General features: G+C 60.0%; 17 protein-coding genes across 24 annotated transcripts; 11 read left to right on the forward strand and 6 right to left on the reverse strand.

Moving 5' to 3' along the window:
• Positions 1 to 7314: 7314 nt before the first annotated feature.
• Positions 7315 to 12486, forward strand: PTBP1 (polypyrimidine tract binding protein 1; the record flags this gene model as incomplete). Of its 2 annotated transcripts, none has more annotated exons than XM_084250939.1 (13): positions 7315 to 7354; positions 7661 to 7833; positions 7915 to 8061; positions 8149 to 8319; positions 8406 to 8516; positions 8591 to 8765; positions 9059 to 9136; positions 9764 to 9912; positions 11088 to 11121; positions 11554 to 11646; positions 11733 to 11949; positions 12190 to 12267; positions 12354 to 12486. In XM_084250939.1, the coding sequence occupies exons 1-13, from the start codon at positions 7330 to 7332 to the stop codon at positions 12484 to 12486; spliced, it is 1584 nt and encodes a 527-aa protein (XP_084107065.1). In that variant the 5' UTR covers positions 7315 to 7329. The 2 variants fall into 2 exon arrangements, with proteins under 2 accessions (XP_084107065.1, XP_084107066.1); XM_084250940.1 differs by having other exon boundaries at positions 7784 to 7833.
• Positions 12487 to 14820: 2334 nt separating this feature from the next.
• PLPPR3 (phospholipid phosphatase related 3) lies at positions 14821 to 21333 on the reverse strand (the record flags this gene model as incomplete). Of its 3 annotated transcripts, none has more annotated exons than XM_084251241.1 (7): positions 14821 to 16188; positions 16628 to 16801; positions 16878 to 16935; positions 17043 to 17238; positions 17343 to 17484; positions 17565 to 17750; positions 21244 to 21333. In XM_084251241.1, 7 exons carry the CDS (start codon positions 21316 to 21318, stop codon positions 14821 to 14823), a joined length of 2199 nt encoding a protein of 732 aa, XP_084107367.1. The 3 variants fall into 3 exon arrangements, with proteins under 3 accessions (XP_084107367.1, XP_084107365.1, XP_084107366.1); XM_084251239.1 differs by having other exon boundaries at positions 16628 to 16702; positions 21244 to 21318; XM_084251240.1 differs by lacking the exon at positions 17565 to 17750 and having other exon boundaries at positions 21244 to 21318.
• Positions 21334 to 30039: 8706 nt separating this feature from the next.
• LOC311180699 (transmembrane protease serine 9-like) lies at positions 30040 to 38873 on the forward strand (the record flags this gene model as incomplete). The annotated part of the gene is made up of 10 exons (XM_084248610.1): positions 30040 to 30106; positions 30795 to 30960; positions 31437 to 31578; positions 32343 to 32573; positions 33117 to 33310; positions 36700 to 36809; positions 37094 to 37250; positions 37446 to 37587; positions 38313 to 38543; positions 38673 to 38873. The coding sequence occupies 10 exons, from the start codon at positions 30040 to 30042 to the stop codon at positions 38871 to 38873; spliced, it is 1641 nt and encodes a 546-aa protein (XP_084104736.1).
• Positions 38874 to 41978: 3105 nt separating this feature from the next.
• On the forward strand, positions 41979 to 44508 carry CFD (complement factor D). The gene is made up of 5 exons (XM_084250433.1): positions 41979 to 42048; positions 43115 to 43271; positions 43423 to 43567; positions 43803 to 44060; positions 44284 to 44508. Exons 1-5 carry the CDS (start codon positions 41991 to 41993, stop codon positions 44443 to 44445), a joined length of 780 nt encoding a protein of 259 aa, XP_084106559.1. The 5' UTR covers positions 41979 to 41990; the 3' UTR covers positions 44446 to 44508.
• A 3578-nt stretch (positions 44509 to 48086) lies between these two features.
• MED16 (mediator complex subunit 16) lies at positions 48087 to 59650 on the reverse strand (the record flags this gene model as incomplete). Of its 2 annotated transcripts, none has more annotated exons than XM_084248936.1 (14): positions 48087 to 48321; positions 48861 to 48944; positions 49943 to 50159; positions 50592 to 50784; positions 50890 to 51023; positions 51590 to 51800; positions 52546 to 52752; positions 53147 to 53358; positions 54263 to 54418; positions 55509 to 55614; positions 56306 to 56737; positions 57923 to 58092; positions 58421 to 58528; positions 59518 to 59650. In XM_084248936.1, 14 exons carry the CDS (start codon positions 59648 to 59650, stop codon positions 48195 to 48197), a joined length of 2490 nt encoding a protein of 829 aa, XP_084105062.1. In that variant the 3' UTR covers positions 48087 to 48194. The 2 variants fall into 2 exon arrangements, with proteins under 2 accessions (XP_084105062.1, XP_084105061.1); XM_084248935.1 differs by having other exon boundaries at positions 48861 to 48970; positions 49933 to 50159.
• Positions 59651 to 65257: 5607 nt separating this feature from the next.
• Positions 65258 to 74523, reverse strand: R3HDM4 (R3H domain containing 4; the record flags this gene model as incomplete). Its single annotated transcript, XM_084249035.1, has 8 exons — positions 65258 to 65361; positions 66456 to 66511; positions 66596 to 66681; positions 67122 to 67207; positions 67550 to 67673; positions 68079 to 68203; positions 68718 to 68872; positions 74441 to 74523. 8 exons carry the CDS (start codon positions 74521 to 74523, stop codon positions 65258 to 65260), a joined length of 819 nt encoding a protein of 272 aa, XP_084105161.1.
• A 3419-nt stretch (positions 74524 to 77942) lies between these two features.
• KISS1R (KISS1 receptor) lies at positions 77943 to 80817 on the forward strand (the record flags this gene model as incomplete). Its single annotated transcript, XM_084248611.1, has 5 exons — positions 77943 to 78186; positions 78935 to 79059; positions 79600 to 79735; positions 80019 to 80254; positions 80428 to 80817. 5 exons carry the CDS (start codon positions 77943 to 77945, stop codon positions 80815 to 80817), a joined length of 1131 nt encoding a protein of 376 aa, XP_084104737.1.
• Positions 80818 to 91386: 10569 nt separating this feature from the next.
• Positions 91387 to 119219, forward strand: ARID3A (AT-rich interaction domain 3A; the record flags this gene model as incomplete). The annotated part of the gene is made up of 8 exons (XM_084249036.1): positions 91387 to 91772; positions 92675 to 92969; positions 110915 to 110987; positions 114264 to 114447; positions 114801 to 115048; positions 117025 to 117321; positions 118413 to 118511; positions 119023 to 119219. The coding sequence occupies 8 exons, from the start codon at positions 91387 to 91389 to the stop codon at positions 119217 to 119219; spliced, it is 1779 nt and encodes a 592-aa protein (XP_084105162.1).
• Positions 119220 to 125937: 6718 nt separating this feature from the next.
• WDR18 (WD repeat domain 18) lies at positions 125938 to 132537 on the forward strand. The gene is made up of 10 exons (XM_084250434.1): positions 125938 to 126153; positions 127187 to 127297; positions 129158 to 129291; positions 129447 to 129588; positions 130027 to 130170; positions 130293 to 130357; positions 130448 to 130572; positions 130757 to 130923; positions 131844 to 131912; positions 132212 to 132537. Exons 1-10 carry the CDS (start codon positions 125944 to 125946, stop codon positions 132341 to 132343), a joined length of 1299 nt encoding a protein of 432 aa, XP_084106560.1. The 5' UTR covers positions 125938 to 125943; the 3' UTR covers positions 132344 to 132537.
• Positions 132538 to 137697: 5160 nt separating this feature from the next.
• Positions 137698 to 150920, forward strand: GRIN3B (glutamate ionotropic receptor NMDA type subunit 3B; the record flags this gene model as incomplete). Its single annotated transcript, XM_084248612.1, has 9 exons — positions 137698 to 138117; positions 139910 to 140490; positions 141269 to 142298; positions 149142 to 149287; positions 149379 to 149494; positions 149618 to 149769; positions 150045 to 150209; positions 150286 to 150344; positions 150533 to 150920. 9 exons carry the CDS (start codon positions 137698 to 137700, stop codon positions 150918 to 150920), a joined length of 3057 nt encoding a protein of 1018 aa, XP_084104738.1.
• Positions 150921 to 151188: 268 nt separating this feature from the next.
• Positions 151189 to 159893, reverse strand: TMEM259 (transmembrane protein 259). The gene is made up of 11 exons (XM_084249392.1): positions 159598 to 159893; positions 154616 to 154891; positions 154033 to 154126; positions 153489 to 153599; positions 153290 to 153412; positions 153111 to 153211; positions 152980 to 153037; positions 152761 to 152844; positions 152555 to 152687; positions 152343 to 152442; positions 151189 to 152254 (listed from the first exon to the last, which is right to left on the reverse strand). Exons 1-11 carry the CDS (start codon positions 159823 to 159825, stop codon positions 151709 to 151711), a joined length of 1854 nt encoding a protein of 617 aa, XP_084105518.1. The 5' UTR covers positions 159826 to 159893; the 3' UTR covers positions 151189 to 151708.
• A 6856-nt stretch (positions 159894 to 166749) lies between these two features.
• CNN2 (calponin 2) lies at positions 166750 to 174059 on the forward strand (the record flags this gene model as incomplete). 3 transcript variants are annotated; one of them, XM_084250941.1, is made up of 7 exons in its annotated part: positions 166750 to 166812; positions 170927 to 171048; positions 171550 to 171616; positions 171719 to 171856; positions 172896 to 173012; positions 173127 to 173273; positions 173790 to 174059. In XM_084250941.1, 7 exons carry the CDS (start codon positions 166750 to 166752, stop codon positions 174057 to 174059), a joined length of 924 nt encoding a protein of 307 aa, XP_084107067.1. The 3 variants fall into 3 exon arrangements, with proteins under 3 accessions (XP_084107067.1, XP_084107068.1, XP_084107069.1); XM_084250942.1 differs by having other exon boundaries at positions 171719 to 171823; XM_084250943.1 differs by lacking the exon at positions 172896 to 173012.
• A 2824-nt stretch (positions 174060 to 176883) lies between these two features.
• On the forward strand, positions 176884 to 193535 carry ABCA7 (ATP binding cassette subfamily A member 7; the record flags this gene model as incomplete). Its single annotated transcript, XM_084248613.1, is given in 47 exon segments — positions 176884 to 176949; positions 177042 to 177135; positions 177323 to 177464; positions 177549 to 177661; positions 177800 to 177876; positions 178211 to 178291; positions 178448 to 178658; positions 178739 to 178878; positions 179134 to 179250; positions 179415 to 179582; positions 179787 to 180004; positions 180239 to 180415; positions 181205 to 181427; positions 181558 to 181779; positions 181888 to 182089; positions 182336 to 182446; positions 182662 to 182833; positions 183116 to 183247; positions 183349 to 183488; positions 183693 to 183830; positions 184043 to 184227; positions 184311 to 184383; positions 184712 to 184944; positions 185180 to 185240; positions 185767 to 185871; positions 185955 to 186106; positions 186219 to 186343; positions 186428 to 186519; positions 186522 to 186526; positions 186737 to 186990; positions 187220 to 187252; positions 187364 to 187541; positions 187627 to 187796; positions 188155 to 188332; positions 188538 to 188653; positions 188916 to 189060; positions 189153 to 189276; positions 189601 to 189730; positions 189802 to 189922; positions 190000 to 190062; positions 190960 to 191066; positions 191306 to 191447; positions 191779 to 191913; positions 192008 to 192111; positions 192273 to 192365; positions 193041 to 193281; positions 193386 to 193535. Coding segments are annotated over 47 exon segments (6459 nt in total).
• A 1544-nt stretch (positions 193536 to 195079) lies between these two features.
• Positions 195080 to 209072, forward strand: ARHGAP45 (Rho GTPase activating protein 45; the record flags this gene model as incomplete). The annotated part of the gene is made up of 24 exons (XM_084248614.1): positions 195080 to 195172; positions 196065 to 196392; positions 198919 to 199062; positions 199272 to 199356; positions 199441 to 199513; positions 199693 to 199759; positions 199858 to 199995; positions 200121 to 200185; positions 200381 to 200491; positions 200563 to 200643; positions 202382 to 202570; positions 202787 to 202924; positions 203017 to 203207; positions 203319 to 203428; positions 203511 to 203594; positions 203758 to 203862; positions 203970 to 204142; positions 204320 to 204508; positions 204601 to 204738; positions 204929 to 205155; positions 205236 to 205446; positions 207333 to 207417; positions 207823 to 208016; positions 208917 to 209072. 24 exons carry the CDS (start codon positions 195080 to 195082, stop codon positions 209070 to 209072), a joined length of 3375 nt encoding a protein of 1124 aa, XP_084104740.1.
• A 2895-nt stretch (positions 209073 to 211967) lies between these two features.
• On the reverse strand, positions 211968 to 217204 carry POLR2E (RNA polymerase II, I and III subunit E; the record flags this gene model as incomplete). Its single annotated transcript, XM_084249037.1, has 7 exons — positions 211968 to 212447; positions 212689 to 212767; positions 212894 to 212952; positions 213096 to 213176; positions 213732 to 213847; positions 215506 to 215680; positions 217148 to 217204. The coding sequence occupies 7 exons, from the start codon at positions 217202 to 217204 to the stop codon at positions 212382 to 212384; spliced, it is 633 nt and encodes a 210-aa protein (XP_084105163.1). The 3' UTR covers positions 211968 to 212381.
• Positions 217205 to 222019: 4815 nt separating this feature from the next.
• On the forward strand, positions 222020 to 224302 carry GPX4 (glutathione peroxidase 4; the record flags this gene model as incomplete). Its single annotated transcript, XM_084250290.1, has 7 exons — positions 222020 to 222103; positions 222971 to 223065; positions 223153 to 223297; positions 223446 to 223597; positions 223702 to 223726; positions 223917 to 223976; positions 224053 to 224302. The coding sequence occupies 7 exons, from the start codon at positions 222020 to 222022 to the stop codon at positions 224083 to 224085; spliced, it is 594 nt and encodes a 197-aa protein (XP_084106416.1). The 3' UTR covers positions 224086 to 224302.
• A 1799-nt stretch (positions 224303 to 226101) lies between these two features.
• SBNO2 (strawberry notch homolog 2) lies at positions 226102 to 259318 on the reverse strand (the record flags this gene model as incomplete). 2 transcript variants are annotated; one of them, XM_084250538.1, is made up of 31 exons in its annotated part: positions 226102 to 226604; positions 226681 to 226871; positions 227119 to 227195; positions 227462 to 227593; positions 227702 to 227794; positions 227875 to 227969; positions 229000 to 229143; positions 229249 to 229323; positions 229536 to 229644; positions 229729 to 229800; positions 229964 to 230076; positions 230154 to 230289; positions 230862 to 230993; positions 231374 to 231543; positions 232100 to 232288; positions 232944 to 233023; positions 233622 to 233719; positions 234020 to 234196; positions 234542 to 234695; positions 235001 to 235106; positions 235462 to 235579; positions 237076 to 237219; positions 237394 to 237484; positions 237569 to 237702; positions 237803 to 237957; positions 238289 to 238385; positions 238670 to 238753; positions 241773 to 241934; positions 253124 to 253235; positions 254259 to 254332; positions 259199 to 259318. In XM_084250538.1, 31 exons carry the CDS (start codon positions 259316 to 259318, stop codon positions 226102 to 226104), a joined length of 4137 nt encoding a protein of 1378 aa, XP_084106664.1. The 2 variants fall into 2 exon arrangements, with proteins under 2 accessions (XP_084106664.1, XP_084106663.1); XM_084250537.1 differs by having other exon boundaries at positions 241773 to 241946.
• Positions 259319 to 273616: the final 14298 nt, after the last annotated feature.

Raw genomic sequence — 273616 nt, forward strand, 5'->3', positions numbered from 1 at the left:
AGATGAGCAACCACCTTGGTGGGCCCCAGCCCAGAGGGAGGGTGAGCATCCTGACCAGAATATGTTAGGAATTCTTCTAAATCCACCCGGACATTCCTGTTAAGCGGTTTGGGTCTTCAGATGGTCTTAGGCCTGAGAGCCAGGGCCAAAGGATAGATGGGAGGGAGGCAGGCTCTGTGGAAATCTGCACTGCCCTAATCCTGGAGCGCTCAAAACAGGGTCTGCATCTAGGCCCCGTGGCCCTGAAACTGATACAGTTGCCAGGACTCCATTGTAGTAGTAAAAGTTGCAAAGTAAAACCAAGCTGAGCAGGCTGTGGGTGCGCTGCACTGGCCTCTGCTTGATTTAGGTAAACGATGTCACTTCTCCTCCTATATCCTCGAGCCAATTAAAAATTCCCTTTTAGCATGGCTGTATAGCAAACAATAATCACAACAATTTCTTCTATTTATTCAGCATCTACTTGTAACAGAACCGCACCAGGCACCAAGCCCAACCCGAGCAGCCTCCCTGGTTCTGGCCGCTCTGATTCCCTCTGGCAGCCTGGACAGTCTTCCCGCCCAACTAGCCTCGGTTTCCTGTCGCTTCTCCGATGGGCGCCCCTGTCACCCATGAACTATTCAACTCTCCCTGGAATCAGTGTTTTTGGGGATATGGTAAGGTGTTTTGTAGCTGAGATGGCCATGTACCCCGGGTTCGAAAGTTCTGTGACGGCGAGATTCTGCTCTATGGGCCTCAAGGCCTCAGTTTCCCAGTGTGTAGGGCGGGAGGCGGGCAGCTCGCCGAGCTCCTGGGCCTCAGTTTCCCCAGCCCCACGGCCAGGAGAGAACCGCAGGCAGACTTCGCTGCTCTGGGGCGAATACAGCAGGGGCGGAAGCGATCCCTGCCCACAGAGCGCCCACCGGCCCGGTGGCCGGCAGGGGCTGGAGCTCCGGCGCGTCTGGAAGGCCCTCCATTGCCGCCACCACCCCTCGCACTAACCCAGGAATCATGTCTCGGTTTGAATCAGACTTTTCAGCTACGTGCCCAGAAGCAAGATGGAATCTCATAGGTTCCCTGCCCTCCTCCAAGATGGCGGCGCGCCCCCCCTTTGACCTCACGCCCGAGATGGACGGGCCCTGCCCGTTTGCAAGATGGAGGCAGCCTGGGGGGAATCACTCTTCCCGCCGCCTCACTCGCCACGTACCCACTCTCAAGATGGCGTCTCCCGCAAAGTCCCACTCAGGAGGGCAACTCGCTCACTGGCCCAGGCGCCATCACATGGCCCCACCACTTCTCCCCTCCCCAGCCTCCGAGGGCCCTTTCCGCCTTGAACCTTGACGGACTGCCACCTCCTCCAGTGGCTGCCTGCCGTTCCTCTTGGCCCCACCCCGAGCGGCCTCCTAGCCATTGGTAGGCGCTGCTGAAGTCCCGCAGCGCTCGCCCCGCCCCCCTCCGCGGCGGGAGCCAATGGGAAGAGCGCGCGGGGGACGTGTTCGGGCGTCTCCGCCATTTTGTGAGTCTATAACTCGGAGCCGTTGGGTCGGTTTCTGCTATTCCGGCGCCTCCACTCCGTCCCCAGCGGGTCTCCTCTGTGTGCAATGGACGGGTGAGTCGCGTCTGGCGGCGCTTCCCACCGCCCTCTCCACACTCCAGTCCATCCCCTCCCGCCACCCACGCTCCCCGGGGGCGCCGACCCCCTCGCCGCTCTGCTCCGGGCCCCGGCGCCGCAGGGCCCTCTTCCGTGGGCGGCGCGCCTCCCGGGGCCTAGGCGGCCCGAGCGCGGCCCGCCGCCCCGCCGCCGTGGCCTCCGCGCGCCCGGGGCCCGAGCGCACGCAGCGGCTGCGCCGTCCGTCCCGCTTTCCGTCGGGGCCCCGCGCACGCGCCGTCTTTCGCTCGCCCCGCGTGGTCCTTCCGGCTGCCGGGGAGGCTCGGCGCGCCCCGCCGGGGCCCCGCGCGCGCGTGCGCAGCCCTTGGCGCGCGGGCCGGTGCGCGTGCGCGGCCTTTCCCGCCGCGCGGACTCTGCCCCGGCCTCCCCCGCCTGCCGCGGCCCGGGCGCGGCCGCCAGCCGCCGCCCTCCTGCGCCCCCGCCCGCGCGGCCCACAAAGGCCGGCCCGCGCCTCGCCGCCACCCCCCGGGCTGGGAGGGGTCGGAGGCCGCTTTGTTCCCGGGCGCGGGCGGGGCTGCCGCCGGGCTTCCCGGCCGAGCGCGCCCTGCCGGGGCGCGGGTGCTGGGGCCGCGCGGGCGGGCCGGGCCCCGGCCCCGCTGCGTCTGTTGCACCCGGAGGCGACATTGTAGCCTCGCGCGGGTCCAGGGCTGCCGGCGGCAGCTTCGCCGGGGCTCGAGCCGGCCCGACGGCGGTGGGCGCTCTCCGCCCCGCGGGAAAGCGAAACCAGCTTCGAACAGCGCTTTCTCATCTGGCGCGTTGGGCCTTTTTGTTTCGCTTTTCCCGTTGGGGAAGGAGGTGATCGGTCTTAAGAATGCGGGTTTGGCGATTTGGAAGCCTAGTGCCTGTTGATCTTTTTTGATGTGGAGCTTTGAAAAAGCTCTTCCTACCCCCTCCCCCGTCGTCGCCCTGGGGGTGTGGTTGGCGTGCCCGGAGGGCGCGTGCCCTGGTGCTCCAGGTTGGAGAGGTGCTGGGCTGAGTACAAGTCCGGCCTTTGAGAGCAGTTGCTGCAGGAGGAGGAACACGATGTTTGCCTGGTCTGCCTGTCGGTTTGACTTGAATAGGGCGCCCGCCCCGGAGATCATGCCCCCACTTTCCTAAGCTTTTTAGCCCAGGGTGAAAGAAGCGGGTACTTCGTCAGCCGCTGGGGACGTCTGCACGGACGTGTTTTCTAGAATGCCAGCCAAGTGCTCCCGGTTTGTCTTCTCCTTAACTGACTTTGTTCAGGAATGTTGAGTCCCCTAGATGTGGTCTGGGGTGGGGATTTTTGTTGATGGCCTTGGTTGTTTCTAAGGCAGCCTGGCCTAGCCTAGCTTCGGGGAGCAGTTTCTGTTTGGCCAGCCTGTGGAAGCTTTGAAACCCTTTAAAGATAGGCCATTTTATGTAAATCACTTCCTGTGTTTGAGGCTCTCCTTGGGAGTAGGAAGGGAAGTCTCTGGATTAGAGGTAGAGGAACTGCGTGCTTTTCATTCTTTTTTCCGAGTTTTCCCTCGGCTCAGTAAGCTTTAAAGAATGTTGATTCTGGCCTAAAACTTTTTTTTTTCTGGTAACGATGAAGCAGAGCCCGTTACAGAGATACTGGTTAGGCTGGGTCAGAATTGGCAAGGACTAGGGACAGAACTGGGCGCCGTGCTTCTGGGTCCAGTCCTGGGTTTTGGAGCTGTGAGCCTGCAGGAGCAGAAGCGCTCTGAGAATAGAGTGGAAGCTGCTGGAGCCCCTCCGCCCTGGTCCTGTGACAGCATGGGAGACTGATCACAGAACCACCAGACCTTGGTGACCAGGTGACCCGGCTGGGGGGCAGAGTGCTACTAAGTTCCCTTCCTGGATAAATGTTCCCTGAGTCATGTGGGGCCTTGGAGACGTAATACTCTGCAGTGAGAGTGGGTTGTGGTCAAGGCTGAGGGGCTGCAGAACCTGGGGCAGCCGTGTCCTCTCCCTACCCTGCTTCCTGAGCTGGGTGAGGGGGAGGAGAAAGTCCAGTCACCAAGTAGGGTTGATGAGTAACTGGCTGCCTTGCTTAATTGTGCTAGTTTTATCTGATCATCTCAACTGCCCCTTCCTTGGCCAGAGTCTCCCATTCTTCAAACCTGGGTGTCTCCTGTGCGCGCACACATACACACATACCCCACACCCCAACCTGGGAACCCGTGTTTGCCTTCTTTCTGCTCTTCTGGCTTCTCGAAGACTGTTCCCTGGGCATGTGCAGATTTTAGCAAACAGTACTTAAACTGGCTTTGAAGGGAGTGTCTCTCCCTTTGACTCAGAGGAGCGCATGGGGGTAGTGTGCCTGGCAGCCTGCAGTGTGTGAGGAGCAGGACAGTGAAAGTTCCTTTTCAGATAGGGATGAAGGTTGGGTGGCCCCTTCCCTGTCCCAAGCTCTCTAGTTAGGGCTCTGGGGGACGGGAGCTCCTGCACACCTGGTTCCCAGGCTTCGCTGCTCCTGGTATAGGCCGCCCCTGCCTCTCCTGCCTGCTGAAGTTGCCACGTGCGTATCTGCTAACGTTCTCTTTTTCTCTCTCTACAGCATTGTCCCAGATATAGCAGTTGGTACCAAGGTAGGCATTTTTCATTTTATTTCTCACTGGGCTTCTCCGTTTCACACCACTGTGCTTCTTGTCCTCCTGCAGGAGTGCTGGTGCTCTCCTGCAGCCTCGTGCAGTTTGAGTGGTGCGCTGGGGTCAGCAGGCTGGGAGTTTATAAACAACATGCATTTGACTAGTCTGCAGGCTGTGCTTCCAGCTCTGGGTTTGGTAGCCTATCAACAGTTTGGTGCTCCCTCCCTGCCTTGAAATTCAGTTCAAGGCACGAGTGGGATTGCTTGCTGTTTTGGGTCAAGTGAATGTTTTGAGGTACCCTGGCTGTGATGTGGGAATGGTGTCCTCATACCCATGACTTGCTCTGCAAATTCCTCGCATTTCCTGAGGGTGAAAGAAGGTGGAGGAGCTGCGGGTCCACAGTGCTGACCTCCTAGAGGGGAGGGGATTGATCTGCTGGTGCACTGGCAGGTGCTCTCACCCCACAGTATATGGATTGTGTGAAATTTCCCAGGCCCCTGGGCCCTTAGCCTGCCAGCTCTCCAGGAATTCTGTCTCCAGGGGAGACCTAGGTCCCGGGTTGATGGTAAGCCCTGCTGGGTAGTTGGCTGACGATGGTGTTACCTAAGCTGGCTTAGGACATGACTAGACTGTAGGGCTCCCTCCCCCAGACCTTGTTCCGGAGCCTACTGCAGGTGTCCAGTGTTTTCCTGAGCTGGCCACCATCTGGCCTCAGGTCGGTCTCCGATGGTACGGGCTGGGTTTCAGTTTTCCCCGGTGAATTCTTGTCTTGCGGACTGCCTGTCCAGGTCTGCTGTGGGAAAACCTGTTTGTTCAGTGGTGGGAGGAGGGAGAGGGACTTTCATCTGTATCAGTGGCAGAAAATGTCTGGCTTGCAAACAATCCTGCTTCTTCGGGATGGCAGCCTGAACAGCTCTTCAGCATCCCTTGCTTGAGCTGCCCTGCTGTCAGCATTCCCAGAGGACCTTTGCTTACAGAGTGAGACCTGTACCGGAGGTTCTGGCCGCCGTGCCTGAGAACAGCCCAGCCCTCCCTCCCATCAGTGGGCAGCACCAGGTGCCCACACACCCAGCAGCAGCTCGTACTCGCGTATCAAGGTTTTGTTGACTGATGCTGCGCCACCCTGCCTGGTGTAAACTGCCCATCTCAGAACCCGCAGGAGACCTCGGCACCTGACCTCAGCACATGTGCGGCCCCCCCTCCCCCCACTCTGCCCTACAGAGTGTTTGGTAGCCCACTATTCCTGGGCTACCTTGTGCTGGGGGTGGGGAGTCCCAGGCCATCCACCATAGACCATGATTGGGGCCAGGAGTCAGAAAGGGGCTTTCTGTGGTGTGGGCAGGTGGGAGTTGCCCACCTTTGTCAGTGGAAGGTTCTAGGGCTCATGTCCTACATGTGATTCACCCTTTGTTTGGGTCTAACCAGGGCCGTGGCCTCCACTGGTGAAGGGACCTCAGATAGCTGGGTAGGGAGTTTTCTTTGGAAAGTGAACTCAGTTTCCACAGGGCAGGGTCTGCATGAAAGATTTTTAACATTTTGCTTAATTTGTATCAGTCCCTAATCTTCCAAGCAGTGTGCTCTCTTCCTCAGAGCTGTAAAACACTTTTGTCAGGGTCTGAATTTAGCCTTACTCTTTGCAGCTTCTTCCCTGGTGCCCTGCCTTCCCTCTGCATATCCCAGCACAGCTTTGGCCCATGGGCTTTAGCAGATAGAGCTGGACCGTGGGTGTGGTAACATGGCCACAGTAGTGGCCCCAGTCAGGGAGCCCCAAGTGCCTCCAGTTGGACTGGTCACGATAGTGACACTAATGGTGGTCCTTCCTGATGCCAGAGGCAGGCCAGCCAGCCAGTTAGGGAGGGCCCTGGGAGGCCCTGCCCCCCCCCCTTTAAAAAGATTTATTTATACAAGCACTGAGTACAGTCAGAAGCGCGGGAGGGTGGGAGAATTCACCAGAGCCAGAGCGGGGAACAGAACAGGCAGACTGACGAAGTACACTGCTGAGGGGAGAAGTCTGCACGCCATGTGGGACCCTCGCTGGCAGCTGGGGATCGAGCCGGCGCTGCAGAGGCTACGGGCAGCTTCTCAGCCCAGCGCTCAACTGCTGTGCCACCAGGGGAGGCCCCCTGGCCCCTTTCTTGGCACAAGTCTTGCACCACTCCTGGTGTTGGCACCCAGCATGACTGGGCATTCTGCAGCCAGCGGGGTGGGCTATGAGCAATATGTCCAGGCCCTTGAACCTGAGTGGCGTGTGACTGAGGACCATGGACCCTCATAGCTATCCGGTTTCTCCCCCGAATAAAGTAGTTTGCCCAGTGGAATCTCACCCAGCAGGAGGGATGGCCACTGTCTCAGCCCAGGTTCAGCGGGTTGTGATTTTAGGGAGTTGATTCAATTACTGCAAGAGTAATGAGTAAATAAATTGTTTTTCGAAAGAACACAGACCAGTTAATCCCAGAGTGCCCGCCCGCAGATGGGCAGCTCTGCCACATCCCTGAGCCCTGCTCTCACTCCTCCCTCCTTGCTGAACAACACTGCCCACTCAGAAAAAGCTAGTGTTTCTTGCCACTGAAAGTGGGCCGAGGCCGAGGTTCGGGTTTCCTTGAACGACTGGAAAAGAAGACACTCTAGTTGAGTGAATGACTGCAGCATGACAAGGGGGCTTTGTTCCTGGTGGGGCCGAGACCGTGCTACCGTCTTTGAAAGCACCCTGGAGGTCTGGGCAGGGCTACAACTGTGCTCCCAGGGCGGAGTGGGGTGCGGGGGGCTCAGCCTCAGTGGCTGATGGCACGTGGCCATGGGCTTCCTTCTGTTAGGGCAGCTATAAAACAAGAGAAGGCCGAGTGTGGAAATGGGCGTGTTGTGCGGTGCCCGCAGCCCCTGCCCCTCCCTCCAAGCCCTACGTTGGGAGAAGTGGGGTTCACGGGTTTGGAAAGCCAGTGTCTTTGGTCAGGATCAGGGAGGGGTGGCTTCAGGTAGGTGTGGTGGCAGAAGCAGGCTGCAGTGATTACCTAGGGCTTTGGGGAGTGTCTGGTTTGTTCTACCTCCACTCTGGCTTCAGCTCTGTCTCCTTTCTTCCAGCGGGGATCTGACGAGCTTTTCTCTACCTGTGTAACTAACGGACCCTTTATCATGAGCAGCAACTCAGCTTCCGCAGGTAACTTCCACCATAGCCCACCAGTGCCCCGCAAGGCAGCGTTTCCTCTGTCCAGAGACTTTATGTACACAGGGCTCTGGGGTGACTGGCTTGGCAGCTTGTACCTGGAGTCCAGGTTCACAGGCACCTGTGCTTCCTGGGAGCCTGAGGGGTGGCAGAGACGGACTGACTGGAGATTCTGGCCTGGTCAAGCCGCCCCCCCCCCCCCCCCCCCCCCATGAAGGACAGACCAAACCTTGTTCTGAGGAGGCACAGTCTCTTGTCTGGGAGCTGCTTTGTGTCATACAAATCCACAACACTTTTCAGCAAATGGAAATGACAGCAAGAAGTTCAAAGGTGACAACAGAAGTGCCGGCGTGCCCTCCAGAGTGATCCATATCCGGAAGCTCCCCAGCGACGTCACCGAGGGCGAGGTTATCTCTCTGGGACTGCCCTTCGGGAAAGTCACCAACCTCCTGATGCTGAAAGGAAAGAACCAGGTATGACCTACACAGCGTCCCCCTGGGCTCCGCGACTTCTCTGAGGTTTGGGCCTGACTCATGCCTGCCCGGCTCCTGTAGGCCTTCATCGAGATGAACACAGAGGAGGCGGCCAACACCATGGTGAACTACTACACGTCTGTGACGCCCGTGCTGCGCGGCCAGCCCATTTACATCCAGTTCTCCAACCACAAGGAGCTCAAGACGGACAGCTCCCCCAACCAGGCGGTTCGTGGTCCCGCAGGTGGGCAGGGTGGGGCCTGTCATGGGCCTGTGGCCTCGGGGCTCATTGATTTGCCCTCCTTCCCCCCACAGCGAGCCCAGGCAGCCCTGCAGGCCGTGAACTCAGTCCAGTCTGGAAACCTGGCCCTGGCTGCCTCCGCTGCTGCAGTGGACGCTGGGATGGCGATGGCTGGCCAGAGCCCGGTGCTCAGGATCATCGTGGAGAACCTTTTCTACCCGGTAACCCTGGATGTGCTGCACCAGGTGAGATTTGCCCAGTCCAGGATCCTGTGTGCCAGGTAGGGGGCTTAGATCATAGCACAGGGTCTGACTGCCTGCTTTCTCTGCAGATCTTTTCTAAGTTTGGCACAGTTTTAAAAATCATCACTTTCACCAAGAACAACCAGTTCCAGGCATTGCTGCAGTATGCTGACCCTGTGAGCGCCCAACATGCCAAGCTGGTGAGTGGTCCCCAGTGCCCATCTGCCCGCCCAGCCTGCAGGCTCCCGATGGCTCACAGTCCTCTTCCCCACAGTCTCTGGATGGGCAGAACATCTACAATGCCTGCTGCACTCTCCGCATTGACTTCTCCAAGCTCACCAGCCTCAATGTCAAGTATAACAATGATAAGAGTCGTGACTACACACGTCCAGACTTGCCATCTGGGGACAGCCAGCCCTCACTGGACCAGACTATGGCCGCAGCCTTTGGTAAGATGGCGTGAGGGCCCGCCACTGTGTGCGCGGGAGGTGAGGATGTAGCTCAGTCTCAGTTCCCAGGGCTCAGAATCCTGAGACACTGGCCCTGCACCCAGGGAGGTTGGTGCTTGTTTTTACCAGAGAAAGCCACAGCCCATGGTCAGCACAGCACTGGCCCAGTGTGCCCAGGACGGGAGGAGATACCCGGGCAGAGCCCACCCGTCGGGTCTGGGGTTGGCCCCCACCCAGCTCTTGCCCGAGGAGACGGTCTTGGGTGCGATGATTAGTGTCTCATTTATTTCTAGGTGCGCCTGGTATAATGTCAGCCTCTCCGTATGCAGGAGCTGGTTTCCCTCCCACCTTTGCAATTCCTCAAGCTGCAGGTATTCAAACACTTGACCTTGTCCCCATGGCAATGTGCATGCCCACACCTTTCCAGTAGCTCTGCTTCCATGGGCAGCGGTGTGGGCGCAGCACAGGGGTGCCCACCTTCCTGGGTGCGGGCCTCCATTCCCCAAGGAGGCCTAGACAGGGCAGTCAGGACAGGGCCAGAGAGCCCGCTGACCCCAAAGTCTCTGGTCTGGTTCCCTTCAAGCACCCTGGGCGAGGACGAGCGCACACAGTGGTTGGAGGGATCTGTCCCTAGTAGATGATATAAGTGGCCTGGTAAGCAGAGTGGCATGAGCCAGGGTGGCATCACCCAAGTGTCCCTCCTGGGGGCCAGGTGCCCACCCGCCTGATGTTCATGAGCCTGCTGCACCCCTCCTCGGGCGTGTCATCCGCATGGTGACTGGGCACCTGCATGCACGCACGGCCGCGCCCGTGGGGGCTGGAGCCTGCACCAAGGAGCCAGAGCTTTTGTGTTTGGCGCATGTAGACTGTCCAAACCCAGGCATCTGCCGTGAAAAGAGGATGGAGGACCAGCGGCACCTCCTGCGTGTCTCCTGCATGTGCTCCTCTCACGGCGGAGAGCCGGCTTGCTCACCGCCTAATTACATCTTCCTCCCCAGGCCTCTCTGTTCCTAACGTGCACGGAGCCCTGGCCCCTCTGGCCATCCCATCGGCGGCGGCGGCGGCGGCAGCGGCGGGCAGGATCGCCATCCCAGGCCTGGCGGGGACAGGGAATTCTGTCCTGCTGGTCAGCAATCTCAACCCCGAGGTACGTTCTGTTCTTTAGGTACACGGCCTCCCCCTGTGCTCCCAGGACTTAGTGCAGACAAGAGCAGCGCCTCCAGCAGGTGGTCAGCAGGCCCAGCTCCCCCCAGTGCCGAGTCCTGGTGCAGTCCCCACTCTGTGCTGACCACCTCCTGTGACCTCCCTCCCACATGCTCCAGTCTCCTGTCTCCTAACATCTTGATTGACATTCTCAATTCCGTAGTATTCAGAGTTGAAATATTTTTGACACGAGAAAGCAAACTTAAAGTTGGGAGCCAAATAAATCTTGGTCTAGAAGGCCCTCTGGGTGCCCCTGAGCCCGCTACCAGGGTTGCGGTTTCTGAAAGGAACCTGCCTGTGTCTCTGCCACCACATTGGGCCGGAGAGAACTTGGGTGAGATGATGGAGGCTCAAAATACTTAACTCTTGAAAGATGGGATGAACGTTGACTCAGCCTTGCAGACTGTTCTCTCCCTCGTCTCGTTCCTCCTGACTTCTGGGCTGAGGCGCCCTCCTGGCTGTCTCTTGAGTTTAGATTCTAGCAGAGCCCCTGAACTAACAGATTTCGGCTCCCATTGCTTGTGTAATCGGTGTCCCAGCCCGTCTGCGGCAGTCAGTAGGAGACAATGTGGGGGGCGGGCCGGGGTCCCGGGCGGAGGCGGGGGGGGGGGGGGGGGCTCCCGTGCGTAGCCCAGCGGGGTGCGAGGCCCGGGGCTGTTGTCTCCTGCTCACTGAGGAGGTGCTTTTCCTGCCTGTGTTCCGAGAGGCGGCCTGTAACTTGTGATTGTTAGATCTTGACTGATGGAACACTGCGTATTTTCTTATGTATTTACTGACCTGTGTTTTTTGCTACTTTTTCTTTTCTCCCCTTCCCCTTTCCCAATTTTTTTTTCTTGCCCTGATCCGGAATTTCTTTGCCAACTGACTGCACGGTACTTCTGCTTCCTGTTGTTGCTTGAAACAAAACAAAACCATAAATAAATAAAAACAAAATCCCCCCTCAAACCCTGCTCTCCGGAAACCAACCTGCCCTTGAATATTAACATCCTGACAACTTCATCATCCATCAACCACTGCACGCCGGGGGGCTGTCTTCCTCGTGGTGGACGATTGGCAACTCGCCCCCTGACCTCTCCCTTTCCCTGTCCCTCCGCTGCCTTGCTCTGCTGTCCTCTAAAGAGAGTCACACCCCAAAGCCTCTTTATTCTTTTCGGTATGTTATCATTCACACTTTTATTACCTTGTTTTCATTTAATTGCGGTTATTTTAACGCCCTGAGATGTACTATGAGTTTGTACTTTGGCATTCTGCCTCATTTTACATGGTTTGCCTTCGGTTTGCAAATTTTATTTTGAGCCTAGATAAGCATGGTTTATCGCCCTGCATGCTTTTCGGAGAGTTCAGCGTGTTGGTAGCATGTAAAGCAATGGTTCTTTGGCCATTTACCTTTCCTGGATTTATGACTTCTTTGCTGAAGGTCGCTCTCCTGGTAACGCCCCCTGTGACTAGACGCAGGTCCCAGAGGCAGAATGAGCAAACCCTCAGGAAGAGCCAGCCTTGTGAGGGGTGTGCGGGTCTCGGGGCTGGCTGGGAGGCGGCAGCGGGCCCCCAGGTGGCTCAGTGCCCCTGTCCTGCGCTTTTGAAGGCGTTTACGGTGACGTGCAGCGTGTGAAGATCTTGTTCAATAAGAAGGAGAACGCCCTGGTGCAAATGGCTGATGGCAGCCAGGCCCAGCTGGGTAAGCGGGTGGGGTGGTCTGCGGGGGCGGAGGACCCCTGGGAAGATGCTGCGGGCCCTCTCAGTCACGTGTGTTCCCCTCTCCAGCCATGAGCCACCTCAATGGGCACAAGCTGCACGGGAAGCCAGTGCGCATCACACTGTCCAAGCACCAGAACGTGCAGCTCCCCCGAGAGGGCCAGGAGGACCAGGGCCTCACCAAGGACTACGGCAACTCGCCCCTGCACCGCTTCAAGAAGCCTGGCTCCAAGAACTTCCAGAACATCTTCCCGCCCTCGGCCACCCTGCACCTCTCCAACATCCCGTATGCGCTGCCTGCTCGGGGCCCTGTGGCTTTGGTGGAGGCTTCCTGTCGCGTCTTGCCCAGCTTGCTTTGTGTGGGACTTTTCTAGCAAGGGGACGGGGACGGAGGGGGGGGTGTTCAACAGTACAGATGAGGTCACTCTCAGCCTTTCCCCGGGACCTGGTTGCTCAAACCCTTCTGGAGGGAGTGGCCGTCAACTCCCACAGACCGGACAGCAACTCTGGCCTCCTCTCCCCGCAGGCCCTCCATATCTGAGGAGGACCTCAAGGTTCTCTTCTCCAGCAACGGTGGGATCGTCAAAGGGTTCAAGTTCTTCCAGTGAGTACAGCCCCTTTGCTCCCCTCGCTGCCCTGCCTGGCCCCGCCCTTCTCCAGGGCCCGCCCCCACCTCTGTCACTCTCACAGGAAGGACCGCAAGATGGCGTTGATTCAGATGGGCTCCGTGGAGGAGGCCATCCAGGCCCTCATTGACCTGCACAACCACGACCTGGGCGAGAACCACCACCTGCGCGTGTCCTTCTCCAAGTCCACCATCTAGGCCGCCAGGACCAGCCTGCCGGCACCCGAGACACTTCCATCATTCCAGAAAAAAGCCACTTTAAAAAGCAGCTGAAGTGACCTTAAAAGACCAGAGATTTTATTTTTTTAAAGAGAAATCAGTTTACCTGTTTTTAAAAAAATTAAATCTAACTCACCTTGCTCACCTTGGGGAGATGGGTGCCAGCCTCAGGCTCTTGGTGACATGTGGACAGTTGGCCCTGCACTCCCTGGCCCTCTCGCCCGTGCCTTCTGGAGCCTGCGGGGTGGGCTCTCCCAGACCTCCACTCGGCTTCCTTGTGCCTTAAAACCCACTGCTCCGGCAGGGCTTCTCGTGGTAGCAAACGCGTAGGGGTTTGGGGGCCGAGGGGATGGGCCTCCCACGTAGGATCATGGGCCTGTCTGTGGCGGGAGGCCGACACCCTCAATCCGTTAATCAAGTGTGTGATTCTCCCCTCCCGGCCCCGGGCCAGACCCAGCGGGCACAACGTCCCTGTTGCTTCTTCAGCTTTGGAGCTTGGTTCTCTTGTAATCTCCGTACTCCGCGATGCAGCTGCAGCACCCGTGCCTAGCAATATCTCCAGTTGACCAAATATTCTAATCTTTTTCATTTATATGCAAAAAATAGTTTTAAGTAACTTTTATAGCAAGGTAAGAATGGTATGAGTGTAATCTAAATTTCCTCCTTGTGTGGCCTTGTATACTGTACTTTATTCTATTCCTCGTAATGAAGTCAGCACGGCAGGATCCAGTTTCCAGGGCAGACAGGCGGATGGGGAGCGGCCGACCCTCCTGCCAAGGTGCGGGCCCGGCACCCCACCTGGGACCTCCAGATGCCTTACATTGAACCTGTCCTCTGTCCAGGGGGACACGCACTCTTCAACTTTCAGGGTTTATTTCCTACAAATTTTGGACCAAAGTTTTGTTCTGTTTTTCCTTTTTTTTTTCCTTTTTTTTCCTTCTCTGTCTGCCTCTAATACTGGGCCCCTAGAAAGTGGGACTAAGGGCCGCGTCTTAACTCTCCCACGTGTGGGCCTGAGCTCATGGGGCCAAGGGGCTCCCTGCACAGACTGTGCTAACCAGCCCTTCCCTGGGACCTGGACCCCCAAGTTTCCATGTCGGGGTGTAACAAGGGTGTAAATATTTATGATTTTTTATACCTGTTGTAAGACATGAGGGGCAGCAAACAAGTTTTTTATGGTGATGCAGATGTATATTTTGATAACAGCGATTACAGGCTCAGTATTGTAAGTGGAGCTCGCACATCCACGCCCGCCCGACGGCTTGTAATTCGGAAGAGAACCAAATTAAAGTAATTTTATAACAACTCCTACCTTTTCCATAGGCTCTTTTTTCCTGTTCAGTGTGGAAGGCAGTTTGGCCGGTCTGTACTCGGACTTTGAATAAATTCTCTGTATCCTGCACTTGATTTCCAGCTTTATTGGGCCTGTTTGTCTTCACTGCTGTTCCCTCTTACATGTGAATTCAACTGTTCACTCTCACTTCTGAGGGCTTCAGGGTAGCCCTGGGTGGGGGTGGGGTGCCGGGCTGACTCGGCCCCCCCTTTTTTAAGATTTATTTATGCATATAAGAACTGGGGTACAGGCCAGAGGAGTGGGGGGTGAGTGGGTTCACCAGAGACAGTGGGGCAGAACAGGTGGATTGACGTACATTGCTGAGGGGGTGCAGCGGGGAGACGGGAGGTCCCACTGGACCGTGTGGGTAGCTCCCCACGGACAGCTTCATAGTTCTGTGCTTGACCCCTTTCGCCATCGGGGAAGCCCCTTGGGGTTTTTCTTAGATTTAAGCATACAAGAGCTGGGGTATGGGCCAGAGATGGGGGGGTGAGAGGGTTCACCAGAGACAGTGGGGAGCAGAACAGGCGGATCTGCTGAGATACGCTGCTGAGGGGGAGCAGCGGGCAAGATGGGAGAGGTCTGCTGTGGAGGCTGCTGATAGCTTCAGTGCTGTGCTTTACCCCTTGTGCCACCAGGGAGGCCTGGGCCCTTTTGGGCCTATGCTTTTTCCTGGGCCTCGGTTTAAACCTTGCCGCACACTCCACTTCCCCCTTTCCGGAGGCGCCCACCCCACCCAAGCGCAGACCCCTAAAGCCCAGAGTTAACTGGAGACCCAGGGCCCTTCACCGAAAGGGTCCACAGACCAAAATGACTCGGCCCAAATTCCAGTATAGACCTTTTATTGTCCAATCATGAGATGCTGCCCACCCCTACCTGCCTGTACCCCATGCTACCCCCCCATGCCAGGGTCCCCTGAATGGCTTACAGGTGCCACAAAGATTATCCCCCCATCCCCTTCCCTCCCTCCCTCTGGGCCCTCAGTCCTTGAACCTCCGCGCCGCCTGCATCTTGCGGTAGTAGCTCTCGGCCTCCGACTCCCCCGGCGCCTCCCACTCGCCCTGCGCCAGCCCACCCACTTGGCGCCGAAGCGTGGACTCCCGGCTGCCTGGTCCCAGCGTCCCGTCCGCCGGGCCCAGCGAGGGCAGCCCCTCCCCTGTGGCCAGGTTGACAGTGGCCACGGCCCCAAACCGCGGCTCCTCCTGGTCCATGTCACTGACTGACGAGCCTGGGGACACACCCAGCGGCTTGGGGCCACCGCGAAAACCTCGGGCCAGGTCCCCCAGCTCACACCCGCCCTCGCCCTCGGCCCCCTTGGCCCCACTGCCCGCCACCTTCCACTCCCAGGGCCCGTTCCCTGCCGAGAGGTGGACCACGGGGTGGTGGGGCGCGTGCGCGTCGATGGTGACGATGCTGGCCGAGTCGCGGTCCGAGGGGGACCTGTACTGCGAGGAGTCGGAGCTGGCGCTCGAGGAGGAGGCGGTTTCGCTGGCCTTGGGCCCCGGCCCCTTGGACATGGCGATCACCTGCAGCAATCTGGGCGGGTTGGCCAGGCGGGGCTGCGTGGAGGCAGCGGACACAGCCATGCCGGCCCCGCTCTTCTCGGCGATCATGAGCCACTTGGCCCGCACGGCCGCGCTGCTCTTGGGCGACAGCCCGGCCCCCACCTGGGCCCCCTCCTCGGGGATGTGCACCAGAGGCTGCGGCCCCGCCCGCGGCGGCAGGATGACCCGAGGCCCCAGCCCTGGCCGAGCCTGGACTGTGGGATAGAGCGAGGGGGGGGCTGGACCCCCTTCCTCTCCCTCCTCGTCCTCCTCCTCCTCATCCTCCTCCTCGTCCTCCTCCTCCTCCTCCTCCTCCGCCATGGGCTCGGAGGGTGCCCGGAGGTGCCCAGGGCTGGCCTCGTCCGGCAGCCCCAGGCTGCGGCCCTCCAGGGACTTCTGCTTCCACTCGTTGATGAGCTGCTTGGAGCGCGAGGCGTCCAGGGGCACGTGGATGGTCATGTGGCGGCGGGCAGGGTCGTCGAGCGAGGGTGTGCTGACCCGGGGCAGGGTGTGGCTGAAGGTCACCATGCTCTCCTTGCCCATGGGGCTGCGGGGCGCCAGCAGATCCACGTCCACGCTGGCCCGCTTCAGGCTGCCCAGAGAGGCCTTGTCCCGGGCCACGGGCCGGGGCACACCCTCCAGCCGGCCGGGCGGGCCGAGCTCGTCGGTGCTCGCAGACTTGCTCTGCTGGTACACGGAGTCGTGGCCTCTCTGGGTCAGCGCCCGGAGCGCGTCCTTGCTGGGCGCCTGGGCCGCTGGCTTCTCTGCGGGCGGTGCCTTGAAGTTGCCCACTGCATGGCAGGCCTGGGGGTGAGACGTGGCTAGACATGAGGTGGGCAGCCAGAGACCAGTGTCCACACTGGGCAGAGGCTCTGCCAGGGGCTCTGCGAGAGGCAGGCCCGGCCCTCAGAGGAGGGCCTAAGGGAGTCCACCGTCCTCCTGTGAACTCACACCTCAGGGGGTTACACGCGGCACATTTGGCCATCGGGGCCGGCTGACTGACTCAGCACCCCAAGGAACAGGACACTCAGAGACGTTGGGGCAGGACCACGCCCTCCATCAGATGTCCTCTTTGGGCCCAGCTTCCTCCCCACAGATTTCTAGCGGGTCAGCATCCCCCTCAGTCCGTCCACCTTTGTGGGTAGGTTCCGCCCTCAGACCTCCCCTTTGGGGGTCAACCTCCCCCTTCAGACTTCTTGGAGGCCAGTCTCGCCCCTCAGACCGCCCCCTCAGACCCCCTCACCAGGTAGGCAGCGATGCCGGCACCGATCAGGAAGCCGGCATAGACGTCCACGGGGTGGCTGCGGTACTGAGTGATCTGGGTGAGGCCACAGATGCCCGCGGCGATGGCAAAGGTGAACACCAGAATGGGCTTCAGCAGCTTCGTGGTATCCGAGATGACTGAGTTGAAGTACATCTGGGGACGGGCAGGTGGGTCAGGGCGGCCAGGTCCCAGCTGCGTGGCCGTGACGGGGGTGGGGGGCAGGACTCACCGACACGTAGACTGCAGCAAAGGCCGACAGCGTGGCGTGCTGGGACGGGAAGGTCTTCCTGCAAGAGGCGGCCAGCGTGAGCCCGCCTGCTCTGCGGCCCCTCGGTCAGCCCGTGTGCCTCAGTTTCCCCGTAGGGCCGTGGGGAGGGGGCTGGGGCCAGCTCACCGGGCGGACAGGATGGCGTGGGCATCTTGGCCAGAGCAGATGTCCTGCGTGATGTAGGGGTTGGCCTCGCAGGACGTGCCCAGCAGCGTGTAGTTGGGCTTGCAGACCGTCAGGAAGAACGGCGTGTGGTAGCCTGTGGCCAGCTGGATGACGTCGGTCACCAAGGCCGTGGCACACAGGCCAAACACGTGGACGCCTGTGGGGCGGGAGAGTCAGGGCCCGGCGGGGGGACCTGGGGGCCCAGAACACTAACGCCCATGCCTGGACTCGGGGCTACACTGGGCGCCGCTGGCCACTCACCCACAAACCGGACGGTGCGCCGCAGGAAGGAGTTGAAGTTGCAGCCGCCGGCGTTGATGCTGCCCTCGGCCCCGCCCGGGCCCCCGCTACGCCCCCACAGCTGGGACTGCAGGCAGTACAGCATGCCCTCGCCGACCATGATCTGCCGACAGGGGCGCTCAGCCAGACTCTCCCCAGGGAGTGCCCAGAGGGTGGCCCAGATCCCGGGCGCGAGGGACTCACCGAGGCCGCGGGGGCAGCGAAGGCCAAGCTGAGGAGCATGAGCAGCGGGATGAGCTCCTCGTTGGTCTCCACGTAGGGCATGGAGAGCGTGCGGTCGTAGCACTGGAATCCCACCTTCGCCGGCTTGAAGAGGTCCGTGAGCTCCAGGAAGTAGAGGGACACGATGGAGGAGGCCACGATGGGCAGCTGCAGGGAGACATGTGGGCGGGGTCACCCCACGCTCGCCCCAGGAGTTCGGTCCCACCTAGTCACAGACCCGGTCGCCCCCCGGGGTCCTTGCTCGCTCACCCACCCAGGGACTCGGCAGCCATCTGGGACAGCACAGGCCCGGCCAGCCATCGGCCTCTTCTGCGCTGCGAATTCAGTCACCGGCGGACCCACCCGCCACCTGTACTCTGTCAACTGGCCGTCCGTCCACCCGTCCGCCTCCCCAGGCGGCACCCCTCCTACAGTCCACTCACCCACCCAACCACCGTGCACCTGGCCGGCCATCATGCACCATCCTCCATCCACTATCCACCACCCTCCACCCACCCGTCCATCGCCCACGCCCCCATCGCCCACCCCATCACCCACCCCATCACCCACCTCCCATCCACTCATTCATTCCCTGCAGCCACCGCCCCATCTTGAACAGCCTAGAAACAGCAAACATATCTCGCCTTTCCTCTCAGAGACTGAGGGATGCCCTTAGACACCTCTCTGGTTCCTCAGCCCTCCTCAAGAGGCCTCCCTGGCCACTCTCTCCCCATCCCGTGTGTCGGTTTTTTCTCTGGACCCTTAACCCTTATAAGCCAATTTGCTGCTCAGCCCCAACAACAGCGTCTCTGAACCATGGCAAGTGTTGAATGAATGAATTTATTGTCACCCCTCTGGCAATCATTCTTTTTTTTTTTTTGCTTAGAAGAACTGGGGTGTAGGCCAGGGGTGCAGGGGGTGAGAGGATTTGCCAGAGACAGAGTGGGGAGCAGAACAGGTGGATCCACTGAAAGACTGCTGAGGGGAGCAGCGGGGAGGCAGGAGAGGTCTGCTGCGCCATGTGGGTCAGCTCTGCCCTGTGGGTAGCTCCCTGGTGGGGATCGAATTCAGGCTGTGGCAGTGGTAGCCTGAGTAAACCCCTAGGCCACGAGGGAGGCCCCTTGCCTAGCTTTAGAAGCAAACCCTCCCAGCATCATTGTCTCCCTTTCTGCTCCAAGGGTTTCCAGCTCAAACACACGAGGGGCCAGGCAGGAGGGAGTGTGGCCCAGAAAGGAGGCTGGTGTCTGAGGATGCCTGGCTGAGTCCAGAAGCCACCACCTCCATTTTTCAGGTGAGGAAACAGGCATGGATGAACCCCACGAGAGCCCCCTCCTACCACTTGCAGCACCTTTAAGGAGCCCCACCCTCCATGCAGCCCTGGAGAGGGCACAGGGCGGAGGAACAGCCCTGTCCCAGGGTCAGGGTTGGAGGAGCTGGGTCTGCCTCCGAGGAGCATTTCTTGAGTGCTCGCTGCACTCAGGCTCGAGGCCCAGGGCAGTGAATTGGAGTAATTAACAGCTGTCAGCCTGGGCTCAACTCCTGGGTCTACCCTGGGCTCCGGGCACTCACTGACGTGCTAATGATAAAGTTGACCCCCCCCAATCTGGATCAAACACATCAAATCCCTTAGCAAGAAGGTCATTGGTGAGTTTCCCTGGTGGCAGGAGGTTGAGCCCAGCTCTGTGTAGCTGTGGGCAGCCTCTGAAGTGTGCGTTCGATCCCGGCTGGCCGCCGAGATATCACATGGCGCAGCAGACCTCTCCTGACTCGCCCGCTGCTCTCCTCAGCAGTGGATTTCAGTCAGTCTGCCTGCTCTGCTCCCCACTCTGTCTCGGGTGAGTCCTCTCACCCTCCTGCACCTCTGGCCTGTACCCCAGCTCTTGTATGCATAAATAAATAAATCTTTAAAAAAAAAGAAATTAATGCATTACTGTAATAAAGGAAGTTCAAACAGGAATAGGGATATAGTTTTGCATATATCAGTGGTTAAAATTCACAACTCTGTTAACACAGTGCCAGCATGACATGTCCACTTGCGGGTATGTAAAGTTTTGGTGTCCATGGGGGACCTGGGGGCTTTCCCATCACCACCACACTGCTCCCCAGGGATTTATCCTACAGATAAACTCTCTCTCTCTCCCCCTCTCTCGCTTTTTTATTTTTTTTAAGATTTATTTATTTATTTATTTATTTATACAAGCACTGGGTACAGTCAGAAGCGCGGGAGGGTGAGAGAATTCACCAGAGCCAGAGCAGGGAGCAGAGCAGGCAGAAGGACCGAAGTACACTGCTGAGGGGAGCAGCGGGCGGCAGGAGAGGTCTGCGCGACATGCGGGACCCTCCTCCGGTGGCCGGGGAGCAGCCGGGGATCGAACCAGCGCTGCAGAAGCTGCGGGCAGCTTCGCAACCCAGCATTCAACCGCTGTGCCACCGGGGAGGCCCTCTTTTTTTTTTTTTTTCAAGATTTATTTATGCATACAAGAACTGGGGTACAGGCCAGAGGTGTGGAGGGTGAGAGGACTCACCAGAGACAGAGTGGGGAGCACAACAGGCAGATTGACTGAAATATACTACTGAGGGGAGCAGCGGGCGCGTCAGGAGAGGTCTGTTGCGCCATGTGGGTATCTCCCTGGCCGGGGATAGAACTCGTGCTGCAGTAACTGCAGACAGCTTCATAGGCTGCGTCTTAACCCCTTGCGCCACCAGGGAGACCCCCAGATAAACTCTCTTTATGTGGGCAGCACAGGCAAAGGTTCTCCTACAGAAAGCTCTGTCTTCCAACTAGGGGCGTGCCTCATCGCCGGAGTACTACACAGTAGGGAAAAAGAGGGGACAGTCCTTGATGGGACATGAGCAAAAGCCAGTGGGAAAATGCCAAGGGCAGAAAGTGGAGCTTCCCAGGTGGTGGGGAAGGGTATGTATGTGATGCACTTGCATGGGCTGTAAAACACCTTTAGAACAGAAGGAACAGGCTACCTCCCCAATGCTCCTCTCTGCTGGAATTCTGGGGTGTAACTATTGCAACGGGAATAAAAATGCAATTTTGAAAAAGAAGCAGATTTTCTGCAAAGCAAGGTGGGCCCCACAGAGATATTGAGGGGCCAGCTACATGACCCTGCGGGAGATTGGGGGCTACTTCCTTTGGTCTAGGGGCCTCTCCTCCATTGACACCTGCCTGTCACCTCCTTGCAGTGAGTTTTCATGGACTGTCAATGGGGGCCACAGTGGCTAACGGGAGACCGCGCAGCTGTAAGCATCTAAGGATGGATAAAGCATGTGCCAAGTATTGCCCTTCATTATCTTTTATATTTAAAGCATTTTCAAGGCCCCGGTTTGCCGTGTGCTCCCTCCGTTCTCGGGGTGGGTGGCGGGGGGCCGGGCCCGCGCAGTGCACAGGGGGAGATTCCAGATCAGGCTTCGGGGACCAAGGGCGGGTGGAAGACCCCGCCCCCCCCCACTCCCAGCGCCAGGGCTAGTCCGCGAGTTACTGACCTGCACCCCAGAATGCAGACCACCCCTCGGCGCCCGTGGACTCCTACTCGTCCCGCAGAGCCCGGCGCCCGCGCCGCCCACCCGACCCCGACCGGGCGCCGGTTCCACCGCCCCGAGGCGGCCCCCGCCCTGCGCGCCCCGACCCTCCCCGGGCGCGGGCCCCGCTCACCTCCACGAAGTAGAAGCAGGGCAGCAGCGTCATGCTGTCCTTCGGGCGCCTGCTCTTCTCCTTGGCGGCGATCATGGTGCCGCGGGCGCCGCAGGCCGAGGTCGGAGCAGACAAAGCCGCGCTGGAGGAGGGAGGGGCAGGCTGGGCCCGGGGCGCGGGCGCCGGGAGGAGGGGCCGGCGGGGTGCGCGGGAAGCGCCCCGGGACACTGGGGGCGAGGGGGTCCCACCGCCGCCCCGCGGCCCCCCGCGCAGCCCGCCGCGGGCGCCCCACACCTCGGGCGGGGGTCGGGGCGGATCGGCCGAGGGGGCGGGGCCGACCCGGCCGGGGGTCTCCGGGGAGCGGGGCGCCGGGGCCGGGAGGGGTGGGGTTCGGGCCCGCAGCCCGCAGGCCCCTCACCTGGCGCGGGGCGCGCTCGGAGGGCGGAGCCGGCGGCGGGGCCGGGGCTGCGGCGCGGCGAGCACAAAGCGGGGCCCCTCCCCCACGGGGGCGGGGGGCGGGGGGCGCGGCGCGGCCGGGAGGGGACCCCGCCCGCCGACACCCCGCGCCGCGCAGCTCCCGCCGCCCGAGGGGCCTTTGTCTGCGCGTGTCGCGGGGCGCGCGAGTGTCCCCGGGGCGCCGGCCCCACCCCCCGGCTCCCGCCGCCCGCGCCTCGGGGTCTGGGGGCGCCTGGGGGGGTCCCGGGCTCCCGCCGGGGCTGGCCGAGGCCGGGGTGAAGACCCACCGCGCCCAGCCGCGCCGCGTCTCCTGGGCGAGCTCCCCGGGCGCCCCGGCCGTCGGGAGACAAAGGAGGGGCCCGCCGCCGCCCTCGCGCCCGCCCGCCGCGCCCTGCCCCCGCCGGCCCGCACCCCAACACCTTCCTCCCTGCGGGCGCCCCTCCCCAGCGCCCCCGGGCCACCCGCTCCCTCCGGGCCGGCTCCCCTCGCCCTCCCGCCCCCGGACAGCCCAGGGCCCCCGCGGCCCCGCAGGTCTCCGGCGCCAGAGCACAGGACCCGGGGGTGTCCCCGCCTGAAGGGGGTGAATCTGCTTGACTTGCACAGGCAGCCCCGGCGCTGACCCCTCCTTGCACAGACGCGGGAACTGAAGGCCGGGGAACCTCGGCCCCTGCCAAGGCCCATCCCTGGGTTCCGGGGCTCGTTCATTCACCGTCTCCTGAGCCCCGACCGCGTCCCTGGCCCCGCCCGGGCACAGGCCCCCCAGCAGCCCCCGTCACTGTCTGCCTAGAGCGGCCCGGACTGCGTGGAGCCCCTCCTGGTTGCCCCCACTGGCCTTTTCCCGCCCATCCCACCACACCCCACCCCTCCTGGCTGTGGCCCCGGTTGGTTTTTTGTTTTTGTTTTTGTAAAAATTTTATTTATTTATTTTTAAATATTTATTTATACAAAAATTGGGGTACAGGCCAGATGTGCGGGAGGTTGAGAGGATTCACCAGAGACAGAGCCGGGAACAGAACAGGCAGACTGACGAAATCCACTGCTGAGGGGAGCAGCGGGCGAGACAGGAGAGGTCTCTGCGCCATGTGGGACCCTCGCCAGCCGGCAGGGATGGAACCCGGCTGCAGAGGCTGCGGCCAGCTTCACAGAGCTGGGCTCAACCACCTGAGCCAACAGGGTGGCCCCTCCTTTCATTTTCTTACATGGTTGGTCATCTCTGTACAGTGACTGTCCCCCTTGGGGTTGGCCCCCCAACGACCATCCCACCCCCTCCCCTCCTCCCGCCGCTCTGACGCCTCCCTGCGGCTCTGGTTTTAAGAGAGACTCAGCTCTAAGTGTTCGGATTTAGCAGAAGGCCCAAGCCCTCGGGCCTCCGTGTCCTTGCTGGCGCACAGCTGTCACAGCAGCCTCCTACCAGAGCAAAGGTGCACAGCTCCAGGCGCACCAGGCCTGGGGGCACCAGCCTGTGTCTGCAGCCAGCGGGGGTGGCGCCTGGACAGCAGTTGGGAATCCTGATGTTGAAAGGTGACCACAAACAGCCCTCAGGGATGCGGGAAATGAGGCAACCACTTAGGTGCCTTCTGGGGAACAGGAGGGTCAGGAGCAGGACCTGGAGCAGGGAGAGGTGTGCTGGGCCCTCCTGACAGCTCAGGGGTCCAGGAGAGGGTGGGGAACTGTCAGCATTGGGGTGGTTCCTCTTCCCGGGGGATCCCCATTGTGATGGCACCCCACCCAGCGGGGGGCCAGGACTTGGGTCTGGGGCACTCGGGAGCCGTGAGAGAGTTTAGAACATACAGGGGGGAACACACGTGAGCACTCCTGGTGCTGCTCAGAACCCTCGCCCCAGCGCCACTGGGTGGATGGAGGGAGGTGTTCCTCCCTCCATGGAGAAACTGAAGCCCACAGAGGGAACCCTGGGGTCACCCAACTAGATGGGGATAGAGCTTTGGGGTCTGGAGTCAGTTGGCTCTCGTGCTGTGTTCGCTGGGCCCATGGGGAGCTGGGAGGCGGGTGTCAGGAGGGGGGTGGACAGGTGGGACTAGGAGAGGGAGAGAGGGAAGCAGACTTTGGGGTGGGGGCACTGGACTAAGGCAGAGGCCTGGGGGCCATGTGGGGACACTTAAGGTGGCTGAGCCATGATGCTCAGCAGGGACTAGGCTTGAGCTCCAGAACCCCAACATTTGGACTGGGCAGAGAATTGCCAGTCTACTCTGAGTCCCACTCCCCAAATCCTCCCACACCACCTCGGGAGGAGAGAGAAGCTGGAAGAGCTCTCCACGGCTGCAGAGACCAGGTGTCCCCGAGGCAACCCCAAGTTCTCATCTTCACCTTGGAAATCGCACTATTAAAAACCGTAAGGTGGAATTTGCGGAACCTAAAATTAAACACCATGGTACCATTCAGTGGTTTCAGCAGCATGGCACGATTGTGCAACCACCGACATTCCAGCCCTGCCTCAGAAACCCCGGCCCCACTGCAGTCCCGCCCACTCCCTCCCCAGCCCTCACGCCACCCGGCTTCCTGCAGGCCCCGGACGTTTCTCCTCAGTGGACTCACACCGCGGCCTCGTGTGTCTGCTTCTCTCCCTGAGCATCGTGTGTTCAGGGCCCTCCCTGCTGTGGCGAGTGTCAGAGCTGCCCCCCTTTTCCTGGCCAGTGATGCACTGTGTGCTGGAGGAGCTGGCCTTGTGCTGCCTGGTCATGGGTCCAAGACTGACTTGGGGCCCACACCCTCTGGGACTTTGGCCTGGCCCGGCTGGGCCGCTCTACGGCCCCTGTCCCTAGGTAGGAACTACGGATGATTTGTTTTCTGTGGTGAAGTGACCTGCCCCACAGAGAGCCAAAGTGGCTTGGCTGGGATCACACTAAAGGCTACTGCCCAAGCTGGGATTTGAACCCAAAGCAGTTTGCAGACCAAAATGCGCGGGAGGCTGCTCCTTCCTGGTCTTCTTAACCTCCCTGAGGGGGCGCAGTCGTCATAGGACATGAGAAGCTCTGAGGGACCATGTGCCTCTTGATCACAGGAGGTGAATGTGCCACTTGACACAGAAAGAGCTAAAATAGGAATATTGAGGAACAAATACAGTTGTGTAAAAATAATATATAAAATTCATAATAGGGCCTCCCCCATGGCGCAGCGGTTGAGCGCTGGGCTGCAAAACTGCCCGCTGCCTCTGCAGCGCCCGTTCGCTCCCTGGCCAACGGCGAAGGTCCCACATGGTGCGCAGACCTCTCCTGCTGCGCCCACTGCTCCCCTCAGCAGTGTACTTCATCAGTCTGCCTGTTCTGTTCCCTGCTCTGTCTCTGTTGAATCCTCTTACCCTCCCGCACTTCTGACTGTCCCAGTGCCTGTATAAATAAATAAAATAAATCTTTAAAAAATGCATAATAAATAAATTATTATTACACAATAGAGGTCATTAAACCAAATAATTTTATTTTATTTATTTTTTAAAGAGTTATTTATTTATTTATACAAGCACTGGGTACAGTCAGAAGCGCGGGAGGGTGAGAGGATTCACCAGAGCCAGAGCGGGGAACAGAACAGGCAGACTGATGAAGTACACTGCTGAGGGGAGCAGCGGGTGAGTTAGGAGAGGTCTGCACGCCATGTGGGACCCTCGCTGGCGGCCGGGGATCGAACCGGCGCTGCAGAGGCTGTGGACAGCTTCGTAGCCCAGTGCTCAACTGCTGCACCACCAGGGGAGGCCCAACTAAATAATTTTATTAAAACAAAAATTTAATATATTATTATGTATCACTATTAAATGTTATGTCTATAGATTTTAAATGTAAGTGGTTGATAATATAAGGATACATATAAACATAATAAATCTAACGTATAAAGAGCACTAAATTAGCAAGACAAAACCCACAGCAGCGCAGTAGTGAGAAAACAAGGAAAGGACCTCCTTGGTGGCACAAGGGGTTAAGTCTCAGCACTATGAAGCAGTTCACAGCCTCTGCAGCATCGATCCCTGGCCGGGGAGCTACCCACATGGCAAGGCAGACCTCTTCAGCCTCCCCGCTGCTCCCCTCAGCAGTGGATTTCAGTCCATCTGCCTGTTCTGCTTCCCACTCTGTCTCTGGTGAATCTTCTCACCCGCCCCCGCACCTCTGGCCTGCACCCCAGTTCTTGTATGCTTGAATAAATAAATCTTAAAAAAAGAAAACAAGGAAAGATAATAACCGTTCACAAAGAAACACAAATGGCTTTGGAAACTGGGCATGCAGGACAGCAGAGTGCCCAGACGCCACTCAGGTCCAGGACAGACAGGAGAGACGCGCAAATGGGGCCTGGGCTCTGCGCTGCTGGCCTGAGCAAGCCGGCGTCTGGTGGCTGTGACCCAAGGCTGCCCTTATCAGAGGTGGCTGCTGAGAAACGCAGCCGATCTCCTCAGAGGAGACTTGTTTTAGCCTCTGGGATGTGCAAAAGTCCTGCCCTTGGTAAGCACTGTGCCACCTCAGAGTCAGGGGAGTAGGGTGTCCTCGGCAGGGAGGGGCCTGAGCCTCAGCTTACACTCAGGGCTTGCCCCTACCTGTCCTCTTGCACTGGCTGCCAGGGGGTGCAGGGGGTGGTGCTGACTGACTAGAGGAGGAGACCAGAAAGGGGCCACTGTCCCCATGGGCAGAGCACAAATACAGGGGCTGGCTCATCCGTGGGGTCCCCAAGGGACCTCTGCCTTTTGCATGGGTCAAGGGATCCCAGTGTTGTTGGGGGTAGGTGTGCAGACACCCCTCTGCTGCTTGGGTCACCCAGAAGCCTGAGGAAAGCAGCTCTTTTTTTTTTAAAAGATGTATTTTTTTTTTATTTATTTTTTTTAAATAGAGGCATGTTTTTATTTATTTGTTTGTTTGTTTGTTTTTGTTTATACATGCACTGGGTACAGTCAGAAGCGCGGGAGGGTGAGAGAATTCACCAGAGCCAGAGCGGGGAGCAGAGCAGGCAGAAGGACCGAAGTACACTGCTGAGGGGAGCAGCGGGCGGCAGGAGAGGTCTGCGCGCCATGTGGGACCCTCCTCTGGTGGCCGGGGAGCAGCCGGGGATCGAACCGGCGCTGCAGAGTCCATGGGCAGCTTCGCAACCCAGCGCTCAACCGCTGCGCCACCGGGGAGGCCCTAAAAGATGTATTTATTCATGCATGCAAGAGCTGGGGTACAGGCCAGTGGTGTGGGGGTGAGAGGATTCACCAGAGACAGAGTGGGAAGCAGAACAGGCAGACTGACTGAAGTACACTGCTGAGAGGAGCAGCGGGGAGACAGGAGAGGTCTGCTGCGCCATGTGGGTAGCTCCCTGGCAGGCCGGGAATGGAACTCGTGCTGCAGAGGCTGTGGACAGTTTCGTAGTCCTGTGCTTAACCCTTGTGCCACCACGGAGGCCCCAAACCAGCTCATTTAGGGAGCTGGAGGCAGCCCTTTCCTTATGGATGGGGCCTCACCCCCTGGCGTCCAGGTGCTGTACACGGGCTTTGCACCTGGGCACACAGAAGGAGATGGCCGGCTCGCTCCTTCTCCTGGCGGCTGCGGGGCCATCGGGCTTCTCCCTCACACAGATAAGGAGAGAGGCTCAAGGCCCTGGCCTCTGCTGCTCCGCGTGTCCTGACCCCGGTGCCCTAGACGCCTCCCAGCGGCCCCAGGCGCTGGCCCTGGCTGGCAGCTGCCAAGGCCAGTGGTGTTGCCATTAACCCATGTCACAGACAGGAAGACGGAACCCAGGCCTCCTTATCATTCTCGCTGAGTCGCTGTTTACAGTTGTTGATAACATCATTCACACTCTGATAACACTCCCAATAACGATGTTGTTGACGTATTGAAGTGCGCTAGTCAATGGCTTCTAGTACATTCCCACTGCTGTGCAACTGCCACCACTGTCTCATTCCAGAACATTCCATCACCCGAAATGAAATCCCTTCTCCCTTAGCAGTCACCCCCATATTATCCTCCAGCCCCTGACACCACGACCCCACTTTCTGTCTGTGTCTGTGCCTGTCTGGACGTTTCTCGCCAGGGACTCACACCGCGTGTGTCTGGCTTCTTCACCTTGGAAATCGCACTATTAAAAACCGTAAGGTGGAATTTGCGGAACCTAAAATTAAACACCATGGTACCATTCAGTGGTTTCAGCAGCATGGCACGATTGTGCAACCACCGACATTCCAGCCCTGCCTCAGAAGCCCCGGCCCCACTGCAGTCCCGCCCACTCCCTCCCCAGCCCTCACGCCACCCGGCTTCCTGCCAGCCCAGGGACGATTCTCCTCAGTGGACTCACACCGCGGCCTCGTGTGTCTGCTTCTCTCCCTGAGTGTCGTGTGTTCAGGGCCCTCCCTGCTGTGGCGAGTGTCAGAGCTGCCCCCCTTTTCCTGGCCGGTGATGCACTGTGTGCTGGAGGAGCTGGCCCTGTGCTGCCTGGCCATGGGTCCAGACTGTCTTGGGGCCCACACCCTCTGGGCCTTGGCCTGGCCGGCGGGGCTCCTCCGTGGTCCCTGTTCCTGGATTGACCCTGTCTAGTCAGACAACCCTGCAGATTTGCCTCTCCCCCTCCTTTCCCCTGGCCCCACTTTCTCCCTGCGACCCCACAAAGCTTTGAAAGCGTCATGAATTCCTGTCACCATGACATTATGAAGTGGGCCTCAAAATCATTTGAGGGGGCAACAGAGGGGGACTGGGGGTTAGGCTGGGGGCTGGGGGCTGTGCAAGGGGCCCAGGGGCACGACAGTGCATGATGTGACCCCTCTGTGCACACCTGAGGGTCTCCAAGTAACACAGAAATACACCCATGACAGGGCTGAGGCACCGGGGAAGGCCAGCATCTTCCACTGCTCCAAGTGTTCTTCTCCATCAAGGAGAGATGACAGACACAGGCACAGAGACGCTGCAGGCAAGGCCCCTGCCCCCCACGCTGGGCAGAGTCCTCTGGTCCTCGCTGGCTCCCACCCAAACCCCTTTCCTGGACCCCAAGGCCGTTAAGGTTTCACCACCCACAGCTGGAGCCAGAGGGGCCAAGGTTGCAACTTCCAGCCCCTACTTCCCCTGCCTCCCTGGCATCCCAGAAGCCCCAAAGAGGTTCTCCCCCCATTGCCATCCCCAGCGTCTCCACTGATCCCAGATCCCACCCTAGCCTGTGCCTCCCCACCTCCAGATAGCCCGTGTGAGGCTGAGGCCTGGGCAGGGCTGAGGGGCAGCAGCTGTGACCCTGTGACCCTCCAGAGATCCAAGAACTGGCAGGACCTGCCGGACTCCTGCCAAGCCCCAGGCCCCAACCTGAGCGCAGGGCGCTGGCAGGCCCCCCAAGAGCCGCCATGGGGACCCGCTGGCTGCAAGCGCCAGCAGCCACGTGGGGCCTGGGCCGGGAGGACGGTTGGGAGCTGGGGTCTGTGTCATTCCACGCCCCCCACCCCAACCCCGGCCCGCTCCCCCCCGGGGGGTGTAAGACCGGCTTTGGGGAGGCTGCTGGAGGCAGGTTCGGGAATTGCAAGGACTTCTCCAGGCGTGAAATAATTTCAAAATGAAAAGTTGAAAGTCACTCCCACCCCCACCCCCCCAGCGAGCGCCTCTGCTCCCGCAGCTCGGCCTTTCACCGCAGCGCGTCTGCACCCATGCACGGGCCTCCTCGGCACCGCCCTCGCCCTGGGCGCCTCGCCCTCGGCACTGCTGACTCCGCTGGGCACCCCCGCGGGCCGGCCGTGGCACTGAGGGGTTGAAGCCCACCCGCAGATGCCAAGCACCGCTGCCACCAGATATTGGCCGGCGTCGCCCGGGGCAGAGCGCCCTGGGGAGCCCCCGCGCCTGCTTCTTGCTCCTGGACTGGTTGAAACATCGCGGGTGAGAGACGGGGCGGGCGGGGGTGGCGCTGCCAACGGCGGTGTGGATCTTGGTTTTGATTTTGCTCTTTTCCTCCCAGACTTGTCTGGCTGCCTCTGAGCCTTTCCTACGGGAACCGCCCGTTACACCCTGAGAGAAAAGTGGGGGAGAAGGTGTCCCTGTGATCTCGGTGGGGGACTCCGGGCTCTGTCTTTTCTGGTCCCTGTTCTTGACTCCCACTTCGCGGGGCTTGGCCCGGCCCCTGTATACAACGACCCACCCCACTTGGGGCTGTGGGGCCACAGGGGTGCACCCTCACCCAGAGGACCCCCAGACTAGGGTGGGGAGCTCCCCAGGCCTCGAGGGAACGTGGAGACCCCAAGTCTGAAGCCCCAGCATCCTTAGTGGAATATGTTCTGACCCCCAAGTCCCTGCAGCCCCCAAGGTGGAAGGAGGAAGTAGGGCTGCCCAGCCCAGGTGTGGGGCAACCCCAACGGCCTCCCGCCAGGGCTATAAGAGGGCCAGGTGGATACGGGGTGGGAGGCCCGGGAGCCCCCGCCTGACCATGACACACATCCACGGCCCCTCTGGCACTGCCCTCACCCCTCTCCTGCTGTCCATGCTGCTGAGTGGTGAGTGGGGCCCGCGTCTGTCTTCTGGGCTGGGCTGCTTCGGGGGGAATGTCTTACGGCGGGCAGCGCGCGTGCGAGGGCCCGGAAGCGGCACTGGGGCTGCTGGGGGCAAATCGCTCAGGGCAGCTGAGAAAAGGGGCGTCCTGGGTGGTTTGATCAGCTTTCCCCTCTGGAGCAGGGGTAACGCCCAGTCCTTCCAGCCTCGGGGGGTGCTGTGGGAGTTAAATAAGGTATAACCAGTGAATTTCTGCCTAGCTCCCGGCATACAGCAGGTGGTGAATAAGTGTGCACTGATGCAGGGGCGAGAAGAAGAACAAGAGTGAGCTCCCTCCTCCTCATGAGGATTTTGGAGGCCTCAGTTTACCCATCTGCAAAAGGGGTCACATTGTCCGTTCTCCCCCTCCCCCCGCCCCCCTCACTGCTCTTGCTTCTGAAAACAAAAGTCCCGGCATTCAGGGCGGGCTCCGCCTCCAGGGGAGCCTTTGGCTACGATAGGGCCAGCAGCTCTGGGGCCCAGGCTCACTGGCCACCGCCGGGCCTCCCAGCAGCAGGGCAAGTCCTGCACCTCCCACGCACGATGCGCAGGCCGGGGACAGGCCCTGGTGCCCGGGCCTGGGGGCGGGTCACGGAGCGGCTGGGGACCCTGGGCACAGCTGTACAGGTGACAGTCGCTGACCCCCGTCCGCAGGAGCAGCCCGGGCCGTGGAGATTGTGGGGGGGCGCGAGGCCCAGCCCCACTCGCGGCCCTACATGGCGTCGCTGCAGATGCGGGTGGTTCCCGGCAGTCACTTCTGTGGAGGCACCTTGATCCACCCCAGTTTCGTGCTGACGGCTGCCCACTGCCTGCAGAACATGTGAGTGTGCTGCCCGCGGGCCGGCTGCAGTCTGCTGGGGGTGGGGGTCGTGGCAGGGACCCTCGGGGGAGGAGAGAAGGGAGAGGCATGACCCCTCCCGGTCCGCCCCGTGCCCCCAGGCAGAGGCCGCCTGAGGGGCGGGTCTGAGGCCCAGGTGGGCTCCATCCTGGGGTCCAAGGCAGAGAGCCCTGGCCCAGGGTGGGGATGGGGAGGAGCCCTGCTCTTGGGTCTGAGGGAGTAGGCACGGCCCTGCCCTGGGGGAGGCCTCCCCTTGTCCTGCTCTCACCGCTCCTCCACCTGCCCCGCCGTCTAATTCCAAACAACCCAGGCCCAAGAGCCCTCATGGCACTTGGGGGGTAAGGGCAGGTAAGGCCACTGGTCTTCTGGGGTGGGGGCCACGGGTCCCTGGGCCTCTAGGCGCCTGGGGTCAGGGGGCTGGTGGATAGGGGACCCAGGATGAGCACCCTGCTCCGCAGAGACCCCACAATGGTGAACGTGGTGCTCGGGGCCCACGACCTGCAGAACCCGGCGCCCACCCAGCAGCAATTCTCCATCGCCCGCCTGTTCGAGAACAACTATGACCCGGAGCTGAAGCTCAACGATGTGGTGGTCGTGCAGGTCTGTGGCCTGGCCGGGCAGGGGCCAGCTGGGCCTGCGGGGGGCCAGCAGGGTTCAGGATGGTCATTCACTCTTCAGCAGACGTTTATTGAGCACCTACTGTATACACACCCGCATGGGTGCCTTTGGTAGACCCGGTGGGGACTGAGCCACCACACAGCCTCGTGGGAACGCCCCTGCCTCCCTGCCTTTGCTCTGGCGGTGCCCCCTGCCCCTCTTTGCCTCCCCCCAGGCATACTGGCCCCCCAGCCTGTGTACCAACCATATCTTCCCAGCAGGGTCTCCCCAGCGCTACTTGATGTGACAGTCACCCCTTCCCTGACTCACTGCCACCACTGGCTCTGCATCCTTGATCGTACTGTCATTCTCTTCCTGGCTCCTAGTCTTCCCCCAAAGATCAGTTCCCCGAGGACAGAGGTAGGATCCCTGGGGCTTAGCATAGGACCCAGCATACAGTTGGTGCTCATTAAGTGCTTTGTAAGTGAATGAATGCAACAGTGACAAATGGTAAAATGGGATGGGGGAGAAGAGAGGTCAGGGAGATGGTTTGGCCATGGCTTGGGTATGGTCTTAGAGACCGTAAATTGAGCTCTGGTGGGGTTTGGAGGGTCAATCAAGGTGGGGTCCCTGGAGGAGGTGACCCCTAAGAGCACAAGGAGAGGGCTAGACATCTGTGCAAAGGCCATGAGTGGGTGGTTGGGAGGTGGGTGGTCTTGGGGCCTGGAGATGGCGCCTCATGGCTCTTCCACCTCTGTCTGCCCTAGCTGGACCGGCCAGCCATCCTCAATGCCCAGGTGGCAGTGGCCCCACTCCCCCAGCAAGGCCAGCTGCTGCCCCATGGTACCCAGTGCCTGGCCATGGGCTGGGGTCGCCTGGGCACCCGTGCGCCAATTCCTCGGGTCCTGCAGGAGCTGAATGTCACCGTAGTCACCTTCCTGTGCAGGCCAGAGAACGTGTGCACGTTTGTCTCCCGCCAGAAAGCTGGCATCTGCTTCGTAAGTGCCATCCCAGCACCCCACTCCCCAGTTGGGTGGCCAGAAAGGCTTCCCTGAGGACCCCCAGAAGGCGCCCCAAGGGGCCAGCTGGGGGAAAGAGGGTGGGATGCTGCACCCCACCTCCTCACGGCAGCTGAGGCTACACCTTGGTATCCCTATCTGAAAGGTGGACTCGCCCACTGTGGGGGATCAGCAGGTGATTTGTGCAGTGGCCTCAGCCCAGCACACAGCAGCGGCCTCATGTAACGCCTGGGGCCTTTGTAGTCTGGGGGCTTTCCCACTCCAGGCCCCTCTTGGACTCTAGGGAGGTGTGGGTGACTCATACCAGGGGCGACGTCCAGGAACTGAGCGCCCAGGTATACAGCAGGAGACCAATAAGTGCTACTCTCCAGTACGGTCTCATCTCCCTCGCCAATCCAGGTGTCTTAGAGAAAATCCCAGACAGTAGACATTTTACCCCTGAAGGCATCTGCCCGCCCAGCCCCTACTCCTGGGCTTGGCCACGTCCCGGTCACTTCTGACAGGCTGTCCCGCCCTCTGCAGGGGGACTCTGGCGGCCCCCTGGTCTGCGACGGCATCCTGCAGGCCGTGGACTCTTTCATCATCCGGGAGTGCGCCACCGGCCTGTTCCCGGACTTCTTCGCTCGCGTCTCCCTCTACGTCGACTGGATCCGCTCCGTGCTGAAGAATAGGGTGGCCGGGGCGGCCGCTGAGCCCCAGGTGCTGAGGCTGGACAAGTCATAATGGGGGAACGTTCGACAGAGACAGCAGCTCTCCAGAAAGTGGCTTCTTCCCCCACCTGGGGCTCCCAAGAGCCAGGGGCCTGTGCCAGCCCCGCCGCGTGTCAATAAAAAAGGACATTCCCACTCTGCTCCCTGCCTGTCCTTCCCACGTGGGAAGATGGGGGGGGGGGAGCTGCCAAGGGTCCCCTGCTGTGTCCCCAGACCGCAAACTCAGGATGGGATCTGGCAGAGCCTGGGCTGCGGGAGGCCCCAGTGGCCCCAGACCTGGGGTCTCGTCCAGCCCCTCCAGCGTGACTCTGGGGGCGTCGCTGCCCAACTCTGCACCTCTGTCTTCTCACCTGGAAGGTGGAGTCGCCCCAGACATTTCCCAAAACTGTTCAAGGACTCCCCATCTTGGCCAGTAGGGATTGGGGGGATCACATCCAGTTTTGGGTTTCCCAGCCTGGGGGCAACTTGAGGGCCAAGAAGCTGAACTGGGGGTGCCCAGGGCCTGGGGGCCCCTGTTTGGTCAGGGACCGGCAGAGCAGCTGTTAGGGAGGTGCCTGGAGAGATGGCGAAGGCTGAGCTAGAGACTGTGCGAGAGGGAGCGGCCGAGATGGGCCACCAGTCAGAGCCACGCGAGACCAAAGACCTGGGTGAGGGCCAGCTGGGAGGGCCAGCAGGCGCAGGGTGGCTGGCGAGGGGCAGTTGGGGAGACGAGCCGGGGTGGGCCTAGGGGGCAGGTCTGAGGCCAGGAATTGGCCGGGGTCCTGGGCCAGCAGTGGAGAGGACTAGCGGCTTCAGGAAGGCGGCATCAAGTCAAGGGGCCAACACGCCTGCGGGATACCCCGGAGTCAGCCGGCAGCGCCTGCCTCTCGAGCGACTCTGCCGCCCCCTGGTGGCAGCATGCAAAGTCAAGCAAGAAGAAGACCGAGCAGGCCTGCTCCCTTCTCAACTTTCAAAAAAATTCATCATTTCATTAGGCAACATTAGTTTACAACACTGCCTAGGATGCAGGGCACCCGGGTCACACCTCACCAGATGCCTGTCAGCTCACCATCCTCACCACCCAAACACCCAGAGTCCTTTGTCTTTTCTGCTCTTATGCCTCGGCTATGTACCCCAGGGGAGGGATGGGACCCCCCCATATGGTGCAGCGCCAGCAGCAAGTGTGTGAGAGACACGGGACATGGTGGGGCCAGGACCCATGCATGATGTGAGTCCTGGAATGTCAGGGATGCCCTGTGTCTGCCAGAAGCCCAAGGCAAGAAATGGTTTCTAGAAAAAGCCCAGAGGGATTGGGTGCCCAGCTATGGGGGTAAATGAGGTTCTTCGGCAGGAATGTTGGGGTGAGCCCATTGAAGGGAATAGAAGACCCACGGAAACCCAGCCTAGGGTATTTCTATGTGCTCACATGCATGAAAAAAGACTCAGGAACCGTCTAGACTGCATCGATCAGACCCAAGACAGGGAGCTGAGAATTGGCCGTCCCTGGGCGCAGCTGGCTGTGGGCTGAAGTGTCCGGGGGTGGCTGGGGTTGGTGAGACTCAGGAGAGGACAAACCTGCAGGAATATTTCGCGGCGTGTCCTGGGACGCCTCAGCGTGGGGGCGCAGCCTGGGCTGTCCCCATCCTCGGCGGCAGCAGCGGGGTGAGCCGCGCAGACACCCCGCGAGGCTTGGGGGAAGAAAAGCCCGCGCTTGCCACGCTTACTTGTTGGACCAGTGAGATCAGGCACTCTGATCACAACTCAGAATTCTCTAGAAGCCCAGGTTCCTGTCCCAGCCGGTACGCGCCCCCAAAGCCACCATCCCCCTGAGCTCCTGGAGACGGTTAATGGTTAACAATCTTTAAGGAAGTTCTTACCTGAGAACTTTACAAAGTTCATTCATTCAGTTCTGGTGACGTCCTATGAGATGGGGCCTATTACCAGGACTTCCATGTGCCGATAAGGACGCTGGGGCAGAGGGGCCACATTATGCCATGCGCAAGGGGGCACACCTGGATAAGAGCCCCGCGGCAGCATGCTAACAGAGTATACAGGTGGCGCTCAATAAAGACAGCTGTGCTTAAATCTGGCATCCCTGCCTGAGTCACAACCCTGAAGGACATGGCCGCCTCCACTCTCCCCCACCTCAGGCTGGATATGGCTGTGTATACAGCCGGAGAGCACTAAGTGCTCTACCGCTCTCTAACGTTACCGCCACGGGGTGTGGACCCCACCAAGAGGGGTGGAGGCCAGGACGAAATTTTGACATGCGTTAGACCAAGGGAGGGATGACAGACATTGAGTGCCTGCTGTATACCGGGACCTGGAGCTGAGGGCCATCGCGCTGCAAAGATGTGGGGGGCCACAGGCCAGTGTTTGCTTCCTGAAGGGAGCCCAGGAGCAAGCCACCCTCCAGCCGGCCCCGGCTCCGGATGTCCCCAGGTGCCCTCGCTCGCATGGGCCTGCACATTGGATCGGTTGGCTCCCTCCCCTGAGGGTTCAGGGCCAGGAGAACGTTGCTTCTTGCAACAGCCTTGGCTAAGAAGGCCGTTGGAGCTGGAGCATCCTGGGGGACGCAGGAAGAGGAACAGGGTCATGGGATTGGGGGCTGGGCCCTGGGGGCCCATCGCCCGTGTGTGGCTTGAGTCCTTCCACAGCTCCAGGTGGAAGCTCTCAAGCTGGGGTGGAGAGCCATGTCCAGCCTCCCGGCCTGGGCAGAAATGCCTTCTCCAGCACCCCACCACTTCGCCGGCCAGGCCACGGCCTCAGGCCGGAAGGGGGATCAGGGAGGGCGGAGGCGGGCTTCTTTCCCAGACGGCTGGTGACCAGGCGCTGATTGGGCCCTGGCGTGGGGCGAGTTCCCTGTATTGAGCAACAACCGAAGAGAGGTTGGAAGGCCGGGCCCTGAAGGGGGGACCGAGGCCCTCGGGGTGTGAACCTTGGGGTCTGGGTGTAGGTCTCAGCTCTCCCGTGCCAGGGGCTGGTCACTCTGCCTCAGTTTCCACCTCTCCAGTGGGGACCCAGCACCCCACCGCCCCCGTGAAATGTCAGCAGAGCCCAGGGGGCGGCCACTAACGGCCCCTGAGTAGAGTGAGGCGCCAGGGGGCCCACCCGTGAGGCCAGGGCTGCCGGATTGAGCAGAAACACCAGACGCCCAGTTACACCCAGTGTCAGCGGCCGCGGCTGAGGTGGAGAGCGGGCACAGGCCCGGCGAGGACTGTTCACGTGGCGTTCAGACTCAGCCGGTGCCCCGAACCTTACCCGGGGACCCCGCCTGAACCACCCCCAGCCCCTGCACATCCCCATCCCGTTCTCCCCACCCCCACATCCCAGAGTGGTGCGAGGGGAAGTTGGGGCGCCCAGGCCAGGCGTGGGGCAACCGACCCCAACGGCCTCCAGCGCGGGGCCTATAAGAGGGCCAGGCGGGCAGGCGGCAGACACGGGAGCCCGCACCTGACCATGCCCCGCGACCCGCGACCCCGCAGCCCCGCGCTGGCGCCCCTCCTGCTGGCCGCGCTGCTGGCCGGTGAGTGGGGCCACGTCTGTCCGCGGCGTTTCTGCCTCTCGGCTCTCCGCCGCCCGCGCCCGCTGGCGCTGGTGAGATGAGGCCACTGGGCCCGTCTCAGGGGACAAGACTGAGGTTCTGCGTGGAGCCCATGGGGGGTTGGCAAGGGGGGGCGGCGCGCTCTAGCTGTGCCCCGGCCCCGCTGCCCTCTGGGCTTCAGCTGCCTGCTCTGGCGTCCCCCTGCGCGGCCGGGGCGGCTGGCCAGTTGGGTGGGGCTCACCACCGCCCGCTGCCTGTTTCCCCAGGCCCTGCGCTGGCCTCGGAGATCGTGGGAGGCCAGCCGGCCCGGCCCCACGCGTGGCCCTTCATGGTGTCCCTGCAGCGGCGCGGAGTCCACTTCTGTGGGGCCACCCTGATCGCCCCGAACTTCGTCATGTCGGCTGCGCACTGCGTGAATGACTTGTGAGTCACCACTTCTCAGTTTCACGTCTGCCCAGGGAGCTCAGAGGCCCAGTTCCACCTGGGGGGCCTGTCCCGTGCCTCCCTGTCAGCGCACACCTCCCATAGGCCCAGGGACTCAGGGAAAGGCTCTGGGGTTCCCCTCCTCTCCACGGCCTCAGGCCACCTTGACTCACCTGTACCCTCCCTCGCCCACAGTAACTTCCGGTCGGTGCAGGTGGTGCTGGGGGCACATAACCTGGCACGGAGTGAGCGCACCCGGCAGACGTTTGCTGTCCAGAGGATCTTTGAAAATGGCTTTGACCCAAACAACCTGCGGAATGACATCGTGATTCTCCAGGTGCCGGGCAGGGCAGGGTGGGGAGGGGCAGGGATGCCCAGCAGGGAGCCGGCAGGGGCAAAGGCCCTGGGGCCGGAGGCTGGGAGAGGGCAGGCAGGGTCAAACATTAAGGAACAGAGTGGGGTAGGCCTGGGGTGGAATCCCAGCTCCAACTGGGTCCGTGGTCTCCCCGTCCCACCTCTCTAGAATAGGAACGTGACCTTTCCTGGCAGGGCTGCTGAGAGGGTAACCGGTGTAGGGAAGGCCTGAGCAGTTGCTGATCAACAAACCGCCGCTATTTGTACCCTGCTACTCAGCCCCATGGCTGAGGACAGGCACGACCCCTCTTTGTGAAATGGGGCAACAATTGATGGGAGACTCCAGGGAGAAGGCCTCTCTCCCCTACTGCTTGCAAATTATGATTATTCTCTGGGAATGTTCTAGAGTGAGAGTTTTATTGTCATCAGTGTTGCCCATCATTTGTTTTCTTGAGTAACTACTGCTTCCTGTCTTCCTGCACTCACAACATATCCAGCAAGGTCCCTTCCTGGTCACTGAGGTCCCTTCCACTCTACAGATGGGGAAACTGAGGCTCAGGGTAGCAGCTTCTTGCAGGACGGGTATCCTACTCCGCAAGGTCCCAGAACCATGGCGAAACTTCACACAGGGGAACTGAGGCCCAGAGAAGGGAGGTTTATTGCCCACTGACCCGTGTGACACTCTGTGCTCCATCCCACCCATCGCAGCTCAATGGGTCGGCCACCATCAATGCCAACGTGCAGGTAGCCCGGCTGCCTGCCCAGGGCCGCCAAGTGGGTGCTGGAACACAGTGCCTGGCCATGGGCTGGGGTCAACTGGGCACAAACCGGCCACCACCCAGAGTCCTGCAGCAGCTGAACGTGACTGTGGTGACCGCCCTCTGCCGCTCCTCCAATGTGTGCACCCTGGTACCACGCCGGAAGGCTGGCATCTGCTTTGTACGTATCCTCCACCCCTGGGCCCCACCCAATCCCTGCCCATCCTGCAGGAATCAGGACTGAGGCTAGACCCCAGGAAGGGAGTGGAGGGACCTGGAAACCCAGCCTCTGACAACGTCTGCTCCACAGGGGGACTCCGGAGGGCCCCTGGTCTGCAATGGGCTGATCCATGGAATCGACTCCTTCATCCGGGGAAGCTGTGGCTCTGGGGTGTTTCCGGATGCCTTTGCTCCTGTTGCACAGTATGCAAACTGGATCCAGTCTGTCATTGGCCGCCGTGACGACCGCCCCACCTTCTGCCCTAGGGACCCTGTAAGCAGGAGGCTCTAGTAAGGGCTGCCCTTGTTTCCCTACCTCACCTACCCTTGGTTGGGCCCTTCCAACGCTGCTTCGTTGGGCACCTTCCACAGTAAAAACAAAAACTAAAACTAAAACCAAACCCTTTCTGTAATAGAATGCGTGTGTGTGTGCACGCGTGTTTGCGCGTGCTCTCACGGTTGGAAGAAGTCTGAGGTGCCTTGGAAGCTTGGGCCGCTCAGCGGACGCCGCCACCAGGTGGCAGCAAAGCTCAGGCATTGGGGTAAAAAGTACTTTGCAACCCACAGGGCGCAGCAGACCCTTCCTGTCTCCCCGCTGCTCCCCTCAGCAGTGTGTTTCAGTCCACCCACCTGGTCTGCTCCCCACTCTGTCTCTGGTGAATCCTTCGCCGCCCCCCCCACGCACTGCGCCTCTCGCCTGTACCCCAGTTCTTGTATATGCATAATAAAGAAATCTTTTTTTTTAAAAAAGTACTTTGCCTGCTCTCCACAAAACCTGTCCATGATCCCGTCTGCCTTCCCGCCTGTGAGACCCTCTTTCCCTTGATTAGTGTTGGGGGCGGGGCACAAAGTCTCTAACAGGTGTTTACTGGGTGTTGGAAGACACAGGATATTCCAAGTGTTCAGCCATCTGAACACTACTTCAGCTAGTGACGTAGGTCCTGTTTGTGTCCCCCCTTTATTGATGAGGAAGTTGGGGTGCAGAGAGGCATGAAGCTGTGCTGGGGAGACTGGGTTTGAGGCGTTCCAGGCCTGGATTCAAGTCCAGCTCTGAACTTCAGTTCCCCCTAGGGAGGAGAGGGGGGGCCAGCAGGGGTTGGGTGCCAGTCCCACCTCAGCCTCACGGGGTGACAAAGGTGAGCCCCCCCAGGCTTTTGTTCTGGCTGGGGGCACGGGATGCATAGCAGACCTTTCCCAAGGAGCCAGCCAATCTGGAGGGAAACCACGGCCTGGGGAGGCGACCTCTGGACCCCTCCTCTGCCTTCCTGGGCCTGGGCAGGAGGTTCTGGGGCACAGGAGGGGCCAGGGCAGATACAGCTCCTTGAGGGGGAACAACCACCCAGAGAAGCAAGTGACTGCGGCACAGCATCTGGCGGTGCCCACCACTACCCACTGCGCCTGTCCTTCTCTGTTCCCTGGCCTCAAGTCGCCTCCCAGCTAGGTCCCCTCAGGTCTCTGCCGTCGTGTCCCCGGAGAGGCCTGCCCGCCCCGCCAGCCCGTGTGAGTCCCGGCAGCTCCTCTGGTCGCACCGCCTCTGGCGCCTCGGGCTCAGAGAGGCCACAGTTGCCCACAACCACCCTTTCCACCTAACGCAGGACCCTGACAGCCTTTTCCTGTTAAAACAGCATCTGGGAATGATCAGGGTTATTGCCCTGGATGCTTTCCAAATTTTGTTGCAATTTTGAAGACTCATCGTTACATCTGGACTCCGTGTCCTAATGGGCTTATGTTCTGAGTTTCTGATTTCAATTAGGAAACATGTTAGGATATAACAAGTCACATTTGTTATTTGCTCTCATTCTCTCTACACCGTTCTTACCAGGGACACCTCATCTTTTAGGCCCACCGCCTTCTCCACATGGGCTCCTGAGATACTGACCCCCCCATCCCCACCTTACAGAGGGACATGTGTCCCAGATCTGCTCAGCAGAACTTGCTGTCTCCTGACCAAAGTGATTTATTTATTTTTTTTAAAGTTTTTTTTTTTTTTAATAGAGGCATGCTTTATTTATTTGTTTGCTGGTTTGTTTGTTTGTTTTGTTTATACATGCACTGGGTACAGTCAGAAGCGCGGGAGGGTGAGAGAATTCACCAGAGCCAGAGCGGGGAGCAGAGCAGGCAGAAGGACCGAAGTACACTGCTGAGGGGAGCAGCGGGCGGCAGGAGAGGTCTACGCGCCATGTGGGACCCTCCTCCGGTGGCCGGGGAGCAGCCGGGGATCGAACCGGCGCTGCAGAGGCCGCGCACAGTCTCGCAACCCAGCGCTCAACCGCTGCGCCACCAGGGAGGCCCCAAAGTGATTTTTTTAAAAGATTTATTTATGCATACAAAAACGGGGGTGTAGGTCAGAGGTGCGGGGTGCAGGGGAGATGAGAGGCTTCACCAGAGGCAGAGTGGGGAGCAGAACAGGCGGACTGACTGAAATCCACTGCTGAGGGGAGCAGCGGGGAGACAGGAGGGGTCTGCCGCGCCATGTGGGTAGCTCCCTGGCCAGGGGTCAAACTTGTGCTGCAGTGGCTGGCGACAGTTTGGTAGCACTGAGGCTTTAACTGCTGCACCACCAGAGAGGCCCCAAAGTGATTGTTTTGGAGGGGACATGTGATCTAGTCAGTCACAGGCAGCCTTGAGAAGCTGCAGTAACAGAAGATTTGGGGAGGGGTCCACCATGAGCCACTGGACTGAGTCTGGGGTCCCTGGGGCCGTGATAGTGGAGCCCAGTGAGGAGAAAAGCCATCAAGGAGGAGAGGAAAATCCAGAGACAGAGAGCTGACATTGCTCATGTGCCTGGATCAAGCCACACCTGAGGGCAGCCCCCGAGCTCTCCTCTTCAGCGTCCTTGATGAAGTGTCCCTCCGGCCTGACACTCCTTCTCTGTCACGTGAACCCAGTATTCTTTCCTGCGGTCCTGCACCACCGTGCCACACTCCAACACTCTACTTGTTTGGTGTTTCAGGCTCTGGGTGACCTTCCCCTGACTCCTCTCACCCCTCTCTCCAGTTTGCAGGGGGAAGGGAGAGATGGAAGGAGCAGACAAATGGGGAAGTCAATTGTTTACAAACTGGTTCCAGCTGGTGTTGAGCAACTTTAGGGCTAGAAGGGTGTTGGGGGGGGGGGATACTGGGCCGGGGGAGGGGGGCTGGGTGTTGGGTCCAGTCCTCCACGCAGCCTCCTGCTCATTGAGGGTCTCCTCCTCACGTGGGAGGCAGGGGCACGGCAGCAGTTTGCCTGATGTTGGTACCAAGTCCCCCCCCACCCCCCAGGGTGGAGGCAGCGCAGGCAGGCTCCCCTTTCCCTAGCTGGAAGGCTGCCCACTGAGAGAGAGCACATGTGGGAGTTGCCCGCCCCCTCCACCCACATAAAAGCACTCCCAGCTCCCCGCTTGTGTCTGTGTCGGGGCCACAGAGGCATCATGGCGAACTGCGTGTTGCATGTAGCGGCGCTGGTCCTCCTAAGTGCTGCCACATGCGGTGAGTGGGTCTGCAATTGTGGTGACAGCTGGGGCTCCAGCCTGCAGGGCCCCTGGGCCCAACAGAACTGTAGGAAGCCCCACTGGGTGGGCAGAGTGGGGCAGGGCCATGGAGTGGAAGGTTCTGAAAAGTCAAGGAATTAATTTTTTAAAAAGATTATTTGATTTTTTTTTTAAAAAAGATTTATTTATACAAGCATCGGGTACAGTCAGAAGCGCGGGAGGGTGAGAGGATTCACCAGAGACGAGCGGGGAGCAGAGCAGGCAGAAGGACCGAGGTACACTGCTGAGGGGAGCAGCGGGCCGCAGGAGAGGTCTGCGCGCCATGTGGGACCCTCGCCGGGCAGCCGGGGATGGAACCGGCGCTGCAGAGGCTACGGGCAACTTCGCAACCCAGCGCTCAACCGCTGCGCAACTGGGGAGGCCCAAGATTATTTGATTTATTTATGCATACAAGAGCTGGGGTGCAGGCCATGGGTGGGAGTGGGGTTAAGAGGATTCATCAGAGACAGAGTGGGGAGCAGAGCAGGTGGACTGAATGAATACACCGCTGAGGGGAGGGGCGGGGAGTCAGCAGACGTTTGCTGCGCCATGTGGGTAGCTCCCTGGCCAGGATCAAACTCAGGCTGCAGTGGCTGGGGATGGCTTGGTAGTGCTGAGACTTAACCCCTGCACCACCAGGGAGGCCCCAGTCAAGGAATTCTTAAGGCTATGAATCTGAAACCTGGCTTTTGAGTCTGAGTCTTCTCCACAGTGAGAATCTGAATTTCCCACAGAGGAAAACTGGCAGCTGGTGGGGCAAAGGCTGGCGGGAACTTTTGGTTGGGGCAGTCGGGAGTTTTCTTGTTTAATCTGAAGTGTTTAGCACAGCCTGTGGGGATGGAATTTGCTCCAGGCCCCAGCACCCTCGGCCTCCAGGGGTCTCCTCTCTGGCACTGCGGAGTTTGCTCCTCTGGGGTTGGGGAGGATTCCAAGGATGAAATTCTGGGGCTGGGGGGGCCGAGCAGCCTGCGGGAGGGGTGAAGGCGGCGCGCAGTCCTCCCTGAAGCCCCCACCTCTGCCCGCAGCGGCACAGCCCCGGGGCCGCATCCTGGGCGGCCGAGAGGCACCGTCCCACGCGCGGCCCTACATGGCCTCGGTGCAGCTGGACGGCCGGCACGTGTGCGGAGGCTTCCTGGTGTCGGAGCGGTGGGTGCTGAGCGCGGCGCACTGCCTGGAAGACATGTGAGCGCGGGGCGCGGGGCGCGGGGCGCGGGGCGCGGGGCGCGGGGCGCGGGGCGCGGGGCGCGGGGCGCGGGGCGCGGGGCGCGGGGCGCGGGGGCAGGGACGGGTTGGGCTGGGGCGCGGCGCTGACGAGGACCCACCCCGCTTCCAGGGCGGAAGGGAAGGTGCAGGTGCTCCTGGGCGCGCACTCGCTGTCGCAGCCGGAGCCGTCCAAGCGCCTGTACGACGTGCTTCGCGCAGTGCCGCACCCCGACAGCCGGCCCGACTCCACCGACCACGACCTCCTCCTGCTGCAGGTTGGCGAGTCCGGCCCCGGCCCCTCCCGCTGCGCTGAGGGCTCTGCCCCGACGCGCGCAGCCCCCAGCCCTCGCCCCCAGCCCTCGCCCCACCCCAGCCCAGCCGCAGTCCCCGCGGGGGCCCCGCCCCGACGCGCATCTCTCGCTCCTCGCGCCCAGGGCAGCCGCTGCCCCTCCTGCTGCGCGTGCCCTGCCCCGCGCCCCTCGCCTGACGCCCCAACCCGCCCGACCGCAGCTGTCTGAGCAGGCGGCGCTGGGCCCCGCCGTGCAGCCCCTGGCCTGGCAGCGCGAGGACCGCGACGTGCCCGCCGGCTCGCTCTGCGACGTGGCGGGCTGGGGCGTGGTGAGCCACGCGGGCCGCCGGCCCGACCGCCTGCAGCACTTGGCGCTACGGGTGCTCGACCGCGCCGTCTGCAACCAGCGCGCGTTCCACGACGGCGCCATCACCGAGCGCATGATGTGCGGAGAGAGCAACCGTCGCGACAGCTGCAGGGTGCGGGGCTCGGCGGGCGGGGCACCGGGGGGCCGGGGCGGGGTCCCGGGGGCGGGGGGCCTGGACGGGGCGGGAGCCGGGGGCTGGACGCGCGGGCGCGGGGCGGGCGGGGTCTGTCGCGGCGGGCGGGGCCCGGGGAACCGAGGTGGGGGGGCTGGACGGGGCGGGGAGGGGCCGGGCGGGGCCCAGCGAGTGGGCGCTCACGGCCCCGCCCCCCGCGCAGGGCGACTCCGGCGGGCCCCTGGTGTGCGCGGGCGTGGCGGAGGCCGTGGTCAGCTCCGGCGCGCGCGTCTGCGGCAACCCCAAGAAGCCCGGCATCTACACGCGCCTGGCGAGCTACGCGGCCTGGATCGACGGCGTGATGGCCGAGGGCCCGCGCGCCTGAGCCCGAGGGTGGCGGCGCAAGTCCCAAGCCCCGGCAATAAAGTCCCCAGCCCCGCGGCATCCAGCCCCGCCTGCGCCAGCTTTTCTCGAGCGGGGTGCGTGCGGGAGGCGGGGGGAGCCCGGGCGGGAGGCGGGGGGAGCCCGGGCGGGTGGGGGGGCGGGCTGGTCGCCGTCGGAAGGGCGGGGGCCCGTGGGCGCCCTCGAACCGCGCGGGGGCCGCCGCACGTCGCTCGGCCACACGGCGGCGCCCTCGCTCTTCCCCGGAGCCAGAGGCGCCCGCAGAACCCAAGGGCCCCTGGGCGCGGCCGCGCTCCGGCCGCTGCGCCAGCAAACCGGAGGCCCTTCCCTGCGCGGGGTCCTGCCCCGGACGGAGACCTCGGCACACGGAGATCTCCCGAGGCCGAGCTCTTTGCTCCCCTGGCGTCCCCGGGGGCAAACTAGGCGCAGAGAAACCCTTGGACTTTTTTTTTTTTAAGATTGATGCATAGTCACGGCGGGGGAGGGGGAGGGGGATGCAGGCCAGAGGCGCACCAGAGCATTCACCAGAGACAGAGTGGGGAGCAGAACAGGTGGATTCACTGAAATCCACTGCTGAGGGGAGCAGCAGGGAGACAGGAGAGGCCTGCTGCGCCATGTGGGTAGCTCCCTGGCCGGGGACTGAACTCATGCTGCAGAGGCCCCAAAACCCTTGGACTCTTTTTTCTTATTTTTGAATATATTTTTTACATTATTGTTCATTTTTCAACGTTTGCTTTCCCCACCCTACCCCCCACTCCACCCTTGGACTCTCTTAAGGTCACACAGTTGTTCTTGGGCAAAGCCTAGATTTGAAGCCAGGGCCCCCTACCTGCGTTCACAGGCATCCCCAGTGCTGTGAGGTTCACAGAATGAGGTCTGCAGGTGTCCTGGACCCACCGCACCGGCTGGGGCGCAGGTGACACACTGCCCCCCTGGATCTGCTTACCTCCTGGGCAATGAGGAGGGAGGTGACAAAGGACAAAACTCAGCCCCAAGACCCTGAGGCCGTGCTACTGAGTGGAAGGGGAGCCGTTGACACCCAACCCCTACCAGCAACCCCCCCACACACACCCCCACCAGCTCAAGCCCAGGCTACAAAGAGGGTTCTAGTAAATCTGAGAGGTGAGGTCTAGCGCCCCAGTGGGCACTGGAGAGTTGGCACTAGACCCTGCACTGGCTTTTACTATGGTGCGTTCACCTTGGAGCCACACTAAGCATCCCCTGGTCACTGCACACAGCGCAAGAGCACCAGGCGCCCTCAGCTGCCGTGGGCAGGTCAGCGCTGCACACAGTTAAAGGAGGGAAACTTAACTGCTGGCCACTCAGCCATCCGAGACACTCAATCGCTAGCTACTTCCTGAATGGAGGGAGAACGCCAGGGGTGGCATGGACGACGCCAGGTGCAGACAGATGACCAGATTTAGCAAACAAAAACAGATGTCCAGTAAATGGGAATTTCAGAAAAATACTTTTTATAAGTATCTCCAATGTGCTGTTTGGGAGACTTATAATGAAAACGTGTTCCTTGCGCATCGGAAATGCAAATGTCCCGGGGCACCCTGCAGCTCACCTGGCTGCACGGTGGGCCCCAGGTGGAAGTGCCTGCCAGGGATGGAGTCTGTGGGCAACAGGAGGGAGATGCATCCTGAGCCTGAGCCATGCGAGCCTCAGACGCCTGCAGTGTTCAGTTTCTCGTCTCTCCATGGGGCGCACGCAGCCCTGGCTGTACGGGGCCATGAGATCCCAGGGCACCTGGGATATGCTGCCTGAGAACTGGCCCCACTCCTGAGCAGGAGCACTCCAAGTGCCCCAGGGGCAGGAACTCGAGATGCACTGACAGCCGTGGTTGGGGGCGGGGGAACATCACTACCCACAACCCTTCCAACCTGGAGAACACTCCAGCAGGGCCCCCCAGCAAGACCACCACCCCAGACTGCCAGGGTGCGCCCCATGCCTGAGGACAGCCAGGCACTTCTGTGCCCACTAGGCTTGTCACAATTTAAGGCATGTTCTGGCAATCCCCATGTAACCAACCACTGAGAACGTAGTTGTGTAAAACCACCCTGGGGACCACTGAGCTCTGCTTCTGTGGTCGGGACCAGAGTGCACAGGGAGCCAGGGAGCTCGTCTCCTGGCCACCACATCTGCTGTTGGAGACCACGCACTGGAGCCACCAGAAGTGCCTGGTGCGTGCTGGGCTAGGCTGGCAGCTCCCCAGCTGAGTGCTGGCCCGTGGCTGCCCCACATCCCCTGGGCTTCCCGTGGCACGGCTGCCCAGGCTCCCAGATGCAGGCCAGGGCAGTTTCCCGCCAATCTCGGCGGTCACAGCGTCACCTCCCTGCCCAGGACCATCAGTACAAGCAGGAGCCACCCAGGTTCAAGCAGCAGCAAAGAGCAGCGCCCAAGACTCGACGTCTGCTGTGAGACCACTGCAAGATAACCAGCCCCACACATGGGCAGCAGAGTTACGGGAAGGCCCAGAGAAACTGACCTCCACGGAGGAAAGGCCTGGTGCCTACCCCTGCCCCCAAACTGCCCGGGAACCCGTTCCTGCAATCTTAGCAGCAGCGCTTTGCACGGACAGGTTCCGCGGCGGGCGCGACGGCCTGACCCACTGCGCAGCAGCCAGCCGCCTGGGAGGCAGCCGCGTCTGTTCACTAAGCGGTGGGCAGCAGCGGGTCCGTCTCAGGGAGGGGCGGGGGCAGGCTGCAGCTAGCTCCCCCAGCCTCCTGTGCTGGCCCAGCGCCGCAAGTCCCCGCAGAGGGTGCCGGCGGGGGGACCTGTTCAAGTGTTGTGCCAGGCAGGTGGGCTTCACACGCAGCCCCTGGTCCAGGTAATGGGGCTCCCCAGGTGCCCATCATCCCCCTAAAAGCCCAGGAAGCTCATGTCCAGTGGTATCTCGGCGGGAGCCCAGCCACACAGCCATTTACTTCCTGCAGGGTTCCCACAGAAGCCGGCCTCCCCAGAGCCTTCCAGAGGGAAGACAGAACCAATTTCCACTTAGCAGGCAAGCGCTGTCTAGAGGCCCGCAGGGGGCAGGTCATAATCGCCAGAGTTGGCTGGCAGCAGAAGGCACGATGGCTGGGGGGCGCGGGACCTGAGCAGTGCAGGAAGGGGCCCGGAGGAGGCAGCCCGCCCGCTGCAGAAGCCCGCCCCTCCCGGTGAACAAGGCAGGCAGGGTGCCCCTCCCCTGCCCAGCCGGTTCCCAGCGGCGGACCATGTGCCCAGGTACACGGAAACACCCCAACTGTGGGGTGGAGAACAGGGAGTGGGACGGCATGGGGTCCGGGGGGGGCTTCATGATGCTCACACGAGGTCTGTGACTCCCGGGGTGTTTATTGGGCCTGCGGAGCCACCTGGATGCGTGCGTGTCGCCTGAGAGCCCCACTGCAAGGACAGATCCCCGGGCTGCGCGCTCTAGACTGGGGCCTGAGGCATCTGGAGGGGCCCCTGGGAGTCCCTAAAGGGCAGTGCAAGGGCCGTGGCCCGGCCTGAAGAGGCGAGGCCCACCTCCTGGGGTCGCCATCAGGCGCCGAGGGAGAGCATTGCTCTCTGCGACGCTGCTACCCCACCGAGGCTTCTGGCAGCTCCGTGCCTGCTTGTCCAGTTACGGTGATGCCAGCCTTGGTAGACGAAGCCCGGAGAGGCTAGGCTGCTTTATGCCAGTCCACGGAAGGTCTGGAGTGTGGAATGCTGTCTCCAGTGCAGGATCTGCCGACAGGCCTGGCCCCGTCAGGGACAGCTGAGGGGCACCCGCCGCCAAAGTCCCCCGCACAGGCAGTTCTTGATCCAGCGTTGCTCCCACTGCTTGATGGCCGTCGTCTTGTTGGGTGACTTGAGCATGGTGACGCAGCCACACCTGCAGCGTCAGGGGGTGCTAACGGGACTGCCCTCCACCGGCCAGGCCCTCCTGTCCCAGGCCTCCCCCAAGACAGCTCCTCCACACTCAGGCACCACCTGCTTCAAGCTGCTCCCCCATACTCGCCAGGCGCCCCTGCCCCAGGTCTGCTCTCTCACTCGCATGTCCTCACTGCCCCAGGGGCTCAAGGCACAGGCTGTCCTGGCCCCCTCCCTGCATCCTTCCCTCCTGGCTCAGGCGTGCTGGGGGTGGAGCTCCACCCAGGGGTGCCTGCGTCCAGGTATTCCGCAGCATCTGGGTCATACCGCAAAGTGCAGCACAGGGCGCAGCCTTTCCTGCATGTTCACCCTGCCCCTGCCCAGCGTCGACGCTGCCAGGCCAGACACTGGGACCAGAGGCGGCCGCAGCCCTCGTAGAAGCTCGCTTGTGTCCACCGGGCAGCCGGCAGGCAGGACTCACGAGACCCCCAACCCCCCATCCGCAGGTGGGAAACAGAAGCTGGGGGGTGGCGGTCAGGGGTGGGGCGGCCGGGCGCTCACCTGGTGCAGGCTTTGCACTCCTCTGTGGGGTGGGCTCCCAGGTGCAGCCTCCGCAGGTGGTCGATCTTGGGTTGGCCCAGTGCCCTGCAGACAAGAGGAGTGCGTGAGGCCTGGAACCCGTGCACACGTAACAGCCGCACGTACGCTGGGACAGAGCCGTCTCCAAGGTGCAGTGTATGACACTCGCGATGGAAAAGGGTGTGTGCACGCCTGTGCAGTCCCACACACCCGCCGCCACAGGCACACCCAACCCTAGGGCGCGGAGTCCCTGGGAAGACATCTGACACCTGGCAGGAGAAGCTGCCCCTGGGGGCGAGGGACAGCGCTGGCACAGCAGGGGGCGCGACCATCCCATTAAATGCGGTCAGAAGCTGCAAAAGCAAAGAACTTAAAGACTCATCTATGGCCAGACTCCCCTTTTCTGAAACCCAAACCCCAACCACAACCTGGCTCACCAGGCAGTTCTTCCCACCACAATGAGAAAGATGCGGGAAGGTCAGGGCGCTGCCGGGTCGGCTCGCTGGAGGTGGGACGCAGGGAGGAAGGCACCCCCGCTCCTGCACCCTGCGCCTATCTGGGCGGTTCCTCCTGGCTATGTGGGTGAGTGACCCACACTTTCCTGAGCTACGGTTTACTCACCTGTAAAACCCCAGCCCCTGGTGCTGCCAGACACTGGGGTAACTCCACACCCACCCACTCCCCAAAAGGATGACCTGACTAGCTCCAGGTCTCCCATGGACCCTGCAGTGCACTTCAGTTCCCTGGGACCTGGGGTCACGAGTCACATGTACCAGCCTCGCCTCAGAGGGCTGGAGACCAAGTCACCGGGGCCAGCCTCGAGGGCACTCCGTGTGGGGAGGCGGGGTACAAGTGACCAGGGTAAGAATCACAAGCTGACCTGACAGGAGTGGGGGGTGCAGGGCACTAGGAGCCGAGGTCAGTGGTGAGTCAGGAAGCAGCAGACACAGGATGTGCAGAAGTCCTGAAGCAGGGGTACCTGGCAGGAGTCAGGTAGGCTCTGGGGAGGACCTTCTAGAAGGGAGCAACAGGCGGCAAGACCTGGAGCAGGAACAGGCACGCACCTGACGAGGCCATCCAGCTGCAAAGTGGTGGCGCTGCCGGGCAGAGATGGAGCTTTACCAAAATGCAGGCGCAGGGGCTGCTTGGGCTGTAGGCGGCTGACCAGGCCATCGCTTACGGGTAGCCAGTCCAAGCTGGGGATGAGCAGCTGACTGGGCAGCAGGCAGCACTCGTCCACCAACGCCTCATCTGGCTCACTGGTGGGCCCCTCGTCACGGCCTGCGGGGAGAGCGCGTCAGCGGCCCTGCCTGCGCACCGCCCACCTAGCTCCCGCAAGGACTTCCTGGAGGTCACAGAGCACCAGGCTCAGGCCCCTGACCTCTGGGGTGGGCCTGGGAGTTCCTGTCCCCTCTGCCCCAGTCTCTTCTATAAAAAAAAAAGGCCCACTCTTTTATTTAGAAAATACACAGTGAGCATCTGATCGCCAGAGTCTGGTCAGCCACAGGCAGACAATCTCGGTACACGAGACAAGCAGACAGTGCCTGGCCGCCGCCCCTGTAGCACAGGCCCCACGCCATGCCTGACCCGTGCTGGGTGCTGCGGGAACAGCAGGGACCAACAGAGCGGGCTCACCTGCCAGGGCGTATAATCTCGTGGGGGGCCTCACTTGTATTTTGGGAGGGAATGGGAGCAGAGGGCCCCATAACTTACAGCAGATCCACAGCTTGGTGAGCAGGCGGAAGAGCAGGGACATGCTATCCTGGGTGTCCGAGGTGGCCGTGTACACAGGCAGGCAGCTGGGCTTCAGCAGGCCCCAGATGCGGATGACGACCATCAGCTCCCGCAGCATGCCCAGGGAGGTGCCATCCCGCAGGAAGCTGTGGCCTGGCCGCAGTGGGGAGCCCTGGGGGGAGGCACTTGGGTTGTGTATCTCAACATGTGCAGCATCTCAGTTCTCAGCAGGTCCTGCCGGGCGTGGGGGACCGCTGGGAGGGGTGGGGGTGCGCACCTGGTTGGGCAAGCTGGCCAGCAGGTAGAGCACAAAGTCGCCCACCCACTGCAAGAGCTGCTGGAGTGCCTGCAGGGTGCTCATGTCCAGGACAAATTCTTCTGTCTTGAGGTTGATCATGACCTTGTCAATATCTGGAAAGAGAGAGCGGTCAGGAGCCCGGGACCTCGCAGTGCACACACATGCCACATGGGCCAACACACCTCTGTGACCCCTCAGTGCCTACTGAGTGCCGCCTACTCAGTGCCTACTGAGCAGACCCTAGGCCCTGGGCCCTGGAGGGCTGACACAGACACTGAAAATAAGCCAGTGGGGTGACCTTGAAGGAAAGAGCTGGACCCAGCACCCTGGGACTGTGCAGTGGGGCCCCTCGGCTCAGAGCATGTGGGGCATGGACTCCACCAATCTGGACGCAGCCCTTGCACTTAAAGAAAAGCTAGGTCTAGAGAACTGGGGTGTCTAGTGCCTGTGGGCCACCTGCGCGTACACCCTTAGCTCCCCTCGCGCCCCCCGCTCTGCACAGGCAATTCCTCCTCCTGGGATGCCGTCACCCAGGCACAGCCCCACAGCACACTTCTACGACAGGGGAGGACGGTCCTACACCAAGTCACGCAGTTCTCACTCTCGGGAGGGCTGTGTGGTCACGCGCGGACAACACTTGACCCGTGAGGCGTAGGGTGGCTGAGGGGGCCGGACTCACCGACGTCAGTGATCTTGGCACAGATCTCGGTCAGTCGGTCGCCAGGGCTCTTGTCGGGCGTGTTGAGGAAGTGTGGGCGCAGCAGCGACTTGAGCGTGGAGCTGATGGCGATGAGGAAGAGCTTGGCGTGGTAGTCACACACCCGGGTCACCGTGCAGGGCGACAGCTTGCAGAGGGAGGCCTTCATGGCCAGGATGCGGGTAGAGAGGACCTGCAGCAGGAGGACCAGTCAGGCAAGCCGGTCCAAGCTGCCTGACCTCGTTGGCCTTCTTATGGCTCAGAGGGGTGAGAGCCCATTTCACAGGCGGACAAGGTCCCAACCTGGGTGGCAGGGCAGGTGCTCCTGACACGGGGTGGGGGTCACAGATGCTGTTGTGCCCAGGATAACCCCCGCCAGAGACGGTCTGGTCCTGATGTCAGTGGTGCTGGGGAGACCCTGACCTCAGGGCCCACGCGAGGACTAAAGCATACGGTGCATGCACAGAGCTGGCGTCTGAGACACGAGTCTCCTGTTGCTGGGGATACCAGTGGTGCGGCCCGCTCCGCCCGGCCTGTGCTCCAGCACTCTAAAAACGCCTCACACCGTCCCGGCGGCTGCAGTGCGCAGGGCCTGGCTTCCTGTCTGTTTTCTCAGCGGCGGTGCTGGCGGAGGCCAGGCAGCATGGGCTTTTCGGTGTGTGATCTCCCACAGTCACCTTGCCGGACTGCTTAGCTTTAAAGACCCTCAAAAAGGCTGGTTTTCTAGGGGCACAACCGCCTCACCTACACACTCATTTTTCTCTTCCGTCCCCCTGACCTCTCACTCCTGACCACAGGAGGCACCACGCCCACCTGCAGGAAGGAAAAGATGCACCCAACTGGGGGCAAGAGTCGGGCAGCACAAGGGGCTGTAAAATGCAGGTCTCCACTCTGCGGGACTCTCAAGGCCAAGGGCAGGGGCCCAGCCCACAGCGCACCTGCTGCAGGGCGGCGTTCTGGCGCGTGTACTCCTCGTGCAGCTTCTCCACCAGGCTCTGCACCATGGCGGGCTGCACGTGCAGCAGGATGTCCCACCAGTCGTAGCCGGTCACCATGCAGTACTCCAGCAGGAAGAGGAGGTGTCGCAGCGCCAGGCTGACGTCCAGCGCGTGCCCCATGGAGGGGGAGATGCGCAGCATGCTCAGCTGGGGGGTAGGGGTGGGCACCCGTGAGACCACAGGAGGAGCCCGGTCTGGGCAGTCCCCCGCCGAGTGCACCCTGCATTTCCGCTTGAGCAAGTGTGAGTGTGTGTGCGCGCACTGCTGTCTCTTTCTGCGAGGTCGAGGATGAGCTCCTCCAGGGCAGAGGAGGACCTTGACCACGCACCTGCACATGCCTGCTGTGAGGCCTGACCCGCCCAGTGACTCTAGGGCTGCGGACCCGCACCGCTCCTCCTTTGCCAGCAACGCGGCTTCAGAGTGAGGGGCCCAGGCTGGCAGCGGGGGCTGGCTGTGAACAGCAGGAGGGGAGGGGTTCTCTCTGAGAGGTGCTGTCCTCACAGGGCAGGCGGGCAGCTCCGGAGGCGACAGGTCAGCCTACCTTGCCGTGGTTGTCGATGCCCACAAGGGCCAGAGAGGTCCAGGAGAGCTGCATAGCCTTGAAGTGGACAGTGGGGCCGGTGGTCCGCGGGCGCTTAATGGTGGGCTCGTCCACGACCCGCGGGGCCGTGGAGCTGTAGAAGACGGCCATGATCTGCAGTGAGAGCCGGTGAACGATGTGGACACTGCCATCGTGGAAGGCCAGGGCCAGCCCTAAGGGGCATTTGGGGGATCAGGAGGGAGATGGCTGCCCCACCAGCAGAGGCTGCCACAGTGGAGAGGCACACGCCCCACCCCAGCCACCCTTGTCCCGCCCCCCAGGCCGCCCACTGCCTGCCGCCCCTCAGTCATCTGTGCCCTGCCTTTGGTAACAGCCCCAGAGGCCAGGAGCAGCAGCTGCGCGTGGCTGTGCAGGGGGCATAGTTTTAGCTGACGTGGGAACCGCACGATTCCCAAGGGACAAGCTGGGGAAGGCAGAGGGATACCAAGGCCCGAGTCCTGGGAGTGGGACTTGCCAGGGGCCAGCCAAAGGGCTGGGGGGTCAGCGAGGTCAGCGCTCCAGGAAAATAAGCGAGTGATCCATGGGGACAGGCCCAGAGCTGTCCCTGCAGCCAAAACTTCAAATTGTCTTGGAAACCAAATATTTTGCCAATAGAGACACTGAGATCTGCTTCTCCAGGGAGCGTGTGGTTTCCAGAATTCAAGATTCACTGACAAGCCAGGAGAGTGAAGGGTCCTTGCACATGGAAGGTTGGAAGTGGAACAAATGAACTATTTTCAGGCCAAGAACTGGACGGCCCGACCCCTCCGGCCGATGTCTACTTAGAGGCCTGGCCTTGACCCACACTTTGGCTGTGCAAACGCTCCCTGCTGGTTCCGGACTCGAGGCCCTGCGCCGGGGCGACACCTCGCCTGCTTCAGCAAGAGGTAGCTGCGTGAGAAGCGCCATGTCCCCGACCTCTTTCTTCCACTGATTCTAGCAACCACTTCCAGCTAAAGAGCACGGCTTTTTGTCAGCTAGCCCCACGGCCCTTTGCACTGCTGGAGGCTGAAAGGAGGCGATGCCCTGAGCGCTCCCCCGCCCCCCCCCACCCCTCCAGCTGCAGAGCAGCCTTACCCAGGCCGGGGTAGAACTGGGTGTCGTTGGCCACCTTCAGGTCAGTGTTGGTGAGTGAGATAGGCAGCTTGGGCAGTGCCACAGCAGACACACGGTCCAGGTCGTTGGTGGCAGACAGGATCCGCCACTTGAGAATCATGGGCTGTTTGTCACCCACTGAAAGCGGGAGAGGAAATGGAAAAGGAATAAAAACTGAGAGGCCAGAATGGTGGAACCCGCAGGAGGCGTGGGGGAGGCGGTGGCCGCGCTACAGGTCTTGGAGTTGCAGGAAGGGGGAAGCTGGAGTCCAGAGGCCATTACCTGGGCCAAGATCGGCCTGGCAGAGCTGTGCCAGAGGCAGGAGCCGTGGGCGCACAGACCCCACAAAACAGCTCCAAGGAGGAGGGACGGGGGAAAGGACCGGGTCAGGCAGCCCAGGGCTGGTGACCGCCTGTTCAGCCCTGCCCACCACACAGGGTCACGCCAGTCGCTGTCCCCAAGCTCGTGCAGACCAGACGGCCGGCGCCTGGGGACGGGTCCTGAGAAAGGGGCCACGACCCTCTTCACGCTTAATTACTCCGATTATGTTTCACTGTCCACGTTTAATTGTCACAACCTTGATGCATCTTCCTCAGGAGCTCAAGGGGCCATTATTGATAATCAGCCCCCCAAAACTGGCATTTTCATATGCCAAGCAAACATGTCCTTAGGACAGAGGTGGGCATGAAAACCAGGGGCTGAGGGTTACCTCTCAACTCAGGGGGATGGAAATAAGCAGCTTTTCTGGCACCCAAGTGATATCAGGCTGGGTGAGCATGCCCCAGGGTCTATGTTAGGGAAGAGCAAATGACATTCTTGGGGGGGCCTTTGGCGTCCTTCTGAAGCTGGAGGAAGCAGGACTTCATGCGGGTGCAAGAACAGGGCAGGGGACCATGGCACATTCTTGGCAAACCCAGTTAACACCCCCAGTCAGCCCATCTTCTCACCCTAAACCAGGGCTTCCTGGGGAGTCTGTGGCCTTCAGGCCAGTACACACCTCTCTGCCCCCCCGCCTCCCCCCACCCCCGCCCCCGCCGCTCATCTCTGTGCCCACTGGGCCCAGCTCTGGCCTGGTGCCCCAAGTGCTCTGCACCGCCGCTGCCTCACCACATGCTAGCTCCCCACAGGAGCGTGTTTGCCCACTGGGTGACCACGGGGAGGACCGAGCTCTCTGGGGCAGGGATCCGCAGTAACCGCAGGTGGCGTGGGGCAAGCCCTGGACACTCACCCACGGGGGAGATTTGCTGGAAGATGTTGTTCACGGGGAGCCCCTCCTTCCTCAGGGACCAGCACTCCACAATGCTGCTTACCTGGCTGGACGCGCACAGGAGCACCTGGGAGGGGAAGGCACATGGCACAGGCTTGTGAGGACCCACCCCAAACCTGGGTTTTGCTCCTGGCCTGTCAAGTCCAGCCTACCCATCCCCCACCCGGGCCTCCACCTCCACTGGGCTCATGATGCCGAGGTCACAGCCCGCCCCAGTGCTGGGGAGGGACACTGGAACAGCAAGGGTCATCTGCGTGGCCCTCCCAGGGAAAGTAAGGGAAACCCAAGGGGTGTGGGGAAGCTGGGGGCATAATGGGCTCATGGTGTGATGGGACCAGGCGACCTGGTGGGGTCCACAGAACAGCAGCCCTGGAGATGTCGCCACCCTAAACCCAGGGCCTGTGGGCATGTCAGGTGGTAAAGAGACCACAGGGAGATTGAGACCCCTGGGGGTGTGGGGGTTCTGCATTCCCGGGGCCAGTGTCCTCCCGAGGGTCCTTATAGAGGGAGGTGGAGAGTCAGGGGCAGAGGCACGGGAAGATGCTGCTGGCTGTGAGGATGGAGGAAGGGCCTGGATGCAGCCCCTGTAGATGCTGCAACAGGCTGGAGGAGCCCTGGACCCTCAGAGGAGCGGCCTGCTCCGCCCAGGCTGAGTCCCAGAAGACTGTGTGGACACAGGGCCCCACAGCCATGGGGTGAGAAGCGAGTGGAGATCTGCTACCGGGGCCAGAAGAAGCGGCGTCCCAAGCAGGACTCACCTGCTCCGACATGTCTCGTGCCAGGAACTTGAGGTGGGTGATGGCGGGGAACTTGTCCTTGCGGTTGAGGTCGGTGGTGCAGCGCATGAACAGCGAGGGCAGGATCTCGGTGTCGATGCGGCACTTCTCGCTGACCACGCTCACGCACACCTTGTAAAACTGCACTGGGGACGCGCTACTGCCATCGGCCGTCGCCACCACGATGTTGCCTCCACCTGTGAAGGCGATGTCGGCCAAGGCCACGCGGCCGCGCAGCCGGCACAGGCTCTCCGTGGACGTCAGCACCTGCCCGCTGGGCTTGAGCAGGGACACTGTGACCAGGCCGCTGACCGTGACGGCAATCCAGCCCTCCATGGGCTTGCCTCCGAACAGCGTGAGCGACGGCGAGAACTTGACCCGGGAGAACTTCTCCCCGAAGCTGGAGGCGCCTGACTGCAGGGGGAGTGGGGAGTGAGCAGGCTCCCACCCAACCTTTAGGGGTCTGCTTTTAAGATCCCATCACCCCACTTCTGGGTGCTACACCCACAGATAAAGCAGCAATGTGCACACGCCACCAGCACGTGGACTGAAGCTCAGCAAGTGCTTACAGCCCCACGTAAGGGCCTTCTCTGACGGTCAGGCTCCTTGCTTGTATTCTGGAAGACCCTGGTGGAGACTAAGTGACTGAATCATGGAGGACAGGCATGAGCGACCCTTTTTTTGTAAAGAGTCGCCCTAAGTTTTCGGCTGGTGGCCAGGGGTTTGTTTTCCCAGTGCAGAAACCAGTCCGACTCTGCCTACAGACAGGTGGTGCATTCAGCAGGCGACCAGAAGCAAAGCGTTGGCGCTGGCGGGCCCCAGGAGTTGCCTGGTATAGGAATTCTACCTCGATAAAGCTTTCAGCAAAAAAAAAAAAAAAAAAAAAAAAAAAAGCGCCAAATAGCCAAAAGTGGTCTGTGTCTGGGGGATCCACCGAGTGGCATGTGGCGCTGTGGCCACACACTGAGGACACGTAGACACTGAGGAAGGCAGGCCCAGGGATGTGACAAAGAAAAAATTACTCTCTACTGCCAGCTTCCTGGTCATCAATCCAGGTCAGCTTCCTGGTCCATGGAGTGGTCCAGCCCAGCAAGTGCAGGGGCCACAAAGGCCTCTGAGGACCTGCAGCAGCTGGAGGCCTCACCCTGCAGCAGGGCCTGGCCAGCCCCCTCACTGAGTCCTAACTATGACCCAGCAGCATGTGAAGTGAAGGAAGTGACACACGGAGGCGTAAAGTCAGGATTTGAACTCAGGTCCCTGACCCAGGCGACTCCCGGCTGAATAGCAGGCTACAGAGAGAACTCTAGGATATTACTGAATCAGAGGGTGGCCTGACTTCTGAGGAAAACAGCCACCAGTTAAATGGGTGACTCACTGAAGACATCAGCCCTCAGTTAACCAGGTGCTGCACTGAGGATAGCAGCTATCAGTTAACGTGGTCCACTGGAACACAGGCTACTGAGAGCTGACCACTGGTCAGATCTGGGCCCACCACAGCTCTTACACCAGAGGTGAGAGGTGCTGGCGGGAAGGAGCAGGGTGGCTGGTGACACGCAGGGTTAATGACCTCTGCACCACTCACTTGGGCAGGACACCCACCTTTTCCACATGCAGGGCTAGTTTCACACCGTTGTGCAGCCAGGACAGGGCCACGATGGGGTCTCCCTCCACCAGGCTGCCCACAGGACTCTCCCAGCTATTGGCCAGGTGGTCAGCCATGCTCCAGCACTTGATCTGCCCATTGGCATCAGCTGACAGGAGCCGGGAGCCTGGTAGGGGGAGGGAGGATCGTTAAACCTAAGTCACACACACCCACACCGGCAGGAGCAGCGACCCACACATGACAATGGCTGGAAGGAGTCAGCCTGGTGGAAGAAGCAGGGGAGTGACAGAAGGCATGTTCCAGAAACAACTCTGGATGCAGGGAATGAGAAGAGCGATGGCGGCAGAGCCACAGATAAAGGACTTGAGTGCCAGCTCTGGACTCCAGCAACATGACCAGGGAAAGACGGAGCATCCCGCTCTGAGATTCCGGAATCAGGGCAAGCACTGCCCCTCCCCTGCCCCATGCCGTGCAGGACCCCAGGCCACCCGCACCTGACTGGTCCCACTCCAGGCAGGTGATGGCTTCGCTGTGCTCCGAGTTAATGGAGTGCACGTCCCAGGGGTGCTCAGTGTCCAGGATGTGGATCATGCGGGTCAGGTCTGCGGATCAAGAGGAGGTACTGTCAGCACGGCAACAGACACACGGCCCCAAAGCACCTGCAGATCCCAGGAGGTGTTGCTGAGGAGCCTGGGGCACATCAAACCCAAAAGGAAGAACCAGAGCCACTGCTTACCACAATGAGCAGGCCTGGTCCTATAGGAGAACACGACAGGCCGGTGACTTGGCTGCCAGTGTGCCTACTACGTTTTTAAAGAAGTAGGAGGAGGCCTCCCTGGTGGCTCAAGGGGTTAAGCACCACACTATGAAGCAATCCACAAGCCTCTCAGCAAGAGTTCGATCCCCAGCTAGCCAGGGAGAAACCAGATGGTGCAGCAGACCTCTCCTGTCTCCCCACTGCTCCCCTCAGCAGTGTATTTCAATCAGTCAGCCTGTTCTGCTCCCCACTCTGTCTCTGGTGAAGCCTCTCACCCCCTGCATCTCTGGCCTGTACCCCAGCTCTTGCATGCATAAATAAATAAATAAATAAATATAAAGAAAGAAGTGGAAGGAAATGACCCCAAAATGCTGACAGTGGGCATCTCTTCAGAAGGTAATGGGGGGTTCTTTGTCCTTATTCCAAGTTTCTAGCCTTTTAAAATGTCCTTTAACGAGCACACGTTACTCAAACAACGAAGAGAAACTGGCTGGCACTAAGGTACCTTGGAGGCTTTCAAAAGCCAAACGGTAACATGGACAGTCTGGAAACTGGGGCACACATCTCCAACAATCTGCAGTTCCACACACCCCTCAGCCTATTTGATAACACAGAAGTGATCCCAGTTCTGGCACGAGCCCCACCTGCCCTTTGCACCTCTATGAGGTTGAGATTCTCAGCACCCCGTCACGGACAAAGAAACCCTGAGAGGTCGTACAGGGGTGACGGGCAGCTCCCAGGAGTCCCCCCATAACATGTTCCAGGCAAGTGGGAAACAAGGGTACCGCATCACGAGGGAAGAGTGGGGAGGGGAGCGGCGGCCTGCGGGCATACCCTGGTCGTCGTTTCGGAGGTCTGTGGTGAAGGCGATGAGGTTGCGGCAGGACCAGGCGCAGGCCAGGGGCACTGATGGACAGTGGGTGCTCTTGGGCCATTTCTCCCACTCGCAGACATAAGCCAGATCCATCGTGCCTGCCAGTCACAGGTCACACACCGAGGCACCCAGCTCCTAAGGGAGGGAGGACAGGCCAGTTACCACATTCACAGACAGCCTGCTAGATGCTGGTCACCAGGGAAACCGGACAGTCCCAGCCCCTGCGCACGGGTCTGGGGGGCTGCACGGGAAGGCAGTATTTGAGCACAGGTGTGAGGGGTGTGGCACGCAGGCCTGGGGAATAGCATTCCAGGTGCAGGGACCAGGCAGTACAAAAGCCTAGGGTGTTCAAAGGGTGGCTGGGGGGCCTGTGTAGCTGCTGCAGTGAGGGTGGCAACGTGTGGGAGCAGGTCTTGGCTCTGGGGGCTGACCAGGCTGTACCACCAAGTGGGAGGGAATGGAAGCCTTAGGAGGGTCCCTCTGGCTGTCTGGAGGGCAGAGCCAGGCATCCAGGGGAGCAATGATGAGAGCAGTGCAAACTGATAGGTCGCTCCCTGGATCCGAGGGTGTGTCCTGAAGGAGTCCTGCGGGAGGGTGGGGATGGGGGGTGCTGCTTCCTCAGAGGGAGGGAGAGAGTGTCGGGCAGGGTCAGGGACTTGCTGTGGAACCGGAGTGAACAAAAACAGCAGCAATAAGCGTTTTCTCAGCCCTGGCTACACGCCTGGCACCCATTATAGGAGCTTTCCTTTCACCTTTACAAAGTCCCCATAGACTCGAATTACCATCAACCCCGTCTTCCCCAAACACTACACCCAGGCCCCCCACTTCTTCAAGCCCTGCCCCAGAACCGCCAGCCGCCTCCACAGTCTGTGAACTTGGCCCCAGCGCCTTCTGGCCCATCTCGTTCAGTGTTTGCTTTCTGGATCCCGCTCTCAATTCGCTCCTTGAGCCCCCAGGCCTGTTCTCACTAGAGGGACCCCACAACCTCAGGCCCTGCCCCAAAGTCCTCCAGCCCGGCCCCTGCACCCTTTGCTTTACAAACCCTCCCGGCCCTCCGCGTGCAGCCCCCACTGCTCCCCGGGGAGCCCCCAGCTCCACCCCTGGGATCCCAGCAGGCTCCGGGTCTAGGGCCCCAGGTCCCGCCCCCGGTTTCCCCATCACCTCCCAGCCCCGCCCCAACGCGCTCCAGGCCCCGCCCGACTCACCCTGGCTCCGGGGCCGGGACCCCGTCCGCCCGGGGCGCCCCTCGCCGCCGCCTCGACTCCCAGGCCCCGCCCCTCGGGCCGCTACCCAGCACCCTTTGCGCGCCGCCCGGCCCAGGCGCCCCCCGGCCCCCCGCGCCCCCGCTCCCGCCTCCGCGGGCCGCGCCGCCCCGCAGCCGCGCTCACCCGCCTCACGGGCCCGAGCGCCGAGCCGGCGGGCGGCCGCGGCCGGCAGTGCCCTAGCGCCCCGGCTCCGGCGCCTCCATCTTCCCGGCCAGACAGTCGCGGCGCGCGCGGCCGCACCCGGAGGCTTCTGGGACGGCGCGCCCGGCCCCGCCCCCACCGCGCGGGGTCAGGCCGCGGCCGCCGGGCTGGGGGCGCCGCGTGGCCCCTGTGCTCGCGCTGTGTGTGCGGTGACGTGTGTGGTGGCTTTTTAAGATTTATTTATTTATGCATACAAGAGCCGGGGCACAGGCCAGAGGTGCGGGGGTGAGAGGGTCCACCAGAGACGGAGCGGGGAGCAGAACAGGCAGATCCAGTGAAATCCACTGCTGAGGGGAGCAGCGGGGAGACAGGAGAGTCTGCCGCGCCATGTGGGTAGCTCCCTGGCCGGGGCTCGAACTCGTGCTGGAATAGCTGTGGGTAGCTTCACAGGTTGTGTCTTAACCACTTGCACCACCAGGGAGGCCCAGAAACATATATGTTTTATTTTTTTTTAAGATTTATTTATTTATTTATACAAGCACTGGGTACAGTCAGTAGCGCGGGAGGGCGAGAGAATCCACCAGAGCCAGAGCGGGGAGCAGAGCAGGCAGAAGGACCGAAGGACACTGCTGAGGGGAGCAGCGGGCGGCAGGAGAGGTCTGCGCGCCATGTGGGACTCTCGGCCGGCGGCCGGGGATCGAACCGGGCAGCTTCGCAGCCCAGAGCTCAACTGCTGCGCCACCAGGGGAGGCCCAACATATATGTTTTAAAAGGCGAACTGCAAATCCTTTGTGTAGTGCCAGGAAGGGCACAGGGCAGGTTTTCTGTGACTGAGCAGACGGGTGAAGGAGTCCTGGAGCCCTTGGTGGCGTTTTCAGGATTTTACTGTTCTTTTACCAGGTACCTGGCAGGCAGGGGTCCCGGGGGGCCAGGAGGCTCGCAGGCCTCCTAGCCCCTGGTGAATCTTTACTCTTTCTGGGCTCCCTGGCGTTCTCTCATGGCCTCTGTTCTCTGCTGGTTCTCTTCTGGTCTCTCGCTTGTTCCCTTCTGGTTGTCTGCGGGTTCTCCACGACGCCACCCTTATAAGCACCTTTCTCAGCCCAGGTGAATCCCACCTCTGTGTGCCCACACCCCACTCCAGGGGCCCGCCATGCATTCAGGACCGCAGGCATCCATCATCAATCCCAATGGCGAGGGGAGAAAAGCCTGACAATTATTTACCCTACACTTTGTAAAGAAATTTACTCTGAGCACACCAAGTAGCGCTTGACTCAGCCCTAGGATGTTGCTGCTTCGGCTGCACATGTATCCAGTCCCAACGCGCGGAGATCAGTGTGGCCACTGAGTGAGGACCGCGCGCGAGGTTGTGATGCGTCCCACCTTTTGCTTTTCTAACATCTGCAGGTGGGAAAACAGGCTCCGATGACTGAAGGGCTTGTCCCCTTGAGGGCCCCTCTGGATTCAGACCCCATCCCCAATTCTTCTTCCAAAAGCTGGTTCCTGTTCCAGTTTGCAAGTTCCTTCCCAGGGAACCCTCCTGGATCGCAGTGTAGGGCGCAAAGGGGGAGACACCAAGGCCTGGGGCCACGCAGCCTAGGAAACAGACTGGGAGAGAGGGGCACAGAGACCTGCACACTGACAGCAAGTGAGGCCCAGGCCTGACCCCTGCAGCCAGGGATTTGTTCCCTTTCCCAGGTGGAGGAGCCCTCCTGCTGGTTACTTAGGTAACCTCCATGCTAGCCGGTAGGATTTTCGTGTTTTTTTTAGCATTTACCTCCCCCCTTGCCCCCGCCCCCATGGCATCTAATTTTAAAACCTTTGAACACATTAACAAGGAGTACAGCACACCAGCTTCCAGATCTTGGTTTCTATTAAGGAACCACCAATAAAAAGAAGGAGCTTCTTGGTTCTAGAACAGAGTGAGAATATACAAGACCAGATGGAGCAACAACTGGCTAAATCTGGAACAATTTGAGCACAAAGAGAAGTATTAGATTACCCAAAATAGAAAAGTAAATACCCATGGGTCCATACTGATACAAATGATAGGATAGATACAAGAGGCCCCTGCAGAATTCCCAGTGTTGCTCTGCCCTCAGGGAGGCGCCAGCCCCCACTATGTGTGAGCTGCCCCAGGACCCCTTCCCAGGAGGACAGTGTGGAGGGGGAGGAGATGCAGAGCAGAAGCCTGGCCACAAGTGACCAGGGGATCAGGGGCAACATCAGAGACAGCCGGGGGTCCTGGCATGTCAGGATGCAGACGACACGTCCCCTCCGAGGTCTTCCCCTAAACCCACCACCTAGTCTGACGGTGAGAAAAACACCAGGAAACCCAGACCAGGGTGGTCCCGCAGGACACCCGGCCAGGGCCCCTCACAATTGCCTGGGTGTCAGAGCAAGGGGCAGGGGAGACCGCCTCAACCCCAAGGGCCTCAGTGTCTCATGGAGTCCTGCCTGCCAGGGACAGGAGAGCAGGTGTGTGAGGGGAATGAATAAATGTGGGCTTTGGTTAATAATAATGTATCAGTGTTGGTTTGTTACTAGTGACAAATGCTTTACACTAAGGTAAAGTGTTAATTAGGGGACACTGGACAAGGGATAGTGGTTCATGGGAACTCAGCATTGTCTACAGAATATTTGAATTCTGTAAATCTAAAACTGCCCTAAAATTAGGTTCATTTAAAAACAACCCTGGTGGCACAAAGGGTTAAGATGCAGCCTATGACGCACTCTGCAACCTCTGCAGCACGAGTTCGATTCCTGGCCAGGAAGCAACCCACATGGCGTGGCAGACCTCTCCCAGATCGCCTGCTGCTCCCCTCAGCAATGTATTTCCAGTAGATCTGATTGTTCTCCCCACTCTGTCTCTGGTGAATCCTCTCACCCCCCACACCTCTGGCCTGTACCCCAGCTCTTGTATGCATAAATATTTTTAAAAAATGAAAAAATAAAAACAATGACCCAAATATCAGACAGATGCTCTGCACTGGGGTTCAGCTGCCAAGGGAGGGTCATAGCCAGCTTGTGCTGAATGCCCCCCCTCCCCCAAAGCTGGAAGGGGAGGAAGGCCCCTCCCCTGGAGCCGCAGAGGGAGCACATCCCTGCTGTACCTTAAGTTTGGACATGTGGCCCCAGATCTGGAGACAATAAATCCCTATCCTTTTAAGTCACACGGCGTGGGGCACATTACCACAGAAAGTGACTTCTTGGAAGGCACTTTTTGAGCAGTGGTGGAGTGAGGAGTTGAGCCAGGCAGCACTGTGCGCACATACTTGTGCTCCCCCAGGGGGTGTCACTTAGTTTGAAGCCTCCTCTCCAAGGCCTGGAGACTTCGTGACCTAGACTCAAGCATACTCCAGCCCTGCCCCAAATGAAAACCTCACAGCCTGAGACCAGAGCACCAGAAATTTATTGAACTCTCTACTTTTTTCCAGCGCACAACAAGCCACGCACACACACGGGGCTGGGGGTGACCCCATCCTGCTCTTGTGGACCAGGCCAGGGTGACCACCAGGACACAAATTAATGGTCCAGAGCCAGGCTGGGGGCCAAAGGGAAAGGAAGGGGCAGTCCAAGGGCAGAGGCTTCTGGCAGGAAGTCCTGGACCCCCAGGGAAACAAAGGGAGAAAGGCGGGGGAGGGGCATGTAGAGCAGGCAGGGCCCCCAGAATCACCAACAGGCACCAGGGGAGGAGGGCACACATCCCACAGAATTTGTAAAAACCAGCCTTTAAGACACAGGTTCTGTCCTGGATTGCTGCCACATGCATGCACACATGCACACACACACACACACACGACACAATGCTTCTGGGGTGAGGGGCAGCGTCCCAGAGCATCCCCCCTCCAAGCCAAAAACTGGAAGGGGTCAAGTAGGGACTGCAGTTTTTGGTTTTTCTTCCCAAAAGGAAAATTTAAAAATCTACAACAAATCACACCAAATTCATTAAAAGTGATAAAAACCTAGCCTCTCTCTCCTCAGTTAAGCTTCAGACTGGCAGAAAAAGCTGAATGAAGAAACATGAAGTGACCAGACCAGGTCTCCCCACCCAAATACAAGTCCCAGGGTGGGCATCTATAGGGCCAGGATCGTCCAGGGCAGCCCCAGCTGCCAATGTTTATCTGAGACAGCTGGGCAGGGAGGTGGCCAGGGTGAGAGAGAGAGCCACCCCAAGGGGAAGAGCAGGTTTCTAAGGACAAATTCTAAAAATAATAAAATAATAAAAATATTTTAGCGGAGGATCGCAATGTCCTGGCGCCGGGTGAGGTGGTGGGCGGGGGACCGGGGACTGTCATCAGCTGCGTTGTTCCAGGTACGCTGACAGCAGCAGGCCCGGAGGCAGGAAGTCCAGGTGCCGATTGCTGACCTTCATCTGTCGCTTGCCCTCCAGGTCAGCACCTGGGAGAGGGGAGGGAGGAGGAGGAAAGGATGAGGATGGTGGCACAGAGGCTCTGCAGCAGGATACCAGGAGGGCAGAGCCCTTAGCCCTTCCCTGCCAGAGGTACTATAAGCTACCAGTTGGGGTCTGGCCCACTATAACCCCCCAAGCCCCAGGATGTGGCTCACAGAACAGCTAACCCTCCATGAGTATCCCCACCTGCAGCTAGTTTCAACTTCTGCTGCTTCTTACCCCAAGTTTACACGGCCACACTGACACATAGGCCATGGCCAAGTGGACATCTCACAGGGCTTGAATGAGCATCCCACCCCCTCCCTGGTTTCCCCACTTCCATCCCAGGCCTCAGGGGTAACTCTGAGGCAACAAGGCCCAGGTGGTCCAGCCCCAGCCAGCCTCCCCCTCCTTCACCTTCCCTCACTCCAAAACACGAGCATGCCGTGCCCAACCTGAGCTCAGTTCCCTCTGAGTCTTTGCCCCTGATCCTCCCTCTGCCACCCCCAGCAAGGCCCTCGATGCTGAGTCTGTGCGAACAAAGCAAACATGGGGACTGTATCTCCATCCCCCCAGGAATCACCCAGGGTGGCTGGCCATCTCATCTCCAGGCAGGAAGCAGAGAGACAGGCCTGGGGAGCATGGACGCCATGGGGCTCCTGGGGTCAACCAGGACCTGTGAGGACCCTCCCTGGAGGTCCCCAAAACCATCCCCCACTGTAAGAGGGGAGCACAGGCCCCAGGAGATAAGGCCTTGCCAGAAACCATGTGTGGTATAAGTTGGGGGGGAGGCTACTGCTAAATGAGAACCCGGCAGTCCCCTGATTTCAACTCAGGGTTTGTAGAGACCTGGCTTCATGACCCCACACGAGCCCTTCTCTCCCTTGACCAGATGCAGAGTGAGGGGTGTCTGTGTCCACAGCACCATACAGCATGTGTCAGGGACAGGGGGAGCTTCTCAAGAATTGATGCTGCCCCCTTTGCTCAGGCTGCCCCTCCTCCCCAGAAGCCTCCCACTGAGTAATCAAAGTATTAAACCCCAGATTCAGTTTTCCAGGGCTGAAGCACCCAACTCAGGTGCGGGGTGCCTCCAGACACTTACTGGCCGAGATGAGGTCCATGTACTGGCACACAGCATGAAGCAGGAGCCTCTCGAAGCTGTGGAGAACCGGCAGTGAGTGGCCACGACCAGAGCTGGCCACTGGGGGTGGGGGAGCTAGCTGAGCCCACTCCACCCAGTACCTGTTGTCCAGCATGGCTGTGTACACAGACTGGGGGGACACGGAGAAGAATCTCAGCAGTCGCTCCTCCCAGGTCTCCAGAATTTCCTGCAGGGGAGATGGACCAAGGGTCAGAACAACGGTGGGACCGTGGCCAGGTTGTCCATGCCTCCCATGCCAGGGGCAGCCTCCAGAGCCCAAAGATTTGGATTCGACTATGGTCTGTGACCTGCTACAGGAGGCGACTTAACTACTTCCAAGGATATCACTTAGGCCCCTCTGTACCTTTGAACACCTGCACCTGGAAAACCCCTATACATGCTGCAGTGCCCACCTTCACTGCCCCTGCCCCTCCATCCTCAAGAACAGCCTCTGCCAGACCCAGGGTCCTGCTCTCCCACCACATTAGTCTGCATCCCACCCTGCCTCCTGGAGACGACCCTGCAGGAAACCAGCCTCCCGTCCTTCCTTCCCTTGCGGAGACGCAAAAACAGGTCGTGCAAAGAGACTAGGCAGGTGGGGGTTAGCCGGAGTCGGCCGGCACTCACCATGGGGATGCGGCTGCGCTTCAGGATGGCCCGCAGCCGCCGGCTGATGCGCTGGAAGCACTCGCGGGGCGTGTAGGCCGGGTCCTCTGCAAGAGCCACAGACCAGCTCTCCCTACCGCTCCTGCTCCACACCGGGCTCCGCCCCCCACACCCCGACTCTCCGCCAGGGGCCCTGGCCCCGCCCCCAGACACACAAACACACACACACACTCCTCCCCTATCCTTGGCCTCCACCCCTATACCTCCCCTATACCTCCCCTCGCCCTCCAGATTCCTCCCGTCCCCAGCCACACCCACACGTAGGCCCCGCCCCGCCCGCGCCTGGCCCCGCCCCGCCCTGCTCCAGGCTCCTCCCTAAGCTCACTCTGGCAGAGCCAGGCCAGGGCCCACCATCCCTCTGGTCCTCCCACTCCCGCTGAGGCCCGCACCTCTTCGCCGGTCCTCCCCGCGGCCAGGACCCCTCCTCCTCGCCTTGCTCCTGCCCTCATCCTCCAGATAGCGGAGCACCCGCTCCTGCTCCTCCCCAGAGCGGTTCATAAAGTCGTTCCAGACCTGAAAGAGAGGCAGACAAGGGGGGGGGTGGGAAACGAGTGACTACACACCCCGGGGGCCCCCCATTTAACGTTCCCCCCAGCCAATGTGGAAGGAGGGCCACAAGTACATGGACACACCCCTTGTGGACACCTTTGCCCACTGGACTGGCAGAGCCTTCATGGAGCACCTGTAATCTGCCGGGGCGGCACAGGGCATCAGTATGTCAAATACCCCCCCATGAGTCATTAATTTCAAGCGTGAGGAGCGGATGCATCCAGGTGCTGGAAGACTATGAGCCAGTGAGGGGAGCCTGAAGGTGGCTGAGGGGGTGTGCACCGAGGACAGAGGGGACACGTGTTCTGGGTGGAAGGACCGGCATGGGCAGTGCCTGGTGTGGGGGCAAGTGAGGGATATGGGGCCCACCTCCACGTAGGTCTCATTGTTGCAGGCCTCTGCGAAGATGCCGGGTGCCGCTGGGGGCGCCAGGTCGCCCTCATCTGGACCAGGTGTGCCCCCGTCTGTCTCCAGCAGGGTCAGGAGGTACTGGGCTACATGGAAACAGATTATGTCTAGCCAAAGGGGCAGCATTCTGGAGCCCCAGGATCCCTGGGGACCCCAGGACCATCTTTCCTCTCCCTTTCACCTGTTGCTGCCTGCAGCCTCTGTTTAGGGCTCTTACTCTCTGGCTCACATCAGTGCTCCCCACCACTAAGCTCCAGTTACCTTTCCCAGAAGGCACAGCCTCAAGAACTACAACCTATCCCGGGCTTGATGAACTCCTACACACCAGTTAAAACCCCACCCGAGGGCCTCCCCTGGTGGCGCAGCGGTTGAGTGCTGGGCTGCAAGGCTGCCCACAGCCTCTGTAGCACCGGTTCGTTCCCTGGCCACTGGCGAGGGTCCCACACAAAAATAAATAAAATAAAACCCCACCCGAGATGCCCAGGCTCCTCTACCCAGCTTAGGACCAGGTTCCTGGCCAAGGCAACAGGTAATGCCAACATGCACACCAATCTTCTTGAGGCCCAAGGGCCCCCAGGAGGCGTCCCAACCCCTGCTCACTGTTCTCCAGGCGCTGGAGGCTCTTCCGCCCCTTGGCCTTGGGCACAAGATCCGAGTTCCTCACGGCCTGGTTGATGAAGTGCTGCTTCCGCTTGGAGGCTGACAGCCTCTTCACCTGGGAGCTGGCCAGAGCAGGCAGGCAGCCTGGAAGGGGCCTGTGGGTGGGGTGGGAGTGGGGAAGTGTCCTCAGAGCCAGGACAGGCCGGGGCCCCCAGGAAGAGCCCTGCCATAGCCACCCTACCATCGCTGTCTCCCATTTGCCCTTCCTCAGCCTCGCGGAGCTCACCCCCACCACATGTAGGGCTGGACCTTAAAATTTCATTTTTTTAAAGATTTATTTATGCATACAAGAACTGGGGTACAGGCCAGAGGTGCGGGTGTGTGTGTGTGTGTGTGTGTGTGAGAGAGAGAGATGATTCATCAGAGACAAAGTGGGGAGCAGAACAGGCAGATCTACTGAAATACACTGCTGAGGGGAGCAGTGGATGAGACAGGAGAGGTCTGCTGCGCCAGGTGGGCAGTTCCCTGGCTGGGAACAGAACTTGTGCTGCAGTGGCTACAGATAGCTTCATAACGCTACGTCTTTTTATTATTTTAAGAACAGGGGTATAAGCCATAGGTGCGGGGGTGAGAGGATTCACCAGAGACAGAGTGGGGAGCAGAACAGGCAGATCGATCAAAATACACTGCTGAGGAGAGCAGCGGGCGAGACAGGAGAGGCCTGCTGCATCCGGTGGGTGGCTCTCTGACGGGCCGGGGATCTTAGGGCTGCCTCTTAATCCACTTGCGCCACCAGGGAGGTTCCTTAAAATTTCATTTTGTTTCAAAATTGTCACTTCAACTAGGAGGCATGAATTGTGAAGATGAACTGCTAGACAGAGGATCAGAGAAACTAAGACACTTGCCTGAATTCACACGGGAGAATAGTTGCTCCCCAGCCCCCCAAAGACTTTCAGATTTCAGCTGCAAGCTAAGAGGCCCAGTCTCAGGACTTGAACATCGGGTATCCTCTAGGGGCTTCTCAAGAGACTAAACTTGACCAAGCACCCCTGCCTCACCTCCCTACCCTGCTTACCCTCCCACCCCCTGTAGCAGCTTAAGGCCAGGTCCCCCCACCCAACAATGTGCCCAGGGGCCTGGACTAGGGAGGGCTGGGGAGCTAGAGTGGACCCCCAGGAGCTAATCTGCTCTCCTCCCAGCAAATGGCACTAATTGTGGACAAGGATTAGCTGGCGGCAAGGTCTCCCACTGGGGACTAGAGGAGGCCGAGGGAGGGAGCAGGAGGGAGGGTCTACATGGAAACTTCTGGCAAGAAGCTGCAGGGTTTCCTGGTCAGTGCCTGATGATCCCAGACCACAGGCCAAGAGGAGGGTCCTCCCCAGGCTCCAAATCCTCACACTGTGGGCCAATGGTGGATTCTGACCCTCAGAGGGTTGGGGGGGTGCCAGGACCCCCTCCCCGCCCCTACACAGGCACAGTCCCATCTCCTGGCCTTGGCACACTGTGCCCCACGCCCGCTGCACACTCTGCCAGGCTCCGGCCGGCTCCCGTGCTCATTCCTTTGAGTTTCTTTCTATTCAAGCCTCGACAGTGAGACCCTGAATCCCTCTCACATCCCACCGCTTTCAGGCTCAGCTGTGGGGGCAAAAAACAAACAAATAAAAAATATCCCATTGCTTTGTTTTTCTGCACTGATGACTGATCACCTCTCCCATTAGACTGTAACCTACACAGGGGCAGGATCTGGTGCCCGCTCTAACCCTCGACACTCGCCACACCCGGCATGTAGTAGGTGATCACGAAAATAACTGCCCGATCAGTTATCAAAAAATTGCACCCAGGCTTTCCCAGGGTCCAAAGTTCCCAAGCCACACTCTCCAAACCACCAAAGGCAAAGGCTCTAGGAAATTCTCGTTGGGTAGAGACAAGATGCCTGGAAGGGGTTAGATTGTGGTGAATGTCTGTGTATGTGTAAAAAGCTTTCCGCCTCAGGTTTGTGCACTGTATGCAGTGGCCATTCTATCTGGATCAAATAGTAAAGAGGCTGGTGAGACCCAGTACCATGGGTGGGAGCAGGGCAGGGGAAGGTGCAAGACAGGTAAGTCAGGGATATACAGGGTACCCATCAAGAAGAGGCATGGAGGGGCCTCCCTGGTGGCACAGGGGTTAAAGTGTCAGCACTATCAAGCTATCGCCAGCCACTGCAGCCTGAGTTCGATCCCTGGCCAGGGAGCTGACCCACAGGCGTAGCAGACCTCTCCTGTCTCCCCGCTGCTCCCCTCAGAGTTTATTTTCATGGATCCACCTATTCTGCTCCCCACTCTGTCTCTGGTGACTCCTCTCACACCCGCACCTCTGACCTGCACCCCAGTTTTTGTATGCATAAATAAAAACAAAGAGGAGGCATGGAGATCCTGGGCTCTCAGCCACCATGCTTCACTGTCTGACCCAGAACCTCAGTTCACTTTCAGCAAAGCGGGGGTAAGAACGGCCCCTGCAGCTGCCTGTATGTCTGGGAGGGCACATTGAGCCAAGAAGGGCCAGGACAGATACCCTCCTCCGTCAACCCATATGCCACCAGCTTAGTTTCCTCCTGTGACTGGGAGCTCACGGCCTTGGCGACAGGGCTGATCACAACATCCCTGGGTTGAGTGATCTCTACACCATCACCCCAGGAGGCAAGTACTAACATTTTGACGCCCATTACACAGATTAGCAAATCAAGGCACAGAGTCACTATCCCAAACTCCATAGCTGTGAAGAGGGCAGCTGACACAGCACATGGCAAATACAGGCAGCACAGAGACAAGGACTCGAGGCTGCCCTGACAACTCCCAATCCAAGCCCCAGATTCACTCAGGGCCTCCCCAGGGCCCCAAGACCTCTCTCTCCACCCCAGCAGCTGGACAGAGTCCAAGCTGGTGGCCTGGCAGTGCCCGATAAGAGGCCACATCCGGGAGGGGGAGATGTTGGGAGCCATCAGGGTAGGGTAGGGCTCCAGAGAGAAAGCAGGCCCCAAGGGCACCAGGCTCCACCACAGCCTTGGATCTGAACACAAACACTCCGCAGAACCACTCGGGTTTCTGCTTCCAACTGGGCCCACAGAGATCCAGACCACAGTCCACTCAGCTAAGATCAGACTGGTTCCTCTCCTGCTCCACCACCACGTGTGGCTCCCCAGCACCCCCCAGGGCGAGGCCCAGCTACTCCTGGGCCAGGTGTTGGAGGCCCCATCCATTCCCAGACCTAAACAGGCACTGTGAGAACCCCACGCGTGGCTTCAACCCCACTCGTGGCTTCTCTACCATCACAAAATGAGTCCCACCACCCAATCATGCTAAGTTCAGCCAGATTCCACAGGTGACAAGAAATGTGGCCTCTAGGGCAGACAGCAGGGCCTGGGCCCCTGCTCAAAACACAGGGTAGGGCCACAAGGGGCAGGGCCAAAGCAACAGCTCGTGAATTCCCAGCGAGTCAGACTACTGATGAACGCTAAAGGGGTAGGGGCCTCCCTGGTGGAGCAAGGGGTTAAGTCTCAGCACTATGAAGCTATCACCAGTCACTGCAGCACAAGTTTGATCCCCGGCAGGGGAGCTGACCCACAGGGCGCAGCAGACCTTTCCTGTCTCCCTGCTGCTCCCCTCAGCAGTTTATTTCCATGGATCCACCTCCTCCCCACTCTGTCTCTGGTGAATCCTCTCACCCCCCGCCCCTCTGGCCTATACCTCAATTCTTATATGCATAAATATATTTATTTATTAATCTTAAAAAAAGGAAAGCTAAGGGGGTAGCAGGGACAGAGGTATAGACTTCATGTAGAATAGACCTACATACCTCACCACACACACCCAAGCCCATCTCCTGCCTCACCCCACTCCTGGCTCCAGCCACAGGGGTACCTTCATGGTGCCACAAACTCACCAGCAACCAGTCCACCTCAGGGTCTTTTTTTTTTTTTTGGTGGGACCCTTGCCGGTGGCCGGGGATCGAACTGGCGCTGCAGAGGCTGTGGGCAGCCTTGCAACCCAGCGCTCAACTGCTGCGCCACCAGGGGAGGCCCGCACCTCAGGGTCTTTGCACATGCAGAGCCCACCCCCTAAAGCAGCCTTACTCCGACTCATTCTGGTTTCTGCTCCCAGGAGAAAGCGCCCCACTCCCACCCCTCCAACACCCCCAGTAAGCCCCGCTGCCCTGCTTCACTAGCTCTATCTGAAACCGTCGGTCCTCCGACTTGTTTATCCTGCCTCCCTGCCTGTGGACACGATGTCCTTTTGATCTCTGCTCTGTCCCAGCACCTGGCCCAGAGTGGAGTGTCCCATGACTGTTTGTTGAATGAATACCTGAAGTCTGTTTACACCCTCACCCAAGGGTTCTGCAACACCCAAAGAGAACACTTTGTAGTTGGGGAAACTGAAGACCCAGATAGGGCAAGTGAGGCTTCCCCGTCTCAGCAGGCCTCAGGAAACATCTGCCCAGCAGCCGCTGTCACTGTGAAGGGTGTCACTTCCAGGGGTGGGAGTGACTGCTAGGTCAGGCTGGGACTGGGGAGAGCAGGCCCTTTTGCCCTGCCCCAATCCTGTCCACTGAGGGTTTTGGAATGGGGCCGTCGTAACACCTGCTCCCGGGTGGAAAAAACACACCTTCTCTGTCCAGGCCCCTCCCCCCTTGAACCGGCAAGAGAGGAACCTGCAAGAGAGGAACCTACTCTCTGGAGGAGGAAATCCAGGAGGCTCAGAGTGACTCAAGTCGGGTGGGGCTGACTGGGGTCCCAGCAGAGGCCAACCCCCTGCAGGGGGGTGAGGGGGCAGGGCAGAAGGACCACCTGGGTGGTTAGAACCCCTTGAAAGGGGCATCAGCTCTTTGGGATAAATACCCACACATGCAGAGACCCCACGGCCTCTCGCCAGGTGGGGAAAATAACAAGGAAAACAACAAAACGATGAAGTCTTTTTAAAATAAAATTTAAAATAACACCATGTGTAAGACCATCATTAGGGGATGGTCCTTCGGCGGGCAGGCCACCTGCCAGGGCAGGGTTCCTGCGCCCAGGGCACTGCCACGGCTGTGGCTCGTTTTAGAGATGGGGCAACTCGGGCCCGGAGGTGGGGGGCGCTGCCAGGTGCCGGCTGTCTGCAGAGGCGGCACTGGAACCCCCGCAGGCAGCCCACGGCCAGGGCCGCCCCACGGCCGGGCGCCAGGGTGCCCTGCCCAGCCTGCACGTAAACACCGGGGCCTTGCCATATGGGGTCTTTATCTTGGGGCGCGCAGGCACCTGACGGCCCGGGTTTTAAGCCCCCCTTTAATATGGGCATTTACCCAAAGGCAAACAAAGCCTGTCCACCCAGTAGAGGTTGGGGGCGCTGATACCCCACGTGGGTACCCAGGGGCGGCTGGGGGTGAGCCCAGCTTGGGGACCGAACCTGGGGGTCAGGACCCGGGCACCCCAGCCGCGCTCGGGCCGGCGCGGAGCCCCAGCTGTCGGGGCCGGCGGGGGCAGCGCCGGGGGCGGGGGGCGCCAGCAGCCCGGACCCCGCGGCCGGCGCGCGAGCACGAGCGGCGCGACCCCCCGCCCCGGCGGCCCCCGCCCCGCCCCGCTTCACCCCGGCCCGGGTCCGGGGCGCGAGCCGGGAAGGGGGCGGGGCGGGGGCCGCCGCGGAGAGGCGCCCGCGCGAGGGAGGGGAGGGAGGGGTCCCCGAGCCCGGGGCGCGCCCCCCCGCGCTCACAGCGTCCGCCGCCGGCCCGCGGCGCCCTCGGCGGGGCTCGCCGCCTCCTCCGCGCCGCCCTCGGGGTTCTCCAGCGCGACCATGGCTCGGCCGCCGCCGCCAGCGCCGTCGCCGCCGCGGCCGCCACCCAGCGAGGCCGCCCGGCCCGGCAGGAAGTGACGGGACCCCGGGGGCGGGCCGGGGCGGAGCCTGCAGCCCGACGCCGGCCCCCCGCGCCCCCGGCACCCCCGCCGGCCCCCCGCCGGCCCCCCGCGCCCCCGCCGGCCCCCCGGCGCCCCCGTCGGCCCCCGCCGGCCCCCCGCGCCCCCGTCGGCCCCCGCCGGCCCCCCGCGCCCCCGCCGGCCCCCGCCCGGCCCCCCGCGCCCCCGCCGGCCCCCCGCGCCCCCGCCGGCCCCCGCCGGCCCCCCGCGCCCCCGTCGGCCCCCGCCGGCCCCCCGCGCCCCCGCCCGGTCCCCCGCGCCCCCGCCGGCCCCCGCCCGGCCCCCCGCGCCCACGCCGGCCCCCGCCCGGCCCCCCGCGCCCCCGCCGGCCCCCCGCGCCCCCGCCGGCCCCCGCCCGGCCCCCCGCGCCCCGTCGGCCCCCGCCCGGTCCCCCGCGCCCCCGCCGGCCCCCGCCCGGCCCCCCGCGCCCCCGCCGGCCCCCGCCGGCCCCCCGCGCCCCCGCCGGCCCCCGCCCGGTCCCCCGCGCCCCCGCCGGCCTCCGCCCGGCCCCCCGCGCCCCCGCCGGCCCCCCGCGCCCCCGCCGGCCCCCGCCGGCCCCCCGCGCCCCCGCCGGCCCCCCGCGCCCCCTCCGGCCCCCGCCCGGCCCGTGGGGAGACTGAGGCGCGGGGGGGGCGGGGGCGCGGCCACGTGGGGGGAGGCCGGGGGGAGGGGGGCGCCCGCCACAGCCCGCCTCACTAGGGCTCGGGCCTGAGGACAGACGGGGAAACTGAGGCAGGGTTGGGGGGCGGTGGGGTGGGGGCGACCGTCCCTGAGCCGCCACTCAGCTGCTGCAGGTCGGGTGCACCCAGAGGGGAAGCTGACGCGCCGGGGTGAAGAGGGGGCTGTCCCTGTGGGCGGCGGGGGACAAACAAGTGACCCCTGAAGCCCCCAGCAGCACCAGGGCTGTCCCCCCACAGCCTCCTCCGCGCCTCCGTGGAAGCGCAGCCTCCGGGTACCTCAGGTTACTCATCTCTAAAAATAGGGCAAACAGCCCCCTCTTCTTTTCCTTTTGGGGTTTGGTCCTTTAACAAATGCCCTCTGTGTCCTGGGCCTGGTATTGGCTGGGGACCCCGTGAGCAGGACCCATTCCCCACTGAGGGGGGTGGGAGAGAGGAGGCCTCTGGGGGGGTGGGGGGGGACCGGCAAGCTACAAGTAGTGGGAAGGGTGTTCCAGGTAGATGCAAAGGCCCTGGGGCATCTGCATGGCCAGAGCAGGGCCACGTCCCCTACGCTGGGTGGGGAGGTGCAGGAACAGAGACAGAGGGGAGAGCCTGATTTGGTTTTCACCCCCAAGGTATAGGGAGCCATGGAGTTTGCAACAGAGAATCAAATGTGCTCTAGAATCTAAAACCCACTCTTCAGGAGTGGTAGGAGTTATCTAGAGCACTTCAAGAAAATACATTTCAGCCTAGAATTGTTTAGCCTGCACGGTAACATTCAAGATAGAAGGATGAGTAGGGAATTGACGGAAAAACAGTAAAATTGGGGCCTCCCTAGTGGCACAAGGGTGAGTCTCAGCACTGTGGGGCTGTGGCAGCCACTGCAGCCCGAGTTCCATCCCCAGCCAGGGCTCTGACCCACAGGGCACAGCAGACCTCTCCTGCCTCCCCGCTGCTCCCCTCAGCGGTGTATTTCAGTCAGTCTGCCTGTTCTGCTCCCCACTCTGTCTCTGGTGAATCCCCCCACTCCCCACACCTCATGCCTGCACCCTGGCTCTTGCATGCATAAATAATTTTTTTTTTTTAAAGATGAAAACAAATACTGGATAGTTACACAGCAGATGATTTGAAAAAGTAAAATACAAAAACCAGTGGGCATTCATGAACATGACGAGGGCTCTGAGGCTAAGGGGAGGGAGGGAAAGGGACAAGGGGATATAAAGGATGTTGGTGGGGAAAAAATAAACAAATTCCCTCTCAGTCTACAAGAAAAAGAAATGGATACCGCCCACCAGATCCAGGCTGGTAGAAATTGCACAGGATAAATAACTCAATTGCTTTCATAAATAAAGAGCAGGGGGGGGGAATAAAAGGAGAAGGAATTATTAGAGGGCCCAAAAGAGCATATACTGTCTGAGTTCATGTAGATACATGAGAAAAAGAGGCAAAAGAAATAGCAATGCAAGTCCGGAAAGAAAGTTCCTCTGGGGGAGTAGCTGGAAGAAGGTTCTAGGGAATAGCAATGTTTGGTTTCCTGGCCAAATCCATGAAGACTGACTGCTCAGTGTGCACTGACTACATGGAGAGGAAGGAGCAAATTCCAGAGAATTCAGCCTGAGCTTTACCCAGATTCTTGGCCCTCTCTCTAAGGGATTTGTCCCTGTACCTTCTTGACACCCATCTGGCCCCACACTCTGGCTGCTTCTCCTTGCTCTGCAGACCCCGTATCTGGAGGACCAGATGCCAGCTGAGTGCCCTCCTAGGCCCTGGCACTCAGTAGCTTGGACCTTACCCTAGCCTGTTCCTCTTTACCACTCAAAAGGATTTTTCCTCTTTTCTCGTTGTTTAGGCCATTGCCAGTAATAATTCTGAAAGTATAAACAGGATAAACAGGAGCTCGCTCTCCCTCCCCAGCTGCCTAGTACTTGTCTTTGGAGCTATCACTTTCATTTGATGCTAAGCCTATTTATTTATCCTCCCTGCTCCCGGATTTAATCTTCTCTACACAAACAGCACCTTCCTTTTCCCTGCCTTAAACCTTCCGTGACTCCCCAGTATCTTAGGGACAAATCCTCCTAGCCCACACTCCGGGCCTCCGCTGAGGCCAGGCTTCCCTGCCGCCCTCCACCTGCGTGGAGCAGTCAAGATCACTGCCTCTGACAAGTCACACTCCCTAGTGTCTGCCTTTGTCCTGGCAGTTTGCCCTACAGAATCTCTGTGCCCTGGTTAGGATGCGTCCAGTCTCCATACCACCCACCTCTCTTCGCTCTACCCCAACTCCTCCCCAGACTGTACCCTCAAGTGCTCTCTTGAGACCACGTAGGGGAGGAGATGAGGAGAGACTGTGGCGCCAGTTAATGGAAGGGACGCAGCAGGTGGGGGAGTGAAGAGCTGCTGCTGGTGAGGCGGGAAGGCGGGCACAAGAGGGGGGCGCCTTGTATAAAGACACAGCAGCTGCTGACTGGAGCAGAGGAGCCATCTAGCCCAGTGGAGCCACTCTTCAGGCCCAGTGGCCTCCCATCTAGACCCTTGGGTGCTTGGTAGGCTAGGCTCATACCTGGCCAGTGGGCGGGAGTTGGGTCTTTGCAACAATCCTGGGGTGCAATCCTGGAGGGCGGCCAGGAGAAAGTGGGGAGCAAAGCCATGCGCCTCGTGGCCACGTCCAGGTTCAACGCATCCTGGTGGGCGCAGGCCAATGCCTCGGGTTGCCCAGGCTGTGGGGCCAACGCCTCTGGCGAGCAGGACTCTGCGCCCCAGTCGGTGGACGCTTGGCTGGTGCCGCTCTTCTTCGCCGCCTTGATGCTCCTAGGCCTGGCCGGGAACTCGCTTGTCATCTTCGTTATCTGCCGCCACAAGCAGATGCGGACGGTGACCAACTTCTACATCGGTGAGCGGCCGGGCGCAGCGGGGTGCCACCACATTCGGGGTGTGCAATGCGTCCCCTAATGGTGCGTTAGGGTCCTTCCGGATAGGGATCTGTCTCCGGCGGCTCCTTGTCCTTTCCCTGCCGTCCCTGTACGCTGGGTCGCAAGCGGTGGTTTGCGTTTGAGGGTTCCATGGGTGCCAGGGCAGTTGAAAGAAAAGACGTGGAGTGTGGCTCTGGGTTCTGCCACCCCAGAAAGGTGCCGGGTGGTTCTTACACGGAGGCGTCCCAGCAATACGAGGGCCCGGGAGAGGCGCAGCTGCTTGGCCCAAGGGCCTGCAGTTTGCAACTTCTACCCTGTGCTGGGTTCAGACGTGGTGCCGGCATGTCCTGCCCAGGAGCAGGAGCAGGAGCAGGAGTGCTCCGTGGGCTCCTTCCGCAGCGGCTGCTGGGCTAGCACCACCGTCTCCAATGTGCAGACGAGGAAACAGGCTCGGAGGGGCGCGGCCGGCGCAGGCACTCTTGAACAGGGCCCAGGGCTGCTTGAATGCCTACTTCGCCCACGCTGGGGGAGGGGGTGTTGAAATGAAAAAGGAGAGGCTAGAGGGGTCCCAACTCTGCTGTCCCAGGACATGTGGGGGCGGGGATGCCCTCTCGAGTCGTCCTGCTGCTGGTTCAGACCAAGGCGAGGGTTGGGGCCTGGGCCGAGGGTACTGGGGGCTCTGAGTTCCCTGCACCCCGCGTCCAGCGCCCGTGTGTACGCCGCCCACAGCCAACCTGGCGGCCACCGACGTGACGTTCCTGCTGTGCTGCGTTCCCTTCACGGCCCTGCTCTACCCGCTGCCGGCCTGGGTGCTGGGCGACTTCATGTGCAAGTTCGTCAACTACATTCAACAGGTGCGCGGCGCCGGGAGCGCGCGCGGGAGAGCGCCCGGGAGCCGGGCCGGGCGGGGCTGGAGTCTGGGCGGGCTCTGGGGCTGGCGGCTGGAGCGGGGACCAGGTTGGGGTTGGCGGGAGCCGGGCGCTCTGACTGGCTCCCCCGGCCGGGCGGGGACTCAGCCGAGGAACTTGCTCCCGACGGGCGTGGAGGGAGGATACAGGTAAGGACACGGGGCTTGGGGGTGACAGGTAGACACTGGGAGGGAGATCTGGACGCTGTGGTTTCTTGCCTCTTTGGTTATGAAATCGCAGGATGGTTCTGCTCTGTACCCGGGTCTCAGCTGACCCTCAATGACCCCCTAATTTCCCACTACCCCGGGCTCCTGTCTGGTGTTCCTGCTGTCCTGCCCCTTCCCCGCCCCCCAGGACACGTTCTGTTTGTGCCTCAGCAGTTGGGTTTATGGGGGCAGGGGGAGGTGAGAGACCTCGGGCTGGGCTTGGACATGGCATGGCCAGACTCGGCGGGGGCCACACATGCCCCGGCTGGGGCGCTCCCAGGTTTCTGTGCAGGCCACCTGCGCCACCCTCACGGCCATGAGCGTGGACCGCTGGTACGTGACTGTGTTTCCTCTGCGCGCCCTGCACCGACGCACACCCCGTCTGGCTCTGTCCGTGAGCCTCAGCATCTGGGCGGGTGAGTGCCAGGTGGGGGCCTCAGTGGGGTGGGGGGACAAGCCCTCCTGTCCTGGGCGTACAGGACACCCACTGCCTCTCTCCTGGCTTCGCGGGGCACCTGGAAAGTGGGTGCAACGGCATTACCTGGGAAGGGGTACTGAGCATGCAGACCTGGGGTCTGAGCCCCCTACTGAGGGGCGCTCAGTGAATGGTGCCCGGGGAGGCACCTGGAGGGCCCAGAGGCCTGGCTTCCCGTGCCTCTCGTCCCCTGGACAAGGCCTTCAGCCAGGCCTGTGGTGCAGGCTCCGCGGCAGTGTCGGCGCCGGTTCTTGCCCTGCACCGCCTCTCGCCGGGGCCACCCACCTACTGCAGCGAGGCCTTCCCCAGCCGAGCCCTGGAGCGCGCCTTCGCGCTCTACAACCTGCTGGCGCTCTACCTGTTGCCCTTGGTTGCTACCTGTGCCTGCTATGGAGCCATGCTGCGCCACCTGGGCCGCGCCACCCTGCGCCCCGCAGCGCCTGCCGACTGTGCCCTGCAGGTGCTTGGCTGGGGGGGGAGCAATCAGCCCCGGGTTAGGGGTGGGGGTAGCGCACTTGGAGGCCTCAGAGGGGGGTGGCACAGTGGAGGCATCTGAAGGGCTCAAGGGGCCGAACTCCGAGGGTGCTCGCCCCAGACGGTCCACAGCTTCCCCTCCTACCACCCCCATCCCAGGGGCAGCTGCTGGCAGAGCGAGCGGGCGCTGTGCGGGCCAAGGTCTCCCGGCTGGTGGCCGCCGTGGTGCTGCTCTTCGCCGCCTGCTGGGGCCCCATCCAGGTGTTTCTGGTGCTGCAGGCGCTGGGCCCGGCGGGCGCCTGGCACCCACGCAGCTACGCGGCCTACGCGCTGAAGACCTGGGCCCACTGCATGTCCTACAGCAACTCGGCGCTGAACCCGCTGCTCTACGCCTTCCTGGGCTCGCACTTCCGCCAGGCCTTCCGCGGGGTCTGCCCCTGCGCCCCCCTGCGCCCCAGGCCCCTCGCCCCTGCCGCCCCCCGCCCTGAGCAGCACCGCCTGGCCGCCCGCCCTCTGGGGGGCCCCCACCCGGGAGCTGCGCCCCGGTGAGGGAGCACCCTGCCCCCCCTGAGCCCGCTGTGAGGGAGACCCCGCCCGAGGACAGGGGCCGCCTGAGCCCGGCCGCTGTCTCCGCGGGGCTTGGTCTGCACTTCTGTCCCGGGCAGTCCTCGTGAAGCTGTTTTGTCCTCCTGCCACGTGGGGTACTAATTTGCCGCGATATTTGCCGCTCCTGATGTTGTGATGACCTGTGTTTCCTGACTTCAAGCTGCCTTGAGACTGACTTTCTCCAACTTTCAGAAAGTATTCAGAGTGGTTTTCACACACTTCTTTGAGGTAGACTCTAAAATTGTAAGATTCAGGGCCTCCCTGGTGGCGCAAGGGGTTAAGCACAGAACCATGAGTTGTCCGCAGCCTCTGCAGCGCGAGTTCCATCCCTGGCTGGACAGGGAGCACCCACATGGTGCAGCAGACCTCGCCTGTCTCCCCGCTGCTCCCCTCAGCAGTGTACTTCGTCAGTCTGCCTGTTCTGCTCCCCGCTCTCTCTCTGGTGAATCCTCTCACCACCATCCCCCCCAACCTCTGGCCTGTACCCCAGCTCTTGTACGCATAAATAAATAAATATTTTAAAAAATAATAAAATTGTAAGATCCGTCCCATTTTCATGTTAAAATGTGAACACAATGGGCATCTTAAAGCGGATGAGATGGGTGTGATTGTTACTGTTACTCTTACTATTGCCACCTGCTGGGTCCAGCTTCAGGGTGGGGAAGGGGTGGCAGGGAGTGAGTGATCCTCCGGGAGCACAGCACAAGGGGCCACCCAGGTGAGGACCAGGACTGGTAGCTCCATAATAAAACACGCAAAAATAGAGTTTTCAAAGAGCAGCTTCAGCTTATTCTCAATTTTGTGGGGTGAATGGGCTCCGCTGGGCAGGGCTGGCCCCCACGCAGCGGTGGCTGCTCGGCCATCTTGGGGTCCCTCCCCGCCATGGCCCTACGGGGAAAGTCAGACTTGTCCTAGCCAGAAACTCCCAAGTCCCATGACCTCACTTCTTCGAGTGAATTGTTTGGACCTCTGAGTCCCACTGGGGTTACAGGGGGTGGGGGCTGATGGAGGTGGGGGGCAGACTCACCTCTTGGTGGGTGGAGCTGCATGTGCCTGCCCCAGAGCGGGATTTGTGTAGAGTCCTCAGCATCCCTGCAGGCCTCAGGCTGACCACCCTGAAGAGCAACCACTCAGTGTCCCCAATTATCTGGGAGTGCCACAGTCCTCCAAAGACCCCCAAACTCGCTGAGATGTTAATATGAGACCAAGAGATGGGAATGTTACAGCACTTTGACATCAGCCTGAAGCCTGCTTGCTCTGGCCTTCAAAATGAGGTCTCCAGACCTCATGGGTGAGATTCTCCCTTTTGCTCAAAGGCCCTCCCCACCCCCTCACCTCTCTCCTCTTCCCCAAACCCAGCCTCGCTGTGGCTTCCTGAATGACTGATATCTTCTTGAACCTAGACCTCTGTATGTCCAGTTCCCTTCCTGCCAGCTGCACCCTCACATCAAGTCTCAGCTGCCCCCTCCAGGGAGTCCTCCCAGACATTCCTCTACCCCTTTCCCCTGTCAGGTGCCTCCTTGGGTACAGTGCTGCCCACATCGCTGCTCTCATGGGCCCGTTCTTGTGCTGTACCTGCTGGCTGTGTGTCTGACTTGGTTCCCAGGGCCCAGCACACGGTAGGGCTGAATAAATACTTGTGGGAGGATTAAAATCCCATTGTTGAATGGGGACTAAAAGGGAAGGTAAAGCAAGTAGCAAGATTTTTCTGTGAAAAATGAATTTTTAAAAAAGATTTATTTATATTTATTTATGCATACAAGAACTGGGGTGTAGGCCAGAGGTGGGAGGGTGAGAGGACTCACCAGAGACAGAGTGGGGAGCAGAACAGGTGGATTGACTGAAATCCACTGCTGAGGGGAGCAGCGGGGAGACAGGAGAGGTCTGCTGCACGGTGTGGGTCAGCTCCCTGGCTGGGGATCAAACTCATTCCTTAAAGGCTGGCAATAGCTTAATAGTGCTAAGACTAACCCCTGCACCACCAGGGAGGCCCCTGAAAAATGAAATTTTTAAGAAAACAGTTAATTCTCAGGGGAACTCTTGGCAGTCTTTCCCAGAGAAATGAAAACTCTGTTCACACACAAGTCTGCTCACATATGTTTACAGTAGCTTGATCTGTGATGGCTGAGACGGGGACCAAGCAGCTGTGTTTCCATGTGCGGATGGTTAGACAAGCTGGTCCCGCCATGCCAGGCGTCCTCCTCAGCTGTAAGAGCTGGTGAGAAAACCAGCAAACCTTAGCGGGGACACCAATCCCCGCAGGATATGTGGTGTGAGATTCCCTCCTTGGGACATTCTTGAGATGACAGAGGTGTGGAGACAAAGCAGATTAGTGGCTGCAGGGGGAGGGACAATGGGGACCCAGGACCTTCCCATCTGGGGGGGGCCCTTGTGAAGGAATCACTCTTGGTGGGGCAGACACCAACCTACACGGGAGATAAAATCACAGAGAACCAAATACACACATGAACATGCAAGTATAATGGGGAAATCGGAAAAGGTAGGTGGTTGCTCCAGTGCCAACATCCTGGTTGTGACAGTGGACAGTTTGCAAAATCTTACTGTAGAGGAAAGGCTGGTAAAGGATGTCATTAGAGCCTGCAATACCTCAAGACAACAACAAAAAGAAAACATGAAGTTAAGGGTTGAAAGGGACATCTGGGCAGTGGGTCATTTCCAAGTAGCAGACCCAGGGTGTGCCCTTTGGTCATTCTCCCGTCCGTTCAGCTGGACACTCTTTCAGAGTCAGGATCTGTGCTGGGGGTGAGGCCACACAGTGATCAGGTAGCCTCTGCCCTCACTCTTACAGGCCCCTGTAGAGTTGGTGATAGGGTAAGTGGCAAACTACCCTGAGCTATTCAGTGACAACAGTGAAAAGGGTGAAGGGAATAATCATATCCTTTGTGAGTGACTGGGAGCCTGACTTTGGTGAGGGGGGATTCCAGGAAGGCTTCCTGGAGGAGGTGAGTTTAAGAGATGTGAACTGAAGTAGGGGAAGGGTCTGCCAGAGGCTGCATGTCTTGTGGATTTGAGGACTAGCTTGGAGACTTATGGAATGACCAGGATTAGAAGGAGAGATGGGAGATGACAGCAGAGAGAGTGTGAATATTGCAAGCAGCCAAGATGACTGAGGTCTTTGCTAAGGATGATGGGAGCTGTGGAAGGTTTTAGCCCACCTGTCCCCAGGTATGATGGGATTTTTAAGAATTCATTGCTATGATTATGCTTAAAAATCTTTTGGGTGCCGGGACCAGGCATATACTCATACAGTCAAACTTGGAGGGGGTGGGCCTCAGAGCCACCACAAGGGGCTAAGGGTGACCCCGACATTCCAGGTCCAAGCTCTGGCAGGTCAGAGTGGGGCAAACTCTTGCCTCAGGACCCCATGGGGTAGGGTAAGCTTGCTAAATTTGGCAAGTAAAGATCTGGGACTCAAAGTTAAATTTTTATTTCAGATAAAGGACGAAAAGAAATTAAATGCGAGCATGTCTTGCGCAATATTTGAATATTCGTCGTATATTGGAAACTCAAATTTAACTGCGAGTCCTGTATTTTATCTAGCAGCTCTACCTTGGAGAGTCAAATGGAGCCGCGCAGGCAAATGGCGCTGCCCGGGAAAAGCGTTTTCTGGTGCGGCGGAGCCCCCTAGCGGCCTCTGGCGGGAGCGGCGGCGCGACCGCGCGGGCCCCGCCCCGCCCTGGCAGGCCCCGCCCCGGCTGCAGTCCCGCAGGTGCCCAGCAGGGGGAGCGCGCGCCCTAGGTAGGGTCTAGCTCCCACAGGGTAGCCACCTAGGGCACCCACAAAGGTGTCCCCAGAGCCTTGGCCATGTGGCCCAACCAGAACACCCCCACTGAACATTTACCCGCTGTAAAATGGGTCAAGCAGAGCCTTATTATCAATTTCCCGGGTCCTTGTGGAATCCTATGAAAAAATATTAGTTATATTTTAGAGCTGTGTTGGCATATAGACAAATGCCATTTAAGCAGAGTTACGTGACTTACTTTACTTATTTTAAAAGAAGCTAGAATTGTAATTTCATTAATTATATCTCAATACAAATGAAAAAATTACATTTTCGTGGGCCTTTGCTCACACGACAAAGGCAACAGGAGAATTGGGGGCCATGTGTGGGTGGCAACAGAGGCCAGGAGTTCCAGGGTTTTGGGAGGGCTCTGTCTTTTAAGACAGAGATGGTGAATTGTTTCATCTGCCATTCATCTCCTTGAGAAAGATACCCCAAATCCTGTGGGTGAGAGAGGGAGGTGGGGAGCACATGAATACTTTTTATTCAACCAGCATTTATTTGGCACCAACTGTGTGCCAGCCCCATCTCAGGGCTGGGGATCCAGCCAGCAGCGAGGCCAAGTAGGTTAAATAAACACAGCTATTTCAAAATAGAAGCACATCCATGGAGCTAAAACAGGGTGGGGTGAGGGAGACACACCAGATATTGGGGGGGTCAGGGACAGACCATCTGAGGAGCTGGCACTCCAGTTTAAATCTGAAGGCATGGGGGCCTCCCTGGTGGCACAGGAGTTAAAGACACAGCGCTATCAAGCTATCCCCAGCCAGGGAGTAACCCACATGGCACAGCAACCTCTCCTGTCTCCCTGCTGCTCCCCTCAGCAGTGGATTTCAGTGGATCTGCCTGTTCTGCTCCCCACTCTGTCTCTGGTGAGTCCTCTCACCTCCCCCTCACCTCGGACCTACGCCTAGTTCTTGTATGCATAAATAAATAAATCTTTAAATAAATAAATAAATCTGAAGGCATGGAACCACGGGGTGATCTGTGAAGGGCAAACGGTCAGCGCAAAGGCCTGGCGGTGGGAACATATTTGAGGAATAACATGGGAAGATGCGCAGTTTGGGATCTGGATGAATTTATAAGAGAAGGCTCCCTAACCCTGAGTGCTGGGCCGGTTCAGTAATTGACTTAGAAGCTGGTTTTTATGGTGGGGGGGGGGAGACTCCAAATGCAAGAGCGGTCCCACAAGATGGCCTGGCTAGGAAACCTTCTAGGGTGGGAGTCCCCATACCCATTTCCCAGCTTGAGAAATGAAGGCCAGATGGGTGTGCGCTAATCTAGTCACCCCGCTGGCACATACTCAGAACCTGGGCCTACTGCCCACCCCCCACCTCTCCTGGAGCCAGCAAGTCTTATATCAAGTCTCAGCTCCCTCTCTGGGCTAAAAATAGCAGCTCCTTACTGGAGGCAGCTGGGAATCCTGCAACCCCTCACTCTCCTGGGCTGGGCAACTCTGAATAAGCTGCCTTCAGCTACCCAGGGACAACAGCTTCCCCTGGTAAATGGGGGAAAGACAATACCCCTCTTACCTTGGGAGTACCCCACTGTGCCCTTCCTTTTGAACAAAGGGAAATGTAAGCTTGAAAATTTCTGTAAGAAAAATAAATATTGACCCACTTCACAGAGTGGGAAACTGAGGCACACGGAGGCCCATGCACCTGCTGCAGGCAGGGCAAGGGATGAATTATTTGGGGAAAGGAGGCTTTCCTGAGCTTTGGAGAGTGAACTGCCGCCAGCCCTTACAAGCCCTTCCCTTTCCCAGACCCCCTGGGTCTCTAAACGGCCATTCTTCTGATGGATGGCTGTCTCTGCTCTCCCCTTTGGGCAAGGTGGGGGGGTGCAAGTGAGAAGGGTGCTGGGTTAGGTGTTTAGTCTGTGTGTGTGTTTTATGGGTGGGGCGTTTAACATCCTGAAGGTAGAGGCCTCCCCCTCCCGCCACCTGCTGCCTTTAAGCTACACCCGCCCTGGCCGGGGCTGGAGGCTGGGTTCCCCCAGGGCTGGCCGGGTAGGGGCAGTTCCTCCTGCACACTCCCCAGCACCCATTGCTGCACTCAGGATTCCCCCAAGAGTGTGCCCCCAATTTGGGGGGCATGGTGTGGGGGTCGGCGCGGAGACGTCAGCGCAGTGTGCCGCAGGGAAGTAAAGGGCTCAACCCTGAAAACCAGGAACCTGAGTCCCAGCCCGGGGGGCCCCATGAGAAGGGGAGCCCGCTGGGTGCCCCAGCCCCCCCACGCGTGCACCTGGCTCTCGGCTGGGCCGGAGCCTGAGCCCCGCGATGGGCCCTGAGCGTCGCCTCCGCGGCTCGGCCGGCCGCGAGCCCCGCCGGCCCGGCCTGCCCCGGCCCGCGCCTCAGTTTTCCGCTCTCGGAAAATGGGCTCGTGACGGGCTTGGGCGCCGTGGGAACGGGGGCCGCGCATTTCCTCAAGCGCCGGGCGCTCCGCGTGCGGACACTGTCACCGCCGCCGGGAGAGAAGCGCGGGAGCCCCGCGGGGGGCCGGGGTCCCAGCCGTGACAGCCGGGGGGGCGGGGCCGCGCCCTCGCGCCGAGCAGGCCCCGCCCCGCGCCGCGCCCGGCCCCGCCCGCAGCCGCGCCCGCGCGAGACCCCGCGCCGCGCGCAGCCCGCGGCCCCCGCCCCGCCCCGGCCCGCGCCCGGCAGCGCCGGCGTTCGCCTTCCCTGGCCTCAGCGGGTCCGTAACCCCCGTTTTCCAGGCGTGCGAGCCGGCGCCGCGAGGCCGAGCCCGCGAGGGCGAGGCGCTCAGTCTAAGGGACAAGAGAGAAACTCTGAGCCCGGCGCGCGCCTCTCGGTGCCCGGTGAAATGGGAAGGGGAACCCCGGGCCGGGGCCGGTCCTGCGGCCTTCGGGGTGGAGGTCCAGCCCCGGTCCCCTTCGGCCACCCCTGAAGCGCTCCCAGCCTCGCCTGCGCCCACGACGCCCGGTGCGCCCCGGGCCTCGGCGTGCACTTTGTCCACTGTCCCTAGGCCGGGGGCGGGGCTTCTCGCGTGGCTGTTCCCCTTTTCTTTAATTATTTATTATCCTTTAAAGGGGCCGCGACCTGAAAATTTCAGTCCACACTCCCCGGCACCCCTGGCTGGGCGCGCGCCGTGGGCCGAGCGCGGGGGGCGAGGGGGCGTCCAGGAGGGGGGGCGGCCCCGCGAGACCCCTCCCCGCGTCGCGGGCCGCGGCGCTGAATCACCGGCGAGGTATTTGCATCTGAGAGCGATTTGTCACCCGGTGATTTGTCTGCGGGGCGGTGAGTGCGCCGGGCCGGGGAGGGGAGGGGCGGGGGAGGCCGCGCGCGGGGCGACTTTTACCAATCGGGGCGGTCGGGGGTGTAGACGCGGACGCGGCGGCGGCTCGGTGAGTCCGCGCGCCGCACGACCCCGGCGCGCCGGGAGACAGCGGCGCGCGCTCGCACGGCCGGCCCGGGGCCAGCGCGGCCGGGCAGGGCGGGACGCGGGCGCGGGGCGTGCGCCCCCCGAGCGGGCCCTGCGCGGTGAGGCGGGGGGCGGCCGGCCCGGGGCCCCCGGCCCTGGAAGCCGGGAAGGGGCCCTCGGCGGCGGGCGGGGGCGGGGGCGCGGGCCGGGGGCCGCGGCCGGGCGGGCAGCCCCGCGGGCCGGGGTCGGGGGTTCCCTCGGCGCCCCGCGCGGGCGCGCCTCGCCCCGAGCGGCTGCCGGGGGGCGCGCGGGAGCGTCGGGGGTCGCGGGGACGCGCTCCCCCCCCGCGGCGGAAGGAAATGGTCTCTCGGTGCACGCGGGGGGCTGCGAGCGCGTTCTCCCTCCAGGCTTTCTCCCCGGAATCGGAGGGTGCCTCTGGGGCGCCCCGGGCGCGGGCAGCCCTCCCGACGCCGGGCGGTTTATTTATAAAGGGCCGGGCCGGGCCGGGGCCGGCCGGGAGGGTCCCTGGAGAGCGCCGCGGGCCCCGCACTCGGGGTGCGCACGGCCGGGCCCCCGCGGTCTGGCGGGGATCCCCGGGAAGCAGCCCCCCGTGTCTGCGCCCCCCAGACACAAAAGCGGGCGCAGGAAAGCGCGGGGACCGCGCGTTTGTCAATCCCAACGTCCCGAGCCGCCGGGCGGCGCGTTGGTCAATGATCTTCCGTTTTCGGCGGGGCCGGAGGGGGCTGCCCCCCCATGCAAATTGGCCGCTTTCCTAGAAGCCTTTGAAATCCGGGCTGGGGCTTTTTCGTTTTATTTCTTCTTCAGTTTTTTTTTCTCACTTCCTCCGGGCCGCCCCTCCCGCCTCGCCACCCCCCTCCCCAGCCCCCCGCCCCTCCCCCCTCCTCGGCGGAGCGAGGCCCCCTTTCGCCACCCGTGGGCCCCAGCCTTGCACAACTCTTTAAATAACCGTGTTTTGCAAGGCCCCCGCCGGGGCGGCTGACCTCGCTCTCCCCCGGAGGCGTGGGGAGGGGGGTGCGAGTAGCCCCGACGGGCTCTGAACCCCCAGCCGGGTCTCCACGGCCACCCAGCACCTCCCAGGCCACGGCCTCGGGGATGCCCGCACCTAGGAGTTGTCATAAAGTGGGGGTGGGGGCAAAGGACAAAGGGCTCTGGGGGGGAGGGATTCGAAGGGGGTGGGCTTGGTCAGCTCAGAGTTAATGGCGGCCCAGGGGGGGGCTCTGGGGTTCCCACCTGGCCCCTCCGCCGCCTGTGTGGAGCCCCGCTCCGCTCCCCTCCCCCCACTGGCGACCCGGAAGGGTCATTAAACCCAGCAGGCCTGGGAGGGGGGGCAGTGAGTGGGGAGTGGCTTCCTCTGGCCTCTTCCTTCTGCCCCCCAAAGAGGGGGGGAGTTGCCTGGAGCATTTCCGTGGGGGGGGGGCTTGTCTTGAAGTTGTCAAAGGTGGGGGAGGGGCGGCAGACCTGACTAGACACCCTGAGGGAGAAATGTCCCCTCAGCATTTCTCGGGCTGGTGGGGGGAGTGACCACCAGTGCCTGTGGTGGGGGAGAGGCTGCTCTGCTGCCTCCCAGGACCAGCTCTGGTGGTCATTCTCCTGCTCCTTGGCCTCTCAGAGGGTCCTTTGTGCCTGGGAACCCTGTTCCTGCTGGCCACAAAGGCCCTTTGGGGACATAACTCTCCCTTTCCCACAGGGGCCTCCCACCTGCCCCCCACTACCCCCTCACCCATTCTGCTAGGAACCCTGGGGGTCTGGGTACAGGGTGCCGGGCTGGGGGCTAGGTGCTGGTCTGGTGAGGAGGGGAGGCTGGGGGGTCTGTATTTGAAGCTCTTGGGGTGGGGCAGTCACTTCAGCCAGTCGCCACGGGGCCTGGTGATGGAGTGGCAGCTACGGGGGTTGTGCCGCCTGCTCTCCTGTGTGTGGGCCCCATCTGCCTCAGGAACTGTTTAGGAGCCTTTAGGGGTTCATTTGCTGGATTGGGGTGGCCTGGCCCCTCCTGCCCCACCCTAGCCCCATCCCTCTGATGTCCCACCTGGGACCGCACTGCCAAACCTGTGGGTTCTGCCCAGTCTGTTCTCTTGGTCGCCTGGCAGGTGGCAGGTGGCCTGGACTTGGGGGAAGTTTCTGGGATGTTCTGCTCAGAGCCCACCCTAGGCCCTGGCAGTTAGGGTTGGTGGTGGTCTGAAGTGACCCCAGAGTGGGGGCAGCCCGTGTTGCATTCTGGGACATTTGCCCACTTGGGGTCCCAAAGGACTGGGAGCTCCCTTGAGGAGCTCACTGGGGTGGTACAGGAGGCTCTGAGGTCACCCGACCTGGATTAGAATCTTAGCCCTTGGGGAACCCCTCACCTCCAACAGCCTATCTCTGAGCCTTTTACCCGCTAGAAGTGTGGCCACCCAAGGCTTCCTTCCTTGAAGCTCACGGGCGGCCTGCTGTGTGCCTTCCTTTACCACCAGAGACATAGCACAGCAAGGGAGCCACTTTGGTGCCATTTTGCAGATGGAGAAACTGAGGCCCAAAGGGGTCATGGCTTAGGGGTGAGGACAGTGTGGGTGGGAAGAGGGTGCGCACAGCAATGCCCCTGCCAGGCGCTGGCTGCCGGCTGAGGAGAAGGGTGCTGCCCGGAGCCCTCTGTTCCTGGGCATGAGTCACGCCTGGAACTCAGAACTAGAACCCAGGGCCCATCTGGACTCTGGTCACAGAGGTCAGCTGGCCAATCAGCTGCCAAGTGTGCCCTGTCCCACCACTCAGCTTATGACGTAATAATCCAGGGCCTTCCAGAGGCAGCACAGTCGCTCAGGGCCTGGGTATTTTCCTGTGGGCCACATGGGTGGGAGCCACCTCAAGACCCTCGGAGTTCAGTGCAGGGTGGCCCCACTTCCCAGCCCTCTGGAAGGGGCAAATGGGGAGAGCACACTCCTCCGCCTCCAGGAAGGCCTTCAGGTTTGCACTGGATGGGAGGAATTTTCCCAGAGACCTTTGTGGTCTGGCCTTCATATGGGAGGAAGGATCTGGGGTGACTAAACCAGGTCTGACAGTCTCTCTTGTTGCCCCCAGGTTTCTGCAAACACGTCAATGAGCTGAATGCCAGCCACTGCCCCCTTGTGCTGGGCGTGAGGAGGTGTCTGCTGCCAGCTGCCGGCATGCCCCACCAGCTCTCGGCCTGAGCCCGGCGGCCCCGCCCCCTCCCCTCCTGCCACCCTGCACTGCCCCAGCACCCACGAGGCCCCCACACTGCAGTGCGGCCGGGCCCCCTCCCCACAGGGGCCGCCCCCGCCGCCTACCCCTGGTGCCCGGGGCGGCCCGGCCCGCAGGGCCATGAAGCTGCAGGCTGTGATGGAGACGCTTTTGCAGCGGCAGCAGCGGGCGCGCCAGGAATTGGAGGCCCGGCAGCAGCCACTGCCACCACCTGAGCCCCCCGCTAGGCCCCTAGCCCTGGCTCGGGCCGCCCCAGACGAGGATAGAGAACCTGAGAATGCCCGAATGCAGCGGGCGCAGATGGCTGCACTGGCCGCCATGCGGGCTGCTGCTGCTGGTCTTGGCCACGCACCCAGCCCCGGTGGCTCCGAGGACGGGCCCCCCGGCTCAGAGGATGAGGACACAACCCAGGAAGGGGCACGGGGTTCACCTGGCCAAGGCAGGGAAGGGCCAGGACAGGCTGAAGGAGACGGGCACTTCGAGAACGTGGGCTCCGACGATGAGCTGTGAGTTGGGGCCTGGTGGGCGTCTCTGAAGCGTTTGCCTGTGCCAGGCAGCGCTGGGTGCTGGGGACACAGCATGGGGGGAAGACCAGCCCTTGTCCTGGCTGGCTTCAGGACTTGGGGATGGTGATGGAAACGTTCTCCAGCAGTGTGGGGCCCCGGCCACAGATGGCTGTTGGGTATTTGAAATGGATTCCAGTTTGGAATTTAATTTCACTGAAGTTCAGCTACCTGCACGGGGCCAGGTCCGCGCTGCCAGTCAGCGGGGCAGAGTCAGTGGCATAGGCGGACAGGCCACGTGGGACCTGCACGGGACAAGGGACAAGTGTCCTGTGGTCCCACCGGGCCTGGTGCCCTGAGCCCGGCCTGCTCGGGCCTTACGGGAAGATGCCTGACAAGCAAAAGAGCAGAGATGAGGCTACTGAGAAGCACATCAGGGGTGTCAGGAGGGGTGGCGGGGACCAGGGTCAGCTTTAGATGGCAGAGGGTGGACGTCTCCCTGTGGGAGCGGCAACCCCTTGGTAGGCCATGGGGGCCAGGAGTGGTGGGCCGGGGGGGCGGAGGGGGCGATGGGTGTGGGAGGGGAACAATGTCCCTGAGGCAGGACCTGGCTTGGCCTTTTCAGAGCCCGGCGTGGAGGTCTGTGCCCCGGAGGGGAGGAGGGAGGAGAGGAACTGGGGTTAGCAGTAGGCAGGAGCCCCAATTTGTGCCTACGGCCGCTCCATCTGACTGGGAACTGGGGAGGTATTTCCCGTGCCCTCAGCTGGTCATGGTCACAGGCCCTCCCTGCAGCCAGCGCAGGTGGGGGCCTCTCCCCACACTCAGAGGGAGCCCAGGGCCGGGATGAGGAGGCATGGCCTGGCATGCTGCGCATCCCCCTGACCCTGAGCCTGTGCCCCCTCCAGGAAGCCGAAGTGGGAGGAGGAGGAGGAGGAGGAGGAGCTGGAAGAAGACCTGGGGGACGAGGAGGATGAGGACTTCGAGGATGAGGAGGGTCTCGGCCCCCCAGGCCCCTCAGCCCTGTTCCCTCGGAAGGCTCAGCCACCCCAGGCCTTGCACGGCGAAGGCGGGCCCCGGGGACTGGGCAGCCAAGAGCGAGCCGGGGCCGGGCCGGCCCACCCCGGAGGGGCTGCTCACATGGTTCCCCAGCTGCAGCCGCCGGACCATGGGGACTGGACGTACGAGGAGCAGTTCAAGCAGGTAGGCATGCGTCGAATTGGGGGATACCCTGTTACTGCTGGGTCCTTCCAGCTGGCCGTGATGCTGGGCCGGGCGCCGGGATTCCTGTGGAAACCGAGGCCGTGGTGGAGTCCCATGGGTGGCTGGGCCGGCTGTGGAGAGCAGATATGGGGACATGAGCAGTGAGGGCGAAGTTTGGGACGTTCCCAGGAGACGGCTGAGTGAGAACAGGCTGGACCTGGTGTGGGCTGCTGGTGGGGCTCGGTGCCCCTGAACGGAGGCTGTGTGGCCTGTTGGCTTGAGCAGGGGTGGCCATGCCGGTGTCACAGCTCCCGGGGGCTCCAGCCGGGAGGGGAGGAAGTGGCCATCCTGGTGCCTTCCCTGTGGGCGACCAGGGCAGAGGAAGTAACCAGGCAGGGATCCTTTGAAGTTGGGCCTCGCTGGGCTGGGCAGATGGAAACCAGATGACGGGGTGGCTGGCTAGGCTCACATTCCAGCCAGCGGCCAGCTGGGCCCTGCCCGACCTCCGGGAGTGGCCGGTGGGAACCTGGCCACCCTGGCCCTGCTCAGGCCCCCTTTGGGCTCCATGGGGCTGTGGACACAGGGCACATGTGGCCACCTCTGTGAGGCGCTCCTCAAGGGAACCTGGGGCCCAGCCATTGTTTGTGACTGCAGGGGAATGGACTGAGATGCTAATTCTGGGGGACCCAGAACCCGAGGCTTCCTTTTTAGCCCCAAGGCTGCTGTACCGCGACACTCTTTCAAAGACTTGAATTTGGCCATCAGAGAGCTCAGAGTTAGAGCAAAGAACTCGGACTCAGGCTCGAGTAGGGCAACGGGGGCCTGAGATGGGGGGTAAGGGGAGGTTGGGGAATGGGATCCCGGCGGGGATGGCCCGGGCAGAGATCCAGAGGCGAGAGGAGAGCTCCAGCTTCCAGGGCTGGAGGGGTTTACACCCCGCTGCCCCTCATGAGCTGCCCAGGTGCCTGGCTGGTGGCACGGCCCGTCTCCCAATCTGGCCGCAGGGCTGAACGCTAAGCGTGGGGACAGCAGTCTCATCACCTCCAGGCACATGGGGGAGGCTGGACCCTGCGTGTAGCGCCAGCCCTCGCCAGCCTAGGCGCAGCAACCCCGTCCTTCCCCCCGCCTCAGTGTCCCTCCTTTTCGGAAGGAGTCACTTATCCCATTTCATAGAGAAGAGTCTGAGGCCCTCTGTTTGGGGTGGGATCTCTGCGCACTGAGGTCTTGAGGTTCTCCGGGTTTAGAATAACACAGAGGGGCACACTGTATTATTTACTCAGGGATCTTTTCAGTCTTCCCTGAAGCCCCCGAACGGGGGCTAGACTAGAGCCAGCCAGTCAGCCAGACTTCGGGGGTCATGGGTGAGGCCAGAGAGAGGGACAAGCCTCAGTAGCCCTTGTGGGGTCAAAGGTTGACAGGACCTCACCCTACCCTGCCCCACAACCCCAGCTCCTCAGACACCACATTGACAGGAGGGTTTTGGGGGGTGGCCAGGCCAGAAGGGGACCGAGGACCACCTGCCTGACCCCAGGCCTCTTGGCATAAAGGGAACAAGGACCACCAGGAGCCACTGTCCTCTTGTCTGGCACAGGATGGTGATGTCTCTGCACCAGCCAGGGTGGGTTACTGGCAGGGAGTCAAGGCCAAGGGCCAGGGGACCACGATGCAGGTGGGCAGTCTTTTATTGAGAGGTCAGGTCACCCGTTGCGGGGTAGAGAAGGTCAGTAAATAGTAAGGTCAGCAAATAAATAATTACAAAGGCCGCCGGATGAAGAAACGTGGTCTGGGGCTGTGGGGGAGGCCTCTTGCGATCAACTTTCAAGTTGAACCTTGTAGGAGAGGACCCAGGCCCGTGTGCAGGAGAGAGCTACCTGAGCAGACACCCCGAGGCAGGACCCCGCTCACGCTTAGGGCCAGAGGCCACCAAGTGGGCCTTGCAGGACTGGGTTCAAGGACAGTGGAGGCTGGGGCAGGTGGTGGGCAGAGGGGAGTCGAGTCCACCCTGCTGGGCCTAGACCTTATTCCTGCTCCACTGTGGCACGTCCAGCTGCCGAGGCCCTCTAGCCCAGCTGGCCAGGCACCTGTACGGTCAGAGTCAACAGTGGCCAGGGCCCAGCAGCCTAGCAGATGTTGGGCTGTGTTGACTCTGGCACCTGACCCGCCCCCTTCCTGGCACGTGGCAGCCCCCTCTGGCTGGCTGCCCACCCACTTGGCACTGTCTCTGGCTCTTCCTCCCAGTCTTGGCAGGGCCTGGGCTGACTTCCTCCCACAAACCCTCAATAGTAGTGAAATTCTGCCTTCAGCTACAGTTCAGGGGCTGCTGGGCTGGGAGGGCCAGCAGTCTGTGGCTCACAGCCACAGACTCTCCTTGAAAACCCGGCCCCCAAGATGTATGGGCCCCCAAGATGTGTGCTGATGGAGACCGAGTATCTGGAGCTGCCAGCCAGGGGTTTGCGTGCACCAGGGGCAACAGTCAGGATGTCGACCTCCTGGGAGGGGACGTGCAATCCTGGCGATGTCCTGGTGGCTTCCGGTCACTGTCATGGCTGAGCCTGGCCTGTAGAAAGTGACCACGGTGGGATTTTAAACTTGCGGTCCCTTAGTCACAGATCTTCAGCTGCTTCAGCATTCAAGCGCTTAGTTTCAACAACTCAAGTTAATGTTGGGATTTTTAAAAACAGGTTTAGTGAGAGAAAATTTACATAGTACCTAATTCACCCACCTAAAGCATGCAATTCAGTGGTTTTAGTTTATTCATAGGACTGTGCAGCCATCACCCCAATTTTACGGTTATTTTCATCTTCCCAAAAGAAACCTTTAAAATGTGTCCTTCATCATGCCCCGCCGCCCCTGGCGCCATGCACCCACTGCCGGTCCAGCTTGCCCCTCCTGGACGCTTTTTGTCAGTGGACTCAGACCACGTGGCCTTGCGTGTCTGGCTTCTCTCCCTGAGCGTCGTGTGTCCAGGGTCCCTCCCCGTGATCCCAAGATTCAGAGCTGCCCCCCTTTCATGGCCGGGTGACGCTCCCATGTGGGGGGACGTGTGTAGAACCCTTCACCAGACGAGGGACACCTGGGTGGTCCCACCTTTTGGCTGTAGTGACTTGTACTCTGCACATGTGTGCAGGCTCGGTGTGTGTTCTCCATTTTCCTGGGTCAACACCTGGAGTGGGATTGCTCGCGGCCACTCTGTATTTAGCCTCCGAGGCACTGCGGTGCTGTTCCCATAGCGACCACCCTGCGGGCCGCAGCTATGCCGGAGGCTTCAGGGTCTCCGAGTCCCGTCTGATGCTTTGATTCTAGGTATCTTTGTGGGGTTGGCCTGGTATGTCACGGTGGTTCTGATTTATATTAAATGCTGGGGTTTTCCCTGCTTTCCAAGGTGACGTTTGCTCACCACATAACTTGAGCTCAGTGGTGTAGCCATGACAATCCCAGAGTGACACCTCTGGCTGGTATTGTGACTTAGCTCTGTGCAGGTCAATGACTGAGATCACACGCGTCCTCTGTACCCCCCTTGATCTCGTGGGGGAGGAGACGGCACAGGCGGGGAGCCAAGGCGTCTAGGCTCTTGCCCACAGTTATCTGGGGTGGTGTCTGGGCTGGGATTTCACCCTGAGGTGTGCTGTGCCCAGCAGCTGCCGGAACCATCCTGGTGGCATAGACACAGGGGCAAGGGTGGTCTGGGAGTCAGAACCAGGGGCGCCACTGGCTTTGGGGCTTGGGGGAGCCCTCTGTCCTCTCAGAACCTTTGTTTCCTTGTCTGAAATGGAAGTGATGCTCGCATAGGGGTGTCAGATCTGAGCCGACACACGGGCACGTGGGCACTGGCAGCCGTGGGTTCCAGACCCAGGAGGTTGGTGTGCCCTGCCAGGGGGCCCATCCAGCTCCATGCGTGTCCTGCTCTGCCCCGACCCGCGTGGCCCCTAGAGGTGAAGCCTTGGGCATCTGAGGGGATTGGGGCCCCATCGTGTGTTTTTTTGGTCCTTTTTGCTCACTTGGAACTTCTAATCATGGGAAATACACATACATGTTTTTAGTTTGGTTTTGATTCTAGAAGTAACCCTCGATGTTGTTCTTGTCGGGAGAAAATAGGAAACAATTCCCGTGAGGCTTGAGGACTTGACCTGGCCAGTGTCTGCCGGGCCTTGTCCACCGACACCCAGAAATGGCACCTGCGAGGTTTCAGAGCGGGCGCTGCAGGGCCGGCGACACGGAAGCACATGTGGCCTCTTTTTTTTCCCTCCTCACGAGCTTACCTCACGGTGTCCTGTGCTCGGGTCCCCTGGTTCTTCTAGCCGTGGCGAAGTTCCCTTGAGGCACCGGCGCCCCGGTCTGTTTCCCTGCTTCCTCGTAAACTCCACTGCAGCGAACGTCCCTGGGCTTACGAGAGCCTCCGCGGCTGTGGGTGGGGTGGGGAGCTGAGGCGTGAGGCCTCGGGGCGGAGGTGGCAGCTTCTTCTCTTCATCCTTCTCTTTTTTTAATCTCTCCTCCCTCCTCCCCGTCTCCATCCTTCTCTTCATCTGGGAGGGGCCAGCTCTGGACAAAGGCATTCCTAGTTCTGGGGGGGTAGGGGCTGGACCAGGACAGGGAGGAGGAGGCTGCCCAGAGGAACGCGGGCCTTGTGGGAGACTGAAGACCTTGCCAGAGGACAGACAAGTGGGATTTGCTTGTGATTGCGGGGGTGAAGCATAAAGTGGGAGAAGGAGGGTGGGCTGAACACTGGGGCAAACCAAAGGTGAGCTCCCAGGCAGGCCTTCCGGGGCCTGGGGAGGAAGAGGTCGGCGCACAGGTGGCCCTGGAAGACCAGGGAGGAGGGTGAGGGAGTAGAGGAGGGTGCTCTGTGCCCAAGGGCCCAGCCTGGCAAAGACCTGGACGTCAGGCATGGGTTCTGAGCCCAGCAGAGTTTCCCTGGTGTGCCTGAGACAGAATGTTTATCCAGAGGGATGGAGGCCAGGCCCGGGTGGTCCCCAGCTCTGGTGCCAGCATCTTCCTGGGGCCCCGGGAGCCCGGGCCCATGTGTACAGGGAGACAGGAGAAGAGGAGAGTGTCGGGAAGCCCCTTGGGAGCCTGGCCCTCCCCTTCTGGGCCGCACCTGCCTCATCAAAGCCGCTGTGGCTGCTGGCACCGAGCCAGCCGGGCCATGGCAAGCACAGGGAGGGTGCCCGCCCGCCAACCCCTGGCACTGTGCCTCAGCCCGTGCCAGCCCTGGGAACCACACTGAGTCAGCCGGAAGAACCTTATCTGGCCCCTGCGCTGCCGCCTGGCTGCCCGGTCACTGCCGTGGGGTCACTGCTGCTGTCGCCTGGCCCCACGCCCACCACCTGCTCCCCACCCTGGTGGCCCCTGCCAAGCGCCCGGCCCCGCCCCACGCTTTCTAATAACACACTCAGCCATGGCAGGGAGCGGTGCCTGCTGGGCGGGGTGGGCCTGCCTGCCACTCGGGTCCAGCCTGCTGACGTGGGTGTGCGTGTGCGTGTGGGCGTGGGCTGAGGTGGACAGCTGCTGGTCCCCTGGGCTGGGGGGCCCATCTCATGGGGCCCTGCTTGTGTCAGGATCTGCTTTTGCCTTCTGAGGCCCTCTGTGTGTGCCCCTCACACGTGTACTGATGCTGCTCACCCAGCTGCTGTGTTTTCACGTGTATCCTCTCAGGCAGCTGGTTGTGGCCCCGACTGAATCTCGCCTGTTGGGGTACATCTGTGTGTTCATCACATGGCACACCCTGCTTGGGTGAGTGTGTCTGCAGGTGGCGGGGGTCTGCGTCCCAGAGCCGCCTGTGCCTGTGCCTCATGTGTGCCCATGTCCGTGGACAGGACGGCCACGCGTGTGCAGACACCACAGCTGGCTCCACATGGGCCCGAGCGTGAGGCTGGTGTTCCCGCTGCCCCCTTTGTGGGCTTCCCCTGCCCCATGAAGCATGAGGTAACCGTGGCGCCCATTAACCATTAGCTAGAAAGTCAGGCTGTCTGGGTCAGCAGTTGGAATCAGCCGGCCAGGCGCAGGTCAGCGCCGCCCACCGCGGGCCCTGGAGCCTCCCTGCTCACGTGGCCCTGGGGCGCCAGGAGGGGTCGGCGGGTCCCGGCTCCAGGTTCCGTAAGGTGTCACCTTGGGCCAGGATGCAGCTCTCCAACCCAAAGGGGACTCCTGGCAGGACTCTGCTCACTCTGTGCCTCAGTTTCCCTGGGTGACACAGAGACTACCCCCCTAAATGTTCTGATCCCCAGAACCCCCTTTCGTACAGCACAGGGTTTGCATCTGGCCTGCTGTGACCGCCCGGCTCCCCCACTAACAGACCACGCTGCCCGGCCAGGTGGTGCACAGAGCAGTCAGGGGAGCAGCTGGGGCGTGGGCGGTGGGTGGACACACGTCGGGGGGCGGGGCATGGACCGCCCCTTCTCTGCTCTTTCCACTGTGCTCAGCCAGAGGACAATTGGGGGTCACGGGGTTAAACGGTAACTAATCTGCCCCATTGAAGGCCCAGGCGCTGGACCTGGCCTTGCCCCGTGGACAGGGCTGGGTGGGGGTCTCATGGGGTCGAGGGGACCGGTCAGGGAGTGCTGAGTCAGCGCCTCTCACCTCCCTGCAGGCCCCCCCGGGAGGCCTTCAGGCGGAGCTCCTGCCTCCCAGACAATGAAAAACACAAACGAAAACCCACATTCCGGGAGTAGCCTGTTGAATGGTATCCCCCCAAACACGTGTCTGCACAGAATCTCAGAATGGGAGCTTGTTGGAACCAGGGTCTTGCAGATGTGATTAGATGAGGTCCTAATGGTGGAGGGCTCCCTAAAACCAATGGCCACGTCCTCGTAAGAGAGAAATTTAGGCAGACACAGGGGAAGCCTTGCGAATGTGAGCATGGGGCGGAGATGAGGTGATGCAGCCACCGCCGGGCCCAGAAGCTGGAAAAGGCAAGGAGGACCCTCTCCTGGAGGTTCCCAGGGGTTGTGGGCCCCTCCACGCTGCGATCTCCGTCTTCTGACCCCAGAACCAGGAGGGTGTGAGTTCCTCTTTTCGACCCCTGCTGGAGGGAGTGAACACAGACCCAGCGTGACTGGGAGCCTGACCAGGGCTGGCTGCTGCACAGGATTTCTGCACAGGAGCGCGTTTGGAAGCAGGGCCTTGCAGATGTGATCCAAGGAGCTCCTAACAGATGGCAGGACTCTGCTCACCCTGTGCCTCACTTTCCCTGCCTGTCACAAAGGCCAACCCCTAAGTGTTCGTGTTTTCCATTGTCTGGGAGGTGGGAGCTTGCGCCAGAGGCCTCCTGGCCAGGCCTGCGGGGAGGTGGAGGGACTTCTCCTCAAGCTCGGACCCTCCTCTCCAGAGGGTGGGGACGTGGACAGGGTAGGGCAGCAAGGCCAGACTGTGCCTTCTCATGGGCATGCGTGTGGGGCCTGGTCCCTCCTCGGGCATGTCTAGAGCGCCTGCTGCATCCCCCCTGCTCTGGCCACCGGGACACATCTGCAACCCAAGCGTCAGAGTGGCCTTCCCCCTGGCTCAAGGCAGCAGGGATGTGGGGCCCGGTCAGAGGCCTAGGGCGGCTATCTGGGCGCTTTATCTGGGAGGGAGAGAGGAAGGGTGTGTCTGTTTGTGTGTCTGTGTCTGGGTGTAGGGGTGTGTTTGTGTGTGTCGGCGTGGCAGGCTGCCTGGACTGTGGGCATATTTCAAGGCTCCCTGTGCGCATGTGGGGGTGAGAGGGTCTGTGAACTGGCCGAGTGGGTGTTCGTGGTCAGCCACGGGGTGGACATGTGTGCCCCTGGCCATGTGGCAGCGGTGGTCCAAGTGGGAAGCCAGGTGGGGTCCCACGACCCCCGTGGCAGGACAGCAAGAGTTCGTCGCCCCAAACAAATCCCCAAAGAAGGGTCCACAGTTGGTCTGTAAGGTCCACCTGCGTGGCCATTGAAGTGTGTACCTGGTGGGACACTGGGGCTGGGCATGCTTGAACCCTGTTAGTGTCCGTGGGGCTGATGGGCATCTCTATCCAGGCTGGAGTGGCTGAGCTGTGTCTCTTTCTCTCTGACCTGTGAGGGATCTCTGAGGGTCCCCCTGACCAACCCAGCCTAGGCCCTTAGGTTCTGCCTCCCCACCCCCACCCCAAGTAGGGATGCCAAACCTGTGGCTACAGACATGGATCTTCTGGGCTCATGAGCCCCTGTGCAGGGGTCACTTGCTCAAGCCCCGAGGGAGCCCACTGCCCTCTGCTGTCATTTCACCCTCCCCTATGACTCGTCCCATAAATTCTTCTTGGGGACTCGTGCTGGGCTGGGTCCTCTGCTGGAAGCCAGGAAATGAGAGCTCACCCTGCTGCTCACTGGAGGGGCCGGTTCTAGAGCCCAGAGCGTCCTCGTATTCCCAGCCTCCCCATTGCGTGTATCTGCCTCCCCACCCCCTGATTTCTCTGTCCACATTGTCACAGGAAGCAGCGGGCAGCCCCTGGCCCACTGAGCACTGGACATGGTGTGCCTTCTACCCGCCCTGGCAGCCCCCTGTGTGCCCGGGCTGGCACCTGCCTGCCCATTGGCCTGCCTGACCCCTTCTTGTCCCCCACACCGGTCCAAGTGCCTGCTGACCAGGTACCCAGAACGGAGCGATTCTTGGAAAATAAGTGGGCCCTGAAGTCATCTCTGGGATTACTCATTTCTTTGATGACGTCGCCACCCAGGGGGTGCAAAGCCCAGCCAAGCTGGGTGCATAAACAGCTCTGTTCCCGCCTGGGTCAGCCACTGCCCACGCTGTCCTCCTGGGCCTCGGTTTCCCCATCTGTAACACAGGGGCAGCATTGGCACGTGTTGACTGTTGTTGTTTTCCTGTTATCGTTGCTAATTATCATTTACAAGTGTCCCTACCCGGCAGGGGCGAGCTGTGGTGGGTGCCAGCTGCGTGCCTGCCTGCCCTCTCCTCAGCTGCTTCTCCTCGATCCTCAGTGTCTCCCTGCAAGATAGTTGCCCACAGGGAGGTGAAAGTCCTCCGGGAGCAGGGATCCCCCGTCTGCAGTTGGGAGTTCAATTTGGGTAGCACCTCTGAGGCCACCTTCTTACCTAGAGTCTTTAGAGGACCTTGCGTGTGCCTGGTGGGGACTCCAGACCCTGAGCAGCCTCTTGCCCCTTCCCCCTTTCTGTGCTGCCTGCAGCGGTTCTATGATGGGGACCTGGCAGCATGGCCTGGGCAGGACCCACCTGCCCCGGGCCTCCTCTTGCTGGCCCTCGCTGCACATCACTCTCAGAACGGGACAGGGACGCAGGGACCCCGCCGCCCTCTCGGTCTTGGAATGACAACATTAAGAAAGTCCTTTCTGGGGCTGCCCAGGGCTCGTCTGCAGGGAAATGTTTGGTTCCTTTCAGAAGAAACCCCAGGATAGAATTTTTATTCTCAGCGGCCAGGCCTGGGACTCAGAGCTGAGCCAGCGACCAGCAGGAGCAGCGTGTGCTGCTTCCAGGGCCTGTGTGACGAAATGCCTGTGCGCATCGCGGAATGCCAGACTTGTAACTGCTTGGGTAGATGGGAGAAGATTCTGGATTTTTCACTTTCTGTCACTGAACCTTTGCCACTTCCCTGAGTGCCAAGCACATTGGGGCAGGGGCTGCCCCACCCCACCCGGGAGGTCCGCTGCTGCGGGGTGCCCTGTAGCCATTCCAGGGCCTGGCAGGACCCCCTCATCTCAGCCCTGTGTCCCTGTCTGTAAAGTGGACCCCCATGTAGAGAGTAGGCTGCTCGAGGCCAGACCTGGGCCGGGGGGACTCCTGGTGCACTGGTGATTTGCGTGTAGTTTACATGCTGTTCTGGGGCAACTTCCTCCCCCCAGGCACCAGCTTCCTAGAAGTTTCTCTCTGCTGTTCCCATCCTGGGTACATCCTCAATGTCAGGCCCCCTGGTGTCCCCCTGGGAGCCCCAGTTTCCCTACCTGTGGCATGGAAATGGCAAGCAGCCAGCCTTACCCTGCAGCCAAGGTGACTCCTGTGCCCCCAGCCATGTTCCTGGAGCCAGTTTGCAGTCATGATTCCCCTGCCCCGCCCCCTGTGATCAGGAGCACCCCTGCCACCTCGCAGATGAGAAGACCAGGAGGCTGCAGGTGGCCCCAGTCTGTGAAGGGCCAAAGGGGAGGAGGAGAGCCCGGTCTGGCTGGAACCTCGCCAGCTAGAACCAGAAAGACGGGCTTTTGAGCACCAACTTAGTGTGATGGGCTCTGTACTCCTGGGACTTTCTATTAATATCTGTGCTGTGGGTAGGAGGGGCCTTTTTTCAGAGGGGGTAGGTGGCCGGCAAGCAGGCAGAGGTGTGGGTGATAGCCTAGAGGACAGATGTTTCTGCCCTGCCCAGAATCACTTCCCCAATTTCCTTTGAGCACAGCAGGGCGGGGGTGGGGGCCGCAGCATCTGCCTGGTGGTGGCTGCTGCTGACAGGAAGTGAAAGGCCTGGGTGGTCGGGGTGCCCTGAGATAGAGGGGCATGCCCCCCTGGGGTCAGTTGCACTGGATGATAACGCGGGGAATATTGGACCTCAGCCAGGCACAGCCCGGGGCTGACTGGGAAGGGCCTCAGGTCACACAGTGGAGTCCCTGCTGCACGTGGGCCTGCAGCCCAGGACTGGACTTCTCCCTGCCATCTCCTTTGTGCCTTTGTTTCTACCTTTTCCCCACTAGCCCGGGGCTGCCCAGGGGCCTGGGTCTCTCTTGGGCACCCAGCATCCATCACAGCCTTTGGTATACTGAAGGCGCTCATTAATGGCTACAAACAACATGGCTTATCCTGACCAAACCTTGCAGGCTGACCTGGCGCCACATGGCCTTGTGGCCCCTCACTGGGCCCCCATGGCCTCTGGGGCAGGTCCTGGACATTTCTAGAAGGGAACAATCCCTCAAGTGTTAGCACCCCTGCTGCCTGCCTGGGCTTCTCCAGGACCGCCGGGCCCTGAGCTGCTCCGCATTGCTGGAGAGAGGACAGCTCTGGCTTCTGCTTCCTGAGGCCCAGAGTGCAGGCAGGGTGGTTCCAAACTTCAGGTCCTTCTGCCTAAACTGACCTCTTCCTGTCCCAAGCCCTGTCCTGGCATAGTTCTCCACCCCTTTGTCCGTTTGTTCATTCCGATTCCGGCTTGGGGTTTCTGGGGGGAGGGTGCGGGCCTGGCCTCAGGGCTCAGCTTTGCCATTTTGGGCTACACGTCCTTGGGCAAGGGACATACTCTGGACCAGCTGCTTTCCCTGGGCAGCTGTGGGTGTTTCTGTTTATGGGGGCTGGGGTGGCCCCCAGGGATGCCGGCTTCTGGCCCACCTGGGGCCCCTGCAACGGCTGCAAGCGCTGAGTCATCTCGGGCAGCCCAGGGACCTCATCAGAGCCTGATAATGTGAGGAGGGTTTTATCAGGGGGCAGGGGCCGCTGCGGGGAGGGGGACATCACAGCTGGGCCCAGATGGAGGCCAGTGGAGAGGACATGTGTGACGCCTCTACTCCCTGCTCTCGGAGTGAGTGCCTGCTGTATCCCAGGCCCCGTGCCCACACACAGACCCCGTGCTACCCTTAGGGACCCTCACCTGGGTGGGGAGCAGAAGGGACAGAGCCATCTCAGAATGACTACCCAGTCACACGATCTAGAGATGCTGGCCGGGGATGCCAGGCATATGCTGCAGGTGCTATCATGCTGGGGGGGGGGGGGTCAGAGGTTAGAGGCTAACTCTGGGGAAGGGGATTGTAGAGACGCAGCGCAAAGGCCCGGGGCATGGCTGGGTGCGGGGAGCAGCCTGCTGTCCTGGGCTGAGCATAAGGAGCCAGGACAGACAGGCGGGGGACAGAGGGGCACCAGCCAGCTGGGGGCCTGACTGCAGAGGACATAGGGGTTCCCGGCTGGCTGTGAGCAAGGGAGACGAGGTTTGAGGCTAATGTCAGTGGAAAGCCCCTCGTACCTTCCGCTGCTGGAGGCTGTCATCTGATTTACCATCCTGGTCTCTCGAGTGTTTTGTGGGAGTCTGGGGGTTGTGCCACCTTCTCTGCTCTGTGGCATTGCAGTTTCACTTTGCTTACATGGGTCACAATGAATCAGTTCTTGTCCAAAACCCAAAAAAGTATAAAAATAGGTGAGATTATACACGCGCATTCACAGCAACACAACTCACAACAGCCAAAAGGTGGAACAACCCAAGTGTCCATCCGTGGATAAAGGGCACACAGCGCATTCCCCCACGTGGGAATATCACTGGCCATGGAAAGGGGCAGCTCTGACACTCACACCCACGGGGAGGGGCCTGAACACATGATGCTCAGGGAGAGAAGCAGACACATGAGGCCACGCGGTGTGAGGCCACTGACGAGAAACGTCCAGGACAGGCCCAGCCATGGGCAGAGTCAGTTTGTCCAGGGAATAGGTTGTAACTGCCAATGAAGGGGTTTCTATTGGTATAATAGTATGTTCTAGAATAGGTAGAGGTACTGGTTGTACGGCATTGTGAACTCACCAAATACCACTGAATTGTATACCTTTTTTTTTTTTTAAGATTTATTTATTTACTTATTCCTGCATATAAGAACTGGGGTGTAGGCCAGAGTGTGGGGGCGTTGAGAGGGTTCACCAGACATAGAGTGGAAAACAGAAGAGGTGGATCCACTGAATTAACTGCTGAGGGGAGCAGCGGGGAGACAGGAGAGGTCTGCTGCGCCATGTGGGTAGCTCCCTGGCTGGGGATCGAACTCATGCCACAGTGGCTGTGGATAACTTCATAGTGCTGAGACTTTAACCTCTGTGCCACCAGGGAGGCCCCTGAATTGTACACGTTTAAACAGTGAATTCTGTTAGGTGAATTTCATCCTCATAAATATTTTTCTAAAGACTAAGAAAAATGTATGTGACATTTGAGCACCAAAGCCTGAGTCACTCTGGTCCTGCCTGGAAGCTGGCCCGCCCCCACCTCCCTCCTGCCTCCGCCCCGCCAGCCTGGGTAGCCAGGCTTCCCTCAAGACCTCTGACCTCAGCAGCAAACCTCCTCCTGTCCTGAGAGGGAGGCCCCCTTCTCTTGCTTTATCAGCCATGTTGGATGATGCAAAAATAGGCCTTTCCCATCCGGCCACTACCCCTGCCCCGTCTGTGTCCCCTCGGCCACAGGGCCTGCTCTCCCAGAATGCCAGACACTCGAACTCTTTCTCCAGACTTGATCTCCTCTCTGCCTTCCAAAGACGGCGCCTCGCTCCCTGCTCGCCTGCCTACCCAGTGGCCTCGTCCAGAGGTGGGGCCCCTTGGACTTTGGAGCCGCCTGGGTCCGGAAGGGGCCTGAGTAGTCAAGGGGGCAAAGGTTCCCCCAGGGGGCCCTGGGGCGAGAGGGCGGTTTCTTTACAATGGGGGGCCCCTCAGCCTTGGCCGGACACCTCCCCCAACCCCTGGGTGATGAGAACCTCCAGGTGCTGTGACCTTCACCGGCCCACATGTCCCATGTGCCTGGGAGGGGGTCTCAGGAGCGCCCCAGCCGAGTCCCTCCCTGGGATTTGCGTGAGGCTGCGGGGAGGTGGTCCCACCTCCAGGGAGCTGCCTGTTCAGAGGGGTCCCCTGCCGCTGAGACCCTTCCTAGCCCCTGGGGCTGTCAGCCCTTCAGCAGGGACCCTGCTGACCAGCCAGTTTCCCCTGGTGTGCCTGGTCAGCACAAACAAGAATTTCCTGTTTGCCACCTTGGGCTGGGGAGTAAGGGGTGGTTATCTCACGTTTCCCTCATCGCCCTCCCCCTATACCTGAGCCTGAGCCTTTCTTGCTTCATCTGCTTCCTCCCTGGGGAAGTCCCTTGGAGGGTCCCCTGGCCTCCCTGGCATCTTCGGGGTCAGTCAACCAAGGGAATGTCCAGAACCAATTCATTTATCAAATATGATGGAGCTTGTAGGGAAACCCACATGCGCTCCAGGGTCAGCATCAGCAGTGCCCCGCGGAGACTTGCACATTGAAGGGTGGGGGGCTCCCTGAGAAGGTGAGGTCTTGTGGAGAGGAGGGAACGTGGCCAGTGTCAAAGCCCTGAGGTGAGAGCGTGTGCTTGCTCAGAAAGCATGAGTCAGCCTGGGGCTGGAGGGAAGGCCTGAGGCATGAGGTCTGGCTGGGAGGGTGACAGGGAGCCCTTGGGGAGGGTCATGCTCTGACTGCTTAGTGGGGTACAGGTGTGCGGGCAGGGCTGTCCCACACACACACACACACACACACACACACACTTGCGCTGTGCCTCTCTTTCTCCTCCCATGCAGAGGGGGTGCTGAGGAGTAGGAGATAGTGCCTGGTCAGTCCAACCTTGGGAATTAGCGAACCAGCACCCTCCATTCTGGGGTAAAAGCCCCTCCAGGGCCAAGGCAGGCAGAGGGGGCCATGGGGTGAGGGCGGGGTGATCCTGATAACCCTCAGCAGGTGGAGAACAGAGATGGGAGCGGGACACTCGGGCAGGCTGGGGGGGGCCTCTGGCCAGGCTCCCTCGTTGACACTCCCCAGGCTCGCTGCCCATGTCGCAGGTGAACAGGCTGAGAGGTGCAGTGGGCAGGGCGGGCCCTGCTCACAGGGAAGTGCAAGAGGGGGAGTCGACCCCAGCAGGGTTGGGGCTGCTCCCTCGCCTCTACTCCCGGCCCTCCCCTTCCTGTCTGCCTGGCGCTGCCTGCACCCGCGTTCTCGGGGCAGGAGCCCTGCCTGACACGGCTTGGATTCTGGAAGGGTTCGCCGCCCCCGTCCCACATCGCCCTGAAAAATCGAGGTCCGTTTCGCGAGGTTTATGAAGCCGCTGCCACGTGCCGGTGTCACCCACCGGGAACAAGGCAGACACAACCCCTGCCCTTCTGCTGCCATGGGCACCCCCACTCCCGCAGGTGACCGCACCCAGCTTGGGCCACGCCAGACCCGGGGAGGGAAAGCGGCGGGGGAGGAAAGGGGCCGCGACAAAACGTTACTAGAGCGGGGGCTGCGGCTGCCCGCGGGGGCCTTTCCCCAGGGCCCCTAGGAGGCAACGGTGTTGAGCTGAGGCCCCGATGATGGGCAGCTGTGGGTGGGCGTGGGCGTGGGCGCAGGCCGGGAAGGCATATGGTGTGAGAGGAACTGCCTGGAAGGGCCTGAGGTGGCAAGGGCTGGCCGTTTTGAGAAGCGGCAGGTCGGCCAGGGAGGTGAGGTGGGAGAGGGGCTGCAGGGTGTTGGGGGCTGTGGGGGCTGGGAGGATGTCTTCACATCAGGCAGGAGCCAGAGCGTGACCCCAGGTCTTCGACTCATCCGGGCCCTCAGTCGGGGAGGGTCTCTGAGGCTTGGCCCCGCGTCTCCAGCCCGCCCTGCAGGCATCTGGTCTGCTTTGACAGGGACAGGATTTCAGCCGGAGAACCCGGGCTCTGCTGTGTGATGACCACCGACCCACAAGGGGGCCTGGACACCGTCCCACCCCCGCCCCTAGGGCCGGTGGGCAGCCCTGGCCAGAGTAGGAAACAGCCTGTGGGGGAGCGGTACTCGGGGCCAGAACCCCATAAAGCCGGGCGGCCTTTACTGTTTGTCTTTGTTGTCGACTGCCCACTGCAATGACCATTAAAACTGCCACCCCCTGACAGTGGGGGGCCTGCACATCCCCCTTTATGGCCCTGTGTCACTGCCCTGGCTCCACAGGGATCTGACCACACCAGCCGGCCACCATTTGGCCTGGGGGTGAGTGGCCCCCAGAGCTGGCTCACCTTTGCTGTGGGGTCATTTGGCAGCTGTTCCCTGCCTAAGCCTCAGTTTCCCCGCTTGGAATACAGGGTTCCTGCCAGTTCCAGGAACGCAGGGTGAAGCTATTATGTTGATCGCACACGCTCCTGGAAAGATAGAGAAACTGAGGCAGGAGGCTCACTGAGGTGCCTTGTCAGGGCTGGGCCCAGGAAAGGGGTTCAGGCAGGTGGAACCCCCAACACCCAAGTGAGGATTGCACCAGGAAGGGTCTGTGGTTTACAGGCCCCAGTATAAGCTTCGGAGGGGGATGGGAGGGCCAGGCCATGACAGGACACCCAGACGGGATTTGCAAATACTGATAACTTAGTCTCACTGCTCTGGGGCCAGGAGTCCCGGGCCACGCTCCCTCTGGAGGCTCCAGGGTCGGATCCTTCCTGCCTTCTCTGGCTGTGGGGCCCCAGGCGTCCTGGGCCCGTGGCCATATCACCCCAGTCTCCACATCTGCTGTTACCTGGCCCCTTCCTGTGTCTGCATTCAAATTCTCTCCTTACATGAGGACACACTTGCATTGGATTTAGGGCCTCTCTGCTCCGTCAGGACTCAAACTAGCTCCATCTGCAGAGGCCCCTTTTCCAAATAAAGTCCTGTTCTCAGGTTCCAGGGACATTTGAACTTGGGGGACAGTATTCACCCAGCACCTGCTGTCCCAGGAGTCTCCCCACAGTCTGCTTCCCCGCGAGCCTGGCCGTGGTGCAGCCGAGAAAACCCAGGTTTATTTAGGAACAAGTATTAAACAACTGCTGTGCGCCCTGCCCGGTCTGATGACACAGGAGCCCTCTGTGTGGCTCCATGATGAATGGGCCTGGAGGAGGGGGTGAGCAGTTCCCTGAGGGGACTATGTGGGGTAGGGGGCTTTGGGTCAGGGGCCAGCTGGACGAGCCTGGCAAATGCACGCCCCTGGGAAGGTCCAGCTGCCGGCTGGCCAGGTCCACCTGCAGGCCCCACACCCCTCAGGCAGTGGGGTGGGGAAATGCCGGGCCTCCCCGGCCACCATAAATCAGCACAGGAATGTGGCCGGCCAGCCTGGGCAGGGCAGGGCGGACACAAAAGCCCCACTCAGCCTCAGCCCTCCAGGTCCCTGCTCCTGACTCCCCTGGTCTGTGTCTGGGAGGCCCTGCTGCTTCTCCATCGCACAGAGGGGGGATAGGCCCAGAGAGGAGCAGTGGGGTGGTCAGCCCTGATGGGCCTGCCTCCCCAAGACCGGGGCACGTCCCGTCCCATGTGACGGGAGCTTGGCGTCAGCGAGTTCTTGGGCCCTAATGACGGATTATACCAGCCCCAGCTAATTGGTGGTTTCAAGACCTCCCTGCGGCTCTGATCTGTCCCGTCCACGCGGCCATGGGGACTCGTTCCCTGGGGCTTAACTCAAAGTTGGCTGTTGCTGTTGCCTCTCCTCAGCAAATTGCCTCTCCCAACTCCTAATTGTCCCTATGGCTTCCCCCACCTGCCAGCACCTGTCAGGGGACGGTCTGTACAATCAGAGGACCTGGGCCACCCCACCCCCCACTGGACACCCCCTCCCCACCCTCAGCGACAGGTGAACGCAGGCCCCGGACTGAGAGTTGCCGATGTCCCAGCCCTGGGCCTGCCTTCGTGCACCCACCATGATGGCAGTGCCGGGAGGTGCTGGGGTGAACTGTGTCCTCCAGAAGATTCCTTCAAGGCTCTGCTCAGACGAATGTAATTATTTTTGGAAACAGGGTTCTTTAAAGACATCATTAGTTAAGATGAGGTCTTCCTGGAGTAGCAGCCCTAAATCTAAAGACTGCGTCTTTAGGAGGAAGGGAGTTTGGACACAGACACACGGCAAAGGCCAAGAAGGTGGCTGAGGCTGGGGTGATGCAGTTACAGGCCAGGATGCCTGGAGCCCCCAGAAGTGGAAAGCGTCGGGAAGAGCCCTCCTTGAGCCACCGGAGGGAGCACAGCCCTACGAGGTCTCACCCTTGGACTTGTGGTCCCAGAAATGCAGGGGAAGGAGCCTCTGTTGTCTTTAGCCCCTGCCTGCACTGTTTATTCCAGGCGGCCCCAGACCCCAGGACAGGAGGCCCGACTCGGGCATCAGTGTCCTCTTCTGAAAGTGGGGAACAGGTTCACTGTCGGCCCAGGGGCCTCAGGAGGTATTTGGATGCTGGTGAGAGCTTGGAGCATGGAGGGCCAATCTCTGTGGGCGTCTCTGCTGCCCCTTCAGCCCAGCCCTCCACATAACAGGGCCAACACCCCTGTTCTGGCACCAACTAACTCGTCCCCTTCCTGCCCTCACAGCTCTACGAACTGGATGGGGACCCCAAGAGGAAGGAGTTCCTGGATGACTTGTTCAGCTTCATGCAGAAGCGAGGTGAGGCCTGCCCCGGGCAGTCACGGGAACGGGGCTGCAGAGGAGGGTCCCGCGGTCATAGCCCAGGCAGGGGTGGTAGGAGGGCAGCAAGTGCCCACGGCTGGAGGCCTCCAAGAGGCGTCTGGGGGATGCGCCACTGACCTGCCGTCGGGGCTGAGAGAAGGGGCACATCCTGTCGTGGGTGTCTGAGGGGGAAGCACAGCTGTGAGCCTCTTGGGGTAGGTCCTAACTCAGGGCCTCAACCCAGATCTGACAGTCCTGACTCCCAGGAACCTCCACAGCAGGGCCTGCCCATTGGGGCCACAGGTTTGGAGTGGCCGGCAGGCAGGTGGCCCCTGGTGCAAGGTTGTCATCCCAGCCCCTGCCCAGCTCCCATGCGGCCTCAGTCCCCACCTCTGTGGGTGGGCCACAAACAATCCCCACCCTGAGGCCAGCCCCAAAACTGCGGAGAGCCGGCACCCCGAGCATACCGAGTGCCAGCGCTTTTATTAAGCACTGAGGGTGTACTAGGCTGACTGTCCGCTGTGGCCCTGCCAGCCCCATCCACCCAGTCAGGACCGATGCAGTGGGGGATATGGCCCCCCCAGGAAGTGTCTGGTGACTGAGGCCTGGAGAACAGCGAGATGGCCTGGATGAAGCCAGGCACGAGGGAGCAGAGACTGGCCTGGGTGGTGTCTGGGGAGGGAAAGAAGACCGAGGCATAGGGTGGTCTGGGCCCGGCAATTGGGGGCACTCAGGATGGGGGGGGGGTCTTCCGCAGTCTGCCCCACCCCTGGCCTCAGCTGCCACGGGGCAGAGAGCCATCTGTCCACACCACAGGACACCTAGCTGAGCGAGAGTGCTCAGCCATCCTCGGCAGGGTGTGGCTCACTTCTGTACTCCTCCCCTCCCCCCGTGGGGGGTGGTCATGATCCCACCTTCCAGGAAAGGAGACTAAGGCTGGGAAAGGTGACCTGGCCCTTGGGCCATAGAGGCAGGAAGGACTTGGGGAGGGGGGGCCCCACCGCAGGGTCTACCCCAGGCTTTCTCGGAGCCCTGGGCCAGCAAACTGCTTTGTCCAGGCTTCTCTGCTTTCCCCTCCCTGCCAGCAGCTTCTGTAAACACAGACCCAGCACCGGAAGGGAAGGAGATGAAAGGGGAGGGGGCTTTGGCTTCTTTGTTAACCCCTCCCATGCCAGGGGATTGAAGAGTCCAGATCCATGCTGGTGTGGGGGCCCCTCACATATTATCGCCAAGCCCAGCCAAGGCCCACTGCCCCTCTGTGATCAGAGAGATTCTCCCCTGCTGTCTTTATCATTCTATCCACACCTGCCCAAGCCTCTGACTGTCCTGCTGGATTCTCACTGCTTTTATCCACAGCTGGGCACCTGGTATTCTGGTGTTACTAGGGAATTTGCTGAGCTGCCCCTGAGTGAGTGAGAGTGGAGTCCCTAACATGTCAGTCCTGCTTTCGGCCAGACAGGGCCACGAGGGTCAGCCTCTTTTACCAAGCCAGGTTTTTCAGGAGGCCAGGGGCCAACAAACTCCTCTGCACCCCTCAAAACCCAACTCCCAAGGCTCCCTTTTTGCTACGGTCTTCTTAGATACTTACCCTTTCTAGTTTGGGACCTTTGGTGCTCAGAACCTCAGACCCCTCTCACCCTGGACACCACCTTCCTTTTACTCCAGATAGAAGGAAAGTAATTTTTCCCCCACACTGGATTTCTCTCACAGTTCTCTGGGGCCTGGAAATGAGGGGTCCTGCCTCCACCTACCCTTCTACGGTTTCCTTGACGACCTCTGCACCCTTCATTGTGGTCCCCTGCCCACTAGCCCTGTCAGTGCCCTCCTTGCACGTGCAGACGCAGACGCGCGGCCCCCTCCTTCTGTAAACATCCTCCCAGCACCCCGCGGACCAGGGAGCCCTGGGGGAGCTTCAGCGTGATCCTTCTCTCCTCCTCCTCTAGGGAGAGGCAAAACCACTGCCCTGGGTGGGGTACCACAGGCACACTGGGCGCTGTTCGGGGCTGGTGTGCCACAGACACTTGCTGACTTTTTTTATTTCCCTCTTATGCTGGAAAACAGAATTTGGTTGAGTATCGTCTCTGAGCTCCATCGTCCTCTTCCCCTCCCAACTGTCCTCCATTCACTGGGGAATGGAGGTGGTGGCAGGACATGGTTCTGGAATGTCTACTTTGGGGGAACCCAGAGCCAGGGTCCCAGGAGTGCAGCCATGTGTGGGCCCCGACAAGCCTTCCCCTCCCCTGAAGTTGGACTTGTCCCCGGTGTGCCCCAGGGACCGGTGTGAGCAGTCAGCTTTTTTTTTTTGGTCACCACCATGTCAAATCTATTTATTGTCGCTGGTTGAGCGCCTGCTGTGCGCCTGGCTGAGCCCCAGGGACTCCATGGGACAAGCAGCAGGCGGGACCAGGACAAGAAACTCAGAACTTCACTGTTGGGGGCAGAGGTATACCAGGGCCCGGCCAGGACGTTGCCAGAAGGTCTGAGCTGAAATGAGAAGCTCCTGTGGCTGGGTGAGGGGCCTGTCGTGGTTAGGCGCAGGTGGAGAGAGGACACGCTGTGTGCAGCAGCTTCAGGGAGGTGGTGGACGTGGGCTGTAATGCCAGGCCTGGAGCTTGAAGGGTGTGAATAAGGGAGGGGCGGGAGGTGCTACCTACCGCCCCTCCCCTCCCTGTGCTAGCCCCACCACTTTACTCTCTAGGCTGCTAAATGGATTAAGCACTCCCCTCCCCCCCTGCCCCCCTGCCCCCCTGCAAAGCCCCTGGGAGCCAGGACTGACAGGCCCCTGGGAGGGGAGCTGGGGAGCAGGAGGCTGGTGGAGTTGTTTTGACACCTGCTGCGCTCAGCAAGGTGCAGTAGGAATCACAAAGGCCCACCTGCCCAGGGTGGGGGGGGGCCCTTTCTCTACCCTGTCCTCCTCTTCGGATCAACAGTGAGCCCAGACCACTGATGGATAAACTGAGGCCGAGCTGCCTCTTCGGTGGTTTCTCCAACGGGGGGTCTCACCTGGGATGACCCTACCCCCAAGGGACATTTGCAATGTCTGGGGACATCTGTGGTTGTCACAACTGGGGCTGCTCTTAGCCTCAAGGGGGTAGGAGCCAGGGCAGCTGCCCAGTCCCCAGCAGTGCCAGGACAGCACAGCCCCATGGAGAGTGCCGATGTCACTGGTGATGGGAGAGCCCACCCCGGGCCAGGCCTTAGCTAGAGTCTGCTGCATGAGGGGCTGGGGCCCTCGACACACCCTCGTCTCACTCACCCTGTCCAACCCCACAGGGACGCCCGTGAACCGGATCCCCATCATGGCTAAGCAGGTGCTGGACCTGTTCATGCTGTATGTGCTGGTGACCGAGAAGGGCGGGCTGGTGGAAGTTATCAACAAGAAGTTGTGGCGTGAGATCACCAAGGGCCTCAACCTGCCCACGTCCATCACTAGCGCTGCTTTCACCCTGCGGACACAGTGAGTGCCCGCACGGCCACGATGGAGGAGGGTGCTATGGGCAGCCAGTGCACAGGGCCTAGGGCAGGAAGGGGCAGGAGCTGTCCAGGCCACATGAGGATGTTGGTGGGGTCTTAAGGGGTATTCTGATTCTGGGGCGCCCGGATCGAGTATTAGAGGACTAGCAGTAAGCAGTCATGAGGATGGGGGTCACATCTCAGAGACAGGAATTGAGACAGGAAGCAGCGTCACTGCGAGAACTGCAGGGAGACGGGGAGTTGGTGCCACGATGGGGTTTTGCTCTATACTAAAGGCAACAGGGAGCCACAGGAGGCACCCAGGCACCATCCTGCCCCCCCCCCCCCCGTCCGCAGGTACATGAAGTACCTGTACCCCTACGAGTGTGAGAAGCGTGGCCTCAGCAACCCCAATGAGCTCCAGGCAGCCATCGACAGCAACCGGCGTGAGGGCCGGCGCCAGAGTTTTGGGGGCTCCCTGTTTGCCTACTCGCCGGGCGGGGCCCACAGCGTGCTGTCCTCGCCCAAGTTGCCCATGCCCTCCCTGGGACTGACCGCCAGCACCAACGGAAGCTCCATCACTCCAGCCCCTAAGATCAAGAAAGGTAAAAGGCCACACATCCTGATCCTGACTCAGCTTTAGCCTAGCTGTATGATGGGACACCCTCTCTAGGTAACCAGCAGGTAACCCCAGAGTTGGCTGGAAAGCAGCCAGTCCCCAGCCTGTGCCTCTGACAGACACTGCTAATCAATCACCTTTTTTTTTCAGCTGCAGGCTTACAGGCAGGCATTAGTAATTGATTTTTCCAAATCTGTGTCCATGGCAGATATCACTAATCAATAGTTTGTTCTCTAGTTCTGTGCCAAAGCAGGTATTAAATTAAGCCCAGTTTCCCCAGCGTATGCCCATGGTAGATGTCACTAATTCATCACTGTTTTCCCAGTCCACGCTGAGGCAGACATTACCAAATGAGTACTGTACTCTACTAAAGTCCTGTGGCAGACATTAGCAATAATTATTATAGCATCGGCCCTGTTTCTGCCTGTGGCTGATGCTGTAAGTCACCACGGTTTTTTTCCAGCCCCCTTCCTGTGACAGACATTACTAGTGGATTACTACAGTCTTTCCCCCTTGAGCTTTAGAATCCTCTTGGCACGCTGTCCAGGCAGACTGCCACCGAGTGCCCTGTGGGTTAGGGACCCTTTAGCCATCCTGAAGCTATTGTTAGGTGCCCCTGGGCAGCTCACTGCCCTTTGCTGAGCCCAGCTTTCCTTATGAGTAAAGTGGGGGAAATTACCCCTTCTTTGTAGCATTGTTAGGAACCCTGCAGTTTGTAAAATGCCACAGGCTAGGCCTGGCAGTGCCTTGAAAGTGCTGTCTATGGGAGACATCATCAGTTGCCGCAGTCTCCCGCTGAACTTCTGAGCCTTCCTAACACAGCAGCAGCAGCAGCAGCACATGCAGCAGCATGGTCTCCAGTAGGGCAGCTGCCTGTCTGCGCCCTGTTTCTCCTGTCACATGGGCTATGAGTCCCTGCCGCCTAGGGGCGGTCCAGGGATCTAAGCTGATCCCACAGTGCCCTGAAAACTGAGAGCTGTCAGAGCTAAGATGAATGGCATCTTGCTAAACATTAGCTCGCTCGGTCCTTCATGGGCTTAGCCTCGCCCCTCTCAGGGTTGGGGATCCTGGGACATCCATTAATGATTAAGCGTCCACCATGTGCAAGGCTCTGTGCTGGACTTGGGGGCTGCATTGTACCAGAATGAGGGCTTCTGACAAGACAACCCCAAGAGTAGGCAGTAGCAGTAGGTCCATGGTGATGGGGAAGGTGGCTGAGGGGCTCTTGAGATACTGGAGCTGAGACCAAAAGAGGAAGGAAACACTCCAGGGTAGAGGACCCCTCAACTGCAGAGGTCAAAGTGGAGCATGGAGAGGCAGCACCAGGTGACCTGAGGGAGATGTGGGAGGAAGAATCAGAAGACGAGGCGACAGGTCTCAGTGGGGCCTCTGAGCAGGATTGATGGGGACATTGATTTCAGCCACACAAGAGGGGATGATCAGGAGCTGATTCTAGAGCTGGGCTGTGGGGCTCAAATTCCAGGTACCCCTCCCCAGCTCTGTGGCCTTTGGAAAGTTATCTTGCCTCCTCGATGTCCTCATCTGTAAAATGGGAGTAAGAGTGAGTACAGACCTGGGGTTTTGAACAGTCTCTCTGAGACGTTTCACAGTAACTACTCTAGACAAGACCATGGTGGGCCCATGTGTTGTAACTAGTGTTATGTGTGATATTTGTGCTTATAATCTATTTGATGCTGACACTATATACTACTATCATCCTGTGTCCAAACTAGTATTGTTATCATTGCAACATCACCTGATGCTACCTACGGTCACCCTGATATTAGAAAGGATGTTATAGCATTTATGTCTATCCAGAAATCTATCCACCTTCTTGGAAAGAGAGTGAGCTCCCCATCAGTAGGAGTATTCAAGAGGTTGCACATTCCCGCCTTGGGTAGAAGTCAGAGCCAGGCGCCTCAGTTCCCTTCTGCCTACCATCTCCTCTTCTCTCCTCTCTAGAGGAGGATTCTGCCATCCCCATCACGGTCCCCAGCCACCTGCCAGTCTCCCTGGCAGGCCACCCTGTGGTGGCAGCCCAAGCAGCAGCAGTGCAAGCAGCAGCAGCCCAGGCAGCTGTGGCAGCACAAGCAGCTGCCCTGGAGCAACTTCGGGAGAAACTGGAGTCTGGAGAGCCCCCCGAGAAGAAGATGGCTCTGGTGGCAGATGAACAGCAGCGGCTTATGCAGCGGGCGCTGCAGCAGAACTTCCTGGCCATGACAGCCCAGCTGCCTATGAGCATTCGAATCAACAGCCAAGGTACCAACCCAGCACCCAGACCCTCCATGCTTTCTGCTTGTGTAGCAGAACAAGGTTCCTGTGGCCAGCATATATAAAGAGTACCTACAAATCAATAAGAAAAGGCAAACAGGTAGAAGAAATGGGCATCTGTGACTAGTAAATTCATACAAAAAGTTGATTCCATGTAGTTGAGGATCTATGGAGATCCCATTTTCACCATCAGAGTTTGAGAATATCAGAATTGGTCAGGATGTGGGGAAATGGTCCTGCTGCAACAATTTGGCAGTCCTTTTTAAAAATGAGCAGTGTTTTTGGACGCTGACCTAGTGATTCTTCTGGGTATCTACGGCAGAGCGAGTATGTGCTCAAGGAACCACATATAGCTGGTCCTTTATGGGGTTTCATTCAGCAACATTTGTTTATACATTGATTAAAACAAAGAAATCCCAGATGACTGGAACAAAACACAGGGACCTACTTTTGTTATGTATCATTCTGCTTAAGGTCACATTTTCAAAGACCCCGTTGGTGGAGGTGAGGACTTGACGTATATAGAGGGACGTTCAAGTCCGTCATTCGCATGACATCAAGCAGCCTTTGTGTCCATCATACGAATCAATCAAATCTGGAATACTCTCTGGCAATTAGAATGAGAGATTATTTAGGGTTTGCTGACATCTAACAATCATGAAAAAAACAGACTTTCAACAAATACATTCTCTTTTTTTTTTTTAATTGAAGCAGTATTGGTTCACAGCACTGTTGATGATTTAGAGGTACAGGGTCACCCCCTTCAGCTGAGTTGCCTCACCACACCCACCACCAAACACCATAGTCCTGCACCCTAGTCCACTGGGCCCCTCCCCACTCTACTCTCCCCTCCCCCTCCCCATCTGGTAGCTTCAATTCTGCAGTCAGATTTTTGTTTGTTACTGACCCTTTGCCTCAGTGCTCTTATCTGATAAGCACTTACCGAGCACCTACTATGTGCACTGGTGACAGCTACGAGTCACACCTTTGGAACGTCCAGTGGGGATGACTAGCTTGAGAAGTAGACGATCACCCAGAGGTATTTCTGATCCTAAGTGGTGCTTTTTCTTCTTCAGCAGCCTCTGAGAGCCGCCAGGACTCGGCCGTGAGCGTGACCGGCACCAACGGCAGCAACAGTATTAGCATGTCGGTAGAGATTAACGGGATCATGTACACAGGTAGGACTCTGCGCCTGCCTGGACTCGCCCCTCCCCAGGCTAACTTGGGAGTCCTGGCTCATGCCCAGGTCTGGCTGCTCGTGCCCAGGTGGGAAGGGGAGCAGGGGCATTGGGGGCTTGATATAGGATAAACGATCGAGGACCAAGGGCCTTCCCTTCTGGCTCTCAAATAAGATAAGTATGTAGCCTGTCCAGTGCAGCCTGTCCATGGCAGCCTGTCCAGTGCAGAGTAAGTGCTCAAAGATACGTGTTAGTTGTTATGTTTCTCCTTTTGCAATGGAGGTTTCACATCTCTTTCTAAAAACAGTCAGGCCTGTTGCTCACACAAGCATCGGGCACTGCTGCCAACGTGGAGAGGCCTGGTGGCTGGCGGTGGACATGATGATATGAATTCAGGGCATCCTAGCTGATCCCTGTCAGACTCTGTAGGGAGTCTGAGGGGAGTCCCTTGACCTGTCACATAAGCTTTTGAAATTCTCATGGCCTGTCTCTCCCCCTGTCTTTGCATCAGGAGTGCTGTTTGCTCAGCCGTCGGCCCCCACGCCACCCTCAGCTCCCAGCAAAGGCGGCGGTGGCAGCAGTGGTGGTGGCGGTGGTGGCAGCCGGGGAGGAAGCAGCGGGACCAGCAGCAGCGTGGGCAGCCAGGCCGGGCCTGCAGGGCTGTCCACACCCCCCACGTCTTCTACCTCAAATAACTCATTGCCTTAACCGCACCACTCCCCACCAAACACCCCACCCCTGGAACCAGCCAGGCCAGGCAGGGGGGACGAGGTGGGCCCAGCAGGGGCCAGAATGTCGGGAGATATGGGTGGGTAAGGGAGACATTTACAAAGGAGCCACAGCTAGCGCCAAAAAGAAAAGAAGAAAATATATACATATATATATACACACACACATATATATATAAATTTTAATAAAACAGGGGAAAACCAACGAACACTTGAATTACTCAGGTTTCGAACATTCAGAAAGATGAATTACAGGAACAGCAATGGAAATCAGAAAAGAGAGAGGCAAATATTTCCAGGGCTTTCGTGCAGCCCCGGATTGCCTGGACCGGTGTCCGGTGTCTGCCGGGCCCGCGGCCGTGCAAGGCTGACCGTATTTACCTCATGCGTCCCGCACTGTCTCATTTTGTCTGGGTTTTTTGTTTTGTTTTTTTTTCATCCTATTCATCACACACTCACCACATCCAGCTTCTGTTGAATGATAACCCCTGAGCCACGATCAGTTGAATTATTTTTCCTGTTGCTTTTGGAAACATTTTTGTTTTTGGTTTTGTTTTTTAAAGAAATAGCGATATTCAGACTATAGGGTTTTTAAGAGGTTTGGGGGGTTTTGTTTTGTAAATATTCTATTTTATTCTTGGGGGAGGAATCAAACCTTAGGAAGAGGATATATATATCTATCTATACGTCTATATATTTGTGTTCATTCAGGGAAACTGGACTTGACAGAAGAAAAAGTAATACCCTTTTTATTTTTCCCATGACTGATTTGGGTTCGCGCGTGCATTTCCTGTGTGTGCTGGCCAGCTGGTGCGCGCGGGACACTGGGCCCCTGGGCTGGAGCCAGCAGAGGTGAACTCAGGTGCTGTGGGCAGGGTGTGCAGGCCCTCTCGGGAGAGGGGATGCCTTGGGCTGCATGCAGGGAGCTCTCGGGACAGAAATCTGGAGGTCTTAGGAGAAAGTGCTGGAAAAGGACACCCCCCCCCCAGGATGGGAGGGGGCTCTACCCAGAACAGCCCTCAGGCTCCTGTCTCAGGGATGAATGCGGCCTGGGGGCTCTGTCTTGCCCACAAGGGCTACTTTTGGAGACTATCAATACTGGGGAATGGGGTAAAGCCAGGCTTAGCTCAGGGTGAGGTTTTTGGGGCCATGGCACCCTGAACAGTCCCCCTCTTCTGGTCTCCCTTTGTCCTCTTCCACCCCTTTGGCACTAGAGTAACTAAACTGAGGCACAAAGGGACTGTACCCCTCTAATACCCCCCTTAGTGACTTGCCTCAGAGGATGGGGGTGACTTGTTTCAGGCAGGGCCAGTGCAGGTGCCGCTTCCCTGCCCTGCAGGTCCCCCGGCTCTCCTGTGTTGGGTGTTGGGTGGGGCTGTGGCTTCTCACAGGTAGGGCCTCTTCACCAGCCAGGTGTTCCTGTGGGGTGTGGGGCAGATTAACTCAGCTGTCCCCAGGGTGAGCCTGGAGTCTCTAATTGGGCTCAGGGAGCCCAGCCTAATGAGCCGGGAGGGGCAGAGCCCTGCTTGGCAGCCTCCCCAGCCTTGTCCCAGGCATCATCTTGTTGCCTTGGATACCTTCTGGGGGGTGAGGTCCTGAGCCAGGGAATCTGGCTTGCTTTCTAGTCAGGCTGTGGTGTGACTTTGGGAAGGAACCCCTCTTTGTTTGATATATCTCAGGGTCGTTGATGCTTCCCCCCAAGAAGTGGGGAGGTGGCAGGCATCCAGGGGTTTCTTCTCGGCTTCCTTCTAGAAGGTTCTCCCCTTTTCTCGCTGCAGCAGCACAATCATTGTGGGAAGGGGAGCTTTTGGTCCCCAGACACCTCCAGGCCCCTTGTCCCCTCTTCTCCCTCCTGCCCCCCCACCTGCCGTTGGAGCCCACTGGTGGGTTGTTGGGGGGGGGGAGGTTCCGCTGGCGTTTCTTTCTACCTCAGGTGTGTGACTTTGATGCCAAAATCCACCCAGCCTGCCTTTCTGTTCCACTTGCTCAGGACTTGGGGCAGGTAGGGAGCCGCCCTCACCCCCACCCACCCCCAGAGGGCGTGAACTGCGATCTTGTGTGTTGTGTGGTGGAGTGTGTGGCCCCGGGTGCTGTCTTGTGAGGGGTCTAACTCAAAAGCACGGCCTGCTGTTCAACGCTGATGATTGTAGGGGACAGGTGGGGGTGCTCCCCAGGCCCTGCTCTCCCTGCCCACTGGAGCCTGCACTGGGGTAGCTAGGTGTAGGGGTCTCCAGAGGGCCTGCCCCTGCTTCAGGTGCCCCCTTCGAGCCCCTGCGTCTGTCCGGGCCGTGCCCTCGGTGGGGGTTTAAGGAAGGGGCAGCTTTCTGGGGTGTGGTTCAGCACCCCATTATGCAAACCAGGGTGCCTCGCCCCTGCCTGTGTACTATCCATTCTGGAACTGGTGGGGCTTAGCAGCAGGGCCAGAGCAGGGACTCCCAAACTCAGGGTGGAGAGGGGCTCCCCTGCTCTGGAGATGTTTGTGGACAGATTGCTTCTAGAATTTTCCTTGTGACCTCTAAACTGGCCACAAGGCTGTCCAGCTGGGGGGTGGGGGCGGGGGTGGAATGGTGCACTGGGGTGGCTGGGTTAGTTTGAGTAGATGTGCATTTATACAGCCACTTTTTTCGCTTTTATCATTTTTGCCCACTCTTTTCTTTAATTTTGCTTTTGTGTTTTTTCTCGGCAAACATGAATTCAGCCTTTCATTCTTGACAGGTGAAATTTCAGTTTCTCTGGGGTTTGTCAGACCGCGTGGATACCACGCCTGAACTCAGGTTAAAGAAAAAAAAAAAAAATTTTTTTTTTTTAAAGGTGTAACTACTCTACCTCTGGCCGGCCCAGCCTGTCGCGAGCTGCCCGCGTGGGCGGCCTGTAACAGATTTCAGTTTTTGCAGAACATTCAGGTATTAAAAGGGAAAAAAAAAAAAAAAAAGCAAAAGACCAAAAAAAAAGTGTGATTTTGAAATTTAAAAGAACACTGAAAGTTTACATTTTATAATAACATTATTATGCAGATTGTATTTAAACTTCAGAAATATTTAAGACAATTGTAACCCTGTAAAGCTGATGAGATATTAAAACAAGACCAAACACTTCTGACTTTTAACAGAAATCTGCTCCTGTGGTGGTTTTTTGGGCGCCGCCCCACCCCCATCCTGGTGGGGTTCGGGTCGCAGAAGGCACAAAGGCCAACCCAGAGGTGCCTCAGAAGGAAATACACCCCCCAGGGTCACCGGGCCACGTCTGGGGACATCCTTGATCGCCAGATTACATCTCCTGGCACTGAATGGTGGGGCCAGGGATGCTGGTCAGCCCCCCACAGCGCCCAGGAGAGCCCTCCACAGTGACCCCCACATCAGGAGGGCAGGAGGGACCTAGCTAAGCCACCTCCAGAAGAATGACCCCCCTCAGTGTTAACCTTGAAAGTGGAGGTGAGTGGTGCGAGCCAGATGTGAAGCCCCAGTTTGGGAGTGACACAGGGTGGGGAGGTTGGTGTCTCCTAGGCCCCAGGCTGGCTTTCTGCAGTCCCAGTGTCCAGTGCAGACTCCTCGGCGGACTGAAGCCCTAGGATGCGTGACCAGGCCTTACTGGTCTTACTGCCCCACACGGCTCCCTTCATCCTCTGCCAGATGTGGCCAGACATTGACAACTGGGCATGAAATGTATGACATTCCCTCACCCCCACCTGTCCCTCTTCTGCCTGTCCCCTAATCAAATACCTGCCCCAGGGGTTTGGGTCACTGCCCCAGAGGACTGGCTTTGGGAAGCCTGGGAGATGAGGCCGTGGGTCCTGGGCCTTATACCAAAATCCACATTTTCCCCAATGTTGGTGACACTTTCACATTCCTGTTTAGATTGGGTGTGGCCCCAGGGAAGCCAGACAAAGGGACAGGGCAGCCCCAGGGCTGTGCTTTGCCACCTCTAGGCGCCTCACAAACCAGAGAAGGCAGGCCAGGATCCCCAGAAGAGACCTCCTGGGGTGTCCTAGCCACATCCATCTTCCTGTGACCAACATGACGGGCTCAAGGGCAGTGTGGCCAGTCTGGCCTCCCTTGTCTGGACTCCCAGGCCACCAACTCCAGCCACTGCTGGCCCAGGCTGGTGCCTCCTGCCTGAGTCAGCCCGGACTCCAGCCGCAGTCAGGCTGCTTTGGGAGTGAAGGAAAACAACTCCCCTCCTGTCGCAGCCAGCTAGCTTCTCGGGCCTCCCCCTTGTTTAGTTTCTTCTGTGGCATTTTCCACTCAAGCCAGAAATGAATCCACTAAGACGTGATCCTGGCCCCCACGAGCCTGGGGGACAGTGGGAGGTTAGACAACGTTGGGAGGTCAACGTGCCTGCCCCCCAAGAAAACAAAGGAAAAATGACTGAAAGTCACTTTCCGTCAAACTGGATCTGCCAGTACCACGTGTTCATTCCTCAGCCAAAAGGACCTGGAGAGGGTCAGAGCCACCCTGAAGTCACACAGCTCCCAGGGGACCAGGCGGGTCAGGTGCACCACCTCCTCCCTGCCTCCAGAGCCCAGGGAGCCGCCTGCCTCTGGTTCCCAGCTCTGCGCCAGCCAGTTGGCCCCTGGGAGGCTCCTGGGAGGTGAAACTCAAAACCACTCCGGTTAGTGGCGCCCAGGGAGCCAGCAAGAAGCAGGGTTTGAGGGGGGAAGGGGCTGAAAGGATCATTAGTGCACATGATGGGGCCACTCCAGGAAGGCTGGAGCCACTGCCATGGCTGTGGGTACCCTGGGCCGGGGAACGGGGGCCTGCCTGAGATGGGGCCGGATGCCAAGAGGGAGGGTCTGGTTCAGTTTATCAGTTGTACCCAGTGCCCGAAAACAGGAGGTGCTCAGTAAATGAGAAGGCCGTGAACTCGGGGTTGTGGAGGGCCCTGCCTCAGTTTTCCCACCTCCAGGGCCGCCGGCAGCCTTGGATTAGAGACCAGGCACCCAGCTGGCTCTGAGCAGGTCTGGCAACTGGGTGGTCCAAGAAGCCCCCGAGTGTGGCTTTGTCCTGCTCTTCTGACACAACTGGTCTGTCCTCATTCCGGGAAGGGCTGGGGGTGGGGTGACCTCTGACCTCACACAACAGCCTGGATGAGCTGGGTCCCCAAGGAGTGGAGGAGGGGAGGGAGAGGCTAGTGATGGGGACAGGGCTGTAGTCCATCTGCCCTGCCCCCCCACCCCTCCCCCCCTCCACCATCAGCACCCCTCTTCAAATCAGCTTTCCCCTCCCTCTCCCCCTGCACCTGTGCCTGCCAACACTTGCAGGAGCTGGGCTTGGGGAACCGGAGCACACCTGCTTTAACATGTGGAGAAACTGAGGCCCCGGAGCCTCCCCCTCTCAGAAGTGCGGGGTTCCAGTCCTAAGTCGGTGTTCAAAAGAGGGCGCCTAGCTCAGCCCTGGAAACTGCACATTGTGGCCATTTTCAAACTGGGTTCCACAGAGCACCCGTGATTCAGGATTCAGAGAAAGATGGGGGGGCGGTGTTTGAAAGTGTAAACTGGTCTTCAAAGTCTTATTTTTCCTATTCCACTTTCAAAACATCGCAGGAACCTGGGGCACCAGCTGGTTCTGGGAGTGGAATTCAGGAACACTGCCCCCCAGTTTGGCAGCTACTGGGAGTCTAGACACCCCACTCTCAACTTCCAAAACTACTTGGTTTCCTGAGCCTCCCCCTCCCCCCCGGGATGAAGTAAAATGGAGACTCCTAACTGCGCACGAAGCCGCCAGCGCCCCGCGTCCCCCTCCACGGTCCGGCCTCACGGTCTTCGCACGCGCCTCTCCGTCCACTTTCTTCCTCAGGTGGTGTGTTCCCTGCTCTGGGAAGCCCCTTTCCCGGGTTCCCAAAACGTCCCCCTCGGTGCCCTCCCTCCCCCGTCGGCCCCCCGCGGCGGCCCGAGCGCTCCCGCCCCGGCGCCGGCCCCGCCGGCCTCCGCGCAGACGGCTCGCGCGCGCCACCTCGCGGCCGCCGTCGGGGCTCGGAGCCGCCCTCGACGGGGCGCCGGTTCCTCGTTCCCCGGGTGCCTCGGGGGGACGCCCTTCCCCGTCTCCCCCGCGCCCCCGGCTCCGTCGAGCGCGGGGCGGGCGGGCGGGCCGGGGCTTGGGGCGCACCCCGCGCCCAGCACCGACGAGCGCCCCCCGCTCCGAGGCTGACGCGCGGCTCCACACGGTGAAAACGCCGCTCGCAGTCGCGGCGGGACCAGCGCCCGCCAGGCCCCTCGGCGAGCGCGCGGCCCGCGCGGCCGGCACCGTGCGCTGCAGTCGGAAAGGGGACTTCATGGCCCCGGGGGGCCGCCGAGCGCCGGCCGCGGTGTCCTGTCGGGGGGGCTGTGTCCCGCGGCCCCGTCTTGGCTGGACCGGGGAGTCGTTTTATTTGCAGATTCAAAAAAAAAAAGGATGCGAGAGGCTGAGTAAGTTGCCCCAAGACGCCCAAACATCCAGGCTGAGACCCCACTGCTCGCGGGAGGCCTCGGCTTCTTGTTTAGGGGCGCGGTCTCCTCCCCGGGTCCCCACCCGAGCCGCAGACCCGCAAACCCCCAGATTCTCCAAAGCACAAAACCACCAACGGGCCGGGCCACCCCCTCCCCGAAACGTGTGCGCACGCGCGGCTGCGCCGGCCGCCGGGGGTGAGGCGACGCGGGCGCCTCTCTAGCCCGCGCGGCGCATAAAACGTCTCGCTAGTGATGACGCAAGTCCGGGCAGGGAGGCTGCAAGATGGCGGCGCCCATGGAGGTGGCCGTGTGTACGGATTCGGCGGCCCAGCTGTGGAGCTGCGTCGTGTGGGAGCTGCACTCCGGCGCCAATCTGCTCACGTACCGCGGCGGCCAGGCCGGGCCTCGCGGCCTGGCGCTCCTTAATGGCGAGTACCTGCTGGCGGCGCAGCTGGGCAAGAACTACATCAGCGCCTGGGAACTGCAACGGAAGGTGCAGCGGCGCTCCCTGGCTGGGCTCCGCAGGGGATGCGCTGGGAACCTGGAACCGGGGTCGGGGGAAGGGTCGGGGGGTGCCTACGCCCCCTGAACTGAGTGGGGTGGAGGTGGGGTGTCTCCGTTATGGTGCTCTGCGCCTGCGTGGGTATGGGGGCTCTTTAGAAGGTGGGAGGCGAGAGCCCTTAGGGAGAGTGAGACCCTTTCGGACGCCGAGCGCATGCGCGGAGGTAAGGTTGAGCCGTGACTGGGGGGCGAAGGGGGGGTTGTCAAGTCTCTGGGCTGCGGACTGTGCGCAGGCGTTTGTGAAATGCTAGGAAAGTGGGGCCCTTGGGGTACTGCGTATGAGCAGGCGCGAAATTTAAAGAGTGGGTTGTTGGGTTTCTCTGAGTCATGTGGTCTTGGAGGGTGAAGGTCTGGGGAAACCCCATGAAAGGGTATACGGGGAGACTCGTGAATTTATCCCACTCACCCCACAAAGAAAAGGGACTACCCTTCCTAATAGGCCATGGTTTCTCTTAAAGTAATCCCAAATGTGGCCCCTTTCTACGGGCTCACATGCCTGGGGACAAAGACTCTGCTCTAGCTTGGCCTGATGTGGTTCACAGCAGCTCATCAAGTTTTCCCATTTAGAGATTTGGAAACAGGCTCAAGGTACAGGCCAGACATTCGGGGAGGCAGAATCGGGGCACAAGCTGATTGACCCTTGGGGTCTCCTGGGCTTTCTGTGCCTTGCCTGCCTCCACCCCCAGAGGACCCCTCTGGTCCTCTACCCAGACAAAGCATGCACCTGCTTTTATTTGAGAATCCTAAGGTTTCCATCTCCACCCTCCAGTGCCTCAGCTGAAGCTTGCTTGCCGAACCCTGGTTTAGTCAATCCAGGTCAAACCATTAGTCAAACCATTCCCTCTCTTCTTTCTAGTTGTTTCTACTCATCTGCTTGGGAACCCTCTGCACCGCCTACATTCCCTCCTGCAGTCCCCTGATTCTGAATTCTGCAGGTGGCTCAGAGGCTTCTTGTGTCCTTCTAGGACCAGCTCCAGCAGAAGATTATGTGTCCCGGACCTGTCACCTGTTTGACCACATCGCCCAATGGCCTCTACGTCCTGGCAGGGATTGCAGAAAGTATCTATCTATGGGAGGTGAGAATACAAATCAGGTGTGATGGGTTTGGCTTCTAGACTGCTGGGGTGGATCATGTGGTGCTGAGTGATATCTTCATTCCCATACACACTGCAGGTCCTGGGGCTGGAAGATTACTTAACTGCGTTCTGCCTTTCTTGACTTCTTCCATACCTGCTGAGTGGCCTCCGCACCTCTCCCAGAGAGGTGACATGGGCATTGAGGATTGATGCAAGGGGGCTTCATTGTCTTACTTTTGGAGCTTTTAAACCTTAGTCCATGCTAAGGTTTGAGATTAGGAAGTAGTATCTCAAGTACAGAGAGGGAAACTGAGCCAGGGAGGACCTCCTCACAGGTTGACTGTCAGAGTTGCTGTCAGCATATTTCAGGGAGTCATCTTGGTTTGCTGCTCCTCCTTGGGGAGGGCATTCTTGTATGGCTGTCCAGGTGGGGGCCAATGTCAGCCTCTACTGCCTTTCCCTCTTTGTGGGAGGGGGCGGTTGGACAGCCTTAGGGTAGGAAGGCTGGGGGGAACAAGGAGCCCAGCCTCTGTTCTTCACACTGCAGCCTGGGGAGCCCCTGCATTCGGCCTCTCACTGCCCCAGCTCTCACACACACAATAGCTGTCACTTGCTCTGCACAAGAGGAAACTCTGGCCCCAGGGGGTTGTGATCTGTTCAGTCCTGGGGGCTCAGAAGGCACCCGGGTGAGTGAGTAGCTGAGGTAACAAAGCACAAGAAAAAAGAAACTTACTCTCTCCCACTTCTGGGGAACTAGAAGCCAAGGTCAAAATGTGTCAGGCCCAACTCCCTCCAGAAGCTCTGACAGGGACTTTCCTGGCTTGTCCAGCTCCTGTGGGCTGCAGGCATTGTGGGCTCGGGGCCAGATGGCTCATTTTCTGCCTCCTCCTCACATGGCCTCCAGTGTGGGTGGTCTCAGATTTCCTGTGGTCACTGCACTAGGGCTTCCCCACGGCAGTGTGGCCTCGTCGGAACTGACTGTAGTTCAGCCTTGAAAAGCACCACTTTGAACACTCCAGGTTCACTTTTACATAGCTTTTTTTCCCCCTATCTTTTGTGCTTTGCATTCACAAATTCAGCAAATCCAGAGGTTAGTTGAATCACCAGATTTGAAACCTATGGGTGTAGAGGGCCAACTCTGAAACAGTCAAAAATCCTCAGATTTTGGTTAGAGGAAGGGTTCTCGAATTCAATCCTTCATGGGTCCCAGGGAACAACTATAGTTGCATTTTTGGAGAATCAAAAATTTGCATTCTTGCTGGGCGAGTCAGCATCCTCCCGTGTTCATGGATCAGCTGTACGACTGCAAAGACCCGTCTTCCTCGGTTCCAGGGCCTGGGACGTAAACAGCTGTCTGAGGGCAGGATTCAGCCACAGCAGCATCTGTGATCTGTGTTTCCTCCACCCCCTTTTCACAGTCCTTGCTGGGGCGTTGTGTGACAGGCTTGTCATCTGGAGCCTCTCCTTCCTTAGACCGCCTGCCTGGCTCCTTGCTGACCTTGGCTTCTTTTCCCGGTCCCTTCTGTCAGACTCTTTGCGCAGTATACTTGAAGCTCTCACAGCCAGCCTGGAAAATGGTCACTTCTGGCTATGACCCAATATTCGGGAGGAGCCACCCACAGTTCCTGCAGGAAGCACACCCTCCCCAACCTTTCCTGAAGCCATGTCACTCAGAAAGCCCCCATCTTCCCTGGGGACCCTGGTTACAGGATCCCCACCCCTTGCACCAGCTGAGGCCCACAGATGGGACCGGCACGGGGCTGGTCAGGGTGATGGAGGACAGAGGGCAGCAGCGGGAGCGGGACCATGTGGCCAGAGTGGCAGCTGTTTGCTGCGCTGACCTGTGTCCTCTGCTCGCAGGTCTCCACGGGAAACCTCCTGGTCATCCTGAGCCGCCACTACCAGGACATCTCATGCCTGCAGTTCACTGGGGACAGCAGCCACTTCCTGTCGGGGGGCAAGGATTGCCTGGTGCTGGTGTGGAATCTCTGCAGGTGCCTACCTGGTGCTCTGAAAAGGCCTTGCCCAACCCAGGCCCAGGGTGAGGGAGGGAGGATGCCCTGGAAGACATCGCCAGTCTGACTGAGCTGGAGGTGGGTGTGGGGCATCCGCGTGAGCATTTGGGGCATCCCTCTCCCCCCACACACAGTGTGCTACAGGTGGACCCCTCCAGGACCCCTGTTCCCCGGCACATCTGGTCTCGCCACACTCTCCCCATCACTGACCTACATTGCGGCTTCGGGGGGCCCTTGGCCCGGGTAGCCACAGCCTCTTTGGACCAGACGGTGAAGGTAGGACACCTCCCACCCTGCCCACACTCCCGGGGTCTGCAGGCCGTGCCTGGCAGTGTGTCTAGGACAGCACCCCCTCCCCCCGAGGCTTCTGACCTCAAGGGCATCAGCAGGTAGTCAGTTGAGGCCTGTGTCAGCGCAGGAGTTTCCATTTGCTTACCACACCCAGTGGCCCCCTGACCCCGGCTCAGGGGATTTGAGGGTGTTTAGCTTAACTTGGGTCTTTGCTGAGGTCTGGGGGATGGGAGTGGGGGGGGCGTCCAGAGCCAGCAGTGACTAAAGCTAGTGTTGGCACGGGATCACCAGCATGAGCACCCAGTTCCATTTGGGGGGAGGCTGACGGTCTTTGGGGGGGTCCAGCACCTCCCAGTCAGGGCCATCCACCCACGGAGCAGCCCTTGGGACCCCCAGTGTCCCTGAGAGCACCCCCGCTCCTAGCTGTGGGAGATCTCCTCGGGTGAGCTGCTGCTCTCCGTGCTCTTCGACGTGAGCATCATGGCCGTGACCATGGATCTGGCCGAGCATCACATGTTCTGTGGCGGCAGCGACGGCTCCATCTTCCAGGTCGATCTCTGCACCTGGGTGAGTAGCCAGGGGACGCTAGCTCCAACCCTAGAGACCCCAAAGGTCGCCTGCCCCCCGCCCTCTGCGCCCCTTGTTAGAGGCCCCCTGGCCTGCTGCTCACTGGCCCCCTCGGCCCACAGCCCGGGCAGAGAGAGAAGAGCTTCCATCCCGATCAGGACTGTGGGAAGGTCTTCAAAGGACACAGGTCAGGACTGGGGTACGGGGTGGGGGTGGGCTGTTCCTCCATCCTAGGGTCGGTCATTTGCACGGCGCTTTCCCGCCCGCCTGTCCGCAGGAACCAGGTGACTTGCCTGTCCGTGTCCACGGACGGCACCGTGCTGCTCTCGGGCTCCCACGACGAGACGGTGCGGCTGTGGGACGTCCAGAGCAAGCAGTGCATCCGGACAGTCACCCTCAAAGGTGGGCAGCGTGCCCTCCCCGCATGGTCTGAGCCGTGTGCCCAGCCACAGCCATGCCCGCTGGGCGGGGGGACGCCAGTCAGAGGACAGCGGGGTCCCAGAGAGGGTGCGCAGGCCCGGACACCGACAGGCTTGAGGGAACAGGAGCCTCCTGAGGGTGGTCCGTGATGGGGTCTGCCCCACAGGCCCGGTGACCAACGCCTCCATCATGCTGGCCCCTGTCAGCATGCTGAGCTCCGACTTCAGGCCCGGCCTGCCCCTGCCCCACTTCAACAAGCACTTGCTGGGAGCCGAGCATGGGGACGAGCGGCACCGCGGGGGCCTCACCCTGCGCCTGGGCCTCCACCAGCAGGTACACCGCGCCCCTGGCGGCACCCGTGCTCCAGCCTCCAGAACACGCTGGCCCCCACTCTGTCCCCACTGAACAACTCCATCCCTGGTGGGGTGGGGCTGGCCCCCACTTGTAGGCCTTGCCCTGGCGCTGGTGTGGACACTGCACCTCCAGCCTCTGACCACATGGCTGAGCGCAGCCTGGCGGCCGGTACCTGACCCCACAACACTGGAGTCTTCCAGGGTGGAAGGGCGCCACACACCGGGGTGTCCTTCTAGATGCAGAGCTGGGCTTGGGGTGCTGGTCTAGCAGAACGGCGGGCGCTGCTCATGTCCTTGCACCCACGGGGTTCCCCTCCAGCCAGGCCCCCTGCCTGCCTGTCCTGGGTGGGGCCTGTTCTGACCCGCTCAGGCTGTGCCAGCCGTGATTGCCCTGCTTCAGGGTCGCGCAGGTCCCTGGGGACTGGTGATGAGTCCCCTCCTCAGCCGCGGGCAGCGTGTCCAAGCAGCGAGTGCCAGGGGACACTGCAGCAGTATCTGTCCATCTTGCTGGGCCAGGCAGGCACTGCCATCAGTTCTGGTGCTTTCTTGCTCCTGGTTTCAGCATGTTCTTCCAGGCCTGCATTTGGGGCATGCCAGGAAGCAGGTTTGGGGAGAGGGGAGCATGTGTGTTGCTTTTCTCCAGAAGTGGGCTTGGAGCCTGCGGCTGGAACAGAGATGCCACCCCTGCTGGTCAGCTTGGGGCTTGCAGCCCTGCCGCCCGTTGACCCGATTTCTCCAAGGCTCGCTTCCGCGCCTCTTCACCTGTCACCGCCTAGCACCCAAAGACCCACCTGGCTCCCCCCTTCGCTCAGTCTCACGGGTGTGAGGATGCCCTCCCAAGGGCCACTGCCCACACTGAAGGGGGTGATTGAGCGGTGCAATGAGCCCCTCTTGTTTTAGGGATCAGAGCCCAGCTACCTGGAGCGGACCGAGCACCTGCACGTGGTCACGTGCAACACCATGGAGAAGGTGGGCTGGGGAGCTGGACAGGCGTCCTGGGGAGCCAGGCGGGTCTTTGGGTGCTAGGCGGCAACAGGTGAAGAGGCGCAGAAGTGGGGCTTGGAGAAATAGGGTGGAACGGGCGGCAGGGCTGCAAGAAGGGGTGGGCTCTACACTGGTGGGGGGGGGTGGCACCCTACCAGAGGGTGGAGGAACAGGGCCCTGCGTGAGGCCAGCCTGTCTCGGGCAGTGGGGGACCCTCCTGGTTGCTTCAGGTGCAGGGCCTTGTTGCCACCCCTCCTGCCTCTGAGCATTCTCCCCTTCCCCAGAATGTCCTGGGCGGCCAGGACCAGCTGCGCATCCGCGTGACCGAGCTGGAGGATGAAGTGCGGAACCTGCGCAAGATCAACCGCGACCTGTTTGACTTCTCCACCCGCATCATCACACGGCCGGCCAAGTGAGCCTCGCCCGCCCGCCCCCCCCCCCCAGCCCCCAGCCAGACTGCCGGGTGCGCACTGGGGGTGTGGGCCACAGCCCGGTCCTGGCCCACCCAGGGCAGGCCCTCCCCAGGGACCAGCCTGCTCAAGGCTCAGAGCTCGCGCTTTGCCACTTTCTGATGTTTGGATTTTACAGGGTCCTGTCGCCTGAGTATGGACCCCCGGTCTTTGTGTCATTTTGGTGCTGTTCTCTTTTTAACAAAAGACTTGTGAAAACTCCTTTTTGGGTCTGTGTGTGTACGGGGTGTTTCCAGATTCTTCCCCATGGCCGGGCTGCGTCATGGAACCTCCCCCAGCCTCTTGCAGCATCCCAGTTTTTTACTCCATTGAGAGAAACTGGAGCTCAGATGTTCCCAACAGTCCATTTGCTGCCTCAGTGCCTTTGCACAGCGGTGAGGACCAGTCACTCCCATGGAGGGCACCACGGGGCGCCGGGCTCTGAGCCGAGGTCACCTGGGTCAAGAGAGGGAGCTCAGTGTGGCCACAGTGCCTGTCCCTCTAATGGCCACCAGATGGTTCTCCCAACCCAGGGCGGGCAACCAAACCTGAGGGTAGTGGCCAGTTCCCGGGTCCCCTGGAGGGACACACATGCAGGTCGCTCTACCCACACTGTTTTGTGGACATCAGAGGCCTGAGAGGCCAGACTTACTGCCCTGAGGACACTGCCAGCCAGTGCCTGGAGCCCAGCCCAGATGAATGTCCCAAGGCCACTAACAAAACCTTCCAGAGAGCAGCCCCCAGCTGACAGTACTGCTTAATGATCCAGAAAACCCATGTGATTGAGCGGTGCTGTAACTGCGGCGGCTGCAGCCAGCGGCCAGTGCTGAGTTAATGCTTTCAGGCTAATGGCACTTCCCCCTTCTGGGGGCTCTGCCCTCACTAGCTAGTGCAGCGGAATGCCCCTGGACCCTTGGGGTAATGGCCCTGTGGGGTAGCTAGGATGGGGTGTTCACTGGGCCTCCTGGGCCTGCTGGCTGATGGTGGGGCTGGGAGGGGGCTGTTGGGCAGAAGACCTCTGTCCTTTGAGGCCAGAAGGGGAATGAGGCCCCATCAGGGACTTGCACTGTTTGTGGGGGTGGGGGTGCCCTGTAAGTCAAGACAAAGCCAGCACTGGTCCAGCAACCATAGTGGCCAGTCAGCAGGGCTGGGGGTTAAAGCTCTTGGCCCTTCCCTGGAGCTGCGGGGTCTCAGTTTCCCATTTGTAGACTGAGCCATCTGTTCTCACCCCTTGGTCTTCAGAGGGCCTGATGGAAAGGCGAGCTTTTAAATTTGACTTTCCACGGGACCCCTCACCGACTCGGGCCTGATGCCCCCTGGCCCTGGTCAAGTTCCAGACCTAGACTGGCAGGTCATCGTGAGGCAGTTTGCAAATGCAGCTCACTGCTGCCTCTCCCTCTGCCCTCACCTCCAAGGACACCCAGGGCCCAGCCCCTGCCCCCAGCACCTCTCCGGACCCTCCTCAGAAGGCTCCCCAGCCTACCGCAACCTACGGCTGGCACTGCAGAGACGGGTGACTCAATGTTCCCGCAGGGCTGGGGCAGAGGTAGGCACCCCTGAGCAGAGAAGGTAGGGTCACTGCCCCCTCGGGCCGCCAGTGTTCTGATTCAGAACTGAGTCACCCGAAGCTACAGACAGGCCCGGAAGAACTGGACATTAATACGCAAATGACTCCACACCCACGCTGTTCCCGGCCCTGACTGGAGCTGAACAATGAAGTGCCCCCTCCACTGCAGGCTGCCATGCGGGCTTGTGAGGGGCGAGGCCCAGGGCCTCCCCCACCCCCTAGAGTCACAGGTGACCTGGACTGCAGACCATTTCCTTGTCTGGGTACCCCCTCATGAGCGGTGCACAGCATGCAGCCAGTGACGTCACCCTGTCTGTAGGATGATTGTACACTTTCTGCAGAAACAGTTTGACCTGCTAGCCTGGACCATCTCTGCCAGCAGGACTTGGTGTCCTTTAGCTCCGCCCCCTCCTGCATGGGCTCCCGCTCACATCTGGGCAGCCCCCAGGGGCAGGGTGCGGGTACTGCACGGTACAGCAGCACCCCCACACTGCCCTCCATGGCTGCCCCCGGCCTCTTGCTCCTCACTGAGCGCTTGGTGTGTGCCAGGACTGCACAGGGCTGTGCAGGTGCCCGGGAGCGCCCCAGCCCAGCCCCGAGGGGCCCCAGCTACCCTGAGCTCTAGTAAGCAAGCAAAGAGATGGGCGCCCTTCGTGGTGAGACTCGGGGAGGGGCCGACCTCCGGCCCAGTGACCAGGCTGGAGACCAGGAGCAGATGGGCAAGCACGACTGTGCATGCCAGTGTGCCCGCCTCCCACCTGCGCCCCAGCTTAGGGTTTCTCCAAGGGCAGAACCCAGATGGCCCAGCATGCACCCATGTCCCAAGCCACTTCTTTCCCATCATGCTCCACCCACCTTAGCCCCTGGACACCCCCCATGCCCCCGCGGGGGCTCAGGTGTCTCGGTGCAGAGTGCTGAGGGATTGGAGTTTTTGCGTCTCTTCCCAGGCCATGGTGATGTGACATCGAGACAGCGGCGGCCTCCCCAGCCCCTTCCCTGCATCCTGGCTCGTGGCTCCCTGGGCTGTGCACAAGGGGCAGGGGCGAAAGCAGACACGGGGGAGGGTCATCTTTCATGGGGAGGTGCTGACAGACCCCTGGAGTAACAATGACCCCTGAGTATTGGCTGAGATTCTTCAGTAGAGTCGCAGCCAGACACCGCCGCCACCTTGTATCCTCAGCCAGGACGACCATTTACAAAAAAGATGGAAAACAGCAATGGTTGGCAAGGGGGTGGGAAACTTGGAATCCTTGTGCGGCGGATTGGAATATGGAGCTGGGCAGCCACTGAGCTCAGCAGTCAGGAGGGTCCTCAAAAGATTAAAATGAATGAAGATGAAGCCCCTGTGTGGGCCTCCCTGGTGGTGCAGGCGTTAAAACCTCAGCACTATGAAGATATCAGCATTTCGATCCCCAGCCAGGGAGCCACCCACCAGGCAACGCAGCAACCTCTCCTGTCTCCCCGTTGCTCCCTCAGCAGTGGATTTCAGTGGATCTGCCTGCTCTGCTCCCCACTCTGTCTCTGGTGGGTCCTCTCACCCCCTGCACCTCTGGCCTGCGCCCCAGTTCCTGTATGCATACATAAAAATAATAAATCTTAAAAAAAAAAAACAAAAAAAAAAGGCCTCTCTGGTGGCGCAGCTGTTGAGCGCTGGGTTGCGAAGCTGCCTGCAGCCTCTGCAGCGCCAGTTCGACGATCCCCGGCCACCAGCGAGGGTCCCACATGGCGCGCAGACCTCTCCTGCCGCCCGCTGCTCCCCTCAGCAGTGTATTTCGTCAGTCTGCCTGTTCTGTTCCCCGCTCTGGCTCTGGTGAATTCTCTCACCCTTCTGTGCCTCTGACTGTACCCAGTGCTTGTATAAATAAATAAATAAATCTTTAAAAAAAAAAAAAAAAAAAGGTAAAGTCTTTGCTGTGTGTATTTTACCACAGTGTAAAAACAGTCTTCTCTGGGTTCATTTGTGCAACCCGAGCAGCAGCTGAGTAGGGCGCGGGCCCCGCGCGGATGGGGAAACCGCAGCCCGGCAGCCAGGCGGCCGCCCCCCGGGACTCAGGGGCAAAGCCCTATGTTCTCCCGGAGTCCGGCCGGCGCAGGATGATGAGTGGGGCAACGGCAGCCCCGGGGAAGTCGGGCGAGGAGGTGGGAGGCCGGGGCTCCGGAGCGTGTCCTGTGTGAGTCGCACTCACGGCAGGCGGTGGCCTCCCCAGAGCCCGCACACGTGCTGGCTGACAACCAGCGTCCGCGACACTCGCTGGGGCTAGGAAGTGACCCCGGTCCATCCCCGGGGACTCTCGCTGTGGGCGGGGCACGAGCCCACTTTGGGTTGAGGCCCAGGTGGTCCCTGAGGACACGAGAAGCTGCCTCGGCCGGGGCAGGTGGGTGCGCTGGCGGGGGGCCCTGGCGAGGAGCTGGCGTGACACAGGCCTCAGGTAGGGAGGAGCCCAGAACCCCCGGCCCTCGGACCCTTCCTGCCCCGGGATGCCCGGCCAGTGTCCTCATTACCATCGTCTCAAAATTCACCCCATGTCGCTGGCCAGCACTCGACATTTTTATTTATCTAATGGAGTTTTTTTCCCTCCCTCTGCAACACTGGCTCCGAAAGGAGATGGGGATTTTTTCTGTGTGGAAAAAAAAAAGCACCAAAAACGAGTGTTGATTCATTCATTAGAGCTGGAATGTTCCATGCTGGCATGGCTGCCCACTTGGAATATCTTGAGAGATGCCTTGGTTTCCTCCACTCCCCCTGCCTGGGGGGGTCGATCGGTGTTTGCTGAATGCCCGCTGCAGGCCAGGACCAGGGGACCCCAGGTCGTTGTGGGGAAGCTGGAGACCCGGGAGACGGCTGGGGATTGGCGGACGAGGGAGGCATGAAAGGTCCAGAGCAGTGGAAGGTGATGTACCCAAGTGCCCCAGGTCTGAGCGGAGCGACCGCCTGTTGTGTGTGAGGCTGGGGACAGCAGTTCCCAAGCCAGACAGACCTGCGCCCCCTCCCAGGGTTGAGTGGGGGGAGAAGAAGGCCCCTAAATAAGAAAGTGAATGAAAGAACAAATAGATTAAGTGATGCGGCTAACGCAGGCACCAGGAGCTGAGCTTCCATGGGGGTGTGTGTGTGTGTGTTTTCTGCATCTTTCTGGGGGACAAGTAGGTTCTCCAGAGCAGGGGCATTTGGCACTGAGTCTTGAAGGGTAAAGAGTTCTCTGGTCCAAGATGCCCGCCAGGGCTAGAGGCTAGATCTGCCCTCTAGGTTGCCATGAGCCATACTTGCCTCAGTTTCCCCAGCGTGCACAAGATGTGGAGCACACTCACCCAGGTTGGTCAGGGTGACTGCTGCCACCTGGAGGTGCAGGGTGTTGCTGAGTGGCCATTTGGGCAAATCCTGACTCCTGAGGGAACAGTGGGCAGGTGGGGGATGGCAGATCCTGCAGGGAACAGGGGTGAGCAGTGGGGTGGAAGAGAGGACCCGATTGAGACATAAAACTCCCTCCTTGGTAATACGCCTCAGTTTCTTCACCTGAAGAACGGGGACATAATGGGCCTGGTGCAGAGAAGGAGGCGGTGTGGCCATGTAGTCCTGCTCCTCCTTCGTGGGCTGTTGGCACTGCGGGCCGGGAGAGGTGAAGGCGGGCGCAGGCCAGGCAGGGAGGGGTGCGCCGGCCCGTGGGGGCGGGGAGGGAGCGATTGGCAGCCTGGGATCCAGCCTCTTGCGCCCTTGCACCCGCGGCTCAGCCTCGCCGTGCCTGGCCACAACTTTGGGATGGAGTTTGCGTGGACGCTGTGGCTCGGCCTGGCTCTGGCGCCGGGGTCCGCTGCAGGCCACCCGCAGCCGTGCGGCGTCTCGGCGCGCCTGGGGGGCTCGGTGCGCCTGGGCGCCCTCCTGCCCCGCGCGCCCACCGCCCGCGCCCGCGCCCGCGCCGCCCTGGCCCGGGCCTCCCCGGCGCCTCGGCTGCCGCACAACCTGAGCCTGGAGCTGGTGGTCGCTGCGCCCACCGCGCGCGACCCCGCGTCGCTCGCCCTCGGCCTGTGCCAGGCCCTGGCCGCGCCGGGCGTGGCGGCCGTGCTGGCCTTCCCCGAGGCGTGGCCCGAGCTGCTGCAGCTGCACTTCCTGGCGGCCGCCACGGAGACCCCGGTGCTCAGCGTGCTGCGGAGGGAGGCGCGCGCGCCCCTCGGCGCCCCGGTACGCACCGACGCCCGGAGGCTGGAGCGCGGGGCCCCGGGGTGCGCAGGAGGGAGGCCCCTGGCCGCGCTGTGGGGCAGAGGCCCGGGGCGAGCGGCCCCGGCTTTCTGGACCCCCGGTGGGAACCGGGGGATGCCCGGGAGGCCGGCTGCGGGGATGCGGAGCCCGGATGTCCGAAGCCCCCGGACGGCCCTGGGTCTCGCGGAACCTGGAGTTCGGGACCCACTTGCTGCCCCCCCCCGCCCCCCCCGAGCGCGGGGACCTGGAACCCGAAAGCGGGAGCCCCAGGGTGGTCGGGACCGAGAGCCCTGGACCCCCCCCCCCCCCGCTCCTGCGGGAAACTTCTGGACCCGGACGATGGAGCCCACAGGACTCCCCGGGGTGTGCAGACCCCCGTCAGGGCGTTGGGGACGGAGCCCCGCCGCCGAGACCACGGCCCTTGGGGCCCGGGGCGCGTCCCCCTCCGTCCTCCAGCGCCTCCGGGTCCGGCCCCGCGCGGGGCGGCGCGGGTGTCCTCGCTCTCTCTCGGGGGCGCGGCTCCTGTACTCGGGGGAGATTCTCCTCCTGCAGGAGCCCCCCGTTCCGCTCTGGAGACCCTCAAGGCCAAGGCCTCCCCACCCACAGCACCCCAGATGCCCTTCTCGGACCCCAGATGCCCTTCTCGGGCGCGCGAAGCCGCCCCTCCGTGTCCTTGGGGCGTCTGGTCCACCCCCCGCGCTCGAATTTGCAAAGAAAATGGCCTAAGGAGGCGAGCAGGGCAGAGCCCGGGGGCCCTGTCCCCCCACCCCGGTGAGAGACCCCCCCACTAAGTCCGCGGGACGCGCGCGGAGGGGCCTTCCGGGGCTCCCCCCCAGGCCACGGCTCCCTCCCTCCCCGGCCCCCCTCGCTCCGCCGCCGCGACGGCGCCCCCCGGGCAGGGCCGGCCTCTCCCGCCCGGGCAGGGGCAGCGTCTCTCCCCGTGCGCCGCTGCCCCTGCCCGCCGCGAGCCTCGAACCGAAGTCCAGGCTTGTGGTGCCCTCTGCTGCCGTCTCCAGGGGCTGCAGCCTCCCTGTCGGAACCGCCAGGCTTTGGGGCGCCCGCTTGTCCCCTCAAGAACTGAGCAGCTCCCCACCTTGTCCCCCAGCATTTGGCACTCTGCCCCCACCCAGGCAACACCCTGCCCACCTTATATGTGGCAAAGTTCTCATCCTTCACACACTTGTTGCAAATTCAGGGGAACTTTCTGGATGCTGCCAGGCAGAGCGCCCCCAGCCCCTGGCTTGCCTAGCACAGGGGCAGTGATGTGTAGTGAGGGGGTCTCAGGAGGAAGCATGCTGGCTGGGCATCGCAAGGGCATGAGCCGTCCCTTGGTCTCCATCCATGGCCCTAGAGGACCTCCCAGGTGGGGGTGGGTGAGGTCAGGACTGGGGTTAAAGGAGGGATTTGAGTCTAGGAGAGTCCTGGTTAGGGGGTGGGGGGCAGACTCCTGCATGAGCGAAGAGGAGTCTGTGGAGAGAAGGGACAAAGGGGCTGGGTTGTGAAGGATGCGTAGGAGTTGGGTGGCAATGCCTCAAAGTGGGGTAGCACAGTGTGGGGAAAGCCAAGAATCTGATCTGAAATGCTAACCTAAGGAGGCTGGGCTCTGTGCTGATGGCCACAGGGAGCCAAGAAGGGGTTCGCACAGGGGTGCAGCTAGGAGGAAAGCTGCAGGTCCAGCAATCATGGTGACATCTTCTTACCGGATCCTACTGATGGGGGTGCGCGGGGCGTGGTGGGACATGGAGGTCCCTAACTATGACCGCTCCCTTTCCAGAGCCATTTCCACCTGCAGCTGGACTGGGCCAGCCCCCTGGAGACCTTGCTGGATGTGCTGGCGTCGGTCCTGCAGGCACACGCCTGGGAGGATGTGGGCCTGGTACTCTGCCGCGTGCGGGACCCCGGGGGCCTGGTAGACCTCTGGACAGACCGGGCTGGCCAGGCCCCTAAGCTGGTGCTGGACCTCAGCCGGCCAGACACGGGCAACGCCGGGCTGCAGGCGCGCCTCGCCCCTCTGGGGGCCACAGCCCCAGTGCCCTTGGCGGTGCTCCTGGGCTGTGACGCTGCCCAGGCTCTTCGGGTGCTGCGGGATGTGCCCCCCGGGCCCCGCTGGCTGCTCGGCACCCCGCTGCCCGCTGACACGCTGCCCACGGAGGGCCTGCCGCCGGGGCTGCTGGCGCTGGGGGAGGTGGCGCGCCCCCCGCTGGAGGCCGCCATCCACGACGCGGTGGAGTTGGTGGCTCGGGCTCTGGGCAGCGCGGCTCAGGTGCACCCAGAGCGGGCCCTGCTCCCGGCCGCCGTCAACTGCAGCGACCTGCAGCCCGCCGGGCCTGCGTCCTCAGGCCGCCTCTTGGCGCGGTGAGTGGGGCCCTGCCGTGGGACGGGCACCGAGGCGCCCCCTGGGGCCACATCTGCTCCCGTGTCGTGTAGGCAGTTGGGCCCTGACTGAGTCCCAGGCTCTGGGCCCCCATGACGGGCCGCTCGCACCTGTCGTAGGAGGACGCGGCGCCCCAGAATAGGATCTGATGGAGGGTTCACTCAGGTGTTTGGGGAGAAGTGGGAGGACGAGGAAGGCACTGAGGGGGGACCCCAGCAGGGGTGACCCAGCCAGGACCTGGGGAGTGCCCGGAGGAAGAGCTGCACCCTGGGCTGGCTCCGCCTTGAGTCTGGTTTACATCCCCACAGCTGTCATGCCCTGGCCACTGCCCACATCGTGGGAGGTGGCTGTGCCCCCCACAGTCTGTGTGAGGCAGCCCCCATTGGCACAACGTCCCGCACAGGCTGCTCTTCCACGCAGCGCTGCTGCTCCGAGGCTCCAGTGCCCTGGTGCTCCGCCGGGGAAACATTTTAGGGCAGGTCCCTGGTGGCAGAGCTGAGGGCAGGGTCAGAGCAGGTGGAATGGCCAGCCGGGAGACCACTGATGGTGCACAGCACCCCAAATCCAGGCAGCCCCACTTGGCTTTGCTCCAGCCTGCAGGAGGTGGGCACCTGTTAGTAAGGAACCCGGGTATGGGAGGATGCCCACATACCCGCTGTGGTACCCCAGCATGTGCCCAGGCAAGCGAGGGAGAGGGAAGGCCTGAGATTTTCAGTATGGGGCGTCCCCTGACTGACACCCCCACGGCCTGCCTGGCAGGTTCCTGGCTGGCACATCCTTCCAGGGCCGCACGGGGCCAGTGTGGGTGACCAGTTCCTCCCAGGTGCACATGTCCCGGAGCTTCAGGGTGTGGAGCTTACGCCAGGACCCACGGGGCACCCCCGCTTGGGCCACAGTGGGCAGCTGGAGGGACGGGCGGCTGGAGTTGGAGCCAGGGGGTGCCCTGAGGCCACCACCCCCGTCAGGCGCCCAGACCCGGCCCAAGCTGCGCGTTGTGACGCTGGTGGAGCACCCCTTCGTGTTCGCCCGCGAGTCAGATGAGGATGGGCAGTGCCCCGCGGGACAGCTGTGCCTGGACCCTGGCACCACTGACTCGGCCACGCTGGACTCGCTGTTCACGGCCCTGGCCAACGGCTCCCTGCCTCGGGCCCTGCGCAAGTGCTGCTACGGCTACTGCATGGACCTGCTGGAGCGCCTGGCCGAGGACACGCCCTTCGACTTCGAGCTGTACATCGTGGGCGACGGCAAGTACGGCGCCCTGCGGGACGGCCGCTGGACCGGCCTGGTGGGCGACCTGCTGGCGGGCAGGGCCCACATGGCCGTCACCAGCTTCAGCATCAACTCAGCCCGCTCGCAGGTGATGGACTTCAGCAGCCCCTTCTTCTCCACCAGCCTGGGCATCATGGTGCGGGCGCGGGACACGGCCTCGCCCATTGGCGCCTTCATGTGGCCGCTGCACTGGTCCATGTGGGTGGGCGTCTTCACGGCGCTGCACCTCACCGCGCTCTTCCTCACGCTGTATGAGTGGCGCAGCCCCTACGGCCTCACCCCCCGGGGCCGAAACCGGGGCACCGTGTTCTCCTACTCCTCGGCCCTCAACCTCTGCTACGCCATACTTTTCGGACGCACTGTCTCCAGCAAGACACCCAAGTGCCCCACGGGGCGTCTGCTCATGAACCTGTGGGCCATCTTCTGCCTGCTCGTGCTCTCCAGCTACACGGCCAACCTGGCCGCCGTCATGGTTGGGGATAAGACTTTTGAGGAGCTGTCTGGGATCCATGACCCCAAGGTGGGTGGCCCCAGGGCAGAGCTGGGGGGGGTCTCTCACACACACACATACACACACCTGCTTTCCAGAGACCTTGCCACAAGGAGCCGTCTGCTCCCAGAGGCTTACTGAGTGCCAGGTGTGTGACAGGCAGAGCAGGAGAGGGCTCCCCCCCTGAGGGGAGACACATGAATCAAGACAAGCCAGTGAATGGTGTGTGAGGGGGGACAGGTGGCAGGGAACAATAAGGCAGCGTGGGGACCCAGTGAGTGCTAGGAAGGGACATTTTCTTACCCCGGTAGCAGGAAATTCCCCTGTAGGGGTGGTACTTGAGGGACTTCCTTGTGCGTAGGGACTTATGCAGATGCTGGACTTCTATGTAGAAGGGACAGTGTGTTTAAAGGGCTTGGGGAACAGCTGGGAGGAGGCCCTGAGGTTGTAGCAGAGCAAGTGGGATGGGGAAGGGGGTGGTGTGGGGGAGGGAGAGGAACGGGAAGTTTTCACATGGGCTCAGGAGGGCCTGGGCCTCTAAAGTAGCTTTTCCCAAGACAGAACTTTTGCCAGGAACCCCGGAAAGTTGTGGGAAGAGCAGGGGCATGTACCAGGCTATGGGTTTTTCCTTCTCTTATTTTTTAAATTTATTTAAAAATATTTCCCCTTTCTCCTTCCCCCTCCCTCTTAACTTCAGAAACCTCGCTTCATTTATTAGTGTACTCTAGTTTTTTATAAGTATTTTACTTTCTCATATTGTCTGCTATGTCTTTGTCATTATGACTTGTTTTTCTACACATAGTTCCCTCAAACTCCTTCCATTTTGCTGTAAATAACATTTTGTCTGTCCTCGTGGTTGAGTAGTCGTCTGTTGTATGGATATACCACACCTTCTTAATTGCCTCCTCTACCAGTGGACACTCAGGTTGTTTCCATATACATGAAAAAAGTGTATATGCAGTGGGTTTTGGGTGGCGTGTTCTATAGATGTCTGTTAAGTCTATTTGGTCTAGTTATTCACTTAAGGGTATTGTCTATTTATTCTCTGTCTTGTTTGTCTGTCTATCGTTTTTTTTTTTTAATTTATTTATTTATGAATACAAGAACTGGGGTACAGGCCAGAGGTTCAAGGGGCAAGAGGGCCCACCAGAGGCAGAGTGGGGAGCAGAACAGGCAGACCAACCGAAACATACTGCCGTGGGGCGCAGCGGGCGAGACAGGCGAGGTCTGCTGTGCCATGTGGGTTGTTCCCTGGCCGGCCGGAGTTCGAACTCATGCTGCAGGGACTGTGGACAGCCTCATAGTGCTTTGCTCAACCCCTGGAGCCACTAGGGTGGCCCCGTCTGCCTATAGTTTTAAGCAGAGTACTGAAGTCTCCTAGTGTTGCTGTGTTGCTGTCCGTCTCTCTTCTGATGTATCTTGGTGTGCCATCTTTGGTGAATATAGCTTGATAAGTGTTATTTCTTCTACCAGGCCCGTAATCATAATGTCTGTCTCTGTATCTGATTAGCTTTCTTAGTTGGAAGTCCATTTTATCTGATACAAATATAGCTGTTACTTTTTTTTAATTGCCATTTGCTTATAGAATTATCTTTCAGTCTTTAGCTCTAAGTCTGTGCTAGTCTTCAGTGGTGAGATGGGTTTCCGGTAAATGGCAGAAGGTTGACTTTGTTTTCAACTCCAGTCAGCCACTGTCAAACTTTTAATTGGTGAATTCAACCTACTTACATTTAAGGTGATCTATGATACATAAGTGGTTGTTGCTTTTTTTTTTAGTTTGTTTTTTTAAAGGTCATCCTTTTATGTTGTTCGTTTTTTTTTAATGCTTTGTATCTGCCAAAGAGGCATTTTTCTATGGTAGTTTTGAATTTATTTATTTATTTATATTTAAAGATTTATTTATATAAGCACTGGGTACAGTCAGAAGCGAGGGAGGGTGAGGGAAATCACCAGAGCCAGAGGGGAGAGCAGAACAGACAGACTGACGAAGTACACTGCTGAGGGGAGCAGCGGGTGACAGGAAAGGTCTATGCGCCATGTGGGACCCTCGCCCAGCGGCCAGATCCGGCAGCTTAGCAACCCAGTGCTCAACCGCTGCACCAACAGGGGAGGCCCATCCTTTTATGTTTTAATTAGGTTCCATTTCCATTGTATATGAGTTACTTCGACTGTTTTTTGTTTGAAGATTATGCTGAGGTTAATATACAATGGACTGGGCCTCCCTGGTGGCACAAGGGGTTAAGACGCAACCTTTGAAGCTGTCTGCAGCCTCTCCAACACAAGTGCAATTCCCCAGATGGCCAGGAAACAGTTGCCCACATAGCGCAGCAGACCTCTCCAGACATGTCCTCTGCTCCCCTCAGCAGTGTACTTCGGTGAATCTGCCTATTCTGTTCCCCACTCTGTTTCTGGTGAATCCTCTCACCGCCCCCCACCCTGCACCTCTGGCCAAGACCCCAGCTCTTGTATGCATAAATAAATAAATCTTATATATATATATATATATATATATATATATATATGTATACACGATGGACTTTTTTTTAAGATTTATTTATATTTATTTATGCATACAAGAGCTGGGGTCTAGGCCATAGGTGCGGGGGGGTGAGAGGATTCACCAGAGACAGAGCGGGGAGCAGAACAGGCAGACTGACTGAAATACACAGCTGAGGGGGCAGTGGGCGAGACAGGGGAGGTCTGCTGAGCCATGTGGTTCAGCTCCCTGGCTAGGGATGGAACTCATGAGGAACTCATGTTCCAGTGGCTGGGGATAGCTTCATAGTGCTGACACTTAACCTCTTGCACCACCAGGGAGGCCCCAATGGACTATTTTTGTAACTGTTTGGATGGTTTGATCTCAAATTCATTCTGATGGGTCATATTTTCACTGTCACCACATTGTAAAATGTAAAATTTAGGTGTCTTTTGCCTCTATATGTTTTGTTGTTGTTGCTTTATAATAAGTAGCCCCTTTAGTACTTCATGTTGAGCTTAGTGTTGATTTAAGTTCCTTCAAATTTTGCTTTTTTTAAAAAACATTTTTTTAAAGATTTATGTATGTATACAAGAATTGGGGTACTGGCCAGAGGTGCAGGAGAGTGAGAGAATTCACCAGAGACAGAGTGGGCTGCAGAACAGGAGGATCTATGAAATACACTGCTGAGGGGAGCAGTGGGCAAGACAGGAGAGGTCTGCCATGCCACATGGGTATCTTGCATGACTGGCGGGGATCAAACCAGCATTGTAGAGGCTGTGGACAGCTTCACAGCACTTCACAGCACTATGCTCAACTGCCTGCGCCACTAGGGAGGCCCTCAATTTTTGCTTTTCAGTGAAATTCCTTACCCTATATTCTGTCTTGAATGATAATCTTGCAGGGTAAAGTATTCTGGTCTAGAAATTTTTTTTTTTCTGGTCTAGAAAATTTTTTTGAGTACTATAAATATCTTCTGCTATTTCCTTCTTGGCTGTAAGGTTTCTACTGAAAAGTCCAGGGAAGTCTAATTGGTGATTTTTATCATCGGTTTCTCCGCTGTCCCTAGGTGATTTTAATATTTTGTCTTTGTCATTGACATCAACAGTGTCATTATAATGTGTCTTGGAGTGTGTCAATCTGGTAATAATTTGGTTGGAACTCTTTGGGCCTATTGGATCAGAAAATTTGGTCGCCAAATTGAGATAATTCTCAGCAATTTTTTTTTTTTAAGATTTATTTGTTTATTTATTTATACAAGCACTGGGTACAGTCAGAAGCGCAGGAGGGTGAGAGAATTCACCAGAGCCAGAGGCGGGAGCAGAGCAGGCAGAAGGACCGAAGTACACTGCTGAGGGGAGCAGCGGGCGGCAGGAGGGGTCTGCGCACCATGTGGGACCCTCCTCCGGTGGCCGGGGAGCAGCCGGGGATCGAACTGGCGCCGCAGAGGCCGCAGGCAGCCTCGCAACCCAGCACTCAACCGCTGCACCACCAGGGAGGCCCCAATTTCTTTAAATATATTTTCCATTATTTTCTCCTTCTCTTCTCTTTCTGGGACAGCCCCTGCCCCCTGTCCATGATACAGATGCTTTTTCTGTTTAAGTTGTCACAAAGACTCTTACACTGTTTTTATTTTTTAATTATTTTTTCTTTTGGTTGTTCTATTTGTGTGTTCACTGTTTTCAAGCTCATTAATTCTCTCCGCTATTTGCAGTCATCTACTCTTGAGGCCCTCTATTGTATTTTTTAATTTGGTTATAGTGCTTTTTAGAGCCATTAATTCTCGCTGTAGCAGTCTCATATTTTTGTCTTTCTTGTGTTCCTGTTTTACATCATTCATTGTTTTTCTTATAAGTATGATTATAATTGGTAACTTAAACTCCTCCTGGACTGAGACTTCTTGTTTATTTTTTTGCTTGATCATGTGTGGTCTGTTGTTTAATCTCTTTATTTTTAGATTTGTGGGTTGTAATAGGGAATTTCCTTTTATTAAGAAATTGGATTTATACCTCTCCTACAAAAAAAAAGTGGGTATAGGGGCTCCCTGGTGGTGAATTCTCAGCACTAGGAAGCTGTCTGCAGCCTCTGCAGCATGAGTTTGATCCCGGCTGGCCAGGGAGCTACCCACATGGCGCGGCAGACCTCTTTTGTCTCCCCACTGCTCCCCTCAGCAGTGTATTTCAGTGGGTCCATCTGTTCTGCTCCCCACTCTGTCTCTGCTGAATCCTCTCACCCCACACCCCAGTTCTTGTATGCGTAAATAAATCTTTTTTAAAAAGTGGGTGTAATTCTAGGTTTGTATTATTTTCCCTTTGTGTCTCTTCAAATGGCAGGATTGCTGACACCAGTAAGGAGCAACAGGTTGAGGGGATCTGGGGTTGTTTAGGACACCAAAAGTTCACCTCCAGTGAGCACGGAAGGCTCAGATTTCCTACTGTGCTGCAGGTCTGAGTTGTGGGGCTCCCCGAGTGCTATCCTTCCCTATTCTCGCTCTCAGCCAAATGTCTTGTACAGTCTCATGCCAGCCTCACCCTCTGGGCCATGGTTGAGCTCTCTCTAGCTGCAGTGCTGTGAGACCTGTGGCTGAGGCAGGGCCACAAGCTGGAAATTCTGTATTTTCCAGTATGGAACCTTACCCTGGTGTGTTTGCTCCTCTTCTTCTTATTTTTTTTTTTTATAGAGGCATGTTTTATTTATTTATTTATTTGTTCGTTTTGTTTTGTTTATACAAGCACTGGGTACAGTCAGAAGCGGGGGAGGGTGAGAGAATTCACCAGAGCCAGAGCGGGGAGCAGAGCAGGCAGAAGGACCGAAGTACACTGCTGAGGGGAGCAGCGGGCGGCAGGAGGGGTCTGCGCGCCATGTGGGACCCTCCTCCAGTGGCTGGGGAGCAGCTGGCGCTGCAGAGGCCCTGGCAGCTTCTCAACCCAGCGCTCAACCGCTGTGCCACGGGGGAGGCCCTGCTCCTCTTATTATTAAGATTCCATTGTTTAAGCTTTGGCTATTGAGAGCATTCAGTTGTCTTTGTTTTGGCCCCAGGTAGGTTATCAGCAGGTGTTCTGAATATCACAGCTTCAGGTTACCAATAGGAGGGTCACCGCCTCCAGGAAGCGATCCAAACTGGTTCTCCTTGCTGGTCTGGGCTCAGGAAAGTTCTAGATTGGGAGCTCACATCCAAGCCAGGAACCGTTCCTCACCCCTCTAGTTCTCCAGTAGTGCACCCTCTGTCCTGAGCACCAACTCTGTGTACCCCCTTCTCCCGGGCAGTGCCAGGTCTCCAAAGTCTCTGATATGGGTGTGTGCCCCGAGTTAACAACAGCAGAGGCCTCCCTCCTTCTCATGGGCCGACTCCCCCAGTATCCCTGCAGTTTCCCCAGGTTTCCCCACCCTCCCCCGCATCTTACTCCTGATAGAGCTGGTAGACATGTTTTCTCTTTCAGAAGTTGTCGACTCTGTTCTGTTGTAATTCAGTTTTGAGTACGTGGAGGAGGCGAAGCCCAGCACCCCTACTCTGCCACCATCTTGTCGGACTCCCTGTATTTATCACTTTTAATAAAAAACATTGGCTATTCCTTAGCGGCAAGCAATGAATAAGCCCGTTATCCAGCTCCAAAATCAGCCCCCAGCCGGTTTCACCTCTGTACCCCATCCTGTTTTTCCACCATATTCTGGGCACTTAAACATCAGGGAAACTTGACAAGATACACCAACCCCCGGCCGCATTTTTTTCACCTCACGGATGGTAGAAACCTCTGCGCTAGGCTGCCTCCCCGCCTCTCCCTTGGGGATTCGCTTGTTGGATACTTTTGTTTTGGTCCCAGTGTCTCCCACCATTTGGCTCTGGATGACTGTGTCCAAAGGGTGTTTAGCCTGTGAGGCTAACCCCACTCTAGTGTCCCCTAAAAGCTAGGAATAAAGCCCGGGCCTACACTGTGGTGGCCACTGGTCACACATGGATTCTTTTAGGTTAAATTAAGTAAACATTAAGGGTGCGATGGCCAAGAGAGCACCGCAGGCCCGGGTGGCCGTGCTCTAGAGGGCAGGTGGGGTTCAGGTCTGGAGTTTCCGTGGTGCTGTGGACTTGTCAGGAGGTGCAGTCACCACTTACTCCTTAGAATCCTGGAAGTGGTGAGCTTGGGGCTCACCAAGTCTCCCAGGGGAGATGGTGAGGCCTGCAGTTCCATGTTTCTTGCCTGGGTCATCCTGCCCCCAGGGAGCTCTAAGGGCCACACCAGCATGGTGTGGGGGCAGAAGTGCTCTGGACAAGCCACTAGAGCCGAGCCAGTCTCGCGCCAGCAGGCAGAGGGGAGAGGATGCATGACCGAGGCTGAGGCAGGCAGTCGGGGTGGGTGGGACGCAGGCCCAGGAGGCTGCACTGACAGGCGGCTGGCCCGCAGCTGCATCACCCGTCCCAGGGCTTCCGCTTTGGCACCGTGTGGGAGAGCAGCGCCGAGGCTTACATCAAGAAGAGCTTCCCAGAGATGCACGCGCACATGCGGCCGCACAGCGCGCCCACCACGCCCGATGGCGTCGCCATGCTCACGTGAGGGGACAGGCCCGATGGGAAGGCCGCACCTGGTGGGCGGGGCAGGGCCGAAGCACAGGGCAGTGACTCCATTACTGCACCCCCCCAGGAGTGACCCCCCCAAGCTCAACGCCTTCATCATGGACAAATCACTCCTGGACTACGAGGTCTCCATCGACGCTGACTGCAAACTGCTGACCGTGGGCAAGCCCTTCGCCATCGAAGGTGAGGCCTCTGGGGCCAGTGACGAGGGGTAGCGGCAGCCACTGGGGGTTCATGGTGGTCCTTGCTCCCTCGGGCTGCGTCCAGCTATGTCCCAACCCGCCCCCCCACCCCGGCCTTCCCCAGGCTACGGCATCGGACTCCCCCAGAACTCGCCACTCACTTCCAACCTGTCGGAGTTCATCAGCCGCTACAAGTCCTCTGGCTTCATCGACCTGCTGCATGACAAGTGGTACAAGATGGTGCCTTGTGGGAAGCGGGCCATCGCCGTTACAGAGGTGGGCAGGGCCTGAGGTGGAGGGTGGGGGCAGGTGTGGGGGGATCTGAGTATGTCGAGGCCTTGCCTGAGACCAAACCCTGATCGGACCCGAGGGTTTTTGTCTGCTTTTGTGCAATCCTAGTCATGCTATGAACCCCCAGGTCCAGTGGCCCCTCCATGTGACCCAGTCCCGTACAGCCCACCCCCTCCCAGACCCAGCCTGTCGCCCAGGATTGAGGTTCCCAAAGGGTCGGCTGTGAAAGTGACGGGCTTATGCCTGTGTCCCTCCTCTAGACGCTCCAGATGGGCATCTACCACTTTTCTGGACTCTTTGTGCTACTCTGCCTGGGCCTTGGCAGCGCTCTGCTCAGCTCACTGGGTGAGCACATCTTTTATCACCTGGCGCTGCCACGCATCCGCAGGGGCAACAAGCTGCAGTACTGGCTGCACACGAGCCAGGTGAGGTGCTGGCCAGGCGGGCAGACCAGGGCAGCTTCCCACCTCCCCACCCCCATGTGGCTTTTTTGTGTTCCAGAGAATCCACCGTGCCCTCAACACAGAGCCGCCGGAGGGGCAGGAGGAGCCAGAGTCCAGGCAAGACACCCCAGGGGTGGCTCCTCAACACCCCCATTCCCTCCCTCAACTGGGCCACCCCCTGCCTTAGTCCCCATACCATGGCCTCCTCAGGGGCCATTACCCCAAGGGCAGAGGGGGGGCTCATGGGTAGGACACAGCTGCCTGTTCAGGGACACTGGCCCACCCCTTTCATCCAGGGTTCTCAGGGGCCCTGAGGAGCAACAGGACATGACAGCAGCCCCTGCAGCAGAGCAGGGCTGGACCCGGGTGCGCCGGACCATGGTGCGAGAGCGTCGCGTGCGCTTCCTGCTGGAGCCGTCCGCAGCCCCTGCAGCACCAGAGGCTGAGACCAGCCCAGCAAAAGGGCCCACCCGGCCCTGCTCCAATGGCCGCCCACCAGCCGCACTGCCCTCCAGCACCGCGCCCCCAGGAGAGCTGCAGGAGCTGGAGCAGCGCATTGCGGGCGCGAGGGAGAGGCTCCGCCTGGCCCTGGTGCGGCGTGGAGAGCTGCTGGCCCAGCTGGGGGACAGCGCCTGCGACAGGCCACTGCGCCTGCTCCAAGCCTACTCGGAAGGTACCGGGGCTATGCGGTGATGGCCCCAGAAAGCAGACCGCCGCGCTGTACCTGTGGCACCAGGCGGAGATGGTCAGGCCCTGCCCTCGCACCACCCCAGCACCGAAGTGGAGTCCCACCCCCGACACAGGCGTGGGCTGGGCCGCTTCCGACAGTTTATTCTATATACAAACACAATTTGTACACTGCAATTAAATAGAATGGAATGAACGCTCTTCTGCATTCCTCATTGAGTGATTGGGTTTGGCCGCTGGCCCTCCTGCCTGAGCAGGGCTGGATGCAATGTCCAGCAGCTGCCTTCAATGTTGGCGCCCTCACACCATGTCCCTGTGGCCGTGACAGAGCTCAGCCCGCCCCCCCATTCCCTTGCAATGGCACGCACACGTGGGGGTGGGGCATGGAAAAGGCACTGCGCATGACAGAGCACCAGCTGAGCCAGCTGACTAGAACAGCAAGGAAGCCTGACCGGTCACCTTGCTTAGAACTGCCTGGCTCTGCCCTCAGGGATAGCTCGCTCCAGACCTTCCACCAACCCCTTTCATAACCGTCTGCAGAGCCCCCCGACTTCTGCTCAGACTCACCCCGTGCTGGCTGAGGGGGCTCACCACAAATGGGGTAAGGACATGCCTCAGGTGGGTCCCATGCCTGGGGGAGAGGAGCCTGTCTTCTGGGCAAATGACAAATCTGTCATCACCCAAGGCAGTCCCAGAGCCACCAGGGACAGTCTCTGGACCCCTGAGGGCTCCAGCCAGGTCATGCCCAGTGGGCCAGGATGGCCAGGGACAGGTGGCTCAGCTGAAGGGCTATCTCAGGACCCCACCTCCGAGGGGGCATCTGCTGGAGCTGTGGACGTGGGGTCAGGCCCACTCCCCCCTGTGGCAGGGGGCGCTGTGTCAAGCATCAGGGAGTCATTTGGGGGGCCACTGTCCTGGGGGGCCTGAGGGGGCACCCCACTGGGGATCAAGGGGCCAGCGACCCGCCGGTCCAGGAGGGAGGCACTGAGACCCGACAGGAAGGAGGCGTCTGTGATGATGGCAGCTGTCTCTGCCATCCAGCCTAAGTCACCACTGGCGGCTGCAGCCACTGAGGCGGCCGCAGCCACTAGGGAGCTGGGTGCTGCGGCCATGGAACCAGGACCCCCACTAGCACCCTGAGAGCCAGGGCCCAGGGCAGGAGGTTGGCCAGCAGGGTCAGGGGCAGCAGCTGGGGTGCCACCGTTGTTATTCAGGTCATCTGGCAGCGCTGTGGGGGTGCCAGGGCCCAGTGGTGGGGTCTGCAGCAACATTTCCTGGATGCGGATCTGCTGCAGGATGGCGGGCAGCTCGTAGTGGTGGAAGAAGTAGATCATGGAATGCTGAGGATAGGGCACTCTGGGTCAGGAGAGCACAGAGCCAGAGTTCCCTGGGGTAACCCACCCCAGCGGCTGAGGCAGGGCACCTTACCTGAATGAAGAGCCAGGAGGTGACCAAGGCCAGGCTGCTGTACTGCCCATTGAAGCGGTAGTGGTAGGCGTAGAAGGCAAAGTGGTACAGGTAGAAGAACCTGTAGGCAGAGGTGCCACCCACTGACCTGCTGCTGCCTGGGACCTGCTGAGCCACTCGCCCAACCCATGTGCCCAGCCGCCCTGCAGCCCCACCCGCCAACTGCCGCTCACCGCAGCCAGTGCCTCTTGCTGGTGTTGGTGTGGCAACAGATAGCATCATACTGGTCGGCCAACCACACAACGAGGATGATGTAGAAGGCCGTGGTGGTGTCGTTGAAGAACTCAGACATGATGGCCTCCATGCCTGGGGGAGAGCAGGCGGGGGTTGGGGGGTGGAATGGAGCAGGCAGGGGAAGCCAGAGGGGCGGGGTCCTCACCAACGAGGGCCAGGATGACGGTCAGCAGGGGCGCTGCAGGGAAGGCGATGGCCATGTTCATCTCCAGCATCTGCAGCAGGTCCACTGCGGGCAGAGGGCGGCAGGCGGGCAGACCGATTGAGGCACCCAGCAGCAGGGTGGGATGGGTGGGCAGGGGCCCTCGGGGGGCCTGGAGCTAAGCCCACCCCCCCTCGCCAGCTGGCTGGAGGGAAGACTCACCAATGAAGACGAAGATCTGGTGGTGGGAGTAGCGGAGCAGCATGGAGACGCTCAGGGTCTGCAAGCGAAAGGCATGAGCTGGGGAGGGCACCCGAGCCCCGAGCCCCAGCCCTGCCCGGCCCCGCACTCACGAAGATGACCATGATGATGAAGGCGGCCAGGTAGGACGTGCGCGCCATCCACATGCTCACGAAGCGGTAGTGTTCCCCCGACACCACATTGCGGAGGAAGCCTGTGGAGGAAGCAGTGAGCTCGTCCGCTGCCGCGCACCTCCCCGCCTCCCCAAATCAAGTCCCACTTGAGGGCGCACCCTTGTTCTCCTCGTTCTCAGCCAGGCCCTTCACACTGGACATGAGGATGTCATCGTAGCCCAGGAACTCGGCCAGCAGCAGGCGGCTGAAGCGGTCTCCAAAGCACTGGTCCCGCGTGGGGTCTGTGGGTGGGCACGTGACCGGCTGTGTGCCTGACCAGGGCCCAAAACCCCAGACAGGAGAGCCCCCGAGACTCACCCAGGGTGACCACCATGACTGGGATACTGAGGCGCTGCCGAGTGGCCTGTGACAGCCGTAGGAAGCCATACTCCAGCGAGTACTCCACGATGTATTCGTCCTGTGGCCACACTGTCGGACGCAGAAGAGGGACAGGACTGGTCAGCCTGGCAGTCCTCGCCACGGCCCCTTCCTGGGTTAGGCCAGAGCTGGCTTGGGGAGAGCCCAGGCTGTGGGAGCATCACCGGCACCAGACGCCAGGGTTTGGGTCGGGCTGCTCTTAAGAGCATAGTTCTGAGCTGAGGGGGCCCCATCACCCTCCCCTCAGCCCCCACCTTTCATGGAAGGGGCCCAGAGAGGGCATGCCAGTAGTGGGGTACAGGAGCAGCCCCAAGGCCTCACATGCTGCTGACAGATAGGGAAACTGAGGCACAGAGGAGTTACTCTCCCAGGCAGTGCTGACTGGCTGCTCAGACCCTTGGCCCTCTGGCAAGGGCTGTGAGAGACCCGAGGTGACTTCCCCTGCCCACCTCCATGCCACGCCTGGTGCAGCTGAGCCCGATACCTTTACTGGGCGTCTCGGGGAAGGGGAACTCCTGGCTGTCGTTGCCAGCACCGCCCGGCGGCTTGAACACCTTGGGTTCGATGTCCAGCTCAAACTGTGGGGTGCCAGGCAGCAGAGCGTCAGCAGGCCATGGCACAGGAGGGCCAGCACTGTGACCCCCAACTCTGCCCTAATGCCCTCTCCCTCTGTGGCAGGAGAACTGCTGCCCAGAGTCCAATCAAGATGCCCTCCTCAATACCAAGCTCCCCAAGTAACTATTTCCAAGAAAAGGTTTGCACCCCAAAGCTGGGCCAGGGCAGAGCTTCACAGCTCATGAGGGATGAGGCACATGGTGAAGTCTGTACCAACACCCCAACTATGCCAGCACCTGCTATGCCTAACTCCCTCTAGTCAGTGGGGGGTGCCCCACTCTGGGTGCCCGCAGAACTTAGCCAATCCCTTTCACACGACGGGATCTAAGTCTGTGCACCCTGATCCTCTGCTCTCCGCGTGCCCAGGCCCTGTCAGCAGGAAGGCAGGGGGCGGGCTCGGCCTGTGCGCTCGGACACGCACAGCTGCTGGTCTGCCCACCGGGTGTCCGCACCTTGATGGAGCTATTCCCGAACATCTCCATGGTCAGCTCCTCTTCCTCCTCTTCCTCCAGTTCCAGGCCAGGTTCCACGGCCAAGCCAGGGAAATTGGCTCGGCTGGTGCCCTCGCAGAACTGCAGGAAGACGGGCGCGCGGCTGGAGTTGTGCTGCACCTCCACACGCAGGACGCCCTCACGGGGCCACTGGTCACGCACGTGCTCCAGGCAGTTGACAGGAGAGCGGGAGAAGACGATGTGGATGTAGGCCAGCACGAAGAGCACAAACAAGGCCTGGGGGGAAGGCGCAGTCAGCAGGGGTCCGGAAGACCCTGCAGTCCAGCCCCGAACACCAGGCAGTGCGCCTGAGCTTGGTGGGTCCCTGGCGCCTCCCACGCAGGCTGGGCCCCGTGATCAACCCGGATGAGCTGGCATGAGGCCTTCCTGAGAGCAGGGAGGACAGGTTCCACACAGCCCACCTGTTCTGTCTCTCAAGGACTCCTGACCTCATTAGCTAAAAACAGCATTTTGGGCCTCCCCGGTGGCGCAGCGGTTGAGCGCTGGGTTGCGAAGCTGCCCGCGGCCTCTGCAGCGCCAGTTCGATCCCCGGTTGCTCCCCGGCCACTGGAGGAGGGTCCCACATGGCGCGCAGACCTCTCCTGCCGCCCGCTGCTCCCCTCAGCAGTGTACTTCAGTCCTTCTGCCTGCTCTGCTCCCCGCTCTGGCTCTGGTGAATTCTCTCACCCTCCCTCCCGCGCTTCTGACTGTACCCAGTGCATGTATAAACAAAACAAACAAACAAATAAATAAATAAAACATGCCTCTATAAAAAAAAAATCAAAAAAAAAAATATAAAAAAAAAAATATAAAAACAGCATTTTTTTCACCTATCAGGCACCCTCAACACCCCTCTCCCTGGCTGGCAGGGACAACTGGAGCGGTCCAGGACACAGCTGGCCCTCGAGGGTGGCAGGGCCCACAGAAGGGTGAACTGGCTCTGCCTGAGGCTGTCTCCCTGTCTGTGAAACGGCGGCAGCAGTGGTTCCCACACAGGCCAGTTCTGCCGCCAAGACACACTCGGTGACATCTGGGACAAAGTGGGTCATCACAAGAGCAGCCCCCACCTCAAGTGTGTTCATAGTCACCCCCCACTCATCCCAGAGCCACCCTCACTGTAAGGGTCTGCTTCTCACAGGCCGCAGATGGCCAAATGTCATCCTCTCGGCCTGAACACTATGTCCACAGCCTCACCCTTGTGCATCCCACTCACTGCCCTACCCCTTGGGGAAAGGGCTCAGCTGGCCCCATGTGATGCCTACACCCCAGAAAGGTGGGTACCAGGGAGCTGGTGACCCCAGGAGCTCAGCCACAGACTGGGGTGATCCCTCAGGTGGACTAATACAATTTCTGATAACCCACCACAAACACCCCACCCTCCGCCAAGAGCCACGGAGACTGAAACCACAGCCACCAAAAAAGCCACGGGAGAGAGACCAGACCAAAGGCCCTTCCTGTCCCGAGGAGGGGGTGCCAATGCTCAGGCCTACGGGAGCTGCCCAAGGCCAGAGCCACCAGCAGGGCGCCCGGCCCTTCCATGCCCTGCTATGAGTCCACGCCAGTCAAGGACCACCAGTCGCCCCTCTGGAGCCCCCTGCAGACTGGGCAAAGGCCAGGCCAGGGAGGGTCTCACTCCTACCCTGGCCCAGACACAGTGCTGATGGCATGAGGAGGATGCAGAACCAGGGGACAGGGAGAGACCCCGTATCTGAGATGCTGAAGTCCTGGATTCAGTGAGGCATGAAGCAGGGGAGCCCGCCCCACACTCGAGCTATGTCAGAACCAAAAGCTCCTTCCCGGGAACCAACTGTCCTGCGTTTCCTTTGTCTACAGCCCGAAGTGCGCAGACACGAAGACCAGGACCCGGGCAGGTTGACGCCGGGGCCAAGTCAGACCAGGCAGCTCGCTGGCCTGCAGGTTGCCAGACAGACGCTGCAGCCAACCCCTGGGCTGGGACTCCCGCCCGAGCGGCGGTGGGTGCCGGCGCCCCGCGGCCACACTGCAGGCTGCTGCCCCGCTGGCGCCGCGCCCAGGACACTGCCCCGGCCGGCACGGGGAGTGCGGCAAATGCCAAGGCGTCACAGAAAGTGCTGACACACGCTCTCACCTCGCTCGAGGCCCGACAGGACCCAAGCCTGCCGGCTCCCCCTATGGACAAGGGAGGGGAAGCACAGGGGCCACGCGGCCCGGAGCGAGACCTGGAAAGCCCGGAGCGAGACCTGGAAAACACGGTGGCTGGGCCCACGGGAGGGGGGAGCAACAGCACGCAGCCACCAGCCCAGGCCTGAGCCACCCGTCTGAAATCAAGGGGGGCTGGCGTGCTAATGGGCACGAGCATGGCACCTGGTGCCCTCTCCTGCGCCCTCACGGGGGTCCAGCACCGCCAGCGTCCTCCTGGCCCTAAGTCCCAGGTGGGCCCATCACCCTTGAACCAACAGGCACGACCCTGGAGGCAGGGCCTAGGGTCTCTCCCCCTACCAGACAGGGCCTGACCCCACCCAGGCCTCCGTTTCCCCGTCACTGGGCAAGATCTGCCATCCCCAGGCAGCGCCGTGTTCGGGCCCAAGCACCCAGCCGACCGACTCCGCCCAAGGGCTTTGGGGGTCTCACTCTGGGTCTTTCCTGAATAAAAGGAAAGACCTTTTCAACAGGCTCTTGGCGATCAGCCCCCCAACCTCCTGACCCCGGGGGACTCCAGGCTCCCGCCTTCCCAGACGCAGGACCTTTCCGAAGACCGCGGCCCCCCCCCCCCCCCCCCCCCGCGTCTGCCCGCTTGCTGCGCCCGCGCCGGCATGGAGCCGCTCAGAGCGCGTGTCCAGGGAGCCCAGACCAAGGGAAGACAGATCACTTATGCCCTCGACTCACGCCTCAGGGATCTGCGGGTGCCCCACTGCCCCCATTCTCCAGAGGGAGTGAGGTGACAGGGTGCTCTGCCCCACGTGCCCCAGTGGCTGCAGGGTCAGCCGACCAGGGTCCAGAGATCAAGAGTTCCGTGACCGAGCAGTGCTGCCAGGTCGCAGTCGCCAAGAGCAGTGGAGGTGCCCCAGGCCCGCAAGGGGCTCCCAACACTCAGCTGCTGCCCCTCACGCCCCCGCAACGGGTACAGCACACACACCCCGAGAATGACCCCCGAGCAGAGTGAGTGGGCTGGGAGTCCCGGCTGGCCGTGGCCGGGAGGCCCGTGGCACCAGCACCACAGGATGAGGCAACCTGAGGGCGCGGGAGTGGCCCGCGTCTCTGCGGCATGAGCACTGGGAGCTGAGCGGGCAGGAAGCAGAACTTTCTGCAACCTGAAGCAGCCTCAGAAACCAGCTGGTCCAGTCCTTACTTTGCAGGAAAGCCAAAGGCACCCGGGCCTAAGTCTACAACACCAGGGGTAGGGAAGGTTCATGAACGATGACACCCGACCCTGACTGCACCCTGTTGAGAGTTGGGGTGCTCCCCTCACCCTCTGTCCACCTGCACGGGACATTCCTAGATGTGGAAACTATAGCACTGGCTCAACTACAAGCCACTCTTAAACCAGAAGTCACTGGGCAGAGTTGAGGCCACTGGAATAGGCTCTCGGGGCGGCTGGGCTCCATGGGGGAGGGGCCCCCCTGTGGACACTGAGGCTCCTGAGCACCTCTGAGAAGAGAGCTTCCTCTCCCGAGCAAACCACGGCACAGACAACCTGTTCACAAAACTCAAGGTTGTCCATAACCCCAGAGAGCTGGATAAAGGAACCTCCATTCAGTAATCCTCCACAGCCTACTCACTCCTCTCAAGGGGACCTGTTCTGGGGGGGCTCTGCACAGCCTCCTGAGCCATAGAACATCAGTCTCCAAGACAAGGGACTGGAAGCGCAGGAGCCTCTCTGGAAGCTGTGGGGCATCTGGGACCTGCACCCAGGCCAGTCTCACCCAAGAGTCAGGAACTCTTGGTTAACCCCAGCACTGGGCCGGCTGTGGTCAGTCCCCTTTCTGCAGACAGGAACCCAGGTGCACTTGGCAACCGCAGCATCCCCTGGCCCCCGGCGGAGGCACTCTGATGGGAAACCAGAGGGGCATTTCTCCAATTCCTCAGATATGTCAGGGTCAAATGACCCCTCTCTGCTCAGGAATCCAAGACCTTGCACAGACTAACTGCTCCGAGGGGGCTCAGCTATCACCCTAGTGAGGCCCCATCTTCCAGGGGCCCAGGCCAGCGCCAGTACTTCATGAGCCAAACTCCCAGCTGAAATCTCAGTGCCAGCAGAGAGGATAGGAGAGGTCCCTTGCTAAGTTCTGCACAGTAACTCTGGTTGTGACTTCGCCACTAATCACGGAGAGATGACCTCAGCTAGGTCATATTTCCTGGGGAGGCTCAGAAAAGAGTTGGGGTGGGGGACAGCTGGGCGGCCCCAAGGAGTTAAGAAACCCAAGGAGAAGAGGAAGCAGGAGTTAGAGATGGAAACGAGGGGTTACAGTGTGGGCGGGTGGGGTGGGGGTGTGTCCTGAAGGGACTGTGATGGGGCCTGTTTCCAGGAAGGTCAGGACTGGGGTTCTGGGTGTGCAGGGGCCTAAGAGGGTGGGGAACAGGTTCACTCCGGACTGAAGACTCCCGGTCGCATAACCAGGGGTCCCGGGCTTGGAGGAGGTCCCAGGCAGACGAGAGCCCGGAGGAAGGGTGAAGCCAGGGAATGGGCGCGGCCTGGAGAGGATCAGGAGCTCCTGAAATGGGGGACAGGCGCCCGATGCCCCGAAACCCGGGTAGTCCCAGGTGAAAGTCTCGGGTAGGGGCTCAGGGGCTAGAGTCAGGGGTAGCAAACGTAAAAAGGAGGGTCACCAAGGGCTCGGGCAGGGTCCTGGCCTGGCCTCCGCTGGGAACTCTCTAACCCGGGCGGGATCGGGGGTCCGCATCAGAGGTCGCAGAGCTGGGGGGAGGGTCCGGCTGCCGAGGTCGGGGGTGGGGGCCGCGGTCACCTTCAACAACACGAAGAACTCGAAGAGACGGCGGAAGGCAGGCGGGAAGAGGCGCGAGTAGGTGACAGCCATCTTGAAGAACAGCGCGTGGAAAAGCCGGTCGCGCACGTTGATGAGCGGGTTGGGGTTGAGGTTGGGGGTGCGAGGCCCGCGCGCGGGGGCCGGGCCGCCGCCGCCACCGCCGTTGGGCCCGGGCCCAGGGCCCCCGGGCGCCACGTGCTCCGACATGCCGCCCACCGTCGTCCCTAACGGCCCGCGGGTCCCCGAGGGTGCCTTCCCGCCGCCATGGGCCCTTCTCCCCGCCGCCGCTTCTACGGACGCCCAGCTGCCGCCGCCATCTTCCGCCTCCGCGTCCCCTCCGCCGCGGGCGGCCAAGGCCAGCGAGTTGCTGCCCGGCCAGAGCGCCTCCTAGAGCCCGTGGGGAACTCTGGGATGCCGCGGCCGCCGCCGGTCGCCCCGCCCCCGGCCTGGTTGCCTGACTCGCGGAGGCAGAGGGGGTGGTGCTGCGTCTCGCTCGACTGTTTTGCATATTTCTTCCCACAAGTCCTCGCGGCTACGAGGTAGCTAAATGCTATCCATTTGAGGCGTTAAATATTATTAAAAAACACTCCAAGTAAGTGTTACTGAAGGAGATGTTTCATATGACACTCTAGGAAGGCAAATTGAAGGTTCTAAAAATTGGTGTAGGTGTAAAGTGATTTGATTTGTGGACTATAAATAGCTACCTGATGTCCCAGCGTTTCGTGCTTGCTTCGGCAGCACATATACTAAAATTGGAACGATACAGAGAAGATTAGCATGGCCCCTGCGCAAGGATGACACGCAAATTCGTGAAGCGTTCCATATTTTCTTGCTTGCACCCGTGCATCTTCGGGCGTTTAGTCAGTTCTTGCTGAGTTCCCGCTGCAGGCCCGAGAGGAAAATAGTTTGCGTAGCTGAGTCAGCCCTTGCTCTTACCTCAGCTCCCCTTCCTAGCGACTCCCAAGCTTTCCTTCTGTGAACCAGACAGACCCCAACTCACACCTGCTCCCTGGCTCCCAGCCCCCTGATCGGGCCTGGCAGGACACAGGTGTGCATCTGCCAAGTGTCACCTGCGCAACTGTCGCCCATCGCCGAACTGCGACAGTGCACAGGCCTCCAAAAGCCACAACGGCGTGTAGCTGACCCTAGCACGGCCACCTCTTGGCTGCCACCTGACTGGGACAGGTGCCCGCACCCAAACCCCACGCATAGGCGCGGCCCCCAGTGTCCCGGCGCTGCGTGGGCACCTCTGGGTCATATGTTCCCTCCCTCCTCTTTGGATCGACTGGGTGTCTCCGAGTAGCCGAGGAAGTCTTTTATGTTTGACCATGGCAGGACGCCTGGACGGGCAGCAGGGTTTCACCGGGAAGGACGAGGGGCAGGCAGGACGGCTGCGCACGGGCTCAGGAAGTGAGCTTGCAGCCCCTGGGCTGGGTGCTAGGTGTTGGGGACACAACAAGGGCTGCAGCAGGTTGGTCTCCCCCCTGACAGAGCTCTGGCACGCCAGGGGAGAGGTGACCAGCCACGGGATGTCAGGTCTGCTTCCTGAGGGTAGGCGGGGACCCCTCCCCAGGGGCACACAGGGAAGTTCTGAGAAAGAGCAGGGTGTGAGGATGGGGTGAGGTCTGTTCTGAGTTGGACTGAGTGGGCAGGGTGGGAGGAGACTTTCAGCTCCAGTCTGCAGGCTGAGAGACTCTCCCAGACCTTCCTGCCAGGTTCCATGATCCTGGGAGCCTTACACCTTGGGGATGGACAGACTGACCCTGCTTTTCCAAGACCAGGAAGCCAAGATCATGTTCTTCCTCTTCCATAAAGAGTGCTCTGGACAGGCCTTGGCTCTCAGTGCACACACTTGACATATCGTGGATCACCCCTCAAATCAGGCCGATGTCCCCTTGACCTGGGAGTAAATCCAGTCTCTGTGTTGGAGGGTGAGGGATCGGGGGCCCTTATACGTCCAGCAAGGCCCAACCTTGGGGCCCTCCTGGGCTCGTGGCCACTGTGGCTAAGGGATGGAAAGTTGAAACTAATTTAATTGTTGCCAACGTGATTTCCGTTGAACCAGTGTGTGTGGCGAGCAGCTGCCGCGTTAAGCATCAGCCCAGGGTTCATAGGTGCCGTTACTGTGTGCCCACACCATGTGGCCGCCTCCTATTATCACCATCAGGGAAAAGGGAAAAAGGGGCACGCGAGAGCTCTAAATGGAACCCGAATACCGCAGAGAAGACGGATCCATGGACGCGCTGCTGGGGACAGCTGGGAAAAGAGAGGTTGCCCTGGGCTGGGAGCTGCTGCAGCGTCAGCGGTGCTCGTGCTGGGTGTGCCAGGGCACAGGGGCAAGGGCGCGGCGAGGGCAGGTTGAGGGTTAAATGAGGATTTGGGGAGGCTCCCGGAGAAGGTGGCTCTCTGGCGGTGCTGGAAGGAGAGGCCGCAGGCCGCCGGTGGCCGTGGCTGGTGGTGAACGAGGGAGGGTCCCAACCTGAGTCGCCGGGTTGCCCTGTGGAGCGTTTGCGGTGGCTGTTCGTTGCTGTCCCTGCATCACATGCCCCTCGCAGATGTGCCAACCAGGAAGTGGCGTGAGGAACAGGGCGGAGACACCTGTCTGAACCAAAAATAAGACAGCAGTGGGGGTGTTCAAAGCCCCCCCAGGAGGTGCCTAAAGCCCTCATTTAGGGTCCCAGCCTGAGGTCATGCCTTGAGCTCCTGGGGTCCCACCCAGAGCCCAGCTACTGCAGGGATGGGGTCGTCTCGGAGGTGCTTACTGGGAAAGGGCCATGCCACCCTGAAAGCTACCTGCCCAGGGCCCCTCCCTGCACTGCCACCCCTATGCCCAGTCATCAAGATCCCCAAGTCTGGCCTCCTGTTCCAGCACCCAAGGTCAAGGCTTGGGGGAACCTACAACCCCAGGTTCTCCAGTTGTGACCCCCCCCTTCCACAGACCGAGTCCAGAGTAGCTGGATTGGTGCCCCTGGCCCCCTGGCGAGCCTGTGCTATACTCTGCAGTCTCCCCAGAGGTCAGTCCTGGGCGAAGCTGTGAGCGCCCTGGAGTCAAGGGCAGAGGGGAGCGGCAGAGGCCCCAGGCTGCTCTGCCAGATTCCTGTAGGCTGAGGCCAAGATTCCTAAGATTTCGGCACGCGTTGACTCAAGAAGCCCGTATGTCAGGTCACCCTGCGCCGGGTGTTTTACACATTAGCCCTGACAGCAGCTGTAGCGGCGGCAGGAGCTTTACAGACAGGGGACTGAGGTGCAGAGAGGGCAGGCCTACTCCAGGAAGGTCACACAGCGAGGTGGGAGTCGGACTTGGAACCCGAGCTCCATCGTAAGGGCACTGAGGTCACAGAATCACGCAAAATCATTCAATTCCTTAAGTGTGAAATCCTCAGGCAAGATTTCCAGAGTTATAATGTTCTAAGCTTTATGAACCCCAGGATTTTGAATGGTGGGATGTCAACAGCTAGAGTTCTTGGGTTCTGAGAGACTGAGAGTCTAAATAGTCAATATTTTCAGCTCTGCAGCCCAGGGATGCCTTAGAGTCCCTGTAAGACAAGGGCAGCCTCGATGGAGGAACTGGTTGCCAATACACTTGGTCTGGACGCTGGGACTTGAGTATGATGTGATTTCCCTGTGTAGCGAACAATACTCTTCTTTTGGGTTCCTTTCAACCACTTAAAAAATGTAAAAAAATTTAACACCCAGGCCATACCATAAAAAGAAAAAAAAAAGAGGTCGTTGTCTGAATTGGCCCCCTGGGTTCAGGACAGCACTGTCCAGTAGGAACACAAGACACACCACAGCCACAATGACAGTTTCGAATGTCCCAGTGGCTATGTTAAAAGAACTAAAAGAGGGCCTCCCTGGTAGCGCAAGGAGTTAAGACACAACCTATGAAGCTATATCCACAGCAACTGCAGCACAAGTTTGATTCCCCCCGCCAGGGAGATACCCACATGGTGCGGCAGACCTCTCCTGTCTCACCCTCTGCTCCCCTCAGCAGTGTGTTTTGGTCAGTCTGCCTGTCCTGTTCCCCGCTCTGTCTCTGGTGAATCCTCTCACCCCCCACACCTCTGGCCTGCACCCCAGTTCTTATATGCGTAAATAAATCTTAAAAAAAAAAACAACTAGGGCCTCCCCGGTGGCGCAGCGGTTGAGCGCTGGGTTGCGAAACTGCGCGCGGCCTCTGCGGCGCCGGTTCGATCCCCGGCTGCTCCCCGGCCACCAGAGGAGGGTCCCACATGGCGTGCAGACCTCTCCTGCCGCCCGCTGCTCCCCTCAGCAGTGTGCTTCGGTCCTTCTGCCTGCTCTGCTCCCCGCTCTGGCTCTGGTGAATTCTCTCACCCTCCCGCGCTTCTGACTGTGCCCGGTGCATGTATGGACAAAACAAACAAACAAACCAGCAAACAAATGAATAAAAAGCATGCCTCTATAAAAAAAAAAAAAAAAAAAAACAACTAAAAGAGAAGTTTTAGCAATATGTTTTACGCAACTCCACAGTTAGAGGCGGTGATCATTTCAACATGCAATCAATATGAAAAACTGCTGAGGAACTATTTCACAGTGTTTTCTGGGCCATGTCTTGGCGATCAGCTTGCTTCCCACTTGGGGAGGCATCTCCACTGGACGCTGGCACTCCTGCACAGACCCACAGGCCAGCCTGCACAGCCTGTAGCAAAGAAAAAAAAAAAAAGCACACATTTTTCAAATGTGTGTTTCAAATACACTCAGGCTTTCTAAAAAACAGCTGGATGTGGCCGCCATTTTTTAAAAAAGATTTATTTATTTTTATACAAGAGCTGGGGTACAGGCCAGAGGCATGGGAGGGTGAGAGGATTCACCAGAGACAGAGCGGGGAACAGAACAGGCAAAAGGACCAAGATACACTGCTGAGGGGAGTAGCTGGCACAACAGGAGAGGTCTGCCTCACCATGCGGGACCATCCCTGGCCAGCCGGGAATCGAACCGGTGCTGCAGAGGCTGCGGACAGCTTCACAGAGCTCTGCTCAACCCGCTGCACAACCGGGGAGGCCCTTGGTTGCCATTTTTAATTGGACATAGGAATTAATGAGCATCGAATAAAATGAAACCTTCACTTATTCAGCCCTGCCAGGCACACTTCAAGCACTCAGCGGCCGTGTGGCTGGTGGCTACAGAGGTGGGCAGAGGGAGCAGGGCCACCAAGGGCCATCAGTCAGCTCTGGTCAAGATGCCGTGATTAGTTGCCCAGTACTTACTGGCTGTCCCAAGCTGGGCGCCTGATAATATTAACACCTGGGGGTAGGCCCATTTCCGTGATGGGAAACAGACTTGGCAGTGACGTTGGAGAGCTTAGAACAGTTTGGACTCATTCTTCTTGTTTCTGAGGTTTAGCTACTTCCCAGCCTTGTGGACTCCCCAGTTCCTCTACCCCCATCCTCCAGCTCCCTGTAGGTCCCCTGGCTGCTGCATCTCCAGCTGCAGGGGCTGCAGAGCTGCTGGCCAGCCCCACAGCTCCCCCTGCTGGACAGCATCCTAGAGACACTGTGCTGGGTGGGGCTTGGACCAACCACTGTCCAGCCATAGGCCCAGGGTGGCCAGGGAGCTGCAGGCACGTGCACCGTCTCTGTCCTAGAGAGCCTTAGCTCTTGACTGTACCCATAAACCATCACTAGTGGCCCCACGGGACTAGCACCAGGGCTGGGGATGACAAAGAGAGCTGTGGGCAGCTACTGAGCACAGGGGCCAGAGCAGGTGCTCAGGGGCGGGCCTAAGTTCCGTCTCATCTCTGGCCTTCACTGTTCCCCCCCCCAGCCCATCGGGAACCCCCGCACATTACCACCCTCCCAGCTCCCTTCCTGGATGACACAAACTGCACGGTCTCATTGTTGACTCCCCCTTCTGCCATTTCACAGATGATGAAACTCAGAGAGGGGAAGGGCTTGCGCAAGTCCACTGAAGAAAGGAGACTTAGGGTGGTCAAAATGAAAGCATGACAAACAGAAAAAGTAAACAGACACCCAGGGAGGGGGGTGTCAGGGAGGGGTTGCTCCCCAGGAGACTGCGGAGGTGATTCGTCTCTGAGCCCCCACAGAACCAAACCAGACTCCTGTCAAGTGTCTCAAACTCCTACTCACGCTTCCAATCCCGTCTCCCACACCCCCTCTCCTATGCAGCTGCTGTTATCCCTTCCACTGGGGCCTTAATTCTGCCTCCAAGCCCAGGCCCCTCCTCCTGACCTGAACGTGGGCACAGGAGCAGGAGCCTGTGGACAGGCAGGGCCAAGGTAAGGTAACCTGGGAGCCGCCAGCATGGAGCCAGGCGTGGGCCCAGAGGCCATGCAGGGAGCTGGGGTGAATGCATAGGTCTAGGGGTGAATGAATGAGTTACTGAAGTGAATTCATTTATTCTGCTATTTATTAATTTATTGATTTGCCTGTGCAAGCAGACCTCACCTTTTGAGTACCCTATTCCTGGCCTGACACACTTGGCCCCTGTCCCCAGGGCATCTCCTGACTCAACCCTCTGACAGGGTGTTCCATTCCCCAACATCCCTCAGCCTGCGATTCAAGCCGCATTTCACCCCCACCCCAAACTAATTCGACTGATCTATCCACGATTCCAGCCACTGACAGACCCTACAGGCCTTTGCACCTTTTGTGCTGCCCAGACCACGAATCCCTTTTGCAGGGCAAACTCCTACTTATCCATCAAAGTCCCAGCTCCAGTTGCCTCCTCCTCAGAGGCCTGGTTCTGGTTTCCCTGTAACTGGGAGACGCCTGTAAATGGCAGAGGGGTCCTTATTCGTGCCCCAAGAGCATTGGGGTCCCACCCAACAGTTCCTGCTCTCCCATCTGCGTGCAGAAGGGTAAACTGAAACCCCAGGAAGGGTGAGGGAGCCGCCTGGGGGTTCCAGGCAGTCTAGAGCCCCAGCCCCCGCCAGCCTCAGTTTCCCATCGGTTCAGAGCCGGCCGGGGGCCCCTCCCGTCGGCGGGTGTCTGGGGAGCTCAGGGGGCTCAGGAAGTGGCGACCGCAGGAATCTGGCTTCCCGGCCTTATAAGGACATGAGCGCTCCGGGCCAATCAGCGGCCGGGGCGGGGCCGCCTCCCGCGTCCCCCGACGGCGCCCGGCCTGGCTGTCCGTCTGTCCCGCCGCCCGGCCATGAGCTCCACGCAGTTCAACAAGGGACCCTCCTACGGGCTTTCCGCCGAGGTTAAGAACCGGGTGAGTGAGGGGCGCGCCCCCTGTTCCCGCTAGCCGGGACCGTCGCACCCTCGGACCTGTGCAGGGGTGGGGAGCCCAGACAGGCACCCTCACATTTGGGGGTGATGAGCTCTGAAATCTGGGGCGAGAGTGACCCCTCTTCTCCTTGGGGGGCCCTCCCCGACGCTGCCTCAAATCTTGAGGAGCAGTGTGAGCTGGCACTTAGCATCCCCCCAACATCTAGGGGTGGATGGGTGGAAGCCCAGCCCTGCTCCTGGCACCTCTCTAGTGGACCCCCCCAGTGGAACCCCCTCCAGACTCTACCCCCGGCTCTAGTTCCCTTGGAGGCCTGAGAAGCCCGGCCTTCGGAGGGGACCCCAGCAGTCCCCTACTTAACCCCTAGCCACACTTCTGCTTTTGGGGCCACTTGAGCTTGGGGCAGAGAAGGGGGCGTTGCCCCACAGGAATTTCCCCACTTCTCTTACACCTGGGAGAGGTCACCAAGGGGAAGTTGGGGCTGAGGGTGCCACCCCAGCTGGGCTGTGCCTGTTTACAGTCCCTTTGTCCCCTGGGATCCCCTGAAATGACCCTAAAATGTGCAAGTTTTGTAACTTGGAAATAGGAGGTGGGGCCAGGGAGACACTTCTTATTCAAGGATTCACTGTAGTTCTGGTTCAAGGGAAGGACAGACCCTTAGGGAAGGTTCCACAGTGGGGTCAGCCCACCTAGGGGAGGGGCAGCAGAGGGCAGTGACCCCACAACCAGGGAGAGTCCTATGTCTGACACCCAGGGCTCTTCCATCTGGAGAAGGGGGTTGTCTTCCCTGCCCACCCTCACACCCCCTCTTGCCAGGCAGCTGGGAATGTGGTCCTGCAGCTGGCAGCAGCTGGGAGCCTGCCTGGGCAAGTTAAGGGCATAGCCCTGCCAGCCCCTGATAAATACCTGCCCCGTCGGCACCCACACACAGTGGGGGGATTTCTCTATCACCCCCGAGGGCACCTTGGTGGGCTCTTTGGGAGTCTTTGTCTGCTCCAGCCTATTTGACTGGGGTGGAGGGGTCGAGATTTGGGGAGCCAAAAGAGCAGGGTCACTCAGCAAGCTCTGGACGCCTCCTGAAGTGTGCTCTTCTCCACTCTGGCACTAAATCCGGCGGCTGGACATTAGGGGCCTCACCCGGCACCAAGGGACACCAGCCTCAGGCAAGTTACTTGTGTGCCCTGAGCCACACAGCCCTGATCTGTCTCCAGCAGCTCATGGCCCCTGGGCCTCCTGGGCAGTCACAGCCCCGCCCCTAGAGCAGCAGGAAGTAGACGAGGGTGCTGCACCCTAAGGGGGGGTCAGGGAGAGAACAGCTTCCAGAGTTGAAGTGGGATGGGGGCAGGTTGGTACCTGCTGGAGCAGAGATGAGGTCAGAGGGCGTCCATGCCTGTCGTCAGTTTGCCGGCTGGGGAATGGGTGGTACCCAGGTGTCAGGGTCCCTTTGGGGGCCACACCCAAACTGGAACCAGCTTCCAGTGACTTCCAAGCCACTTGCCCAGCTGCTTAAGCGGGAAGAGACCTCTGCCCGGCGCCCCAACTGTCTGGCACAGCAGCAGGCTGATGTCCAGGGTGTCTCTCAGGGCTGGACGGTGAGATCCCCAAGCAGCTGGGTGGGGGCCGGGGAGTGGGCCTAGGTCGCTGGGAACAGCTGGTCCCAATTTAGCCAAGGAGGCAGGGCCACATTCCTGACAGTTTGTGGTGAGGAGGAATGTGCTGAAGGCCAGCTGGGTAGCCGGGTGGGGGCTGGGGTGGGAGGAAGGAAGCCATTGCAGGCAGGCTGCCCGGGACCCTGGCCCCCTGGCCCTCGAGAGCCATCGGGGAGGGGGCCCAGCCAGACAAGGCGTGCCTGGCATCCAGACCAGCCTGCCGGCTTCGAGCTCGGCTCTGGGTGCTCGACCCCCCTTTCTTCCTCAGACTGGACAAAGGCTCCCCTGGGCAGGGCTGCTCCCTGTGCCGTGGGAACCCGAGACTGAGGCCCAAGTGGGGTGGGTCAGACGGATTGGGTTAGCAGGCCGGCCTCCCTGCCTTTGTCTCCCCGAGCTGGGGCTGCTGGGCCCTGATCGCAGGGGGTTATCAGCAGCAACCAGGAAGCACCCTGCCCCTCCCTCCCAGGAGACCCTGGCGAAAGCTATTCCAAACACAGATGGGGAAACTGAGGCCTGGGAAGGAGAACTGTCCGTAGTTGTCAGGGAGGTGGGGGGAGAGCTGGGAGTTGGAACTGCAAAGGGCACCTTTGGGGTCTGTTGCCTGGGTTGGGGAGGACAGGAGGAAAAGAAGAGGAAGGCCCCTTGGACAGGGATCTGTGCGAGCAGAGGCGTGCGGGGGTCAGTCACAGAAGCCCATGGAGCTCAGTCCTTTGCCCCTGACTGGCAGCTCGACTTCTTACCACCCACCTCTGAGGAGCTGGCCTGGGGTTGACCTCCCTGTCTACATACCCGCCAGGGTCTCCCTAACTTCTTGGGTTTCCCTGGACCCCAGCCATTGTGAGTGTGTCCACCTGTGTGCTCTGAGATGCTGCTGTGAGGAGTGGGGCGTGTGTTTGCACACACGTGCGAGCATGCACTAGTGGGTGGTGTGCGCTGACATTTTTATCCAGCCACCCAGGGCTGCAGAGACAACTTGAGGGGTGGACCTCATGCAAGGAGACTGATCACATAATAGGAGGTAGAGATGAAGCTAGAAGAAAAGTAAGCAGAGTTGGGGAGAGGGTCCTGGGTAGCCCCAAGCACCCACTAGATCTTTGCCATGAGCAAGGGAAGGGTGTGTCATTGCCATTGGCCAGGGAATTGGCCTCTCCAAGGAGGTGACCTCCAAGCTAAGACCATATTGAAGGGAGGGACTCAGCCATGCAGGCCTCTGGTCAGAAGTGACAGCATGTGCAAAGGCCCCAAGGCAGTAACTGTGGTGGGGGTTCAAGAAACAAAGCTTTGGTGGTTCCTCAGTAAGTTGAACGTGGAATGACCACCTGTTCCAGCAATTCTACTCCACCCCAAAGATTTCAAAGTAGGTGTTCCAGTAAAATTAGTCTAGGCATGTTCATAGGAGCAAGAACCACAGTAGCCAGAAAGGTGGAAACAACCTGTGTGTCCATGATCTGATGAACAGATACACACAGTATGTCCACCCATATGCTGGGATATTACTCAGCCATGAAGAAGAGGGCATCTCTGACAACCACTACCCTGAAAACATGATGTTCAGGGAGAGAAGCAGACACACAGGCCACAGCGTGAGTCCTCTGATGTGCAATGTCCAGAACGGGCACAGCCACAGAGGCAGAGTGGGTTCATGGTGCCAGAGTCTGGGGAGTGGCTGGGGGTGATGCTGATCAGGATGGGGTTCCTTTACAAGTGATAACTGTCCTAGAATTAGACAATGGGATGGTTGTACAACACGGTGAATATACTGAAAACCACTGAATTGTGTGATTTAAAATTATAAAAGTTGGGTGTGTCTCACCAGGATTTAAAAGAAACGACAGGGCCTCCCTGGTGGCGCAGCGGTTGAGCGCTGGGTTGCGAAGCTGCCCGCAGCCTCCGCAGTGCCGGTTCAATCCCCGGCTGCTCCCCGGCCACCGGAGGCGGGTCCCACATGGCGCGCAGACCTCTCCCTCCTGCCGCCCGCTGCTCCCCTCAGCAGTGTACTTCGGTCCTTCTGCCTGCTCTGCTCCCCGCTCTGGCTCTGGTGAATTCTCTCACCCTCCCATGCTTCTGACTGTACCCAGTGCTTGTGTAAATAAATAAATAAATAAATCTTAAAAAAAAAAAAAAAGAATAGAAAAAAACCAATAGTATCAAAGAAACGACAGAGGCAGTCAGTATCTCGAGCAGGGAGAACACAGACGCGAAGGCACAGGGCAGATCCTGGGGGTCTTGCTGACCATCCCCGGTGTGGGAAGTAGGTTAGAGTCACTGCTTATCAGTGAGAGACACAAGTGTGTCGTTGTGGCCAAGTGCTTTATCTGTGCCTGTGAGCGTCCCTGCCCGTGGAAGGACCCTCCATCTCTTCCCGTCAAATGACTGTTCTCGCCCTTTCAGAAGCTTCAGGGCCTTGTGCTGGGTGTTCTCATCTCACCCTGTGCTCTTTGCTCCTTCAGCTCCTCTCCAAATATGACCCTCAGAAGGAGGCTGAGCTCCGCAGCTGGATTGAGGGACTCACAGGCCTCTCCATCGGCCCCGACTTCCAGAAAGGTCTGAAGGATGGAATTATCTTATGCACGTGAGTGCGTGTGTTGGCACATGTTTGTCACCCTGGTTGTTCTTCACAGACAGATGTTTGAGGCTTACTTGCTCTTCCCCTCGTGGGTCTCAGATCTTTCACTTTTTCTGTTCTTGTCACATCACCTTGTCTGGGGGCCGTGACAGTGAGCCTCTGTGGGAGGGCTTCTCAACTCTGGAGGCCTTTCTTTGTTGCATCCTATTCTACAATATTTCAAACATTCTTCATCTGCCCTTTAAAATGTTAATGGAAACCACCATGTTCACACCCCTAAACCAGTGGTTCCGGATTAAACCTCCAACACAGGTTGTCACTCTTTGGCATCTTTTGTGGTGAAGGTTACATTACAAGAGGGGAAACTGAGGCCCAGAGAGAAGTAGTGAGGCTGCCCGAGAAGGCATAAACATGGCCGAGATGAGACTTACTCTCTTGGGTCTCTGAGGTTCTCCTGTATTAATGGAGTTCCCGGTTCCCCCTCACCCCATGTGCCCCCCTCCCCAGACTCATGAATAAGCTGCAGCCGGGCTCAGTCCCCAAGATCAACCGCTCCATGCAGAATTGGCACCAGGTGAGGGACTGGCAGGGTGGAGCGAGGATGGGACCGGGAGACCCCATCTGACAGGTGGGCAGACCAAGGTCCACTCACAGTGCTTCTGCTGTCCCCTCCCAGCTAGAAAACCTCTCCAACTTCATCAAGGCCATGGTTAGCTACGGCATGAACCCCGTGGACCTGTTCGAGGCCAATGACCTGTTTGAGAGTGGGAACATGACACAGGTGCAGGTGTCTCTTCTCGCCCTTGCAGGGAAGGTAAGGCCCAGACAGGGACAGCGACCTGCCCCAAATCACACAGCAAGGCGAACATGGATTCACAGATGGTCCGCGTTCATTCCTTTGCAAATACTTCTGAGTGTCCGCAGGGCACGGCCACTCGATTTAATGGTGAACAGACACACTCCACCCTTTACGGGCTTATAGTTGGATGGAGGAAGCAGACATGAACTTTTTTTTTTTTTTTTTTTGTGGGACCCTCGCCAGCAGCCGGGGATTGAGCCGGTGCTGCAGAGGCTGCGGGCAGCTTCGCAACCCAGCGCTCAACCGCTGCCCCACCGGGGAGGCCCCCGAACAATTTTTTTTAATGGACTTAATATTTAGTGCAATTTTAGGTCCACAGCAAAATTGCGCGGACGGTACAGGGACACACACCCCCCTTCTCCACTATCAGCAGCCCCCCCTGGAATGAGACATTCGTTATAATCTCTGGGCCTTCCGGACACATTATCCCTCAGTCCAGAGTTTATATTAGGGTTCACTCTTCAAATAATTTTTTTATAAATTAAGAGAAGCGCCTTGAAGGAAAAGGGACAATTAGACGCGGATTTAATGACCCTGAAGCTGAGAGCAGAGAGGTGAGAACAGTGTTTCAGGAGGAGGGAACGGCAAGGCCCTGACGTGGGGACCAGGGGGAGGCTTTTGTGTCAAGGAACGGGGTTCTGAGTGGGGTTTTCAGAGACTCCTTTGTGGCTGCCACGTGGGAAGTGGAGGTAGGGAGAGCTGGAGACAGGAAACCAGGTTAACGATGGTGGCCGTGGCCTGGGCGGGGGTCGGGTGGCAGGAGGTGGCAGGAGGTAGGTGCGGGACAGCAAGGATGCCCTGAAACTCTTGCCCTGAGCAGCTGGAAGGCCGGGACTGCTGATGCCCGGAGCGGGAAGGAGGCCATGTGCTGTCCCCACGAGGCGTCGGGAAGCGTGCAGCCCCAGCCCCTGCCTCCCCCAGAGTGGTGCACCTTGGGCCTGTTTCTGGGGTCCCTGCTGCTCCTCCCCAGTACTCCCAGCCCCCTCCCCTCTAGGCCAAGACAAAGGGGCTGCAGAGTGGTGTGGACATCGGAGTCAAGTATTCGGAGAAGCAGGAGCGGAACTTCGATGACGCCACCATGAAAGCGGGCCAGTGTGTCATCGGGCTCCAGGTAGGCCCCAGGCCCTGCCTCGGTGGGCATGAGGGGCCTTCTTAATGGTGTGATCCAGGCCCTGTCCGGTGCTGTGGTAGGGGCAACCTGACCTCTCCTCCTGCCTCCCCACAGATGGGCACTAACAAGTGTGCCAGCCAGTCGGGCATGACAGCTTATGGCACGAGAAGACATCTGTACGACCCCAAGAACCATATCCTGCCACCCATGGACCACTCAACCATCAGTCTTCAGATGGGGACCAACAAGTGTGCCAGCCAGGTGGGCCTTGCCCAGTGACCCCCTCTCCACCCTGCTCCCTCTCCCTAGAACCAAAGATCTCATCCCTGTCCCCATGCAGGCCTCCCCCCCACCCCCCACTTGGGGTTTCCCTCTCCTTTCTCTGACTGCACCTCCTTGCTGTGTGTCCCCTGCCTTGGTTTCCCTCATGTTTGCCAAGGCCCAGCCAACTCTGATATTTTCAGATTCTGTGACTCTTGTTTTTCCTACCATGTATAGGGAGCATGACAGTTTGGGGGCACCTGGGTCCCCAGGAGGCCTCTTCCCCAGCCAGGGAGCTTCCAGGCTGGCAGGGAGAGCGAGACCCAAACTCCTGTGGCTCTGAGGGGCAGGTCTCTAGTACTAGAGATGGAGTTTGCATAGTCAGAGAAGAGAGAGCGTCCAAGCAGGGTTTAGAAGGGTCCATAGGAGTCTGCACTGATTTGGGAGTGGTTTGGGGGAGTTTCCACTGGGCCCTCCCTTTCCTTCCCTCCCTGATGCTTTCTCTGTCCTCCCCAGGTGGGCATGACAGCTCCTGGGACCCGGCGGCACATCTACGACAACAAGCTGGGGACAGACAAGTGTGACAACTCCTCCATGTCCCTGCAGATGGGCTACACGCAGGGCGCCAACCAGAGCGGCCAGGTCTTTGGCTTGGGCCGGCAGATATATGACCCCAAATACTGCCCACAAGGCCCGGTGGCCGATGGGGCTGCCACCACTGAGTGCCCAAACCCAGGGGATGCCCCCGAGTACCCCTCCTACTACCAGGAGGAGGCGGGCTACTGACGTACCCTTGTGGGTTGGGGGTGTTTTCTCTCCCCACCTCATCACCCCAGCTGAATTTTCAGGTTTTTCCTCTTGTTTTTCTACATGTCCTAGTGCTGCCGCCAGGGGTCTGTGGGGGAGGGCTTGGGGTCCCTGCTAGGGCAGTAAATTTCCCAGCAGGCTCTGGGTGGAGGTGTAGAGGGATGGATAAGAAACCTGGGTCTCAAATGATTTCCTGTTGCTTTTTCCACTCTTCCCTTTTCTCTGCTGATCAGTTTGTGGTTTCTGTACCCATTGAAGTTGCTGGCAGTTTTAAATAAACCCCCCCACCCCCCTCCACGGAGAAAGGGGTGGGGATAGTGAAGGAGGTACCAGGAGGGACTTAAGACCTCTGGGATAGGGCCAGGCCACAGTCCTGACCTATCTTAGGTGTCTTGAGAATGAATTTCCCCAACACTCCCAGACCACCCGCCCCAGCCTTCCCTGGGGTCCCACTGGGAAAGCGGAGGCCCAGGTGGGGCAATGGAGTTCTGAGTAGTTGAGGCAAAGCCAGACCCCCCTCTCCTTCCCCCTCTGCCTGTTCCCCTTCCAAGGACTGCACAGGGACCTCCACCTGGAGGCCCTCCAGGGGCCCAGCCCCTGATCACACCATGAGATAATGTGAAAAACCAACTATGGACCAAAGGCAATAAAAACTTTTTATGAAAAGAAGGTGGACGCGAAAGCTGGCTTCCAAGGCGGCCCTGGGAGAGGCGGTTTGCTTGGCTCTCTTCTGGGGCCCTGGGTGGGGCAAAAGGGGGGCCGCTTCAGTGGGTTGTTTGGGAGACGGAAGCTGAGGCCCAGGGCGCACATGAATATGGGCTGAAGGAATGACTTGAGAGGCCCAGGCCTGGGCTGGGGGAAGAGGCTGGTTAGAAAGGAAGTTCTGGAAGCCACCAGCCCACAGCGGCAGCTGCAACCCCCACCCCCAATCACCCAGCCCGGGGGCCCTTGCTCACTGGTTTGCTTGACCTGGGCCCCTCCCCGCAAACCTCATCCCCAAACCTCCTCCTCCAAGCCAGGGCGTGTCACCTCCCGGGCACCGCCCCAGCCCCGCTCCCGCGCCGGCGCCTCCAGAGCCGCGGACCCACACATCGTCCCTCCATCTTGTGAAATACACCCGGTTTTCAGCATTGGGAGGTTTTCCTCAAACTTGGGGTGACCGTTATAAGCCGAGGGCTCTGCTTTTGGAATGTTGGGGCCCCTGCGCCTTCTGCCCACTTCGGCCCACCTGGTCCACTTTGGGGACCCGGAGGCGTTTGAGGAATGACTGGATGGACGCAGGGTGACCAGCTGAGCCCCCATTTCCACGTGGGCAAGCGGGGGGGCCACAGTAACCCTGAAGCTAGTACCCGGGTGCCTAGGGGGTTGGGGAGAAAGGAGCCTCCCGCGACCGGGAGCTGCGGGGCTGCGGGCGGGTGTGCGGCGAGGGGAGGCAGGCCGGCCGGCGCGGGGTGGGCTTGGCGCTTGGCCACCTCACGGTGACGCAGCAGAAGGCGAGCGGACCCTTTAAGAAACCCGGCACGGGGCGGCTTCGCTGTGACGCCGCCTTTTCGGGGAGCGCGGCACCGCCTTCCCCGCCCCTGAGTGGCGGCTGCACCAGCCAATGGTAGGGGCGAGGCGGTGGCTCTCGCGGGCCTCCGACGCGAGGGAAGTTTGACGGGCGGGGTTTCGCACAAGCCGGGAGCGCCTCTTAAAGGGACCGCGCCTCAAGGGCCCCACCAGGTGGAGGGGAGGCGGCTGGAGCTGGGAATTGGAACGGTGAGAGGAAGGCCCAGAGATTTGAAGGGGCTCGAGTGGGGATAGGGGGAGGGGAGGAGGGCTCCCTGGGAATTAGGGGATGAGGGATCTCACCTTCAGCCCCTGCAGGTACGGGCTGTGGGTGACAGAATTGACCACTGATTTTCAGGGGGGAGGCTGGACATCAGACTCACTTGAGAGGAACTTTGCCAACATGCACCTGCAGCCCCTCTCCCCCTGAGAACGCCTCCAAGCCGCATCGTACAGGTGAGAAACTGAGGCTGCTCCACCAGCTCCCACTGGATGTAAAGGGAAGTCCTGCAGAGGGGCTTCGGGGACCCTAATTCCAGCCTCTTACCTGTCAGGTGACTCTAACAAGTCCCTGCCTTTCTGGAGACCTCAGTTTCCCCTTCCGTAAAGTAAGAAAGTAGGCGAGAACCGGACAGTTCCAAGCAAGGAGAGGATCAGGCATGACTGGTCCCAGGAGCCTTCGTAGCTACCCCTTCTCCTTAGCTGTTTCCTGGGTTGTGAACCATAAATAATACAAGCAGGACGGACAAAGCTGGTGACCCCCTCCAGCTGTGCGACTCTGCCTGGCCCCTCTTTCACTCAGTCCTTGAAATGTTTAGCACAGTAAATTCTCTAGTCCTTGCCGTTATCGCTGGGCAGAGGGAATTCTTTCCTGGGTCAGGAATGAGACTGGAGGCTGGGACCTGGAGGAACAGAGTGGGGCTTAGGTTGGAGCCTGGTGACGAAGAGGAAAAACTGAGCGGTCCCCCCCCCCCACCATTAGTAGGTAACCCTTGGGACCCTAGCTGCAGCACAGTAGGGACCTATAGCCCTGGCAACCAATCAGATGTGAGGACAGCTTCAGGCAGGGCTCACCCCATCCCTGGAGAGAGGCACTTTTTGATAAGCGCTTACTGTTTGGCTCCAAGCACAGCTTCCAGGAATCCTGTGCAATGGGATAGAGGAATGAGGTTCAGAAAGGGCCAGGCAGTTGCCCACAGTCACACAGCATGTCCTCAGCCTGACCCCTGCATCTGGTCCTCTGTTCATTACCACCATGGCCTTCTGGATGCAGCTGACGGTGCTGCTTTGGAAGAATTTCCAGTATCGCTGGAGACAGCCGGTATGGTATTGCTGCGGTGGGTGGGTCAGGGCTGACCATCCTGGAGCGCCCCCTCCCTCCCCCACTACCCTCCACTCTTCTGTATCCCCCAGATCAAGCTTTTAGTGGAGTTGCTGTGGCCTCTCTTTCTCTTCTTCATCCTGGTGGCTGTGCGCCACTCCCACCCCCCATTGGAGCAGCATGAATGTAAGCCCCCCAGGGACCAGGAACTTTGTGGGGGGGGGAGAAAGGTGGTCCTATCCATGGGGACCCCAGTGAGCGCAGGGAGCACAGGTGGGCACCTGATAAACGGCTGAGCGAGCCCTCTGTTGCTGGAGAATGTGCTTCTGGTGGGGACCCAAGAAAGGCCACCAATGCCCCGTGTACCCTCTAGGCCACTTCTCCAACAAGCCTCTGCCCTCAGCGGGCACCCTGACTTGGCTTCAGGGCCTCATCTGCAATGTGAACAACACCTGCTTCCCGCAGCCCACACCAGGCGAGGAGCCGGGGGTCCTGAGCAACTTCAACAACTCTCTGTGAGCAAGCGGGGTGGGGGGGCATGGGCACAGTGGTGACAGACCCTGCCAAGCTCCTATCTCCTACCCTCTCTCTTTCCCTAGGGTCTCCCGGCTCCTGGCAGATGCCCAAACTCTTTTGGGGAGCCCCAATGTCCACACGACACTGGCTGGCCTAAGGAAGCTGCTACCCAGGCTGAGGGCTATAGAGGGAGCAGGTATTAAGGCGGTGTTCCTCCTGCAGGCAAGGCTGAGCTCTGAACCTTGACTTGCTGGGCTGTGGAATGGGCACAGTGGGAAGGGTGTCTCAGGCTAAGGTTTGCCTAACCCCATGCTTCCGTGCATTCCTCCTGAAGCCTGGCGTCAGCCAAGTGACTGGCTGAAGAAGGGCCCATCCCTGGCCACTGAGCTGCTGGAGACGTTGCTGCAAGGGGTGAGGTGTGGCGGGGGCGGAAGGCTGCGTGGAGACTCTGCTATAGGAAGTCCTGGCATTGCTCCATGCTGGAGCAGGTGTCTCCCCTCCTGGGCTTCTGATTCCAGTCCCCGGGCCTTGCCTAAGGTGTCCCTGGCTCCTGGAGTGACATCCCTTGTCCTGTCGTGCCAGACAGACTGTGTCTGTCTGGATGGTGGTGAGGACTCCAGTCCTCGGACCCTTTAATGAGTCCATGTTTCCCTGGGTGTGAAATGGGATCTGCGGCGGCGTGGACACCTGGGCGCCTAGCGGGACCTCAGTCAGCGTCATTGCTGCCCTTTTTGTCTTTCCCCAGGAATCCCTGAGGTCTGCCCAGGGCCAATCCCAGGAGCCCATGGACAGCTTTGTCAAGGCATCAAGGGACCTGGCCCAGGAGGTAAGTGGCCCACTCGCTCTGGATCCCAACCAGGAGACTGGACCCAGGGGTGACAGAGCTGCCTGGGGGCACTTCCCTTGGGGAGCTTTTGAGAGTCTGGGGCAGAGATGGGTCTGTGCGGGAGGGTTGGCAGCGCTTCTGGCGTCCTCTCTCTAGCTCCTGGCGCTGCCTAGCCTAGTGGAGTTGCAGGCGCTGCTCCGGAGAGCCCGAGGAGTAGGCGGGCTCCTGGAGACAGCGTCAGAAGCTCTCTGCAGTGCCAAGGGGCCCAGCAGCCCCAGGGGGCTGTCTCTGGACTTGTATGAGGGAAGTGACCTGAAGGAGCTGATGGGGCAAGAGCCAGCGCCAGCTCTCCCAGACGCTGGCCTGAGTGAGTGACTGACCTCGATTCCCTAGTCTGGGCTGTGGGCAGATGTTCAGGGACAGGCACTCATGGTGCCCCTGTCCCAGGCCCCTCCTGCAAGGAGCTGATGGGGGCTCTGGATGTCCACCCACTGTCCCGCCTGCTTTGGAGGCGCCTGAAGCCGCTTGTCCTGGGGAAACTGCTCTTTGCGCCTAACACACCCTTCACTAGGCAGCTCATGGCCCAGGTAAGGACTGAGAGCAGAAGGTCCCAGCTCCCTCCCTCAGCCCAGGCGGTGAGGGCCTGGCTGGAGGCTGGAGGGAGGGCCCCAGAGGGTGGCCACAGCAGCAGGGCTCTGGAGGAGTCTGCCAGGCTGTGGGTGGAAGGGGTAGCATGCCAGTGCTCAGAGGCACAGGGTAGAGCAAAGTGGAGAGGCAGGAGAGTGGGGCAGAGCTCCCCAGAGGGGTGGGCCTGGCATGGATCTGGGCGCCTCCTTCCACAGGTGAATCAGACCTTCCAGGAGCTGGCTCTGCTGAAGGACATCCAGGAGGTGTGGGGGGTGCTGGGACCCCAGATCTTCAACTTCCTGAACAATAGCGCAAATGTGGCCATGTTACAGGTGGGCCAGGCCCATCCTCAGCCTCCCGGGCACATCACCCCTGCTGTGCATTCGGGCAGGGCAGGGCTACCTTGGAAAGGGTGTGGAGGGGGATGGCAAAAGGGGTGACAAGGTCTTGGATGCTGGGGCCAGATGCTTACCTTTTCCCGCTTACCGCCACCCAGAAGCTCCTGCAAATTCAAGATAAAGAAAGGATGCGGCCAGGGGCCGGCGGCCAGGACCCGTGGGAGGCCCTTCGTGCCTTTCTGGACCCCGGTGGGGGCCAATACAGTTGGCTGGAGGCCCATGCTGACGTGGGGCACCTGGTGGGCATGCTGGGCCGTGTGATGGAGGTGAGGGAACTCTGAGGGGGATGCTGGGCCAACCTGGTGGCACCATGGGGGAGAGGAGTTCCTCCCTGGGGAGGAACCCTGCCAGGGCAGCCATCCTGGGCCCTGCTGAGCCAGCCCGTCCTGTGGGTGTGACGGAGGAGCCAACCTCAGCCTGGGGTCTGGGGGAGGACCTGGCACCTCTGACACCCCTCCCCTCCGGGCCAGTGCATCATCCTGGACAAGATGGAGGCTTTGCCGTCAGAGGGGGCCCTGGTGGACCGAGCCCTGGAGCTGCTTGCTGAGCACCGCTTCTGGGCCGGCGTCGTCTTCCTGGGGCCAGAGGATCCCCCCGGCCCTGGACAATTCCGGGGCCCCGGCCACGTGCGCATCAAGATCCGGATGGACATCGACGACGTCACGAGAACCAATAAGATCAGGAACAGGTGAGGGGTGTGTCTCCGGGCTGGGCAGCCAGTGTGCGGGCGGGGCCCGAGCATCCTGCCTCTCGGAGGCCGTGATTGGCAGAGTCGGCTGACCACCCACGGAGTGGTGGGTGGGGCCAACCCCGGGCAGGTGCTGCAGGTGGGTGTCAAGGGCCTGGGGTGAGCTAAAGATGTGGTGCACTGGGCCCCTGGGGTTCCAGGCCCTCCCTAAGCCGACCACCTGTCCCCTCGCAGGTTTTGGGACCCGGGCCCAGCCGCTGACCCCCTAAGAGACCTGCGCTACGTGTGGGGCGGCTTCGTGTACTTGCAGGACCTGCTGGAGCGCGCAGCGGTGCGCGTACTCAGCGGTGTGCTGCCGCGCGCCGGCCTCTACCTCCAGCAGATGCCCTACCCCTGCTACGTGGACGACACGTGAGCCCACCTGCTCCCCCGCCGCCAGACGCTGGGTTGGGGGGGTGCTCGGGCTCCCTTTGGAACATTCTTGCAGTCGGACTGCCAGCTGCTAGCTGATTTATTATTTCTTGAAGTATAATTTCCGTTTTATTTCTCTCCAGAGTTTTTCTTCAGTCTTTAAGGACTTAGCTTCTTTACATGGGCCGTGGAGGGGGTCGCGGGCAGCACCCGTAGCTCTCACTCTGCGTCGGGGTTTGCTGTCCTTCCAAGCGTCACCAGAACGATTCCCGACCGCCTTGCTGTGAATGGCACAACTCACGCAAGAGTGTAGTTTCACACACCTCTAGGGAAGCACCAGGCGTCCAAGACGCTCTCTGCAGACAAGTCCCTGACGGCAGTGGCCTCCACTGTGTTTCCAGGGAAGAACTTATTAATGGCCTTGTCCTTGGGCATCGGCCGCAGCTGGTGCAGCGAGTAGGCAACACATGGCCGCGGCCCTTTTTGGCACGACCATTACTCCCTCTTCTCCTTGTCATCTTGGAAGCAAGACCCCGAAAGCCCAAATCTAGTTAACAGGGACCACTCCCTGTGAGCTCTTGGGATGGCAGGGATCAGTGAGGTCTGGGTTCTCCCGGCACGGGATATGCATGGCTTGTGCTGACAGCAGGGAGTCTCAGGCTGGATCAGGGGTCCCAGCATAGGGGGCAGCGAAAGTCAAGGGCTGGCTTCTTTGGGACGCCCCTTGTGCCATAGGGGGGCTGGCTGCCCAGGTCTCCGTCTTCACCCCAGCCGCCCTCCTGCCCCCAGGTTCCTGCGCGTGCTGAGCCGATCGCTGCCGCTCTTCCTGACGCTGGCCTGGATCTATTCGGTGGCACTGACAGTGAAGGCCGTGGTGCGCGAGAAGGAGACGCGGCTGCGGGAGATGATGCGCGCCATGGGGCTCAGCCGCACGGTGCTGTGGCTCGGCTGGTTCCTCAGCTGCCTAGCGCCCTTTCTTCTCAGCACCGTCCTGCTCGTGCTGGTGCTCAAGGTGGGCGCGCCTCGGCCTTCCTGGCTGCAGAGTGGGCGCAATGCAGCGTAGCAGGCGAGAAACGCCTTGCGTCCGTGTGCCCTCTGGGCAAATCTAGCCACCAGATCCGAGCTCCCTTTGCGTCCCGCAGCTCGGCGACATCCTCCCCTACAGCCACCCTGTCGTGGTCTTCCTGTTCTTGGCGACATTCGCTGTGGCCACGGTGGCCCAGAGCTTCTTGCTGAGCGCCTTCTTCTCCCGAGCCAACCTGGCGGCAGCCTGTGGGGGCCTCGCCTACTTCGTGCTCTACCTGCCCTACGTGCTGTGCGTGGCCTGGCGGGACCAGCTGCCTGCAGGCGGCCGCATGGCCGCGGTGAGTCGGGCCGGGGAGCGAGGCGGCCGGGGAGCCAGGCGGCCGGGGAGCGAGGCGGCCGCGGAACTCGGTGGTGCGCCCTCGCTGACCCACGCGCCCCACCCGCAGAGCCTTCTGTCGCCGGTGGCCTTTGGTTTTGGCTGTGAGAGCCTGGCGCTGCTGGAGGAGCAGGGCGTGGGCGCACAGTGGCACAACGTGGGCACCGAACCTTCCGCAGACATCTTCAGCTTGGCTGACGTCTCCTGCTTTCTGCTGCTTGACGCCGCAATCTACGGCCTCGCCACTTGGTACCTGGAGGCCGTGTGCCCAGGTGGGCAGCAGAGTCCGGTGCCTGGCTAAGGCTCAGCCACACCTGCAGGCGGGGCTGAGGGCTGGGGCCCGGGGTGGGGCGGAGGCTCTGAGCCGCTGGTACCTGGAGGTGGGTCTGAGGTGAGAGGGTGGAATTTCTAGGCGTTTGAGCACTGGGCCGGATCTTGCGCCTGGTCAGCACATACCTGGATGCCCACATCCTGGGGGCATGGGCTCAAGGGGTAACTGAGCATCCCTCCTTCCCCAGGACAGTATGGGATCCCGGAACCATGGAACTTCCCCTTTCGGAGGAGCTACTGGTTTGGGCCTCAGCCCCCCAAAGGCCCTGCCCCAGCCCCCGCCTCACAGGACCCGGAGGGTGAGGCCCGACAAGGCTTAACAGTCTTTGCTTCTGGGTACCCTAGTGCCCCCCACCCCAATAAAACAGATTCTCACAGATCCCTCTGGGCACCCCAGGCCCCGTGGGCTCCCATAACTCCTATAGAGCCCTTCCTGACCATTCCCCAGCTTCACTGTTGTCCAGGCCCCAAGGACCACCCGCCACCCCACCGCTGAGTCTGACCCTTCCCACAGTGCTGGTGGAAGAGGCGCCACCTGGCCTGATTCCAGGGGTCTCCCTAAGGGGCCTGGAAAAGTGCTTTCCTGGCAATCCGCAGCCAGCCCTGCAGGGGCTCAGCCTGGACTTCTATCAGGACCACATCACCGCCTTCCTGGGCCACAACGGGGCGGGCAAGACCACCACAATGTGAGCACCACCCCTGCCCCGACCCCCAGGCCTCAGCTGTGCGTCTGTTCAACGGGAAAGGCAGCTGGGGTGTGCAGCACAGGGGGGCGGGGGGCAAACGCCCATTCCCCTTGGGTGCACAATCGGCAGGGGATGGGGTTATTTCTGTATCTCCCCTGTAAAGTGGGGACACATGCCCTTTGGTCTGGGCATGTAGTGGGTGCCTCTCAAGTTTGAGTGCCCCTTCTCTGGAGGGCCGTTTCCTTCCTGAGGGAATAGCTGCTGAGACCCGGGCCCCCCCAGGTCCATCTTGAGTGGCTTCTTTCCCCCCACTGGTGGCTCTGCCTTGGTCCTGGGCCACGACATCCGGTCCAGCATGGCCGCCATCCGGCCGCACCTGGGCGTCTGCCCACAGTACAACGTGCTGTTTGACATGTGAGTCCCGACAGGCCTGGGGGCTGTGGCGGGGGGGCATGGGTGGCCTCTAGGACCCGGCCTGCCACGGTGGCCACTCTGTTTTTCACCCCGGGCCCCAGGCTGACCGTGGATGAGCACGTCTGGTTTTATGGGCGGCTGAAGGGTCTGAGTGCCTCGGCCGTCCGCGCGGAGCAGGACCGTTTGCTGCAGGATGTGGGGCTGGTCCCCAAACGGCGTGCCCAGGCTCGCCACCTGTCCGGTGAGCCCAACCTGGGAGGGGCCTCCGGGTCGGCAGAAATGAGGCCGGGAAGGGGGTGGGGCTTGTCCCAAGGGTGGCGGGAGCTCGGGGGGCGCGGGCAGGTGTGGAGGAGCCCGGAGGAGGTCACGAGAGGAGCAGGGACAAGGCGGCCCGAGCAGCGCGGCCCGTGTCCCGATGCGATTCCCAACCTCTGCCCCCACCCAGGAGGGATGAAGCGGAAGCTTTCAGTGGCCATTGCCTTTGTGGGCGGCTCGCAGGTGGTGATCCTGGATGAGCCCACGGCCGGCGTGGACCCCGCCTCCCGCCGCAGCATCTGGGAACTGTTGCTGAAGTACCGAGCAGGTGAGCAGTAAGCGTCCTGGGCTTGGCCCGGGTTTCCCCTGGATTTTGCTTGAGGGGCAGGAAAAGGTTTCTGATGAGGAGGTACCGGGATGGAGCTGTGGAGGGGTGAATGGGGGTTTGCTCCGGGCAGACATTCCAGGCAGAGGCCGCGGCGTGGGCAGAGACCTGGCGGCTGGGGGCCCATGGAGCTGCGTCCCCGTCCCCGGGGCCAGGTCGCACGCTGATCCTCTCCACCCACCACCTGGATGAGGCGGAGCTCCTGGGAGACCGCGTGGCGGTGGTGGCGGGCGGCCGCCTGTGCTGCTGCGGCTCCCTGCTCTTCCTGCGTCGCCACCTGGGCACTGGCTACTACCTCACGCTCGTGAAGGGTCCCCCGCCACTGGCCACCAGCAAGAAAGTAAGTCGAGCTGACTTCTGACCCCGGAACCCAGACTTTGTCCACCCTGCTGGCCTTGAGGGTTAGTGCGCCTCTGTCCCCAGGGTGCTGCTGGCTTGGGGGACCACGAGGATGCCCAACAGGAGAAGGAGCCGGGTCACCAGGGCAGCGAGGCTGGTGAGGCTGAGATGGGGAAAGCCGGTGGGGGGACGCTGCGGGGCGACAGTGGCTTGATTCTGGGCTTCATGACCCAGGCTGGACGCCTGACCTGAGTCGAACCAAACTCTGGCCCCTACCTTTACCCAACCTGACCTGAGCCCGGACCCAAGCCTCCCCCTGACCTCTGACCCCGGGTGGACTCCGACTCTGACTGCAGGTCAAACCCTGCCCTCAAGTGCTTGGTGCTGACCTCTGCACAGAAACAGGTCCTCGGTCACCCCAGCCCCTTCCCCAGGGACACGAGCCTGGGAGGGGAGGGACGGAATCCAGGGTTGCCCCCTGCCAGTCGCCCTGATGTGCCCGGCAGCCCATCCAGGTGCACTCCAGCTGCTAGCCCTGGTACAGCACTGGGTGCCCGGGGCACAACTGATCGAGGAGCTACCACATGAACTGGTGCTGGCGCTGCCCTACGCGGGTGCCCTGGATGGCAGCTTCACTGAACTCTTCTGTGACCTGGACCAGAGACTGGGGCAGTTGGGGCTTGCGGGTTATGGCATCTCTGACACCAGCCTGGAGGAGGTATGACTGCTGGGAGGAGATTAGGTGGGACCTGGAGGAGGGCTGCCTGGAGGAGGAAGCACTTAGAAGGATGAAGAGGAGTCTGTTTATTGACAGAGAGGAGGCAGGGCTCATGCAAAAGCCTGAAGTCTCAGAAGTCTTTGAGGAGGCAGGGGACCCACAATGTATTAGGGTGGGGCTCCCTGGCACCTTCTTGTGGGTCCCCAGGCTCTGAATCCCTGCCTTGTCTCCCCAGATCTTCCTGAAGGTGGTGGAGAAGTGTGCTGTGGACACACATCCCGAGCATGCAGCTGCAGGTCATGGCTTAACCCCTGACCCTGGGCACTGCGCTGGTCCAGAGTTGGACATAGCTTTAGATCAAGCCCCAGAACCCCTGGCTGTGTCTTCCCTATGATCAAGGCATAGCCCTGATCATCATCTATCATTCTTGCACCATCTACCTGTGACCCTCAACCTTGCCCAGACCCCAGGCTGAACGCTAATTCCAACCCTGACCTTTTTTTTTTTTAGATTTTTTTTTTTTAGTGTAGAATTTTTTATTTATTTATTTATACAAGCACTGGGTACAGTCAGAAGCGCGGGAGGGTGAGAGGATTCACCAGAGCCAGAGCGGGGAGCAGAGCAGGCAGAAGGACCGAAGTACACTGCTGAGGGGAGCAGCGGGCGGCAGGAGAGGTCTGCGCACCATGTGGGACCCTCCTCGGGTGGCCGGGGAGCAGCCGGGGATCGAACCGGCACTGCAGAGGCTGCAGGCTGCTGCGGGCAGCTTCGCAACCCAGCGCTCAACCGCTGTGCCAACCCTGACCTTTGATCGCCCCACAGATGGCAGCCGCAGGAAGTACCCGGGCTCCGCCATTGTTCATCCAGACAGAACCACAGGGCTCAAGGTCCTGCCAGAGGAGTCAGCCCTGGAGAATGGCTTGCTGGGTGAGCTGTTCCCACCCTGTCACCTGTCGCTCCTTGCACCTCCTCCATGATTCCAGCACTGACCCTCCCATTCCCAACAGCAGGGTCCACCCCAGGGACACAGGCCCTGCGGGGCTCTGGGCCAGAGACCACACGTCTGGTACAGGGCTGGGCGCTGACCCACCAGCAGCTCCGGGCCCTGCTTCTCAAGCGCTTCCTGCTTGCCCGCCGCAGCCGCCGGGGCCTGTTTGCACAGGTGAGGGGTACTGGGCACCAGGGACACACATGGGGTGATTGTGAAGCAGGTGCAGGGGAGGGGGCAGGCAGACAGGTGGGCAGGATGGGCAGCTGATGGGCTGATCCCGCAGATCATTCTGCCAGCTCTGTTCGTGGGCCTGGCACTGACATTCAGCCTCATCGTGCCCCCCTTCGGATACTACCCAGCCTTGCAGCTTAGTCCCAGCATGTATGGTGCCCAGGTCTCCTTCTTCAGGTGAGTGCAGGAGTGAGAGGGTTGGTGGTGGGAAGGTCAGGGGCCTGTGAGCACAGAGCTGACCCTCCAACCCCACTCATGCAGTGAGGACACCCCTGGGGACATTAAACGTGCCCGCCTGCTCGAGGCGCTGCTGGCGGAAGCAGGACTGGAGAAGCTGGGCCTGCAGAATAGCTCCGGCGGGTGAGGCCCCAGCCAGGACGGAGCCCCTCTCTAATCTCGGCTTCCCTGGCTGCACTCTGGCCCATGGGCCTCAGGGTGCATCCAGAGCACCCCCCACCCCTGCTTGGGAATTGGGAGCCTCTAGACCCCAGGAGCTCCTAGAAGCCAGGTGCCCACTGCTCCCTCTGCCTCCCCAGGGTGCCCGAGTGTGCCCAGCCTCTTGTCTGCCAGTTCTCAGTGCCCGAGGTTCCCGAGGAGGTGGCAGAGGTCTTGGCCAGTGGCAACTGGACCCCAGAGTTTCCATCTCCGGCCTGCCAATGCAGCCGGCCTGGTGCCCGTCGCCTGCTGCCTGACTGCCCTGCAGCGGCAGGGGGACCCCCACCACCCCAGGTGCTGACTGGCTCAGGCGAGCTGGTGCAGAATCTGACCGGCCGGAACCTGTCTGACTTCCTGATCAAGACCTACCCGCGCCTGGTGCGCCAGGGGTAAGCCACCGCCTGGCCTGGAACTCAGTTTGCCAGGCTGTTGCGTGTGTCCTGGGTCTTGGAGATGGTACAGCCTAGGGGAGGTGGTGGGTGCAGATACTGAGCCTGGGCTCTGGGCTAGGGTACCCTGAGTGCCTGCCTCCGCTCAGCTCTCTCTGCCTCTCCCTTGATTCCGGGGCATCTCTTTCTCTCTTTCTCACTCACACCCATCTGTCTGGCTCTCCTACAGCCTCAAGACCAAGAAGTGGGTGAACGAGGTCAGGTGAGGAGGGGCCCCGGCTCTGGGTTCCATGCCCTTCCCCTTGCCCACCCACTTTCCCCACCCCATCCTTCCTGACCCTTAGCTGTCCCTCTGTTCCCTCCCCCCTAACAGGTATGGGGGCTTCTCCCTGGGGGGTCAAGACCTGGGCCGACCCTCAGGACAGGAGATGGGTCACTCTGTGGAGGAGCTGCGGGTGCTGCTGAGCCCCCAACCAGGTGATGCCCTTGACCGAATCCTGAACAACCTCACTGCGTGGGCTCACAACCTGGATGCTCAGGACAGCCTCAAGGTGGGAACTGGGAGTACTGGGCAGGCAGCTAGTGGGAACAGGTGTGACCCCATCACCCTAAGCCCTCACTCTGACCCCACTTCAGATCTGGTTCAACAACAAGGGCTGGCACGCCATGGTAGCCTTTGTCAACAGAGCCAACAATGCACTCCTGCATGCCCACCTGCCCCCAGGCTCTGCCCACCGCACCTATCGTATCACCACAGTCAACCACCCCTTGAACCTTACCAAGGAGCAACTGTCGGAGGCAGCGCTGTGAGTCCCTCTGCTCCACAAGTCCTTCCTTCTCTTCTTCCCTGTTCTCTTCTTCCTTCCTCAGCTTCGCGGTTGTTTGGGTGGTGGGAGCTGGCTTAGCACTCTGCCACATTCTTGCAGGGCAAACGGGGAACAGAAACTGTCCCTCTATGGGATACCATCAGGTTTAATGGGCTCCAGTCTCCCCCAACAGTCTTCCCATTTTCATCACATCATCCTTTATCCCACAAGAGACTGCACAATCTCTCCTGGTCAGATTACCCAGTGCCCTCACCCCTAACGAGTTCAGCCATCTCCCCCACTGGTGATCGGTCCTGTAGACCCTTGCCCCATCAATGGCATGTACCCTTGCACCCAGGATGGCCTCCTCCGTGGACGTGCTTGTATCCATCTGTGTGGTCTTCGCTCTGTCCTTCGTCCCAGCCAGCTTCACCCTTGTCCTCATCGAGGAGCGTGTCACCCAAGCAAAACATCTGCAGTTCATGGGGGGTCTGTCCCCCACTCTCTACTGGCTCAGCAACTTTCTCTGGGACATGGTATGGGAACTGCCTGAAAGGGTGTGGGCCTGGCTGCCATTTGCCACTGCCCCTTCTAGGCAGGGATTTGTGGATATAGTCTTGGGGATTTGGGTCAACCTTGTAGCCTCTTACCCAAAATGCAGGGAGGTTAGGATGGGACACAGGGCTGAGGGTGGCAGTACCTGTCTGCCCTTTGACAGGGAAACTGCTGTTTCCAATACAGTGTAACTACTTCGTGCCAGCATGTATCGTGGTGCTCATCTTTCTGGCCTTCCAGCAGAAGGCATATGTGGCCCCTGCAAACCTGCCTGCCCTCCTGCTCTTGCTCTTCTTGTATGGGTGAGGTCCCCAGCACCTCAGGGTCTGTTCTTCCTACCCCCACCCCCAATATCTTATACTATTGAAGGAGATGGGACTTAAAGGGAGGATCTGGAGGTCTGAGGTGATCCAAGTGTGTTCATTCAAAGGTGTGCAGAGGTGGCCTTAAAAGCTCATCTGACTCAGGCCTACCTCACAGAAGACGGGAAAGGGAGATGTGTGCTTGTCTTGGCTGCTCAGCCCCGTCTGAGTGGTTACACTGGTGATTCCTTTGTTTCCTCAGTTGGTCGATTACACCACTCATGTATCCAGCCTCCTTCTTCTTCTCTGTGCCCAGCACAGCCTATGTGGTACTCACCTGCATCAACCTTTTTATTGGCATCAATGGCAGCATGGCCACGTTTGTGCTGGAACTCTTCTCTGATCAGGTGAGGCCCCATAAGGCTGAGCCTTGGACTGGGACTGGGTTGGGGCATTGTTATCAGTCCCTGACCCACTTCCTCTTCCTGACCTTAAATAGAAGCTGCAGGAGGTGAGCCGGATCCTGAAACAGGTCTTCCTTATCTTCCCCCACTTCTGCCTGGGCCGGGGGCTCATTGACATGGTGCGAAACCAGGCCATGGCTGATGCCTTTGAGCGCTTAGGTGAGAACTTCCCTTCAGGTGCGGAAGTGACATCCAGGGTGGGAACTGGGCCTGGCTTTAACAAATACTGGAGGGGGACAAAGAGCAGCTCCCAGAAAAGAACTGGAGGTCTTAGGTAACACCAAGTTTGGGCCAAGTTAGTTGCTATAAAAGATGATTCCATCCTGGGTCATATCACAAGAGGGCTAAGACCCTAAATAAGGGAGGTGGTGATGCCATTGTTTCTATGTAACAATGGTCTTTTCTATAAAGAACCCAAGGTGATATATCTGGGGAGGGAGCCAAAAACCAGAACCACCCAGTGCCTCCTTCTTGTTACTACAGGAGACAGACCGTTCCAGTCACCCCTGCGCTGGGAGGTGGTTGGCAAGAACCTCTTGGCCATGATGGTACAGGGACCCCTCTTCCTTCTCTTCACACTCCTGCTACAGCACAACAACTGCCTCTTGCCACAGTTAGTGGGGCCAGGGTAGGGTAGTAGGGGCCAGGGTCCCACTTTGGGCCCAATCATGTCTCTGTCCTCAGATCTAAGCTGAGGCAACTGCCACCCCTGGAGGAAGAGGATGAAGATGTGGCCCATGAGCGGGAAAGGGTGATCCAAGGGGCTACCCAAGGGGATGTACTGGTGCTAAGAGACCTGACCAAGGTGGGTGTAGAAAATTGGTGGGGGGGGGAGTTCCCATTTGCCCACCCACTCTTATTAGCAATCTGCACTCCTCCCAGGTGTACCGTGGGCAGAAGACACCAGCTGTCAACCGATTGTGCCTGGGGATTCCCCCTGGGGAGGTGAGTTCATGGTGGACGTTCTGGTGTAGGAGTAGTAAAATGCTGTATGCTGGTCACCTTTTTTTGAGCACCTACTAGATGCCAGCACCTATTTTGAGCCAACACTCATTAAGCACCTATTATATGCTTACATTTATTGAGCCCTGCTGTATACAATAAGGTATTAGTAAGCCCCTAACATGAAAATCTAATATGTTATTGAGCACCTATTAGTGCCTTAATCAAGCACCTACAATGCACCAATAGTTGATACCAATTGTGTACACTAAAGTATATGGAGCCCTTGTGTGCACTGGTATGCAATGAATGCCACTTTTGTGCCACAAGCACCAGTCCTATTTATTGAGTATCAGTTGTATACATATTTGTATCAAGTTCTTGGTTCACAGCCAATATTCATTAGGCACCTGTGTATGTGAATTGTCACATTCAGGCACATCAATGTGCAGACTTACTTGCTGTGTGCTATTTCTTGGCCACATACTAGAGACCAGTGTGCCCCTGTATACACATGTCTGTTAGTAAGAGTAGCAGTCTCTCTGTATCAAGCACCTACTGTGTGCTAACTGACTTCTTTACTTTGGTGCACAGCCTGAGCACTTATCTGCTGTCATTGTTTATGAAGTACCTGCTGTATGGCAGGAAATATTTGGAAATCTCATGGCCCCATATTTATTGGGCACTTGCTGTATATATATGACCTTTATAGGGTATTTACTCTGTTGATTAAGCACACCCTGTATGCCCTCAGCCATTCCCTGTTAAGCAACAGCTTTGTGCTACCACGCACTCAGGTATCTACCCAGCGACTCCCTTGCCCACAGTCCTCTGTGCAGAGGCAGTGAGACAAGGGCCTGAGGCCTTCCTTGTTCAGTGCCATCTGTTGCACACCTGCAGTGTTTTGGGCTGCTGGGTGTGAATGGAGCAGGGAAAACGTCCACATTTTGCATGGTGACCGGGGACACACTGCCCAGCGGGGGCGAGGTGGTGCTGGCAGGCCACAGGTGAGGGGGCTCTGGGTGGGGGCATGGAAGCCCTTGTTCCCTCCTACCTCCCATTGTCCCTGCATGGATGACTCCTCACCAGCATGATCTGGGGCAATCTCTGCCCACAACCTGGCACACAGACTGGTCCTAAGGACAGCCCTGTCACTATCCAGGGTGGGTGGGTGTGAAACCCCTGTGTTTGGCCCCCCAAATTGGCCAGGCACTCACCAATTCCCTGATCCCTGTCTTCTCCCCAGCATGGCCCGGGAGCCAGGTGCTGCACAACGCTGCATGGGCTACTGCCCTCAGTCAGATGCCATCTTCGAGCTGCTGACAGGCCTTGAGCACCTGGAGCTATTTGCCCGCCTTCGAGGAGTCCCTGAGGCCCGGGTGGTCCAGGTGACTCCCCTTTCCCCCCACCATACCCCAGCCCTCCCTGCCCTCCTTGGGCTCCCCTTGCCCAGCTCCTTCAGGCACATGGGTCCACCCCCTAACAACCTGCCAGGCCTTGCCCTCTCCCTGCTCAGGGACCCCTCCCCTGCTTGACGCTCCCACTCTGGCCTCACCCACTCACTCTGGGCCCAGCCCCGCGCTTGATATGGTTCTCCCATGTTCCCCGTGGACCCCTGACACTCTCAGTGTGTTCCCCGACACCGCACGCACCCTGGCCCCTCCCTCTCTCTGGTGCCCCTCGCCCCCTGTGGCCCCCACTTTCACGGAGCCCCTGCAGACGGCGAGCCTGGGGCTGGTGCGCCTGGGCCTCTCGCAGTACGCGGACCGGCTGGCGGGCACCTACAGCGGCGGGAACAAGCGCAAGCTGGCCACGGCCGTGGCGCTGGTGGGAGACCCGGCCGTGGTGTTTCTGGTGTGTGGGGCTGGCGGCGGCCGGCGGGCGGGCGGGCGGGCGGGCGGGCGGGCGGGCGGGGCGGGGCTCACGGGGCTCATGCTGCCCTTCCCAGGACGAGCCGACCACGGGCATGGACCCCAGCGCCCGGCGCTTCCTCTGGAACAGCCTCCTGGCCGTGGTGCGCGAGGGCCGCTCGGTGGTGCTCACCTCGCACAGGTGCGACGGGGCCGGGCTCGGAGCGGTGGCCCCGGCCCTGGAGGGGAGGCCTGACGACGGGGGCCCACGGCCGTCAGCGCGGGGCAGGGGGTGTCGGGGTCCGAGGGGGCCCCGGGCCCGGGGCGGCGGCCGGTCCGCGCTCACGGCGCGCGTCCCCGCAGCATGGAGGAGTGCGAGGCGCTCTGCACGCGCCTGGCCGTCATGGTGAACGGGCGCTTCCGCTGCCTGGGCAGCGCGCGGCACCTCAAGCGCAGGTGAGCGGAAGGCGGGGCGCGAGGTGCCCGTGCGCGGGCCTCGGAGGCAGGGAGGGGAAGGGGGGAAGCCAGACCCGGGGCCCGTGCGGCCGCCGGCCCTGGAGAAAGGGAAGGTTCTGGGCTCCCTGGGGAGGCGACGGAGGGCTGGGCCGGGCGGCGGCGCCTGCGGGCGGAGTTCAAGGCCGGGTGGGGTGGGGCGGGACTCCGAGAGGGGCCGGCCGGGCGCGGCGTCGGGGCGGGATTGGGGCCCCGGGTCCAGGAGAGGACCCGCAGGGGCGGAGGTCTGGGCCGGCGCCGGGGAGCGTGGCGGGCGGGTCACCTGTCCCCGCGGCCCGAGGAGTGGTAGAGCAGGGCCGGCTGGGGCGGCTGGGGCGGGCTGGGAGCAGCCGGTGTTGACTGAGCGGGGCTGGCGCTGGGCATGGGAGGGAGGGTCGGTGGGCATTCTGGACGGGCTGCCTGAGAGGACAGAGAAGGGCGGAGGCTAAGCCTGCGAGGGGGCGCGGCCTGGAGAGGTGGGGTTAGAGAAGAGCCTGCCGCCTGGCTCCCTTGCTGGGTCAGGGTTGGGGGGGCCAGGTGGAAAGGGCAGGGCCAAAAGGTAGCAGGAGGGTGGTGGGCGCAGGCCGTAGGGCAGGGCGGGCGTGGGTTTATCCTGTAGCTCTGTCTCGCCCACCCCAGGTTCGGGGCGGGCCACACGCTGACCCTGCGGGTGCCGGCGACACACACCGAGCCGGCTGTGGCCTTCCTGACCAAGGCGTTCCCCGGGGCTGAGCTTCGAGAGGCGCACGGTGGCCGCCTGTGCTTCCAGCTGCCGCCCGGAGGGCCCTGCTCCCTGGCTCGTGTCTTTGGAGAACTGGCAGCGCACGGCAGGGAGTGCGGTGTGGAGGATTTCTCAGTGAGCCAGACTACCCTGGAGGAGGTGACCCCAGCTCCCGCGCGGGGTGTGGGGAGGGGTGGGGCTGGGGACCAATCCTCCAACTAAACTCCCCGCATTTCTCTCCCTGGCCTCTCCTGCATCTCCAGGTGTTCCTGTACTTCTCCAAGGACCAGGCAGAGGACTGTGAGCACAAGAAGGAGGCAGTAGTGGGGGCAGACCTTTCACCAGGCCTCCAGCACCCCAAACTCATCACCCAGTTCCTGGATATCCCTAGTACGACTGAGACTGTGCTCTGAGCCTCCCTCCCCTCTGTACCTGGTGGAAGGACCTGGATTCAGAGCTCTGTTCCCCAGACTCCCGGAGAAACAGAGGTCCCGGGTGAAATAAAGAGCGTTGGTGGCGAAAGAGTGTGTGTCATGTGCCAGGCTGCAGGCATGTCCACGGATGGTTCTGTGCTGTGTCTGAACTAGACCCTTGCACACAAGTGTGTACACTGTGGGGTTGTGGACATGGACATAATTCATAGGGTGCAAGTGGGAGAGTGTTTACAGTCTCCTGCACCCCCAGCTCTGAAAGCCTCTGGTGGGTTGGGAAGTGGGCATGGCTCACCTGCATGTGTGGGCTTCGTAAGAGCCTGGTCACTGGCCCCAGGACCCTTGAGTGCCCACAGCACATAGGGCAAAATCTCTAAGTGCACTAAGTGGGCGGGTCTGAGATTAGGAATGTCCTGGGCAGCTTAGAGGATCCCAGAGGATAGCCTGAAGCTCAGGCCTTCAGACCAGGCCAGAAGTCCACAGTCCACACACCTGGCAGCCAGTCCTCACCACCCCCACCCCCATGGCCGCACCCAAGCAGTGAGTGGTGGGCAGGGGATGCAAATGGACCCAGCCTGGAGAACCGAGTCAGGCAGCACCCTTGTGGCCTGAATTCCCCCTGCCTCAGAGATCTGCACCTCCCCTGAAGTCAGTGGGGGGTAGATGATGAGGAGGGTAAAGTGGTTGGGGTTTTGGGGTGAGGGATGGGGTTCCAGAAGGGGAGGAGGGAGAAAGAATTGAGAAGGGGTCATACTGGGGTGGCTGTGGGGTCGGCGGAAGGAAGCAGGGATCCATCTGTAAGCGGTGGAGGCCCCAGGGACTGGAGGCGGCTGCCTGGTGGCCTCAGGCAAGTTACCCCGCTGCGGCCCAGCCAGGCTGCCGCCCGGCCACCCCAGGTCTGGAATGCGGGCTGGTGGCGGTGGTGGGAACTGCGCTGAGCCCGGTGGGGCGCCAGGCTGGAAGGCGGGCGCGCCGGGGAGGGAAGGGGGAGGGGAGCGGCCGGGCGTCTGTGTCCAGGGGCTCTGGGTCACTGGTGCAGGGGAGCCTGGGGCGCCTGGGCACGCCGCCAAGGCGCTCCCCCTCGTGCCGCCGTATCCCCCACCAGCGCCTGGGCGTGCCCGGCCGACCGCAGCATCCGCAGCCAGCTCCGTGCCAGCCCCTGCGCCGCGGGGGCTCCGTCGAACAAGCGACCTGGCGCGCCCGGGGCCAACGCACAGCCAAAGCGGAAGTTGGGAAGGGCGGGGCGCGGGGCGGGGCCTGAGACCCCACCTTCGAGCCCACTCTGCGGAGGGGCAGCCTGAGGCCCGGAGGGTGGGGAGCGGCGCCCGCTGCCTCCTCGGGAGGCTGTTCCTGTGGGATGAGCGCCTGGCCGTGAGGGCCGGGCCGTCACGTGCTCCTGACAACTGGGGAGGGGGTGGCCCGAGACAATGTGGTCTCCGGGCCGCCAGTGCCGGGAGCTGCTGCGCTGAGGCCCCCCGACTGCCGTCCCCAGGCCGCCCCCTCGGATACCGGGACCCCGCCCCACCATGTTCTCCAGGAAGAAGCGGGAGCTCATGAAAACCCCTTCCATCTCCAAAAAGAACCGGGCGGGAAGCCCCAGCCCGCAGCAGCTCTCAGGGGTAAGTGAGCCCTGGGGGGGCGGGGGGAGCGGCGGGGGACCTCGGAATGACATCAGGCCATCAGGCGGCAGGGACAGGGGCTCTCTGCACCCAGCGGCCGGCATCGCCGCCATGCTGGGCTGGAGGCAGGGGTCCTGTGCTAGCTACAGCCCACACCGGGCTAGACGGCGGGGGTCTTGGAGAACAGGCTGGGGCCCTGGCGTTCAGCTCGTGGTAAGAGCCCTTTGGGGTGGCCCATCCGGCCATTGGACCCAGGGCTGACTTTTAGGCCCAGGGAGTGGGTAGGGAAGATGACAGGGTGGGGTTAGCATTGGGTCTGGGACTCCAGGACGATAATTAGTGAAGGGGGGGGGGTTCCAGTGCCATTGGCTGTGTGTTATTGGGATACAGGTTTATAGGGGAAATGGAGCATCTAATGGGATTCATGTGTGTAAGGGCCTGGGGAGTGTCTCCAGGACTCTAGTGTCTACCAAGTTCGGGAGGGCCTGTAGGTTTCCGGGACTCTTAGGCTACAGGAATCAACAGTAGTGTCTTTACAGTAGTGTCTTTACAAGGAAGTGTGTGTGCAGCAGCCTGAGGGGCCTACAAGAGAGAGGGAGTCTCTACTGATCATCTCTCCCCCCCAACCAGGAAGTGGGGTGCCTCCTCCCCCACCCTGCAGCGGCCCCACCCCTGCCTGTGGTTTGGGTAGAAGTCGGTTGTTTGTGAAAGCGGTGGAGAAGAGGATGTTGGGTAACAGGTGTGGGAGGGGCTGGTACAAAATCTCAGCCCCTGACCCTGGACCCTCGGAGGGTCAGGCTGAAGATCCTCCAGAGTCTCAATTCACTTCTGGGGAAACCGAGGCAGTGCCTGGCTGGAGCACCTGACTTACCAGTTCCTCTCACCCTCCCAGGAGCTGCCCAAGAGAGATGGGGCCGACGCGGTGTCTCTTGGATCCAGCCTAGAGCCACCCAGTTTGACCTCGAACATCAAGGCCACGGGCACGCTCAAGCGGCCCACCAGCCTGAGCCGCCATGCCAGCGCTGCCGGCTTCCCGCTGTCTGGTACCAGTACTTGGACACTGGGCCGGGGCCACCGTAGCCCACTGTCAGTGGCCAGCCCCGAGGTGCCCGTGGAGGGTCTCAGTCTTGATGCCGCCGAGGACATCTCCCAGCTGCTGGCGGACGTCTCCCGCTTTGCCAAGGGCCTTGACAACCTCAAGGAGTGTGTTTTGCAAGACGGTGAGGTCTGGGGGAGCAGGGCAGACACGGGCCTCACCCCTGGGGTATTGCCAAGCAGGCTTAGAAGAGGGTTGCAACGAGGGTGTTGTAGAAGGCATTGGCAGCTAAATCTCGGAGGGACGTGTAGGAGTTTGGTGGAACTAGGAGAGAAAGGCCTGGCAGAGGGACGGTGTGCAGAGACTCAGACGTGAAGTAGAGATGCACTTGAGGGAACAAGGCTTGGGTGTCTCTAGTTTGAGGAGGGCAAGGCTGAAGGCAGAAGGCCCCGAGGGTGGTGGTGAGTCCTGGAGGTAGAGAGCAGCGGTGGGGCCAGGTCAGTCTGGGCTGGGAACAGGTGGACTGGCGCGGCCCGAGATCTGGGATGGAGGGTGACGGGGGGGCATACCGGCAAGTGAGCAGAGTCGCTGGGGGTGTGGTTGCCCGCTCCTTTCTCCTCCACGCTGCGCCCTGACAAGCGGCTTCCTCCCCCGTTATTCTCATCTGCTTCCTGTTTATCCCTGGTAGCCCGGAGGGCACCTCGTGGCCCCACAGTCTGTCTTAGCGCACTGTTCCGGAAACCACAGTGTCGGGCCGTGCCAAGCCCTCTGAGCAGCTCCCCCAGGTGTCTGTTTGACAGATGAGGAAACTGAGGCCGAGCAGGGCCTGACCCTGGCTCACCCACCAGGAGGGACCAGAGTGGATTCAGCTCGGGCCTGTTAGTAGCCTGAACTCTCAGGGCGCCCATGCTGAGCTCTGCACAGGAGGCCTGGCCCCTGCTGGGTGGGGGTGGGAGTCCCCGGGGGTTATCTGGTCTCAGAGGCGGTGCCTCGCATTTCCTGGGGAAACTCTCTAATCTCAGTTCCTTTCCGATCCTGATCCTGGCGCTGCCTTGGAGGCTAGGCCTGGGAGGGGCTGAGGCCGAGGGCCTTCTGCAGGAAGTGGGGCCAGAGCTGGGGAGGTGGGAGCCGCTCTGGGTGTGCAGGGAAGAGCCCGGGGAGAAATCTGCCCCTGCCTGCGGGCTGTGAGACCCAGACAGGTCCCCTCCCTCTCTAAGCCTCAGGGGTCCTGTCTGTGAAATGGCGCGACAGTGTGCCCGCCGCCACTGTAACACATCCTCGCACACTGCGATTGTTGGGGGCATAGTCAACGAGTCGTGGGGACCCAACAATGAGTCGTGGGGACCCCCTGCAGTTCAGGAGGTGATTGGCACCAGGGTTCACCTGAGTTCGGCTCCGTTTCCTGGGGCCACCTGGCCTTTCCTAGGGCGTCCTCACTTCCCGGGCTTTGGCTCTGGGCCTCAGTTTCCCGCCTTCATCTGGGTGAGGCCTCAGGACAGGACAGAGCCACTTTGGTCATGAGCAGGGCCACCTGTCAGTCTCCTCATCTTGTGAGTTCAGGGTCCCAGGCCGGAGCGCCGCACCTGCACCCCGTGTTGGACTGTGTGCTGCCAGAGGTGAGGGTGCAGGGCGCTGGGCCTCACAGCCTGGGTGAAGCACATGGCCTCTGGGGTGTCGCCGGCCAGCCAGCTGGGGATGCAGAGGCTCAGCTCAGTGTCCTGAGCCGTGCCCAGGCCGCATGTGCCGGCTGCTGAAGGATCTTGCCTGCGACCAGCTTCCTGGCTGGGGGGAGATGGCGTGGATCCCAGTGGGAAGACCTTGGCCGCAGTGGGAGGAGATACAGGAAGGAAGGTCCCAGAAGGGGCACAGCGGGTCTCCCCATAGCCGGCTCCCTGGAGTTGGCCTTGGATTCAAGCGGTGAGTGTATTTGGTAGCCAAGGCCCAGAACTGGGGGAGCGCAGAAGGTTGTATCTAGGGCCAGTGACCCTGTTGGGGGGGTCCCCCTGGGGGTGGCATTCAGCGGGGGTCCTCAGTGCCTGGAAGGGATCTGTTTTCAGGTTTCTTTTTTCCTCTCTCTCTCTCTCTCTCTTTTTTTTTAAATAGAGCAATTTAAAACCTCAAAGACACAAATCTGACCTCCACCCTTCCCTAGTCTGCCAACTCCTATGATTCCCACTGCCCTTGAGGTAAAGCCAGGCAGGGCCTCTACCTGCAGAGCTAGGGCAGAGGGAGACGCTGCGTGGTGCGTGAGCTCATTCCCATCCCTGCCTCGAGCGTCCTTATCTGCAAAATGGGATGATGCCCAGCTCCTGTTGGGAGAGAGGGAGACGCTGGAGGGCTTGAGGCCTGTGCCCGGCAAATGGGGCAGGGAGATGGCTGGACAGAGCTGTGTGTGGTCCTGAGGGGTCGGGGCTGCAAGAAGAGGGGCCCCAGCATTGCAACTTGAAGCGCAAGCAGGGGTTTGCTTTCTGCCAGACAAGGACAGAGCAGTCTCAGCAGAATTGACTGTCGAGGCCAAGATCTGCCCTTGTTAACCTGGTCAGCAGCCCAGAGAGGGCCAGTGTCCACCTAAGTACCCAGTGAGCCTCAGGCAGCTGCCCTGTCCCTCCTGTTTTGCCCCCTGGAGAGGAGCTCTGAGGAGGGGTGGGCAGGCTCTCCCTGGGGCTGCAACCCTCCCTCCCTCCCTGCTTATCTTTGCTCTGCCCAGCAGACCTCCTTGAGGCGCGGGGGCCCATGGCCCATGAGCGCCTATACGATGCCCTACGAGTGTTCCGCCAGCTTATCGGCAAGTATCCACTGCTGAACACCATGGAGACACTCACAGCCGCTGGCAACCTCATGGCCAGGGTCAGAGGTCAGTGGGCCAGGATGGGCAGAGTGACTCTGTCTGATCGGGCTTTCTGGGGGAGTGGGACATGTAAAGTGGGTATTAAAGGGTTCATAAGAGATTGCTGGACACGACTTCTGCGATGCTCTCCCGGCCTGAGGGCTCCCCGTAGTTGGTTGCTGAGGAATGGCCCCCTAGAATGGGCCAACCCCTGAGTCCTTGTTTCTGCCCCCCAGGCTTCCATTACGAGTGCAACAATGAGTTGGACAAGCAGGAGTTTGAGAAAGCCTTGGAAACTCTTGCTGTCACCTTCAGCAGCACGTGAGTGTGGGGACTGTGGGGTTGGGGCAGGGGTGGGAGTGTGGGGGCCCACGTGCCTCTTGATGCCAACCCCCTGACCCGCAGGGTGTCTGAGTTCCTCATGGGTGAAGTGGACAGCAGCACCCTCTTGTCAGTGCCCCCCGGGGACCCCAGCCAGGTAAGCAGGGCTGGCTCAGCGGTTGCACGGGTGAGGCGGGCAGGGAGGGCTGAGTCACACCCGGTCTCTACAGCCGCTCCGCAGCCAGCGTCCTTTTGTCCAGGGGAGGGGCTGGCGAGATCTGTTAAGGTGGCATCAGGCAGCGCGGGGCTGGACTCACCTGTCTTCCCTCTGCACAGTCCATGGAGAACCTGTACGGACAGGGGGGTGAGAGTGCCCAGGCCAGCGCTGAGGACTGTGATGCGGGTGAGTCCCCCCTCACCTGAATGGTGGGTGGAATGCGGGGGACTGAGTTTGAGGGCGGCCTGGGAGTGGGAGACCAGGACTGATCACGCCCCCCGCAGGCTGCCCACCGCCCGAGGAGGTGGACATGCTGCTGCAGCGCTGTGAGGGGGGTGTGGACGCCGCGCTGCAGTACGCCAAGAACATGGCCAAGTACATGAAGGACCTCATCGGCTACCTGGAGAAGCGCACGGTGCTGGGTGAGAGCTGTCCCCAGGGAGGGTCTGTGCATTCTCCTCGCCCCTGCACTCACACACCCTCCCCTCGCCCCTGCACTCACACACCCTCCCCTCGCCCCTGCACTCACACACCTTCCCACCCTCAGAGATGGAGTTTGCCAAAGGCGTGCAGAAGATCGCCCACAGTTGCCGACAGAGCGTCTTGCAGGAGGTAGGGCCCAGGCGCGAGCAGGGTCCCCAGGCCTGAGTGTGAGTCTCGGTCCCACCGCCAAGGGCCGAGGGTAGGCGTCTCCTGTCTATGCTGATGACAGCTGAAGGGGTTGGGGAGGTAAGCGGGCTGCCTTGGAGGTTTAAAATGCCAGGTCCCCCTCCTACCACTCACCCTGTGACTGCTGCTCCCCCACAGCCCCACATGCCCCTCCTGTCCATCTACTCACTGGCCCTGGAGCAGGACCTGGAGTTTGGCCATAATTTGGCGCAGGCCGTGAGCACACTACAGACCCAGACCTTCATACAGGTGGGCAGCACCCTAGAGGGCAGGCTGGGTGGGAGTGTCAGGGTCCCCACTCACAGCCCTTCTCGCCCCAGCCTCTGAACCTGCGGCGAATGGAGCATGAGAAGCGCAGGAAGGAGATCAAGGAGATGTGGCACCGAGCCCAGAGGAAGCTGGTACTGTGGGGGTGGGGTGGGCCTGGGTGGCCGGGGCGGGCAGGCTGGTGCACATCCTGCGTCAGGGATGCTCTAGCCCCGTTACCCCAACTTCACGGGGAGGAGCCAGGCCTCCCAGTGCTCACTGGTCAGGTCATGAAGGGGGAGAAATGGTGGTTGCAAAGAGCAGATCTGGGTTGGAGGGACACTGAAAGTCTCTGTTGCATCTCCTGGATGGTCCCAGTTTTGGGGTGTTTTCTTGTGGTTTTTTGGGGGTTGTTTTAAAGGCATGAGTATCTTTTATTTGCTTTGTAACTAGGTTAGCGGAGTCTTTGGTGAAAAGTCCCCCCTCCCCTCTGCACAGAGCCCTGTGGCTTTTTCCTGCACGTCCTCACAAATACACATCTGCCCCTTTCTGTACACTGTGCTGAGTGCCCGTGCTGCAGACGCTCACACCATGTCAGCCCGTGCAAAGCATCCTCAGCCTTTTCTCTTGGCTCCTAGTACTGGGCTGTGATGACCCAGTGGCTTTTTTTACTAAATCCCTATCAATGGACACTTTGTTGTGGCTGAGTTGTTGGTGTTACAAATGCCACTGCTGTGAAGCCCCTGTCTCTCAGTATGACGAGGCATTATCTCCAATCAGTGTCCAAAATGGAATAGTGTGGTCATGGGGTGTGAGTGTATGAAATACTTCTTGTGCCATTGCCATGCTTTTCCTTCTTCATGAGCTCTGGGTTTATATCATTTTCTCACTTTGGGTTGGATAGTGGCATGTTTCTTATTGATATTTCAGACCTCTTTACATATTAGAGAACCCAACCCTTGGTTTCCCTATCTCTCCCTTTGTTGTCTTTGTATTTTACCTGTAGTGTGTATAAATATATATATTTAAAGATGTATTTATTTATGCATACAAGAACTGGGGTGTAAACCAGAGATATGGGGGGTGCGAGGATTCACCAGTGACAGAGTGGGGAGCAGAACAGGCGGATCTGCTGAAATACACTGCCGATGGGAGCAGCGGGCGAGGCAGGAAAGATCTGCTGCGCCATGTGGGTTGCTCCCTGGCTGGCCAGGGATCGAACTTCTACTGCAGTGGCTGGCGATAGCTGGATAGCACTTTCACCCCTGTGCCACCAGGGAGGCGCACCTGTGGTATATTTTTTGCCTGTATGATTATTAGTAGTATTTTGATTGCTAGTAGTGGCTTTCTATTTTATGTCACTCATTGAAAGGCCTTTCCCATACTGAGGTTACTTTTCTTTAATTCTCCCATGGTTTCTCCTGGCATAAACTCACTTCTCTGAATTCTTTTCCTTATGTTTAAGCCTCCAGTGGTGCAGGCCGTGAGGTGTGGTCCCCAGGAGCCCACTGGGTATTGACTTAAGTGCTCTCCTTGACACCCCTGAAGGGTGCTTGACTTCCTGCCTGGGCGGCCTCACTGTTCTCATCTGAAAGAAGGGAAATGAAAGAAATAAAACCACAAGTCACCCCACTGTGACTTTCATCAGCATTTGATGTAGCTCATGCCTTGTCAGGCTTAGCTATGCCTTAGTTTGCTGGGCTGTTAAATGGGCACACCAGATACTGTGCCTCCCAAGGTCCCGTTGTGGGTGTTGGTTCTGGGGCAGGAATATGGAATCTTAGTGCAAGAGATGTGGGTGGCAGAGTGGGTAGGAAGGGAGAGAGGAGTCGCAGAGACTGAGCCTTCTCGGAGGATGGGCTTGGAACTGGCCCCCTTGTTCTCTCACTGCAGCAAGATGCAGAGACCAACCTGCGCAAGGCCAAACAGACCTACATTCAGCGCTGTGATGAACATGACAAGGCCCGCCTCATGGTGGCCAGGGCTGAGGAAGAACAGCCCGGCGCTGGGCCTGGGGCTGGGGGTTCTGCATCCAAGACCCTGGATAAGCGGCGACGCGTGGAGGAGGAAGCCAAGAACAAGGTGAGGGTGTTGGAGCAGGCTCAGAGGACAAGACCCCCTACTGGTTTCCTGGTGCACTGTGGGAAATTTCCCACTGGGGCTTTTGCAGCAGCTGAGCATCACCCCGGGAACGCCTTCTGACCCTTTTCTGCTGACTCTATCTGTGTCTGGCCTGGTGATGCACTGAACGCTGAACCCCAGGCTGAACTCTCCCACATCCTGCTCACCCCACCCCAGGCAGAGGAATCCATGGCCACGTACCGCACCTGCATAGCAGATGCGAAGACACAGAAGCAGGAGCTGGAGGACACCAAGGTGACCACTCTGCGGCAGATCCAGGAGGTCATCCGGCAGAGCGACATGACCATCAAGTCGGTGTGTGTGTGTGTGCGGGCGCTCCTGCCTACTCGCAGCTGAGGTGGGTGGGGCCATGCCAGTCTAGCCTCCTTACCCTGTCCGCCCCACAGGTCACCATCTCCTACCACCAGATGATGCACACGCAGACGACGCCGCTCCCTGTGCACTTCCAGAATCTGTGCGAGAGCAGCAAGCTGTACGACCCGGGCCAGCAGTACGCCTCCTATGTGCGCCAGCTGCAGCGCGAGGAGGAGCCAGAAGTGCAGTACGACTTTGAGCCCCATGTCTCGGCCATCACTTGGTACGGAGTTTGCCAGGCATGGAGGCCAGGGCTTCCCACTGAGAGGGGCAGCCCCGACGAGGCCTCTGTGACTCCATCATGACTTCTCTTCCTGGCTGTTTTTCCCACTAGGTCTCCAGTCATGCGTGTCCGCAAGGGCAGCTTCAATGGAGGTGACGGTGTGGGGTCAGAGGCCACCAGCAGCCCCCCAGCAGAAGGGGCACTTGCCAAGGAGGACAGTGGTGAGTGCAGGCAGGATGCGGAGCAACTGCCACCCCCTCCCCTGCAGCCCTCAGTCCATCAGCAGAGAACTCCCTTCCCCAGGTGGGCACGGACAGCAGGTGCACAAGTCAAGGCCAGTCTCCATGTCAGAGTGTGACGGCAGCCTGGACCCCGCCTCTGGCTCAGGTGGAGGGGCTTCCCTGGACTCGGGTGGAGAACTGCTGCCCTTCCTTTCGTGGGTCATTGGGGGCAGGGCACCCCTGGGGTGTGTGCCCTGGGGGAGCATCTGGCAGACCCTTGACCTGGTCCCTCCTGGCTCAGGGTGTCTGACATCTTTGTTCCTGCTCAGGGGACTTTAAGCAGCTAGAGCGGACCTCATCCCCTGGCACCCTGTCCTTCAGTGAGGAGCTTGCAGTCCAGGAGAGCAGTGCAGGGGCGTCAGCCTTAGAGCAAAGTGAGGGGTCCCTCCAACCTGGGCGGTGGTGGGAGAGACGAGGGGTTTTGCCCTGTGGGCCTGGCTCTAACTGCCTCAGCAAGGCTGACTGTCAGCCTGTTCTACAGCTGACCTCAATGGCATGGCTCCCGAGCTGCCAGTGACCATGCCCAACAGGCCCTTCCGGAACATAGGGCTGTCCAAGGCGGCCCGCACCCACCGGCTCCGCAAGCTCCGCACACCGGCCAAGTGCCGGGAATGCAACAGCTACGTGTACTTCCAGGGCGCTGAGTGCGAGGAGGTGAGTGGGGCCGAGGGGGTGGGCAGCCAGCAGGGGCAGGGCCCACAAGGGGTACGTGTGGTGTGTACGGTGTGTCTAGAGCGTGTGTTGTGTGTGGGGTGTGTGTGAGGTGGCATATGTGTGACATCACACTGGCGTGGGGGCAGGGAAGGGTGGCTCACTCTGCGCTGTCCCCAGTGCTGCCTGGCCTGTCACAAGAAGTGTCTGGAGACGCTGGCCATCCAGTGTGGCCACAAGAAGCTGCAGGGGCGCCTGCAGCTCTTCGGCCAGGACTTTGGCCAGGCAGCCCGCGGGAGCCCCGACCTCATACCCTTCGTGGTCAAGAAGTGCATCAGTGAGATCGAGCGGCGCGCTATGCGCACTAAGGTGACCCCCACGGGGACAGCGGTGGGGTTTCGGCGGTGGGTGGGGTGCCGGGGGCGGTAGGCGCAGGCCTGGACTGACTGCGGCCCCCACAGGGCATTTACCGGGTGAACGGGGTGAAGACGCGTGTGGAGAAGCTGTGCCAGGCCTTCGAAAACGGCAAGGAGCTAGTGGAGCTGTCCCAGGCCCCGCCCCATGACATCAGCAACGTCCTCAAACTCTACCTGCGCCAGGTGAGAGGGGCGGAGGCGAGACGCAGGTGGGACTGGGCCAGACCGCCACGTGCGGGGGCGGGGCCAGTGCTCGGCAGGGCCGTGGGGCCAGCTCGGGGGCAGGGGCAGGTGCGGTGGCCGCCTGGCGAGGTCAGGGCGGGCACGGGCAGCGCCAGGCCCACCGATCCCGACTGTCTACCGTGGGCTGCAGCTGCCAGAGCCGCTCATCTCCTTCCGCTTCTACCACGAGCTGGTGGGGCTGGCCAAGGACCATCTGAAGGCTGAGGCTGAAGCCAAGGCAGCGTCCCGGGGTCGGCCGGACGTCGCCGCGAGCGAGGCAGCGTCCATCGCCATGGCGGGCCGGCTGCGGGACCTCCTGAGGGAACTGCCGCCCGAGAACCGGGCCACGCTGCAGTACCTGCTGCGGCACCTGCGCAGGTGAGGGCCGGCCCGGCGGGGGTGAGGGCAGCAGTGTCCGGGGAGCCGCGCACCAACTGCAGCACCTTCTGGCCCCGCAGGATTGTGGAGGTGGAGCAGGACAACAAGATGACTCCGGGGAACCTGGGTATCGTGTTTGGGCCCACACTGCTGCGGCCGCGGCCCACGGAAGCCACCGTGTCCCTCTCCTCCCTGGTTGACTATCCCCACCAGGCTTGCATTGTGGAGACCCTCATCTCCCACTACAGTCTGGTCTTTGAGGAGGAGCCAGACGAGGTGCCTGCGGGCCAGGTGAGGTTGGCAGGTGGACCGCAAGACTGTCTGTGCTGGGTGAGGGGTGGATGCCCTGAGCATTTATGGGACGCTGTGAGTCTCACTCACTCCTGGAGGACAGACTGGAGGAACTACAGGGAGATGCTTGGTTTAGACAGGATGGCTGGGCAGCCTCTGAGATCTTTTTTTTTTTTTTTAAGATTTATTTATTTATTTATACAAACACTGGGTACAGTCAGAAGTGTGGGAGGGTGAGAGAAATTACCAGAGCCAGAGCCGGGAACAGAACAGGCAAACTGACGAAGTACACTGCTGAGGGGAGCAGCGGGCGGCAGGAGAGGTCTGCGCGCCATGTGGGACCCTCCTCCGGTGGCCGGGGATCAAACCGGCGCTGCAGAGGCTGCGGGCAGCTTCGCAGCCAAGTGCGCAACCGCTGCGCCACCAGAGGAGGCCCCTCTGAGGTGTCTTAAGCAAAGAAGGAATGAAATGTGGGCTCAGGTCTGGGGGGCAAGCCTTGGCAGTGCAAAGTCCCTGTGGCTATCCCTCCAACCTCCTCTGAAACTCACATCAGAAATCTCTGCCTTCTCGGGGCCTCCCCGTTGGCGCAGCGGTTGAGCGCTGGGTTGCAAAGTTGCCTGAAGCCTCCGCGGCACCGGTTCGATCCCCGGCTGCTCCCCGGCCACCAGAAGAGGGTCCCACATGGCGCGCAGACCTCTCCTGCCGCCCGCTGCTCCCCTCAGCAGTGTACTTCGGTCCTTCTGCCTGCTCTGCTCCCCGCTCTGGCTCTGGTGGATTCTCTCGCCCTCCCGCGCTTCTGACTGTACCCAGTGCCTGTATAAATAAATAAATCTTTAAAAAAAAAAAAAAATCTCTGCCTTCTGCACTGCCCCTCCCGATTCTCATCTATGCCCTCATCCCAGCTCCTGTGTTGCTCTGCTGGGTTCAACTTGCCACTTTGCTAATGGTTTCATTTCTTTTTTCTTTTTTTTTTTTTAAGATTTATTGATTTATTTATGCAAGTACTGGGTACAGGCAGAAGCGCGGGAGGGTGAGAGAATTCACCAGAGCCAGAGCGGGGAGCAGAGCAGGCAGAAGGACCGAAGTACACTGCTGAGGGGAGCAGCGGGCGGCAGGAGAGGTCTGCGCGCCATGCGGGACCCTCCTCCGGTGGCCGGGGAGCAGCCGGGGACCGAACCGGCACTGCAGAGGCTGCGGGCAGCTTCGCAACCCAGCCCTCAACCGTTGCACCACCGGGGAGGCCCGCTAGTGGTTTCATTTCTACAACTACCATCTGTTTCATTTCTGGGCAATATCTTGTTCCTGTATTGCAGTCCTCCTTGCGTGCATTCACCCCTCTACTGGCGTCACTCGCATTTGGGGTGGCAGGTTTCCTGGTTTCAGGAGGCAGGATGTGGGTATTTGAGGCCTGGATATGGCTCCATGTCGGTGCCTGCACTGGGGTTCAGCCTTTCAGGCCAGGGTGTCTCCTTTCTTGGACAATTGGTTAGTTACAACATGGGAATGGGTGGCCTCAAATCCTCAATGCTATGGGTGTTACTTTTGTAGGGTTTTAAAATTGTGGTGGGCCTCCCTGGTGGCACAGGTGGTTGAGCGCAGCACTGTGAAGCTGTCCTCAGCCTCTGCAGTGCCAGTTTGATCCCCACCGGCCACGGAGCAACCCATATGGCACAGCAGACCTCGCCTGTCTTGCCCGCTGCTCCCCTCAGCAGTGTATTTCAGTCAGTCTGCCTGTTCTGTTCCCCACTGTCTCTGATGAATCCTCTCACCCCCACACATCTGGCCTGTACCCCAGTTCTTGTATAAATAAATCTTAAAATTGTGGTTGATTTAGAAGACAGGACACAAAATCTAGTCCCTCCCTGACCTCGGTTCTGCCCCTGCAGGATGGAATATCCAGCCAGCAGGCTGAAGAGGTCATGCAAATGCCATACCTCGGGGCATGTGAGGAGGCTGAGGATGGAGGACAAGGTGAGTTGTGTGGCCGTGGGGGAAGAAGGGCTTGGCTAGAAGTTTGGGGTGCCCGATGGGGTAGATAGCATGTTGGCGGGTGATATGTTGTGGGTTCACATGAAGTGCCCAGAAGCTGCACCTTTCAGGGGGGTTCCTTCCATGGAAACCATGTTTGTTGGCTGTTCATGCTTCATCTGTTGCAAACACAAAGAGATGACCTTCTGAGGCTTCACCAAGCCCACAACATGGCCCTTGAATGTGGAAATGATGCTGTGCATTAAGCTCTGCTCTTGCCATCTGCGGGGGTGGGGGGTGGGGGGTGACATCTCAGAGCGTGGAAGCGGCCTGGGAGGGTGGCGTCGCAGGGGTGCATCTGGGTGCCCCTGCTGATCAGACATTTCTCCTTTATCTCGTGCTTCCCAGAATCGCACCTTGCCTCAAACGACTCTGACTCGGAGCTGGAGGAAGTAGATCCGCTGTCATCATCTGTGGGTGGGAGTGCCCTCCCCTGCCTCGGCCTCTTGGAGAAACAGGGCCGTGAAGACAATATGGTGGAGTCTGCGGACAGCCTTAACCTCAGCTGCAACGAAGAGCAGCTAAGGGCTGCAGCTGGGGAGGTGGGGGTCAGGCCAGGGCTCTAGGGGGCTGTCCAGGTATAGCACCAACGGTGCAGCAATACGGCCCCAGTCTGAATGCCTGGTGTGAGTGTTCATGGCAAGTGGGTGGCAGAGGGCACTGGCCAGATATGGCCAGTTTTTCTAACAGGGGTTCAGTTTGGCACACTGTCCCTGTGGACACCCCTGAACCTGGCCACACTGTCCTGTGTTCTTTGCTCAGAACACCTGGGTTGTGCCAGTCTATTGCTGGTCTTCTCCTTCCTGCACTGTGTCATGGCCACTGTTGGCCATCTTTCTAGAAGCTGACTGGCCCTTACCCTGGCTCAGGTCTGGTCACCTAGGCGTGACCTCTTGCTGGACTCTGAAACCAGGAGTGTGCATGCTGGAAACCAGACAGTGGCCTCAGGATCCTTTAGCATTTCCAGAAAGCCGGGTTGGACCTGGGCTTTAGATACATGGTGCAGTCTCTCAGGTTAAGAGACAGTTCTTTGAGGTAAATTCTCTTTTGCTTAAAATAAAGTCTTTGCTCTAAGCCTGTCTTCTCTGGCAGTAGCAGGGGACAGGGATGCAGAAGACTTTAGCAGCTTCCCCAATTTCCACATGAGCCTGGCGACCTTTGAGGCAGGCTGTTGTGAGGACACTTAGCTGTCAAATAGCCCCTGCACACAGCTTCTAGCTCTGCTGCCCGTTAAGGCAGCACCCAGTCCCGTGTGGCTGTGGAGTGCCTGAGTGGCCGGTGTGCCTGAGGAACATGTTTCTATTTCATTTCATTTTCATTTTTTTCCAGAATGAGGCACCCTGGAGGCAGTGGCCTCCATCTAAGATAGCGCTTCAAGTGCTTAGAGCCAGGCGAGGATGCTCCCCAACTCCTGCTGCTGACCCCCCCCCCCCCCATCACAGGCGCACATCAGGCTTACCCTGGAGGGCAGTGACAGCTCAGCCAAGCGGGCCCAACTTGTCACTTTATGCAGAATTGACAGGGGACTCCCACCCGGTCCTGAGGCGCGCAGCCAGGGAGAGGAAGGCCAGGCCTTCCTGGTACAGAACAGCTCCTGAACCCTGCAGCCAATGCCGGGCTTAGATAAGCAGAGGCTGTGACAGCAAAAAGCAGAACAGCTCAACCTGGCTGCTACCGTGGTGGCTCTAAGAGGGATGAAAAGACCACTGGGCTAGTAACAACAGCCCCATCTGTTTCGCAGGAAGATTCATGGGCACAGAATCATGCCTAATTCCCATGGCTTCACAGGTAGAAGCATCTTCAGGTACGATTTGACCTGGCTGATAGGTGTCAGGGTGGCCAGTGGGCCATGTAAACGCCAGCCCCCGCTGACCCCACACAGCTGTCAGGGGCCCTTCTTCCAGAAGCCCCAAGGCCGGCATCAGAGCAATAGCCATTGCTGACCAAGCTCAGGGACGTGGGGTAGGCTGCGAGTGGCAGCACAGGCAGGTCTTAAGGCGTCTTGAGATGGATTCCCAGAGCACAGCCAGGTGCTGCTAGGAGGGCGCAGAGGTGGGGCAATAACAGAGTTTTTTACAAAGCTGACGGAAATATGCACCCTCTGTAGCTGGGAACTACCACTAGCATCGCAAGCCCATCAGTGGGGACAGAGCAGGTTTGTACGCAGCTTCAGAGACAAAGCAACCTAAGTCAGAAGGAATTGTCAGGCCTCCCTGGTGGCGCAAGGGGTTAAGCACAGGACTGTGAAGCTATCCGCAGTCACTGCAGCACGAGTTCCATCCCACGCCAGGGAGCTGACCCACAAGGCACAGATCTGTCTTGTCTTGCCTGCTGCTCCCCTCAGCTGTGTATTTCAGTGGGTCTGCCCGTTCTGTTCCCCACTGTCTCTGGTGAATCCTCTCACCCCCGACACCTCTGGCCTGTACCCCAGTACTTGTATACATAAATAAATCTTAAAAAAAAAAAAAGGAATTGTCAATGAGCTGATTCTAAAGTTCACTTGTAAGCAGCCCAGGTGGTCTGTGTGTGGGAGTATTTACTGTGTTACCCATTTTGAAGCACAGCTTAGCAGCATGAAGTTCATTCAGCCACCCCCACCACCCATCACCAGAACAGTTCATCTTCCCAAAATGAAGCTGTCCCCACAGAACACCCACTCCCCAGCATCCCACACCATTACTTTCTGTCTGTATAGATTTGATTCCTCTAGGGAGAATCACAAAGTATTTATCCTTTGTGTCTGGCTTTTTGGACCAAGAAGATTCTGGAAATAAAAAGTGTGTCTACCTGGGGGCAAAGGAGCGGCCTGTCCTGCTGTTACAGGTACTGTAAAACTGATTCTTTAAACCTAAGTTGACCAAGTGAAAGAAAAGCACATCCTGAAATGCTGGTATTTATTTGAGTTTATGAGGGGGCGTACAGCGCAGCAAGAAAGGTCTGTGAGATGCTCAAGGCCGCTGTCTGTCTAGGAACAAAGATTATAGGTAAAAACCAAACCTATAAACAAGTGCTTAGAAATACGAGAATGGAAAAAAGTATCTGATAAGAATTTGCATCTAAATCAGTAAACAACTTCCACAACTCAGTAGTAAAAACTCAATTAAGCAACAGGCAAAGGAGCTGCATGGAGGTTTCTTCAAAGACGAGGTACACATGGCCAAGCAGCACATGAAAAGATGCTCAACAGCATCCGGGAAAAACTGAGTCATAACCACGAGACGGCACTTGGCCCACTGGGTTGGGACTAACAGAAAGCTGGGGAGATAACTAGCGCTGTTGAGGATGCAGAGTAACAGAAAACGCTGGGCCTGGGAACACAAAGTGCTAGAGTTTAGAAAAGTCAGTTTTTCAAAAGGGTATCCAGCAATTCCACGCCCAGGCGTCTACCTAATAGAAATGAACACACGTTCACACAGAAACTCGTACACAGATGTCCACAGCAGCAAGTCACACCTGCCAAGAGGTGGACATGCCCACATGTCCAGATGGAGGAACATGACTGTCCACATACGGGGGCAGCTCTGACACTCGCCACCACGGGAGGGACCCCGCACACACGACGCTCAGGGAGAGAAGCAGACACACGAGGCCACGCGGTGTGAGGCCACCAACGAGAAACGTCCAGGACACGCACAGCCAGAGAGTGGGTTTGTGGTGCCAGGGGTTGGGGAGTTACAGCTGATGGGGAGGGCATTTTGGGGGGAGGGGGTAAAAATGTCCTAAAGCTGACAGTACTAACAGTCACTGCAATGTGCTCCGGTATGTCAATTATATCTTTTAAAAGCTATTAAAAAAGAAAAGCACAGGCCCCCTTTGTGGCCCAGGGGCTAAGTCTCAGCACTATTACCGCTATGGCCTGAGTTTGATCCCTGGCCAGGGAGCTGACCCACGTGGCGAAGCAGACCTCTGCCTCGCCCTCTGCTCCCCTCAGCAGTGGATCTCATAAATCTACCTGCTCTGCTCTCTACTGTCTCTGGTGAATCCTCTCACCCCTCACCCTAGTTCTACGCAAAAATAAAATAACTAAAAGCTTAAAAACAAACGTACTTCTGCTTCTTTATTTAAAAAAAAGAAAGAAAGAAAAGCACGAGGGCGGGCAGGGCAGGACCAGGGGGAAAAGACAAAATACCCATGAATACTTTTAAACTGGGCAGGGAAGGCCTTCTGAACTCAGACACCAAAAGGGGTGCGGTGGAGAACAGTCCCACAGATTTGTGCAAGGAAAGCACCAGGGACAGAGCTTAGAGCAGCAAATGGCGTCAGAGGGGCCTGTGCAGGAGCGGCAGCCGCTGGAGCGCGGGTTCCAGCTCCCAGGCCGTGGGCGCCCCAGAGGCAGCAGCCCTCAGTCGAGGGAACGCTCCAGGCCATGGTGACAGGCACAGACGGCTGGTGCAGACCTGTCACTCAGCCTTGGTTTTCCAGACAAGTTTCTTTACTCAAAATATCTTTAATTTTAAAAACATTTAGCATTCAAAAGCAAGTCAAGGTTCAGGTGAGTTTTAACCTCACTCTTGCGGCTCTCAAGACACGGTGTCGGGAGTAGCATGCAGGGGTGGGCAGGAAGTGGCATGCTCCCTGGGCCCCATCTGGGGCAAGCAAGTTCAGCCCTGCCGTCTGTGGCTGTGGGGCCGCCGGCCTCCATGAGGCATTCTGTCCCCTCTTGAGGCACCATCATGGAGCATCCACAGTGGGGTCAGTGGCCATGATGACCCTTTGCCCAGGTTGTCACCACATCCATGCCCAAAGGGTTGATCAGTCATCTCTGAGGGTTGGCCAAGAGAACGTGAGTGGGCATGCTCACAGGACAGAGCTGGAACATTCCCGCATGCCCGGCAGGAAAGGCAGGTGCCCCCGCCTGCGGCCCCAATGTCCACATGGCGCTGTCTCACCTGTGGGCTAGAGGGCAGCTATTGCACCAGTCGATAGGTGATGTACCTGCCCGCGGTCTCGCTGGGCCGGATGATCTTTACCACCTGCAGGAGTGGGAAGCAGAGGCTGGAGTCGGGCTCTTCCCGTGGACCAACCAGGTAGAGAGGGAGGGCAGGTGGTTCCAGGATCAACCCTGGGGGGCTGGAGGAGGGAGTCAGCACCGGACCTGGGACGTTACCCTCCCTATCCTGTCAGCTCTGGTTCTAAAAAGGGGTTGCAGGGGTGATTCTGAGCACCCCCCACCCTGTCCAGGAGAAAAGGAGCTGTACAGTGGAACACTCTTACCTGCCCTCGCTTTATCCCGAAGTACCGAGCTACAGGGTCTCCTGCCTGGATCCGGGGCAGCTGGTTCTCTCGGAGTTTACTGGGAATCTTGCTCAGGAAAAAAGCCTACTGGGAGCGGGCTGGGGGCGGGGGGGTTAAGGCCTGGAGAAGAGGTGGGGGAGGGGAAGTGGAGAAGGAGCAGCAGGGAAAGACTCTAGAAGGATACTATCTGGCCAGCAGCTCAGTCACCTCTTCCTTGGTCATGACCACGTGCTCCGGGACCAGCTGCCAAGAGGAGACCCCACTGTGCCCATCCTGGCTCCCACACCCCACGTGGAGAAGGGGTTTCCAGCCTGGTCTCTGGGCTGGCTCTGGTGGGGAGCCAGGGCCTCAGAGCCCCACCTCCCCGGCCTCACCCCCACTCTCACCTCGTGCTCCGTGATATTGATAAGCAGCTCCTGCTGCAGAAACTGTTCCAGGATGTACTTGGGGGCCATGTCGACCAGAGACTGAAAGAGATGAGAGTGCTGATGCATGGCTATGGTGGGGACTGCTGCACCCTGAGGCCATCCTCTTCTTCCCCAGAGCTGGCTGAGGGCAGAAGGCCGGGTGGGCTTGACCTCAGGTCTAAACAAGAGGGTGAGAGCCTGGCCCACCTCCCTCATGTCAGAAGTCCTCGTGTTTTCATCTTTCAAATGCCCCCAGGGTGGTCCTCAAGCTAGTGTGGTGTCTTCCCAATAAAGGTGGGAGACCTCACGGTCTCTACAACCCCCAGGGGCACAGCTCTTCCCATCCTGACCGCTGGCACACAAAGGGCTGCCCTCCCCAGTAAGAGCAGTCACAGGGGACCGGACCTGGTCTGTTGCCCATGTGGGACAGGCGCTCCCTGTTGGAGCTCAAGCTCCAAACCATGGAAACCTCCAGGGGCAGGGCCTGGTGGGAAGCGCAGAAGGGAGGGGCTGGGCTCAGACAGAAACAGAAGCAGTCTGGCTGCTTCATCCTGGGCAGGAACAGCTCCACCCCACCACCACCACCCAGGGGTGGGCTCCTCTGAGAGGGTATACCTGCTTAGCAGAAGGGGTCATGCCCTGCTGCACCACGATGAGGGCGCGGGTGATATTCTCCTCCTGCATGCGCTGGCAGTACACCTTGATGGTCTTGATCCCCACTTTGGGCTCCTCTGGGGACAGTGAGCAGGCTGGTTTACATAGCCAGGGTCCCCTCCTACCTGCCCACTCCACCCCAGGCACTGTGGTGGTGTTGTTCCCCCTTTCTGGGGCCTCAGGCTACCCATGTACAAAACAGAACCCAAGACACCTGTTTCCAGAATAGGGGGTTGCTGCCACCACATCCACATCTCAGGGGAGCTGAAATCAGCCCTGCATCCCTTGTGAACCCCACTTTCCAGAAGTGGGGTCTAGGAATCTGGGTTTGTTCCTATGCTTGCAGCAACTGTGAGGTTTAGGAAGTCCTGGATTGAACAATTTGTTTAATCTGGGAGCCGACAAGATGCATACACCGGGGTGATGAGATGAGCCAGCTGACTGGGAGCACAGAGCTCACCATGGAGACAGACCCAGGCCTGAACATCGAGGAGTGGGCTCTCAACCTGTCTAGTGGCATGTCCAAAGATAAGGCTCGGGCAGCACACAGGGCCCTGTTACCTACAAGCTTAGTAGGTTGCCAACTGAGCGCTGAACTCCCTGTGGGCCTCTGCAGTGTGAATGCATCAACGCATCTTTCCATCAACGGGATATGTCCTGGCTGAGCTGGGTCCCTCAAAAATCCAAATATTGAAAACCTGACCTCAGGAGTTGACAATACAGGAAGTTAGAATCTTTAAGCATATCAAGTTAAAACGAAATCATTAGAGTAGGCGCTGCTGTTTTCTGATGTTCTTAGGAAAACAAGTTATTAGACCACGACACACAGAAAAACTACCACGCGAGGAAACAGGAAGATGGCCCTCTGCCCAGTAAGGAGAGTAGCAGGAGAAACCAGCCCTGCCCACAGCTGGCTCTGGGAGTCCCAGCCTCCTGCGCGGAAGAGATGTCTGTGGTACAATTGTTATGAAGCAGCCCCCACCCCCCCAACAAGGCAGGAACCTCAACCTGTCCGGTGGTATGTCCAAAGATCAGTGACACCCCCACTGTCACCATGACTAGAAGTGAAGGGCGACCTCCAACTCCGGGGAGAGGTGTGACTAGGCACCAAATTTCCAATACAGAAGTCTCACGTGTGGGGGACAATTTTCTTAAAAAGTGCCACCTGGGTCTAGTCAGCAAATGTTTTCTGCATATCTCAGATTCCAGGATGGGACTGGGTCCCCACAGTGCTCATAACAAATGGCACTCCCCTCCCCTGCCATTTTCACAGGATGTAAAGCTGCTTCAATGCAACAGGTGGTAAGACGGAGGAACTCAGAGGCCCTGGAATACTCCCCAGGGCCTCTCTGCCCAATATGGGGATCAGAGGGATTCCTGGAACAGATGGCACCTGAGCTCAGTCTTTAGGGATAATGGATACTTACTAGGAGGGGCAAGGAAGGAAGTGGTGAGGGGAGCAGGACAAGGCAGTGCAGGAAAAGAAGCAGAGACTGGCATGCACTTGGGAAGGAAGCTGGGCTAATGAGGTGGGGGGCAGAGGCAGACCTGAGGTCTGGATGGGAGACCTGTGTGAAGACAGACTGGGGAAAGAGATCCAAGCCCGGGAGTCGGAGAAGGTACACAGAAGGCGAATGATCAACAGAGCAAGGAAAGATAAGCGGGCGCTTTCTCCCTAGGCTGGGTAAAGGGGTAAGGGTCGACACAGACTCTGGGTCACACAGTAGGTGCTCACCTGGGAAGAAGACAAACATCTGGTCAGTGGGGTCATCATTGTGGGCCACCAGCACTGTGAGGTCTGTGCGCCGCGGCCGCCCTTCACTGGGCTTGTCCCCAAACTGGGCCTTGAACTCCTCCAGTGTCTGGTCCAGCTCATCCTGAGTGACCAGGTAGCCACGGTCGTGGCACAACTACAAAGAGAAAGAGCAAATGACCCAATGCTGGAAGAGGTTGCTGCACAGGACGACACATGGCATTTGAGGCTTGGCCTGGCCTGTCTGTGTAGAGGCCAGGGGGAGGGATGTCAAGGGACAAGCAGAAACGAAGACCAAGGCACATAAGAGAGTGTCACTGTTCCTCTCCAGGTAACCAGCTGCAGTGGCAGAGCTGGAGCCCTGGTGGTTGGGGACAGCTGGGGAGAGGGGACCATCATGGAAAGCCAGCAGGGGACTCAGAATCGGAGTGACGACTGTGTGGGTGTTAGGGGGAAAAGGCTGTCCTAAAGCTAATTCCATACAGGCTTTGTGGACTCCACCCCCACCCCAGGCCAAAGCCAAAGACACTGGGAACTCCAAATCCCATCACCACCAAAGGGAAGGTGGCTGGGACCTGAGGGTGGGGTTAAGCAGCCAGGTTGGTATAAAGCCAGACACGTGGGCTTTGGAGGGGTCCCCCATTGTGGCTCTCCGCCAGCTCGCAGCGTCCAGCCAGCTCTGAGAGTGCCTTTGAGTTTCCAGGTCGGCGGATCGGGTAGGACGCATTAAAGACTTTATTTCCCTATTTTTGTCCCTGAGTTGTACCTTTTCCTTCTTTCCTTTTCCCTTGTAAATAAACCTTTTATTAACCTTTTTGTGTGTGCCTGCCGTGGAGTATTCATAAGTCCCTTTCAAGCGCGCGGGTGAGGACCCACAGCCAGGAACCCGTTCAATATCGGGGCTGCTCTATAGCAGGTGGGCGACTGAAAAAGGACCCAGATGGAAAATGGGAAGGTCAGAGCCAATACTGCCCCGTCCCCACCCGCTTGCTCCCGCGAGTCCCCCACAGCCTGCTTCTCCCTCCTCAGCCCTCACGTCTTCGCTGTCTGGCGCCTGCAACAACCAGTAAGAAGTCACAGCCTTTGGCCTCTACCTCTGCAGAGAGGGAACAAGTCGGTGTGGCTGCCCACGCTTATTCTGGGCAGGACGCCGGTGAGGCTGGCGGTGCTGGTCAAGGCCCGAAGCCTGTGGGGGCCCTGCGGGGTCCCAGCGGTTCCCTCCAGCGGGGTGATGTAAAGTGGGAGAGGCCGCGCCCGGCTCCGCCCGGTGGGTCACCCCGGACTGGGCGTGCCGAGCAGCCACCCTCGGAGCAGCCACGGAGACCGGCTCCGGGCGCAGGCAGGCCGGGCCCCGCCGACACTCACCGCGGACTCCGGGGCGGGCGCTGGGGCCGCGGGGGCAGCAGCACGGAGACCAAGCGCCCGCCGTGCAGCGGAGCGACCCCGACACGGCCCGGCCCCCGACGCCCGCGCTTCTCCGCTCGGCCGGCGGCCCGCGTGGTCTCGTGGGGCGCCGGCCCGGCCCCTCCGCTCCAGCGCGCGGGGTGGGACGCGCTACACGCGCCGACCCCACCGCGGCGTGCCCGGTCGCCTGGCGCGAGGCCCGGCGCCGCGCGCGGCTCACCTGCATGATGGTCTTGCGGATTTTCCACAGGCGGTAGGTCTCCTCCTCGTCGTCCATGGCTCCGCCGCGCCTCCTCCCGCTCGCTCTGCGCGTGCGCGCGCTCAGGACCCCGCCGACTGCGCCTGCGCCCGCGCCTGCGCCGAGGCTCGGTCAGGCCCCGCCCCCAGGCGCCCGCGGCTGACGCCGGAAGGGCCGCCCGCGGCTGCGAGAGCGGCGGTTGGCTGCTGGGCGGTTGGCCGCCCCCCCACCGGCCGTTCTCACGTAACCGTGGCCACAAGGACTCCCTCGAGGTTTCCGCCCGGCCCTGGCCTCGGGGCGGCAGTTTAGCACGCGAGAGGCGGCGGGGCCGGGCGGCGGCTCCTTAACCCGGCGCGTCGGGCCCTGGCGGAGGCCGCCGCGGGGGCTTCGCGGTCGGGTTGGGCCGCGTCCGACTAGGGCCCCGAGCCTGTGCGCTCGCGTTTATGAAACGAAAATAATAAAGTGTCGCTGAAGGACCAGCCCTGTTGGTAGGAAACGGGCAGAGCTCTTGGTGCTGATTAGATGCCCCCACCCCTTTTACCCCTTTCCTGCCCCCCAAGCCACAGCCAGCCTCTGCTTGGATACCCCACGGCCCCGCAAACTTCATGCAACGCCCCCCCAGACTGTGCTGATCTTTACAAACTTCTGCATCGCCCCCTGACGGGCTCAAGAAGGAGGCTTCCCGGTACAACCTGGGCGCCAGCTGTTATAGGGCAGCTGTGGGTGGCCTGGCTGTGGGTCCTCACCCGCGCGCTTAAAAGGGACTTATTGATACTCCACTGCAGGCACACACAAAAGGTTAATAAAAGGTTTATTTACAAGGAAAAAGTAAAGAAGGAAAATGTACAACTCAGGGAGAAAATAGGGAAATAAAGTCTTGAATGCCTCCTACCCGATCCAACGACCTGGAAACCCAAAAAGCACTCTCAGAGCTGGCCGGACGCTGCGAGCTGGCGGAGAGCCACAATGGGGGACCCCTCCAAAGCCCACATGTCTGCCTTTATACCAACCTGGCTGCTTAACCCCACCCTCAGGTCCCAGCCACCTTCCCTTTGGTGGTGACAGGATTTGGAGTTCCCAGTGTCTTTGGCTTTGGCCTGGGGTGGGGGTGGAGTCCACAAAGCCTGTATGGAATTAGCTTTAGGACATCCTTTTCCCCCCTAACACCACCACTGGCGCAGTAACTTCTTACTCAATGACATTATTAATTCAATAAATTTGATGCTAAGCAACCACAGGAACAGTGAACAAAACAGGCCAACACCCCTATGGATCCAGGGAAGACAGGTTAGAAAACAACGTAATAAATAAAGGATAAAATAGGGTGACAGTCCTCTGGAGAGTAGGTTAGGGAGATGGGAGGTATGCAATCTTAAATGGGGAGGTCAGGGGAGTGAGAAAGTTCCAGCAAAAGTCCATGGGAAGAGCTGGTGCTGTGGGGATGTCTGGAGGCATGCATATCAGCAGAGGGGGGCAGCACGTACAAAGGCTGGGCGTTGCCTTGTGTGCTGGCTACAAGGAGGCAGTGCAGGGGAGGTGAGGACCCACAGTCAGGCACCCCGTTTTGTATCGGGGTTGCTCTACAACAGAGGGACAGGTAAGAGGGTGAGATGGGGCAAATCCTTGGGGGCCTTCTTGGTTGGATTGAAATTTTGGGTTTTCTTTTTCAACCATATTCAGCATTTTGAGGGCACATCTGGAAGACTTGGATGGGCATACTGGCCAGTGAGGGTAGGATGAGTAGTGAGTGGTTCTGGTGTTCCGAAGGCAGGCCCAGAGGATGGAAAGATGCGGGGGTGTGAGAAAGAGAAAGGAGCACAGTGGTGGAGTGCAAGGTGTCATTATGACAGTGAATCTTTATTTTTTTTTAATTTTTAAAGATTTATTTATTTATGCATACAAGAACTGGGGTGTAGGCCGGAGGTGCAAGGACGGTCAGACAGAGTGGGGAGCAGAACAGAAGGATCTACTGAAATACACTGCTGAGGGGAGCAGTGGGGAGACAGGAGAGGTCTGCTGAGCCATGTGGGTCTGCTTCCTGGCTGGCCAGGGATTGAACTTGTGCTGCAGTGGCTGGCAATAGCGTGATAGTGTTATCTTTAACCCCTGACAACAGTGAATCTTTAACCTGAGTTCCCGTCCTCAGTGATAACAGGTCAACTGCTTCGAAGGAAAATACAAACCTAGAGCGTTTCCTTTCATTTCTAACTTGTGCTCCTGGAGTCGGAAGACCCAGGAAGCATAGGTGTGTGGTGGGTGATGAGTTGGGGTCGTGGAGGTGATGAACTTCCAAGGGGAGAAAATGAGGTGTTGGTGGGATACACCTGAGTTCAAGGTGAAGTTGGAGTGGAGACAAGTATTTGGGCACCATCAACACATGGTAGAGATTAGTCAGTAGCCTGCATGAGGTCACCACCAAGCAGTGTGGAGGTTAGAGACAGAGGCCTGAGCTTGGGCCAGGAGGAGGGAAGATGATAGTGGAAGGCAAAGTGGCAGAAGGCAAATGGGTGCCCACAATCTAGTTGTGTGGACGAAGGCACATTACTTCAGCTCTCTGTGCTATCTCTCTGCTCCGCTGCCCGTAGAACAGGTACAAGAACCACACCCACACAGGTGCACCTGGTGGAAAACTGTGTTTCTTAAACAGAATAAAGGGGAGGAGGTTGCCAGTGTCTGGAATCAGGTGAAGGTGTCTTGCGGAGGAGGGAAGGAATGATCATCCAGGCCACCAAGCAGAGTCCCAGCAAGCTCAGGAATGGGCAGGGGTTTAGCAAAGTGGATATTGTGGCCATGTGGAGGGCAGATTCAAGGAGAGGGTCTGGCTCTGCATGTGTGTTATGGGAGGAAAGAAACTGCAGAGCTGGGTGCCCACACGGAGAGGCAGAGGAAGAGGGTCAGGAGTTTTAAGGGGGAGAAGCAATGTGGGTGTGGGAGGCAGCCTTGTTGGTACCTGGAGAGGGGGAGAGAGGCAGAGCCCAAGGAGAGGTGGATGCTTTCAGGGGCCAGATACAGGGGGACCACCACAGAGGACCCTCACTGAATGAAGCCTTGAGACTTCCCCAAGACTCCATTCTCCCCTCTGTAAAATGGGGTCATTCTGGCAAATGCCAAGACCCAGGCACAAATCCTATGGGTGTGCACTCCACTCAGCAAGCAGCTCTGCCCCTAAGATCACCTCTCCCCTCCTCGGCTCTTATCTAACCAGCACAGGGTCAGAGGGTGGGGTGTTACAGCCTTGCCCTGGGCTGTTGTTTTGCAACCCTGAAATAATCATTAGGCCATCTTTATAGATAAAGTTACAGATTGCATCCAAAGCAAAATTGGAAACAGCAGGAGTCTTTCCAAGGCCCAGGGAGACTTGCTGGTGTAGTCGAGATACCCTGTGTCGCCAGAGTGAGGTAATGGGGGCTTCCTAAGAAGTGAAGCCTGCCAGCGGAGACACTGGGGGGCTGCTCTGGCCAGGCTGAAGGGCAGAGCCACGGGAAAACCATTGTGCAAGATGGGGATGTAGCAACCTGCCCAGGCTCCTGCTCTGTAGCTAAGCCCCCCCCCCCTCCGCCCTCGTTGGGGGTAAAAAGAGCAAGGCTCCCTAGCATGCACCTAGCCCTGGGATCCCCACCGGCCTCTTCAGAAATGGCCACGGGTGACTCCAGGAAGGCGCAAGATGCTGACAGCAGCACAAAACGCTGAAACTACCAGCCTACCCGCAGGTCAACGTCCAGGGCTAGCAGGGCTGGGCGTGGGGGTGGTGGACAATCAGGCCGCTGTGGAATCAAGTCCATGACTCAGTTCCCAAGAATGAGGCGGGTCGTTTCTACACTCCCATGGCCAAATTCCTGAGCCTTGAGGGGGAAAAAACGAAGCAGTAAGGCGAGAAGCGGAGCGCAGCCTGGTGCTGTGCGCTCCTGTGCCGGGGAGGGGGGGAGTTAGAGACGAAAGGAAACTCTCTAGGTTTGTGTTCTTCTTTCGGAGCCGCAGGCCTGTTACATCTGAGGGCGGGATCTCAGGTTAGAGTCACGGCCATAGTCACACCTCGTTCCCGCCCCCCACACCCTGCGCGACAATGGCGGGCACTGCGGTGGCGACGGCCTCGGCCACCCCTGCCTCGGCCGGGCCCAGCGACACCGCAAACCCAGTGGGCGGAGTCCGCCCTCTGGGCTTGGCCCGACTTAGGTTTTATTTAAGTCAAAAAGAAGGGCCTCCCTGCTGGCGCACGGGGTGAGGCACCGCACTGTGCAGCAATCCGCGGCCTCTGCAGCACGAAGTCGATCCCCGCGCGGCCAGGGAGCAACCCACACGGCGCGGCAGACCTCTCCTGACTCCCCGCTGCTGCTCCCCGCCTGTTCTGCTCCCCTCTCTGTCTCCGGTGAATCCTCTCACCCCGCCCCCCACCCCCGCACCTCTGGCCTGTACCCCAGCTCTTGTATGCATAAATAAATAAATCTTTGGGGGGAAAAAAAAGTTAAAAGGAAAACCCCCAGCTTTCAAAGAGCTGGGACGATTTCCTGCGAGTTCGCATCCCTCCCCCTAAGCTTCCAGCTCAAGTTGTCCCGCATTCTGTGCTGCCACGGGCAATCACCCGGATAACTCTCCGCAACCCACCGACTGCGTGGACACGGCCAGCCACCGCTGGCGAGCATGCGCAGTCTCAGACAACAACGCCTCAGCCCAGCCCCCTCACCCCGGCCTCCCATTGGCTAGCACCGCCACGCGTCCTCAGCGCCAGAGTGACTGACCAATGAGGGCGTTGGTGGGCGTGGCCGAGGGCGGGAAGGCGAGGCCCGCCGGTTCGCGTCCATTGGCCCGCTCGGCTAGGGGAGGAGCCGCCGCGTCCCCGGCGCCCCCGCCGCCGCGATGAGCTTCAGCCGCTTCTGCCGCCTGCTGAAGCCGGCGCTTCTCTGCGGAGCGCTGGCCGCGCCCGGCCTAGCCGGCACCATGGTGAGCGCGGCGGCGGCGCCCGGCCGGAGGGCCGTTGGGGTGGCGCGCGGGCCGTCGCGCGCTCGCCCCTCGGGAGCCGTCGGGCGCGGGCCGGGCGCGGGCCGGGCGGGGGCCGGGCGGGGGCCGGGCCGGTGCTTCGGGCGCGGGCCGGACGGAGCGGTGGCGCCCGGGGCGGTACCTCCCGGCGCGGCGCCGGGCAGCCGGGCCCCGTCCCTGGGCCGGCGAGCGGCAGCCTCGGCGGGGAGCGCGGGTCACGCGCCGCGGGCGTCACCGCCCCGGGGGCTGCGCGGTGGCGTCACAGTGGGCGTCGGGGCTGGGCGCGCGCCCGCGCGGGGCTCTGCGCTCGGCGGCCCCGCACGGCCGGGCACGGGGGGGCATGAGCCGCGTAGCCTCCGGCCCCCCGGGGCGCGGCGGGCGGCCTCGGCGCCGCGGCCAGTCGCGGGCCCAGCGGCGGCGCCGCGCTCCCCCGCGGCGGAGGGCTCCGGTGCGCCGCCGGCGGCGCGCGGACCCCGGGAGGAAGGCGCCCTTCCCGGACTGCGTGGGGCCGGCCGCGCCCTCGGTGGGGCGGTCCCGAGACCCGGTGTGCGCGGGACCCCCGTAACCGCCGGCCGCGCCCCCCCCCCCACCCCCCCGCCTGCTCTGGCCCCGGGCGGCGTCCCGCGCCCCTGGGGATCCCAGAGCCGGGGCGTGTCTCCGTGCGGGGAGGCGCCCTCCTCTTTCCCTTGCCCCGCGGCCGTGGTTTTCTTGGGGTGCCGCTCCACCCGGGTGCTCTTTCCCCGCGGGAACCCCAGCCTGGGCGGGTGGTGCCGGTGGCGCGGGCGGGGACGCCGAGGGCCCGCTGCAGCTCAGCCTGCCTTTGCCTTCCAGTGTGCGTCCCGCGATGACTGGCGCTGTGCAAGCTCTATGCACGAGTTCTCCGCCAAGGACATTGACGGGCACATGGTTGACCTGGACAAGTACCGGTGACTACCCGCCCGCTTGGACCTGGGAGCGGGAGGTGGAGGGAAGATCCCCCGGGTTTTGCCAGCTAACCCCATCCTGTTTTCTAGGGGTTTCGTGTGCATCGTCACCAATGTGGCCTCACAATGAGGCAAAACAGACGTAAATTATACTCAGTTCGTCGACCTGCACGCCCGATATGCTGAGTGTGGTTTACGGATCCTGGCCTTCCCCTGCAACCAGTTTGGGAGACAGGTTGGTGGTCTCCCCACGCGCCCTGGGTACTAGCAGGCGGAGGTCAGGGTGGGGAGGTGTAGGGAGGATCTGGGTCCTTTGGGGCCATCACTGGAGCTGGAGGATGATGCTCCTCCCCACTGACCCCTGTTGCCACTGCTTTCCACAGGAGCCAGGGAGTAACGCTGAGATCAAAGAGTTTGCTGCGGGCTATAACGTCAAATTCGATATGTTTAGCAAGATCTGTGTGAATGGGGATGATGCCCACCCACTGTGGAAGTGGATGAAAGTCCAGCCCAAAGGGAGGGGCATGTTGGGAAAGTGAGTTGGGGTCTAGAGGAGAGGGAGGGCTGGGTGGCGCTCCAGGTCTACGGGTGGGGTCCAGTTGCCCTGCAATTCCTCACCACTTGGTTCTTCCTTTGTAGTGCCATCAAGTGGAACTTCACCAAGGTAAGGGGGGCTGGCGGTCAGGCCAAGACTCTCCTGATCTACATCCCTTTATTCAGCCACAGCTCATGCCCTGCCCCAAAGGGATCTAGCCCCGGCCCAAATGAGCAGTGGGTGGGAGCTGCTGGCTTGCCCCCAACCCCCTCGCAGCCCCCCCAGTGCCCTCTTGCCCTGAAACGGCCTCTCTGTGCAGTTCCTCATTGACAAGAACGGCTGTGTGGTGAAGCGCTATGGCCCCATGGAAGAGCCCCAGGTAGGTGCCTTGAGGGAGCCAGCTAGGGGTGGGGGCCCTGGGGAGAGGTGTCTCTGACCTCCCTCTTCCCCCACAGGTGATAGAGAAGGACCTGCCCTGCTATCTATAGTTCCACACGTGTGTGCCCCCCACCCGAGCCTCCTGCCTGTGCCCCTCGGAACCTTCCAGCCGGCACCCATGACGGTCTGCCTAAAAACCAGCCTACTGGTGAGGCAGACCCGAGAACCTGGCGTGCACCTCTGCCGGAAGAAGGTCCCTCGGTCTGGCTCCAGGCTCGGCAGCTGCACCCCACTCCAGCTGCCTTGTGGGAATAAAACACACAAATTAGCCTACTGGGGCTTCCTGCCTTTCTGGAGGGGTGGGCAAGACTTTTTACCCAGGACCTTCCTGGTTCAGGGGTAGGTGTTATCAGCTTCCCAGGCTTGGGTGATGGGGTGGGAAGTGGAGGCCCCCTGGGAGTTCAGCAGGGGCTGTACTGCAGAGGTGTGGATCTGGGTGACTTCCTAATCTTTGAGGCTCAGTTCACTGGGCAGGGGCTAAGCCAGCCCTGAAGGTAATTCCTTTGGCTTGGTTGCCTCTCCAGGCAGGGGCCTTACTCCTCCAGGAGGCAGCTATTCAGGGCCCCCGAAGGCCTCAGTCTTAACCCAGTGTGCCCAGATGGAGGGTTGGGACCTGGACCTGTGGCTCTGCACACGGGGCTGGCTTCAGTCTGGAGCTTCCCCAGGGGAAGCAGGCTGCTGTCTGCAGTCCCCCAGCCTGAAGGGGCTGAAGGGGCTTGAGGTCATGAGGGGTACTAGTTGCTGCTCTGGTGGGGCTGTGGGCACTGCCTGCAGCCATGGTGGGGGCTGAGCCCAGTTGCTCCGTGGGACTTTCAGTACTCCCAAGGTCAGACAGGGAAGTTCTGGTTTCTGCCCAATTCCACGGGGTAGCCCCTTTCTGTTTTTGATAGAGGCCAAGCGTACACCCCAGGGCTTCCCAGAACAGCCTGGTGTTTGCGTCTGCCTTCCAGGAGGGCCCATTGCTGGGGCCCTCCTGTTTGCTAGAACAAACTCCTGAGAGGATGCCCCATGAAACGGGCACAGAGGCCATGGTCCCAGGAATGGGTGTCAGCACCACCAAGTGGGTGCACACCCAGGTTGGTCTGCTGTTTCTAGATGCTAGGTCTGACCTTCCTGTTCCTGGCCTGGCTTGCTGTGCCAGGGCCACACCGTGGAGTGGCCCCTATGGTGGGGATGGGCATCACTTCACTGGACAGGCACGGGGGTGGGGGGGTGAGCCCTTGTGATGGAGACTGAGCGGTGGTACAGTAAGGCGTGGGCCAGAGGCTGGGCAAGGATCCAGCAGGTTTTACACACCCCACTCTCACTCTCCAGGGCTGGGCAGTCGCCAGTGTCCCTATGCACACCCCCCGGAAGGGATGCACAGTGGCATCCCGCTCTCAGCTGTTCCCACAGATGGGAGAAGACAAGACAGAACGTAGTGAAAAGGCACATATATTTAAAAAATCTCTTTACATATATACATTTAAATTCGTTATAAATACATATAGAAACCAAAGGTCTGTCCACCCCACCAGCTCTGCACGGAAGAATTCGGGCCGGGTAATAACTTAAAGAGCAGAGAGAGCAGGGGGAGTTGCATATATTAGTAGGGGATCTGCCCCATGGAACCCCTCCTAGAGTCGGCGGGGCCCTGAGCACCTGGGGTTTCCTGAGTTTCCAGCTCTTGGGGCCACCCAGTTTCTCAGATTATATAGGAGTCTGGGCTTGACCTGGCCTTGTGAGGCAGGTGGGGTGGACACACCCAGTCTGGGCTTGGAGGGCAGGAGAGGCACAGAGGGTGGTCCCCACCCCAGCCATGGGGCCTACACACACGGTGCCGCCCAGGCACTGGACCCATCCTTATCGGCCAAGGCCCTGCTAGTGGCGCCGGGTGGGGAAGGCACTGCAATGGAAGCCTTGGTAGGCTGATTGAGGGGTACCTGGGCACCCCTTCCTCTCAGTAGTCAACAGGGGAACTGGGCCTCTGCTCACCACCCTCGGGCAGGAGGGAAGGGCGCGTCCGTGCAGACAGGGCACCTACTACAGATAAATAAGTTTCGTCTGGGGAGGATATGGCTGTGGGCCTAGGAGTTCGGGAAGGGAGGGCTGAACTGGATGACGCTCTGCCGCTCTAGGCCCCCGCTGACCCCCGTTGGCAAGCCTGCAGTCCCTGTGCCACCCCCCAGGGGGGCAGGGGGCTCTGTGGGTGGCACTGTGTTGGGAGGGCAAAACATCTCCCTCAGCACCTCCTTGTAGTTGATGTCACAACACTGGTTCAGAAGAGCTGAGGGATCGGCTGGGGCAGGTGCAGCCAGGAGCAGCCCGCAGGGTGTGGTCCCAGGCGTGGGGTCCAAGGTCTGCGGAGGGAAGGCAAAGGGCGCCGGCGGGGGGAACGCCTGTGCAGGTGGGCTGTACGTGAGGTCCAGGACCTCACCAGGGCCACAGGGCAGGGTGAGCGGGTGCGAGGCAGGCGGCGCTGGCAGTCCAGGGAAACCTACGCCCCGTGTGTTCTTGCGCTTGACGTCGGCATCCATGCGCTGCAGCTCCTGCAGCACGTGGGGCACACAGCCCTCTGGAATCTTGATGCCTGTGACCATGCGAACACATGGGTAAGACCCTGAGCCTGCACCCCCATCCCCACCCAGGGCACACCTACTGCTCACCAACTTGCTTCTTCTTGTCCTTGGTCTTGAGACGCACGATCTGCAGGTAGCTACTGTTGGTGACGTCAGCCATGACGGTTGCTATGCGGCCCCACACGCGCAGCAGGGCCCCGCACAGCATGTAGTGGTGCCGCAGTCGCAGGCCCTGCACGCAGTCCTTGCCCTCCTGTACCACCCGGCAGTGCCGATTCCTGTGGAGGGAGGGGCAGCGGGGACAGGGTGCTCAGGGAACACCCAAAGCCTGCGTTCCGCATTGGCCCCCTCACCAGAAAAGATTGGCTTCTCTGCCTATCTCAATTGCAGAACCACCTCGGGAATCCCCGGATACCTAGATACCAATGCCACGCACACCCCCTACCCCATGCCCTCTGCCGAGTGGGGACCATCCCTCAGGGGGCAGCCCAGAGGGCAGGGCAGGGCTGTCCGCGCGGTGCTCACCACAGAGTGTGGCTGCAGTGTGTCAGCGAGAAGGCGTAGGTGCTCTCCCAGTGCTCCCTGGCCGCCTCCGCCGTCACCTGGGGACACAGCCACGTGAGACGCTTGGTCGGGCCACCCGCCCACACTTTACAGGCCCGAGTGTCCCAGGAAGCCCACTCCTTTATCTGAGGCCCCATCCTGGTGAGCAAGTGGGCCGGGTAGGGAGGACTGGCCTGGGGCTGCAGAAGCCTCGCCAGGGAGGGCCGCCGCAGGGGCTACTGGAGCACAGCTCAGGTCAGAACCTCTCAGCTGCCTCCTCCCGGGGCCCTGCCCGCTTTCCCAGTGGGCCCGTCCCCACCCCTACCGGGTGGAATTTCCGGCACAGGCTATCCAGAGTCTCCAGCTGGCTCTGCCGGCCAATGTTGGGCTTGTACACGGTGAAGTGTTTGCCGCGGTTCTGCTCCGCCAGCAGGCAGCTCGGCTTGTTGCCACGTACCTGGGCAGGGGTGTGGGTGAGGCTGGGGTCCCCATGGCTTGTGTGTGGGACCAATCCCTCCCGACACCCTATGGCCAGGGTCCTGTCCTGGGGGCACAGGTCACCCACCTTGTAGGAGAGGTAGAAACCGTCATAGTCGCCTTTCAGCTCCAACGACCTGGCGTATGCCTCGTCCCACTTCATGCCGCGGTCCACGCTGATCTGCCAGGGCACGCACACGTACAAATTAGGGGGCAGCTGGGCGCCAAGCCCGGAGGGCTAGGGGTCCTGTGTCCACTCACCTTGTAGAAGACAACCTGCCCGTCCTGCGGGTGCCCGGGCGTCAGGAACACCTGCTGGCTCTCTTCGTAGATCTCATCGATGCCGGGAGCCAGGTCTGGGGAGGCCAAGCAGAGTCAGCTACTCCAGGTTCCGGGTAACCCCAAATTCTCAGGTGCCTGACCCTTGTGGGCCCAGTACTCTTGACGGCCAGTGGCGCCTCCATTCAGGGGGTCTTGGGGTTCCCCACTTGCTGGCCATTCATGCCAGGCATGACCACAACCAGTCTCAGTGGCCCTGCTCCGCACTGGTTTGACTGGACATCAGCAAACTACACCTGACACTGATCTCAGGAAGACAATTACACAGTCACCCCTTCACCGAAGAGCGGTTTGTACTTTCACCGCCATGTCTGGGGTTAGTAGTCAGAGGCCGTCTGGCCCCTACAGCTAAAAACACAGGCTCTTGGGCCTCCCTGGTGGCGCAAGGGTTAAGACGCAACCTATGAAGCTGTCCGCAGCCACTGCTGTGCGAGTTCGATTCCCGGCCAGTCAGGGAGCTACCCACCTGGAGCAGCAGACCTCTCTTGGCTCGCCCGCTGCTCCCCTCAGCAGTGTGTTTCAGTGGATCCGCCTGTTCTGCTTCCTACTCTGTCTCTGGTGAGTCCTCTTGCCCCCCAACCCACACACCTCTGGCCTGCACCCCAGCTCTTGTATGCATAAATAAATCTTTAAAAATAAATAAAAACATAGGCTCTGGCTCCCTTCAGAAAGAGGGTTCGCTGACCCTGGCCCTTGGGCGCATCAGCTGTCTCCTGCAGTACCATGCTATGTGCTTTATATCTACACAAAACTTCCCAGAAGGGGGGACACCTGAAAGGGAAGCCCTGTGGCCCCCCTTTTATAGCCCCAGAGCCTCGCTGAATCTCCATGATGCCCAAGTCCTGCCCCTTCCTGGGCTTCCACTCCTGCCACAGGCCTCAGTGCCCCCATCTGTGGGGAGGCGGAGTTGGGGGAGCACAGCACCACATGGGCCATCCCCATGCTGGAGGCTCCCCCAACAGCCAGTGTCCTGGTTACCCAGTCCTGCCCGACAGCGTTCTGTGAGGTGGGAAGCCGGCCCCTCGCCCCCCAGGCCTGCAGGCTCACCCAGGATGCCCATGTCATATTTGCCCTCCTTCTTGTCCATCTCAATGAGGTGGTCGAAGGTGTCGGAGAAGTACTGGAACAGCGCGTTCTGCTTGTGCACCTCCAGCCCCAGGATGCGGTTCAGAAACTTGGTGATGGAGCAGTCTGGCAGGAGGGCAGGGAGCCTCAGGCTGTGTGGGAAGCTTTGGGCCCGCCCAGCCCACCTGGGAGGAGGGAAGGGCCCACGAGGCTGCCGTGCAGGGGACTCACCCTTCTCCACGTCCAGGCAGCCGGACCTGGATTCCCGCCCGCCGATGCCAACCGACATCAGGCTCTGCTTCATGTCTGCAAGAGGGAGGGGCTCACAAGCTGTTCCTCCACCCACCGGCCCCCCTCACCCCTACCCCTGGCGGTCCCCTTGCCATCACTGTCCCCTTGGTGTCAGTGTACACGTAAAACCAGTGTCTATAAAGCCAATTTACAAATCCCATCACCCCAACTGCTCCGGGCCTGCTGCCCTGCCCCTCAGTGGGACCCTCCATGTGCCTCCAGCTCACCTCTGAAGAAGGCAGCGTCCCCTCCAGGATAGCCCTGGGGCAGCGGCACCTTGTTCTCTGTCTGGCTCAGGATGGTGGCAAGAATGCAGCTGAGGGCCCGGGCACCGTACTGCGGGAAGACGGGGAGGGCCAGTCAGAGGCTGAGCTTGGCACCCCGACCCCTCCCACCCAGTCCTCCCCATGCCCTGGGCACCTTGTTCTCAAAGTTGTACTTGCTCAGGTCCCGGGACTCAGTGGCGCGGCGGTCCCCGTGGGTCAGAGCCCCCTGCCCGGGATGGGGGAGGCCATCACATGTGTCCCATGCTCCTCCCTGCATCCCACCCCTCCTGGGCCAGTCCCCAGTCAGCATCCCCTCCTTGCGTCAGCCCCCTGCCCCAGGCCAGCCCACTGTCCCTCGGGCCAGCCCGTCCACCCCCACCACAGCTCACCAGGCTCTCCAGCCGCTTGGCTACGATGGAGGCAAACCTGCGCTCCCCAGCCAGCTCCGAGATGAGGAAGACGTACTCCGGTGCCGAGACCTGGTTGGACCGGTGGGTCCGGCCTGGGGGCAGAGGAGGGTTCTCAGGGCCATGCTCTCAGGGACCCGCAGGGCCGATCTGGGGTGGGAGCAGAGCTCACCAAACTGCTGGATGGCACGATCTGCACTCCAAGGCAGTTCCAGCGTCATGTGGACCCGGCGTCGCTGGTTCTGGACCCTTCGGTCAGCTTGGAGGGAGACGCCAGAGCTGGAGGCCTCGGAGATGATGGCCACGAGCTGCACAAAAGTAGATGGGATGGTGAGTGGCGGGAGCCGCCCACTGCTCCGTGCCATGTATCCCATGCAGCGCCACCTGGGTCCCTGGGTCAGTGACCCACACAGCAAGTTTAGGCACGTGACCCTGGGGGAACACAGGTGGACTCAGGCTGGAGCCTGGACCACTCCCAGGCCACTCTGAGGGCATACCTGCCCACCCCATGTCACATCAGCTTTCCCATGCCTGCTCCGCATAGAGCAAGGTGGTGTATGAAGGGTAGGCATGGCCAGGGAGGCCCATGGGCCCTCAGAACACAGGTGTAAGCACACAGCACGCACATGCTCATGGGTGGTAGGCACACAGGCACAAACCCACACCGTGTGCAGACACGAGCGTGCATGACAGCAGAGGCCCAGCAGACTAAGTGCTCCGTGGTTCAGGGTAACACCCATAAGCTCCCCGTGCCTTGTCACCCAGGGCCCTCCTGGGCTCTATCTCCCAGACCCAGGTGCATGAGAAAATGGGAGCCCAGTAGTCACACCCCCACAGCCACCAGTCCCTCCATTATGGCCCCCACCCCCAAGATCCCCACCTTTTCCCCGCTCATGAAGCGCTCCTTTTCCCTGAGGTTCACGTGGTCGATGGACAGGCCTTGCTCCGCCCTTGACTCAAAAGCCACCGTCCCGTTGGACCTGGACACTACACGGCCCTTCCTGCCGGTCATCTGTGGCCATTTCAGGGAGCAAGGGGATGACTGTCAGCCAGTGCGGCCACTCAGTGGCTGGTCACCTTCTGCCTCAGTTTCCCCATCTTCCCACCTGTACCCTGGGTTCCGAGGTATGTGTGGTGAGCTGAGGACCTTGGGTCAACAGCTTGGCCTTGGGTCTGGGCTCAGGCTGCCCACAGGGCAGATGCAGGGATTATACTAAGTCGCTTAGAGCCACACAGATCAGGGGAAGCCTATGAGAGGGGCCCTAGTCAAGGGCACAGAGGTGAGGGGGAGAGAAGGGACCCAGAGAGCCACACACTGGGGTGTGGGGAGGGGGGCACAGAGCCTGGGCCTAGTGTGTGGCGGGGGGTCTGGGTGTCAGTGACAGGACTCACCTCAGCCACCCGCTCGGGGCCCCCCAGTTGGTCGATGAGCTCATCCAGGGTGTTGACTGGCAGCTCCTGGCCCAGCGCCCGAACCTTGTCCAGCAAGTCCTGCTTCAGCCGCTCCACCCGCTCCAGCACACCGGGGCCATGCAGGTCCCGCTGTGGGGGATACAGAGGGCCTGTGGGGGCCGGGGTCAGGAAGGAACAGTCAGCCAGGGCTCGCAGCCCTGCCGGCAGTGGGACTCAATCTTGGGCCATGAGATTGAGGGGATCCATGAGGAGTGGGGGCCCACTGGGGGTGGGGGGCAGCCAGATGCGCAGGAAACACCGGGACAGCCAAGGACACTGGTCAATGACTTTTCTGTGCTTGTTCCCCCAGATCAATGTGGCCCCGCTCTGTACCCCAGTCCTGGCTGTGTGACCTCAGGATAATTGCAAGCCCTGAGCATTGCATGGGCCCGAACACAAGGAGATCATGGGCCACCCTGGACAACCCGGCCAGACTGGGGGAGTCTGGGTGGGCAGGACAGACAGACGTCAGAGTGGGATGAACAGGGCAGACGGGAGGTTAGGGCCGGCGTGCGCTCAGCGGCAGGACTGGTGAGTGAAGTTGGTGAGGTGAGGGGTTGGGAGTGCTCCTGACCCCAGGCTGCTGGGTGAGCCTTACTCGGCCTCTCACCAGACTCCTCTGATCCAGAATCTCCCCACCTGGGGAGCCCGCTGGGAGGAGCTTACCGCGCTCCTCGGCTGGGAACCCAACGGCATCCACAATGACCACATCATCATCTGCCAGGGACTCAGGGGAGGAGTGGAAGTCACTGTCCAGGCCGGCGTCGGACTCCGTGCTGCTGTCGTCACTGATGCGGATCACGCCTGGCTCACATGCCAGCCGGGATGCCTTGGCCCCGCGGCCCCGTGGCCGTCCTGCATGGAGCGAGGGTCCGTGAGGCCTGGCCCTGTTACACCAGCCTGCGGGACGGGCTCAGCGCAGCTCCCCAAGAGGGGAAGGAACTGTCTGGGGACAGGCCTTGCCTGGATGCTGGCACCACCTGCTCTAAGCCCTTTGCTCCTCTTGCCTTTGGCTGCCCTCCTTGGTCCTGCACTGGGCTAGGGCCTGGTGCAAAGAGGTAATTTTAATGTCCCTTTCTGACTGCTGGACACAGTAATGTATCCTCAGGAGGCACCCAGGGAGGCTACCCACTCAGGGGCCATATATCACACTGTTGCTATCAGCACATCCAGAAGGCCGGTCCCAGGAGACAGGAGGGGGGCGGAGTGGGCAGATGGGGTCTCACAAGGTGGACAGACCCAGCTCTTGGGGCCCAGCTCTGGATCCCAGTCCTGGCCGTGTGACCTAAGGTTAGTGAGCCTCACTTCCCTCTATGAGCTGATCCTTGGTCTTTGCCTGGGGTGGGGGTCAGAGAAGAGCAGGGGGCACTGGGAGTGAGCAGACTGGCAGGCCGAGCTAGGGACGCACAGAAAGGACAGAGACTAGACAGAGCGCGAGCAACGAAGTGGGGAGGAAGTCCCAGGGGGCCGCAGCTTGGGTGGGCCAAGGGCAGGGCAGGTGGGCGCTTACGTTTTCTCTTACTGCTGACTCGATCCCGCTTCCTTTTGGTTGAAGGAAAGTGCTTCTGAATCAATGACAGAAAGACACCCCTGAAAGCAGAAGCAGAGGTCCTTCTGAGCATGGGGTCATGCCACAGGGCTGGACACCGTAAGTGGTGTGGGGGCCCTGTGTGTGTCTGCACTGGGAAGACACCCAGCAGTAGCGGGCAGTCACGGGACAGCCCGGGGAGCAGGGAGGGGATTTCTGTAGCAAGGAGGAGCACGTGCTGGACTTGGAAGAGGATCTGGGGTGAGGAGGAACAGGCAAGGGTCCCCATGCCGGGCTGGCTCCCATAGGGGGTTGGACACAGGCAGGGCCAGGCCATTAGGTTGGCCCCCAGGATGCACGAGTCTCTTCCAGGATCACTTAAAAATGGGGCCACAGGGGCCCCCATGGTAGCCTGGGGGGTTAAGTCTCAGGCTATCACCACTGCGGCCTGAGCTCCATCCCCGCCAGGGAGCTGACCCCAGTGTCCAGCAGACCTCCCTGTCTCCCTGCTGCTCCCCTCAGCAGTGTATCTCAGTGGATCTGCCTGTTCTGTTCCCTGCTTTGTCTCCGGTGAGTCCTCTCACCACCCCCCCCACCTCTGTTCTACGCATAAATAAATAAAAATAAATCTTAAAAGGAAGGGGCCACAGAGTCACTCACTCGGCTGCCGAGACAAAGCAGTCGAGCTGCCCGTCCCTCTCGTCCAGCACTTCGCGGGTCCGCGCCTCGCCTGTGGACTGCAGCCCGATGACCACACACTACAGTTTGGGGGGAAGGAGTGAGCCGGGCTCAGGGGCTGCTCCCTCACCAGCCTGCAGAGTGGCCCCGAGGGGCCCACAGGGAGGCGCCAGGCCCAGACCCACCCTCTGCAGTGGAAACCCACGGTTTGCCTCCACTGTCCCCATCCCGGGCACGGGGCTTGCTCTCCACTGTGAGAGGGAGAGTCAGGTTCCCAGCCCCAGGCTCGACCCTAGCGCAGAGAGGGAGAGGCCCAGTGGCCTCAGCCCTGGCCACCACCGGGGGATGAAGCAGACCCCACTCCCTGCCTGCTAGCTCACCTTGTCCCGGGCCAGCTCCTGGTGGGCCAGCTCCACCAGCCGCTGCACCTTGGCGGCCACACACAGGTACTTGAAGAAGCGCTGGTGGGCCGACCAGAATTGGCCCCACAGGGACTTGCGGGACTCCAGGCCGATCCAGTCCGCCGCCTGCTGGAACACGCTCAGGGCCTCGGCCCACTGCAACGACACACCACCGAACTCGCTGCTGCTCAGGCCAGGGGGGCCTGCCTGGCCTGGGCTTGGCGCATAGGGGGGTAAGCAGAACCACAGGGAGGCACTGCCTGTACCCCAACACTCGGGGACATTAAAAGACCAAATCGTGTGCTGACAGCTCCATGGTGAGAATGGCATAGGCCACCCGGCACAGGGGGAAGTGCCCTTCACTTTTTGGAAGCTCTTTAAGCACAGGGTAGAGGGTGCTGAGGGGTGACAAGGGTGTAATTCCAAGCAACTCCAAAACTCAAAGAATGCACATTGTCCACCAGTCAGAGACCCCCAGCCCCCACACCTCCACCCACTCACCAACAGAGCCGCGCGGTTGTAGATGCGCTCAAAGGCCGGGGCCAGGGGGATCTCCTCAATGCGGAAGGTGACCCCAGAGAAGCTGAGCTGGCGTGCGATGTACATGCCACTGACCTTCATGTCCATGGCCACAATCTCCATGGCGCCCACACCCCTGTGGACATGGACACAGGGTCACCTCGGCACTGGGCAGACCCGGTCAAGCCTGAACTGGGTCCCATGGAGGGATGGAGCAACTCTGGGGAGGAGCTGACACCCCCAGCCGAGGCCAAGAGGGTGAGAAAGGGCCAAATGCATAGAGACCCTGGGGCTACCAACCCAGGGAAAGAGGGGGCTCTGGCCCCTAACAGTGATGGGGAGGGTGGAACAGCTACACCTGAAACCAGACCTTGGCATGTGAGGGGCAGGAGCCCCATGGGTCCCTTCCAGCTCCCATCATGGGCAGGGAAGGGAGCTCACCTCTTCTCAATGGCATGCAGAAACTCTTCAAAGGTGCGGAATGGCGTGCCCTCACCCCAGATGCCGAGGCGGCTCATGTAGATCATGTTCCGTGGTTCAGAGGCACCTGAGGAGGACTCTATCAGCTCTTCCAACCTAATGGGGTCGGGGGTCTTGGAGACGACACAGCCCCACAGTTGGATCAAGGGCCAGGTTCAGAGGCCCAAATTGACTAGGGGTATCAAGTGGCTAGAGGCAGTTGGCAGAGGGGAAGCCCCTGATAGGGAGCGTGAACTCCTTGGGCCAGGTTTCAAGATGCTACAGGAGCCAAGGTAAATTGGGGTGCAGGCTGGCAAAGCCAGTGGATAGCACATAGGTCACCCCCCCAATAGCTGCACCAGAGCAGACATCACTAATCAATGGCAGCACACAAGATGAGACTCCCCTCTATCCTGGCAGCTGCAACCCAATGTGGCCCTCACCTGTGGCACTGGCATAAACCACCCTGGCTTGAGGCAGCTTGTTCTGTAGGTCCAGCACAGCCTTGCCCATCTTGGTGGAGCTGGCGTTCTTGGCTTTATGGCACTCGTCAAACACAATCTGGGAGGCGTGGGTTAAGGATGGTTTTGGAAAGCTGGCAGTCCCAGGACCCACACTTTCCTGGTAGGGGAACTTGGCGAAGCGTGCTTAGAGATCACCGAGACCTAGGGGCATGTAAGGCCACCCGGCCCAGCAGGACACAGTCTCTAGGCTCCCCCACAGTGCAGACTAAAATGCGGCATGTGAGGCTTCACAACAGACTCACAGTCTCAGGGCATCAAGAGAAGCGGGCCTGGCCAAGAGGGGTGGCTGTGTCCACTCAAGGCCCCACTGAGTGGCCGCCGTGGCAGCTGGGTATTGGGTTCGGTCACAACTGCACATGAATCTATAGCAATCTGTTTGAAAATCCACACTGATGAAGCAAAACAGAAGACATAGAAGGCCTTGACATTTTAAGGGAAAAAGCAAGTTATAGGGACACATGCCTATCGGGTAGGCACGCACGGGGGTCCAGAGGGCCTGCTGGGAAACTGCAGAGACACATGTTGAAAGCCCAGGTTTGTGCTGAACACACAGCCTCCAGGGGACATCGCTCAGTGTGGTTAGCCTGTCTACGTTTTGTTCTGTGACACACACGAGGCACTAAAGTAAGTGCCTCACACAATGGTGAGTCTGTGAACTCACCCTTGTGAACAAAAAGGACACACCGGATCCACACTCCCTTGTCAATGTCTCGAAGCAGGAGCCAGAGGGAAATGCTGGGTGGCCTTGGGGGCAGGTGACCCCACTTCCTTGACCACTCCAAGCAGACAGAAGGGATGAGGGGCACCCTGGGAATAGCCTCATTCCAGAGCCAAACATAACGCAGAGAGGTTGGAAACCACTGTGGGATGGCACGCCAGGGCCGCCTCAACGTAGGGGCTGGGGGAGGATGGTGTCCACCAAGCCCGGGGCAGCGCCCCTGCTCTGAAGTCGGAAGGCTCCCCCCAGGCATCTGTGCAGACTCGGGCCTGGCGGCGTGTGCGGGCGAGGGGAGACTGAGGACTCTCAGGAAGAACACTGCTAACAAGAAAGGCGAACTCCACCCCGGCTGGTCTTGCTTATACTTCCTGCACGTTGCTGCTCCACAGACTGACGGGGCAGAAGCAGCACTACTGAGCTCTGGAGGAGGAGGCAAGGCAGAGTCCCTCCCAGTCCTGGCACTCTGCTCTGGGTCACTGGCCCAATTGGAGGCAGTGTCAAAGGGGAAGGGATATTCTGTGCTCTCACACCTCCTCCAGGGGGCACCGCCCCGCCGTGCCAGGCCAGTGACGTCCAGCCAGCTGGGGCGGAGGGCCCCGGGATCACAAGGACAGGTGACTCCCGCCGCCGACGCTGGGCCTGAGCCTCTGAGCCCTGGCCGTTCCTCTGAGGGGGTCCCACACCCGGGAAGTCCTCACACCTCACACTCCTTCGCGCCTCACCCCCTCCTGCCCTTCTTCTCTGGCCCCATCCCTCCAGCACCTCCCCCCACCCCCGCAGGCCCCCGCCTTGCTCCCCACGGCCGGTCAGGATACTACGCCATCGAAGTCCTCCCCACACCACTCCAGGATCTGCCTGATACGCGTGCGGTGCTGCCCACCAGCCTGGCTCTCGCCGATCAGGGATGAGTAGGTGGCAAAGAGGATGCCCTCTGAGGTAGTGTTGTCACCATACTTGATCTGCGGGGAGAGGGGCATGCAGAAACGCACAGGGACTTGTGGGGGAGGCCAGACCAGGGGCGCCGGGTCCTTGGCATGTGAGGAGAGGGGAACAAGGCGTGCCCACCCATCCTGAGGCCTGAGTTCCAGCAGCCCACAGGAGAGGAGAGGGGGCCAGCAGAAGGCCCCGCCCACCTTGCTCAGCGCGTGCACCGAAACGCCGGGGGCCTCGATGTCCCGCAGGTCACGCTCTGCATCATACTTGAGATCGTTGGACACGCTGAACCTGGGGTGCAGGTACATGGTGGGGGTCAGGGCCCTGTTCCCACCCACCACAAACAGGGGGTGCGGGCGCAGGGCAGGTACTCACCACAGGGACTTCTTCCTGCCCCGCAGGTAGTTCTCGAAGATGATGCCGGCCACCGTGCGGCCCTTGCCCACGCCGGCCCCGTCGCCGATGAGGAAGCCAGCCCGCTGCCCACTGGGGAGCAGGACCTCGTGTTGCTGCGGGTTGGAGGACGGAGGTCAGGGCCTGGGGGGATGCTCCTCAGGGGTCCCACCGAGACCTGTGTGCGGGATGGGACCAGGTGGGAGACCCGGGTACCTGACAGGCATAGGTGATGGCCTCTAGCTGCAGGGCGGACAGGGCCCCACTGTCCGAGGTGGGCAGGGCGAGGGTGTAGGTGATATCCGGCGGCGGGACACTGGACAGTGTGCTGGTCTCCACCACTCGGTCAGGATGCTGCTTCCCGATCTTGGCTGAAGGGGTGTGGCCAGGGGGAGGTCAAGGGCATTGCCATGGGGAGGAGGGTATGACTGAGGGGCAGGGGCGCGCAATGGTTAGGGTGCTAGGATCCGGTGTGGGCCCAGGGTGAGAGGGACCCTCTGATGGAGGAGGGCAGGAGCGGGGAGGGGCTCAGATCCATAAAGACCTTGCTGGGCCGAGGAGAGGGCGGCTGGCTTTGTTTCCACCCTGCTGGCTCTCGGAGTTTATATTGAAGCGTGGACTAGGCCCGTGATCTAGAGTGGCCCCAGAGCCACCCGCAGCTCCCACGCCTGCCTTCAGCCCCAGCGGGGAGGGCACACTCACACTTGGACGGCACGTAGTCTGAGTAGGTCTCCGTGTGGCCCAGCTCCTCTGCCTCATCCTCCTCAACCTCATCCTCCTCCTCGGGCTGGCTCTGAGACTGAAGCTGGAGTGTCAGGCAGGGGTCAATCCTGCCCCTCCCAGCAGCCTGCTTCCCCTCTGCGGGGGGACCTGGTCTGCCAGCCCAGAGATGGAGTGATGGGGACAGAGCCTGCCTGTCCCCCAGAGTGTTGTATCCCAACAACCATCTGTAACACAGGCAGTCCCTGTCTGAGCAGCTGAGGGTCTGGCACAGAAGGTGCCATGAGTGTGTGCGGCCCTCCCTACTCCAGGACCTTGAGTCCCCAGGACAGGTGGGCAGGGCTGGGGAAGGGGTGAGCTCACCTGATAGCTGACAAGAAGTGGGGTACTGGGATGGGAGAGCACGGGGTCCTCGAAGCTTGCAAAGGGTCCACTGGGTGGGAACAGCTGGAGGAGAGATGAGAGGGGACATGAGCAGGGCAGATGTGGGGAGGGAGTGCTTGGAAGGGCCCCGCCCCACTTCCAAGATGCTCTCCATGCCACCCTCAGCCTGGGCCCGCCTGCCTCCTTCCTGCCAGTCTCAATGAGCAACAGGCCTCCCCTTCAGGCACAGGCAGAGGACAGGGACTAATGGCTGAGACCTACTGTGTGCCATACACTCAGGGAGTGTGGTGGATACTTGGGGGGTAGAAGCTCCCCACTGAGCAGGGAGGACAGGACAAAGCAGCAGGAGTGTCTCAGGGGATGGGCAGGCAAACCTGGGGCCCTCCCCTGGGCTGCTTGGCCCTCTGATGCTGGCATGCTGGCATGCTGGACCCATCCTGCTAGACCCCAGCACAGGGGTTCAGGTCATGAGGTATACAGGCGCAGAGGGGCTCCTCCTGCTGTGGGGGAGCCCCCTGAGGTGGCGGCTACTCTGCAGGCATACCCATCTTGGGGATGACCAGAGCAATGACATGGGCCAGACACAGTCCCAACTGTGCTCCCCAGGGAGACTGAAGGCCCAAGAGTCTCACCCATCAGGATGGAGAACAGGAAGGGCAGAGCCAGAGTCCCTGTGGGAAGCAGGTCAGCCATGGGGGGACTGTGGGTCAGTCATAGTGGCACAGCTGCTCACTGCGCTGCTATAAGTCCAACTATGCCCAGCCCTGGCACCTGTCACTCACGCTCCTGGTTCCCACCACTGACCCCAGACTGAGCCAGTCCCTGTGGCTCAGAATCAACATGGCCTTCAGAGCCTGCAGGTGGGCCAGCACAGGAGACCCAGATCCAGCCACAGCAGAACTGGGCTCTCAACCTGCCCACTCTTGGGATGCACAGCCAGGAAACGGCAGGCTGAGCCACCACACCGAAAAACTCATCCGTGCAAAATGAACCGGAAGTGGCAGTCACTTCCAGATCCCATCCCCGCCAGACCCACATCCTAAGATCCCTGCAGGATGTGACCTTAAGGACCAAGTTTTCACTCATGAGCCCCCAATATGAATGTTGTTTCTGGTCTGGAGACCTGGAGCTGACGGGGGTCTCACTCCCATGGAAACCGACTTGATTTTCTTCACTTCTACTGCTTTAAAACATTAAAAACACAGACAAAGCTTTTTTTTTTTTTTTTTTTTTTAAACAAAAAGGATGACGAGGGCCTCCCTGGTGGCACAGGGGTTAAAGTCTCAGTGCTATCAATCTATCGGCAGCCACTGCAGCATGAGTTCGATCCCCAGCCAGGGAGCTGACCCACATGGCGCAGCAGACCTCCCCTGTTTCCCCGCTGTTCCCCTCAGCAGTGCATTTCAGTGGATCCACCTGTTCTGCTTCTCACTCTGTCTCTGGTGAGTCCTCTCACCCCACACCTCTAGCCTACACCCCAGTTCTTGTATGTATAAATAAATAAAAATAAATCTTTAAACAAAAAAAGAGATGATGAAAGTGAGGTTCGGGGAGGCTAGAAACCTATACTTGGCTCCCTCCTTTTAAAAAAATTAACAAAGCAAATAAACAGTCCAGGTTCCTGGAAGGCTGAGTCAGGGTTCCTGGAGGGTGGTGAGGCGTGGAGCACAGGCATTGAATTTCAGATGCCCTCCAGCACGCCCCGCAGCCGCCCATGCCTCACATACTCTTCCCTGAAGCCAGGAGTGGTCCCTGGTGAGACCCGGGTAATGCCACCACCCTCACTGGGCCCTGCTCCCAGAGATGGGACAGCCTGGCTCAGCCATGGAGGCCCCAAGGCAGGCCTCCCAGGGCTGCTCGGACATTTCCCATGCCCTGCAGACCCCAGGCTGGGCCCCAGGCCCTCCGGGTAGACACCCTTCGGTGGGCATGCAGGAGGGCAGTGGAAAAGGAGCTCAGGCCCCTCACAGAGGCGGGCAGGTATGCCCCCATTTGTATTCATTAGTGTGTGTGCCTCAGGCAGTGCTCCTCTCAGTTACCAGACAAAGAACATCCCCTTGCAGGTCCTGAGGAGCCCCCAGACACATTTCTAATGTCCACCTCTTGGAGAACCTAGAACCCCGGTTCCATCTCCCAAAGCCTGGGGGCCTCTCATCCTGCAGAGGACTCTGGAAAGTCCTGGATGGGGGCTTCCAGGGCCTGCGTCTCCCTCACCAGATGCCCCTGCTGCCCAGTTCTGGGAATGTGCTGGAGTCTCGGCCTGGCACACCAGGGTACACTGCTCACCTGTGACCTTTCTGGGTTGGCTTCACCTGCCCTGGGCCCCGCCACCTCCCTGCCTCTCCCACCATCTCCCTGGGTCCACCACGAGCAACATCAAAGATACACACCAGGGCCTCGGCCCTGGCAGAGAGCAGGCATAGCTGCTCACTGTGCTGCCATAAGTCCAACTATGCCCAGCCCTGGGACCTGGCCCTGCCAGCCTCACGCTCCTGGTTCCCACCATTGACCACAGAGTCGGTGGGCTCGGCCCTGCCACCAGGTCTTTGCCCTCGTGTCCCCTTAACCTGGCCTGCTTGGTGATACCTCCTCCAGTCCTCAATCATACAGTGTGTATCCAGAAGGACCCCTATACCCGTCCCTTCAATGTGACTTTGTTTCTCTAGCCCAGGGACCTCCCCCTTGGTCTGTGGACTTTGGGGCTGGGTCTTCTCTGTAGGGGGGCGTCTGGGCAGTGTGGGGTTGAACAGTATCCCTGGCTCCACCCACTCGCTGCCAGGAACACACCCCGCCCCGTGACTCTGGGCTTTGCCTAGTGTCCCAGCGTGAGCAGCAGTGACCACTCTCCCCCGCGGGGCCTGGCACGGAGCAGGGCATGGGAGGGCTGCGGATTGAGGAGGCTGTGGGCTAGGAGGGGCTGGCCACGGTGGGACTTGCCCCTAGGAGAGACGAGGAGCCCGGCAAGGGAGTTTCTCTGGCCCCTGCACTTTCTGGGCTGACACCTTCATCTGGACAGCCCAGACCCGTGCAGCCCACGAGGGAGCCCTGGACGCTGCAACCGCTTGGAGCTCCAGGCACTGACCTTGTCAGGCCCAGTGGGGCCGGTGTTCACATCCCAGATGGTAGGCACCTGGCTGAGGCTATCGGCAGGCAAGTAGTCATGGGTGTCTGCGATGTCTGAGAGGGAGTCCACAGACGAGGAGAAGATGGAGGCAGGCGAGAGTTCTTCGAGGTATGAGGATTCCTGGAAGACAGGCCGGGTGAGGGGCAGCCATGCGGGTGTTTGCCGAGACAGCACACACCCGGCCCCACACGCACTTTAACCAGGATGCGCCTTGCAGACCGGACGTCCCCGCAGGAAGGTGGCCCCAACGGACCCTTCTGCTGCCCGCCATGGGCGGAGCATGCCTGGGTAGGCTTACAGAGAGCCTGGGTGCACCTGCATCCCACCATACTAGTCAGGGCACTTCCTGGGCAGGGTGGGGTCTGGTGGGGTCCACTGCGGGGACACCGAGGAGGAAGCCCCCAGATCCCAGGCAGAAATTACACCCACAGGCCACAGGCCTCCGCCGTTGGTCGCCAAGTGCACTTGTGTTCCACTAGACTGGGGGGAGGCAGAGACTGTACTAGGCTGACCAGTCAGGATCTGAGGGATCTGGGGCCCTAGAATTCAATGGACTCTGGGAGAAAGGGGATGCACCAGTGCACCAGGCCTGCTACTCCTCAGCAGCTTTCTGGGGGGAGGTGTCTCTGCAGCTCCCAAGTTGCCATGAATAGCTCCAGGCCTGCCCCACACGCCCTGCCCACAGTCTTGTTTCTCCGGCTCACCTCCCAGTGATCCAAGTCCGAGTCAGATCCCTATTTCTGGGGGTGGGTGGTGGCATGTCTGGGTGATACCTCCCTGCTTTCTCAGGGCTTTCAGCCGGGACACTGGCCCACAAACACTCCTGCCTGAGGTGGCTCAGCTCCAGGGCACTGAGCTGACAGCAGGTCGGGCAGCAGCAGGTAGTGGGAGGATAGGGCTAGGGGTCCCCCTGCTGGCCTCTCAGGGGATAGGCTCAAGCTCAGTCTGCCCACCGGATGGATGGGATAGTCCAGTGCTGGCTGCGGAAAGGGGGCGTGTGGGAAAGTCCAACCTCTGCCTATCTGGCTCGTGTGACTTTAGGGGCCTTGACCACGCGAACACCTCTTGCCTGGCCGGAGGCACCTGGCTACTCGTGTGAGGGGTAGAGGCAGCTGATGGCTTGAGTCAGTGGGGATGGCCGCTGGCTTCCATCAAATACAAATACAGCTCTGACCACCAGATATCTCTGCCCACCCCACCACCAGCTGTGGAGAACATCCCTTGAAGAGAATGGGGCTGGACCTGGCTGCCTGGACAAGTCTAGGCGAGGAGGCAGACACTGCCGGCAGGATCGGCTCAGGCCCAGGCGCTGGCTGGTAAGGTTTATAAAAGTTCTGAGGTCTGAGATGAAGGCAGGAGAGGAACACCAACCCCAGCAAGAAGGGGCATGCCTCATGGCCCCTGGGGCCCTCAACACCCTCATGGAGAGTCCAGACACTCAAGCAGCCAGAGCAGCCCCCGGGGGGAAGCAGGAGTCGCAGTGGGTATATGCCCTGCTGACGCCGGGGGCCTGCTGAGGGCCAGGTCTGGGAGCCCCACCATCCCTGGGCAGCTGGACTCAGAAGCGACTCAGCCTGAGTCTGGTGGGCCACTCAGGGAAGGTCGGGTCTCAGGAGCTGGTTGGTGGTGGTTCCTGGGACTCAACACAGAGCAGAGACCCCAGTGGCCTGGCTGGGGTGGGGCCCACACAGGCAGAGGCGGCCTGTGTCTACCAAACTCCACGCTCAGATGTGGCCCTCCCAAGGGCACACGCCAGGCTGTTCAGAGTGACCAGCAGCCCACAGGACCCCACGAGGTGGCCCTGCTTCCCCGAGGCAAAACAGTCACGAGGCGGGGGGGGGGGGGGGCGGTGGTGGTAGGACTTGGCGAGGATGGAGGAGGAAGGGTGGCAAAAGCGGGGTGTTCAGGGGGACCCCCATGCCTGTGTGGGTGCACTGGGGCCCTTCCCAAGAGAGCGGAGGAAGCTCGCAGCACCCAAGCCCGAGCAGCCCTGGGCCAGAGGGGCCGTCAGCTTCAGAGGGCCAGCTGGGTGTTCAGCGTGGAGCCCTGACGTGACGGGATGAGGACACGTCCCCTCCGAGGTCTTCCCCCCAAACCCACCGCCCAGTCTGACCATGAGAAAAACACTAGAAAGCCCAGACCAGGGTGGTCCCATAGGACTCCAGGCCAGGGCCTCTCACAACTGCCCGGGCGCCAGAGCAAGAGGCGGGGGGAGACCGCCTCAGCCCCAAGGGCCTCAGTGTCCCGTGGAGTCCTGCTGGCCCCGGACAGGGGAGCACCCAGGGGAAGCTGGTTGTTAATGACGCCTCGATGCTGGTTTCTGAAGGAGCTGGGGGTGGGGTACAGGAAATTCTTGGAACTGTCTTCACAGAATTCTGAAAATCTAATGCTGTCCTAAGCTATACTGTACATTAAAAACGTGGGCTCTCTCCCCAGTCTGTGGACACCACATCCACCAGCTGCCCAACTGCCAGTGGCATCCTCCAGGGCCCCTAGTTTGGGGAGATACGGGACAGAAGGTGGCTGAAGGGAACAGGGCCACATGCAGGCCACCGAGGTCAGGAGAGGTGGGGTTCCCAGGGGTCCCTCCCAGCTCTGGAGTGGGTGTGGTACTAGGAAGCACTACTCCCTATTGAGACTGCAGCAGCCACCAGCAGCCGCCCAAAATGACTGAACCCCAGAGTCACCCTCTGTGGGTGCCTCCCAGATAAGTATTGCTATCACCGGAGCCCCCAAACACTCAAGCCTGTGTTTACCCCTCCCTGGACTCACCTGCAGGCTGTGGCCCCACCTGGTGCCTCCTCCCAGGACCCCAAGCCTCAGGTGTGGGGAGGAAGTTAGTTGGTCACCCCAACAGTTCTGGAGGACCAGCTAAGGCTGCCCAAGCAGTGCCCCCTAGGTCACAGCCCAGGAGGATAGAACTACCCCCTCCACACCCCTCCATGGCTGGCTGCCTTCCCTGGAGGTCTGCAGCTGCTTGGACCCTCGTGGGGTCCACGCCTGGGACGTGACTGCACAAATCTCCTTCAGAGACAGGGTGGCCCACCTGCCCTGGACAGGGGCGGAATGGTGACCCAGGTTCATGGGGAGAGCCAGGAGGGGCTGGGATCTGCTCCTACCTTTCTAGTCATAGTCGGTCTAAACCTGCCCCCGCTCGCTCACAGCAACTGTTACCTGTCCCAGGACATCCCAGGGAGCTATAGACACTCAAGTCCTGAGGCCCTGCCTCCCTTCAGAACCCGCCAGCCGGGGCTGGAAGTTGCCCTGAAGTTGCCCTCCCACCTGCCACCAGCACTTTCAGTTTGAGCCGCCACACCCCACCCCACCCCCGCCATACTGGCCACAAGCCCTGAGCCCTCCTCACTCTCCTCGGGGAAACCATATTTCCTCTCCTGCCCAAAAAAAAAAGGGGGGGAGGGGGCGGGCTCCTCGGGCCAGGAGGCAGCGGGTGGCCTGCGAGGACAGAGGGAGGCTACCTGGTTGAGAGCTGCAAACCGCAGCCAGAAGTGCAGCTGGGACATGGCACGGCAGACTGGTCCCCAGGAAGGCGGGCAGAGCGGCTCCCTCATGACCGGCAGCTGGCCACTGGGGCGGACTTGCTCAGTCAGGCTGCATTTGCATGTTGGGTTAGTCACAGCCGGCGCCTACTTCCCCTAAGGCCCGGCTGACTTTCAGGAAATGATGTCTCCTGGTAGGTCTGGGCGATTACCGGCAGCCGAGGCAGAATTACTGTACGGGGCGGAATCAGCTGCTGTCAACAATGCCCCGCTGCCTGCCCTCTGGCCGTGGTCACACCCTGCCCACTGGCCCTGGCCAGGCCCCTTAGGGCCCACGGGGCCCACATTTCCTTAGAGAGCTGTTGGTGAGGCTCTATCCCACCCGCCCCTCGCTCAGGTACGCCTGGCAGGGGCCCAGTGCTGACTCTGAGGCGCCGAGAGCAGTGACTCTAAGGGGTACAGCCACCACATCACGGGGACAAAACGGAGACCCCCCTCTGTGCCCCCCATCCACCCCAGGCCTAGCCTGCAGCTCCTCAGCCGGGATTCAGGGGTTTTTCCAGCTGCCCCCAGCCCCTCTTCAGCCTCATTTCCAGCCCTCCCCAGCTCCCCACCTGGCCTTTGCCTGTGCTGTACCCCTACCCGGGCCTTGGGGCCCCACTGCTGCTTCTCTTCCAACCCAGCCAAGGGGTCTGGCTGTCCCTGAAGCCCCCATTCTGCCCCTGTGCGCCTGAGCTCCAAAGACAGGCAGGCAGGGCTGCCTGTGGGGGCGTGGAGCCTGAACACGCACTGTGGGGTCGGCCGCTGGGCTCTCCCGGCTTTACTATCACTACCAGGGTCCCCCCGAGATGAGGCCAACCAACGGCCAGGGGGCAAAACAAACCCGGAAGGCTTGTGCTTATGAGACGGTTAACGGCCAGGCCTGCAGGCAGGAGGGGAAGAGCAGCGGCCCCACGCAATTGAGGGAACCGAGCTGACAGAGCTGGAGGGGGCTGCGGGGGATGCAAATAGAGGCCAGAGAGCACCACCTCACACCCCCGCACAGCTGGACTCCCAAGGAGGTCAGTAACCAGTGCTGGGGGGCTGGGGTGCGTAAAAAGGGGAAAACAGTTGAAGAGTTCCTCAAAGAAGTGTCACCACACGACCCAGTATTTCCACTCCCAGACTGTGCTCAAGGAACACGATTCTCAACAGTCAAAAGAGGGCGCCACACGGGAACATCACTCGGCCATGAAAAGGGGAGCAGCTCTTGACATTTGCTACCAAGGGACTGAACACACGACACTCAGGGAGAGAAGCCAGACTCACAAGGCCACACAGTGAGTCCACTGACAAGAAACGCCCCGGACAGGCACAGCCACAGACAGAAAGTGATTTTGTGGTGCCAGGGGCTGGGGAAGGCATGAGGTGACTGCTGTTAGGGACCGGGAGGTACCCTGGAGCCTCTGGAGGAACTGTGGTCCCCAGAGACTTTGATGTCAAACTCCTGGCCCCAGAACCAAGCAGGCATAAATCTGTGGCCTTAAGCTACTTAATTTCAAGTTGAGGCTAACCCAGTACACTCCCAGCCCTCCAGGAAACTGCTCTCCCAGCCCATGCTTGGGGTTCAGGTGGAAGCTAGCACACAGACCCGACCTCTCTCAGATTCTATAGTCAGGAGGGGCGGGTCCTGCTCCCCATGGCCGAACCTTGACCCAGGCTTTCTACTCTCAAGGCAAGAGTCAGACTTCCAGTCCCTCCTCGGCACCCGCAGGCCCAGACTTGCACATGGAGACACTCTTGAGATACCCAGGCTCCTGCTGGGCCGCAGTTCTCAGTGCAGACCACAGAGCAGGGGGTTTCTTGGCATGGCCAGTGGGAACCAAGGGGCTTAACCTGAGAAGGAAGTTTGCTCACTTTCTCTTCCTGTGCCAGTAACTGCTGGGCCCAGGGCAAGTGAGCTGAGACTCGGACCCCTGCTCAGATCCATCTGTGGCTTAGTCACCACTGCCCACCCCTCAGCCTGCATGCAGGAGCTGCCATGTGGGAGCTGCCAAGCATTTGCAGAGCACTTTTCTTTTTTTTTTTTTAAAGGTTTATTTATTTATTTATACAAGCACTGGGTACAGTCAGAAGCGCGGGAGGGTGAGAGAATTCACCAGAGCCAGAGCGGGGAGCAGAGCAGGCAGAAGGACCGAAGTACACTGCTGAGGAGAGCAGCGGGCGGCAGGAGAGGTCTGCGCGCCATGTGGGACCCTCCTCTGGTGGCCGGGGAGCAGCCGGGGATTGAACCGACGCTGCAGAGGCTGCGGGCAGCTTCGCAACCCAGCGCTCAACCGCTGCGCCACCTGGGAGGCCCAACAGAGCACTTTTCTGAGCTGTGACCTCATCCTGGCTTTCCAGAAGCCTCAGCTGGCACCCGTATTGCATGGACAGGGCACTCACCCGAGAAGCCAGGAGGGGACCCTCGGGGTGACACCTGCCCTGCCGACTGGCATGAGGGGCTCAATGTGTGGGAATGAGTCCCAGAGGCCTTGGGCAGAGGTTCAGGGCAGCACCTACTCCAGAGAACAAGTGTACAGGGGACAGGCACGGGCTCTGGGGGAGGGCAGTGAGGGAATGGGGGCTGCCAGGATCCCAGGAGACTGGGGGGATGGAGGTCAGAACCAGAGTAGGGCCTGGAAGGCCAGGGGCAGCAAGCCTGCCAGCACAGACCAGAAGAGGTGTCACTAGGCCCCCCATCCCCAAGCTCCCAAATATCCTCTCAGATTCAGTCATATCTGGAACACATGTTCACACAAAGCCTGCGTGCAAATGTCCACAGCAGCATGAGTCACATTGATAAAAAAAGTAGAACTAAAAAAGTGGACAGAACATACAACTACAATGTGCCCATTCACACACTGGAATATCACTGGTTCCTGACAAGGAATGAAGTTCTGAGACTTGCGAAGCGACCACCAGGAGGGGCCTGGACACACGACGCTCAGGGAGAGAAGCAGACACAAGAGGCCACATGGTGGGAGGCCATTGACGAGAAACGTCCAGCACAGGCACAGCCAAAGAGTGGGTGTGTGGGACCACGGAGAGGGTGGGGTGATTGTTGATGGGATGGGGTTTCCTTTAGGGATGATGGAATGCCCTGAAACTGAGAGATGAAAGTTGCACAGGTCTGGGAATGTACTAAAAGCCACAGAACTGTATGATATTTGAACAATATCTTAATTAAAAAGTTCAGAGTGGGGCCTCCCCTGGTGGCATAGGCGGTTGAGTGCAGCGCTGTGAAGCTGTCTGCAGCCTCTACAGCGCTGGTTCGATCCTGGCCAGCCGGAGAGGGTCTCACATGGCACGGCAGACCTCTCTGGTGACGCCCAATGCTCCCCTCAGCAGTGTATTTCGTCAGTCTGTCTGTTCTGTTCCCGGCTCTGTCTCTAGTGAATCCTCTCACCCTCCCGGGCCTCTGGCCTATACCCCAGTTTTTGTATGAATAAATGAATAAATCTTTAAAAAAAAAAAAAAGTTCAGAGTGGAAGAAATCCACCTGTTCATACCACAAGAAAGGAGACCTTCCTTGAAGAAGTGGAGGCGAGAGGACTAAGGCAAGAGGGGCAGGGTGTGAATCCGGACTTCCCTGGTAGTCAGAAGGAAGTACCTCAGATAGAACAGAAAGACACGGGATACCCTATGAGGATGCCACAGGTGGCCTCATGAGGACAGTAAACACCAGTGCCCCCTGGCATGACGCATGTGGTGAAATCAGTGTTCACAAGGCCAGGCTGATATGACAAGTGACTACGTGGGGGCTGCCTTCCCCGCAGGACCCTTGCTGATCAAAGCAGAGTGAGGTCTGCACACTCACCGATGGGGTGGCGGCACTAACAGGCACTCGAGTCCACCCTGGCCCCAACATAGCCTCACAGTCTCTCCCAGAAGAAGATAGGAAATAGCAACCCCACAGTGGACATTGAGGGGACTGGTGGAGGCCACGCCTCAGGGGTTAAGGTCAGCACCATTAACAATAAAGTGTGTGGGCCTCCCCGGTGGTGCAGCAGGTTGAGCTGAGTGCTGTGAAGCTGTCCACAGTCTCTGCAGCGCTGGTTCGATTCCCGGCCGGCCAGGGAGATACCCATATGGCACAGCAGACCTCTCCTGACTCACCTGCTGCTCCCCTCAGCAGTGTTTTTGGTCCGTCTGCCTGTTCTGCTCCCCGCCCTGTCTCTGGTGAATCCTCTCACCCTCCTGCGCTCTGGCCTGTACTCCAGTTCTTGTATAAATAAAATAAATCTTTAAAAAAAAAAAAACAATAGAAGCATGGACACTGGACCTCTGAGATGAGGCAGCGAGGACCCCTGTCCAGCACCAGCCCCAGCCTAAGGATCAGATTCCCGAAGGCCTGTGAAAGGGAGGCGCCTTGAGGATCACCAGCTCTCCTTGGGGCTCCGCTGCGGGCACTTGAGTGGTCACCAGCATGTGCCAGGGCTGGTTCCTACAGCCCTGGGAGGTCAGCAGGTAGACCATGGTCGTGTAAGATAAGGGAAGTCGGGGGAGGGAGGGAGCACTGGAATTCTCTGTCAGCAGTTTTTCTATACACTCAAAATATGTAAAAATGTATTTAGTCATGAAAATCTTCAAACATAGTAAAGATGAAATGCAACAGAACATAGATTTTCAGATGGGTTTGGGTGCCCCTTGGTATCGCAACCAGAGCCCCAGGCTTTGGGAGGGTTCAGCGGGAGCCAGTGCAACCTGGGCAGGTGGCAGAGGAGGATTGGCCTTGACCTCTCACATTCCCAAGGGCACAGTCCCACAGGTTGGGGGGCACACCTGCTGTCTGAGAATGGGGGACCTCATATTGAGGTGTGTTCAGTTCCCCGCCTGGGTCTGGGTTGGCACACGCAGAATCAAGGCAGGGACCCCACACCCTCAGGGTTCGGTGCTTCAGTCCCAGTGACAAGGAAAGGAACAGAGACTCAAAGAGCGAATCTGGGGTGAGGACCAAGCACAGGCCCAGGAAGCACGGCCTGCAGGTACCCCCTGGCAGACTGGGGGCAGGATGCTGACCCCAGGAAACTGCTCCCTGCCCCAAGGAAGGTCAACACCGTCACGCAGCTCATCTTTTTTTTTTTTTGCGTTGGCTGCCAGAAGACTCAGGGATCAAATTTAGGTGCCAGGAGAGGAGGTATGCGGGCCTGGGAATTTACATTCACTCCTCACCCACAGCCTCACCCTGAGTTTTCCACTCTAACCCCTTCTGCTACAACAGCAGGAATGTCTCTGGAGTGTGCATGGGCCACTGAGGGTTTTGTGTGATGTACTGGGTTCCTCTCACTGCTGTAGCGAATTACTGCAAACTTCATAGCTTGAAACAACACACTTTTATTACCTTATGGTCCTAGAGGTCAGAAATTCAAAATGAGTGGGCAGGGTTGGTTGCTCTGGGGCTCCAGGGAAAACCCACTTCCTGCCTTTTCAGCTTCTACAGGTGCCGCGTCCCGGCTCAGGCCCTTGCTCTATATCCTCCCAGCCAGTGGGGCTGCCTCTTCCTGTCTGACTCTGACCCTCCCCCTCTTATCAGGCTCCCTGTGATAAGAGGCTCCCAGGAATCCAGGGTTCTCCCTCACCTCCAAGCCCCCTCTGCAATGTGCGCTGCCGCGTCCCCAGGTCTTGGATCAGGACGGTGTGTCTTGGGCGTCCCTGTGCCAATCACAGCAAGGTCACTTATCTGAACCAGGAGCAAGGGTGTCGGTGGTGGGTCCAGCAGGCCAGGGTTCAGCTACCTAATGCCTCAGTACCAGGCTCAGTCTGGACTCCTTCCTGGTTCAACCCACACTTCAGTCCCAGGGGAGCTGGCAATCAGCCAGCAGGGCCTGGGGACCACCCCCCAAGTGAACTCTGTCTCACACCTGTTCCGGCCCATACTCAGTGGTGGGGTGAGATTTCATTTCAAGTTCTGTTGCTTAAAAGAAGCATCTGGATCAACCACACCCCAGAAATGACAAGTGGGAGTGCTCAGAAGGCACTTAGTAAATGTCTGTGGGGGGATGTCACTCCCTCAACAAGGGACAAGGACTGGGTGGCACTCTGACCAGTACGCAGTGAGAAGCAGAGGCAGCACCCCACAGGACTCTCGCCGCACGGGACTCGGGCTGAGAAGCCACACTGGTTCTAGGCAGAGCAGGGAGGGAAGCAGGTGGAGCCAAGTGCGCGTGGGAGAAGCAGAGCACCTGGACAGGGGGTGGGCAGGGAGTGGCCACAGGGCTTCCTCTGGCCCATGCCTCAGGTGATGCCCAACAGGGGGACAGTGTGACCAGGAACAAGCCTGGACGTGGACGTGTCCGGGGCACGGGGCGAGGAATTTAATAGACCTCCAGCCGCGTCTCCCGCACAGCCCGCAGGAACGGGATGGCGCGGCCCCTCCGCTCCCCTCTCCACCAGGCCCAGACCCCTGGCTCTGTTTGCTGGCCACAGGAGCAACACAGGGGGGTGGCTTACACGTGTTTGCTCCTGGGCCCAGAGGACAGACATCTGAGGTCAAGGGGTAGCAGGGCTGTGCTCCCCCCAGAGGCTCTGGGGAGGGTCCTCTTGTTTCTTCTAGTTTGGGGGGACCCTAGTGTACTGAGCTGTGGCTGCAGCACCCAGTTTCTGCCTCCATCTTCACATGGCCACTCCTGTTTTACCTCTCCTCTTTGGCTTTTATAAGGATGCTTGCCACTGGCATTGGGCCACCTGGGTAATCAGGAATGTCTCAAATCCTCAAATATAGGCCCATTCTGAGGTTCTGGGTGGACTGGATTTAGGGGGATCCCAGTCACCACAGTACAGAGCATCTGGTCCTGCGGCAGCCCCCAGTACAGAAAACAGGACAGGACCTACTGGTGGAAGCTGGTCTGAATGGTCCCTGTCTGCGTCCAGGGGAGCTCGCTGGTGTGAACTGGCCAGACCGTGCAGTATCTGTTGCCTGGTGGACCCCCATTTTACAAGGGGAAACGGAGGTCAGGGCAGCTGAGTACCCAGCAGACCTTGGGCACAGTCTGACCTGAGCAGTTCCTCAACAGTGTGCAAGACACCCCTGGCCACTGAGGGTGGCCGCAGGTGCCGAGTTGTTGCCACCTCCAGGGGCGCCAGTACATTTGGTTGCTGCTGCCCGTACTGCCTGCGAGCCCAGGCTCATTCCCCACCTGCCCCAGCTCATGGCTGCTTCCCAAGAGTCATCTGTGTGGCGCTGGCTTTGCGTGACCCAAGAGCACCTGCGGCTGAGGCTATGGCAGCGGGGTGCACCTGACTCCTCGGGAGGAGGTGAGCCACCAACATTCCCAAAAGCCTAAATAGAGGAGATTTGAGCCAATTCGCTGTCTAACTTGGACTTGTGTGGCTCACATTTTCCAAATGGCTGCTACATTTTGGGGACAGAAATACTCATGATCTCTGGACCGACGGGGCTTGGCAAACGAACCCTCACCCAGATGCCACAGACCCCAGGACAGAGCCAGCGAGGGGCTTCTGCTAGGCAGGAAAGTGGGACCCAGATTTGGGAAAAGTGAATCCAGCACTCTGAGATGCCCTCCTGCAACACACACATGGGGTAACTGGATAGCCCCCCATCCGTCATTATGCGACCTCCAACCCAGCTCTCCTGGTGCAGGGAAGTCGCTTCTAGACAGATCCAAAATGACCCAGAGATGCACAGCCAAAATTTGGGAGCTCTCAGGCCAGCCAGGGGCTGAGGAGTCACCAGTTTTCTCCAGAGACCCAGTCACACGGTCATGTGGCCACCCTAGGACACAAGGAGTCCCAGGGGCAGGCACTGGGCCGCAGCAACAAGTGGGGTCCTACCTGAGGAAATTCAGTCTTTGGCAGGAAGCTGGAGGGAGCGGCCTCGGGACCGTAGCTGGTGTCTAGGCAGGGCTGGCCGTTGACAATGAAGGAGGCAGAGTTCATCAGTGGGCTGGGGGGAGATGGGAGAAGGTGAGCGTCGCTGGGGCAGGGCCTTCCCACCTGCCCGAACCTCTACACAAGCCACCTGAGCTAAGTTCAGCCCAGCCCCACTCAGACTGGGGCCTTGAGAAACCCAAAAACATCACCCCCATAGGGGAGCCCTGTCCTGGACCATCCCTCCAACGCCCCGCCTCAGCCGAGGGCACCATGCTGGACAAGGACACACCCTGAAGAGGAGAAGAACGCAGCCAGGCACCCCCGAGGGGTAAGGGCCGCTGGCTGGAGTAACTGGCACTCAGGGGAGCAGGTGCGGGTGTAAGGAGCGGAGGAGAGGAGTGCTGAGCACTCTCCCTGGGTTCTGTCCCGAGAGCCCTGCCCACCCACCATTCTCCAAGGCTCTCCCTCCAGAAGCTTATCCCACAGGGTCTGGGGTTGGACCACACATCTTGCGCCAAGCCCCCTGGACAGCAGCTCCCGGGGCAGGGAGCATGTGGGGACGCTTCTCTCCAGTGCACACTCCTCAGAGAGTTTGGGAAAGCTAAGAAGGAAGAATCTTCCCCTGCTATTGCTGCTGGAATAAACTCCCCGGTTCTGTCCCAACTCTCCGAGACCAGGGACACGCCAAAATACCCTCTGCATGGGCCGCTCCTTCACCTGCGATGTCCCCGCCGGGCTTGTTCCCCTGTAAACACCCTCGTGCCCTTCAACACACACCTCGCTGTTACCTCCTGCAGGAAGGGGCCCTTAGGTCCTTTACCCTTCCACACAGGTGGCGACCTCTCCGGCCCCTGGCCCCACTACCTCTGCCCTTTCTCCCTGGTGGGTTCTGGCTCTGACAGACACTGGCTGGCACTGGTCAGTCTCCCAGTGCCTGTGTGTGGCCAGACCCCAGCCCTTGGTCCTTGGACAGGACACTAAAGCCCCTGGCTCTGAGCTCTATTGCCGCTTAACCTCTGACTGCAGAACTAGAGGCAGGGGGCAGTGCCCAAGGGCAGAGCAGCCACCAGCAGGACACCAGAGTCAAGGCACTTACGCGCTTTCACCGCCGAAGGCTTGATACTGCGTGGTCGGGAAGGGGGTCCACCACGGGCAGTGCAGCATGGTGTTCTGAAACAGAGACGGGGCATCAGCATGGGTTCCTGCTGCGCTGGGTTCGGGTTCTAGAGCAAGGGCTTGGCTGTTGGGTGTGAGCCCCACCCACGCCTTCCCAGCTGGGTCACCTAGGAGTCACTTTATTGCTGCATGCCTCAGTTCCCTATCACATGAGAACCCAGAGGATTGTGGTGCCGTGACTCTGGACCAGAGGTGGCCCATAATCCCTGGGGGGCATGGAAAGCCCAGCCTGCCATCCCACCTGAGGTCTGGGGGTCGGGAACCTCCTTGGGGGCCAGTCATTCTAGACTATGGAGGATGGGACCCTACAAAAAGTAAGACAGCTCGAGTCCCTCCTGACCAAGATTTTTCCCCCAGTCGTGGAAGGGACTTTTCCGAAGGGAGGAGTCAAGGCAGGATGAGGCATCTGCACTACCGCCAAGGCCTGGCCCCAGCACTGACAGGTCCTCATCACCCAACCCTGCCGGGCTCTGTCCCCAGAGAGAGAGTTAGCAGAGCTCTCCTGGGCAGAGGGGGCTCCCAGCATCAGCCCGGCCTCTTTGGCTCAAGATCACAGCTCCACTAGGGAGTCCAGAGAAACTGCTTTTGGTGAACCTGAAGTCAGTGGGATAGCCTGAGGGTCCTGATACTGGAACTGACAGGACCACAGACACTGGGAGCCCCACACTAGGCCAAAGGCTGAAGGACAGAGACAGGAGGCTGCAGGGAATGATGAGGGCCTGGGCCTGGGGTCAGGTCCAGGTCTGGAGGTGCAATCATGGACACTCATGCACTTCAGAACGGGCCTGTCCAGTAGGGGTCTCCCTCCCCCAAAACTGACCACTGCCCCTTGGCTAGCCCCACCAGCAACTCTACCCCAACAAGGAGGCCCCAGCTGTCACTGGGAGAGGCCCACAGACTACAATACTATTCCCACTTTTCCCAGTTGGCCCCCATGGGGGCAGCAGCTCAGTGGCCGGTGCCTGCACTCCAGGCCCACGCAAGTCTCGCTCCCTGGGAAGGCACCAGAACAATTCCCCAGCCAGCCACTTCCTGCACCCCTCAAGACTCACAAGGGAGATCTGGCCTGGAACCAGAACTTCCTTTGTCTTCTCTGTCCCTTCCATGCTGAGGGGAGGAGCCAGCCGAGGCTTCCCATCCTTGCCCCACCCAACCTCCAGCAGGGCCTGTGGGGTCAGATGTCCAGCCCCACAAGGAAGAAAGGGAAAGAAAGACTCTGAGACCTTATCGATTGGCAGAGGCCCTTGGGGGGCCCGTTTTGTTCTTTCTGCCTTGCACAGATTGCAAAATGAAAATATCAAAATAAGGTCGGGGTGGGGAGAAACACAGGGCATCTTATCAGTCAGAGCAAACACTTTTATGAGGAATCCCTGTGGAAGCCTCTGGAAGGAGGCAGTGCCACTGTGGCCTGTGGGGAGCAGGTTGGTATCTCCCCAGAAGCCCCCACTTCTCCCTAGGATCTTGAACTAGCATCACTTCCTCATTCAGGCCCCAATTTGAGGGAGAGAAATTGAGTTCCAGAAGGAACATGAACTTTCCAAGGCCACAGGGCACTTCCGGGACAATTCAGAACACAACTCTAGACCACACTAGACCTTTGAAATGAAGGAGTTACTGGTGCAGGACAGCACTTTGGGCGGGGCCAGTCCAGGGAGCAGAAGGGGCACAGCCAGTCTCAGGCTGTGGGGGTGCTTCAGGGTGGTGAGGACGGGAGTCTTGTGTTCGCCCAAACTTCTCTGCCTACATCTAGACCAGGTCTGAGGTAACCCTTGAAGAGTTCCAAGAACAGGGGCCCCCAAGGTCATGTAGACCTTGAGGCCTGGAGTTGGAGAGGTGGGGCAGTTGGGTTATATCTAGCCCTGTCTAGCTAGCACCCCAAATTCCTCCCCTAACCCATAACTCTGGTGAGGCTGCTGAACAAGGATGCCCAGCTCCGCCCTGAGGGGTGGCACACACAGCCAATTAGAGCCTTCCTCAGGTTTTTCACTGGCAGCCAGAGGAGGCTCCACCTCTAAAGGGTAACCCTGTACATGATTTGTCCAGAGGCGACCACTGGACCCTGGACAGCCAAGCCAAGCCTGCCTGAGATGTTTTTTGGGTGGAGACAGAGAGGACTCAGGGGAGGGACAGGTCTGGGATAGTGGCCAGAAGAGGCTCCATGTTACCCAGGTAGCATGTAAGCTGATCTCAGGAGATGATGGTCCAGCGAGGGCAGCAGGTAAAGCAGGGCCACCATAGGAGATACCAGACTGCCTAGTGAAAGTCGGGTTTCTGTAAAACTTTTTTTTTTAAACTGATCTGATTTATTTATTTATGCATACAAGAGCTGGGGCACAGGCCAGAGATGCGGGGGTGGGGGCGTGTGTGAGAGGATTCACCAGAGACAGAGCAGGGAGCAGAACAGGCAGACTGACTGAAATACACTGCTGAGGGGAGCAGCAGGCGAGACAGGAGAGGTCTGCTGCGCCATGTGGGTTGCTCCCTGGCCAGCCGGGGATCGAACTCATGCTGCAGAGGCTGTAGATTGCCTCACAGTGTGGTGCTTAATTCATGCACCACAAGGGAGGCCCAAGTTTCTGTAAAACTTTTAGTGTAAGGGGCCTCCCCTGGTGGCACAGCGGTTGAGCGCTGGGCTGTGAGGCTGCCTGCAGCCTCTGCAGCACTGGTTCGTTCCCTGGCCGCCGGCGAGGATCACCAAAAACAACAACAACAACAAAAAAAAAAACTTTTAGTGTAAGGATTGCATGGGACACACACACACACACACTAAAACAATATATATATAAAATATATACACACTAAAATATACATAAATATATATATACTAAAACAATATATATATTTATGTTTATGTGGAATATAAATTTCACCGGAAGGCCTCCCCGGTGGCGCAGCGGGTTGAGCACAGTGCAGTGAAGCTGTCCACAGCCTCTGCAGTGCAGGTTTGATTCCCGGCTGGCCAGCGATGGTCCCACATGGCGCAGCAGATGTCTCCTGTCTGGTCTGCTGCTCCCCTCAGCAGTGTTCTTGGTCAGTCTGCCTGCTCTGCTCCCCGCTCTGTCTCTGGTGAATCTTCTCACCCTCCGCACCTCTGGCTTGTACCCAGTGCTTGTATAAATAAATAAATCTTTAAAAAAAATTTCACTGGACATCTATTTTTATTTGCTAAATCAGGCCACCTTAGAGACACCGACAAGCTGGCCATGGACCCTTGGCTCCATCCTGGACTCCTTCTGAGCTGGGTTCTCCTAAGCCCAGCCCACACCAGCCATGCGCACACCCACAGCCTGCGGGAGCTGCACGGTCAGCTCTTCCTCTGGGCTGGACATGGTGTGGCCTGGGGTGCGATTTTAACAGCTGAGCGCCCCTGGGGAACAGGCTTAGGCACATCCTGGGAGGGGAGGCCCAGCTTGGGAGAGCGCCAGCTGCCAGGAGCAGAGCTCAGAGCCAAAGTCTGAACACCCATGCTCCAGGGCCCTAAGTCCCTCCTCCGCTGCAGCTTTTGAGCTGCCCCGCCCCCAGCCCCAGGCGTTGTCCCGGCCACCTGCAGTGTCTCAGGTCACCATAAAGGGGGCCATAGCAGGAGCACACCCCTTGTGGCACAGCTGCATCCTCCACAAAACCCCTGGCGCTTACTTTACCCAGGACTTCTCCAGCGTCCCACTGCCCTCCCCAACCCTGGAAGGGGAAAGCAAGCACGGAGGTACTATTTATAGCCCAAAAAACTGGAGTTGTCCCAAAGGCCCAACAATAGGGAAATAATTAAGCAAATTATCAAAGATGAGGACTCGTGTGGTGTTATTAAGAATGACAAGCGCACACGCGGAGCCCATGGAGTGGGGGAAACGAGCCGGGCAGCGCACACCTGTGGCCTGTGCTGCATGGCATGCGGGTGGCAGCAAGAATGGAAGCGGGGTGGGTGGGCATGGGAGGTGAGGCTGGCGGCACATGACTGTGTCCTGGACCTTGGCAGAACCACCTAAGGCTTTGAAGCTGTGAGTGGCATCTTCAGTGGTAACCAATAGCCACCCCCACCCCCCAACTTGGAGGCTCACTCTCTAACTTCACGTACCCTCGTCTACCTGAGGATACCATCTGGTCACATCTGTCAGGAGTGAGTCTGGGATCTCCATATGCCCCTCCCAGCCCCTTTCTGACCTGAGAGGTCAGGGTGGGTCTAAATGCCAACCCCATCATTTCTGTGACCCTGATCTCAGTCACTCACCCCCTGTGCCCCCACACCATGCTTTCTTCTTGCCCCACCCCTGCCCTTCAGCCCCATCCCAGCGGGACAGAGGCTATATAGGGGGGCCTGTCCTCCAGCTCCTGGAATCCTCTCCCCTGCCGGCCATTCTCCTGCCAAGAAAGGTTGTTTGTTTTTCTTTCTACAGTGGAAAGCGCCCCCATTTTATCCGAGGAAAGGAAGGCTTCAAGCCACTCACTGGAGGATTCCAGAGCCTACTCTGGTGGGGCCAACTGCACCCTCTGTGATGAGAAGGTCTGGCGGGCACCTGCAGTCATTTTATTACCTGTGGTACTTTACTACAGCCTGGAAGCACCCCGACTCCTCAGGGCAAACCGTGGTGTGTCTGATGGAGATTTATTTACTCCGCACCAAGAAGAAATGAACTACCAGGCCACGAGGAGACATAAGGAATCAGAATTGCCCATTCCTCAGTGAAAGGAAGCGAGTGGCCAAGTCTGAGCAACCAGGGCAGCTGGAAGCCCTCAAGGATCCCCCCTGTAGTCCAGGGGCCAAGATGCTCCCTGAGGCGGGAGGCGTGTCCCTCCCACGCCTCCAACACCCTCCACACCAGCCAACCCTAAGCACACTATGCCGATGCCAGGCATGGGGCTCACCTGGACGCTGGACCCGCACAGCGGGCTCTCCAGGGGTGGGGTGCTGTACAGGACGCCGCCTGCCGGTGGGGGCTCATGCTGAGGGAACTCCCCGTCCATGGCGGGCCCCACAGTCAGCATTAGGGGCTCCACGACCCAGATGCGTGGGGTCTATCTGGGTTTCTTGCTTCGTGGCGGCGGCATCACAACCTGGGGAGAGACATGGCGTATCCTGAGGGTTCCCATGACCACACAGGCTGAGGACACCCTCCTCCGAGGACAAGGGACGGGAGCCGAGAGCGCAGGGCTTGCACAGAGGGAGCACGGTCCCGGGCCCCACCAGCTCGTGCCCACCCTAACTGCCCCTCCCTGGGCAGCCTGGAGTACGTGAATCCAGGCTCCCCCAATGCTACAGTAAACTGGGGTGCTCCCTTATTACCCAGTCTCGCCCTGAGGGCTGCAGTGGGGGCAAGCCTGAGCAACTCCTCAGTCACCTCAGGACCCCTGCCTGGCCTCCATGTGCCCTACCCAATGCCTGGCTGCCCCCTTCTGGGGACATAGGGACTGGGCTCCTGAGCGAGGGCCCAACTGGGCACCCAGTGCCACCAGGTGGGGCTCCTGCCAATGGAGGCCTGGGCTGCAGCTGGGAAGTTACTGTGCTGGGAGCAAAATCTGCCCAGGACACAGACACCACCTGCCATGTGTCTCAGGCCTCAGGGCCCCCGGAAAAAGAAATACTGTGGGCACCTAAGGGGCTGTTGCAGCCACCCATGAAGAGATCCCTGGTGATCCCTGGAGCTGTGGCTTTATGACGAGGGGGCATCTAGGCTGGGAGACAGAGTCCAGCTTGACTGGTACCGAGCTGGGGGCGCCCACTGGGACCACGGGCGGCCGTGCCCCTCTGTAGTCAGGCAGCGCTTGGTAGAAGGCGTGGGGGGAGGGGAGGATTCAGGCTGAACAAGAAGAACCCAGAGCTGGCTGCGGGCAGGGAACCCCCAGCGCCCTCACTGAAAATGTGCTGGGTCTCAAGGGCGGGCAGACCCAGGCATGAAAGGCCACAGGCTGACCCCAGTCACAGCGCTGGGCACCTGCTGCTGATTCCCAAGCCCTCGGAGGCCCCACCCACTGGGAGAGGAGCAGGGCTCCCGTGCAGGCCTCCCTGCTCCTGGGGCAGCAGCCGGGAACTCAATCGCCAAGGGAGGCAGGAAGGGGAGGCGGCCACCACTCCCAGCCAAGCCCTGGTGAAGAAATCCTCAGGACTTCCAGTAATCGCCAGCCTGTACCGGTGCTTGTGCAATTCTGCGGGGGGCGGGGAGAGGCTGCCTCTCCCTCAGCGCAGGCTGGATGGTCGACTCCTCATCCTCTGGCCCAGACAGGACCAGGGGCCCACGAGACAGACCAAAGGCCGTCGGGACGTGCCCACGCCATCTGCAAAGGCTGCCAGGGGCCTGTGGGGTTCTTCTGCTCAGGCTGCCCCTCTGGCAATATGCCACCTGCCACTGCCCCAGAGGCTCAGATCCTCGGGGCCTCCCGGTGCAAACGGGGACCTGGGGGACCGTCGGGGCGGCTGAAGGTGGGACCTGGGTTCTCCCACGAGAGCGCACGGCTCTGGGATTGGGCCTTGGACATCCCCATAGAGACTGCAGGGCCAGGCGGAGGCGCCAACACCCGCCCCACTGTCTAACAGTCGGAAAACCACGGCCAGCCCCGGTGCCTGCACTCCCAGCCTCAGCAGGCTCCTCTGAAGAATGGGTCATTTGGAGGTACAGGGACAAAGTCATCGGGTCTCTGCCATCTGGTAGCCGCTTAGGGGACTGCTGCCCTGGATGGGGCCCCTGGAAAGTCCCCATCAGGTTGTGACTGCCCGCACCTGGGACAGGAGGCAGGTAGGAACAGGGAGAGCTCTCAGCACCCACTTGGGGTAGGGAGGATGTGACATGAGGGGACTTGGCCCCACCTCAGACCTCCCTTAAGCCTTGTCAGCGCCCGTCCCACTGCTGCCACTTCCCGTGCAGTTGGCAGCCACATCCAGAGCGAAGTGACCTCTTTCTGCTTCCAGGCAGCCTCTCGGCTCTGCAGCCACAGAGCCTTGGGCGGCTCCCTAGGACAGCACCACCCCATCCACAGGCCGACGGGCGTGGCGGGGAGGGTGGTGGTGGGGAACCATGGGCAGCTCCCCGTGGCCCTAACGAGCACATGCCAGGCGCTCCACTGCCCCTCACCCTAATGCTCTGGCCTGCACAGCCTGCTCCTGCGCTGTCCCAGAGCCCAGAGGGCCAGTCCTGGGAACTCGGATCAAATTCCAGATGCCCCGTCTAAGTGGAAACACTCACAGCACCGTGTAGGCACCGTGTAGACGTGTAGTTACCTACGGTCCAGGGCATCATGTCCCTTCAGAGAAAGGACCTTTGTCACGTGCAGGGAGGGCTCCAGAAGAGCTGGGGCAGCCGTGAAGGGGAGCAAGAGCAAGGAAGCTGGCATGATGGGGGGCGGGGGGCGTTGTGACAGGGCCCTGGTCTTCACTTTTCAGAGACTCCAGGGTGTGCGCACCATGCCGTGGGGGACCCCAGAAGGCTTCTTCTACCAAGCAGGCCCTGGTCCTGGGAGTGTGAAGAGGCAAAGAACAAGGCCACGTGACTGGGTGACCTGCGGCAAGGTGGGCCACCGAGGGGGAGGCAGGAGCTTGAGGTACGGCAACTCCCCAAATGGTTTGACAGAGTCACATATTCCAACATAGTGCCACTGCACACCCAGAGGAAAGCACACACTTGTGCACACAAAACCTGCACACACAAGTCTCTGGCAGCGCAAGTCACAGCAGCCACAGGTGGACATGACCTGAGTGTCCAGACTCAGATGAACAGGTATACACGGTGTCCCCCTACACATGGGGAATCACTTGGCCACGAAAAGGAGGGCAGCTCTGACTCTTGTGACCACAGGGAGGGGCCCTGAACACACGATGCTCTGGGAGAGAAGCCAGACACACGAGGCCACGCCATGTGAGGCCACTGATGAGAAAAGTCCAGTTCAGTCACAGCCACAGGCAGTGAGCGTGTTCAGAGTGCCAGGGGCTGGGGGGCTGGTGAGGTAAAAGTGTGACCACTGCCCATCTGCCTTCCCCAGAGGCCACCCCTATGGGTACCCCTTCCTTCTTAGCATCACCTCTTCCACTCAACGCTGGGGCAACCCCAAAATATAGCCCTCTCGCGTGTGACCCAGCCACGTCCTGGAGTTCCCAGGCCCCGTGAGCCCAGGGCTCAGGAGGGAGGGGATGGGACGGAACAGAGACCCCATGTGGCCAGGTCAGAGTTCGGTGCCCAGCACCCGGGCCTGGCGTGTATTTACAGCTCGCAGGTGACCGCAGGAGAGCACTGCGCTCATCACCCGTGGTCTGTGTCAAAGGTTTCCTTCTGAGAGCAGGTTTTCAAATGAGTCATTGTGAAGAGAAAGATCAGGCCGTGAGCAGCCCAGGCGAGATGGGGATGGGGGAGGGCATGGGAAGGGCCCAAGGCCTGGAAGCTCCTGAGCACGGCGAATTTGGGCACCTGCTGCCACCAGCCAAGTCCTCCCTCTGTGGAGCCCACCAGGTGGGCCAGGTCTCAGCACAGGGCTGGGGCCCAACACAGGCCACTGGGTCTTACCCACACTGAGCTCTGCAGACTCCCAAACACATTCTGAACCAGCTGCCCTCAGGCTCCCACTGTGGACCCCACAGGGCCCTCTGTGGGATGGAGCCCAGATCCACTGACTGCCCTAACCTCCGCCCGCGTGGTGTTTCAACAGAACATGAGATTGATGTGCCTCACCAGACCCCCACACTTCTCGGCTGAGTTTCAGGCCCAGCAGCGCCCCAAGGGTGGGAATCCCCTATTGGCCCCCAGGCTCCTGACCTGGCACTACTCCCAGTGGTGCCTGGGAAGGAGGCCCTAGTCCTGACCCTGGGCCCAAGGTCAAGCTTCTCTAAACCTGGAGCTCTGTGTCCTAAGTGTGGAAGGGACCCCAATATAAACCACGGATGAGAATGTGGGGCTGTCCTGACCTTGCCCCACCCTGGGGCTCCTGAGTTGGTCCAAGCTGAATACAGCACACGCTGGCCTCTCCTGCCCCACCCCGCTCATCCTGTGGGGCCCCGGACCAGCCACAGCATCAGTCCAGGCACTAACATCCAAAAGGAGGCTCATCCAGTGGGGTCACAGGATAGGGACACCCAGAGCCCCTATAAGTTGGAAGAGATAGGAAGGTCCTGCCCCTGGGGTCTCCAGACGGCACACAGCCCTGCTAACACCTTGAACTCAGACTTCTGGGCCCCAAACTAGGAGATGATGAGGCCCTGGGGTTTACAGTCACCCCAGGACTCTCAGACAAGAGGGAAAGTAAATGGCAGCAGGAGCCACCCAGACGCTCCTCCCGAGAGACTGCAGAGCCCCGCTGACCGGGTGCGGCTGGCACCGGGTGTGTGACTGCATTTCAACAGAGCCCCTGAGGCCATCTGAAACTGGCAGCTTGGGGATGCCAAAGGAGGGCAGAGGCCCCAGCTCACTGTGCACATGCCAGGGGGGGCAGCGGCAGGAGAAGCCCATGTGCTTCTGGGGAAGGCCAGAGGTTGGGGTTCCAGGTGTGCTACCACTGTGGGACCCCAACCCACAAGCTCACCATCTCACTCCAAGGGGAAGTCTTACCGATGAAGCGTTTCTTTAAAAAACACCTCCTGTCCTGCTCCTGCTCTGTCCGTGGAGAAGATGTTGGGGGATGCCCCAGGGGCTGTTCAGCTGATAGCTGCCTCATACAATCAACAAATGAAGGGGGGGGGCACCTCCCTGGTGGCTATGGCCTGAGTTCAATCCCCAGCCAGGGAGCTACCCACACGGCGCAGCAGACCTCTCCTGCCTCGCCCACTGCTCCCCTCAGCAGTGTACTTGGGTCCTTCTGCCTGTTCTGCTCCCCGCTCTGTCTCTGGTGAGTCCTCTCACCACCACCACCATCCCTCCCACCCTCCCACTCCCCCCTCCCCCCCGCACCTCTGGCCTATACCCTAGTTCCTCTACGCAAAAAATAAATAAATCTTAAAAAAAAAAAAAAATGGCCTAGAGAGGAGGCCCTGGGGGGGAGGACGGCCACACACCCTCACACCCTGACCCGATCTCCTCCCTGCCCGGGAACCACGCGGCTGCACCACATGGAAGTTGGCAAGGGGGTACACAGCGACCCTGCACACCACCCCAAGGATGGTGCGGTGACCCTGGAAGCCGAGTGCAGGGGCACCCAGCCCAGGTCAGACCCAGGACGGACACAGCGGGCAGCAGCGTCAGCATTCCCCCCCCTTGCCTCAGGGGGCCAGGCTGGCAGAATAAACCACGTCAGGTGAAGTGGCCCTGATCCCGGATCAAAGAGGGAAGGGCCAGCAACATTTGGTGAAGCAAACTTTATCCAGGAAGGGAGACCCTGGGCTGGGTTCCAGCGTAGCAATTTAGGGATGCCTGCGGCAGGCTGTCGGGCTCTCTGGCTAATGCAGCCGCCAGCCACAGGTCCACAGACCTGTCCGCCTGTCCAGGACAAACCAGTCAGTCTGCAGACCCCATGGCCATGAGGAGCCCGGGCAGGGCGGAGCAAGGACGCGCGGGCAGCCCCCGGTGAGGCGGGCGCTTCACGCAGCCAAAGGAGACAAGCAGAGCAAACCCCGCCTACATTTATGAGGACACACAGCCCTTCCACGCCAGTCCCTGAAGGCACAGCTTTCAGGACACACAGCTCTTTACACCTGCAAGTCAGCAGCCCCTCACCTGAAGGCCAGGTTGGGGGGTGGGGAACAGGATGGGGAGATCAGAGCTGATCCCCCACTCCCAGGTACTGCTGAGTGTTACTAGGGAGAGAAAACAAAAATGGATCGTCAAGGAGGTGACACAAATCCACAGGCCAGAGTCGTGTTGGCGCTGCCACTGCTGCCCCCAGCCCACCTCTGCTCCCGGCAGACCTCTAGCCTCTGCACGCAGACAGGTGTGGAGTGGCTCCCCATGGTGGATGGGCATCTTCCCTGCCAACTTCTTCCTCTTCTGGGAACTGCCTTCTCAGGTCTTCAGCAGCTGCAAAGGGCTGGTCTTGTGCTTATCAGCCTTTTAAAGGTTTTAGATACACCGAGTTTGTTGTCTCTGATCCCCAGACCTTCTCCTGGGCATGTCAAGCCAGATCTCACTGGCCCTGACTCTCCAGTACTTTGAAGCGGATATGCCCGAGTCTTTCCAGGCATCTTTCCCTGATGCCCTCTCTAAGCGGGGTTGGGCATGCCTCAGGTTGGCCAGCATGCCAGGTCTCTCTACCCAGGCCCCTGAAGAGCCCTGAGCAAGAACAGATCACAGATGGTCACACGCACCCCAAATAAGTGGTCTGACAGGTCTGCACCCTCCCAGTCCGGTGCCAAGTACATCACAAGGGGCTTTTACCTAAGACTGAAGGATGCCAGAATCCCTGCAGAGGGAGGCCCCTTCTGGCTTGGGGCTATCTTCTACCCTTCCCTCTGGGAAGAGGGCAGAGGCCCCCAAATCACAATAGCGGGAACGCCAAGATCACTCCAAAGGAAACTGGGTCCATTTTCCCTCCTGCCATGATGGGTGATCACAAACTAGGCATTAAAATGGCACATGGGGCACATGTCTCAAGCCTGCAGGTCCACGGCCGAGGATCTGCAGGCCCAGGCCAGTCCACCAGCCCTCCCTGCACTGGATGTGTCAGGAGAGTCCAGCCAGGTCCACACGGTTGTTAGCAGGACAGAGGTCCACCTGCAACAGCGGCCTGATGGTCAGGGACTTAGCTCCAGAAGGTGCCTGCAGCCTGTCAGGTGTGCTGTACCCCCCCGCGGGAGGCGCCCTGAGGCTTTACACCTCTCAGTCCTCTCTGGCCTCCAGCAGGGAATGTTCTGTTTTCAGGACACTGGTGAGGGTCCTACCACCACACCAGGGGTCCGGGGATCATCCTCATCTCAGGGCCCTGAGTTTACCCATCTGCAAGGTCCCTTTGCATAGGAGGTGACATGTCCACAGGTCCTGGAGCCGGGATGGGAACTTCCCTAGGTCCCCTAGGGAGCTGACCACAGAATTTAAGGAGGACACACCGCACAAGTGACCACTGAGCAGTGAGCGGGGTGCACAGTGACAGGCTCTGGTGGCGCAGGGCCTTCCCGTGGGTGCCTGCAAGTGGCAAAGTCCTCTGGCCCCCTCTGGACAGAGCCTCCCCAGGACCCAAGGAGGGGCCGGACAGGTGGGGGGCCCCTCTGGGGCAACAGTCTCCACCCCCAGGAATGCAGCCCAGGGCTTCCAGACAAGCTGGTTTTTCAAGAGAAGCTGCATATCTGGATTTGGGGGTGGCAGCCCCAGATTTCTCAAATTTGGCAATCTAGTAGTCACGCCCACCCCTCTGCAAGTGAGGCACCTTCAGTACCCAGATCCCCATAGCACCCCAACAGCCCCCACATCCACCAACCAGCTCACTCACCCCAAACCACATCCCGAAACACAGCTTAGGGGGCTCAGCCATTGTGGAAGCTGATGCAAAGCCCCAAAGAACATGCCCTGGTCAGCTCACATCCACCCAGGAGACACCAGCAGAGGCTCCCACATCCTGTGCCACCGGCGCCAAGCTTAGAACCACCCAGGGCCAGGCCAGGCAGGAGGGGGTTCTACACGCCCATGTCACAGCTTCCAGAAGAGGGCTCCACCCCAAAACTGGCTAGGAGAGCATTCCGGAAATTCTGAGGCAGCCCTGATAAACACACCGTCCCCTGCTGAGTGCCTTCCTCTGTGCAGACCTGGCCATGGAGCCCCCAACTCCCCCCCCCCCGCACACCCCCTCCCCCTGCCAGTGACCCACGCTATTGCAGCTGAGATGGGGGGCAAGCCCTTCCTCAGTTTACCTAGTATGCAGCAGAGGAAGATGCCTTCTCTTCCTGGTTTGCGCTACAGGTCGGGGCAGGATGTGGCCACTCCTGGTGACTCTGGGCCCTCAGCTGGGGTAGGGACTTTCTCCTGACCAGCCCTCCCACCCACTGTGAGTCAGTGCCATAAAAGTTTACTGCCTGCTGGGACCCTCCACCAGACAGCTCCCTCCCTCCGGGAATGCCAGCTTCCTGTGGCCTTTGACCCCACAAGCAGCAGACTGCGAATTGCCTTCCGGAATGTAGGACACATCACTTTCAAAAGGCAGCAGGCCCTCTTTTGGTTTCACTTAGCAGTCTGCTCCCGAGGGCACCAAGGCTGGACCTAACCCTGCCCAGGAGGCCAGGCTGGATGCCGGCTGCTGGGGACAGGTCTGAAAGGCGAGGGCCTGCGTGGCCGGAGCCTGGTGGGCGCTTCCCTGTAGGCGCTGCAGGGCTATGGTTTGGGTAGGAGTGCCAGAGATATGTGGAGGGGCTGTGAACCCCTGGGGGGTGGCAGCACAAAGACTTCCCCTAGCACACAGCAAATACATGACCCCCCTCCCGGGCCCTAACCCTGATGTTCTTTCTGTCCCATGGGGGGGGTACAGTGGGAGGACACCCGTACAGCATATAAATGAATTGAGGGGGTCAGTTCAGCACAGACTCACTGGGGTCACTCCCTACCCACTATCCCTTGGGCTCATGGCAGGGAAGGGGTAGAAGGTGGGGGGCGGCGGGGGTGGTCCTGACCCGGCCAATCAGGGGACCATGGCGAGAGGGCAGTGTTCGCCCCAGCCTTCCTTCTCCCAAAAGGCCTGGTTCCAGGGGAGACCTGTTCCACCTCCTACTCCCAGAAGCTTCTATCCCGAGGTGCTTCTACCCCAGGGCCTCGCCCGTCCAGGGGCCTACCACCCTCAGGGGCTTCCACCAGTTCCCCTCTCCTGCCTTGTGGTTTCCCATCTAGTCCTGCTCCCGGCCAGGGCACCCCTTCGCAGAGCCCGCAGAGTCAGTTCAGGAAAGACCCGGATTTCATGAAGCGCTCCCAAAGGATCCTCGTTCTCCCTCCATGGGGTGGGGAGACGGCACATCCTGGGGGGGGTCCGGAGAAGACGCCTGACACATCTCCTAGGGCCCGCATCTAACTGGCGCAAGGTGCTACGTTTAGGCCCCTTCCACATGGGCATCTGGGGGGCAAGAGAGACCCAGCTTTGTCCTTTTTAACGCTTTTGCCTCATGCAGATAGACTCCACACCACACAATGCACCCACCTGGAGAACCTTCGAAGCTGTGCAACACTTAATTCAATCCAATCCTACCACATCCCACCACCCCAAAAGGAAACCCTGTCCCCATCATTAGTCACTCCCCCCCCCCGCACCTCTAGCACCCCAGCCCACTCTCTGTCTGTGGCTGGGCCTGTCCCGACGTTTCTCATCAGTGGATTCATACCCGTGTGGCCTCATGTGTCTGCTTCTCCCCAAGCGCTGTTCCCCAGCCCCCCTAGAGCATCATATACAGTTTCATCTCTGCCTCCTCAGGGGGCCCGGCAAGTCCAGAGCAGCAGAGTCCCAAACTACAATTGCCTCTTACTTGAGTCACCACATACCCCAATTGGGGGGGGGCAAGGCTACTGCCAGGTCCCAGCCTCACAACTTTGCTCAGCAGGATGGACAACCAGCAGCGGGGGCCAGGGAACGGGGCAATCCCAGGGACAGGAACAGGGATTCCAGGGCACCCAGATACCAAGACCAAGGCAACACTGGGGAGTGGGCAGAATGGGAGCTGGCAGGGAGGAGTCAGGCCTGAAGCCTGAAGTCTGCGCGACCCCGCTCCCCATCCACATTTGACCACCCACTGCACCGTCCTTCTTTCTGGCTGCCCACATTGCCCTGGGCTGGGGAAAAGAGGCAGCAGATGCTCCAAGCCTGGCCACCAGGAACTGCATGCACACGATGTGCGTGCACACTCACATGACACATGCAACATGCATGCAACAGTCAAGCACAGATGTGTACAAGCACAACATGCATCGGTGTGCATGCACGTACACGTGTGACTCGTGTGCACCACATGCACACCTAACACACACATGCTCTCGTGGGCACACACCCTGGACTGTGTTGGTGCCACGGGGCAGCCACTCTGCCACGCTGGCAGGGTGTGCACACTGTTGTCAGTTATCCCCCGGCAGGGGAAGAAGCAGGTCCCCATGCCTGCCCAGAGGACATCCCGGGAGGGAGGCGGCCCTGGGGACTGGACACAGTTGCCTCTTTATTCTCCACCAGCTGGCTCACGTGGCCAGGGAACGGCACTGGGTCAGTGTTTCTGGGCCGCCCCTGCTGGAGGAACTGCAGAGACTTTGCTGTACGTGAGCTGGGCCTGCCCAGGTTGGTCACACCCCTGTGGAGGTCCAGCTGGGGGTGGGAACTGGCCCAAGGTCAGCTGGAGAGCACTGGCTCCAGCTGCCCACCTGTGGCCCCACCCTGCCAACAAAGCCAAGTGACCCTCCTGTGCTCTGCCCTCCTGGAAATACGGGGCGTCCTCCAGTTCTCTGTCAAAGCACAGATATCTCCCCATCCCCACTACAGTCTCCACACACACACACACACACACCCTGGGGTGGGCGGGAAGCGGGCCCTACTCCAGCCATTGCGAGCAGTCCTCTATGCAGACCCCAGCATTAAACAACAGCACCTCTGGCCCCAGAACAGGGTCCTCATGCTATGTCTCCCCAGCCATCCTGTCCTGCTCTTCCCCGTCACTTGCACAGCCAGCATGGATGGACTCTGGAGGTGGCTGGACTCAGGAAAAGCAGCCCCAAACACCCAGCCCTGAGCAGTCTTCACCCACCTCTGGCTCCCCTGAAAATCCAGGGTGACAGAGACAGCTGGCAGTGTCTCTGTGGATTGCCTCAAACACAGCACGGGGTCACTCCGGTCACTGAGTTCATGTGGCACAAGGGGGCCTGTGGCCCAGCAAGTGGGGTTCAGGGCAGGGAAAGCAAAAGGCAGGGTCAGGTCCAGTCCCAGGGTGCCACTGGAGGAAGGGCTGGCCTTGAAGTCTCTAGAGTTCCCAAGCCAGGGAAAGATGGCAGGGGTCTGGGACCTGCCACCCCTGAGGTGCAGCTCTGGTTTTCTCTGAGCCTTTCCAAAGTGCCCACAGAGACCCGCCATGCAGGGCTAGAGGCTGATCATCCTGCCTAGCAGCAGATAAGTGGGTTACCACAGAAAAGTCTGTCCAACCAGACCCCCTCACCATGCTTGAAAGTCACCCCCCCAAAAAAAAAAAAACCTGCCAGCAAGTTCACTGGGCACCTTCCTGTGTAGGGCACAAACAGATGGCACCAAACCTAGCCCGTCCAGGTGGGGAACAGGCAGGAAACACATTACAAGGGAGGTGGGCAAAATTGAACTCGCAGACCATGGGTGTCCCAACACACGTTTTATAGACTTTCTCTTTCCAGAAAGTTAGTAACTTTAAGCAGGGAAATACCGACCGTCTCCCAGGCAACCTGCTCCCCCACTGCAACCCACGTTCCCCCAGCCTCCTTCTTCAGGGGAACTTCTAGGGGACAGCCCCGCCCTGTCCATCCAGGCAGCACACCTCCTGCTCTGGCACCTCTGCCCACCACCTCCTCCCACCTGTCCCTGCGCCAGCTCCGGGTCTGTCCCACCTCAACGTGCTCTGCCCAGCTCCGAGCCCCATCCAAAGCCAGGATCCCACTTGCCCAACACTGGGAACAGGAGTGTTTGCCCCCTTGGCGCACCCCAGGAAAGGAGGGGTCCTGGGAGGGAGGTCACTGAAGAGGAAGAGGCGGGATCCCCAAAGAGCCTGCGGTCACGGGTGACCCAGTACTGGGGTTACCAAGGTGCGTGGGGTTGGAGATCACAAGGGGGGGTCGTCAGGGAATCTGGAGGGCGGCCCGGGGGGTCACGAAGGAGGGCACGGAAAGCCGGTGGGCACCGCGGACAGTGAGTCAGGGTGCACGGCGGGGCTCACGGAGCAGCGCAGCGCGGAGGGGCTCGGAGAGGCGGGGCGGAGAGGAGGGGTCGCGCAGGAGGCGGGGTCAAGGCAGCCGCGGTCTAGGGTAGCGGCGGAGGGCGGGGTCAATGCTCACGGCGGAAGTCGGGGGTCGCCACGGAGGGCGGAGTCAAGGCCCACGGCGGAGGGAGGGGTCAGAGTTCACGCGGAAGGCGGGGTCGGGGGTCGCGGCGGAGGGCTGGGGACTTGCCACCGCGCTCACGTCGGCCGCGACCCCGGGACCCCGGAACTCCCGGTCGAGGGCGCGGGCGGCCGCGAGGAGCCAAGGGCCCGCAGAGCCGGGGAGGGCGGCTCAGGTCGGTCGGGAGCGGTAGCGTCGGCACGGGGGTCGGCCGGACGCGCCTCACCTCGGACTTGGGTCCGCCGGGGCGTGGAGTCCGTGGTGCCTCCGTCTCTCCGAGCTTCGCTGCGGCTTCGCTCACTTCCGGGTTTCGGGCGCCATCTTGGGGGTCCCGCGCACTTCCGGTCATGCCGTGGGGCGGGGCCTCTGGTGGGCTGGGCCGCGGGCGTGGTCGAGGGCGGGGGCGAGCTGGCTCCTGAACCCCAAAGGGAAGGGACGCGCTCTCAGGTGTCCCCGGGTTCGAGTCCCACCCTCGCCCGCTACCGTTCCGTCCCTGGAACGAGCCTCAGTTTTCTCTGCAACATGAGCATAGAATCGAGCCAGTCTCATTTCCAGGCCTTTACGCAGGCTGTGCCTCCCCTGGTGCACTCTCACCCCTGACCCTTGAACCGCTGGAGTTCTTATGTAACCCAGATCTTGGTTCTAAATCCTTCTCCTCACAGACTTCCCTGAGACCGCCTGAACTGATCCTGGGCCCCCAGTCTCTGCCTTCAGTGCGGTGCTTTGCTCATTCATCTGTCTCCCACTGGAATAGAAGTTCTGGGAACCCCAGAATGGAAGCTGGTAATGGGGGTTGGGGAAATGTCTCATCAGTACCAGGGACGACCCCCAGAAAACAAGATGCTCTTGGGCAGGGCCACGGGTATCTGGGTAGTTCCCCTGCTGGTTCTTCCGTGTTGTGGGTTTTCCTTGGGGCCTGATGCAAATGATGCCGGGATTTGTGGGATTGCCAGGAAGAAGGTGGGACTTGGTGCTGGCACAGATAGCCGTTTTCCTGTGACTTGAGCCCATTATCCCACCATTAAATCCATCAGGTAGCCCGGACCTTTCAGGCAGATCCAGTGCAGGGGCACTGGCCCCTGCCCTACAGGTTTTCAGCAATGAAAGTTGCCACCACTTTCCCAGACCTAGCTGTCACCAGCCTGAGGTCTCCTGCACCCATTCCAACCCCCAACATTAGAGCATCTCTTTTATTCATTTAATGAACTCTATGGATGCTGCTCCATGCCTGGCCAAAACTGGGCAAAGCTGAGTCCTAAAACAGGACTCAGTTCTCAGCCTTGCCCTCCATAAAGCCCCCAGTCTAGGGGAGACAGAGCCAGGGCAAGACACTCCCAGCTGCAAGAACAGGGCTGGAGCTCAGAGAAATGTGAAGGACATAATGCTTGAGGTATCATGGAGGGCTGCATGGAGGAGGGCTGCATGGGACTTTAAATTTCAAGTGGAAGTTTGCTTAGTCTGGTAAGGGAGATGAGTGTGTTTCAAACATGTCTGTCCTACAAAATTCAGGCCAAGGAAACCCCTTTGCCTGAACCAACAAGTACAAGGGAGCAGATGGGCAAACTGGAAAGAAGTGATTTATCCAGAATGAGCTTCACTTTGGTTTGCATACTTATAGCAATTTAGGATGTAACCTTGACTTCCAAATTCTTTTTCACAACTAATTGAAAAAAGTCAAACTGAACCAAAAAAATGGAAAGAAACCGATTTGGGGGATAGATGGCATCAGTGGCATATTCCCAGTTCCTGACACACCAGTCTCATAACTCGTGGAACTCCATGAAAATTGAACACATGGGGCCCCTGTTCAATAGTATCAACACTTTCAATACAGGGCCTCTCTGGTGGCCTAGAGGTTTAGTCTCAGCTATCACCACGGTGGCCTGAGTTCGATCCCCGGCCAGGGAGCTGACCCACATGGCGCAGGAGACCTCTCCTGTCTCGCCCCTACTCCCCTCAGCAGTGTATTCCAGTAGATCTGCCTGTTCTGCTCCCCATTCCATCTCTGGTGAATCCTCCCACCCCCTGCATCTCTGGCCTATACCCCAGCTCTTCTACTCAAAAATAAGTAAATAAAATCTTTTTAAAAATAATCAACTTTCAATACAGCAACAGCAGAACATTAAACCAAATATGGGGGCCCCTGAGCTCAGAGCCCTAGGCACGGTCCCGCGTCACACCCTTGAAGCCTGCCCTGTCCTCACCACAGCCCAACCGACATGGGACTAGTAATACCTGTGTTTTATCTATGGGGAAGCTAAAGCAGAACTGCTCAGTGGCCCTCCGAAGGTCGCCAGGCAAGCCCAAGGGTGGGGGAGGTGCAGGGGCTGGACTCAGCCTCTGCTACATCCACCTCAGGAAACCACAA

Source organism: Talpa europaea (genome assembly GCF_964194135.1).
Source record: "Talpa europaea genome assembly, chromosome: 12".
Classification (NCBI taxonomy): domain Eukaryota; kingdom Metazoa; phylum Chordata; class Mammalia; order Eulipotyphla; family Talpidae; genus Talpa; species Talpa europaea.

Excerpts from the sequence above, each read along its gene's own strand:
- CFD (XM_084250433.1), top strand. The coding sequence starts at position 41,991 with ATGGCGAACTGCGTGTTGCATGTAGCGGCGCTGGTCCTCCTAAGTGCT. Across the intron at positions 43,568-43,802 it reads ACGACCTCCTCCTGCTGCAG|CTGTCTGAGCAGGCGGCGCT; the intron begins GTTGGCGAGTCC and ends GCCCGACCGCAG. Across the intron at positions 44,061-44,283 it reads ACCGTCGCGACAGCTGCAGG|GGCGACTCCGGCGGGCCCCT; the intron begins GTGCGGGGCTCG and ends CCCCCCGCGCAG.
- WDR18 (XM_084250434.1), top strand. The coding sequence starts at position 125,944 with ATGGCGGCGCCCATGGAGGTGGCCGTGTGTACGGATTCGGCGGCCCAG. Across the intron at positions 126,154-127,186 it reads CCTGGGAACTGCAACGGAAG|GACCAGCTCCAGCAGAAGAT; the intron begins GTGCAGCGGCGC and ends GTGTCCTTCTAG. Across the intron at positions 130,573-130,756 it reads CCGGACAGTCACCCTCAAAG|GCCCGGTGACCAACGCCTCC; the intron begins GTGGGCAGCGTG and ends TCTGCCCCACAG.
- TMEM259 (XM_084249392.1), bottom strand. The coding sequence starts at position 159,825 with ATGTCGGAGCACGTGGCGCCCGGGGGCCCTGGGCCCGGGCCCAACGGC. Across the intron at positions 154,127-154,615 it reads TCGGGAATAGCTCCATCAAG|TTTGAGCTGGACATCGAACC; the intron begins GTGCGGACACCC and ends GGCACCCCACAG. Across the intron at positions 153,413-153,488 it reads AGTCATGGTGGTCACCCTGG|ACCCCACGCGGGACCAGTGC; the intron begins GTGAGTCTCGGG and ends GCCCACCCACAG.